The 274,295-nt window shown below is 43.2% G+C and overlaps 1 protein-coding gene and 2 pseudogenes across 5 annotated transcripts; all 3 read left to right on the forward strand.

Annotated features, from left to right (window-relative positions):
- Window positions 1-59,239: 59,239 nt before the first annotated feature.
- On the forward strand, window positions 59,240-189,857 carry LOC145507560 (solute carrier family 71 member 2-like; annotated as a pseudogene). The gene is made up of 12 exons (XR_014054932.1): window positions 59,240-59,745; window positions 106,488-106,583; window positions 143,361-143,423; window positions 157,807-157,934; window positions 160,458-160,572; window positions 164,443-164,661; window positions 165,568-165,682; window positions 169,879-169,950; window positions 183,760-183,872; window positions 185,339-185,436; window positions 187,207-187,349; window positions 188,066-189,857. The product of XR_014054932.1 is annotated as a solute carrier family 71 member 2-like (transcript).
- Window positions 120,360-120,872, forward strand: LOC145507562 (uncharacterized protein C8orf88 pseudogene; annotated as a pseudogene).
- Window positions 189,858-190,174: 317 nt separating the features above from the next.
- Window positions 190,175-218,349, forward strand: LOC145507549 (liprin-alpha-1-like). 4 transcript variants are annotated; one of them, XM_081494269.1, is made up of 12 exons: window positions 190,175-190,268; window positions 193,217-193,318; window positions 193,790-193,930; window positions 194,519-194,665; window positions 196,310-196,396; window positions 199,034-199,113; window positions 201,320-201,455; window positions 204,095-204,318; window positions 206,092-206,323; window positions 214,702-214,853; window positions 215,707-215,876; window positions 217,204-218,349. In XM_081494269.1, exons 3-12 carry the CDS (start codon window positions 193,829-193,831, stop codon window positions 217,257-217,259), a joined length of 1,386 nt encoding a protein of 461 aa, XP_081350395.1. In that variant the 5' UTR covers window positions 190,175-190,268; window positions 193,217-193,318; window positions 193,790-193,828; the 3' UTR covers window positions 217,260-218,349. The 4 variants fall into 4 exon arrangements, with proteins under 4 accessions (XP_081350395.1, XP_081350405.1, XP_081350375.1 ...); XM_081494279.1 differs by having other exon boundaries at window positions 196,313-196,396; XM_081494249.1 differs by lacking the exon at window positions 190,175-190,268 and adding an exon at window positions 191,337-192,032.
- Window positions 218,350-274,295: the final 55,946 nt, after the last annotated feature.

The following is a 274,295-nucleotide window of genomic DNA, read 5'->3' on the forward strand; positions in this document are numbered from 1 at the left end:
AGCCACACCACAGCTAGAGATAATCACCCACCACAACTAGAGAGGAGCCCACATTGATACTCGAGAGGAGCTCACCAGCACACCACAGCTAGAAAGAAACCCCCATTCCACAGGTAGAGAGGAGTCCCCAACCACAATTAGAGAGGAGCCCCCCACAGGAACTCCACAGGAGCACCCTGCTTCATCTTGACAGGATCCTCTGCCTCCTTTTAGAGGAGCCCCAAGCCCCGACAGCAAAATGATATGTGTCTTCTGAGACAAATAAAGAGGAGCCCACGACTGCAAATACAGAGATGCCCCCACCACAACAAGAGAGCCCCATAAACAACACAATTAGCTTTGAGTTCTTTGCCAAAATAAGAAAGTTGCACCCTGCTACCACTAGAGAGGAGCCTGCACAACACAGCTAGAGAGAAGCCCCCCACAATTAAACAGGAGCACCTGGAATTCAACTTAGAGAGGAGCCCGCCTTAACAACAATAGACAAGCCTCCCGCTGAAACTCCAGAGGAGCCTGCATTCCTCATGTGGAGAAGACCCCCATATACACTGTAACTATTGAGGAAAAGCCCAGCCCAACGCAAATGGAGAGGAGCTCCCTCACCACAACTAGAGAGTTGACCATCTGTCACAACTAGAGGGGGTCAACCCAACCAAAATTAGTGAGGAACCCATAGCCCACAAAGTAGAGAAGACCCCATGCCATGTAGCCCCCCACATGCCAAATGCTAGAGGAGGCACAACCACATCTCAAGAGGAGTTCCAAGTACCCTGCAAAAACTCTAGAGGAGACCTTTGACCCAACTCGAGAGAAGCTGCCGTCCACAACAGGAGAAGAGCCCTGTGGACATCACATCTACAGAGGAGCCCATTCACTGCAAAGAGAGACAAGCCTCACATCACAACTAGAGAGGAGACCCCCTGCACATCGCAATGAGAGGAGTCCCCTCAGACGTCACACCTAAAGAAGATCACCTCACCTCAATCAGAGTGGAGCATGTGCACTGCAACAAGACACAGGCCACCATTTTACATCTATAGAGAAGTCCACCACCGAACTTAGAGAGGAGCTGCCCACTGACCTAAGAGGAGCTCACAAGCACACCACTAGTAGAAAGGAGGCACTACACCACAGCTAGAGAGGAGTCCCCCACCACAATTATAGATGAGTCACCCACAAAAACTCGAGAGGAGCCACCTACAGCAAATCGAGAGGTGTCTCCACTACACCTAGAGAGGAGTCTCAGCCACAAATTGAGAGCCGGCTGTACCCTGCAACTAGCTTAGAGTCCCCTGCCACAACTAGAAAAGAGCACCCCTCCAAAACTAGAGAGGAACCTGCACACCACAACTAGAGATAAGGTCCCCACAACTAGAGAGGAGCTCCCACTCACATCATAATAAGAGAGGAGCCCCAAACCACAACTAGAGGAGAGAACCCCACTGTAAGGACACATTAGCCCCGCTGAACATTGCACTAGAGAGGGGCACACTCACACATCACAATTAAATGTAAGCCCTCTGCCTTGAGTATAGAGGAGCTCAACATACCACAGCTAAAGAGGGTGTCCCCTGTCTCAACTAGAGAGTATGCTGCTTCACATCACAACTGGAAAAAGTGCCTCTTCACATCACACACAGAGAGGAGCTACCCCCACCTCAATTCGAGAGGAGCACTCTACCACTACTAGACAGGAACCCCCATACCACAACTAAAAAGGAGCACCCCACCACCACCACCACCACAACTAGAGAGGAGTCTGAAAACCAAAACTACTGAGAAACTGAAACAAATACATCATTGACCCCCACGGCAACTAAAGTGCAGCCACATGCCATAACTATACAGTGAAAGTGAAGTCGCTCAGTAGTGTCTGACTCTTTGCAACCTCATGAACTGTAGCCTACCAGGTTCCTCCATCCATGGGATTTTCCAGGCATGAGTATTGGAGTTGGTTGCCATTTCCATCTCCAATTTCAGATGAGCCCCCCACCAAAACTCTAGAGGTGCCCCCTGCAGCAACTCAAGAGGTGATTCATGCTACAGCTGGAGAGGAGCCCCAGCCACAAGTTGAGAGCCTCGTGCACCCTGCAGCTAGCTCAGAGCCCCCTGTCACAACTAGAAAGGAGCACCCCTCCACAACTAGAGAGGAACCTGCACACAACTAGAGAAAAGGCCCCCTCAACTAGAGAGGATCTTTCACTCAGATTGTAATAAGAGAGGAGCCCCACACCACAACTAGAAGGGAGAAACCCACAGGAGCTAGACATTAGCCCCACTGATCATTGCCACTGGAGAGAAGCACACCAACACATAATAGCTAAACATAAGCCCCCTGCTATGAGTAGAGAAGAGGCCAACACACCACAACAAAAGAGGACGTCCCTTGCTACAATTAGAGAGTATATTCCTTCAACTCACAACTGGAAAAAGTGCCCTTTCACATCACAAGCAGAGAAGAGGCACTCTCACCACAGTCCGAGAGAAGTATGTTACCACATCTAGAGAGGAATCCCCATACCGCAACTAAAGAGGAGCCCCACCACCACCACCACAACTGTAGACGAGTTTGCAAACCACAACTAGAGGGGAGCAGAAACAAAAATGTCAGTTGACCCCCACTGCAACTAGAGTGGAACCCTATGCCGTAACTATACAGTAGCATACCACACATTACAACTAGACAGGAGCCAGCCTGCTAATTGCTACTAGAGAGGAGCTGCCCCATGCAGCTCGAGAGGAGGCCCCTTCACAACTCTAAAGGAACCCCAAGTCACCTGTCACAACTCGAGAGGAACACCAAGTCCTCCACCGCAACTCAACTGGAATCCTTTGCCATCACAAGGAAGGAGCCTCCAGCGACAAAGCTAGGAGCCCCCCCACCAAAACTGGAGAGGATTTCCCTGCCAAAACTAGAGAGGAGCCCTCTTTGCCCTGTGCTGCACACAGTGATGAAGCCACTGAAGTAACTAAAGAGAAGCCCGTCACAACTAGAGTGGAGCAACCCCGTGAAAAGTAGTTAGGAGCCCCCAAACAAGTAGAGCAAACATCCACCCCACAGAGAACCCCCAGATGAGGCACCCTGCAATAAGAGAGGAGCCCCAAAACCCCTCCTGATTTTGAGAGAAGGCCTATGCCACAACTCAAGCGAAGCCCATGGCCATAGCAAGAGAAAAGCCCACCCACCAAAACTGGAGAGTATCACCCCTACTACAGCTAGAGAGGAGACCTCTGACATTACACCTAGAGAGGGTCACCTCCACAGCAAAAAGAGACAAACTCACTCCTGCAAGTCAAGTAGATGTGCCTACAAATGTCAGAAAGGACAAACTAGCCAAAACTAGCAAGTAGACCACATGCCACAAATAGAAAGCAGCTCCCTGAACATCGACACTTGAGAATTCCAGCACAACCAATTAGACAGAAGTCTCCTGCCAAAACAAGAGAGGAGGCACACACGCCACAACTAAAGAGGACGGGCCATGCCAAAATTCGAGAGTAGGCTCACGGATATTGCACCTGGAAAGAGTGCCTGTGCACATCACTCCCAGAGAGCAAACCCCCACCACAATTCCAGAGGAACACCCCACCACAACTCTAGAGGTGTCCCCCAAACACTACAACTAGGGAAAACCTCCCTTAACACAACTCAAGAGGAGCCTGCACACCACAACTAGAGAGGAGCCCACCCAACACAACTAAGTGTTGACCCCCACACCAACTAGAGAGGAACCCCATGCCGCAGGGAGTTTAGGCACCCACACATCAAAACTAAACAGAAGCAACCATGCACACTGCTACTAGAGAGGAGCCACCCCCCCAAACTCGAGTGGAGGCCCCACCTCAACTCGAGAGGAACAACAAATCCCCCAACGCAACTCGACTGGAGTCCCCCACCATAACTAGGGAGGAGACCAACACTGCAACAAGAGAGGAGCCAAACTGGACACCGCCTGAAGAAAGGAGACCCCACACCCTGCCACTAGAGAGAAGCAGTCCCGCACACCACATCTAGAGAGGAGGATCCACTCCAATACTAGAGAGTAGCCACTCAAACCACAAATAGAGATGAGCCAGAAAACTGCACCTAGAGGAGAGCAGCACAGCATAATGCAACAAGACAGGAGTTCCCACTCCACAACTAGAGGGGACTACCCCAGGAAGAATACTACTAGGGAGGAGCACCCCAGCACACCGCAACTAGCGAGATGCCCAAATGCCACAACTAGATAGCTGACATTCAAGCATAACTAGTAAGGAGCATCAGAGAAGGCAATGGCAACCCACTCCAGTCCTCTTGCCTGGAAAATCCCATGGATGGAGGAGCCTGGTAGGCTGCAGTCCATGGGGTCGCTAGGAGTCGGACACGGCGGAGCGACTTCACTTTCACTTTTCACTTTCATGCCTTGGAGAAGGAAATGGCAACCCATTCCAGTACTCTTGCTTGGAGAATCCCAGGGACGGGGGAGCCTGGTGGGCGGCCGTCTCTGGGGTTGCACAGAGTTGGACATGACTGAAGCGACTTAGCAACAGCAGCAGCAGCAGTAAGGAGCATATTGCTGCAACTACAGAGGTGCCACCGTGCCTTAAATCGCAACAAGAGTGGAGCACCACTGCCATAACTAGAGTGAATAACCCTTGCACAGATAGATATGACTGTGCCCAACACATCACAATTAGAGAAAAGTGCCCATGCACATCAAAACTAGAGTGGAACTCCCACACGGATCAAAATGAAAGAGAAGGCCAACACTGCAACTAAAGTGGAGACCCCTGCCGCAACTTGAGATAAGCCCCCCGAACATCACCATTAGAGAGGAGCATACCCACATATCACAATTAGACAGAAGCCCCTTGCCACGAGTAGAGAGGAGTTCACCATGTGACAACTAAAGAAAACACCCACTGCCACAACTAGAGAGCAGCCTCCTGCACAGTGAAACTAGAAAAAGTCCCCTTCACATCACAACCTGAGAGGAGCCACACCCATCACAATTTGAGAAGAGCTCTTTACTTCAACTAGAGAGGAGCCCAGCTACACAACTAAGGAGGACTTTCCCCTGCCACAACTAGAGAGGAGGAGCCCCCTGCCAAAACTAGAGAGGAGTATGCAAACGACCACTAGAGAGGAGCTGACCCATGACAAATAAAGAGTGGATCCCAACTGCAGCTGGAGTGGAGCCCCATGCTGCTACTAGAGAGTAGAGTCCCACAAATTGCAACAAGACAGGAGCCACCCTGAACATCACTTCTAGAGGATCTGCCCCAGTGCAACTCAAGAGGAGGCTCCACCACAACTTAAAGGAACCCCGAGTTCCCTGCTGAAACTCAAGAGAAATGCTGAGTTCCCCACTGCAATCCAACAGGAACATTGTGCTGTAACAAGAAAGGATAACCTAGCCAAATGACAGAGGAGCTCCCCTGGCAAAACTGTAGTGGATTCCCCCAGAAGAAATAGAGTGGAGTTCCCCAGGACATCACAACTAGAGAGAAGTACCTCTGGGACAAATAGAAACAAGCTCCCTGAATTAAATCAAGTGGAGTCCCTCACAACTAGAGAGAAGCAAGACCACTAATATTAGTTAGGAACCTCTAGCACCAAAAGTAGAGAGGACCTTTCCCATGGAGCCACCCACATCCCAACCAGAGAGGGCACAGCCCCGCAGCTCGAGAGGAGCCCTCCACTACAATTCGAGAGGAGCCTGCTGGACATCACACAGAGAGGAGCTCCTCTGCTGCTAATAGAGATGAATCTCACAATACAACTAGACAGGAGCTTGCAGACCACAATTAGAGAGAATCGAACCCACCACAACTACAGAGTGACCCCGACCCTAACTAGAGAGAAGTTCCATGCCAAAACTAGTGAGTAGTCACCTGCACACTGTAACAAAAGAGAAGCCAACCTGCACATCCCTGCTAGAGACCAGTCGCCCAAGACATCACGAGAGGAGGCCCCATCACAACACAAGAGGAACCATGGGTAGCCCCCAGAGTTGAGAAGAAAACTGAGTTCCCCAACACGGCTTGAGTGGAACCCTGAGTCCTGCACTGAAACTCAAGAGGAACCCTGAGTTTTTGCCACAAGTCGAGAGGAGCTCTGAGTACCCTGCTGTAACTCGAAAAGAACCCCAAGATTCATGCTGCAACTTGAGAGCTACCCAGTGTTACCAGCTGCAACTCGAGTGGAAACCCAAGCCCCCTGTTGCAACTAGAGAGGAACCCTGAGTTCCCCCTCACAACTTAAGAGGAGACCTGACTCCCCTGTTGCAACTCGAGATGAACCCTGAGTTTCTCCATTACAATTCAAGAGGATACCTGAGTTTCCCACTGAAACTCCAGAGGAACCCTGAGTTACCCACCTCAACTTGAGAAGAGGCCCGATTCTCCTGCTGCAACTCGAGAAGAATACCAAGCTCCCCGTTGCAAATCGAGATGAGCCCCAAACACTGATGCAACTCGAGAGGTTTCCCAAGGGGAGCCCCACCACCACAATTCGAGAGGAAAGCTCTACCACAACAAGAGAGGTAGCTCCATACCACAACTAAAGAGGAGGCCTCGCCTGCCACAACTAGAGAGGAGTCTGAAAACCACAACGAGAGAAGAGTGGAAACAAAAACGTCAGTTGACCCCACTGCAACTAGAGTAGAGTCCCAAGCTGTAACTATACAGTAGCCTACTGCACATCACAAGTAGACAGGGGCAGCCTGCTAATCGCTACTAGAGAGGAGCTGCCCCACGTAGCTCAAGGGGAGGCCTGACCACAACTCTAAAGGGACCCCAAGTCACCTGTCCCAACTTGAGAGGAACCCCGAGTCCCCCACTGCATCTCGAGAGGAGCCCTATGCCATCACAAGGAAGGAGCCCCCAGTGACAAAGCTAGGAGTCCCCCCACCAAAACTGGAGGGGACTCCCCTGCCAAAATTAGATAGGAGCCCTCTGGCACATTGCACCTAGGGAGGAGCCCCTCTGCTGCAAAGAGAGATGAAGCCCCTGAGGTAACTTGAGACGAGCCTGTCACTAGAGCAGAGGAACCCCGTGAAAACTAGTGAGGAACCCCCAATGCCACAAGTAGAGAGAACAAACTCCTGACACAGAACCCTCAGAGGAGTCATCACCCCAACTAGAGAGAAGCCCTGAGTCCCCCCCTGAACTTGAGAGGCCTATGCCGCAGCTCAAGAGAAGCCCATGGACACAATGAGAGAGGACCCGACCCGCCAAAACTGGAGTGTGTCCCCCTCACCACAACTGAAGAGGAAACCATGGGCATTGCACCTTGAGAGGGTTCGCTCCACCGCAAATAGAGACGATCCCCTGCTGCAAGTCAAATACATCCCCCTACCACCATCAGAGAGGAGTAACCTCGCCACACCTAGAGAGTAGACCCCATGCCGCAACTAGAGAGCAGCCCCTCCAACATCGCCATTTGAGAGGAGCATCCCCACACATCGCAATTACACAGGAGCCTCCTTCCACAGCTAGAGAGGGGGCTTCCATGCCACAACTAAAGAGGACGGGTTGTGCCAAAATTAGAGAGCAGGCTTGCAAATATCATACCTGGAAAGAGAGCCTGTGCACATCACTACCAGAGAGGAAACCCCCTTCCCAATTTGAGAGGAACATTCCACTGCAGCTCTAGAGGTGCCCCCCGAACACCGTAAATACAGAAGAGATCCCTAACACAACTTGAGAGGAGACTGCACACCACAACTAGAGAGAAGCCAAACCAACACAACTAAGAGTTGACCCCCCACACCAGCTAGAAAGGAGCCCCATGCCGCAAGGAATTTAGCCACCTACACATGGCAACTAAACAGAAGCCACTAGTGAGGAGCCACCCCACCAAAACTCGAGTGGAGGCCCCACCTCACCTTAAGAGGAATACCAAGTCCTCCGATGAAACTCAAGAGGAGTCCCCCACCACAACTAGGGAGGAATCCACACACTGCCACAAGAGAGGAGTACCTGGACACTGCATGAAGAAAGGAGGCCCTGCACCCCACCCCTAGAGAAGAGCAATCTCGTACACCACATCTAGAGGGGAGGATCTACACCACTACTAGAGAGTAGCCCCTCAAAACACAAATAGAGATGAGCCAGAAAACTGCACCTAGGGAAGAGCTGCACAGCTTAATGCAACAAGACAGGAGTTCCCACTCCACAGCTAAAGAGGATTTCCCCAGGGACAGCACACTTAGGGAGGAGCATCCCAGCACATCACAACTAGAGAGAAGTCCAATCCCCAAAACTAGAGAGTTGAATACCTGCCACAACTAGATAGTTGACCGTCAGGCGCAACTAGAGGAGCACACCACCAAAACTAGAGAGGTGCCCCGCCCTCCCTTACATCACATTTAGAGTGGAGAACCACTGCCACAACTAGAGTGGACACCCCTCCCACAGGTAGATATGAGTGCACCCCACACATCACAATTAGAAAAAAGTGCCCATGCACATCACAACTAGAGTGGAATTCCCACACATATCAAAACAAAAGAGGAGGCCGACAGTACAGCTAGAGAGGACACCCCTGCCACAATTAGAGAAAATCCCCCCTGAATATCACCATTAGAGAGGAGCATACCCACACATCACAATTAGACAGAAGCCTCCTTCCACAAGTATAGTGGAGCCCACCATGCTACACTTAAAGAGGCCTCTCATTGCCACGACTGGAGAGTAGCCTCCTGCACATTAAAACTAGAAAAAGTGCCCCTTCACATCACAACCAGACAGTAGCCACCCCCATCAGAGTTTGAGAAGAGCACTCTACCACAACTAGAGAGGAGCCCGACTACAACAACTAAAGAGGAGCCCCCCGACACAAATAGAGAGGAGTCTGCAAATGACAAGTAGAGAGGAGCCGACCCAACACAAATAAAGAGTGGACCCCCACTGCAACTAGAGTGGAGCCCCATGCCTCAACTAGAGAGTAGCCTCCCACACAATGGAGGTATACAGGGACCAGCCTGTACAGTGCTACTAGAGAGGATCTGCCCCACTGCAGCTCAAGAGGAGGCTCCACCACAACTCTAAAGGAACCCTGAGTCACTTGCTGTCACTCAAGAGGCACCCTGAGTTCCTTGCTGCAATTTGACAGGAGCCCTAGGCAATAACAAGAAAGGGGGACTCTGTCCATAATGATAGCGGGGCTCCCTGGATAAAACTGAAGCGGATTTCCCCAGAAAAACTCTAGTGGATTCCGCCAGGACATCACACCTTGAGAGAAGCTCCTCTGCCACAAATAGAGATGAGCTCCCTGAAGTAAGTTGAGTGGCATCCTTCACAACTAGAGAGAAGCAATCTCACTAATGTTAGTGAGGAACTTCTATTGCCAAAAATAGAGGACTTCCCCCATGGAGCCACCCACACCCCAACCAGAGAGGACATAGCCCTGCAACTCGAGAGGAGCCCTCCACCACTATACGAGAGGAACCCGATGGACATCACATATTGAGAGGAGCCCCTCTGCTGCTAATAGAGATGAACCTCACGCTACAACTAGAGAGGAGCTTGCACATCACAACTGGAGAGAATCGAATCCACCACAACTATAGTGTTGACCCCAGCCACAACTAGAGAAATCCCATGCCAAAACTAGTGAGAGTAGCCACCCACACACTGCAACAAGGACCCACTCTGCACATCCCTGATAGAGATGAATTGCCCCAAGGAAAGTTGAGAGAAGGCCCCACCACAAGTCGAGAAGAACCCTGAGTAACCCCCAAACTCTAGAGGAACCCAAGTTCCCTGCCACACCTCGAGTGGAACCCTGAGTCCCACGCTTCAATTGGAGAGGAACACTGAGTTCCCGCCACAACTAGAGGGGAGCTTTGAGTCCCCTGATACAACTCAAGAAGAATCCCAAGTTTTCTGCCACAACTCGAGAGGAACCCCATGTTCCCCGCTGCAACTCGAGAGGAACCCCAGGATCAGATTTCCACATTCTCCAGAGTGACACCCTTCACAGACTCTGAAGCGGGGGTCATGCGTCCACGTTCACCAGGGTGTAACCCCTCCCACTTCATTCACCTGGTCTCATACGTCCACAGTCTCCAGGTTAACACCCCTTCCATTTCTTGTACCTGGCATCACACATCCACAGTCTCCAGTGTGACCCCATGTCTCAGGCTCCTCACCTGGGGTCACATGGCCACAGTCTCCAATGTGACTCCCCTCTTCCACCTGGGGTCACACGTCCATAGATTCCAGGGTGACATCCCTCCCAGACCCTGCAGCTGGGGTTACACATCCACAGTCTCCAGTGTGACCCCACCTCACCAAACTTTGCACTTCGGTTTACTTGGCCTCAGTCTCCATATCTCAGACTCTGTACCTGGGGTTACATGTTCATGGTGGCCAGGATGTCAACCTTCCTCAGACGCTGTACCTGGTGTCACATGGACACAGTCACCAGGGTGACCCCAACTTCCAGACCCTGTACCTGGTGTCACATATCCACAGTCTCCAGAGTGACTCATCCAAAATCCTGTACCTGGGGTCACATGTCTACAGTCTCCAGGGTTTCCCCACCCTCAAGACCCTGTACCTGGAGTCACATGTCCAGTCTCCAGGGTGACTCCCTCCCAGACCCTACACCTGGGGTCACATGTCCACAGTCTCCTGTGTGATGTCACCTCCCAGACACTGAACCTGTGGTCACAGGTCCACAAGCTCTAGTGTAACCCCCTTCCCAGACTCTGTAATTGGGATCATATGTCCTCAGTTTCCAGTGTGACCCCACCTCTCATAATCTGTACCTGGGGTGATTTTCCAGGGTGATCCCCCCTGCCAGACCCTGTACTTGTTTTCACACATCCACAGTCTCCAGGATGACCGCCCTCCCCTACCCTGCAGCTGGATTCACATGTCCACAGTCTCCAGCGTGAACTCCATTTCACACACTGCACCTGGGCTCACACATCCACATTCTCCAGGGTGACCCCCCTTGAAGACCCTTTACCTGTGGTTAAAGGCCTGCTGTCTCCAGAGTGAGCCCCTCATACACTGTACCTGGGAGCACATGTCCCGAGTCTCCTGGGTTGTTCCCATCCCAGACCCTGTACCTGGGGTCAGATATCCAAGTGTCTAGGGTGACTCCATTCAGACCATGTATCTACAGTCACATGTCCAGTCACCAGGATGATGTCCCTCCCAGATAGTGCACCTGGGGTCACATGTCCACAGTCTCCAAGGTGACCCCATCCCCTAACTCTGCACATTTGTCACTCGTCCACAGTCTCCAGAGTGATCTTACCCCAGACCCTGCACCTAGGGTCACTCGTCCACAGTTTCCAAGGTGACTCCACCTGAAATATCTGGTGTCTGGAGTCACATGTCCACATCTCTAGGATGACCCCAGTTCCCAGACCCTGTACCGAGGGTCACACTTCCACAATCTCCAGGGTGACCCCACCACACCAGACCATGCACCTGGGGTCACATGTCCACAGTCTGCAGGGTGACACTCTCCCAAACCCTATACCTAGGGTCACACATCTATAGTCCCCTGGGTGATCCCTCCCAGACACTGTACCTGGAGTCACACGTCCACAGTCTCCAGAGTGACCCCTTCCCAAGCCCTGCAACTGGGCCCACAATTCCACATTCTCCAGGGTGACCTCCTCCCGACCATTCCCCTGGGGTCACATATCCACATTCTCCAGGGTGACCACCCCAGTCCCTGTCCACGGGTTCACATATCCACAGTCTCCAGGGTGACCACCCCAGTCCCTGTCCATGGGGTCACATATCCACAGTCTCTAGGGTGACTCTCCTCCCCAGACCCTGAACCTGGGGTCACACATCCACACTTTCCAGGGTGACACCCTTCCAGACCCCGAAACTGGGGTCACATGTCCATGGTCCCCTGGGTGACGACCTCTCCCTGTGCCTACACCAGGGGTCAAACTTTCAGTCTCCAGGTTAACATCCTTCCCAGACCCTGTACTGGAGACACATGTTCACAGTCTCCAGGGTGACCCCACACTCCAGACCCTGTACCTGGGGTCATATGTTGAGAGGGTGATAGGCGAATGAGAGGGTGACAGGCAGGAAGGCCAGGGGTCTCCAAACGGAGGAAATAGGCTGCAAATGTCAGACATTTTTATCTCTCTGAAGCGGCAGGAGGAAACAAACTAGCAATATTTTTTCCTTTCTCTATACAAATTTAAATGAGGTTTCTCTTAAAATACTGTGCTGCCATAATGACACCTGGTTTAACCTGAAGTTAACTATTCTCAAACCTTGAATTAACCAATGCATTCTTCTTATGGAAATGTTTGTCTTAAGCTATGTTAATGTACTATGCATTTACCCCAAACTCTGTCTTCAAGTCTGTTCCGCCTAATGGCTCAGAACTGACTTGACAAACCAGTAAGTTATACTCTTTCCCTAATCTATGTAAAGGAAACTATTTGTATGATAATCTGCCTTTCTACAAGATTCAAGTCAATCGTTTTATGGCCCAGGATAACTCTGTCTAGTGCCAAGGTTATGCCAAAATGCATCTTATGGATGAGGGACCTGGTGCCATTCTGAGTTTTAAGACATTCCTTTCTTACATTAACAAACTGCTGGTGACTATATAACATCCAGCTGAAGACTAGCAGGGGGTGCTCTTTCTGCCCCCTTCTGATGCCTATGTCAGAAGTTTCTCTATCTCCTTTATACTTAAATAAAACTCTATCACACAAAAGCTCTGAGCGATCAAGCCTCGTCTCTGGCCCCGGATTGAATTCTTCTCCTCCAGAGGCCAAGAATCCTGGCCGTCTTTTCATGGTCCAGCAACAACCTTTCAATATCCACAGTTTCCAGGGTGACTACACCCTCCAGACCAGAACCTGGGGTCACACATCCACCATCTTCATGGTGAACCCGCTCCCTACACCTTGCAACTGGGATCACATGTCCACAGTCTCCAGGGTGACCCTACACTCAAGACCCTGTTTGTGGGTTCACACATCCACAGTCTCCAGGGTGACCCCACCATCCAGATCCTGTACCCAGGGTCTCATGTCCACTGTCATGTCCACTGTCTCCAGGGTGACACCCCTCCCAGACTCTGAACCTGGAGTCACACGTCCTCAGTCTCTGGGGTGACAACCCCTCACAGTGCCTCTACCTGAGGTCAAATTTCCACAGTCTTCAGGGTTACCCCCTCCCAGACCCTGCACCTGCAGACACACGTCCACAGTCGAAAGAGCTACCCCACACTCCAGATCCTTTTCCTGGGGTCATACATCCAGTCTCCAGAGTGAAACCCTTCCCCAGGCCCAGTACCTGGGGTCACATGTCCACAGTCTCCAGGGTGACCCCCCCCTCCAGACCTGTACCTGGGGTCACACATCCACAATCTCAAAGGTGACACCCCTCCCCACATCCTGTATCAGTGATCACAAGTTCAGTCTCCAGGGTGATCCCACCCTCAAGACCCTGTACCTGGCTTCACAAGTCCACACTCCCAGGTGACCCCACCTCCCAGACTCTACACCTAAGCTCACACATCCACAGTTTCCAGGTTGACCCCACCTTCTAGTACTGTACCCGGGGTCACACATCCACAGTCTCAAGGGTGACCCCATCTCCTAGACCCTCTATTGGAGTCACACATCCACAGTCTCCATGGTGAACCCACCTCCCAGAACCTGCACCTGGGTAGTGGTCACAATAAACAATTCCGAAATACAAAGGATTATAATAGACTATTATGAACAACTATAAGTCAATAAAATCGATAAATGGAAGAAATGGACAGATTCTTAGAAAAGTTCAACTATTCAAGACTGTATCCACAGTATCCAAATTTGGTGAAGATTGAAACACACACCTGGCCAAAGAAGATAAAGAGATTGTAAATAAGCATACAAGAGTATACTCAAGATGCTGGTGGAATGCACGTACAGTCAACTTTGGAAGACAGTTTGGCACTTTTCTCCAAATCTAAAGAGTCTCACCTTAGGATCCCAGAAGTGCACCTCTTGTATTTAGACAACTGCTTTGGAAAACTGAAATAAAAACTAGCATCAAGTAATGCACGAGAGCTCTGTTCATAATTCATAATAATTAAAAACTTAAAAATATCAGGATATCCTTCCATAGATGTGCATTCATAAGTAAATTAGGGCACAGACATTTCAAGGGGAGCACAAAACAGAACACCCAAAATATGCCTATTTGACAAAAGGATTATTTTAGACTGATTAATTTTAAAAAACAACAGCACCAGGAGAATCTTTGAAAACCATTTTGAAATGCCATTTTATGAGGTAGATTTACACTTATTAGGGATATCTCCATCTGTAAGGATGTGTCCCTCTCTGGACCAGGAAATGGAGGATGACTAAATATCAAGAATGACTTGACTTGACTAAATATCAAGAAGATCTATGGAATGGACCTGGATGTTAATCTGCATAACCACCATACCTTTGTTTACTGTGCTTCACCTAATAATGTCCCTTAAACGGCTTCTTCCATTCCCTAACCTCCTTCTTTCATTCTTAGCTGATGACAGCATTTAAGGAAAAGTCTTGGACCATTTCAGGAAGTGACTCAGTTTTCCCAGGTATCTTTCAACTATACAGGAGGTATGCATGGCATATATTAAACTTCCAATTGTTTTTCTCCAGTCCATCTCCCTTTCATTATGAGCATCTCAGTGAAGAACATTGAGGGTAGAGGGAAAATTATTTTTCCTCTCATGTAATGCAATACAATAGTACTCAGAGATATAAAGGAATGAACAACCAACCCATGTATAAAAAAAAAAAAGCATAAATCTAACACTTAATTACTAAGTGAAGGAATGCAGCCTCAAGTGTTACACACTGTATGACCTTATAAGACATTCTAGAAAAGGTAAAACAGACATGATAAACAGTTTATGAAATATGTGGCTGAAATATTTCACATGGTATTTTAGTGATGAATACCTGCCACTATACATTTGTCTAAGCACATAGATTTTTGTTTTCAGAACCCAACAAGTAAATTATTACCTATTCATATTTATTTATTCATGGTATGGGAGTGTCAAAGACTGGAAAGCAGAATTTAATAAAGAATCTAGCAGATTGAGAAATATATGAAAAGCTTCAGACTTCCCAGGTTAAGACTCCACATTGCCAATGCAGGAGAGGTGGGTTCAATTCCCGGCCAGGGACCTAAAATCCCGCATGCCACAGCACAGCCAAGAGATTAAAAAAGAAGAAGAAATTTTTTAAAAGGCCACTCTTAGTGTTAGGACAAAATTATCTGACCTAAGTTCACTGCGGAAATGAATGGAATCTGCAGGCCAAAGGCAAAATGTACCATACGTAAACAATGGGCTCTGTAAGTTCTTTCCACAGGGGTTTGTAGCTAATAGGACTGAAACTACCATATCAGTCATCGAATGGAGCAAGCACTGAATTTGATAAATGACAAGTAGTGGAAGCCAGGTTTCTTATCACTGAAGTGGGAAGTTACAGACAAAGTGAGAAGGTTATAGATCAGGTTGGAGACATCATTATAAACTATCTTTAGCCTAATACAGAAACATATAGCTCCATGAGAAAATCTTCATAACCATGTATATGCATAGTCTGGGATACATGCATATGTATTTCCATGCATTGTCTGCTGAGATTATTAAGTTCCCACATGCAAATTTTTATTAACATTCTCTAATAAAAAGGAACAAGGACTCTTTAAATATGTGGCTGATACTAGGACTGAGATAGTAAATATGTAAAGCAGCATAATCTTAAAATATGAGAAAGAAGAACCAAAAAACACCATGAAAGCTGAATTATGTAAAATAAAAGCAGGAGAACATGGGAAAAGCTCTCAATAGCCAAAGCAAGAATGAACTAAGCAGTCTAATTGGCTGGATTATAGCCAAAAGAAAGTGAAAGTGAAGCCTCTCAGTCGTGTCTTCTCTGTTTTTCTGTTATCTTAGCCTGTTTTCTCCTCAGTCCAGATTGATTTCTGGGAGCCTGGATGTTACCTCTGGGCCTTCCCCAAGAGACTTTCTACCCTAGGATAGCAGAAGGGTGAAGCATTCCAGCATGGGTATGTCAGTTCTTCAGTTTCTAACTTCACTGAGGTAGCCACCCAATCCTTTCAAAAAAAAGAGAGAGAGTGAGAAAAGGAAAAATAGAACTGTCCTTGTCTTACAAATGTAGTCTCTACAGGACCAGAAAGGTGGCTCCAAAAATTCTTGTGAAAGTGAAAGTGAAGTCGCTCAGTCGTGTCCAACTCTTTGCGACCCCATGGACTGTAGCCTATGAGGCTCCTCCATCCATGAAGTTTTCCAGGAAAGAGTACTGGAGTGCATTGCCATTTCCTTCTCCAGGGGATCTTCCCCACTCAGGGATCAAACCTAGATCTCCCGCATTGCAAGCAGATGCTTTTACAGGCTGAGCCACCAGGGAAGCTCCCAAAAGTTTAAAATGATTTTCAGGTGTCCAAACTGGTAAAAAAAAAAAAAAAAAAAAAAAAACCCATAGGTTTTATAAGTAGTGTTGAATAAAAATATAAAAAATTCTAAATAATTGATACAGACATTCAGCTGTCCATTAAGTGTGTGAAGCTAACTCCCCTCTCCTCAAATGTGGGTCCTGCATTATGACTTCCTCCTTAATAAGGCACTCAGGATGGACATGGGGGAAATCAACAATAAAGACAAATGACAAATGTTGGTGAAAATGTACAGAAATTGCAACACAAACTTTACTTGTGGAGATGTAAAATGGTATGATCAATGTATACAAAACCAGCATTTTCTCAAAAACATAAAAATGTCATTATCATATCACTCAGCAGTGGCCAAAGGACTGGAAAAGGTCAGTTTTCATTCCAATCCCAAAGAAAGGCAATGCCAAAGAATGTTCCAACTACCTCACAGTTGCACTCATCTCACACGTTAGCAAAGTAATGTTCAAAATTCTCCAACCCAGGTTTCAACAGTACATGAACCATGAACTTCCAGATGTTCAAGCTGGATTTAGAAAAGACAGAGGAACCAGAGATCAAATTGCCAACATCTGTTGGATCATTGAAAAAGCAAGAAAGAAAAACATCCAGAAAAACATCTACTTCTGCTTCATTGACTATGCTAAAGTCTTTGACTGCACGGATCACCACAAACTGTCGAAAATTCTTAAAGAGATGGGAATACCACAACAACTTACCTGCCTCCTTAGAAATCTGTGTGCGGGTCAAGAAGCAACAGTTAGAACTGGACATGGAACAACAGACTGGTTCCAAATCAGGAAAGGAGTACGGCAAGGCTGTATATTGTCACCCTGCTTATTTAACTTATATGCAGAATACATCATGCGAAATGCCGGGCTGGATGAAGCACAAGCTGGAATCAAGATTGCCGGAAGAAATAGCAATAATCTCAGATACGCAGATGACATCACCCTTATGGCAGAAAGTGAAGAAGAACTAAAAAGCCTCTTGATGAAAGTGAAAGAAGAGAGTGAAAAAGTTGGCTTAAAGCTCAACATTCAGAAAACTAAGATCATGGCATTCAGTCCCATCACTTCATGGCAAATAGATGGGGAAACAATGGAAACAGTGACAGACTTATTTTGGGGGGCTCCAAAATCACTGCAGATGGTGACTGCAGCCATGAAATTAAAAGACGCTTGCTCCTCGGAAGAAAAGTTATGACCAACCAAGACAGCATATTAAGAAGCAGAGACATTTCCAACAAAGGTCCATGTACTCAAAGCTATGGTTTTTTTTTCAGTAGTCATGTATGGATGTTAGAGCTGGACTACAAAGAAAACTGAGTGCCTAAGAAGTGATGCTTTTGAACTGTGGTGTTGGAGCAGACTCTTGAGAATCCCTTGGACTGCAAGGAGACCCAACCAGTCAATCCTAACGGAAATCAGCCCTGAATATTGATTGGAAGGACTGATGTTGAAGCTGAAACTGCAATACTTTGGCCACCTGATGTGAAGAACTGATTTGTTGGAAAAGACCCTGATGCTGGGTAAGACTGAAGGCAGGAGCAGAAGGGGATAATAGAGGATGAGATGGTTGGATGGCATCATCAACTTGATGGACATGAGTTTGAGCAAGCTCCAGGAATTGGTGACAGATAGGGAAGCCTGGTGTGCTGCAGTCCATGGGGTCACAAAGAGTCGGACATGACTGAGTGACTGAACTGAATTATCATATATTTTGGCAATTCCACTCCTAGATATACATCCAAAGAATTTAAAACAGGTGTTCAAATATAAACTTGTACACCAATATTCCCAGCAGCAGTGTTCTTGAGAGCCCAAGTTAAAAACAATGAAAATGTCCACCAACAGGTGAATGGAAGAGCAAATGGGGTAGATAAATCCATAAGATGCATTACTCTGCAATATAAAGGAACGTAGTAAAATAGTGCCACAGCTGCAGAAAACAGTAGGGGGCGTCTCAAAAACTGAAACACAGAGTTAACATAGAATCCATCAATTCTGGTCCAGGTTATACACCCAAAATATTTAAAACCAAGAACTGGAACAGATATTCGAACCCCATATTCATAGCAGCATTATTCACAGTATCCAAAAGGTGGAAGCAACACAAGTGTTCAATAGATGACTGGGTAAGCACAATGTAGTATAAACACAATGGAATATGATTCAACCTTTAAAAACAAGATAACTCTCACACATGCTATAATGTGGATGAAACTTCAAGTCATTATATGAAGTGAAACAAGCCCAACACAAAAGGAAAAATGTTCTGTGATCCCACTAATATGAGATATCCATATAAGACAAATTCCAAGTAGAATAAGATGGCCAGGGATTGAGGGTGGTGAGTGTTAAATGGTTACAGTGTTACTTCAGGAAAAGGAAAAGATTCTGGAGATGAATGGTGGGGAAATTTTTACAACAATGTGAGTGCAGTTAATGCTATAGAAGTGCATACTTAAAATGAATCAAATGATAACTGTTATATGTTTGTAAGCACAATGAAAAAATGACACGTTACAACATGGAAAAGCACTGAAAACATCCTCAGTGAAAGAAATCAAACAGAAAAAGCCACCCAGATCATAGTCATCTTGTCACTTTAAATCCATGAAGGTTTTTAATATGAGGGAAAGCCCCAGTGATGGCTCCAGAAAAAGAAAACTGCATTAGAATGGAGAAAGATATTTGCACAAAGCTTGGGCAGCTGATGAAACTTGAAGTGGTCCTATGGATAGGATTGTAATGTGGAAAACATAATTATCCCCCATTTTGGGGTTATGGGCTGGTTCTCCGGAAAAGTGACCCTGTTTTGGGTAAAACACTGTGCAGTATTTGGTGTGAATGTAGAAAACTTTGTACTACTATTTAAAGTTGAAGCATTTGAAATTTTACTAGAAAGTAAATTACTTTTCAATACAACCATGTAAGTCACGTGCCAGAAAATCAGAGATGACATCAAACATTGCAATAGAGGCCAAGACTTAACCAAACCAAATTCAACTAAAGTAGTGATGCTAATTGACTTGTACTAGTCCACATGGTATTAAAAGTCACCGTAGGAAGACTATATTAGTAGACACCATGCCTTGGGTGCTGTGGATGACCCAGATGGAACTGAAACTATGAGATGTCTTAATTCTAGTTTTCCACATAACACTACACCAAAGCAACTGTCAGAACTAAAGTGAATTCATGGACTTCCCTGGCAGCCCAGTGGTTAAGACTTTGCACTTCCACTGCAGGGGGTACAGGTTTTATCCTTCATCAGGGAACTAAGATCCAACATGCCAAGCTGCAGGGCCAAGAAAAAAGAAAGAAAGTCAGTAGAACTCCAAGGTCATTTGTGATTCTCTACACTAATAATGAACTATTAGAAAGAGAAATTAAGAAAATAATACCTTTTACAATTGCATCCCCCCAAAAAAAACTAGAAATCTAACCAAGGACTTGAAAGACCTGCAAGCTAAAAACTACAAGACAATGATCAAAGAAACTGAACGGACACAGGTAAAAAGATATCCCATGCTTATGGGTGAAAATACCATTAAAATATCCATTCTAATCAAAGCAATGTACACATTCATGCAATCACTGCCAACATTTCAATGACATTTTTCACAGAAACAAAAGCAATCTTCACATCTGTGTGGAGCCACAAAGGAACCAAAGGGACCCTGAGAAAGCAGAACAGGCTGGCAGCATGTCTATCCCTGACTTCAATCTAGAGTATGCACCTAAAGTCACCACAAGACGTGTGGAACTGGCACAGAAATAGGCACAGGGACAAGAGAGCTCAGAAGTAAACCTACAGGTACATGGTAATTAATTTACAAGAAAGGAGCTAAGAACATACATGCAAGAAAGGACAGTCCCCCTCAATAAACCGTGCTGGGAAAAATGGAAACCACACACCAAGGAACAATACGGGACACCATATTATACCACAGATAAAAACTGACTAAAATCCCACAACTTTCCACATCAAGCCCTAACAGTCCTGGGTCCTCTTAAGACAGACTTTCAGCAACAGCCACACATGGAAAGCTTCTTCCCAATTTGCCTCACCTTTTCCTTCAACAGCACCACCTCCTTGCAAGTCTTGAGGAAACCAGACATCTGTCAGACTCGACTGAACCCCACAATGTCCCAGAGCTGAAGCCCCAGCGGGTCCTGAGGAGACCAGAGTCCTTTCAGCCTCAAATGAACCCCACAATGCCCAAAAACTGAAGCCCAAGTGGGTCCTGAGGAGACCAGATTCCATCAGCCTGAACTGAACCTCACACTGTCCCAAAGCTGAACCCCCAGCAGGTCCTGAGGAGACCAGATTCCATCAGCCTGAACTGAGCCTCACAATGTCGCAAAGCCAAAACCACGTGGGTCCTACGGTGACCCATCTCCTGTCAGCCTGAACTGAACCTCACACTGTCCCGAAGCTGAAGCCCCAGCGGGTCCTGAGGAGACTAGAGTGCTATCAGTGGCCACCCACAGCCAGGTGCTCCAGCAGAGCGGGGAATCCCCTGGGATGGGGGGCATGTCAGGGAGGGGGGCTCTGCATTATCACGGCCAGGCATGATTAAGCAGGTTTGCAGAGGCCAGGACAAGGGTGAGGGAGGTAAGCTCCAGCTCCAAGTATTGTAAAGTCCCCACTTTCTGAGCCTGTGTGACCTACATGATCTAGACTTTGCAAGGAGCAAGCTGAGTTACAGAGGCAGAAGGAGCAAGAGGTGATGTAAAAAATGAATGTTTCCTCTTCAGGTCAGGAACACAGAGGCCTCCCAGGTTCCCAGTTACTGTGCCCCAGTGACTGTGAGCTCCTCCTCCAGGGCGTATGGCCAACCCCCACACTAAGTCCCTTCAACACCCACAGCCAGCCAGGTTAGCCAATCATTGTCCATCTGGGCTTGTGGTTTCAGAAAATGGGCCTCATTGTGCTAGCCAAGGTTCCAGGAGCACCTGTGGGTCCTGAGGGTGAGGATGGATATGGGGCTGCAGCTCTGACTTGTTTTCTAATCATTTTATCTGGCCCACAAGTGGGAGAGAATTTTAGGAAGGCTTTCTTCTAATGAGAGGGACCCAGGGGTCAGCGAGAGGAGGGGTGGGGTTGGAAACAGGCTCAGTGCCCAGGTGCTATGGAAGCCTCTGAAAACCTGCTGGAAGGAGGCCACACACAGTGAAATCCAGGGTCACAGACCTGTCCAGAAGCTGCAGTTTGTTACCTCAGGTCCTGTTATGAGGAGCTCAAGGTCAGATATGTCCAACAGAGGGGCTCGGGGTGCTCTGCAATGAGGGCTTTGTGGACAGTTCCTGGGTGCTGAGCCCTGTGGGATATCTGCCCAGGTGAGCCCCATATCCTGGGAGGTGCCTGCCCATAAGAACCCCGTGCTCCTGGGAGGGGCGAGTGAACAAGTATTCTTTCTGTGCAGCCATCACAGAGTAGCTTAGTGACTGTCACGTGGGCAGTGCTGGGATGAGATGAGAACAAGGACATGCTGTGGGGTGGTCCCCTGAAACCCCCCTGGCCCATCAGAGTGAAGAGGTTGGTAGGTGGGTACTGCTTGCTGTGCTGGTGTGGGAGGCCTCATGGGTACGTCTTGTTTCTTCCCCCTGACGCCACAGAGGCCTCCCCCAGACACAGAGGACAGCCTGCCCAGGGACAGTGGAAGCTCCTGATGACCAGGCACGGGATGTGAGAGGGAAGGACCAGGCCGAGGGGGCCCTTCTGCTCTGAGCTGGGAGTGGACAACAAGTGCTGAGTGTGATCCAGGAAAGCGGCCCTGCGGTGGGAGACTTGTTGAGGCCATCTGAGTGCGACTTGGAAAAGAATTTCAAGACATAGAGCGTTTCAGAAGGGAGTGAGTTTTTATTAAGAACAAAGAGCAGAGATAAAGTGGGCACTGTGAGCACAGCGGGCCAACCTGCTGACAGACTAGGGAAAGTCGACAGCTTTCGTGGGTTAAGAACCAATTTTTATAGCTTCAAGACAAAGAAAATTCCTGCTGGAAGGTTGATGTTAGGTGATTGGATGGGGCACCATAGGGTGTTTACTGGAATGGGCATCTTTGCTTGGTGGGGGGTCAGGAAGCTTGTTAGTGATGATCAGGGGCTTTTGGCAACAGATGCAAAGGGGCTTCGTCAGTTTTATAGGTGACCTTGGTTTTGGGCTCCACTTCTGTGGCCTTGGTGTGAGGCCTCTCAGCTGTGGCCTTGGGGAAAGACTCACCTCAACAAGATTCACCCTGCTTCAGAGTAAAAATTCCATCATGTTTTCTCTGTAGGGGAGATCCAGTGATTCTAGGTCTGTTTGGAAAATTCCTGGATATTGCAGGGACACATACTGAGTGTGAACCTGGTTATTGAACCTTGTTGGCAAAATTAGCGTTTTCTCTCTGTTGGTGCTAAAAGGGTGTGGGCTGGCAGCTGCCTGATTATCCATTCAAATGATGTTTTCCTAGTTATGACATCAATAGATTTGGTCAAACTTGTTCTATTTCTGGTGCAAGCAGGCAGCTTGCAACTCCTTGCTGCAGGATCATTTCCATTAGAATGTCAACTAATTAAGGTAACAACAGTATGGCACTCAGCACTCTTAGACAATTTCCCAAGCCTGTTTCCTCAGGGGGAGACCCAATATGAGCTAGGAATGGGTTCACGAGGCTCCGAAAGTGCAGGGAAATATACTGGCTATGACTCTGGAAATCAGGGCCTCTTGCAAACCTGGAGTTCTCACATCTTAGAATCTAGACAGTTGCTGATAGAGAGATGTCTGAAAAGCACTCTGTTTTTATGCCTTTCATTCATCTGGGAGGTGGGGTCACCCCGAGGACTGTGGATGTGTGATTCAAAGTGCAGATTTAGGGAAGGGTGCTCTCCCTGGAGACTGTGGACACATAATCCAAGATGCATGCTTTAGGAGGGGGTCACCATAGAAACTGTGGATGTGCGACTCCAGGTATAGGGTCTAGGAAGTGGGGTTATCCTGCCGATTGTGGACATGTTTCCACAGGGGCAGGGTCTGGGGGGTGGGGTCATCCCGGAGGCTGTGCCTGTATGACCCCCAGTACAGGGTCTGGGGAGAAGTGTCACCCTAGGGACTGTGAAATATGTCCCCAGGTACAGGGTTGGGTGGGGGTCACCCTGGAAATAGTCGTCTTGTGATCCTGAATGCATGGTCTAGAAGGGAGGCACCATGGAGACTATGGATGTGTGACTACAGGTTTAGGCTTTGGGGTTACCCTGGACTGTAGATATGTACTCCTAGTTCAATATGGGGGGTGGAGTCACCCTGGAGACTGTGGACGTGTGAGCCCAGGTACAGTGTCTGTGGAGGGGTGTCACCCTAGACACTGGAAATGTGACCCCAGGTCCAGGGTCGAGAGGGTTCACCCTGGATATTGTGGACATGTGACCCCAGGTGCAGTGTCTAGGAGGTGGGGTCACACTGGAGACTTTGGACAGGTGACCCCAGGTGCAGGGTCTAGGAGGTGGGATCACACTGGAGACTTTGGACATGTGACCCCAGATGTAGGATCTCTGAGGTGGGGTCTCCCTGGAGACTGTACACATGTCTCCCAGTACAGGTTCTAGGAGGTAGGTTCATTAGGAGATTATGGACGTGTGACTCAAAGTGTAGTGTCTGAGGAAGAGGCTGACCGTGGAGACCGTGGACTTATAACAATATGTAGATAGTCTGGAAGGGGGTAACCCTGGACATTATGTACTTGTGACCACAGGTGTAGGTTTGGGAGAGGTGTCACCTTGAGACTGTAGATGTGAGAACCCAGGTGCAGAGTCTGAGAGCTGGGATCACCCTGGAAACTGTGGACATTTGACCCCAGGTACAGGGTTGAGGAGGTGGGGTCACCCTGGTGACTGTGGACATGTGATCCCAGGTCCAAGGTCTCGGAGGGGGACACCTTGGAGCTTGTAGACATACCACCCCAGGTGCAGGGTCTGGGGGGTGGGGTAAGCCTGGAGACTGTGGACATATGACCCTAGGTGCAGGTTATGGGGAGGATCTCAACCAGGAAATTATGGACATATGACTCCAGATACATGGTCAGTGAGATGGGGTCACCCTGGAGACTGTGAATATGTTATCTCAGGTGCAGGTTCTGGGAGGGGTTTACCCTGGAGACCGTGGTCGTCAGAACCCAGGGGCAGGGTAGGTAAGGTTAGGTCACCTGAAGACTGTGGTCCTGATACCCCAGACCAGGGTCAGTGAGGTTGGGTAACCCTGGAAAATGTGGACATATGACCCCAAGTATACAATCTGGGGAAGACTGCCACCCTGGAGACTGTGGACATGTGGACACCAGGTGCAGGGTCTGACAGGAGGGTGTCACAATGGAGACCGTGGACATATGACCCCAGGTGCCAGGTCTGGGAGATGTGTCACCCTGGATACTGTGGACCTGTGAACTGAGGTGCAGGGTCTGGATGGGGTCACATAGGAGACTTTGGATATGTGAACCCAGGTGTAGGATCTGGATAGGGTCACATAGAAGACTTTGGATATGTGAATCCAGGTGCAGTGTTAGGGAGTCGTCACCCTGGAGACTGGATATGTGACCCCAGGTACAGGGTCTGGGAAGGGTGTCACCCTGGAGACTACTCACATGTGACTCCGGGCACAGGGTGTGTGAGAGGGGTCACCTTGGAGACTGGACGTGTGACCCCAGGTACATGGTCTGGGAGGGAAGTCACACTGATGAGTGTGGACATATGACACCAGGGACAGGGTCTGGGAGGAGGGGTCACCCTGAAGGATCTGGACCTGTGACCCCAGGTGCTGGGTCATGGAGGGGGCTCACCCTGGGAGACATGGATGTGTGTTCCCAGGTACAGGGTCAGGGAGGGTGTCAGCCTGGAAACTGCAGATATTTGACCCTAGGTACAGGATCTGGGAGGGCGGTCACACTGGAGACTGTGCACAGGTGACACCAGGTGCAGGATCTGGGCGGGGATGTCATCCTAGATATTTTGTAAGTGTGACCTCAGGTACAGGGTTTGGTGGGTGTCCTCTGGAGATGGCAGATATTTAACCCCAGGTACAGGGTCTGGGTGGGGGTTCACACTTGAGACTGTGGACATGTGACCCAGGTACAAGGTCTGGGAAATGACATCACCCCAGAGACTATGGACATGTGTCACCAGGTACTGGGTCTGGGAGAATGCACACAGTAGAGACTGTGGATATGTGACCCCAAATACAGTGCCTGGGAGAGGTCACCCTGGGGACTGAAGACATGTGACCTCAGATACAGGATCTGGGAGGGTGTCACCCTGGAAACTGTGGACATGTAACACCAGGGTATGGTCTGGGAGGGGAGCTCACAATGGAAACTGTGGCTGTGTCGTCCCAGGTGCTCGGACTGGTGTGGTAGCGTCACCCTGAAGTCTGTGGACTGTGTCCGCAGGTACAGGGTCTGGGGGGTGTCACCCTGGAGACTGTGTACATGTGACCAAAGTTCTGGTGAGGTGGGGTCACCATGGAGAATATGGACATGTGACCCCAGGTGTAGAGTCTGGTAGAGGCGGTTACCCTGGAAACTGGAAATGTGACCCCAGGTACAGGGTCTGGGCTAGGAGTCACCAAGGAGACTGTGGACATTTGACCCCAGGTGCTTGTATTTCAAAGGGTTCACCCTTTAGCCTGTGGATGTGTGACCCCAGGTGAAAGGTCTGGGAGTAGGGGTCACCCTGGACTATGGACATCTCTAACACCAGGTGCACGGTCTGGGGAGAGGGCTCTCTGTAGAGACTGTGGACATATAACCCCAGGTGCAGGTTCTGTGAGGTGTTTTCTCCCTGGAGAAAGTGGATGTGTGACCCAAAATGCAATGTCTGGGGTAGAGGCTGACCCTGGAGCCTGTGGATGTGTAAAGCCAGGTGAAGTGTCTGGGAGGTAGGGTCACCGTGGAGACTGTGGACATGTGAACCCAGGTTCAGGGTCTGGGAGAGTGTTCACCCTGGAGACTATGGACATGTGACTCTATGCATGCATGCCAAGTCACTTCATTCGTGTCTAACTCTTTGTGACCCCATGGCCTGTAGTCCACCAGGCTCCTCTGTCCAGGGGATTCTCCAGGCAAGAATACTGGAGTGGGTTGCCATTTCCTTCTCCAGGTTGTGACCCTATGAATAGGGTCTATGAAGGGGTTCACCAGGGAAACTGTGGCCATGTGACACCAGGTAAAGGATCTGATGTGGGGTGTCAACATGGAGACTGTGGTCATATGACCCCCGGTGCAGGGGAGAAGGGGGTCACCCTGGAAACTCTGGGTGTGTGATCCCAGGTGCATGGTCTGGGAGGGTTCATCATGGAGACTGCGGACATGAAATTCCAGGTATAGGGTCTGGGAGGTGGGGTTACCATGCAAATTGTGTGCAGGTGTTTCTGGTTACTGGGTCTGGGTGGTGGGGTCACTCTGAGCACTATGGACATGTGACCCAAAGTGCAGGTTCTGGGGAGGGGGCTATCCCTGCATACTGTGGATGTGTGATCCTAGATGCAGGATCTGGGATGTGGGGTCACTCTGGGGATTGTGGACATGTTACATCAGGTGAATGGTCTGGGAAGGGGTTACCCTGGAGACTCTGGACGTGTTACCCTAGTGCAGGAACTGGGAGGTGGTGTCACCCAGGACACCGCGGTCATGAGATCTCAGGTACAGAGTCTGGATGTGGGCTCATACTAAAGACTGTGGATGTGTGATCCCATGTATAACGTCTGGGAGGGAGTCACCCTGGATACTACAGAAATTTGACCCCAGGTACAGGGTCAAGAGGGGGTTACCCTGGAGACTGTTTATGTGTGAACCCACGTGCAGTTTCTGGGAGGTGGCGTCACATTTCAGACTGTAGACATGTGACCCTGGTCCAGGGTGTGGGAGAGGGTCACCCTGAATCTTGTGGACATGGGAACTCAGGTGCAGGATCTGGGAAGTAGTGTCACTCTGGGGATTGTGGACATGTTACTCCAGGTATATGGTCTGGGAGGGGTTCACCCTGGAGACTGTGGATGGGTGACCCTAGGTGCAGGGATTGGGAAGAGATGTCATATTGGGCACTGTGGTCATGTGACCCCAGGTACATAGTCTGGAAGTGGTCTCATCCTGGGGACTGTTTACGGGTGACCCCAGGTGCAGGATCTGGGAGGTGGGGTCACCCTGGGGACAGTGGACATGTGACCCAAGGTCCCAGGTCTGGGGAGGGGTCGCACTAAGGAGACTGTGGATGTGTGACCACACATACAGGCTCTGGGAGGGTGTCACCCTGATGAATGTGGACTTGTGACCCAGGTGCTGGGGCTGGAGAGGGGTCATAAAAGAGACTGAGGATATGTGAAAACAGGTACAAGTTTTGGTAAGGTGTAGTCACCCTGGAGACTGTGAACATGTGAACCCAGGTGTGGGGTGTGAGCAGTGTCAACAGGGAGAATTTTGACATGTGATTGCAGGTGCAGGTACTTCAAAGCAGTCAACATGGAGCCTGTGGATGTGTGAACCCAGGGCAAGGATCTGGGAGGTGGGGTCACCCTTGAGATTCTGGGTGTGTGACCCCAGGTGCAGGGTCTTGAAGTGAGTTCACCTTGGCAACTGTGGATATGTGACCCCAGGTTCAGGGTCTTGGAGGAGGTTCACCCTGCAGAATGTGGACATGTGATCCCATGTACAGGGTCTGCAAAGGTGTTCACCAGGGAGACTGTGGCCATGTGACACCTGGTATAGTGTCTGAAGAGGGGTGTCAGCATGGAGACTGCGGACATGTACACCAGGTGCTTGGATGTGGGCTGTCGTCACCCTGGAAACTGTGCATGTGTGACCCAGTTTCAGTGTCTGGGATGTTTGTCACCCTGGAGATGGTGCACCTTTGACTTTAGATACAGGGTCTGGGGGGTGCTGTCACCCTGGGGACAGTGGACATGTGACAGCAGGTACAGGGTCTGAGTGATGGGGTCACCCTATGTACTGTGGACATGTGATCCCATGTGCAGGGTCTGGAAGGGGACCTCTGTAGAGACTGTGGATGTCTTACCCTAGCTGCAGGGTCTGGGAGGAGGTCACCATGAACACTGTAGATATGTGACCCCAGGTACTGGATCTTGGGGTCAGGGTCACCCTGGAGACTGTGGACATGTGACCCCAGGTACAGCATCTGGGAAGTGGGGTCAACATGGGTAATATGGATGTTTGACCCAAAGCATAGGGTCTGGGAGAGGGCTAACCCTGAAAACTGGATGTGTGATTCCAGGTGCAGGGTCTGGGAGGGTGTCACCTCAGAGATTGTGGATGTGTGACTCCACATATAGGGTATAGGAGGTGGGGTCACACTTTAGACTGTAGACATGTGACCCCGGTCCAGAGTCACCCTGGAGATTGTGGACATAGGATCCCAGGGACAGGGAGGTGGCTCACCCTGAAGACTATGACATCAGACCCCAGGTACATTATTTGGGAGCTGGATCACCCTGGAGACTGTGGACATGAGACCCCAGGTGCAGGGTCTTGGAAGGGGGTCACCCTGGAGACTGTGGATGTGTGGCTCCAGGTACAGTTTCTGGGAGGGTGTCACCCTAGACTGTGGACATGTGACCCCAAGTGCAGGATTTGGGAGAGGGGTCACCCTGCTGACTGAACATATGTCACCAGGTGCAGGTTATGAGCAGGAGGGACACCCTGGATATTGTCGAAGTGAGACCCCAGACACAGGGTCTGGGCATTCCCTCATAGTTCAAAAGCTTCCCCCATAGCTCAGTTGGTAAAGAATCTACCTGCAATGCAGGAGACCCAGGTTCTATTCCTGGGTTGAGAAGATTTCCTGGAGAAGGAAATGGCAACTCACTCCAGTATTCTTGCCTGGAGAATCCCATGGATAGAGGAACCTTGCTGGCTACAGTCCGTGGGGTCACAAGAGTCGGACATAATTTAGTGACTAAACCACCACCACTAAGGACTGTTAAGGGGTGAGAGGTTCATAAATAGGAAATAAATAGGGTCTGGGAGAGGGAGTCACCAGGGAGATTGTGTACATGTGACCCCAGGTACAGTGTTTGGAAAGGGGGTCACCCTAGTGACTATGGACATGTGACCCCCAGGTACAGGTTCTGGAAGGAGGGTCACCATGACCCCAGGTACAGGGTAGGTGCTATGAGGTCACCGTGGAGACTGTGGACATGTGACTTCAGGTGTAGGGTCTGGGAGGGGTTCACCTTGAAGACTGTGGACAAGTGACACAATGTGTAGGGTCTGAGTGTGGGGATTACCCTGGAAACTGGAAATGTGACTTCAGGTACACAGTCTGGTAGGTGGGGTAATCAAGGAGACTGTTAACTTGTGACAACATGTATATGGTCTGAGAGTGGTTAACCCTGAGACTATGTACATGTGACCACAGGTGTAGGTTTGTGAGGGAGTGTGTGTGGGTGTGAAAGGGAATGTAGGAGTGTGCACGGGAGTGTAAGATTATGTGAGGGTGTGTGAGGGAGAGTAAGAGTGCATGAGGGCATGCAAGGGAGTGTAAGAGTGTGCAAGGGTGTGTGAAAGAGTGTAAGAGTGTGCAAGGATGTGCAATGGAGTATGAGTGTACAAGGGAGTGTAAAAGTGTGCAAGGGTGGATGACGGAGTGAAAGAGAGTATGAGGGTGTGTGTGGGGGTGTCAGAGCACGTGAGGGAATGTAATAGTGTGCAAGGGTGTGTGAGGGAGTGTAAGAGTATGTGAGGGAATGTAAGAGTGTGTGAGGGTGTGTGAGGGAGTGTAAGAGTATGCTAGGGTGTGAAGTGGAATGTAAGAGTGTCAGAGGGTGTTCCAGGGAGTTTAAGAGAGATCCCAGGTGCAGGGTAGGTTGGAAGTCACCTGGAACTAGTGGTCATTTCAGGGATTGTAAGAACATGGGAGGAAGTATAAGAATGTGCAAGGAGTGTAAGAGTGAGCAAGGGAGTGTAAGTGTGTGAGGGTGTGCAGTGGAGTATAAAAGTGTGTGAGGTAGTGTAAGGGTGAATGAGGAAATGTAAGACTGCAAAGATGTGCAAGGAGTGTAACAGTGTGTGAGGTAGTGGTAGGGAGTGTAACAGTGTGCAAGGGTGTGTGAGGGATTGTAAGAGTATACAAGGGTGTGAGAGAGCATGCGAGGATGTGCAAGAGTATGTTATGGTGTGCAAGGGCAGGCGAGGTCATTCGAGGATATGTAAGGACGTGCAGGAGCATACAAGGATGTGCAAGGGCATGCGAGATTGGGCAAGAGTGTGTGAGGGCATGCGAGAATATGTGAGGACATGGAAGGGCATGTGTGGCCATGCGAGTGTGTGCAAGGGTGTCTGAGGGTGTGCGAAGGTGTGTGAGAGCCTGCATGGACGTGAGAGAGTACAAGGATGTGTGAGAGCATGCAAGGGCATGCAATAGCATGAGAGGGCATGCAAGGATGTGTGAGAGTGTGCGGAGGTGTACGAGGCCGTGCAATGGTGTGTGAAAGCAGGCAAGAGCGTGAGACAATGTGTGAGGACGTGCGAGAGTGTGTGAAGATGTGCAAGGGCATGGGAGGACATGCAAGGACATAGAGAGAGTGTGAGAGTATGCGAGGCCCTGTGAGAGCCTGAGAGGGCATGTGAAGGCATGTGAGGGTTTCCGAGGGTGTGTGAGAGCGTGTGAGTATGTGCAAGGTCGACCAAGAGTGTGTGAAACTATGCGATGGTGTGCAAGAGCAGGCGAGGGCATGCGAGGGCATGTTAGGGAGTGCAAGGACGTGTGAGGTCATGTGAGAGTGTGTGAGGATGTGCAAGGGTGTGAGAGGGTGTGCAAGGGCATGTGAGGGCCTGTGAGAGTGTGAGAGGGTGTGGGAGGGCATGTGAGACAGTGCAAGTGGGTGTGAGAGTATGTGAGTATGTGCAAGGGAATGCGAGGGCATGCAAGAGCGTATGAGGGCGTGCAAGGAATTGTGAGGGTATGTGAGGACATTCGAGGGAGAGTGAGGCCATGTGAGAGTGCGTGAGGGCATGTGAGCATGTAAGAGAAGGTGCAAGGACATGCAAGGGGAGACGAGGGCATGTAAGGACATGAGAGGCCATGCAAAGATGTGCACGTGTGTGTGAGGCTATGTGAGGGCATGCACGTGTGTGCGAAGACGTGCAAGGGAGTGTGAGGCCATGTAAGAGCATGTGAGGGCATGTAAGCATATGCGAGAGGGTGTGAGGGGATACGAGGGCATGCAAGTGTGTGCTAGGGTGTGCGAGTGCATGTAAGGGCATTGCAGGGTGTGTGATGACATGCGAGAGCATGCAAGGTCGTGTGAGGTGTGCCAGGGTGTGTGAGGGAATATGAGAGCATGCAAGGGCATGCAAGAGGGTGCAAGGATGTGTGAGCAGATGTGAAGGCATGCTAGGGCATTCAAGTGCATGTGAGGGCATGGCAGGGCATGTGATGATGCGCGAGAACATGTGAGGTCGTGGAGGGTGTGCAAGGGTGCATGAGGTCATGTGAGGGCGTGTGACAGTGTGCAAGGATGTTCAAGAGTGTGTGAGGGCGTGTGAGCTCTTGAGAGGGCATGCAGGAGTGTGTGAGGGCATGTGAGGCCATTTAAGGTCATGTGAGTGCATGCCAGGATGTGTGAGCATGGGCGAGAGTGTGGTAGGACCTGCAAGGGTGTGTGAGGGCATGGGTGGTCGTGTGAGGGCTTGGGAGTATGTTTGTGGCTGTGTGAGAGTGTGTGAGTGCGTGCAAGAGCATTTGAGGGCAAACGAGAGTGTGCGAGGACATGCAAGGCTGTGCAAGGGCGTAGGAGGGCATGCAAAAACATGCGAGGATGTTGGAGGGCATGCAAGGGTTTGTGATGCCATATGAGGGCGTTAGAGGGCATGCGAGTGTGTGCGAGGATGTGCAAGGCCGTGCAAGAGCAGGCAAGCACGTGAGAGGGTGTGCAAGAGCATGCGAGTCTGTGCGAGAGTGCGTGAGGGCTTGCAGGGATGTGTGAGGGTGTACAAGGATGTGCAAATGCGTGCGAGGCCGTGGGAGAGTGTGCGAGGGCATGCGAGAATCTGTGAGGGCGTGCAAGGACATGCAAGAGCATGCCATGATGTGCGAGAGCATAGGAGGATGTGCGAGGGTGTGTGACTCCATGCGAGGATGTGAGGTGGCATGTGGGACTTGCGAGATCATGCAAGGACGTTTGAGTGCATGCGAGGCCGAGTGAGAGCATGCGAGGACGTGCGAGAATGTGTGAGAGCATGCTAGGGCGTGTGCGGGCATGTGAGGGCATGTGATGGAGTGCAAGAATATGTGAGCGTGGGCAAGGGCATTCTAGGGTGTGCACGGGCATGTGAGGGTGTGCAAGGATGTGTGAGAGTGTGTGAGGATCTGCAAGCATGGGTGAGGGTGTGCTAGGGCATATATGGGCATGTGAGGGCTTGTGAGTGTGTGTGAGGATGTGCAAAAGTGTGCAAGGGCCTGTGAGGACATGTGAGAGTGGATGAGGGCATGGGAGAGCTTGTGAGAGCATGTGAGAATGTGTGAGGACTTGCGAGAGGGTGCAAGGATGTGCGAGGGAGTGTAAGGCCGTGTGACAGTGTGCAAGGGTGTGTGAGTGCATGGGAAAATGTGAAAGAGTGTATGAGAACATGTGAGGGTGTGCAATGCTATGCAATAGCATGCGAGGTCATACAAGTGTGTGTGAGGATGTGTGAGAGCGTTTGACAATGTGCAAGAGAGTGCAAGGGTGTGCATGTGTGTGTGGGGTCATTTAAGGATGTGCTAGGGCATGGGGAAAGGTGCTAGGGTGTGCAAGTGCCTGCAAGGGCATGCAAGGAGGTGTGTGGCTGTGCCAGTGTGTGTGTGTGCATGTGAAAGCATTCGAGGGCATATGAGGACGTGCAAGGGCATGGGAGTGAGTGCAAGGTTATGCGAGGGTGTGTGAGAGTGTGCAAGGACATGCAAGAGCGTTTGACAATGTGTGAGAGAGTGCGAGGGCATGAAGGAGTGTGCAAGGGCATTTAAGGACATGTTAGGTGGTGGGAGGACGTGCTAGGGTGTGCAAGTGTGTGTGAGGAGGTATGTGGCTGTGCGAGATACATGTGTGAGTGTGAGAGCTTTCAAGAGCATCTGAGGGTATGAGAGGATGTGCAAGGCCATGCAAGGGTATGCAAGAGTGTGCAAGGACATGTGAGAACATGCCAGGATGTTCAAGGGCATGCGAGGGCTTGCAAGGGCATGCAAGGAAGTATGAGGATGTGCAACCCCATGCGAGGGCATGCAAGTGTGTGCAAGAATGTGCGAGAGTGGGTGAGCACGTGTGAGAGCATAAAGAGCATGTGAATTCATGCGAGAGTGTGTAAAGGCATGGGAGGACATGCAAGAGTGTGCAGTGGTGTGTGATGGCGTGCCAGAGTGTGAGGATATGCAAGTGCATGCGAGGCTGTGTGACAGTGTGCAAGGGTATGCGAGCACATGCAAGGGCAGGCAGGGTCATGAAAGAGCAGGCAAGGGCATGCAAGAGTGTGCAAGGAAGTGAGAGAGCGTGCAAGAACCTGCGGGGGCGTGTGAGGACATGTGAGGCCATACAAGAGTCCAGGAGTGAGTGAGGCCCTGTGAGGGCATGAGAAGGCATGCAAGAGTTTGCGAGGGTGTATGAGGACATGTGAGGCTGTGCGAGGCCATGTGATGGCGGGCAAGAGCAGACGAGTGAGTGCGAGGGCTTTTGAGAGTGTTCTAGGATGTATGAGAGTGTGTGAGGGTTTGTGAGGGTGTTCAAGGATGTGTGAGAGCATGCGAGGGCATATGAGGGTGTGTGAGGGCATGCTAGTCCGTATGAGGGTGTGTGAGGATGTGCAAGAGTCTGTGAGAGCATGCGAGGACGTGCAAGGGCATGTGAAGACATGAGAGCCCATACGAGGGAGTGTGAGAGTGTGCGAGGACATGCGAGAGCAGGCAAAGATGGGCGAGGGCGTGCGAGGACATGTAAGAACGTGCAAGAGTGTGTGAGGGTGTGCGAGGATGTGTGAAAATGTGCAGGAGTGTGCAAGGACATGAGAGAGCAGGCGACCATGTGCGAGTGCATGCAAGAGCATGTGAGGATATGCGAGGACTTGCGAGGGTGTGCAAGGGCATGCAAGAGTGTGTGAGGGCGTGTGAGGATGTGGGAGGGTGTAGGAGGGCAGTCAAGGGTGCACGAGAGTGTGTGAGGGTTTGTGAGGACATACTAGGGTGTGCAATTGCATCTAAGGACATGCGAGAGCATGAGAGTATGTCAGGTCGTGCAAGGGTGTGCAATACCTTGTCAGGGCATGCAAGGAGGTGGGAAGGTGTGTGAATGTGTGAAAGCCTGGAAGGACGTGTGAGAGCATACAAGGATGTGCAAGTTTGTGTGAGGGCATGCAAGAGCATGTGAGGGTGTGCAAGAGCATGCGAGGGCATGCGAGGCTATATGATAGTATGTGAGAATGGGCAAGGGTGTGCAGGGGTGTGTGAGGTCATGTGAGGATGTGTAAGAGCATGCGAGGACGTGTGAGGGCATTCAAGGGCATGGAAGAGCGTGCATGGGCGTGTGAGCATGCGTGATTTCATGCGAGGATGTGCCAGACCGTGTGAGGGTGTGTAAGAGCATGCAAGGACATGTGAGATCATGCAAGGACATGCAAGGACATGCAAGAATATGCGATTGCGTGAGAGGGCATGCTAGGGCATGCAAAAGCATGTGAGGTTGTGCGAGGGCGTGTGAAGATGTGCAAGAGCATGTGAAGGCGTGCAATGGTGTGCAAGGACATGTGAGAGCATGCGTGGACATGTGAGGGTGTGCAAGAATGTGCCAGTGTGGGCGAGGTTGTGCTAGGGTGTGCAAGGGCATGAGAAGGCTTGCAAGTGCATGTGAGTACATTCAAGAAATGTGAGGACGTATGAGAGCATGCAAGAGCATGTCAGGTCGTCTGATGCTGTGCAATACCTTGTCAGGGCATGCAAGGAGGTGGGAAGGCGAGCGAGGGCATGAGAGCATGCAACGAGGGGCGACAACATGTGATGGCATATGAGGGCTTGCACAAGCATACGAGGGCATTTGAGGGCGTGCGAGAATGTGTGAGAGCATGCAAGAGAGTGCAAAGGCTTGCAAGAGCGTGCAAGAGCATACGAGGGTGTATGAGACCATGTGAGGGTGTGTGAGGATGTGAGAGGATGTGCGAGAGTGTGGGAGGGCATGCGAGGGTATGTGAGGACGTGCGATCCTGAACGAGATGTGCAACAGTGTGTGAGGATATGTGAGGGCATGCGAGGGTATGTGAGCGGATGAGAGAACATGCGAGGGCCTGCAAAGACATGTGAGGTTGTGCAAGGGCTTGTGAGGATGTGTGATGATGTGAGGCCATGTGAGAGCATTCGAGGGTGTGCAAGGGCATTTGAGAGCATGTGAGGATATGCAAGGACGTGCGAGGCTGTACAAGAGCATGCGAGAGCGTTCGAGGATGTGCAAGGGCATGTGAGTTCATGTGAGGACGTGCAAGGGTGTGAAAGGTTGTATGAGGACGTGCAATGGTGTGCCAGTTCATGCGAGGGCATGTGAGGGCATGTGAGGGCATGCAAATTCGTCTGAGGGTGTCTGAGGGCATATGAGGGTGTGCTGGAGTTTGTGAGGGCATGTGAGGACTTGTGAGAATGTGTGTGCCAGGATGTGCAAAGCTGTTTGAGTTCATGTAAGGACGTGCAATGGGGTGCGATGCCATGCAAGGACATGCAAGTGTGTGCAGGGTCATGCAAGAACATGCAGGAGTTTGCAAGGACATATGAGGGCATGAGAAGATGTGCAAGAGTGTGGGAGGGCGTGCAAGGATGTGCGAGCTCATGCAATGGCGTGTGGGGAGCAGAAAAAAAAATTGTCAGTTTGCCCCACTGCAACTAGAGTGGAGCCCCATGCAATAAAAATGTATTAGCCTACCGCACATCACAACTACACAGGAGCCAGCCTGCTAATCTCTACTACAGAGGAGCTGCCCCATGCCACAGCTAAAGAGGAGGGTCCGTGCCAAAATTAGAGAGTAGGCTCGCAAATATCACACCTGAAAAGAGTGCCTGTGCACATCGCTACCAGAGAAGAAACCCCCTCAACAATTCAAGAGGAACAGTGCACTGCAACACTAGAGGTGCCCCTCACACACCGTAACTAGAAAAAAGCCCCCCTAACAAAACTTGAGAGGAGGCTGCACACCACAACTAGAGAGGAGCCCACCGACACAACTAAGAATTGACCCACCACATCAACTAGAGAGTACCCCCATGCCACAGGGAGTTTAGCCACCCACACATCACAACTAAACAGAAGCCACCCTGCACATTGCTACTAGAGAGGAGCCACCCCACCAAAACTCGAGTGGAGGCCCCACCTCAACTCAAGAGGAGCACCAAGTCCCCCGATGCAACTCAAGAGGGGTCCCCCACCACAACTAGAGAGGAACCCACACACCTCAACATGAGAGGAGTACCCAGACACCGCATAAAGAAAGGAGGCCCTGCACCTTGCCCCTAGAGTGGAGCAATCTCATACTCCACATTGAGAGAGGAGGCTCCACACCACTCCTAGAGAATAGCCCTTCAAACCACAATTAGAGACGAGCCAGAAAACTGCACCTAGAGAAGAGCCACATAACATGATGCAACAAGACAGGAGTTCCCACTCCACAACTAGAGAGGACTTCCCCAGGCACAGCACAACTAGGGAGGAGCAGTCCAGCACCACACAACTTGAGAGAAGCCCAAACGCCAAAATTAGAGTTGAATGCATGCCACAACTAGATAGTTGACCCTCAGGCACAAATAGTGAGGAGCAGAAGGCTGTAACTAGAGAGGTGCCCAACCCCTCCTGTACATCACATTTAGAGTGGAGAACCACTGCCACAACTAGAGTGGACACACCTGCTACAGGTAGATAGGAGCCCACCCCACACATCATAATTAGAGAAAAGTACACATGGACAACAAAACTAGAGTGGAACTCCCACACGGATCATAACGAAAGAGGAGGCCAGCACTTCAGCTAGAGAGGAGACCCCTACTGCAGTAAGAGCTACACACCCCCTGAACATAGCCATTAGAGAGGAGCATACCCACACATCACAATTAGACAGAAGACCCCTGTCACGAGTAGAGAGGAGCCCACCATGCTACAACTAAAGAGGACTCCCACTGCCACAATGAGAGTGTAGCCTCCTGCACATTGCAACCAGAAAAAGCATCCCTTCTCATCACAACCAGAGAGGAGTCATCCCAATCACAATTTGAGAAGAACATTCTATTGCAACTAGAGAGGAGCATAGCCACCACAACAAGAAGGAGCCTCCCTGCCAAAACTAGAAAGGAGTCTGCAAATGACAGCTAGAGAGGAGCCAACCCACCACAAATAAAGAGTGGACCCTCACTGCAACTAGAGTGGAGCCCCATGCCACAACTAGAGAGTACCCTCCCACACATTGCACTTAGACAGGGGCCAGCCAGCACATCGCTACTAGAGATTATCTGCCCCACTGCCGCTCGAAAGGAGGCTCCATCACAACTCTAAAGGAACTCCAAGTCACCTGCTGCAACTCAAGAGGCACTCTGGGTTCCCGCTGCAATTTGACAGGAGCCCTAGGCTGCAACAAGAAAAGGGGCAACAGGCCCAAATGACGGAGGCTCCCAGCTGAAACTGAAGTGTATTCCCCCAGCACAACTAGATAGGAGTCCCCCAGAATATTACACCTAGAGAGACACACTTCAGCCACAAATAGAGACAAGCTCCCTAAAGTAAGTCGCGTGGAGTCCCTCACAACTCAACAGAAGCAATCCCACTAATATTAGTGAGGATCCCCTAGTGCCAAAAGTAGAGAGGACATCTCCCATGGAGCCACCCACACCCCAACCAGAGAGGACACAGCCACGAAACTTGAGAGGAGCTCTTCACCACAACTCAAGAGGAGCCAGCTGGACATCACACATTGAGAGGAGCCCCTCTGCTGCTAATAGAGACGAACCTCACACCACAACTAGAGAGGAGATTGCACACGACAACTGGAGAGAATCGAACCCACCGCAACTACAGAGTTGACCCCAACCCTAACTAGAGAGAAGTCCCATGCCAAAACTAGTGCAAGTAGCCACCCACACATTGCAACAACACAGAAGCCACCCTGAACATCCCTGCTAGAGATGAGTCACGCCAATACAACTCAAGAGGAGGCCCCACCGCAAGTCAAGAAGAACACTGAGTACCACCCCAACATGAGAGGAATCCCGATTTCCCTGCCACAGCTCGAGTGGAACACTGAGTCCTGCACTGTAACACAAGAGGAACACTGAGTTCCCGCTGCAAAAACTCGAGAGGAGCTCTGAGTCTACTGTTGCAACTTGAGAGGAGCCCCAAGTTTTCCACCATAACTCAAGAGGAACCTCGAGTTCCCCCTCACAACTCGAGAGGAGGCCTGACTCCCCTGTTGCAATTCAAGAGGAAACACGAGTTCCATGCTGCAACTAATTAGGAACCCCAAGTTCCCTGCCTCAGCTGAAGAGGAGGCCTGATTCCCTGCAGCAACTTCAGTGGAAGCCCTGGTTCCCCATCGCAACTCGAGATGAACCAAAGCCCCCTGATGCAACTCCAGAAGATTCCCAAGAGGAGCCTACCCCACCACAATTCAAGAGGAGCACTCCTCCACAACAAGAGAGGAAGGTCCATATCACAACTAAAGAGGAGCCCCCCCCCGCCCCCCGCCACAACTAGAGAGAAGTCTGCATCCAAAACTAGAGAGGAGCTGAAACAGAAATGTCAGTTGACCCAACTGCAACAAGAGTGGAGTCTCAAGCCATAACTATACAAGGCCTACCACACATCACAACTAGGCAGGAACCACCCTGCTAATCTCTACTAGAGAGGAGCTGCCCCATGCAGCTCGAGAGGAGGCCCCACCAAAACTTTAAAGGAACACTAAATCACCTGCCCCAACTAGAGAGGAACCCCGAGTCCCCAACCACAACTCGACAGGTGCCCTATGCTGTCACAAGGAAAGAGCCCCCAGTGAAAAGCAGAGAAGCCACCCAACAGAACTGGAGAGGATTCCCCTACCAAAACTAGAGAGGTGCCCTCTGGCACATCGCGCCTAGAGAGAAGACTCTGCCACAAATAGAGATGAGGACCCTGAAGTAACATGAGATGAGACTCTCACAACTAAAGTGGAGCCATGAAAACTAGTGAGGAGACCCCAATGCCACAAGTAGAGAGAACACCCTCCCCACAGAGATCCCCCCAGAGGAGGCACCATGGCAACTAGAGAGGAGCCACAAGTCCCCTTCTGAACTTGAGAAGAGGCTTATGCCACAACTCAAGAGAAGCCCATGGCCACAATGAGAGAGGAGCCCACATGACAATACTGGAGAGTGTCCTCCCACCACAACTGAAGAGGAGACCCTGGACATTGCACCTAGAGAGGGTTCACTCCACTGCAAATAGAGATGCACCAACTGTGCCAGGCGAGTAGATCCCCCTACCACCACCAGAGAAGAGTAACCTCAGCACAGCTAGAGAGTAGACCCTCATGCCACAACTAGAGAGCAGCCCCTTGAACACTGCCACTTGAGAGGAGCATTCCCACACAAAGCAATTACACAGAAGCCTCCTTCCACAACTAAAGAGGAGGGGCCATGCCAAAATTAGAGAGCAGGCTCGCAAATATCACACCTGGAAAGAGTGCCTGTGCACATTGCTACAAGAGAGGAAATCCCCTCCACAATTCAAGAGAAACATTTCACTGCAGCTCTAGAAGTGCCCCCCAAACACCATAAATACAGAAGAGATCCTTAACACAACTTGAGAGGAGACTGCACACCACAACTATAGAGGAGCTCATCCCACACAAGTAAGAGATGACCCCCCACACCAACTAGAGAGGAGCACCTTGCCACAGGTTGTTTAGCCAGCCATGCATCACAACTAAACAGAAGCCAACCTGAACAGTGCTACTAGAGAGGAGCCACACCATCACACTACCACAACTAAAAGCAGTCCCCCGCCACAACTAGAGAGGAGTCTGCAAACAACAATTAGAGAGTAGCCATCCCACCACAAATAAAGAATGGACCCTCACTGCACCTAGAGTGGAGCCTCATGCCGCAACTAGAGAGTAGCCTCCGGCATGTTGCAACTAGACAGGGGCCAGCCTGTACATCACTACTAGGGAGGATCTGCCCCACTGTAGCTTGAGAGGAGGTTCCACCATAAGTCTAAAGGAACCCTGAGTCACCTGCTGCAACTTAAGAGGTACCCCGAGGTCCCCGCTGCAATTTGACAGGAGCCCTAGGCTGTAAGAATAAAAGGCACCTCTGGCCAATGTGACGGAGGGACTCCCCAGCCAAAACTGAAGCAGATTCCCCTAGATAAACTAGAGTGTTGTCCCCCAGGATATCACACCTAGAGAGAAGACCTTGTGCCTCCAATGGAGATGAGCTCCATGAGGTAAGTCGAGTGGAGTCCCTCACACCTAGAGCAGCAATCCCATTAATATTAGTGAGGAACCCCTACTGCCAAAAGTAGAGAGGACCTCCCCTGTGGAGACACCCACACCACAACCAGAGAGGACACAGCCCCACACCTGGAGAGGAACCCACCACCACAACTTGAGAGGAGCCTGTTGGACATGACACATAGATAGGAGCCCCTCTGCTGCTAAAAGAGATGAATCTCACACTGGAAGTAGAGAGGAGCTTGGACACCACAACTAGAGAGAATTGAAACCATCACAACTACAGAGTTGACCCCGACCACAATGATAGAGAAGTACGATGTCAAAGCTAGCAAGTAGCCACCTGACATTGCAGCAAGACAGGAGCCACCCTGCACATCCCTGCTAGAGATGAGTCGTGCCAAGAGAACTCGAGAGGAGGCCCCAATGCAAGTTGAGAAGAACCCTGAGTAACCTCCAAGACAAGAGGAACCCCAATTTCACTGCCACGGCTCCAGTGGAACCCTAAGTCCCACGCTGCAACTCGAGAGGAACACTGATTTCTCACTGCAACTCAAGAGTACCTCTGAGTCCCTGCTGTGACTCAAGAGGAAACCTGAGTTCCCCTCTGCAACTCGAGAGGATGCCCGACTCCCCAGCTGCAACTCGAGAGGAACTCTGTGATCGCCGACGCAACTTGAGAGAAACCCCAAGTTACCCGCCTCTTCTAGAGAGGAGGCCTGACTCCTGTTACAACTTGAGAGAACCCCAAGTTTCCCACCACAACTCAAGAAGTGCCCCGACTTCACTGCCTCAACACGACATGAGGCCCGATTCACCTGCAGTAACACAAGAGGAGCCCCAAGTTTCCCATCGCAACTCAAGTAGAGACACTAGCCCTTTGATGCAACTCCAGAGGATTCCAAAGAGGAGCTTACCCCACCACAATTTGAGAGGAGCATTCTACTGCCACAAGAGAGGAAGCCTCATACCACAACTAAGTAGGAGGCCCGCCCTGCCACTAATAGCCAGGAGCTTCCTGAACATCACAACCAGAAAAAGCGCCCCTTCTCATTACAACCATAGAGGAGTCACCCAACTCCCAATTTGAATTAGAAGAACACTCTACCGCATTTAGAGAGGAGCCTAACTACTACAATTAAAGAGGACTTCCCCTGCCACAATGAGAGAGGTGGGTGCAAATGACAACTAGAGATGAGCCAACCCACAGCAAATGAAGAGCGGATGCCCACTGCAATTAGCATGGAGCCAATGCTGCAACTAGAGTAGCCTCCCACACTTTGCACTCAGACAGGGACCAGCTTGCACATTGCTACTAGAGAGGATCTCCCCCACTGCAGCTCCAGAGGAGTCTCCACCACAACTCTAAAGGAACCCCAAGTCACAGGCTGCAACTCAAGAGGCACCCCAAGTTCCCCACTTCAATTTCACAGGATCCCTAGGCTGTAACAAGAAAGAGATCACTGGGCCAAATGACGGAGTGGCTCCCTGGCCAAAACTAAAGCGGATTCCCCAGACGCAACTAGAGATGTGTCCCCTAGGATATCACACCTAGAGAGAAGACCTTCTGCCTCCAATGGAGACAAGCTCCCTAAAGGAAGTCTAGTTGAAGCCCTCACAACTAGAGAGCAGCAATCCCACTAATATTAGTGAGGAACCTATAGAGCCAAAAGTAGAGAGGGCCTCCCCCATGGAGACTCTCACACCCCAACCAGAGAGGACACAGCATTGCCCCTCGAGAGGAGCCCTCCACTACAACTTGAGAGGAGCCCACTGGACATCACACAGAGAGAGGTGCCCCTCTTCTGCTAATACAGATGAACCTCGCACCACAAGGAGAGAAGAGCTTGCACACCACCACTAGAGAGAAGTGAAATGCCCACAACTACAGAGTTGACCCAGACCACAAGTAGCGAGTAGTCCCTTGCCAAAACTAGTGAGCAGCCACCCATCATTGCAACAAGATAGGAGCTGCCATGCACATCCCTGCTAGAGACAAGTTGCCCCAAGGGAACTCGACAGGAAGCCCTACCGCAAGTCAAGAGGAACCCTGAGTACCAACCAAGCTCGAGTTGTTGTTACCTAGATTACTTGATACTCCAATGGAAATGATCCTGCAGAAAGGAGTTGCAAGCCACCTGCTTGTGTTAGAAATCAGAAAGGTGTGAACAAACCTATTGATGTCATAAGTACAAAAATTTCGTTTGGGTGTATTATCAGGCAGCTGCCAGCCTGCACCCTTTCAGGGCCAACAGAGACAAAATGCTAATTTGGTCAACAAGATCCAATAACCAGGTTCACACTCAGTATGTGTCCCTGCAGTATCCAAGAATTCTCCAGACAATCTTAGGATCACTGGATCCTAATATTGACATTAGTTTAGTTGACATTTCAGTGGAAATGATCTCGCCACAAGGAGCTGCAAACTGCCTGCTTGCTTCAGAAATCCCATTGTTTTGACCAGAGTTATTGCTGTCATAAGTGGGAAAAAAGCAACTGGACTTATTTTCAAGCAGCTGCTAAGTCCCAGACTACTATGGCCAACAGAGAGTAAAAGCTAGTTTTGTCAACAAGGTCCAATATCGAGGTTCACACTCAATATGTGTCCCTGCAGTATCTAAGAATTTTTGAGACAGACCTAGGATCACTGGTCCCTCCTACAGAGAAAACTTGATGGAACTGACATTTTGATGTTTGCTTTTCTCTGTGAGTGTGGGGACCTTCCCTACTATAACAAAGGTAAGGGGAAATTTTTACTTAAAAATGACCTCCAAGCAAGGATTTGCAAGTAATGGGTTACTCTCAGAAAACAGAATGCTGGGAAACCTATGCTCCTTCACTGAATGAATGGCAATAAGAAGAGTGCTTTTCAGGCATCCATCTTTCAGCAACTGTCTAGATTCTAAGATGTGAGAACGCCACATTTCCACAGAGGCCCTAATTTTCAGAGTCACAGCAAATATGTTTCCCTGCACTTTCAGAGCCTTGTGAACAGATTACTACCTCATGCTGGGAATACCCACAAGGAGAAAGGCTGCAGGAGTGTGTCTGATTGAGCTGAGTGCCATACTGTTTTTACCTATTTTAGCTGACATTCCAATGGAAATTATTTTGCTGCAAGGAGTTGCAAGCCACCTGCTTGCTTCAGAAATCCCAGGGTTTTGACCAAAGCTATTGCTGTCATAAGTGGGACATCAGCCATTGGACTGATTTTCAAGCAGCTGCTAAGCCCAAACCTACTATGGCCAACAGAGAGAGAATGCTAATTTTGCCAACAAGGTCCAGTATCCAGGTTCACACTCAGTATGTGTCGAAGCACTATCCAAGAATTTTCCAGACAGACTTAGGATCACTGGATCCCCCCTACAGAGACTTTCATGGAACAGATGCTTTTACCCCATTTTGTTGTTTGTTTGTTTTTCTTTGTGACTGTGGGGGGCCTTCCCTAAGGTAACACAGGGTCTTTTACTTAAAAATGACCTCCAAGCAAGAATTTCCAAGCAGTCTGTTACTCTCAGCAAACAGAATGTTGTGAAATATATGTTCCTTTGATGAATGAAAGGCAAAAAAAGATAGTGTTTTTCAGGGGTGCTGCCAGCCTGCACCCTTTTAGGGACAACAGAGAGAAAATGCAAATTTTGCCAACAAGGTGCAGGATCCAGGTTCACACTCGGTATGTATCCCTGCAGTATCCAAGCATTTTCCAAACAGACCTAGGATCACTGGATCCCTCCCACAAAGAAAACTTGATGGAACAAGTTGATAGAACTTTTACTCTGAAGCAATGTCATTCTTATTGAGTGAGTTCAGCTCCAAGGCCACAGTAGTGGAGCCCAGAACCAAGGTCACCTGTGAAGCTGACTAAGCCCCTTTGCAACTGTTCCCAAAAGCCCTTGATCATCACTAACAAGTTTCCTGACCCCCCGCCAAGCAAAGATGCTCATTCCAGTCAACATCCTATGGTGCCCCATCCAATCACCTAACATCAACCTTCCAGCCGGAATTTTCTTTGTCTTGAAGCTATAAAAATTGGTTCTTAACCCACGAAAGCTGTCGATTTTCCCTAGTCTGTCAGCAGGTTGGCCCGCTGTGCTCACAGTGCCCACTTAATCTCTGCTCTTTGTTCTTAATAAAAACTCACTCTCTTCTGAAACACTCTATGTCTGGAAATTTTTTTCCAACTCATGCTGAGACGGCCTCAACAAGTCTCCCATCGCAGGGCCGCTTTCCTGGATCACACTCAGCACTTGTTGCCCACTCCCAGCTCAGAGCAGAAGGGCCCTCTCGGCCTGGTCCTTGCCTCTCACATCCCGTGCCTGGTCACCAGGAGCTCCCACTGTCCCTGGGCAGGCTGTCTTCTGTGTCTGGGGGAGGCCTCTGTGGTGTCAGGGGGAAGAAAAAAGACGTACCCATGAGGCCTCCCACACCAGCACAGCAAGCAGCAAGCCTCTTCACTCTGGATGGGCCTGGGGGGTTTCAGGGGACGTGGCCTCCCATACCAGCACAGCAAGCAGTACCCACCTACCAACCTCTTCACTCTGATGGGCCTGGGGGGTTTCAGGGGACCACCTCACAGCATGTCCTTGTTCTCATCTCATCCCAGCACTGCCCACATGACAGTCACTAAGCTACTCTGTGATGGCTGCACAGAGAGAATACTTGTTCACTTGCCCCTCCCAGGAGCACGGGATTCCTAAGGGAAGGCACCTCCCAGGATATGGGGCTCACCTGGGCAGATATCCCACAGGGCTCAGCACCCAGGAACTGTCCACAAAGCCCTCATTGCAGAGCACCCTCAACACCTCGGTTGGACAAATCTGACCTTGAGCCCCTCAGAGCAGGACCTGAGGTAACAAACTGCAGCTTCTGGACAGGTCTGTGACCCTGGGCTTCACTGTGTGCGGCCTCCTTCCAGCAGGTTTTCCAGAGGCTTCCATAGCACCTGGGCACTGAGCCTGTTTCCACCCCCACCCCTCCTCTCGCTGACCCCTGGGTCCCTCTCATTAGAAGAAAGCCTTCCTGAAATTCTCTCCCGCTTGTGGGCCAGATAAAATGATTAGAAAACAAGTCAGAGCTGCAGCCCCATATCCATCCTCACCCTCAGGACCCACAGGTGCTCCTGGAACCTTGGCCAGCACAATGAGGCCCATTTTCTGAAACCACAAGCCCAGATGGACAACGATTGGCTGACCTGGCTGGCCCGCCCTTTGCATGTGTGCCTGGGGTTGAGGTCTATATAAACCCCCTCAAGGCAGCAAGAGGGCCTGCAGCTGTAGTTGATGCTGTCTCCTCTGCCCGGAAGTTACAGGACTGGCCTGGTGAGAGAGTGAGGGGCCATGGCGTTTCAGAGGATCCAGGCTGCGTGGGACTCTGCTGGACCTTCTTCAGGAGGTGGTAGGCTGCCACTTGCTAAGGAAGAGACTGTGTCGCCTGTACCTGCTGTTGGAAGTCTTCCTAGGCATAAGTGAGGAAACAAGAAAACAGGCAGTTGGAGCAGGATAGGAGGGGTAACTTAAGAAAGTGGAAAGCTTCCAGAAGATCACCCAGGCCAGGACCATCCTGCCTGACCTACAGGGGCCAACTCAGCAAGCGTGCTGTTGCTGGAGTGGCTCCAAACACTTTACTCCAGCCTATGAAGTCTTTGCACATATTCCAGTGTTTTACCTGGGAAGGGTCGATGAGGTTCGGGAGCAGCTAGCCTGGGGGTCAGCCAGCGTTTACTTAGAGATGCTTCCATAGGGTCTCCCAGTTTCCCACTGAGGACCCTCCTTGGGAGGGGAGTGGGTGGGGTGAGGGGGCTGCTGGCTGCACGTGACTAAGACCCCACCCCTAACCATCTTCAGAATTGCTCATCCTTGTAGCAAGTGTCCCAGTTGGGTTTTCACCTGTGTAACTGGTGGCTTCTTAAGTAGCAATGTGAACAGTGATATTAAATGTCCTCAGGACTGAGATGTTACACCACATGTACCAGTGTAAGAACCTGGGGAGGCGTGTGCAGCCAGTACCGCTAGGGACAGGCCTCAGACTTGACCCCTCATCATTCTGACGTCCAGCTACTGCTTTAGCATTTCTTAGGCCCCAGTGCTGACTCTAAGGGTTCTGTAATCCAGCCTCCATCTGCCTTTAGTGAGACCCACACTTCTAGGATCCTACAGAGCAGAGTCTGTGTGACTGCTCTGTGGCTTCTCTAACAAATGATCACAAGCTGGGTGGGTTAAAGCAACAGGAGTTCATCCTCCCCCACTCCTGGAGACCAGACACCTGAGATCAAGGTGGCGTGGGGCTGAGGTCCCTCCAGAGGTTCCAGCATAGGATCCTTCCTGCCTTTTCCAGCTCAAGGGGTTCCTGGGCTTGTGGCCCCCTTCCTCCTATCTCTGCCTCCACCTTTAAGAGGCTTCTCTGTGTCCTCTTTCGTCTCTTATGAGGACTCTGTCAGTTGGATTGAAGGTCACCCTAACCCTAGATAACCCTACCTTCAGATCCTTAACTACATCTACGAAGACCCTTTTCTCAGATATGGCCCTGTTCCCGTGTTCTGAGGGGACACATCTTTGGGGGCCACCATTCACCCCATTCTTTTTGTATAAAATAATCCTCATTTTAGGAGATCACCACAGGCCCATATAGACAGGCACAGACAGCGGCCACACAGGTGGAGTCTGGAGAGAATGAGGCCCTTAGAGTCCCCTGGAAGGGATGAAGGCCTGGCTTCATCAGGTGAGGGGAATCACAGGGAGGAGAGGGGCATGGTCTTGTTTAGGTTTCAGAAAGACCATGTTGGGGGTGGGATGTGAGATGCACCGAGGGGGCAGGGAGCTTTGTCAGGGCCTGATGGAGGGATTAGGCTTGGCCAGGGCCATGGGTGTCGAGGGGAATTAGTGTGGGGGTTGGCCATACGCCCTGGAGGAGGAGCTCACAGTCACTGGGGCACAGGAACTGGGAACCTGGGAGGCCTCCATGTTCCTGAACCTGATGAGGAAAAGTAAAATTTTACATAACCTTCTGCTCCTTCTGCCTCTTTAACTCAGCTTGTTCCTTGCAAAGTCCGGATCACATAGGTCACATAGCCAGAAAGTGGGGGCTTACAATACTAGGAACTAGCGGTTATCTCACTCACCCTTGTCCTGCTCTTTTGCAATTGCCCGGCCCCTACAAACCTGCTTCATTATGCCTGTCCTGTCGATGTAAAGGTCAGGCATCCCTTCCCTATCTTGACTGCTGTTCCTGGATGCACGAAACCCCTTAGTTTAAACCAGCCTAGAAACAACTAGTGTTGCCCACTATAATCTGTCTATAAATTCTGTAATCCCTTTGTTTCAGGGCTCAGAGTGTTAACTCCTCTGGGCCTGTCTGCATAAGAAAAACACTCAATTCCTTGACTCAGGATATCTGGTTTTCTTTAACAATAATCATTTTATATTCAGACTACCTGTCCTTTGTTACAAAGTTCTATGTAACCTGGCTCCTCCCTTCACCTCCTGGGAGCACTTCTCTCAGGGTTAACTTGAGATAGTGTCTCCTGGGCTAAAAATTCCCACCAAATAAAACATCAATCTCAACTTTTAGGTTGTGAATATTTTTAAGTCAACAGAAGTATTTTAATTTTGTTCCCAGTTTCATTGTTTAAGGAACTTCCACACTGTCTCCATGGGCTTCCCAGGTGGCACTAGTGGTAAAGAACCTGTTTGCCAACACAGGAAATATGAGACGTGGCTTCGATCCCTGGGTGGGGAAGATCCCCTTGGAGGAGGGCATGGCAACCCACTCCAGTATTCTTGCCTGGAGAATCCCATGGACAGAGGGGCCTGGCAGGTTACTGTCCACAGGGTTGAAAAGAGGCATGACTGAAGTGACTTAGCATGCACGCACACTGTCTCCATAGCGGCTGTTCCCAATTGACATTCCAGCATTGATGGAGGAGGGTTCGTATTTTTCCACATCCTCTCCAGCCTTAGTTCTTTGTAGAGTATTTGAGAATGGCCATTCTGACTGGTGTGAGGTGATATTTCATTGTAGTTTTGATTTGGATTTCTCTAATATTTAGCAAGGTTGACATCATTTCCTGTGACTTTTTTTAAAGGGTATGAGTGAAACATCTTGCAATTAACTCTCGAATGTCTGTGCTGTGACTTGATGAACATTCCTAGAACATTCCTCGAAGACAGGTGTTATTTACTCGAAATGTTGCAGAAACCAGTAATTGAGAAACCAAACACCACAATCAGAGAGTTGGAGATCTCAGGTTTATTACACAGGCAGGCCCAGAGGAGTTAACACTCCCAGCTCTGAGCCCTGAACAAAGGGGTCACAGAGTCTTTATAGACCTACTATAGTGGGCAATACTAGCTGCTAACAGGCTGGTTGAAACTAAGGGGTTTCCCGCGTGTGGGAACAGTGGTCAAGGTGGGGAGGGGGATGCCTGACCTTTACACGGACAGGCATGATGAAGCAGGTTTGCAGGGGCTGGGCAATTGCAAAGAGCAGAACAAGGGTGAGTGAGATAAGCTCCAGTTCCTAGTATTGTAAATCCCCACTTTCTGAGACTATGTGACCTATGTGACCCAGACTTTGTAAGGAGCAAGCTGAGTTAAAGAGGCAGAAGGAGCAGAAGGTGATGTAAAATTTTAACTTTCCTCTTCGTTCCCCACTCTTGATGCTTCTACCACTTGTAGAAAGCATCATCTCATGTTTTGGTAGGACATTCAGAGCTCCGCATCATTTAGGGAGCTATATTAAGCTATTACTATTTGTAACTTGACGGATTCAGTCTGAGAGGTTATGAACCAGGTAATTGCTTTGAGAATACAAGAGCCAAACAAGAGTGCTGTCAAGAACATGAAGAGAGGACCTGTTAAAGGGAGAAGCCACGATGCCTGGCTCCAGATATTGTTCCAATTAACCCAGGAACTAGCTAGTTTCTCTCTCCTTTTTGTGATTCATCCCCTTAGCTGTTGGGCCATGTCCCTGACTATTTCTGATTGGTTTATATAAAAGCAGCATTCTTTGTTTAAGAAGAGGCAGAGCCCTCCCTTTTCAGCTGTCAGTAGGTCTAGCCCTCTCCTATTCTGTAAAACCACCTCAGCCAGGGAGTCTAGTTGGTCCTGTAAGGCCACTAAAGATTTGGTTACTCTCTCAATGTCATCTGTGAAGTCCTTGGATAGTGTATGGTAAAAGGTGGTTGATGAAGCAATTCCTCCTATTCCCATACCTATCCCAGCCATAATTCCCAGACCAACTAGTAAGGATATAAACTGGATGGCTCTTTTTGACCACATATGTGCTGCCAAAGGTATGATGAGAGTCTGGTTGTTAGGAACAATATTCATCTGGGGAGTGAGGAATGCTAAGGTCCATCCATTTGACTGGTAGACATAAGTAAGCATCTGTCCCACAAAGAAAGAAAAGGCCTTGATGGGGGTGGCACCATATTGTGTTTGTGGGAGGATGAATGGGCCACTCACCTTTTAAAATTTTATTACATTGGTCCCTGGCTAAATTATCTACAGGTTTGGACTTCCCTGGTGCCTCAGATAGTAAAGCATCTGTCTACCATGTGGGAGGCCAGGGTTCAATCCCTGGGTCAGGAGGATCTCCTGGAGAAGGAAATGGCAACTCACTCCAGTATTCTTGCCTGGGAAATCCTGTGGATGGAGGAGCCTGGTAGGCTACAGTCCATGGGGTCGCAAAGAGTCGGACACGACTGAGTGACTTCACTTTCAGTTCCTCCATCATTTGTAAACCATTCTGGAGCCTTTTGAGTTAACTCAATTGTCCTTAAGTCTGGCCCTTGTAAGTGTGGATCTGTAGGAGTTCCCATGGCTGTTGTATGGTGGTTCTGGTGTAGCTAAGTACCATGGAGCTCCTAAGGATAAGCAAAACCAGCAATCCCTGGCCAGCTGGGGGTTGGTGTCATTAAGAAGGCAATGAGTTGCATTGAGAAACTGGTACAGACAAGGGTCTAAAAGGGAGTTAACTCTGTAACCTGGGTCATAATGCCAATAGTCAGAGCCTGATTTTTTAGGGCAAAGTTGGTCCCTGATTTCGTTTGCCTGCTTTATTGTCCATGTCTAGTAGGTTTTTCCATTTATTTGTCAGACAGACACCTGTTCTGGGTTGTAACAATCTGTGTGGCATTTGGGGGTACATGGAGGCACAGGGGCATGATGGCAATGCCATGGTGTCAGATCCTCTGAATGGGCACGAGTTTGGATCCTCTGGTGGGGAAAAGGTAGCAGCAGTGGAGGGCATAACTTGAAAACATTTTTGGCACCCAGGGCCCTGGATATATATCACATGGTTAAGAAGGCAATAGGTGATTGGCCTATAGGGTTGGCTATCTATACATTGTTCTAGCTGATGGTTAAGTAAGCAATTTTACAAGGGTTGACTCTAATGTTGACAGGTGCATGATGGGTAAGGAATGGCACCATCTGTTACAGCAAGGGACACCAAAAGGCTGCAAAGCAGCCTGCACGTAACAGATAACTGAACACTAGCAAAAGGTTTTCTCCCCATCTTTGGATTGTCACGGCTATAGCAACTGAGCCTATTGTGAAGGAGGGGTCAGCTATCCTGTGGAGCAATTTAGTTATTAGGGAGAATCAATCATAAAAGACATCTAAAAAGAATGAAGCTTCCCACTATGGCAAGATAACAGACAGCTAACTGCAGCTTCTGACTCAATCCCCAGTCTTAGGGTGTGACTGAAGCTAGTCCTGTAGTGAAGAGCACAGCAATAGTACCAATCAGGGATACAGGTCAGGGTTGACAAATATCCATTGATATTTTGATAGCCAGACCCTCAAGCTTCTGCTGTGCATTGACTAGTCAGTGACTAGAGCACGGCTCAGCATCCTTTGTGGGTGAGGGCTGTTCTTTTTGGAACCAGACCTTGAGGGGGTTTTGGGGGCCCCGAAATGTTTTCCAGGTGTCCTCATCACAGGAAGCTGCTGTCTTCTTGACTCTGGTGTGGTGGATCCAAGGGACGACACCTGTAACTTTATCAGCAGTAGGGGTTGCCAGGACGACCATGTGAGGGCCGGTTCAGACTGGCTGAAGTGGTTCCTTTTTCCAGTCCTTAACCCATATTTCATATCCTGGCTGACAAGGATGAACCCGATTGCCCAAAGGAATGGGTGTCCTTTCTAAGGTTTCTCTGGAGATATGGTGGAAGACTTTTCCCAGGGCCTGGACGTGTCAGGACATCTCCAGATCAGCTAGTTGCTGGGGGTCTCCCTTGAGTTTTCCTATCACTGGGGGTGTTCTCTCATATAAGATCTCAAAGGGAGAATAGCCTGAGGACCTTGGGGTGCATCAGACTCTGAGTAAGGCTAGGGATAACATGTCGACCCAAGATAAACGGGTCTCCTGACAGAGTTTGGCTAATGTAGTCTTGAGGGTCCAATTTATGCATTCAACTTTCCCTGAGCTCTGTGGCCTGTAAGCGATGTGAAGCTTCCATTTGATTCCCAGTGTCCTGGATAAAGTTTGGATTATCTCAGACATAAAAGCTGGCCCATTGTCAGACCCTAGGGAGAGAGGCAGCCCATATCTCGGGGTTATGTCTCTTCGTAGGGCCTTGGCCACTTCTCGTGCCTGTTCAGTGCGTGTGGGTAGGCTTCAGCCTATCCCGAGTAGGTGCAGACTCCCACAAGTAAATACTTGTAGCCCCTATAGGGCTTGAGTTCAATAAAGTCCACTTCTAGACCTTCAAAGAGCAGTGTCCCAACTGTCTGCACCCGTGGGTTGGGTCTTGGCCCTTGGCTGGTGTTGCTTTGCACACAAGTCACACAGCCAGCACTGATCTGACACATAGGGTTGGAAGCTTAGGAATGAAACAGCAGCAGCTCAGTAAACTCTCCAGGCAGTTTTTCCTAAATGAGTTGTGTCATGATGATGTTTTACCAGCTGGACTGCTATATTGCTGGGGACAAAGAGTCTTTGGGAGCTTCCACCACCCCTCCTTTTCTTTTATTCTTCCCTCATTTAGAGTCCACTGATCTTCTTCCTTGGTATACCCTGAGGATGGAGGCAATTTTGGTGTCAAGAGGACCTTAAAGGTTGACCTGGGATCCACTGAGGGGCTCAGTTGGGTTGCCGCCTCCTTGACTGCCTGGTCAGCCAACCAACTTTCTTTGCTGACTGGATCAGTTCCTCGCTGATGGCCTTTACAATGGATGATTGCCATTTGGGAAGGCTTCCAGACTGCTTCAAACAGCTGAAGAATTTCTTTTTTGTTTTTAATCTCCTTTCCCCCTGCTGTCAATAGTCCCCTTTCTTTATAAATGGCTCCATGAACCTGTAAAGTAGCAAAGACATACCATGAATCTGTATAGATATTGACTCATTTCCCTTTGGCATGCCTTAGTGCCTGGGTGAGTGCCCATAGCTCAGCCCATTGTACTGACTACACTTGTGGCAAGGCCTCAGCCTTCACTATCTAATCAGTTGTTGTTATGGCATAGCCTGCTTTGCACTGCCCATCTTGGATGAAACTCCTTCCATCAGTGAACAGTTCCAGTTCTGGGTTCTGGAGGGGAATGTCTGTCAAGTCCAGCCTGCTCAAGTAAATTTCATCTATGACCTCTTCATAGGTATGACCCCACTTTCGTAGGTAAAATGGTGGTAGGGTTCAGTGTCCACACAGTCTCGAGTTGGACCTGTGGGTTTTCGCAAAGCAGTCCTTGATAGTAAGTCATCCTGGAGTTGGTCAGCCACTTATGCCCCTGGCTGTTCATCAGGGCAGTAACAGCATGGGGAACCTTTACATTTATATTTTGTCCTAGAGTAAGCTTATCTGCTTTTCTGACCAAAACCACAGTGGCAGCTAATGCCTGGAAGCATGGCAGCCATCCCACAGCCACTGGATCCAGTTGTTTGGACAGGAATGTGACTGTGCACTGCCATGGCCCAGTTGTTTGTGTGAGGACCCCCAGTGCAGTGTGACTTTTTCTCATGTACAAAGAGGTTAAAGTCCTATGTCACATCTGGCAGCCCTAATGCTGGGGCGCTGGTCAAGAGTCTCTATCTCCTCGAAGGCCTTTCCCTGTTGAGGTCCCCACTCTATGGGGTCCTTATCAGACCCTGCTGTGGCTTTAAACAAAGGCTTGGCAATTTCAGAGAAACCTGGTATCCAGATTCGGCAGAATCTGGCAGCCCCAAGCAACTCACGGACTTTTTTCTTGGTGTTCCGCTGATGTATTGAACAGATGGCTTGCTTCCTCTCATGTCCAAGCACCCGATGCCCTTTTGAGATGACAAACCCCAAGTACTTGCCCTCCGGTCTGCCGATCTGAGCCTTTTTCCATGACACCTTGTACCCTGTGGTAGAGACTAGAGCCAACAGGGCTTTGGTGCCTCCAGCAGTCCCCTTGGGTGGGACTGGCTAGCAACAGGTTATCCACATACTGGAGTCGGGTGCAGTTTAAAGTTTCTACGGGAAAGGCAGCAAGGTCCGCAGACAGGGCTTCACCAAACAGGGTAGATGAGTTTTTGAAGCCTTGTGGCAGTCAAGTCCAAGTCAGCTGTATCTTTCTCCCAGGGTGTGGATCTTCCCATTCAAAGGCAAACAAGGGCAGCTGGAGGCAGAAGAATGCGTCCTTGAGATCAAGGCAGGTGAACCAGCTTGCCTGAGCAGGTAAGAGACTCAGGAGAGTATAGGGATTTGGGACCGCTGGATGGATGGTGATCACTGAACTGTTGATAGCACAGAGGTCCTGGACAGGGCAGTAATCGTTCCCTCCAGACTTTTTGACTGGTAAGAGTGGAGTGTTCCAGGGAGACACATTTTATTAGGATCTCAGCATCTCGTAGGCGCTGGATGTGATCCGGAATTCCCAGGCATGCCTCCCATGGTACTGGATATTGTTTCTGCCCAACAGGAGTGGCTCCTGGCCTCAGGTCCACTACAATGGGGGCATGGTTTTTGGCCAAACCTGGGGGTCCGTTCTCTGCCCAGACATCAGGGAATTATTCAGCAGCCTGGGGGGATTTATTTGTTCCCTCCCTGAGGAATAGAGAAGCCATTCACCTTCCCTGGGCATGGGCATGGCCATCATCAGAGCCGATTGGCTCCCCAGGGTGAGGCTCGCAGGCTTTCCAGGGGCAAAGGTGATTTGTGTCCCCAGTTTTGTCAGTAAGTCTCTACCCAGCAGGTAATGGGGCATTCCAGTAAGTACAGAAATTCAGGAGTCACCAGATGGCTCCCTAGGTGACATGAACGGGCCTTGCAAAATGAGTGGGCTGCCATGTCCCCTGTGGCCCCAACAATAGTTGTTGGTCGGCCTGTGAGAGGAGCCACAGTTGTGGTTACCATGGAGTGTTCAGCTCCAGTATCCTCCATAAAAGTCATTGATTGGCCCTCTACTGTCATCATGACCATGGCCTCCCTGGGGCCCAGGATCAGGAAGCCCTGTCTTCCCTCGTCTGATTCTGCTCCGGCCAGATTGATAAGGTTTTGGACAGTGAGATTTCTTTGTTGGGTTGACCGAACCTCTTCGACTCTTTAGATGTCCCTCTGTGATGGGGGCACTCATCTCTCCAGTGTCCAGTTTCTTTGCAATGGGCCCACTAGTCATAGCACAGTGGTGGTCACTTCTTAATTTCCCCTTTCCATGCAGGAACAGTCTGTCTCACTGGATCTGAGCTCCTCAGTGCTGCTGCTAGCCAGGCTGCTTTCTGTTTTATTCTTTCATCTGTTTCTCGTTGGGCTTCACGGTCTTGGTTCACAAAGACTTTACTTGCTACCTCCAGGAGCTGTGTGGCATTCATCCCAGTGAAGCCTTCCAGCTTTTGAAGCTTTCATTGGATGTCTGCACAGGATTTAGCCACAAAGGCAGCGTTAATCATCCATTGATTCTCAGCTGGCTCAGGGTCGAACGGGGTGTATGTCTGGAACCCTTCACATAGTCTTTCACAGAAATCATTGAGGGTCTCATCCACTTTTTGGATTATTGTTATAATTTTGGACATATTGCTGGGTTTTTTGGCTCCCACTCAAAGTCCATGTAGAAGGGCATCACGGTAGCAACTCAGGGTTTCTTGTCCTTCTCTGGTTTGAAATTCCAATTAGGTCTCGTCTCCGGCATTGCTTCTGGTGCCCATTCTTCCATATTTAAGACCTCTGTGGGGGCTTGTCCGTGGAGCCATTTTTGGGCTTCTGTCGAGATGCATCGCCTTTCCTCAGTGGTGAAGAGAGACGTAAGGAGCTGGCGACTGTCGTTCCACATAGGCTGCTGGGTGTGGAAAATGGACTCTAGGAGGTTAGTCATAGCCTATGGTTTATCAGAGTATACTAGGTTATGCTGTTTTCAGTTTAGGAGATGAGTAGTGCTGAAGGGCTGGTAGTGGAGGATGGAGTGACCAGGCTGGACTGAGCCATCCTTGTTCACTTGTTGAGGACCTTGAGTTTCTTGCAGAGGCATCTGATGGGCTGCAGCCAGCTGGTTATATTGTTTGGCTGAGCAGAACCCTTCCCTACTGGCTCGGGGCTGGAGTCTTGCTCATGAGGTGGTGCAGGGGACACGGAGGGGTGGACTATCTGGCAATGAGTCTGGAGCTGGCTGTGCTGGGGCTTGTGGAGTCAGGGGAACGTATGGCAGGGGCAGTAGTGGGTCTTCCACTAGATCTCCCTGGAATGTAAGTTTTTTTCCTCCTTTCTTTTTTCTGAGTGGTTGTGCCACAAATACCCTACTCTGTCCCTGTCTGTTTGTGCAAAATCTTGCCCATGGGGGAAGGGTCTGTGCTATTAGAAGCCAGGATTCTATGTATGGAAACTAATCTGGATGTCCTGGAGTACCAGCGACTACCTGGGGCACTGCTTGGACAGTGGGCAGGTGGAAAGTGCCGTCTGGCGGCCATCCAAAGTTAACAGATGACCAATGGAGCTCATATAAGTTACAAAGCTTCCTGGGGGTCACCCTGACTCCGTAATCTCCTACAAAGCCCTTCTTAAAGTTCTTTATCAGCGATCTAAAACTGTTGGCTTAGAGGAATTTCCCCCAATGTTGACAAACGTAATCTACCTGGCAGGGTTTTGAGGAAAACCTAATCTCTTAGATGTCAGCTCAAACAAAAATCTTTTTACTATTGATTTACATCTTATATTGTTAGTGTTTCAAATATGTTTTCTACAATCCTAAAGATTTTTGTTTGATTTGCTATAGTGTATCCATTGACTTGGCTTCCCTGGTGGCTCAGTAATAAGGAGAAAGACATAAGTTCTTCAGAGTCAAAGTGTTTATCTTCGTTAAAGGAGGCATTGAATGCTGTCGACTAAAACATATTTTCACAACCTGAAAGTAGAGTGTTATTTTAATTGGTGGAAATGTTTAGGACTCTGAAACTGGGACATAGCACCTCAGTAACTCTGAGAAAACTGCTCAAATGAGACAGGACGGAAAGTCAGGCTGTATACAAGTTTGCAACAAAGGGAGCAAGCAGTCTGAACATCCAAGATTAGGTATCAAGGAATTTAGCATTCTATGTATTGGAAGAGGCAAGCTTCTGGGCTTACTGAATTCATTCCTTTCCAGTGCACCTCAGCTATCTGGGGTCAATCCTGTTTCCTTGTTCACTTTGTTTCTTGCATTCCCCCAGCTCCTCAGCAATCACTGTGGGGGGTGGGGTGGCAGCATCCACTGGATCGCAGTTTGGGGAGCCCTCATTCACATTTGGATGCCAGAAATCACTGATGGCTGTGACATTTGTTGTTTACTGATATTCAGGAGATACTTTCATTTCACCACTCAAATATCTAATAAAAAATATTCTTACTATATTTGTACCCCAAATTTGTGGAGATTTTGTCTGTTACATTAGCTCTTTAACTAGCCAAGCCACTTTGCTTTCGAAACTTGGGTTGGCATCTGCAAAGTAGGATGTAATATCTCACAAGGTCCTTTCCAGCCAGTAATCATAACAATAGCATTTATGGAATCACAACCATTAGTGTTACCTGGTCTGTCCATCAGCATTTTATCCAAAGAGGATCTGAGACTTTGAGTAATTGTTTCAGTGAAAAAAAAGAAGAAATAAGTTTTTTGTTTCCTCTCCTGAGAATAATGAAGATAAAGAGAACAGTGAGCAGGCCTGAACATTCTTACTTATCTTCCTTTAACTCATCCTAACTCTGCATGCCTGTAAGTAAGTTAGCTTTTCTGCCCCCTAACTCTGCAGGAGCTACATTTTGCACCTATTATCCTTTGTATGCTAAATACAAACTGTATCTGGTGCTCATCTTTATAGTACACTCTTCCCCTTGTAGTTCTTCTTTTTTATATATCAGAAAGAAGGCCACAGAGCCACAAATTGTCAGACTTGATTACTGGGTTACTGACACCAGTCTATGACTGATTTTGGAAGAAAGCAAGCTCCTTACACCTTTGTTCCTCATCACCGACTCCTGACTGCAAGCCCTGATCTTATATAAGACTCCATAGCGCTCATGGAGCGAGGGCACAGTTCTTGAGGTATGAGCCTACTGTGTTCCCCTCTCCACTGGCTGAGCATTAAAGCCATTTTTCTATTTCCTCCAAACTCTGTCTCTGTATTTTCTATTTGGCATCAGTGGACAAAGGAAGCCATGCGTTTGGCCACCAAAGTAATCAGTTCATGTTCAACGTGTTGGTACCATCAAGTAGCTCTGAACTGGAACAGGGACCTGTATGTCCTCCCATGAATCCCACAGCCCAGGTAAGCTCTTGTCAGCTTCAGATTCTGAATAGGAACAAACTATGGTAGTTATAGTTCCCATTTCAGGATTTCAGAATCGGGACATATTTCCATATTAGAACGATCAGAGAATCCTAAGGGAAATCAGTCCTAAATATTCATTGGAAGGACTGATGCTGAAGCCCCAATACTTTGGCCACCTAATGAGAAGAACTGACTCATTGCAAAAGACCCTGATGCTGGGAAAGTTTGAAAGCTGGAGAAAGGGGCGACAGAGGATAAGATGGTTGGATAGCATCACTGACTGTATGGACGTAAGCTTGAGCAAGCTCTAGGAGTTGGTGATGGACAGGGAAGCCTGGCTGTACTGTCCATAGCAGTCGCAGAGTCGGACACGACTCAGCGACTGAACTGAACTGAGAACGTGCCCATCCATATAACTGTTGGGGGCATCAGAAAAAATTAGCTCGGCGGTTTGGCTTCCAAACCAAGGCCAAAAGTGCAGTCACTAACAATAATGCACCTGACATTCTCACTTGTCCACATCCGCTCAGGAAAAAGAAAATAAGGTTGGAGGCCTTAGAAGATGACGCATTTCTGGCGCGCAGCGGAATCCGGAAGCCAAGGAGGCTCCGGAAACGTGGAGGCGGGGCCTGAGGTGGGCGGCCGCCGCTGAGGCTTCGGGCGCTGGCGCCGAGCTTCTGGCGGGAGCTGAGATCCGGGGCGAGGCCTACTTCCCCGTGGCAGCTCGTGGGGAAGCGGGGGCGAGGCGGGGCGGGGCGGGCGCTCGGCCTTCTGACTGCCCAGGCCCGCGGATGAAGAGGTGGGCGGCTACCTGAGTTTTGTTCGGTTCGGCGGTTGTGGCTTGCGGCCGCTGCAGTCGCGCTCTTGCTGCCTCAGCATCCCTCACAACCCACGGCCTCGCCGCTGGCCTGCCGCTTGACCTGCCGGCCGTTTTGGGCCGCAGAGTCCATGAGAGCGCGGGCCCCGCCGCCGCTTTTGCAGCTTAGCTGTAATTCCGGGGCGCCCGGAGCCGACGGAGTCATGACCGCAGCATGAACGCGGAACCTCCAGAGGAGAAAGCAGCGTCAGAGGCGGAGGCAGGAGCCATGCCAGAGAAGCGCGCGGGTTCGCGGGCCGCGGGCGGCAACTCGGTGAGCGTGGGCTTGGAGGCCGGACGCGTTGCTCAGTCCGAAACCCGGAGTCAGGGGAGGTTGGGCCGTGTTGTGGCCGGAGTGCAGGGACGCCCGGTGCGGGACTGGGATCTGGTTCCCCTGGGGATGAAACATTGACCGTCGGCTCGGCGCAGGGGCTCTGGCTCTCGGAAAGCCTTTCCTTTTCCGACTCAGCCAGCCGACTTCATCACTGCTAGGCTTTCCTAGCGTTGCTCGCCGCTAGATTAAAATTTAGGCGACTTGGTTGTTTCAGAAGACGCCCGATGTGGGATTGTGAATATAAGTAATTTGATTTTTTCAGAGTTCTCCATACACGTGACAGCCGGTACTGCTTTCATGGTGCATTTCTGGCTTGAGCCAACTTAGAAGATGTGCGGAGAGCATTCAGAACCTGCCTTGGGCCCTGGACCCTGAACCCGGAAGGTGGCGTGGAGGCTGGGCAGCTCCTTCCTGTTCCTTCTTGGTTCTTTAGGCTGTCTCTGCAGCGTTTGGTGAGCAGGATTTCAGAGGGAGCTGCCGATCCCAGGGCCCGACTGAGGAGTTTATTCAGGCCAATTTCTTGAACAGTTTCACGTGAGATTCAGACTGGGTTCGGCAGAACAGACTATGTCCGTGGCGTTTAGATGTCTGACGGTGGAACTCTTAAGCATAGAGTGTCATTTCTTAAAGATCTTTTTTGGAGTCTCTTTTAGACAGGAAACAGAAATGGTACAATGAATACAAACTAATGCCAACGAGACTTTTTTCCAAAGAAAAATAGAAACTTTAAGAAAATTAAATTATATGCAATCGGCTTCGGATTTAATTTGCTTTTAAAGAATGCTAAATGATGTTGAAGACCCCCTCCTGCCCAAATGACTTTTTATTTTTGGAAAAACAAAAACCCTTAAGGGTTCCTCATTTCAAAGATAATATTTCTGGAAAGTGGAAAGGTTTTTTGGTAGGAGGAGGGAAATTCTATAGAATTGGGTTTTCTCGTTTTGTTTTTGATTACATAAAAATTAGACTTGTCTTCCTGCCGCTTAAAGGAGACCGAATTGCCAGCTCCTCCTCCTGTCTTTGAATCAGTAGACCATAATTACTGACCATTGGCCAAGGTACTAACCTTGGAGGTAGCCTCCTTCATCCTTTTCCATATTTTCATCTAATACATTAATAAGTCTATCTAGGTTTCCCAGGTAAAGATTTTAGTTTTTTGTTTTGTTTTTTTATCCTTTCTGCATTCCTGTGGTTCAGTTCCTCAGCATTTTTGAGCTAGATTTTGGCTTTGATACTGTTGCTTTACCATCTGGTTGCTCTCCACCTTATTGATCAGTGGAATCAAGAATGTAAATATGATCATTATTGCTATTCTTAAATATTTTCATTGGCTTTCCATGGCTTATTGTATAAAAAAATAACCTGACAAGTTGACACATTATAGCATAATGATTAGGTGAGCATGCTTGGAATTTCCCTTTCGACCTTTTATTACCTATATAACTTACGGCAAGTTATACAACCTTTCTCAATATTTCGGACATAAATGATTGGTCAGAATGTATAAGTGATCCCTGACTGATAAAAAGCATTCAATTCTCTCCCATGTACTAATAATCTATATAGGAACTAGACTCCAACCTAAAAATTTTAATTGCTAAGTTTATGTGCTTAGAGCAGAAACTTTTGAGAGATGTGTATTCAATGAAACTGAGACAGTTGATTCCCTGATAGGAGTCTTGATGCTAATTAGGAATAGATTCCTGTCCAGTCTTTCCTTGTCTCTGAGGGTGCATCTAGTCAGTGTTGATAAATTGCAGTGAATACTGACAATGAGTTTTGGTGCTTGCTCTGTTTAGTGAGATCAGTAGAATGGGCAGGTAACAGAGTTCATCCAGTGGCACGTTTTGTAATATGTGTGGCCTGGGAAAGAAGTGAATGCCTTTAATATGCTCATGTCATATGCCAGTACCCGCAAATCATGTGTCTTTCCTGCTTGTAGTTTCTTTCTAGTGTTGCTAACAGGTGCTACATTCTTTGCCTCCACCTCCCACTCCCCAGTTGTTTAGTAACTAAACAACAAGAATTGGTTCATCTTGATGTGTTGGAATTTCCTTATACCTTGATTCTATAATAGTGTATTCATTGTTTCAGGTTCTTAGATGCTACTAATAATCACAAGCAAGACTGCCCATGTCCAGGGATTTGGTTGGCAAATAGATGTATTGACCTGAATAATAGAAGGAAATCGTGTGTTTATTCTAAGAGATCATCGCATTCTAGAAAAGGGAGGTGTGTGTAGAAAATAAGTTCTTTTTTTAGTGTCCTTTCTTTGCTCTGTCTCTCCCTAGTTGTGTGTGTATGTAACACCTTGAAACATGGTGTCAGAATTATTTGCATTATCATTGAAAGCATATTTCCTATTACCAGGTAAAGGGAAATTCCTTTTGGAGTTATTTACCTTTGAGCATCTAATGAGAATTAAAGATTTTCTGCAAAGAAAATACAGCTGAATTTAGCATACTAGGTATTTCACAGTGTTCATGAACTACATAGAAGCAACCTTTATGCCCACTGACAGATGAATGGATATAGAAATTATACATATGTATGATGGAATATTACTCAGCTATAAAAAAGAACACATTTGAGTCTGTCCTAATGAGGTGAATGAACCTAGAGCCTATTGTGCAGAGTGAAGTAAGTCAGAAAGAGAAAGAAATATTGTATATTAACACATGTGTATGGAATCTAGAAAGATGGTACTGATGAACCTATTTGCAGAGCAGCAGTGGAGATGCAGACATAGAGAAAAGACTGGTGAACACAGTGGGGGAAGGAGAGGGTGGGATGAATTGAGAGAGAGACATGGAAACACTTACATCACCATATGTAAAATAGATAGCCAGTGGGAATTCGCTATGTGACACAGGGAGCTCAACCCAGTGCTCTGTGACAACCTAGAGGGGTAGGAGATGAGAGGGAGGGAACATATGTATGCCTGTGGCTGATTCATGTTGATGTACCAGCACAATATTATAAAGCAATTATCCTCTAATTAAACTTAAAAAAAAAAAAAAAGCCAGTACTAGGATACCAGATAGGATCCCTGATGGATGGCTTCTCAGGATCAGTGCCATTCTGGTTACATTTGATGTCTATTTAGTTGATTTTCCTCAGATTGTTTCAGAGAGGCCCCTGTAAAGGCTAATTTTGATTTACAAGAACAAGAATGTCATATGGGCAAAATGGAAATAATATCAAAGAGCAGTTTGTTACCAAAACAAAACAAAAAAAAGGCTGAAATCACTAGATATGTTTTGTTTGTAAAAAATTAAAGAGGGGACTTCCCTGGTGGTCCAGTGGTTAAGACTCCTCGCTTCCATTGTAGGGGGCACTGGTTTGATCCTTAATCAGGGAACTAGGATCCTGTATCCCACATGCTGAGTGGTACAGACAAAAAAAAAAAAAAAAGTGAAAGAGGTCCTAGGGATATTTTAGGGGAAATTTATTTTAAAATTAACTTTCAGTTCTTAACAATCAGTATGTCATTTCAGTAATAAAACAGTACTGGGACACTGGTGCAACCAAACTCTGCTAAATAGATGATAGCAGAAAAAAGATTAAAAGCATTCGTGAATAGTTGATCTGTTGCAATTTATGAGTAACTGCATCATGCTTTCATAGCAGAGACATTTATACTTTATATTTAGAATTATGCAGATGTCTAGACAGCTTTCTGTTATTAAGCCCAGTCTTTATCAGAACACAGAATTATAGTTGTTGTTTTATTGTTCTTAGGCCTGGTAAAGGCAGGATTTTTCAGAATTTGCTTCTTTGGGTATTTGAGCATCCTTTTCCTCTGTTTGTCTTACCAGATTAAATCTTTGAGGACAGGGACTACAGCTGTGTATCTTTTAATTTAAATATTTAGGCAATCATCAGAAAATGTATTAGAGAAGTAAATCAGTCAAGTTTAAACCAGCAATTATGATTATCAGTGAAATTAAATTGTTGCTATTATATGATGTTTTGGTTGACCTTATAAAACAAATTGGAGAGTTCTGTTTTATTCTCTGAAGAGTTTGTGTAAGATGGATAATACAGTTAGAACTTTGTAGTTCTTTACTTTTTTGGACTAACGTAGTTTTAGAACAATTCAGATTTTCTGTTTGATTTTTTTATTTTTTTCTGTCAGTTTTAGTAAGTTGTATTTTGCTAGGAACTTGTCCATTTCATTTAAAATTTCAGATTAATTGGCATAAAGTTGTTCCTAACAGCCTCTTAGGCTCTTTTTAATTACTATTGGATCTTTAGTCTTTTTTTTTTTATTGCTACATTGGTAATTTTTACCTTTAAAATACATTAATTTTCTGATGTCTTCTGGATAGTCACAAGTTTTTCAAATAGCAATAATTTCATGTCTTATTCCTATATTTCTGTATTATATGAACTAGACTATTGAGGAAAACATTCAGTAGTAATGATAAAAGTGTACAACCTTCTCCGCTTAACAGGAGTATATGTATTTTTCCACTGTCATGTAGGGATATGAGAGTCGGACCATAAAGAAGGCTGAACACTGAAGAATTGATGCTTTAGATCTGTGGTGTTGGGGAAGGCTCTTGAGAGTCCCTCGAACTGCAAGGAGATGAAATCAGTCAGTCCTAAAGAAAATCAGTCCTGAATATTCGTTAGAAGGACTGATGCTGAAGCTGAAGCTCCAGTACTTTGGCCACCTGATGTGAAGAGCCGACTCATTAGAAAAGACCCTGACACTGGGAAAGATTGTAGGCAGGATGAGAAAGGGGCGACAGAGGACGAGATGGTTGGATGGCATCACTGACTCAATGGACATGAGTTTGAGCACGCTCTGGGAGATGGTGAAGGACAGGGCAGCCTGGCGTGCTGCAGTCCATGGGGTCACAAAGAGTTGGACACAACTGTGTGACTGAACAACAACATGTTCAATTGTATGGATATATCACAGTTTGGTTTTTCATTCATCCCTTGGTGAACATTTGGTTTATCACCAGTTTTGGGCAGTTACAGATAAAACTGCAATGAGCAGTCATCAACCAATCTTTGTATGAACTATACCTTATTTTCTTTTAAGTAAATATCATACTTAGGAGTAGAGTGGCTAGAACATATGGTAGGTGTATTGTTTAACATTTTAAGGAACTGCCAAACTTTTTTAATTTTAAAATTTTAATTTAAAATTTTCTATTGCCACCAGCCCTGTGAGAGTTCATTTGCATCCTTATCAACCCTTGGTCAGTCAATTTTCGCTCTTCTGTTAGATCTGTAGTAGTGTCTTACTTGTTTTTATTTTGCATCTCTCTGTAGCTAATTTTGTTCAGCATCTTTCCATAAGCTTACTTGCCATCTGTATATCCTCTTGGTGAAGTGTCTATTCACCTCTTTTGCCTTTTTATTTGTTGTTTTTGTGTTATTATCTTATAATTGAGATATAAGATAATATTTATTTATTTATTTGGGTTACAAGTCTTTTATCAGATATATGTTTGCAAATATTCTGAGCAGAAGTTTTAATTTTGATAAAGTTTTAATTTTATCAGTATGTTCTTTTAAGGATTGTTTTTGGTTTCGTATCTAAGAAATCCTAACTCAATATCACAATTATTTCCTTTTATATTTTTAGAATCTTTTTAGATTTTACAGTTTTATGACCCATTTTGAGTTAATTTTTATATGTTGCAAAGTATGGATGGGATTTCTTTTTTTGTATATGGCAATGAATTGTTGCATCATCTGTTGAAAGGACTTATTCACTGAATTGCCTTTGTACCTTTGTCAAAATTCAGTTTTCCCATGTATGTGTCTGTCTGTTCTGGATTCTCTATTTTGTTTCATTGATCTGTTTATCTTTATATCAATACCATTCCATCTTTATTACTGGAGATTCATAATAAGATTTGAAACAAGTCGAGTTTGTCCTGCATCCTTGTTCTTCTGTTTTAAAATGATTTTGGCTATTTTGTTGTCGTGTCCCACTCTTGCGACCCCATGGACTGCAGCATGCCAGGCTTGTCTGTCCTTCACTGTCTCCCAAAGTTTGCTCAAACTCATGTCCATTGAGTTGATGATGCCATCTAACTATCTCATCCTCTGTTGCCTCCTTGTCCTCCTGCCCTCAATATTTCCCAGCATCAAGGTCTTTTCTAATGTTCAGGCTCTTTGAATCATGTAGTCAAAGTATTGGAGGTTCAGCATCAGTCCTTCCAGTAAATATTCAGGGTTGATTTCCTTTAGGATTGACTAGTTTGGTCTCCTTGCTGTCCAAGAGTCTGTCAAAGTCTTCTACAGCACCACAGTTCGAAAGTATCAATTCTTTGGGGCTCGGCCTTCTTGATGGTCCAACTCTCACATTCGTACATGACTGCTGGAAAAACCGTAGCTTTGACTATATGGCCCTATGTCAACAAAGTGATGTCTCTGCTTTTTAATATGCTGTCGAGATTTGTCATAGCTTTTCTTCCAAGGAGCAAGTGTCTTTTAATTTCATGGCTGCTATTCTGAGTCCTTTGCATTTTAGAATTATAAAACCAGCTTGTCAGTTTCTACAAAAAAGTCGGCTGATATTTTCATTGGGATTGTGGCGATCCAGAAGATCAGGTTAGAAAGAGTTGAAAAAGTATAGATCTATAAACAAGGTATCTCTCCATTTATTTTGTATCTTTAATTTCTCAGCCATGCTTTATAATTTTTAACAGTTCTTTTGTGTCACTTGTCACACTCATACCTTACATGTGATGTAAACATACTATGAAAGTGAAGTGAAAGTCACTCAATCATGTCCGACTTTTTGTGACCCCATGGACTATACAGTCGGTGGAATTTCCTAGCTACTGCAGTGGGTAGCTGGTCCCGTTTCCAGGGGATCTTCCCAACCCAGGGATCAAACCCAGGTCTCCCACATTGCAGGCGGATTCTTTACTAGCTGAGACACCAGGGAAGCCCAAACATACTATAAATGTAAATTATTAAGAAATTTAAAGTTCACAATTGTTTTTTGCCAATATACAAACACAATTCATTTAAAAAATTTTTAATTGTGATATATGTGACAAAATTTACCATTCAGTTATTTTGATGGTACAGTTAAAACTATAAAGTTTAATTATTTTTAACTGTACAATTCAATAGTGTTAAGTATATTCACATTGTAGTGCAACCAATCTCCAGAACTTTTTCATCTTCTAAAACTGAAACTCTGTATCTGTTAAATAGCACCTTCCCATTTATCATAGCTCCTGGTAACCACCATTCTGCCTTAAGTTTCAAAGTATTGACTAGATACTTCATAAGTGGAATCATATACATTGTCATTTTATGACTGGTTTATTTCACTTAGTATAATGCCCTCAAGACATGCTGTCTTTAAGATTGTTGAAGGCATGTATGGCATGTGTAAGGATTTCCTTCCTTTACTGCTGCTGCTGCTAAGTCGCTAGAGTCGTGTCCGACTCTGTGCGACCCCATAGACGGCAGCCCACCAGGCTCTGCTGTCCCTGGGATTCTCCAGGCAAGAATACTGGAGTGGGTTGCCACTGCCTTCTCCAGTGCATGAAAGGGAAAAGTGAAAGTGAAGTCGCTCAGTCGCGTCCGACTCTTAGCGACCCCATGGACTGCAGCCTACCAGGCTCCTCCATCCATGGGATTTTCCAGGCAAGAGTACTGGAGTGGGGTGCCATTGCCTTCTCCGTTCCTTCCTTTAAGACTGAGTAATTCCACTTTCTGTATGTGCCACAGTTTTGTTCTTCCATTTATCTGTTGATGAACATGACGTTGCTTCTGTTTTTTGGCTATTGTGAACATATTTTTATTTCAGATAGTGGCCATCCTGATTTGTGTGAGGTGATACCTCATTTTGATTTTGCAGTTTCCTAATGATTAGCATGTTGGACATGTGTTTTGTTTGTTTGTTTGTTTTTTATATTATAGCGTGTTTCTTTTCTTTTTTTTAGATTTTTTTCTGTGATGTGGACCATTTTTACAGTCTTTATTGAATTTGTTACAATATTGCTTCTGTTTTATGTTTTGACCACAAGGCATGTGGAATCTAGCTCCCTGACCATGGATCAAACCTGCCCTTCTGTGTCGGAAGGTGAGGTCCCAACCACTGGACCACCAGGGAAGTCTCAAGCATCTTCTCATATGTTTGTTGGCCATTTGTATATTTTCTTTGGAGAAATGTATATTCAAGTCCTTTGCCTCCTTTTAAATTGGGTTATTTGGATTAACTCTATTAGATACACACTTTAAAAATGTTTTCTCTATAGGTTGTCTTTCACTGTGTTGACTTTGTCCATTGATGCACAAGTTTTAAATTTTTATAAAGTCCAGTTTATCTGTTTTTACTTTTGTCTCATGTGTTTTTTGGTACCATATCCAAAAAAATCATTGTCAAATCTAATATCATGAAGCTTTTCCTCTGTGTTGTCTTCTAAGAGTTTTAGATCTTATGTTTAGGTCTTTTTTTTCTTTCCTGCTAATCTCAAACTACTAATTTATTTCTCTCCATAGGTCTTTGGTTCATTTTAAAAGTTTGTAATTTTGATAAAGTCCAATATCTGTTGTTTCTTTTGTTGCTTGTCATTTTGGAGTCATGTCTAAGAATCCATTCCTAAATCCAAGATTTACCTCTGTTTTCTTCTAGGAGTTTTATGGTTTTAGCTTAGGTCATTGATCTGTTTTGAGTTAATTTTTGTATGTGGTGTGAGGTAGGGTTCCACCTTCATTCTTTATATGTGGAAATTGAATTGTCTTAGCACAGTTAGTTGGAGAGACTGTTCTTTGCTCATTGAATGGATTTGGCACTGTTTTTTGACAACAATCAATTGGACATAGATACAGGAATTTCTTTGTGGCCTCTCAGTTTTATTCAGTTGGTATGTATGATAGCCTCCTTCTGGCTTCTATATTGACAAGTTCTGATATACGGTGATCTTTGAGTTTGGAGTTATACGTGGGACAACCTTATCTTTTTTCCAGTTGGCAGCAGATAACCTGATTGACAAAAGTCAGATGTCCTCATTCATCTGAACTTTTCAGGTCATGTTGGGAAAGCAGTTGAAGGGGTTGGTGAAAATAATCCTTCACCTAGGTACACACTGTCCAGGGCAGACTTCTTAGTGCTGGGAAAGAAATGGGTGAATAAGTAAAGGCCTGTGCTTTACTTTGCCTGAGAAACTGACCTTTGACTTCTGTTACCCCTTAACTGAAGTTGTTGTAGTCCAGGCTACCTGCTATATGTATGTCCTGATTCTATTTGTGGAGAAAGAAAGGCAGTGTAAGTAATACAAATGGTTAGTAGCACATACTCTGGAGGTATGTGACTCTCCAGATGTAATACCAGCTTTGGCACTTACTAATCATGTGAATTGGGAAAGTACTTAAATTCTGTGCATCTGAGTTTTGTCATCTATAAAATGGGGATAATAATAATTCCTATCTCAAAAGATTATAGTTAGGATAAAATGATAGTAATGTGCTTTTATCAGGGTATCTGTTGCTGTAAAAGGATAATTTTTGCCTGTTTTATATCTCAGGACCTTTTGTAGTAGACTGTCCCTGACCTGTGTTCCTGTCCTTAAGAGTGTTTATTTCCATTTTAAATTGTACATTACATGAAATGGGAGCAGGAATAGTTTCTTCTATTGCTACTATTATTCTAAGTATCTTGTCGACATATAGCAGAACTCAACAAATATGTGTTGAATGAATTGATCTCTTGGAGTGATTGATGTTTTTCTTTTGGCTGTGCCACTTGGCTTATGGGATCTTAGTTCCCCAAACTGACTAAGGGCAATAAAAGTGCCAGGTCCTGGACTGGGGCAATAAAAATGCCAAATACTGGACTGCCAGGGAACACCCTGGAGTTGAATATTTTTTTTATTGTTAAAGAATGCTGGTGGAGGTGGGTGGGAGGGAGGCTCAAGAGGGAGGAGATATATGTATATTTAATAACTGGTACACATTGTACAGCAGAAGCCAACACAACATTGTAAAGCAATTATCCTCCAGTTAAAACTAAATATTTTCAAATTTAAAAAAAAAAAGAATCCTGATAGAGGTAGAATATTTACAAAAGCAGTTCTTGGGATCTTGGTTTGCTTTAAGTTGGGTGGCAGTTGGTAAATTAAGTTTGAAAACTTGAATGAGAAAAAAGTTATTTTATAAATATTTTATGAATTCTTGATCTTACCAACATAATAGCTGTGTCATTTACTCAGCTATTTAATGTAGGACTGAGAAAATTTTTATTTTCTGTGGAAGTTATTTCTACTGAAGAAATAGGCAGTAAAACTGCTTTTCCAACTTGCATTCCAATATTATTAGGTAGGAGAAAGAAAAGCACACTTTTAGGTAATAGTCATTTATTTGTTTTTTAAAACCATTTGTGTTCTTCTCCTTGTGTTTGTATTTTAAAAGCTTTCTAATAAAAAATTTATTTTTGATAGGGTATTTTACTAACCAGGTAGGTATAAATGATATAGGCAAAAAGCATATGTAAAAATTATTAAAATATTGAAGGCTCATAGTGAGACATACTTTTCACATATGTTTTTATAGTGATGCAGAGATGGCTGACCAAATCTTACGGCAGTAATTTCCAACTGTGGAGTACCAGTTTTTAATTAGAACATATTTGTTTAGAGGTATAATAGAGACAATAGTTTACATAGTTACACTTGGTTCAAACTCAAATATTTTCATTTTTAACAGGTTAACTGTGGATGATGCAATAATGTATTTGATAAAGGGATTTATTATTGTACATAAGTCCAGGAACAGTGTGCTTAGCTTAGCAGTTTGACTTCATCCCTTGGTGTACCTCGAATGCTTATTACATTCATAGACTTTGCTTTTCTCGGTATGTTGACTTCTGGTCTTTAGGATCAACCCGTTGTGGTTTCAAGATGGCTAACTGCTCAAGTAACACATCCTTACACAGTAATGCCCCTAAACTGGGTGCGAAGAGGTATTTCACTGTGGTTTTGATTTGCATTTCCCTGATGGCTAACGAGTTGAACATCTTTTCATGTGCTTATTGACCACTTGTTTGTCTTCTTTTGCCCATTTTTAAATTGGGTTGTCATTTTATTAGTGAACTCTAAGAGCTCTTTATATATTCTTATTTTAGGGATCCCCAACCTTCTGGGATCTAATAATGCCTGATGGATCTGGGATGGAGCTGATGTAATATTAACAGCAATAAAGTACACAATAAATGTAATGGTGCTTGAATCATCCCAAGATCAACCCCCCCCGCCCCCACCCCCCCCCCCCGCCAATGGAAAAATTGTCTGGTCCCTGATGCCAGAAAGGCTGAGTACTGCTGCCTTACCTGAGATGAGTTTTACAAATATTTACTTCCATTCCATTTTCATTTTATAGAGCACAAGTTTTAATTTTGCTTCAAAATTTTTTCTTCTAGTTTTATTGAGATATAATTGACATACAGCATCTGTAAGTTTAAGGTGTACAGCATAATGATTTGACTTATACATATATATATGTATCATGAAGTGGTTATCACAGTAAACTTAATGAGCATCCGTCATCTCGTGGATACAAAATTAAAGAAAAAACTAATTTTTTGTGATGAGAACTCTTAGGACTTACTATCTTAACTTTCATATATAACATACAGTGCTGTTCATTATATGTATCATATTGTACATTATATTCCTAGTACTTATAACTGGAAATTCATACCTTTTGACCTCCTTCATGCAATCCCTCCCCTCAATCTTTGGTAACCACAGATTGGATCTCTTTTTCTTTGAGTTTGTTTCTTTGTTTTTGAGGTAAAACTGACCTGCAACACAGTGAGAAGATCCCCTGGAGAACGGAATGACCACCCACTTCAGTATTCTTGCCTGGAGAATCCCATGGTCAGAGGAGCCTGGCGGGCTACAGTCCCTGGAGTTGTAGAGTCAGAACGACTGAGTGACTAATGCTTTCTTTCTGTATTTAAGTTGCTGATCTCTTAAGTCCAAATGCATCTTAACAACCCTGCATTTTTACTCCTGCTACCCTACACTTACTGTTTTTGACATTCTATTTTACATCTTTTTGTTTTCTATATCCCTTAACTGCTTATTGTAGATAGAGATGATTTTGCTAATTATTGCTAGCTAATTTTGCTAATTATCCCTACTGGCTTTATACATGGCTTATTTATTAGCTGTTGTGTGTTTGTCTTTACAGATGAGATTTTTCCTTTTACATTTTCTTGTTTCTAGTTGTGGCCTTTGTTTCCTCACTTAGAGAAGTCCCTTTTAACATTCTTATAAAGTTGATTTGGTGGTGCTGAACAAGCTTTTGCTTGTCTGTAAAACTTTTGATCTCTCCGTCAAATCTGAATGAAATTCTTTGTAGGTCTTTTTCCTTTCATCATTTTAAATATTGTGCCACTCCCTTCTCATCTGCATAGTCAGCTGATAGCCTTATGGTAGTTCACTTGTACTTAACTTGTAGCTTTCAGTATTCTCTCTTTATTTTTGCCATTTTAATTACTACTTATCTTGGTGTGGTCCTTTTTGGGTTGACCATGTCTCAGATGTCTGTGATTCCTGGACTGTTTGGGATGTCTGTTTCCTTTCCCCAGTTAAGGAAATTTTCAGCTATTGTCTTCAAGTAAGTTCTTTCTTTTCTCCTTCTGTGGAAGTTTGTATTTTTTTTTTCTCCGTTTTTTTTAGCATAGTTATTTTTATTTAGAGTTGTAGATGAGGCTGTCAGCATATGGATTTCTTATATTGCTTCTTAAAAAAATTTTAATTGGACAATAATTATTTTACAGCATTGTGATGGTTTTTTGCCATACATGAATTGGCCATAGACACACGTATGTCCCCTCCCTCCTGAACCCCCCACTTCCCACCTTGCTCCCCATCCTGTCCCTCCAGTTTGTCACAGAGCAGCGGAGAGGTTTGTGTTTTGATCAAGTTCAGTGTATCTATTTTTTTCTTTTTTTGCTTTTTCTTTTGATGTTACTATCCAAGAAATCATTGCCAAGTCCAGTGTCATGAAGCTTTTGTGTTGTCATCTAAATTTGATAGTTTTAGCTCTTATGGTCAAGGCATTGATCCAATTTTAGTTTGTTTTCTACACATGAAAAAGTGAAAGTGAAAGTCACTCAGTCGTGTCCGAATCTTTGGAATTCTCCAGGCCAGAATACTGGAGTGGGTGACCTTTCCCTTCTCCAGGGGAATCTTCCCAACCCAGGGATTGAACCCTGATATTCTGCACTGTGGGTAGATTCTTTACCAGCTGAGCCACCAGGGAAGTCCTTTCTGTACATGATGTAAAGTAAAAAGGTCTCCTTCATTCTTGCACATGTGAAGTGAAGATCCCACTTCCCTAGCACTGTTCGTTGAAGAAACTGCTCTTTCTCCATTGAATGGTCTTAGCACCCTTGTTGCAAATTATTTGACCATTGTACAAGTGTTTATTTCTGGATTCTCTTATACTAATTTGGTCTATATGTCTGTCTTTATCCCAGTACCACACTGTTTTGATTATTTTTGTATAGGGTTGGCAAAAAAGTTCATTCTGGTTTTTCCATAAGATGGATCTAGTAGTGCTTAGTTGTCTTTAAGTTCATTTAGAACAAGTTTGTTGGATTTTATTGTGACAGCTGTTATATCAGCGTGCATTTAATAAGAAACCAAAATTGGTGAATTTTTGTGTAGCCATTTTAATATTGGAGATGGAAAAAAAACAACATTTTGGGCATATTATGCTTTATTATTTCAAGAAAGGTAAAAATGCAACTGAAATGCAAAAAAAGAAAAAAAAATATGTGCAGTATATGGCGAGGGTGCTGTGACTGACTGAATATGTCAAAAGTAGTTTCCAAAGTTTTGTGCTGGAGATTTCCTGCTGGACAGTGCTCCACAGTCAGGTAAACCAGTTGAAGTTGATAGCAATTAAATCAAGACATTAATCGAGAACAGTCAATGTTATGTCATGCAGGAGATAGCTGACACACTCGAAATATCCAAATCAAGTGTTGAAAACCATTTGTACCAGCTTGGTTATGTTAATCACTTTGATGTTTGAGTTCCACCTAAATTAAGCCAAAAAAACCTTGACTATATTTCTGCACATGATTCTCTACTTAAACATAATGAAAACATTCTATTTTTAAAACAAATTGTTATGGGTGATGAAAAGTGGATAGTGTACAATAATGTAGAAGTGAAGAGATTATGGGGCAAGCAAAATGAACCACCAAGGCTGATTTTCATCCAAAGAAGGTGACGTTGTGTGTATGGTGGGATTGGAGGGAGTCTTCTATTATGAGCTCCTTCTAGAAAACCAATCGATTATTTCCAATAAGTACTGCTCCCAGTTAGACAAACTAAAAGCAATACTTGACCAAAAAGCATCTGGAATTAGTCGACAGAAAACACATACTCTTCCATCATGATAACGCAAGACTGCATGTTTCCTTGATGACCAGGCAGAAGCTGTTACATCTTGGCTGGGAAGTTCTGATTTACCTGCTATATTAGCCAGACATTGTACTTCCAGAATTCCCTTTATTTCAGTATTTATAAAATTCTCTTAATGGAAAATGTTTCAATTCCCTGGAAGACTGTAGAAAGCACCTGGAGCAGTTCTTTGCTCAAAAAGATAAAAGCTTTGGATGATGGAATTTTGAAGTTGCCTGAAAAATGGCAAAGATATTGGAACAAAATGGTGAATACATTATTCAGTAAAGTTCTTGGTGAAAATTAAAAATATGTCTTTTATTTTTTAACTTAAAAGCCAAAGGAATTTTTTAGCCAACCCAGTAATATGTTTTCAAATCAGGAAATGTGAGAACTACAGGTTTGTTCTAATTTTTCTAGATTTCTTTTGGCTATTCAAGGTTCCTTGAGATTTCCATATATAATCACGACATCCTAAATAGAAATAATTTTGCTCCTTCCTTTCCAGTTTGGATTTTTTTTTTCTTCCCTAATTACTCTGGCTAGAACTTCCACTGCTGTGCTGAATATAAACTGTGGAAGTGGGCATCTTCCTGATCTTGGATAAAAAGTTTTTTCAATTTTTTCCACCTTTGACTATTTTGGTGTTAGGTATGAATTTTGCGTATGTGCCCTTTATTATATTGAGATAGTTTCCTTAAATGCTTGTTTTTTGGAATTTTTTTTTTTTTTAACCATAGAAAGGTGTTAATTTTGTTGAACGCTTTTTCTGCATCATTTGAGGTTGAGCATGTGGGTTTTTTCCCCCTTCGTTTTGATGTGGTGTATTTCATTGGTTGCTTTTCATATATGAACCGTTTTTACATTCCAGGAATAAATCTCACTTGGTCGTGGTATATAGCTCTTTTAGTATGCTGCTGCATTTGGTTTGCTAAGAACTATTGTTAAGAACTATGCATCAACAACATAGGAAAACTAGTCTCTAGTTGTCTTTTCTTGAAGTATGTTTGTCTGACTTTATACAGCTAATGCTGTCATCATAGAGAGGCTTCATAACATGTGTTCAGTTGTGAGAAGAGTTAGAGAGGGATTGGTGTTCTTTAAATGTTTGGTTTAAAGTGAAGCCATCAGATTCAGGGCTTTTCTTTGTCAGGAGGTTTTTGATTGCTGATTCAGTCTTACTAGTTCTAGGTCTGTTTTTATATTCTGTTCTTGATTCAGCCTTAGTAGATTTTGTGTTTCTAGGAATTTATCCCTTTCAACTAGTTTATCCAATTTGTTGGCCTGAGTACTGAATAATCCCTTGTGACATTTCTTTCATTTCTGATTTTAGCAATTTAAGTCTTCCCTCTATTTTTCTTGTTAGTTTTGCTAAAGATTTGTCAATATTTTGATATTTTCATAAATATCAACTTTGGGCTTTGTTGCTTCTCTATATTGCATTTACTTCTTCTGTAATCTATTCTTTCTTTCCTTTTTTTTTTTTTTTTGCTTTGTGTTTGCTCTTTTCTAGTTTCTTACGGTGAAAGGTTAGATTATTGACTTCAAATCTTCTGTTATCAGGCATTTACAGCTATAAGTTTGCCTCTAAATACTACTTTAGCTGCACTCAAGAAGGTTTGATATGTTATGTTTTCCTTTACTTTCATCTGATAGTTTACTGGAGAAGGAAATGGCAACCCACTCCAGTATTCTTGCCTGGAGAATCCCAGGGACGGAGGAGCCTGGTGGGCTGCCGTCTATGGGGTCGCACAGAGTCGGACACGACTGAAGCGACTTAGCAGCAGCAGCAGCAGCAGCAGCATCTGATAGTTTGGTAACTTGCCTTGTGAGTTCTTCTTTGACCCATCATCATTTTAAGGCGAACATTGATTAATATTCACGTTTACGAATTTTCCAAATTTTTGTATGTTACTGACTTCTGGTTTCATTTCATTGTGGTCGAGAATATACTTTGTGATTTTTAATTCTTTAAAATTTATTGAGACTTGTTTTATAGTCTTTTCATGTGCACGTGAGAAGAATGTGTATTCTGCTGTAGTAGGGTAGGATACTCAACATCTCTCATGTCTAGTTAGTGTACAGTATTACACTATTAGTGTTGGTGAAATCTTCTGTTTATTTGTCGATCTGGTCTAATTGTTCTATCCATTATTGGAAGTGGATATTGAAGTCTCCAATTAATTGTTGATTTCTCTGTTTGTGCCTTTTTTAAAGGGTATGGTTGCCAGTGGATGAGGGGGATTGACTTAATGTTGCACAAAATAAATATCTTTGATATTGATTGTGAGTGAAGTTGCTCAGTGATGTCCAACTCTTTGTGACCCTGTGTACTGTAGCCTGCCAGGCTCCACTATCCATGAAATTTTCCAGGCAATGATAGCGGAGTGGGTTGCTATTTCCTCCTCCAGGGGATCTTCCCAACGCAGGGATCAAACTCTGGTTTCCCGCATTGCAGGCAGAATCTTTACTGTCTGAGCCACCAGGGAAACTGTTTATATTGATCATAAAGGGGTCCTGTAAATAAATATGATATATTTCACTTTTAATGAAAAGTACAAAAGGTGAACAATTCATAGAAAAAAATACAAATACCTAATAACCATAGGAAAGAAGCTCAATTTGATTTGTAATCAGGGAAATCCAAAATAGAATGAGATGATCATTTTTAAAAAGTCTAACAAAAATGTGAAACTTATTTGTAATATTAGAATATGAGGAGACAGGTATTCTCAAGCACTGTTGATGTAGCAAGTTGTTTTTTAAATTTTTGGTAACTTAATAAATTTTTGGTGTTTTTTACTATTTTGTTATGAATATACCCATGTGTTCATCATCTTATTCTAGATGAAACACTATCTTTTTTCTTTTAGCTATAAATTTATTTAATTTTTTAGTTGAAGGATAATTGCTTTACAGAATTTTGTTGTTTTCTGTCAATCCTCAATATGAATCAGCCACAGGTATACATATACCCCCTCCCTTTTGAGCCTCCCTCCCATCTCCCTCTTCATCCCACCCCTCTAGGTTGATACAGAGCCCCTGTTTGAGTTCCCTGAGCCATACAGCAAATTTTTACATATAGTAATGTAGGTTTCCATGTTATTCTTTCCATACATCCTACCCTCTCCTCCCCTCTCCCCGAATTCATAAATCTATCCTCTATGTCTGTTTCTCCATTACTGCCCTATAAATAAATTCTTCAGTACCATTTTTCTAAATTCCGTATATTTGTATTAGTATACGATATTTATCTTTCTCTTTCTGACTTACTTCACTCTGTATGATAGGCTCTAGGTTCATCCACTTCCTTAGAACTGACTCAAATGCATTCTTTTCATGACTGAATAATATTCCATTGTATATATGTACCACAACTTCTTTATCCACTCATCTGTTGATGGACATCTAGGTTGCTTCCATGTTGTAGCTATTGTAAATAATGCTGCAGTGAACAATGGGATACATGTGTCTCTTTCAGTTTTGGTTTCCTCAGGGTATATGCCTAGGAGTGGGATTGCTGGGTCATATGGTGGTTTTATTCCTAGTTTTTTAAGGAATCCCCATACTGTCTTCCATAGTGGCTGTATCAATTTACATTCCCACCAACAGTGCAAGAGTGTTCCCTTTTCTCCACACCCTCTCCAGCATTTATTGTTGGTAGACTTTTTGATGATGGGCATTCTGACCAGTGTGAGGTGGTACCTCATTGTAGTTTCAATTTGCATTTCTCTAATAATGAGCAATGTTGAGCATCTTTTCATGTATTTGTTCGTCATCTGTATGTCTTCTTTGCAGAAATGTCTGTGTAGGTCTTTTCCCACTTTTTGATTGGGTTGTTTGCTTTTCTGGTATTGAGTTGTATGAGCTGCTTGTATATTTTGGAAATTGATCCTTTGTCAGCTGTTTCACTTGCTATTATTTTCTCCCATTCTGAGGGTTGTCTTTTCACCTTGCTTATAACTTCCTTAGCTGTACAAAAAGTTTTAAGTTTAATCAGGTCCCACTTGTTTCCTTTTGTTTTTATTTCCATTACTCTAGGAGGTAAATCATAGAGGATCTTACTTTGATTTATGTCATCAAGTGTTCTGCCTTTGTTTTCCTTTAAAAGTTTTATAGTTTCTGGTCTTACATTTAGGTCTTTAATCCATTTTGCATTTATCTTTGTGTATGGTGTTAGGAAGTGTTCTAATTTCAATCTTTTACATGTAGCTGTCCAGTTTTCCCAGTGCCATTTATTGAAGAGGCTGTCTTTGCCTCATTGTTATTCTTGCCTCCTTTGTCAAAAATAAGGTACCCATAGGTGCATGGGTTTATTTCTGGGCTTTCTAGCTTGTTCGATTGGTCTCTATTTCTGCTTTTGTGCCAGTACCATACTGTCTTAGTGACTGTAGCTTTGTAGTATAATCTGAAGTCAGGAATGTGGATTGCTACGCTCCATTCTTTCTTCTGCTTTGGCTATTCAAGGTCTTTTGTGTTTCCATATGAATTGTGAAATTTTTTGTTCTAGTTCTGTGTAAAATGCCGTTGGTAATTGGATGGGATTCATATTGAATCTGTAGGTTGTGTTTGATAGTATCATGTTCACAATATCGATTCTTTCTACTCAGGAACATGGAATATCTGTCCATCTGCTTTTGTCATCTTTGATTTCGTTCATCAGTGTCTTATAATTTTCTTTGTACAATTCTTTTGTCTCTTCCGGTAACTTTATCTCGAGATATTTTATTCTTTTTGTTACAGTGGTGAATGTGATTGACTCTTTAATTTCTCTTTCTGATTTATCATTGTTAGTATATAGAAATGCAAGTGATTTCTCTGTATTGATTTTGTTTCCTGTGACTTTGCTAAATTCACTGTTTAGATCTACTAATTTTCTAATAGTATGTTTAATGTTTTTTGTGTATACTATCTGTCATGTGCACACAGTGAGAACTTCTTTTCCAATCTGGATTCCTTTTAATTTTTTTCTTCTCTGGTTGCTGTAGCTAGGACTTCCAAAACTATGTTGAATAATAGTGGTAAAAGTGGACACCCTTGTCTTATTCCTGATCTTAGGGGGAATGCTTCAGTTTTTGACCATTGAGAATAATGTTTGCTGTAGGCTCATCATGTATGGCCTTTACTATGTTGAGGTAAGTTCTTCTGTGCCCATTGTTTCAAGAGTTTTAATCATAAATGGGTGCTGAATTTTGTCAAAGGCTTTTTCTGCACCTGTTGAAATTATCTTATGGTTTTTATCTTTCAGTTTGTAAATATGGTGCATCACATTGATTGATTTGTGTATATTGAAGAATCCTTGCATCTCTGGAATAAACCCAACTTCATCATGGTGTATAAGCTTTTTGATGTGTTGTTGAATTCTGTTTGCTAAAATTCTTTTGAGGATTTTTGTTTCTATGTTTATCAGTGATACTGGCCCGTAGTTTTCTTATTTGTGTGTTGTCTTTGTCTGGTTTTGGTATCAGGGTGATGGTGGCCTCGTAGAATGAGTTTGGAAATGTTCCTTCCTCTGCAATCTTTTGAAAGAGTTTTAGAAGGATAGGCATTAGCTCTTTTCTAAATGTTTGATAGAATTCTCCTGTGATTCTGGTCCTGGGCATTTGTTTTTTGGGAGATTTTTCGTCACCGTTTTGATTTCAGTGCTTGTAATTTCTTCGTTTATAATTTCCATTTCTTCCTGGTTCAGTCTTGGAAGATTGAACTTTTCTAAGAATCTGTCCATTTCTTCCAGGTTGTCCATTTTATTGCCATGTGGTTGTTCATAATAGTCTCTTAGAGTCCTTTGTATTTCTGCATTGTCTGTTGTAACCTCTCCTTTTTCATTTCTGATTTTGTTGATTATTCTCTCTTTTTTTCTTGATGAGTCTGGCTGAAGGTTTGTCCATTTTGTTTATCTTCTCAAAGAACCAGCTTTAAGTTTTATTAATCTTTACTATTGTTTCTTTCATTTCTTTTTTAATTATTTCTGCTCTGATGTTTAGGATTTGTTTCCTTCTGCCATTATTGCGGGGCGGGGGGCGGGAGAGGTGTGGTTCTTTCTCCAGTTGTTTTAGGTGTAAAGTTAGGTTGTCTCTTCGATGTTTTTCTTGTTTCTTTAGGTAGGATTGTATTGCTGTAAACTTCCCTCTAAGAACTACTTTTGCTGCATCCTATAGGTTTTGAGTTGTCGTGTTTTTGTTGTCATTTATTTCTAGAAATTTTTTTATTTCCCTTTTGATTTCTTTATTAACCTGTTGGTTATTTAGAAACATATTGTTTAATCTCCATGGGTTTGTGTTTTTTACAGTTTTTTTCTTGTAATTGATATCTAGTCTCTTAGCATTGTAGTCAGAAAAGATGCTTGATATGATTTCAGTTTTCTTAAACTTATTGATGTTTGATTTGTGACCCAAGATGTGGTCTATCCTGGAGAATATTCCATGTGCACTTGAGAAGAATGTGTATTCTATATTTGGATGGAATGTCCTGAAGATATCAATGAGATCCATCTCATCTAATGTATCATTTAAGACTTGTGGTTCCTTACTAATTTTCTGTTTTGATGATCTGTCCAGTCCATTGGTATGAGTGGGGTGTTAAAGTCTCCTACTATTATTGTTACTGTCAGTTTCTCCTTTTATGTCTCTTATTGTTTGTCTAACATGTTGAGGTGCTCCTATGTTGTTACGTATTCCTCTTATATTGATCCTTTGTTCATTATGTAGTGTTCCTAATCTCTTGTAATAGTCTTTATTTTAAGATCTATTTTGTCTGATATGAGGATTGCTACTCCAGCTTTCTTTTGCTTTCCAATTGCATGGAATATATTTTTCCATCCTCTCACTTTCAGTCTATATGTGTCTTTAGGTCTGAAGTGGGTTTCTTGTAGACAGCATATATATGGGTCTTGGTTTTGTATCCATTCAGCCAGTCTGATTCTTTTGGTTGGAGCATTTAATTCATTTACATTTAAGGTAGTTATTGATATATATATATTCCCATTGCCATTTTATTAATTGTTTGGATTTGATTTTGTAAATCATTTTCTTCTCTTATATTTCTTGATTATATAAGTCCCTTTAATATTTGTTTCAAAGCTGGTTTGGTGGTACTGAATTCTCTTAACTTTTGCTTGTGTGCAAAGCTTTTGATTTCTCTGTGAATTTTGAATGAGATCCTTGCTGGGAAGAGTAATCTTGGTGGTATATTTAAAAGGGAATTTCAGTACTTTAAATATATCTTACCATTCCCTTCTGGCCTGCAGTTTCTGCTGAAAGATCAGCTGTTAAACATATAGGATTTACCTTGTATCTTACTTGTTGCATTTTCCTTGCTGCTTTTAATATTCTTTCTTTGTGTTTAATCTTTGTTAGTTTGATTAGTATGTGTCTTGGCGTGTTTCTCCTTGGGTTTATCCTGTATGGGACTCCTTGTGCCTCTTGGATTTGATTGACTATTTCCTTTTCCATGTTGGGGAAAATTTCAACTATAATCCCTTCAAAAATTTTCTCATACCCTTTCTTTTCTCTTCTTCTGGGACCCCTCTTTTCGAATGTTGGTGTGTTTGATATGGTCCCAGAGGTCTCTGAGACTATCCTCAGTTCTTTCCTTTTTTTTTACTTTATTCTGCTCTTCAGAAGTTACTTCCACCATTTTATGTTCTGCTTCAGATATTCTGGTATTGATTTCTTCTAGTGTATTTTTAATTTCAGTAATTGTGTTGTCTCTGTATGTTTATTCTTTAATTATTCTAGGTCTTTGTTAAATGATTGTAACATTTTCTGCATTCTATTTTCAAGGTTTTTGATCATCTTTACTATCATTATTCTGAATTCTTTTTTAGGTAGCTTGCCTATTTCCTCTTCGTTTATTTGAACTTCTGTGTTTCTAGTTTGTTCTTTCATTTGTGCAGTATTTCTCTGCCTTTCCATTATTTTTTTTTTTTAAACTTACTGTGTTTGAGTTCTCCTTTTTCCAGGCTTCAAGGTTGGATTCTTTCTTCCTTTTGATTTCCGCCCTCCTAAGTTTGGTCCATTGGGTTGTGTAAGCTTCATGTCGTGTGAGATTTGTGCTGAGTTTTTTGTTTGTTTTGTTTTCTTTTGTCTTGTTTTTCCTCTGATGGACAAGGCTGAGTGAGGTGGTAATCCTGTCTGCTGATTATTGGGTTTGTATTTTTGTTTTGTTTGTTTTTTGGATGAGGCGTCCTATATGGTGGTTGGGTGATGCCAAGTCTTGTATTCAAGTGGTTTCCTTTGTTTGAGTTCTCACTATTTGATACTCCCTAGAATTAGTTCTCTGGTAGTCTAGGGTCTTGCAATCACTGCTCCCACTCCAAAGACTCAGGGCTTGATCGTTGGTCAGGAATGAAGATTCCACAAGTTGTTTGTTATGGCATTAAGTGAGATTAAAAGAAATGCCCAAAGATGAAAAACCAAAGATGAACCCCAGACAGATGGCAGTTACAAATCAGGGAAATAAAAATTAAAATAATGGAATAGAAACATATACATTCAAAAGCAAAATCAAAACAGTGCAACAAAAATAAAGTACAATAAACTGACCCAGTAAACAAAACCAAAAATTTTATCTACTGGTTAAGAATAAAACTAACTAAGCACAAACTGGAAAGCAAAACTAAAACAAGCTGTCAGGTCGGGAATAAAGCAATGAAAACAAAACTAACAAATATGTTCAGGGAAAAGGAAAGAAAGAAACGAAAGAATAGACATGCAAGGTTAAATAGAAGTAGATTAAGAATATTTATATACATTAAAGAATAACTGCAAGAGGAGATCAGTAGGAAAAGCAAACAAAGGAATAAGTGTAGAAAAAAAATAATAATGGGTTTTAAAAAGTTAAAAATTTAAATTTAAAAAAGAGAAAAGAAAATAAAAAAGAAAAACGAAAACTCCATAGAGGTGCAAAAGCCCAATGTAGAGGCAGAGGTTTATAACAACACTAAAAAGTGTAATTTAACAACAAACTCAAGCACTTAATTAGATTTCATCGTGCCAATAAAATCAACAACAGGGAGAAAAAAGAAAAAAGAGAAGAAAAATTCAAAAGAAACTATGGAATAAGTCAAAACATAATAATAAATATATTTCTAGAGTCACTACTGTCAGAGTCCTTTTGCTTGCTGGGAGTCATGTCCACCTCACCTCCCTAGGATACCCTGTGCTGATCTCTGGACCTGCTGTGAGGGCAGCTCAGATTCTAATCTGGCTCTGCGCCCCTGTGTGTTCTTGCCAACAATGTCCACAGCTATCAGAACTAGTGTGTTTGCTTCTGTGGGAGCTCTCAATGTCCTTTTATAACACAGACACAGAATCTGCCTAGTTGATCATGTGGACTATCTGTAGCTTGTACAGCTGGTGGGAAGGTTTTGGGTCTTCTTTCTTAGCCACAGTGCACCTGGATTTCAATTGTGGTTTTATTTCCACCTCTGCATGTGGGTCGTCCATTGGAGTTTGCTCCTGAGGCTGCCCTGGAGGACTTGGGTCTGCCCCAGTGAGGACCAGGTGTGAAGGTGGTGCAGGTGCTTGGGTTGCCGGGGTTCTGGCAGCACTCAGGGGAGTTGGCAGCTAGGGCAGCAGGAAATAATAGTGCTCTAGAAGGGTATGGCAACCAGTTTTGGCATGTACACTCCAGTATTCTAGCCTGGAGAACCCCCCTGACAGGGAAGCCTGGCAGGCCATAGTTCACAGGGTTGCAAAGAGTTGGACACAACTGAAGTGACCTCGCTTGCATAGATGTCAGAGTATTTTTGCCTGTGGTAGCTCTGGCCCAGTGAAGGTTGAGCATGAAGGTGGTGTAGCTGCTTGGGTCACGGGGACCCTGGCCACGCCAAGTGTGCTTGGACAAGGACTGCCTCTGCCTCAGGAGTTATGGCTCTTATCAGAGTCTTTTTTCGAGCCTCTGGTGATCAGAAGGCCTCTTTGGCTAGTCTTTCTCTGCAGCCCTGCCCGTTCAGGTAATTAGAGGGCTCCTTTGCTGGGAATCCTTCTCTGTTTTTTGTCATGTCAGGCGCATAGAGGGGTCCCCCTGGATGGAGTCCTACTCAGTAGATTGACGTGTCAGGTACTTAACGGGCGTGCTGGGTGGGGTCCTACTCTGTGGTTCGCCCCATCAGGCAGCTGATGGGCCAGCCTCTATGTTGTTCAGCTGCCAATGCTGGTGTTTGAGGAGAGAGAGGCTGTGGTGATGGCTTCACGCCTAATGCGTGACTCAGCATTATCACCTTGCTTCCATGGCTGCCTGGTTTTCCTCTGCAGGTATGTCCCACCACAGTCTCCTCCCTCACATCCCCTCTATCCATCTTTGCACAGTCAACAGCAGCCCTCGCCTTGGGATTGCTCCACAATCCCTAAACTCCAGCCCCAAGCTGCTGTGCCTTTTAGGGCACCTGCGTCCCTGTCCAGGATATGTATGGCTGTGGCAAGGACTGTCTGATTCTCATTCCATTTAGGCTGCCACAGATCAGGTTTTCACTTTCAGCCTTAAATGTTTCTCCTCTGACTCAGACAGTTACCCTGATGTGGTGTTCAGATCCCTGCTTCAGTTCCCCCACCCGCCAAAGGCAGGTCCAGTCCTACTAACACTCCTGTTTTTCCCCCTAGTTCATTTATTCTACCGAGTTTTGCATACTTCTATATAATTCTTTTCTGCTGGTCAGGTACTCCTGTCCCCTCTCCGCTGGTGTTCTGCATGCACTTCTGTGTCGAAGACGTATTCCTGATATATCTGTGGAGAGAGATGTACTCCATGCCCCCCTACTCCTCTGCCATCTTGTTCCTGAAACATTATCTCTTTTTCACCTAAATTTTGTGTAAACAGGTCTTTAAATATCACCTGAATTGCTTCCAAGCTTTTGTTTGATTTATTTGATTTTGGAAAGAATAATTTATAAGTGGTATTATTTCTTTTTCTATCACATCATGGGAGAAATAATCTTTGACTTTCTTAGTGATGTTATGAATGGTCAGGTGTCAGGTATTAGTCTGTTTCTTCCCCTGTGAGATACTTTATTCACTTTCACCAAATGACTCTGTTGATGTTGTTCAGTTGCTCAGTCATGTCCGACACTTGGCAACCCCATGGAGTGCAGCATGCCAGGCCTCCCTGTCCTTCATTATCTTCCGGAGTTTGCTCAGACTCAGGTCCGTTGAGTCAGTGATGCTGACTCATCCTCTGCTGTTCCCTTCTCCTGCTGCCTTCGATCTTTCCCAGCATCAGGGGTCTTTTCCAATGAATTGGCTCTTTCCATTGGGTGCTCAATGTATTAGACCTTCAGCTTCAGCATCGCTCCTTCCAGTGAATATTCAAGGTTGATTTCCTTTAGGAGTGTCTGGTTTGATCTCCTTGCAGTCCAAGGGACTCTCAAGATTCTTCTCTAGCACCACAATTTGAAATCATCAATTCTTTAGCACTCAGCCTTCTTTATGGTCCAACACTTAACATTCATACATGACTACTGAGAAAACCATAGCTTTGACTGTACTGGTCGTTGTAGGCAAAGTGATATATCTGGTTTTTAATACTCTGTCTAGGTTTGTTGTAGCTTTCCTTCCAAGAAGCAAACGTCTTTTAACTTCATGGCTGCAGTAACCATGTGCAGTGATTTTGGAGCCCAAGGAAATAAAGATAAAAACTATCACTGTTTTTACTTTTTCCCTGTCTATTTGCCATGAAGTGATGGGACTGGATGCCATGACGTTAGTTTTTTGAATATTGAGGTTTAGGCCAGCTTTTTCCACTCTCCGCTTTCACCCTCATCAGGAGGCCCTTCACTTCCTGCCATCACAGTGGTATCATCTGCGTTTCTGAGGTTATTGCTATTTCTCCCAGCAATCTTGATTCACCATTCACTTGACTCAGCATTTCTCATGATGTGCTCCTCATATAAGTTAAATAAACAGGGTGACAATAAACAACCTTGTAGTACTCTTTTCCTAATTTCAAGCCAGTCTGTTGTTCCATGTAAGGTTCTAACTGTTGCTTCTTCACCTGCATACAGATTTCTCAGGAGACATGTAATGTGGTCTGATATTCCATCTCTTTAAGAATTTTCCACAGTTTATTGTGATCCACACAGTCAAAACTTTAGCAGAGTCAATGAAGCAGATGTAGATGATTTTCTGGAATTTCTTTGCTTTCTCTGTGATCCAGTGAATGTTGGCAATTTGATTTCTGGTTACTCTGCCTTTTCTAAACTCAACTTGTACACCTGAAAATTCTTGGTTCATCTATGGCTGAAGCCTAGCTTGGAAGATTTTGAACATAACCTAACTAGCATTCAAAATAAGTGCATCCGTATGGTAGTTTGTACATTCTTTGGCATTGGAATGAAAACTGACCTTTTCCAGTGGCTACTGGTGAGTTTTCCACATTTGCTGACATTGAGCGTAACACTTTTAACAGCATCATCTTGTAGTATTTGAAGTAGTTCAGCTGGAATTCCAATACCTCTACTAGCCCTAGCCTTGTTTGTAGTAATGCATCCTTAGGCCCACTTCACTTCGTACTCCAGGATGTCAGGCTCTAGATGAATGACCACACCTTCATGGTTATCTGGGTCATTAAGACCTTATTTGTATAGTTCTTCTGTGTATTCTTGCCATCTCTTTTTAATCTCTTCTGCTTCTGTTAGGTCCTTACCATTTCTAGCCTTTATCATACCCATCCTTGCATGAACTATTCCCTTGGTATCTCTAGTTTTCTTGAAGAGATATCTAGTCTTTCCTGTTCTATCATTTTCCTCTATTCTTTGCACTGTTCTTGTGAGAAGTCCTTGTTATCTCTCCTTGGTGTTCTCTGGAACTCGGTATTCAGTTGGGTATGTCTTTCCCTTTCTCCCTTGCTTTTTTACTTCTCTTCTTTCCTCAGCTATTTGTAAAGCCTCCTCAGATAACCACTTTGCCTTCTTGCATTTCTCTTTCTTTGGGATGTTTTGGTCAGTGACTCCTGTACAGTGTTATGAATCTGTCCATAGTTCTTAATGCACCCTGTTCACCAGAGCTAATCCCGTTATTCATCACTTCCATGTATAATCATAAGGAATTTGATTTAGGTTGTACCTGAATGGCCTACTGTTTTTCCCTACTTTCTTCAATTTAAGATCTGAGCCACAGTCAGTTCCAGGCCTTGTTTTTACTGACTGTATAGAGCCTCTCCATCTTTGGCTGCAAAGAATATAATTAGTCTGGTTTCGGTATTGACCATCTGGTGGTGTCCATTTGTAGGGTTGTATCTTGTGTTGTTGGAAGAGGTGTTTGTTATGACCAGTGTGTTCTCTTGACAAAAGTCTGTTAGCCTCTGCCCTTCTTCATTTTGTACTCCAAGGCCAAACTTGCCTATAATTCTGTGTATCTCTTGACTTCCTACTTTTGCATTTCAATCCCTTATGATGAAAAGGACATCTTCTTCAGTGTTAGTTCTAGGTCTTATAGGTCTTTATAGAACCATTCAGTTTTAACTTCTTCAGCGTCCTTGGTTGGAGCATAGACTTAGATTACTGTGATGTTGAATGGTTTGCCTTGGAAATGAACTGAGACCATTCTGTTATTTTTGAGATTGCACCCAAGTACTGTATTTCGGACTCTTGTTGACTAACCTAATATTCCAGGTTCCTTTGTGTACTGCTGATCCTGCTCACAGTGCCACTTGTCTTGCTCATCCTGTTCGTACTGTCCGCATTGTTCACTGAACCCATGGTAGGCAAGGTGTGAGCTAAGAGGCTGGAAGAAAATGCTAGGGTCCATGGGAACTGCAGATGCATTTATTCTCTCCTGGCTGTTGCAGCAGCCATAGCATGAGACAGAGCACCACATAACCGCACACAACCCTTAGGGCTTTTCCAAGTGAAGTTTGTACTGATGTCCCACGCAGAGTAGCCCGTGACCAAGCAAGTACCTCGTGATGCACATGTGCAGTGCTGTAAGTGATCTCAGATGTTCATAATTGTGCAGAGTCATTGTTTACAGAACATGGGGTGATAAACATGTGAGAGAGCCTGGGGCGAGAGAGCCTGACCACACCATCTTGGCTAATTTGCTCTTTCCCCACACCATGCAGTATTGTTCTTTACAGCATCAGTTTACTTTCACCACCAGCCACCATCGCAGCTGAGCATTATTTCTGCTTTGGCCCAGCCGCTTCATTCTTTTTGGAGCTATTTGTAATTGTCTTCCACTCTTTCCCAGTAGTATATTGGACACAATCTGACCTGGCGGGCTCATCATCCTGTGTCATATCTTTTTGCCTTATATTGTTCATGAGGTTCTCATGGCAAAAATGCTGGAATGGTTTGCCATTCCCTCCTCCAGTGAACCACATTTTGTCAGAACTCGCCACTATGACCCGTCCATATTGTGTGGCCTTGCATGACATGAGCCTCATTGCCATGACAAGGCTGTGATTAATGAAGGGACGTAATGACTTTAAGGCCATTAATAGTTATTGCCTGGATTTAGTATTTCATCGAGCTTACAAAGTGTGATGATAATAAGTTAATCATTTCTTTTTCATTCATTGTCAAAATTCTTAAAAAGAACTTTAGCTTATCAGTATTTGGTTATCCTGAGATGTAGAAAAGGGGAATACATGCTTCTCTCTCATTTTTTCCCACATTTACCAGTTTTCAGAATAATAGCTTAGTTTTCCAACATCCACCAAAGATCTTACATTTCAATTCATACAGATATTGCTCTTCTTTCCCCACTGGGGGTCCTTTTAGATTGGTTCCTGAATCCTTTTGATATGACCATAGTTGTCTATAGCATCTTTGCTTTTGGCAAAATATGTTCCAAGATCGTGTACATTTTTTGACTGAAAACCTTTAATCAACTTAATGTCCAAAAATTTCAATTTTCTTTTAGTGGGAAATGATACTTCAAGACCACAAACTGTACTCTAAGAGGTGTTCACTCCTGTTAGGTTGCTCATTTTTTGTAGACCTTTCCAGTGAATAGAATTAGGAATTCTATTTTCCTTTAAGGTAATTATACCACAATCTATATTGATATTTGTAAGCCAAATTTAAGATTTCAAGTTTTTACTTCTTTTATTTTACATTTGTATCTTTTTCTCTTACAATGAAAATCTTGGTTCCTAGAGATAATAGCATAGTAACTTATTTACTGTGTGCTACTAGATGCATTTGAAGTTTCAGAAAATAAAAGTGTTACTGGTACCAACATCCCACTCCAGTACTCTTGCCTGGAAAATCCAATGGATGGAGGAGCCTGGTAGGCTACAGTCCATTGGGTCGCTAAGAGTCGGACACGACTGAGCAACTTCACTTTCACTTTTCACTTTCATGCATTGGAGAAGGAAATGGCAACCCACTCCAGTGTTCTTGCCTGGAGAATCCCAGGGATGGAGGAGCCTGGTGGGCTGCCGTCTATGGGGTTGCACAGAGTCGGACACGACTGAAGTGATTTAGCAGTACCAACATGATTACCTTAAGACAGCTTAGTTTTGGTTTTTTTTTTTTAATTTTTTTGATCCTTAGGATGTACATTCAAATTCTGTATTTTAAAGCAACTAAACAACACCTTGATACACAGGTCGATTTATTTCATTTGGATTTAATTTTGTGTTATGTTCAGATGGCAAAGAATCTGCCTGCAGTGCAGGAGACCCAGGTTCAATTCCTGGATCAAGAAGATCCCCTGGAGAAGGGAATGGCTACCTACTCCAGTATTCTTGCCTGGAGAATTCCAGGAACGGAAGAGCCTAGCGGGCTCCATGGGATCGCAAAGAGCAGGACGTGACTGAGTGACTTGCACTTTCACTTTCAAAGCATCTATAATCCTTTCTTCCAACAGCAAATATATACAACAAGATATGAAATCTTACTTTCATCTGTCACCCCCATTTCTCTCCCTCATGTATGTAACTGGTTTTCTTTGGATACTGCTTTGGATGCTTCCTTCCGCCTGTGTTTTGTTTTTTATTATAAGCAAATGTATGTATGTATATAGGTATTGATAGTATTTGATCTCTTAGATTAAAAAGTACTGTACGTGCCTTGCATTTTTTACTTAACAGCATATTCTGATCATTGCTCTGAAGCAATGTGTAGGCAGCCTTTTTTAATCACTGTATAATACTCTAGTGTATGGATTTACTATGGTCTATTCTGGTAGTACTTTACTGAATGAACTGAGTCCCTTGAGGGGAAAGCCCTATTGAAGTGTTCCAGAGCCTTGTCTATATGATACCTCGTATTATTCTTGTTTTGTCTTTGGGACAAATCTCTAAAGTGGAATTGTTGCTTTGAAGGATAAATATGTAAGTAATTTTGCTAGATGATTGTACGATTTTTCATGCCATTAGCAGTATGAGGGAATATTGTCAAACTTCGGAAGCTTTGCCTGATCTGACAGTGAGAAATTATCTGAATAAAGCTCAATTTGCAGTTTTCTTATTATGAATGAAGTTGTTGAAGGGCTATTTGATATAATACCTTATTCTATGAACAGTTTGTCTTTTGCTCATCTTACTGTTGGGATTTTGGTCTTTTCTTTGATTTTTTTTTTTTTTTTAAAGAAGCATTGTGTGTGTTAGAGACATTTGTTGATTAGCTGATGTAATCTGAAGTGTTTTTTTTTTTTTCCCACTCACAGTTTGTATTGCTTTTTTATTATAATTGTTTCTTATTGGTTATAATTTAAAGTGTGTTTAACCTTTGGCCCTACAATTCCACTTTTAGGAATTTATCCTAGAATACTGTACATTTGTATATATAAAAGAATATTAATTGTCCCAGCAGTTCTACTCCTTAATGCATAGCCAAGAGAATTATGTTCTACAAAAATTTGTACATCAGTCTTTATGCTAGCATTATTTGTAATAGCCAAAGGTAGAAAGAACTCAAATGTCTATTAAACTGATAAAGGAATAAACAGAATGCAGTATATTCACACAATGGAATATCATTTGGCCATAGAATTGAATAATGAACATTGGTGAAATTTGAAAATATTATGCTGAATGGGGGCAGCAAGACACAATAAGCCACATGTTGTATGATTCCATTTGTGAATTCTGTTTATATATGATTCTAGAATAGGCAAATGTGTAGAGACAGATTTAGAAGTTAGATTGTTACCAGTGGATGAAGTGAGGAGAAAATGGGGAGTGACTGCTCATGGGTATGGGATTTCTTTTAGGGTGATGATTTTAAAACTTTGTGAATATATGGAAAGGTGAATTTTATGAGATATGAATTATATCTCAATAAACATTTTTAGTGAATATCACTAAACTAATTATGAGAGAACATTAGACAAATTCAAATTGAAGGACATTCTACAAAATAACTGGTAAAGTATATACCAATACTTCTTAAAAGTGTCAAGATCATGAAAATATAAAATAAAAATCTTAGGAATCATCTCAGGTTGGAAAAGTCTAAGGAAACTTGAGAACTAAATGCTATGTGAAATCCTTGATTGGATCCTAAACTAGGAAAAATAAATTAGTGGGAAAAAAGTGAATTCAAATAAGATTCGTGAATTAGTTAAAGTAGTGTAATGATGTTAGCTTCCAGGTTTGAATAATTATACCATAGTTATTTAATATACTATGGCACCCCACTCCAGTACTCTTGCCTGGAGAATCCCATGGACGGAGGAGCCTGGTGGGCTGCAGTCCGTGGGATCGCGAAGAGTCGGACACGACTGAGCGACTTCACTTTCACTATTTAATATGTTAACATTTGGGGAAGCTCGTAAGGGATATACAAAGACTCTACTGGTTTCTGTAGGTTTAGATTTATCTTTAAAATGTTTTAAAATAAAAATTATTATTTCAACAACATTAAAAAAGTCAAAACTCCATTGATATCCATCAATATGGAATGGTTAAAATAATGGTATTTTCATACAGTGGGATACAGTGTATCGATTACAGAGAACAAGAATTTGTATACAGTGACATGGAAAAATAGGTTAAGGTATCCATAAAAAAGAAAGAAGATGCATATTCTGCTACCGTTTATGTAAAAGAATGTTTTTACCTATAATGTACATGTGTAAAAATATTGACGCATTTCTAGCATTGTGATTGCCTATGGAGAGTAGAACATATATTAATTAATATATTCCCTTACTTTAAGGTTTTATGACTTTTGTATGTTCATGAAACAGTTGTAATGTTTTTGTGTATGTCAATTCCATAAAAAGGAATGCGAAAAGATAATTAACTCATTAGTGATAGCTTACGGTGAATGGTGTTGGATTTGTGGTCTCCGAAGGAAAAGAATTCACTCTGGGACCAAAGATGCAGCCTCGGTCATTCAGAGCTTTGTGTGGCAGAGATTTTATTAAAGTGAAAGAATAGAGAGGAGCTTTCAGGGAAAGGCACTGGAAGGAGGTAGGAGAGTACCCACCCTGGCTGCTATAGCGGAGTATTATATATGCCTCAAGGCTGTGAAAGTTTTACCAGGCTCCTCTCCCTCAACATACATCTTGAGATAACAAGATTAACAAGATTAACCAAGGAGAACAGGTCTCTGAACAAGATGTCTCTGGTTGAGATATATTGTATCCATATAATCAAGGGCATAGGTTTTTGAAGAAAAACAGGTTTCTGAGTAAATACATTGTTTTGTTGTGACTTCCCTGGTGGTTCAGACAGTAAAGCATCTGCCTACAATGTGGGAGACCTGGGTTCGATCCCTGGGTGGGGAAGATCCCCTGGAGAAGGAAATGGCAACCCACTGCAGTACTCTTGCCTGGAGAGAATCCCATGGATGGCGGAGCCTGGTGGGCTACAGTCCATGGGATCACAAAGAGTGGGACATGACTGAGTGACTTCACTTTCTTTTGTTGTGTAATCATTAGCTCTGGTGTTAGAGTTAGTCTTAGGCAAAATAGATTGTTGCTGCAGCAGCTCAGAGGCCTGAGAGGAAAGAATGTTAAAAAAAGGGTTGCCTCCTCCTCTTCCTCAAGGGCCCTGGACACTCTATCAACCTACCTAAAAATTAACTCTCTTATTAGTCTCTACTGTTTAACTCTCTTATTAGTCTCTACTGTTATATAAAACATTAAGATAGAAGAGAAGTGCTAAGTCCAAGTATATAATTCCCTTAATAACGCCTTTCATGTATTTGATATTTTCGCTTTTTGTGTTAAGCTCATTAGGTAACTTTTAGGATTATATGTGCAGTGATTCATTGGTTGATTGCTGTGTCTGGCTTTGAATGAAGTCCAGGAAGTTACTTGTTTTGCATTGTGTATTGTTTTGATGACTAGTTACAAACTCCTGTGGTCAGAAGGTAAAGAATCTGCCTGCAGTACAGGAGACCAAGGTTTGATCCCTGGGTCGGGAACATCCCCTGCAGAAGGGAATTGCTACCCAGTGCAGTATTCTTGGCTAGAGAGTTCCATGGATAGAGGAGCCTGGCGGGCTGCAGCCCATGGGTCACAAAGAGTCAAAGACGACTGGGTGACTAACATTTTCGCTTTTTTACAAACTCCTGTATAGCCAGAATGATGTCAAACCTCTAGGCATGTCTCCTGAGGAGAGAATCACAGTAGGCTTAATTAAGAGAGCTGAGAGTTGAAGTTGTTTTCCTTCTTAAGCAATACAATGTTAATTGCTCACATTAAAAGAAAAAAATGAGTGCTTACTCTTTTCCTATAATGGGTAGTATACAGTCTTTAAAACAGAATGCTATGGACCATGCCTTTCATTTACTACAAGCTAACTTTGAATATGCTAGGAAAATCATCACGAAGTTAAAAAATAACTCCTGTAGTAAGCACCCTGGAGCACCCTGTGTGTGAAAGGAAACTCTAAGACAAGTCTAGACCTTTGGCTGCTCTTGGATGTCTCTATTTGGGGTTTATGTTTCAAAGAGATAGGTCTTAATCCATATGGGCCTCTCATCATCTTTAATAACACAGGCTTCCTTACCTTCAGTTTCAGCAGCTTTTGCAGATCTTCTTTCAGTTCAGTTCAGTTGCTCAGTCGTGTCCAACTCTTTGTGACCCCATGAATGGCAGCACGCCAGTCCTCCCAGTCCATCACCAACTCCTGGAGTCTACCCAAACCCATGTCCATCGAGTCGGTGATGCCATCCAGCCATCTCAGCCTCTGTCATCCCCTTCTCCTCCTGCCCCCTATCCTTCCGAGCATTAGGGTCTTTTCCAATGAGTCAACCCTTCTCATGAGGTGGCCAAAGTATTGAAGTTTCAGCTTCAATATCAGTCCTTCCAATGAACACCCAGAACTGATCTCCTTTAGGATGGACTGGTTGGATCTTCTTGCAGTCCAGGGGACTCTTCAAGAGTTTTCTCCAACACCAGAGTTCAAAAGCATCAATTCTTCGGCGCTCAGCTTTCTTCACCATCCAACTCTCACATCCATACATGACTACTGGAAAAACCATAGCCTTGACTAGACGGACCTTTGTTGGCAGAGTAATGTCTCTGCATTTCATATGCAATCTAGGTTGGTCATGACCTTTCTTCTAAGGACTAAGTGTCTTTTAATTTCATGGCTGCAATCACCATCAGTAGTGATTTCAGAGCCCAAGAAAATAAAATCTGACACTGTTTGCACTGTTTCCCCATCTATTTCCCATGAAGTGATGGGACCAGATGCCATGATCTTAGTTTTCTGAATGTTGAGCTTTAAGCCAACTTTTTCACTCTCCTCTTTCAAAAGTGAAAGACTTTCATCAAGAGGCTCTTTAGTTCTTCGCTTTCTGCCATAAGGGTGGTGTCATCTGCATATCTGAGGTTATTGATATTTCTCCTGGCAATCTTGATTCCAGCTTGTGTTTCTTCCAGCCCAGCGTTTCTCATGATGTATTCTGCATATAAGTTGAATAAGCAGGATGACAGTATACAGCCTTGACATACTCCTTTTCCTATTTGGAACCAGTCTGTTGTTCCATGTCCAGTTCTAACTGTTGCTTCCTGACCTGCATACAGGTTTCTCAAGAAGCAAGTTGGGTGGTCTGGTATTCCCATTTCTTTAAGAATTTTCCACAGTTTATTGTGATTCACATAGTCAAAGGCTTTTGCATAGTCAATAAAGCAGAAATAGATGTTTTTCTGAAACTCTCTTGCTGTTTTGATGATCCAGCAAATGTTGGCAATTTGATCTCTGGTTCCTCTGCCTTTTCTAAAACCAGCTTGAACATCTGGAAGTTCACAGTTCACGTATTGCTGAAGCCTGGCTTGGAGAATGTTGAGCGTTACGTTACTAGCGTATGAGATGAGTGCACTTGTGCAGTAGTTTGATCATTCTTTGGGATTGGAATGAAGACTGACCTTTTCCAGTCCTGTGGCCGTTGCTGAGTTTTCCAGATTTGCTGACATATCGAGTGCAGCACTTTCACAGCATCATCTTTGAGGATTTGAAATAGCTCAACTGGAATTCCATCACTTCCAGTAGCTTTGTTCGTAGTGATGCTTTCTAAGGCCCACTTGACTTCACATTCCAGGATGTCTGGCTCTAGGTGAGTGATCACACCATCGTGATTATCTGGGTCATGAAGATCTTTTTTGTATAGTTCTTCTGTGTATTCTTGCCACCTCTTCTTAATATCTTCTGCTTCTGTTAGGTCCATACCATTTCTGTCCTTTATCAAGCCCATCTTTGCATGAAATGTTCCCTTGATATCTCTAATTTTCTTGAACAGTATGAAAAGGCAAAAAGATAGGATGCTGAAAGATGAACTCCCCAGGTCGGTAGGTGCCCAATATGCTACTGGAGATCAGTGGAGAAATAACTCCAGAAAGAATGATGGGATGGAGCCAAAGCAAAAAAATACCCAGCTGTGGATGTGACTGGTGATAGAAGCAAAGTCGATGCTGTAAAGAACAATTTTGCATAGGAACCTGGAATGTTAGGTCCATAAATCAAGGCAAATTGGAAGTGGTCAAACAGGAGATGGCAAGAGTGAATGTCGACATTCTAGGAATCAGTGAACTAAGATGGACTGGAATGGGTGAATTTAACTTAGATGACCATTATATCTACTAGTGTGGGCAGGAATCCCTTAGAAGAAATGGAGTAGCCATCATGGTCAACAGAAGAGTCCGAAATTCAGTACTTGGGCGCAATCTCAAAAACGATAGAATGATCTCTGTTCATTTCCAAGGCAAACCATTCAATATCACAGCAATCCAAGTCTATGCCCCGACCAGTAATGCTGAAGAAGCTGAACTTGAACGGTTCTGTGAAGACCTACAAGACCTTTTAGAACTAACACCCAAAAAAGATGTCCTTTTCATTATAGGGGACTGGAATGCAAAAGTAGGATGTCAGGAAACACCTGGCATAACAGGCAAATTTTGCCTTGGAGTACAGAAATGTTCCCTTGGTATCTCTAAAAGAATGCTCTTTGGGGGTCTCTTACATGATTTTGAATATACACATGCATATACACACACACACACACACACACACACACACACACACACATATTAAGTCTACCTATATATATATGTGTGTAAGTGAACTCGCTTAGTCATGTCCGACTCTTTGCAACCCCACGGATTATAACCTACCAGGCTCCTCTGTCCATGGAATTTTCCAGGCAAGAGTACTGGAGTGGGTTGCCATTTCCTTCTCCAGGGGATCTTCCTGACCCAGGGATCGAACCCGGGTCTCCTGCATTGCAGGCGTGTATATATGTACATATATATGCGTACATATAAATTTTCTTTAATTGTGGTAAAATATACATAATATAAAACAACTAAGATGTTAAGTTTGAAGTGTACAGTTCAGTAGTATTAAGTATATTTGCACTGTTAAGAGAACATTTTCATCTTTCAAAGTAAACTATACCCAGTAAATAACGATTTCCTCTTTCCCCCTACTCCATCTGGCATCCACCATTCTACTTTTGGTTTCTATGTTCAGCTACTCTAGATACCTCGTATAAGTAGAACCATAAGGTATTTGTTTTCTTGTGTGTGTGACTGGTTTATTTCACTTAACATAGTATCCTCAAGGTTCATTCATGTTGTAGCCTGTTTCACATGCTTATATTTTAAGTCCAGATGTCACCCTCATTCCCCTGCTCCCACCACCACTGTTACTGTGAACTAATTTTTTGTAGCTTAGTGTTCAAAAAATGGTATCTCAGAAATTCTTGTTTCTCTTTGTAACCGCAAATGTCTATAATAAATATAATGATTATTCCATCTACTTTTTAAAATAGAAGGATGTTTGTGATGGAGGTTATTCTTTAATCTCACACATTTTTCATTGAGTTATGTTTGGACTAAGGGTGAGATTGGGGAGCTACAGAGGAGACTCAGAACAGTCTTGAGTTTAATCATGAGGGCAAGGGGGTAGTGGTTTTATCAGTTCCCATTAGTATTTGCTTTTTATAAGGAACGACCCTAAAATTTAGTGACTTAAAACAAGTATTCTTTGGATTGACAGTTTCGGCTAATCTCAGTGTGGGGTTCTTCACTGCATTTTTCTTTTTTGGAGAGGCGGAGGGAGTTACTCATACTTCTTCAGTCATCTGCTGGCTTGATTGGAATTGGATGATCTCAGCTGGCCTTGCCCCTGTATCAGACCTTGGTTGATCTAGATGGCCTCATAGGGAGAGTCTCATATGCTCTCATCCTTGTATGCCTAGATGGCGTTTCTCTGCAGTCTTGAAGGCCTCTGGAGGCCTTCATCAGAGGTCTGTGTTGTTACTTTATCTGACATATGTTGGTTAGATCAAGTTGCTAAGCCCCTCCATATCTCAGGAAGTGGAGAAATTAACCTAATGGAATTGACAGCACAGTCATCCTGTTAAAAGGTTTCAGTTCAGTTCAGTCGCTCAGTCGTGTCCGACTCTTTGCGACCCCATGAATTGCAGCACGCTAGGCCTCTCTGTCCATCACCAACTCCCGGAGTCCACCCAAACCCATGTCCATTGAGTCGGTGATGCCATCCAACCATCTCATCCTCTGTCGTCCCCCTCTCCTCCCGCCCCCAATCCTACCCAGCATTAGAGTCTTTTCCAATGAGTCAACTCTTCGCATGAGGTGCCCAAAGTATTGGAGTTTCAGCCTCAACATCAGACCTTCCAATGAACACCCAGGATTGATCTCTTTTAGGATGGATTGATTGGATCTCCTTGCAGTCCAAGGGACTCTCAAGAGTCTTCTCCAACACCACAGTTCAAAAGCATCAATTCTTCGGCACTCAGCTTTCTTCACCGTCCAACTCTCACATCCATACATGACCACTGGAAAAACCATAGCCTTGACTAGACGGACTTTTGTTGGCAAAGTAATGTCTCTGCTTTTAAAAATGCTATCTAGGTTGGCCATAACCTTCCTTCCAAGGAGTAAGCGTCTTTTAATTTCATGGCTGCAATCACCATCAGTAGTGATTTTGGAGCCCCCAAAAATAAAGTCTGACACTGTTTACACTGTTTCCCCATCTATTTCCCATGAAGTGATGGGACCAGATGCCATGATCTTAGTTTTCCGAACGTTGAGCTTTAAACCAACTTTTTCACTCTCCTCTTTCACCTTCATCAAGAGGCTCTTCAGTTCTTCTTCACTTTCTGCCATAAGGGTGGTGTCATCCGCATATCTGAGGTTATTGATATTTCTCCCGGCAATCTTGATTCCAGCTTGTGTTTCTTCCAGCCCAGTGTTTCTCATGATGTACTCTGCATATAAGTTAAATAAGCAGGGTGACAATAGACAGCCTTGACGGACTCCTTTTCCTATTTGGAACCAGTCTATTGTTCCATGTCCAGTTCTAACTGTTGCTTCCTGACCTGCATACAGGTTTCTCAAGAGACAGGTCAGATGGTCTGGTATTCCCATCTCTTTCAGAATTTTCCACAGTTTATTGTGATCCACACAGTCATAGGCTTTGGCATAGTCAATAAAGAAGAAATAGATGTTTTTCTGGTACTCTCTTGCTTTTTTGATGATCCAGCGGATGTTGGCAATTTGATCTCTGGTTCCTCTGCCTTTTCTAAAACCAGCTTGAACATCTGGAAGTTCATGGTTCACGTATTGCTGAAGCCTGGCTTGGAGAATTTTGAGCATTACTTTACTAGCATGTGAGATGAGTGCAATTGTGCGGTAGTTTGAGCATTCTTTGGCATTGCCTTTCTTTGGGATTGGAACGAAGACTGACCTCCTCCAGTCCTGTGGCCACTGCTGAGTTTTCCAAATTTGCTGGCATATCGAGTGCAGCACTTTCACAGCATCACCTTTGAGGTTAAAAGGTTTAGTGTACAGGAATGGGAAGAATCTGTAGTTCATATTTTGAAGTCTTCTATAGGACTTCCCTGTAGCTCAAACGGTAAAGAATCTGCCTGTGAGACAGGAGACCAGGGTTCGATCCCTGGGTTGGGAAGTTCTTCTGGAGAAGGAAATGGCAATCCACTCCAGTATTCTTGCATGGAGAATTCCATGGACAGAGAAGCCTGGCAGGTTACAGTCTGTGGGGTCGCAAAGAGTTGGACACGATTGAGCAGCTAACACACACACACATAGGACTAATGGGGTGAGATTTATATTTTAGCATGATCACTCTTGAGCGTAGTGTCAAGAAAGATTTGGAGGGAGTTGTGAGTTAAGAGTAGTCAAGGCGGGATCATCATCTGTGGGAGAGATGTGAATGTGTAAAGACATCACATACTTTTCATCCTGTGCTTCAAAATATCTCAAGATGTTCCATACTGATTTATAAAGGGGCAAAATGGAGAGGTGTCAGGAAGCATTTAACAGGAGGCTTCCTATGTGCTGTTTTCTGTCTTGCATAAATCCTTTGTTCCTTATTAGCTCCTGAATGCAGGAGCGAGAGGTGCCATAAGCGGTTCCTGGGAATAATAGGAATCTATGCATGTCCTTTGTTAGCTTTTCCATACTGTGAAAAGTAACCACTTACAACTCTCTTCCCTTCTGATATGGAAAATAACTATTTACAACCCCTTCTCTTTGAGATTGATTCTAGCCTCATGTTTCCTGGATGACTTGTAAGATTTTTGATCCTTATCTCTACTGAGAAAATCTATCTTGTAAAACAGTATATATATGCCCACAATATGTTGAATAAATGCCCTTGTTCCATCAGAACATTGTTCTCCATGTCTTTCTTCATTTCTCTCTCTCTTTCTCTCTCATTCAGGCTGCTTCTATGAAGCACAGGGGTCCGCTGTGTCTACTTACTTGCCCGGGCTTTCAAGACCTCCTCGAGAGGGCGCCCTGAGCCTATGTAGACGGTGCTAACTCTTTGCCTTAGAGTTATATCGACACTCTGTGTAAACCGGAGAATATCAGTCTCTTTCCTTCCTTCTTTCTTTTACTTTCTTATCATCAACTCTGTACCACCAAGTTCCGGTCCATTAAAGGACCCCAACAGAGAGGGATTTAAGTTGGCTTAAAACTCAAAGTTCAGAAAACTAAGATCCTGGCATCCAGTTTCATCACTTCATGGCAAATGGGGAAACAGTGGAAACAGTGAGAGACTTTATTTCTGGGGACTCCAGAATCACTGCAGATGGTGACTGCAGCCATGAAATTAAAAGACACTTGCTCCTTGGGAGAAAAGCGGTGACCAACCTAGACAGCATATTAAAAAGCAGAGTTTGCAGACAAAGGTCCATCTAGTCAAAGCTATGGTTTTTCCAGTAGTCATGTATGGATGTGAGAGCTGGACTATAAAGAAAGCTGAGTGCCAAAGAATTGATGCTTTTGAACTGTGGTGTTGGAGAAGACTCTTGAGAGTCCCTTGGACTGCAAGGAGATTCAACCAGTCCATCCAAAAAGGAAATCAGTCCCGAATATTCTTTGGAAGGACTGATGCTGAAGCTGAAACTCCAGTAACTGGCCACCTGATGTGAAGAACTGACTCGTTTGTAAAGACCTTCATGCTGGGAAAGATTGAAGGCAGGAGGAGAAGGGGACAACAGAGGATGAGATGGTTGGATGGCATCACCGACTCAATGGACATGAGTTTGAGCAAGCTCCTGGAGTTGGTGAAGGACAGGGAAGCCTGGCATGCTGCAGTCTATGGGGTCACAAAGAGTTGGACATGACTGAGAGACTGAACTGAACTGACTGATGACTGAAAAAAGAAAGGGGAGACATTCAACTGATCCAGAGAGGCTTTGCTACATCATGCTCAACTGGAAATAATTAGTTAAAAGTTTAGTAAATTGTTTCTAATTAGCTCATAATTTAAAGAAGCATGTGCTGCTTTTTTCATCAGCATACTAGCTACGGAGAACTTAAGGAAGAATTGGAAGGAAAGCAGATTTATTTTTGTCACTGTCTCTTACAGTTACCCACACAAAATTCCCACTAGATCAAGGCCTGGCTGTCAAGCCCCATTCCTATTTGCTAGGGATGAATGACAATTAAAGTAGTTTGCATAGAGATGAAAGAAAGTGTTTGCATTTTAGAAGAGATGTTAATTTAAACAATTTTTAGCTGACAGATATAAACATTTAATATTTGAACAAAAGGCGGGTTGTCTATTTTTTTATAAGGTGTTAAACGTAGCATAATTGTTTAATGATATATGCCCACAAACTGAGTGCCTGTTTTTATATTTAATTAGCATTCTAGCCACGTGTATCTCTATCTCAATGGTCTTCATAAATAGAACTTGCCTGGGAAAGAGTACTACACTAAACCACAGAAACTGCAAATGAGAAATAGGGTGACCCTCCTTTGCTTCCTAGTGTGAGCAGTTTTCAAAGGTTTTGGGGTGTTTTTATTTGCTTTTTTAAAAATTCTTGTGTGCATGATGATTGATAAAATGAATGATTTACAAGGATAGTTATGCAATTTGTTGACATATATTCATCCACGTTTTGAGACTAGATTCTTTGCAATGTGGGAGTGGGTAATTTAAACCTAGATAATTTGGAAATTATTGGTAAATGCATATAAGCTATTTACTTTTAAAATTTATTTTTATCATTACTTCTGCTTTTGTTTCATTCTGTAGATTTTAAAACAGATTACAGATATCTTCTGTTTTAAAATTTAATACATTAGTTTGTGACTCTACGATTTAAGGACTTGAAGTCTTCAGTACCATTATTATGAGGAGTATAAGTCTTGAGTATCACTTAGTACCTATTCTATTTTCAAACTTCTATGATTGGGTTGATGAAAAATTAATTGATCTAAGAAAAAAACGAAAATTTTTGTTTGCGCTAAACTTGAGGTTTTTAACCAGGAGGAGCATGTCAGAAAACTCTGAAAATCATTTGGTCCATACACAGTTCTATCACTGCACTTCAGAGGTCAAGACACAGTTATAGCCAGTGTTTTTGAGACAGAGGGCTATACATCAAATAACATATTATTGACAGCTTACACAATCCATATCTGAGAGCCATGTGACACCTTATCAAGAAAGAATGTTATATTTAAGGTGTTGTGTTAGGAGAATGTTGCCATTTATGAATGAGGGGAAATTTCTACTGATGGGAAAGGTTTGGTTGATGCATAAGGCAGATAAACTATCCACAGTAGGGAGAGAGGAGGCCAGAGGGCAGAGAAATTTTTTTTATGTTTAATTTTTTCTTCTCTTGGTTTAAAATGTGAGTTTTACTTCACAATTGACTCAATTTTTCCCATTAGTCAAAACCCAAAGTCCACATGTTGCTTTTGGTTAGTATTGCTCAAATTTGTTTTACTCTGTATACTAATGTAGTATATGGTTCTCCTTTTTATCCTCTCCATACCATGTCTTTGGGGAATATGGGTCATTTTTTTCTAAATTCTAGATTTTGTGGTTTAAGAGACCAGAGAAAAACCATTATTTTTCAAAGAGCTCCTTCTTCCATCTCACCTGCATTTTGTTGAGGGCTTGTTATTGTAGGTTGTACTATTTGGAGGACATCTCTGAACAGAACAGATTTTAAAAATCCATTTCCTTCATGGCATTTACATTTCCAGTCTAGGGGAGGTGGACAGTAAACAAAAATAAAGTTTGTTAGACATCTTCTAGAAAACCATAGCAGATAACAAAGGAAATAGAAAGGTGTAGGACCATGTGGTATGTGTCAGATGTGTGGCTCAGTGCAGTAGGAGCCAGGGAGGGTGGAGAAGAGGATCAATTTACATTTAAATGGTTGCTCTGGCTACCTTGCAAGAGATGAAGGAGCTAGGATGAAAGCTACTCTGTAATTGGTGCAGTTACAACTCAGATGGGACTTGAGCCCCTGTCTCTTTTAATTGAGATCCCACACCTGGACTCAGGACTTAATGAAGCTTGGATTCTTAATGTTGTGTCACAGAAAGAATTCAGTAAGGGACAGACTGAGTCATGTCCGACTCTGCCACCCCATGAACTATAGCTCGCCAGGCTCCTCTGTCCTTCGCTGTCTCCTGGAGTTGGCTCAGATTCATGTCCATTGAGTCAGTGATACTATCTAACCATCTCATCCTCTGCTGCCCCCTTCTCCTTTTGCCTTCATTCTTTCCCAGAATCGGGGTCTTTTCCAGTGAGTTGGCTTTTTGCATCAGGTGGCCAAAGTATTAGAGCTTCAGCCACAACCCTTCCAATGAATATTCACAGTTAATTTCCTTTAGGATTGACTGATTTGATCTCCTTGCCATCCAAGGGACTCTCAAGAGTCTTCTCTAGCATCACAGCTAGAAAGCATCCATTCTTGGATGCTCAACCTTCTTTATGGACCAACTCACATCTTTATATGACTACTGGGAAAACATAGCTTTGACTATACAGATCTTTGTTGGCAAAGTGACGTCTCTGCTCTTTAATATGCTGTCTAGGTTTGTCATAGCTTTCTTTCCAGGAAGCAAGTGTCTTTTAATTTCATGGCTGCAGTCACTATCTGCAGTGACTTTGGAACCCAAGAAAATAAAATCTGTCATTGCTTCCACTCTATCCCCTTCTATTTGCCATGAAATGATGGGACTGGATGCCTAATCTTAGTATTTTTAATGTTGACTTTCAAGCCAACTTTTACACTCTTGTCTTTCACCCTCAAGAAACTCTTTAGTTCCTCTTCACCTTCTGCCGTTAGAGTGGTATCATCTGCATATCTGAGATTGTTAATATTTCTCCCTGCAGTCTTGATTTCAGTTTGTGATTCATCCAGCCTGGCAGTTCACATGGTATACTCTGTGTGTATGTAAGTTAAATACGCAGGGTGACAATATATGGTCTTGTCATGCTAATTTCCCAGTTTGGAACCAGTCATTACATGTCTGGTTCTAACTGTTGCTTCTTGACCCGCACATAGGTTTCTCAGGAGACCTAGTTGATTCTAACCAGGTTATGTTCTGTATATCCTGCTGTTGCTGCTAAGTCGCTTCAGTCATGTCCGACTCTGTGCAACCCCATAGACGGCAGCCCACCAGGCTCCGCCATCCCTGGGATTTTCCAGGCAAGAATACTGGAGTGGGTTGCCATTTCCTTCTCCATCTGTATGTCCTAGGCTATGTCATTATTCTCAAGGTTGTGCCCTCTACCCTCCTGTTTCAAAACCTGGTTTGAAGGTTGTGTTATAATAAAGATCTTCCTTTGTTTTAATTGTTTGGTGCTTAAATGGTCCTTTTTTGTTTTAAAAATTTTGTAAAATGCTTTCTGTTTTGCAAATGTCTTATTTAAGTGGCATTTAAAACTACTTATTAGTTGTTGCAAAAATCTAGAAATTTGCAAGTTCGGATTTTTAATAACAATTGTTCTTGGCCTGAAAATTTTGAAAATTTTCAAAACAATAAAAAATTAGAAGAATAGTAAAATGAATAGTCATTCCCTTCATTGAGACTCAACAATTAACAAAATTAAATTTTGTGACATTTGCTTTAGAAAGTATATATGTACCTTCTTTTTTGAAAATTCATTTGATAGCCGTAAGTTGCAGTAACATTAATGCCATATGATTATCTAATATATATTATATATTCAAATTTTTTCCTCTTGTCTCCTTTTTATCCAGGATCCAGTAGAATCCCCCATTTGGTTGTCATGACTTGTCTCCTTTAATCTGTACTAGTCTCCTACCTTTACTTTGGTCTTTTATGACATTGACATTTTTAAGGAGACCAGGCCGGTTGTCTTACAGATGTCTCATAATCTGAATTTGATCATTTACTCATGGTTAGATTCTAACTAAACCATGCAGATATGCTTTTACCTTTTGAAGTATGAAAAGCATGGGAATAGTGGGGATTTTGAAGAGTCTTTTGTAAGTATCACTTCCAGTTATTACAAAATGCTAATAAAGCACTTGACCTTGTAATAACCATTGTCACAGAGTCAAAGAACATTAATTCAGTGGACTTTTAGATTTTATCTCCATAAGTCATAAACTGGAGAAAATTAGCAGAATAGGCACAGTTTTAAAACAAAAAAGAAATATAAAGCTAGATTTTGACACCGTTATGTATCAAAGTGTGTTTTCAGATTTGACCTAATCCTTATTGTTCCTCCCCCAGCTCCTATCATTTTAAATCATCTATGCTGCCCCTGAAGCTTTTTAGTGTTGACTCCCTGTCTGCCTCTCTCATGTAACAAGGGCAGCTTCAGACTTAGGCCAAATGGCTAAGGAACCTGTAATTAGTATGTTCAGACAGAATATTCAGGTCCTGGAACCTGAGTCTCTTGAAGACCCATTTAATTTTCAATCAGAGTTCCAGTCATTTACATTGACAGGCCAAGTAGAAAGTCTATAATCTTGATATCTTTCATAAGGGAAGATGAAAGAAATCAGAGATACCACAGAATGAAGTTTTATCTTAAATAATATCAGTTCAGTTCAGTCGCTCAGTCGTGTCCAACTCCTGGCGACCCCACGGACTGCAGCATGCCAGTCTTCACTGTCCATCACCAACACCCAGAGCTTGCTCAAACTCATGTCCATTGAGTCAGTGATGCCATCCAACCATCCCTTCCTCTATTGTCCCCTTCTCCTCCTGGCTTCAATCTTTCCCATCATCAGGGTCTTTTCTGATGGGTCAACTCTTCACATCAGGTGATCAAAGTAATGGAGCTTCAGCATCAGTCCTTCCAATGAACATTCAGGACTGATTTCCTTTAAGATTGACTTATTTGGTCTCCTTGCAGTCCAAGGTACTCGCAAGAGTCTTCTCCATCACCATAGTTCAAAAGTATCAATTCTTTGGTGCTCAGCTTTCTTTATGGTCCAACTCTCGCATCCATACATGACTACTGGAAAATAGGTAGGACCTAACCATAGGTCCTAAGGTCCTAAGTTTATACAGTTTGTGTGTGTTAAGTACCATTTTAGGATAATGGGTTTCTTTTAACTGTTTACTGTTTTTCATAATAATTTTCCTCTTTTTTTAGCTACAAGGCTTTGGCCGACCAAGTGTATACCATGCTGCTATTGTCATCTTCCTTGAATTCTTTGCGTGGGGCCTATTGACAACATCAATGTTAACTGTAAGTATTGCTGAACCAGGTCCTTGTTTATGAGAGCAGAGACATCCTTAAGCGTATGAGCTGTATATCTAGGTATGTGTTTGAGAGTAGCTCTTGACAGTAATTTAAGACTGTTTAATTGTGTTATTTGCACTGTAGACTGTGAGCCACCTGCAACAAAATATATGCTTATTAAATATTCTTGGGTAGCAGGACCACTTCCATTGAACCAAAATCTTGGGAGTGCTTGTGTATGTACTCTAGTCTGCATAGTTAGGAAAATCTTTTAGAAGTCCTAGAGGAAAACATTGCAATGCTTTGTTAACTTACTTAGTAAGGGTGTAACAGCCTTTGAGTTAAGAACATAGTAATAGGAGATTGGTAAGTACTATATATAACAGTGACAGTGATGAATGAAAGAATGAAGAATTTCCATTTTTGGTAGCTGACCTATAGCCATTTCTTTGCAGAGACCATTTAATCCCTTAGCAAGAACTTGGAGGTTTGATATATGGTGTGGTGGTTAGAGGGAAGGGAGATGGTGAAGAAAAGATTGGGGTGCAGACATTAAGTGCCTAGTAACTACTTAACACTCAGTTTTAATAAAGGTATTTTTAAATTGGCCTTAAGAGTTCAGTTGTCTTAAATTGTTTTATAAAAATCATTGTTGGTTAACTCTTCCCAATCACCATTTTGCCTTACCCGAGAATCCCTTTGGATCCAGGTAAACTTTGTTCCCAAATTAGGTTTAGAAAATAGAGAACTTGAGAGGGTGGCTATTACCTTTACATATTACTTTGCTATACACTTTTTTAAAGTTTTTAATTCTTCTAGCACATATAAAATTACATCTTGGATGAAATAGTAAGGTTAAACTGCCTTTGTTTTTAATCCTCTGTTTTATTCTTTTTATTGCATTGCCTTTTTCTTCATTAATCCTTTACTGTAGAAGGTTATTGGTTATTAGTTAATGAGGGATAAGTGGCCTCCATTTCAAGTTTCATGAGATCCTGCCTGCCGTGTTCTTCACTATGTCCCTAGTGCCTGGGGCTGCCTGGGGCACAGGTGTAAAATGTGCATTTTCTTTGAACAAATGTATGTGTTACAGGTACAGGTGTCTTGAGTGATTGCTTCTCTAAGACATTGTTTTAATATAAATATAGACACACCAGTCTATTCATTTTAACAGACTGTTATAATTTAATTTTTGATCCATGTTTTCTGATTTTTACCACCCCCCACCCCGCCGTGTCCTAAGGTTACAAAGTTCAGAGTTCAAAATAGTGCTTTTCTGATGCAACCAATTGTCTATACTTTAAGTTGTTCAGAGAGTTTCTCAGTGTAGAAGTTATTCTGTAACCATTCTTTATTTGGTAAGAATTCAAATTGAAATGAGGAATAGTTTAGTGTTTTTGATATCCTGTGAGAAATTTTAAAACCACATTCCAGACAGTTAAAATCCTTGAGGCATTTTGACCCTATACCAGATTATCAGTCAGTCAGTCAGTTCAGTTGCTCAGTCATGTCCGACTCTTGGCGACCCCATGAAACACAGCACACCAGGACTCCCTGCCCATCACCAACTGCTGGAGTTTACCCAAACTCATGTCCATTGAGTCAGTGATACCATTTAACCATCTCATCCTCTGTCATTCCCTTCTCTTCCTACCTTCAGTCTTTCCCAACATTGGGGTCTTTTCGAATGAGTCAGCTCTTTGCATCAGGTGGCCAAAATATTGGAATTTCAGCTTCAACATCAATCCTTCCAATGAATACCCAGGACTGATTTCCTTTAGGATGGACTGGGTGGATCTCCTTGCAGTCCAAGGGACTCTAAAGAGTCTTCTCCAACACCACAGTTCAAAAGCATCAATTCTTTCGTGCTCAGCTTTCTTTATATTCCAACTTTCACATCCATACATGACTACTGGAAAAACCATAGCCTTGACTAGACGGACTTTTGTTGACAAAGGAATGTCTCTGCTTTTTCATATGCTGTCTAGGTTGGTCATAACTTTCCTTCCAGGGAGTAAGCATCTTTTAATTTCATGGCTGCAGTCACCATCTGGGGTGATTTTGGAGCCCCCAAAAATAAATTCAGCCACTGTTTCCACTGTTTCCTCATCTATTTGCCAAGAAGTGATGGGACTGGATGCCATGGTCTTAGTTTTCTGAATGTTGAGCTTTAAGCCAACTTTTTCACTCTCCTCTTTGACTTTCATCAAGAGGCTCTTCAGTTCTTCTTCACTTTCTGCCATAAGGGTGGTGTCATCTGCATATCTGAGGTTATTGATATTTCTCCTGGCAATCTTGATTCCAGCTTGTGCTTCCTCCAGCCCAGCGTTTCTCATGATGTACTCTGCATATAAGTTAAATAAGCAGGGTGACAATATACAGCCTTGACGTCCTCCTTTTCCTATTTGGAACCATTCTGTTGGTCCATGTCCAGTTCTAACTGTTGCTTCCTGACCTTCATATAGGTTTCTCAAGAAGCAAGTCAGGTGGTCTGGTATTCCCTTCTCTTTCAGAATTTTCCACAGTTTATTGTGATCCACACAGGCAAAGGCTTTGGCATAGTCAATAAAACAGAAATAGATGTTTTTCTGAAACTCTCTTGCTTTTTCGATGATCCAGCGGATGTTGGCAATTTGATCTCTGGTTCCTCTGCCTTTTCTAAAACCAGGTTGAACATATGAAAGTTCACGGTTCACGTATTGCTGAAGCCTGGCTTGGAGAATTTTGAGCATTACTTTACTAGCATGTGAGATGAGTGCACTTGTGCGGTAGTTCGAGCCTTCTTTGGCATTGCCTTTCTTTGGGATTGGAATGAAAACTGACCTTTCTCAGTCCTGTGGCCACTGCTGAGTTTTCCAAATTTGCTGGCATATTGAATGTAGCACTTTCACAGCATCATCTTTGAGGATTTGAAATAGCTCAACTGGAATTCCATCACCTCCACTAACTTTATTCATAGTGATACTTCTAAGGCCTACTTGACTTCACATTCCAGGATGTCTGGCTCTAGGTGAGTGATCACACCATCATGATTATGTGGGTCGTGAAGATCTGTTTTGTACAGTTCGTCTGTGTATTCTTGCCAGCTCTTCTTAATATCTTCTGCTTCTGTTAGGTGCATACCATTTCTCTCCTTTATTGAGCCTATCTTTTCATGAAATGTTCCTTTGGTATCTCAAATTTTCTTGAAGGGATCTCTAGTTTTTCCTATTCTATTGTTTTCCTCTCTTTCTTTGCATTGATCGCTGAAGAAGGCTTTCTTATCTCTCCTTGCTATTCTTTGGGACTCTGCATTCAGATGAGCATATCTTTCCTTTTCTCCTTTGCTTTTCGCTTCTCTTCTTTTCCCAGCTATTTGTAAGGCCTCCTCAGACAGCCATTTTGCTTTTTTGCATTTCTTTTCTCGGCAATGGTCTTGATCCGTGTCTCCTGTACGATGTCATGAATCTCCGTCCATAGTTCATCAGGCACTCTGTCTATCAGATCTAGTCCCTTAAATCTATTTCTCACTTCTACTGTATAATCATAAGGGATTTGATTTAGATCATACCTGAATGGTTTAGTGGTTTTCCCCACTTTCTTCAATTTAAGTCTGAATTTGGCAATAAGGAGTTCATGATCGGAGCCACAGTTAGCTCCTGGTCTTATTTTTGCTGACTGTATAGAGCTTTCTCCATCTTTGGCTGCAAAGAATATAAGCAGTCTGATTTCGGTGTTGACCATCTGGTGATGTCCATGTGTTGAGTCTTCTCTTGTGTGGTTGGAAGTGGGTGTTTGCTATGACCAGTGCCTTCTCTTGGCAAAACTCTCTTAGCCTTTGCCCTGCTTCATTCTGTACTCGAAGGCCAAATTTGTCTGTTACTCCAGGCATTTCTTGACTTCCTACTTTAGCATTCCAGTCCACTATCATATAAAGAACATCTTTTTTTGGTGCTAGTTCTAGAAGGTCTTGTAGGTCTTCATAGAACCGTTCAATTTCAGCTTCTTCAGCGTTAGTGGTTGGGGCATAGACTTGGATAACCATGATATTGAATGGTTTGCCTTGGACACGAACAGAGATCATTCTTTTGTTTTTGAGATTTCATCCAAGTACTGCATTTTGGACTGTTTTGTTGACTATGATGGCTACTCCATATAGCCATGAATATGATGGTCATCTGAGTTTAATTCACCCATTCTAGTCCCTCTTAGTTCACTGATTCCTAGAATGCTGACATTCATTCTTGCCATCTCCTGTTTGACCACTTCCAATTTGCCTTGATTCATGGACCTAACATTCCAGGTTCCTATGCAATATTGCTCTTTACAGCATCGGACCTTACTTCTATCACCAGTCATATCCACAACTGGGTATTGTTTTTACTTTGGCTCCCTCCCTTCATTCTTTCTGGAGTTATCTCTCCCCTGATCTTCAGTAGCATATTGGGCATCTATGGACCTGGGGAGTTCATCTTTCAGTGTTCCTATCTTTTTGCCTTTTCATACTGTTCATGGGGTTCTCAAGGCCAGAATACTGAAGTGGTTTGCCATGCCCTTCTCCAGTGGACCACATTCTGTCAGACCTCTCCACCATGACCCCTCCATCTTGTGTGGCCCCACACGGCATGGCTTAGTTTCACTGAGTTAGACAAGCTGTGGTCCATGTGATCAGATTGGCTAATTTGTGATTGTGGTTTCAGTCTTCTGCCCTCTGATGCCATCTCTCAGCGCCTACACTCTTACTTGGGTTTCTTTTACCTTGAATGTGGGGTATCTCTTCAAGCCTGGTCCAGCGAAGTGCAGCTGCTGCTCCTTACCTTGGACTAGGGTAGCTCCTCTCTGCCGCTGCCCCTGACCTTGGACATGGGGTAGCTCCTCTCAGCCGCCACCCCTGACCTTGGACGTGGGGTAGCTCCTCCCAGCTGCTCCTTGGATGTGGGATAGCTCCTCTGGGCCACCCTGACCTTGGACTTGGGTTAGCTCCTCTCTGCCACCGCCCCTGAGCTTGGAGGTGGGGTAGCTCCTCTTGGCTGCTGCCCCTGACCATGGACGTGTGGTAGCTACTCCCAGTGCTCCTTGGACTTGGGGTAACTCCTCTCTGCCACCCCTGCGCCCTCACACAGCTGGTGTCATGCAGCCCCTGCCCTTCTCACATAGCCCCCGCCCCTGCACCCTAATGCAGCTGTGGCCAGATTATCAGATCCCTTTCGAATTTAACTGATTAGCTAATGTGCCCCAGTGACCTAGTCTATCTTCTTTCTTACTGCCCAAAACAGATACTTTTCTTAGGGTTTCTATGCCCCTGTGAGACCCTGGTATGCAATTTTAGAAGACAACTAAAATGCTCTTCTACTGCCTCCTTGCAGATTCTCAGCAGTTTTACTGCTTGCAAAGGTCTGGTTAAAATGATTAGTTATGTGAGGAGTACAGCTTTGCTAGTGTCACTCTACAGTGTCATAGACAAAGTATTGCTCAGTTAGTGAAAGTGAAAGTCGCTCAGTTGTGTCCGATTCTTTGGAACCCCATGGGCTATACAATTCATGGAATTCTCCAGGCCAGAATACTGGAGTGGGTAGCCTTTCTCGTCTCCAGGGGATCTTCCCGACCCAGGGATCAAACATTGTGGGTGGATTCTTTGCCAGCTGAGCTACAAAGGAAGCCCATGTTTTCATGGCTCTTTGTAAGCTTTTGGTCTTGCTAAATTAAGCTAAAGGTCTTTTACTTTCCTGTCTCCTCTAGACTTTACACCATAGTTTGGTAACTTTGTTTCTTTCTTTCTTTTTGATGTGGGAGAACTGGTTTAGTCCTTTTTTTGAAAAGAAAGATTTTCTCAGGTATACACCCTCCACTTTCTGCCTTTTCTGGTTGGACAGAGAAGTGATAATACTAGGTTGTTCAGAAAGGAAGGGGCAAATATAGGGTTTGTTTCATGACAGCTGGAGTTTGTTATTCTCTTCCTTTATGATGGAGTTTACTAATATCCAGTTTCCAGTTCTTGGAATCTTGATTCTGTCATCCACCTTGGTATAATTTAAGGATGATGGTTCACGTGTATTCCTTCCCCCTGCTCCAACTTCTGCTGTAGCTAGTAGATAGCAAGCACTCTGTTCTGTTTCCAGGGCAAGAAAAAGTCCTGAGATCAGAGTTTGGAGATACAGAGCGGTATATACATAATCATATTTTGTACAGCCTGACTTCATCCTAGCATTCATTAGGACTGTTTTAAGTAGTGTAGAACAATTTACGTCTTTAAAAAAAATTTTTTTTTGTTTTGTTTTGGCTACGTCTGGTCTTAGTTGTGGCGCACAGGCTCTTCATTGTGGTGTGTGGCCTTATCTCTAATTGCGGCATGGGGGCTGCAGAGCACATGGACTCTGTAGTTGTGACGTGTGTGCGTGGGCTTAGTTGTCCCATGACATGTGGGATTTTAATTCCTCGACAGGGATTGAATCTGCGTCCCATGCACTGGAAAGCAGATCCTGAACCACTGGATCACCAAGGAATTCCCAAGAACTTACTTATTATTTTCTTTGTGAGGTTTGTTGCCTCTCTCACGTGGCCATGTCCTAGATTACAGCTTTAGTTTGTTAATTAGGCACCATCAGAAAGCTCTCCACCCCTAATATACTGAAGCAAAACCACAAGGTTGGCCTTACACAATGGCCTTAACCTTCCAGTAGTACTATTAGCTCATACATAAAAATGACTTCTCTCTTGTCTTACATTCCTGTTTGATATTCTACCCTCTCATCAAAATGTGTTTCCTTTTGTAAACTCACATTTCAGGAATCCTGCTAAAAATTCAAGGACTCAATGTTTCTTCCTACCACCCCGTTTTCTCTGTATGGTGATCTGCTAATCCAAAGAATGCTCTTCAAACACTTTGCTGCCACATTCAGTTTTCCTATACCTTCTTACTTACTCTCAACATGTATGTTGATATAACAGACATGTAGCCTATCTCATCAGCTCCACAGTCCAGCCCTTCTGCTTCCTTTGCATAACCAGTGTTTTCTCTTGAGAAGTGCGGTGGATGGATAGATAGAGCTGTTTGTCAGGCATTTTTGGCCGAGTACACAGGCACTTTGAGGCATAATTTGCTCTGCACTTGGAAAGGAAGTGAAGTTCTGACTATAAGCAAATTGGCACTGTTTGCTTTCTGGACTCATAAGGTGTTCCAGGCTCATTTTATATGATTTTGACAATTTCCTAATGGTGTTTTTGACCATAGTACCCAGAACCTACTGAAAGGTTGCAGCTGCAAGCCGTGAGCTACACTGCAAATCGTGACCTTTGGAGGAGAGGATCTCCATCCAGAATCAGAGATGAGGCTTGATCACTTGAAGCTTTTGTGTCATAAAGTTTTATTAAAGTATAAAGGGATAGAGGAAGCTTCTGACATAGGCATCAGAAGAGGGCAGAAAGTGTGCTAGTTTTTAGCAAAGAGTTATATATCTGTTAAAGAATCACCTCAAAACTGAGAGAGTTGTATCAGGCCCGTCTCCCACAACATGCATTTTGAGATAGCATTTGCACAGAGTGAGCATCCCCAGCCATAAAACAATTGACATGAATCTTAAAGAAAGGCAGATTTACAACAAAATACATAGTTGAAAGAAAACTTTTTATTCTGTATAGAGAAAGAAAAAAAAACAAAACAAAACAAAATCCTCCACTTGCAGTCTATTTCCTCCACTTGGGGTCCCCTAGCCTTCCTACCTGTTACCCTCTCACTACCCTTTTGTGTGTCATATAATTATTAAAATAAGTACCATTCACTAAAAGTACCTGTAACACATGATGTATATTTGTGTGGTTAGTCCCTCCGTCGTGTCCGACACTTTACAACCCCGTGGACTGTAGCCCACCCGGCTCCTCTGTCCATGGAATTGTTGAAGGATGGGGGACCCCTTCCAGGGCCCAGAAGTGGTCTCTTGTCTAACACTTGGAAATGAATTGTCTGAGGAGACACATATGCTGACAGAGAAAGATTTTTATTGGGAAGGGGTGCCTGGGTGGAGAGCAGTTGGGTAAGGGAACCCAGGAGGACTGCTCTGCCATATGGCTCGCAGTCTCGGGTTATATGGTGATGGGATTAGTTTCCGGGTTGTCTTTGGCCAATCATTCTGACTCAGAGTCCTTCCTGGTGGTGCACACATTGCTCAGCCAAGATGGATGCCAGCAAGAAGGATTCTGGGAGGTGGTTGACTATGTGGTGTCACCTTTTGACCTTTCCTGAACTCTTTGGTGGTTGGTGGTAGCTTCTTAGTTCTGAGTTCCTTACCAGGACCCCCTGTCTTAAAACAACTCATGCAAATGGTTACTATGGTGCCTGGCCAGGGTGAGCGGTTTCAGTCAGTGTGCTTCCCCTAACAGAATTTTCTAAGCAAGAATACTGCAGTGGGTTGCCATTTCCTACTGCAGGGGATCTTTCTGACCCAGAGATCGAACCTGCATCTCTTGCGTCTCCTGCGTTGACAGGTGGATTCTTTACCACAAAGCCACCAGGGGAGCCCGGTATATTAATATGATGACATTATATTAAATCTTTACCTTCTTTTGCATAGCTGACAGTTACCATGTCTTAGCTAATCAGATGCAATGATCTTTGTTTGCCATTTATTTCTGTCTTATTATTGTGTGTTGTATGTTGTAATCTGTAGCATGCTTTTATATCTGTAAACTTGTGAATGCTTTAAAAAATGCTGATTGCCAACTTACCAAGTTAATTAATTTTAAGAAGAGTTGACATGAAAATATCAATGCAGGGTAACGGTTGGTGGGTCTCTTTGTCTTAGAATTTGGTATATAAAATATTTAGTGTGCATTCTAGATTTTTTAATAATTTTTCAGCACTTTTTATATATCATTATATTGCTTTCTGGCATCCATAACATCTGATGGGAAGAGAGTTGTTAGTAAGTATTGTAGTTCACTTGATGTCAGGCAGGGGGTCTGTAAACTATGGTCCACAGGCTTAATCTGGCCCACTACCTGTTAATAAAATGTGGTCTGTGTACTAAAAACTTTTTTTTGCATTTCTAAAAAGTATGTTTTTGGTCACACATGAAAACTGTATGAAATTCAAATGTAAAATTTTCTTGGACCACAGCAGTGCCCACTGAAGGTGAAAGCTTTTGTTCTACAGTGGCAGAGCTGACTAGTTGTAACACAGACCATCTTACCTAAAATATTTATCTTATATTTATGTTCCTTTACACAATAAGTTTGTTGGTCCCTACTGTAAGTAGTAATTCATTTTCCTTTTCGTGCTGCTTTAGAGGTTTTCTCTTTGTCTTCAACAGTTTCTGCTGTAATGTGTCTAGGTGTGGATCTGTGTTTTGTTTGTTTCTTTATTTGTTTTTTAGCCATGTCTTGCAGCTTGGAGGATCTTAGTTCCCTGATGAGGGGTTGAACCTGGGCTATGGTAATGAAAGTGCAGAGCCCTAAGCACTGGACTGCCAGGGAATTCTCTTTTTGGTTTATTTACTTGGGGCTTGTGAAAGGTTGTTGCTGGACCATGAAAAGACGCCGGGATTCTTGGCCTCCAGAGAAGAATTCAATCCAGGGCCAGAGACGAGGCTTGATCGCTCAGAGCTTTTGTGTAATAAAGTTTTATTAAAGTATAAAGGAGATAGACGAAGCTTCTGACATAGACATCAGAAGGGGTCAGAAAGAGTACCCCCCTGCTAGTCTTCAGCTGGATGTTATATAGTCACCAGCAGTCTGTTAATGAAAGAAAGGAATGTCTTAAAACTCAGAATGGCACCAGGCCCCTCATCCATAAGATGCATTTTGGGATAATCTTGGCACCAGAGGAGTCATCCAGGGCCATAAAATGATTGACTTGAATCTTATGGAAAGGCAGATTACCATACAAATGGTTTTGTTTACATAGATTAGGGGAACAATGTCTGAGTATAACACACTGATTTGTCAAGTCCCTTCTGAGCCATTAGGCAGAACTGACTTAAAGACAAGAGTTTGAGGTAAATACATAGTACATTAACATAGCTTAGGACAAACATTTCCATAAGAAAAATGCATTGGTTAACTCAAGGTTTGAGAATAGTTAACTCATTATGACCCAGATAATCACAATGGTGTGATCACTCACCTAGAGCCAGACATCCTGGAATGTGAAGTCAAGTGGGCCTTAGAAAGCATCACTACCAACAAAGCTAGTGCAGGTGATGGAATTCCAGTTGAGCTATTTCAAATCCTCAAAGATGATGCTGTGAAAGTGTTGCACTCGATATGCCAGCAAATTTGGAAAACTCAGCAGTGGCCACAGGACTGGAAAAGGTCAGTTTTTGTTCCAATCCCAAAGAAAGGCAATGCCAAAGAATGCTCAAACTACTGCACAATTGCACTCATCTCACATGCTAGTAAAGTAATGCTCAAAATTCTCCAAGCCAGGCTTCAGCGATACGTGAACCGTGAACTTCCAGATGTTCAAGATGGTTTTAGAAAAGGCAGAGGAACCAGAGATGAAATTGCCAACATCTGCTGGATCATCGAAAAAGCAAGAGAGTTCCAGAAAAACATCTCTTTCTGCTTTATTGACTATGCCAAAGCCTTTGACTGTGTGGATCACAATAAACTGTGGAAAACTCTGAAAGAGATGGGAATACCAGAACATCTGACCTGTCTCTTGAGAAACCTGTATTCAGGTCAGGAAGCAACAGTTAGAACTGGACATGGAACAATAGACTGGTTCCAAATAGGAAAAGGAGGACGTCAAGGCTGTCTATTGTCACCCTGCTTATTTAACTTATATGCAGAGTACATCATGAGAAATGCTGGGCTGGAAGAAACACAAGGTGGAATCAAGATTGCCAGGAGAAATATCAATAACCTCAGATATGCAGATGACACGACTCTTATGGCAGAAAGTGAAGAAGAACTAAAGAGCCTCTTGATGAAAGTGAAAGAGGAGAGTGAAAAAGTTGGCTTAAAGCTCAACGTTCAGAAAACTAAGATCATGGCATCTGGTCCCATCACTTCATGGGAAATAGATGGGGAAACAGTGTAAACAGTGTCAGACTTTATTTTTTTGGGCTCCAAAATCACTGCTGATGGTGATTGCAGCCATGAAATTAAAAGACTCTTACTCCTTGGAAGGAAGGTTATGGCCAACCAAGAGAGCATATTTAAAAGCAGAGACATTACTTTGCCAAGAAAGGTCCGTCTAGTCAAGGCTATGGTTTTTCCAGTGGTCATGTATGGCTGTGAGAGTTGGATGGTGAAGAAAGCTGAGCACTGCAGAATTGATGCTTTTGAACTGTGGTGTTGGAGAAGACTCTTGAGAGTCCCTTGGACTGCAAGGAGATCCAATCAATCCATCCTAAAGGAGATTAATCCTGGGTGTTCATTGGAAGGACTGATGTTGAAGCTGAAACTCCAATACTTTGGCCACCCAATGGGAAGAGTTGACTCATTGGAAAAGACTCTAATGCTGGGTAGGATTGGGGGCAGGAGGAGAAGGGGACAACAGAGGATGAGATGGTTGTATGGCATCACGGAGTCGATGGACATGGGTTTGAGTAGACTCCGGGAGTTGGTGATGGACAGAGAGGCCTGGCGTGCTGCGGTTCATGGGGTCGCAAAGAGTCGGACATGACTGAGCGACTCAACTGAACTGAACCAATTGTGGCAATACAGTATTTTGAGAGAAACCTCCTTTTTAATTTGTATAGAGAAGGGAAAAAAGATATCTAATTTGTTTCCTCCTGCCGCTTAAGAGAGAGATGAAAATGTCTGACACTTGCAGCCTATTTCCTCTGTTTGGAGACCCCTGGCCTTCCTGCCTATTACCCTCTCACTTGTTTAGCTTCTGAAGTCTGCAGATTTATATGGCTTCCCAGGTGGCACTTTTGAAACCACTGATTCAGCAATTTTGATGCAGCAATCCATTTATACTTTTCAACTGTGGTGTTGGAGAAAACTCTTGAGAGTCCCTTGGACTACAAGGAGATCAAGCCAGTCAGTCCTAAGGAAATCAGTCCTGAGTATTCACTGGAAGAACTGATGCTGAAGCTGAAGCTTCAATACTTTGGCCACCTGATACGAAGAACTGACTCACTGGAAAAGACCTTGATGCTGGGATAGACGGGGGGCAGGAGGAGAAGGGGATGACAGAGGATGAGATGGTTGGATGTCATCACCAGTTTGGTGGACATGAGTTTGAGCAAGCTCCGGGAGTTGATGATGGACAAGCCTGGTGTGCTATGTTCCATGGAGTCGCAAAGAGTCAGACATGACTGAGTGACTGAAGTGAACTGAGCTGGTGCTAGTGGTAAAGAACCCACCTGCCAGTACAGGTGGATGTAGGAAATATGGGTTCATTCCCTGGATAGGAAAGATCCCCTGGTGAAGGAACTGGCAACCCACTCCCATATATGTGTGTGTGTGTGTGTGTATATATATATATGTATATATATATATATATATATATATATATTTTAATCAAATTTGCGAAGTTTTGGCCATTATTGTTTCAAATATTTTTGCTGCCCTTTCTATTTTTTCCATTTGGGACTCTCATCATACTTGAATTGTCACAAGTGTCAAGGGACTTGGAGGTGAAGTTCATCCCACCTGCGCCACCAGAATTTTCACTTTTTTCAGAATTTTACCATCAGAATTTTCACTTTGGTATGACAGAACAGAAGGTCAACAAATTCTGTCCTAATAAAGCTGGACAAAACAATCACAAACAACCATTTCATTACTCTGGAATTCAACCAGAGGCACACAACAAACTGAGAAGCACTTACTTATTAAGCTATTCAACTTCAGGCAACAACAGTGATTTTTCAGTTCTGAGCAATTTTGTTAAATTGTAACTGTGAGTGTAACAGTTTCTGAGTCCTGTGACTCCTTTTGGCAAACCACAGAAATCCAAATTCTATTGTTGATGGACATTTGGGTTCCCTCTGTTTGCCTATTACACATATTGGTTTTACGGTATTTCCTGTATATGTCTGTTGGTGAATGTGTATACGTTAAACTTCTTTCTACCTAGGAATAAACTGCAGAGTTTTGTTCAGTTTGCTATATACTGCCCAAAGTTTCCAGAGTTGTTGAATCAATTTACCCTCCAGTAAACCAGGCTCTACATCTTCACTCACAATTGGTATTTCATTGTTAATGATTCTGATGTGTACAGTGTGGCCCTATTTTCCATCTTCCTAATGATCAATGAAGTTAACGTCCTTTATATATATTTGTCTTGTGACTATCTTTGTGAAGTGTCAGCTCAGTATTTCATCCATTTTAAATAATTGTGTTGTCTATTCTTTTCTTGTTTTGAGTTCAGTTCAATCGCTCAGTTGTGTCCGACTCTTTGCGACCCCACGAACTGCAGCACACCAGACCTCCCCGTCCATCACCAACTCCCAGAGTCCACCCAAACCCATGTCCATCGAGTCAGTGATGCCATCCAACCATCTCATCCTCTGTTGTCCCCTTCTCCTCCTGCCCCCAATCCTTCCCAGCATCAGGGTCTTTTCCAGTGAGTCAGCTCTTCGCATGAGGTGGCCAAAGTATTGGAGTTTCAGCTTCAACATCAGTCCTTCCAATGAACACCCAGGACTGATCTCCTTTAGGATGGACTGGTTGGATCTCCTTGCAGTCCAAGGGACTCTCAAGAGTCTTCTCCAGCACCACAGTTCAAAAGCATCAATTCTTTGGTGCTCAGCTTTGGGGGCTGCCGTCTGCCCCACCCCGCGGCTGCCAATCCCGGCCTCGAGCAAGCCGCAGAGCCGTTCCCAGACGGGCACCCCCGGCGCTCCGCGGTCGTGTCTGGACTGAGCGCCGCGATGCGGCTGCTGGCCCCGAAATCCTCCAGGATCTTCAGGCGTATGGAACCTCAAGATCTTTATGATAATGGAAACCAAAAAGTTGATTGGTAAACCGCTTCAACCAGCAAGGCTATTTGTCATCTGACTTCTCCACCTGAAGCAGTATTCCCTTTCAACTTTCAGAATGAATATCCATGCAACACCCAGTACTTACAAACTGGAGTTAGCAGATGTAAGACGAATGGAATGCAAGCCTTTTCTCAAGGTCTTAATGAACATCATTCTCCAGTTAAAAAAGAGAGAATCAAATACAGCAGAGATTTCCTGTAGAAGCTCTCAAGTGTTTCCATCTGCAGAAAAAAACCAGACTTTCTGCCTGATCATCCCATTGTACTTCAAAAACCAGAAAACAACCAAAGCTTTAAGTAGCATTTTAAGAACATATGTATTTGAAGATAAAGAATTATTCATTTTCTATTTTGGACACCTGCAAATGAAGTGGATCTAGTAACAATAACTGTATTGGACTGTGCCAATTCAATTTATTTTTAATTTTGATGGTTGGGTATTTGGTTTCTCCTAAAATGAGAAAGAGATTTTAAACCTTAAAAATTTTCTAATCAGTTTCAGCTTTGTAGGCAGTTTCCTGCATAAATTGGGAAGTAACACTGAAAAGTAAGAATTTGGTTAGTGAAATGGGACGACTGTGTATTTACAATTTGAATGCTACTTGCAATTTTTGTTTTTCACCACTTGTAATAATGGAATGGAAATGTAAGCTGTAAAGATTCACAAATATAAAGTATTTGCTATGATGTATACATGATACAGAATTTCTTGTTGCTTTAAAGTTGCTTTTGTTCTGTTTCCCACTGACTTCATACTAGCACTTGAAAGGATCTTTACAATCTCCCTAGGGCTTAGAATAATTCAGGGTGTTCAATGAACAGTCGGAGAAGGTGATGGCACCCCACTCCAGTACTCTTGCTTGGAAAATCCCATGGACGGAGGAGCCTGGTAGTCTGCAGTCCGTGGGGTCGCTAAGAGTCGGACACGACTGAGCGACTTCACTTTCACTTTCTTTATAGTCCAACTCTCACATACATACATGACCACTGGAAAAACCATAGCCTTGACTAGACAGACCTTTGTTGGCAAAGTAATGTCTCTGCTTTTTAATATGCTGTCTAGGTTGGTCATAACTTTCCTTCCAAGGAGTAAGCGTCTTTTAATTTCATGGCTGCAATCACCATCTGCAGTGATTTTGGAGCCCATGTGTAGGATTTCTTTATATATTCTAGGTATAAGTTCTGGGTTTTTTTAAATGTATGTACGTTTGTTTTCCCTTCATGGATCACAGCCTTGCTGTGTCAAAGGGGCTTGTGTAACTCCATGAGTTTATGAACCATGCACTGCATGGCTACTCAAGATGGACGGACATATTGAAGAGTTCTGACAGGACGTGATCCAGTGGAGAAGAAAATTGCAACCCACTACAGTATTCTTGCCTGGGGAACCCCAGGGACAGTATAAAAAGGCAAAAAGATATGACATGGAAGATGAGCCACCCAAATTGGAAGGTGTCCAATATACTACTACAGAAGAGTGGAGGGCAATTACTGATAGCTGCACTAAGAATGAAGTGTCTGGGCTGAAGCAGGAATAATGTTCAGCTTTGAATGTGTCTGGTGCAGAAAGTAAAGTCCAATAATACAATAAATATTGCATAGGAATCTGGAATGTTAGATCCATGAATTAAGATAAATTGGATGTGGTTAACCAGGAGATGGCAAGATTGAACATTGACATCTTAGCACTTACTGAATGAATATGAATAGGAATGGACAAATTTAATTCAGATGACCATCATATTTACTACTATAGGCAAGAATCCATTAGAAGAAATGGAGTATCTCTCATATTCAACAGAAGAGTCGGAAATGCAGTACTTGGGTGTAGTCTCAAAAACAACAGAATAATCTGTTTGTTTCCAAGGCAAGCCTTATTCAGCATCACAGTAATCCAAGTGTGTGTCCCAACCAATGATGTGAAAGAAGCTGAAGTTGACCACTTCTATGAAGACCTACAAGATATTCCAGAACAGCAGAAAAAGATGTCCTTTTCATTATAGGAAATTGGAATGCAAAAGTAGGAAGTCAAGAGATACCTGGAGTAACTGGCAAGTTTAGTGTTGGAGTACAAAATGAAGCAGGACAAAGACTAGCAGACTTTTGCCAAGAGAACACACTGGTTATAGTAAACACCCTTTCCAACAACCCAAGAGACGACTCTACACATGGACATCACCAAATGGTCAATACCGAAATCAGGTTGATTATGTTCTTTGCAGCCAAAATTGGAGAACTTATATACAAAAACAAAACATGGAGTTGACTGTGGCTCAGATCATGAGTTCTTTATTGCATAATTCAGACTTAAATTGAAGAAAGTAGGGAAAACCACTAGGCCATTAAGATCAGTTCAGTTGCTCAGTCATGTCCGACTCTTTGTGACCCATAGACGGCAGCAGCCAAGCTTCCCTGTCCATCACCAACTCCCAGAGCTTCCTCATCATGTCCATTGAGTCGGTGATGCTATCCAACCATCTCATCCTCTGTCGTACCCTTTTCCAGTGAGTCAGTGCTTTGCATCAGGTGGCCAAAGTATTGGAGCTTTAGCTTCAGCATCAGCTGTTCCAATGAATATTTAGTACTGATTTCCTTTTGGATTGACTGGTTTGATCTTCTTGCAGCCCAAGGGACTCTAAGAGTCTTCTCCAACACCACAGTTCAAAAGCATCAATTCTTTGGTGCTCAGCTTTCTTTATGGTTCAACTCTCACATCCATACATGACAACTAGAAAAACCATAGCTTTGTTCATTCCTTGCTGTTTATGTCAATTATTGTGCCCATTCTTGCATGAAGTGTTCCCTTGGTATCTCTGATTTTCTTGAAGAAATCTCCAGTCTTTCTCATTCTATTGTTTTTCTCTCTTTCTTTGCATTTTCTATCACTTGGGAAGGCTTTCTTATCTCTCTTTGCTGTTTTTGGAACTCTGCGTAAAGATGAGTTTGTCTTTCCTTTTCTGCTTTGCCTTTCACTTCTCTTCTTTTCTCAGCTATTTGTAAGGCCTCCTCAGACAACCATTTTGCCTTTTTGCATTTCTTTTTCTTGAGGATGGTCTTGATCACTGCCTCCTGTGTAATGTCACAAACCTTGGTCTGTAGTTCTTCAGGCACTTTGTCTACCAGATCTAATCCCTTTAACCTATTTGTCACTTCCACTGTATAATCATAAGGGATTTGATTTAGGTCATACCTGAATGGTCTAGTGGTTTTCCCTATGGTCTTCAATTTAAGTCTGAATTTGGCAATAAGGAGTTCATGATCTGAGCCACAGTCAGCTCCTGGTCTTGTTTTTGCTGACTGTATAGAGCTTCTACATCTTCAGCTACAAAGAAGATAATCTGATTTTGGTATTGACCATCTGGTGATGTCCATATATATGGTCATCTCTTGTGTTGTTGGAAGAGGGTGTTTGCTATGACTAGTGCATTCTCTTGGCAAAACTCTTGTTAGCCTTTGCCCTGCTTCATTTTGTACTCCAAAGCCAAACTTGCCTGTTTATCCAGGTGTCTCTTGATTTCCAACTTTTGCTTTCCAGTCCCCTGTGATGAGAGGACATCTTTTTTTAGTGTTAGTTCTAGAAGGTCTTGTAGATCATCATGAACCATTCAACTTCAACTTCTTCGGCATTACTGGTTGGGGCATAGATTGGATTACTGTGATATTGAATGGTTTTCCTTGGGATCGAACAGAGATCATTCTGTCGTTTTTGAGATTGCACCCAGGAACTGGTGCAGATCTTTTCAGATCTTTTGTTGACTATGAGGGCTACTCTTTTTCTTCTAAGGGATTCTTGCCCACAGTAGTAGATATAATGATCATCTGAATTAAATTCACCCATTCTAGTCCATTTTAGTTCACTGATTCCTAAAATGTTGATGTTTACTCTTGCCATTTAAGTATGACCTAAATCAGATCCCTTATGGTTATACAGTAGAGGTGATGAATAGATTCAAGGGATTAGATCTGATAACAGAGTGCTAAAGAACTGTAGATGGAGATTTGTAATGTTGTATAGGAGGCCATGACCAAAACCATCCCAAAGAAAAAGAAATACAAGAAGGCAAAATTGTTGTCTGAGGAGGCTTACTGGATACCCGAAGAAAGAAGAGAAGCAAAAAACAAGAAAGGGAGGATAACACCCAGCTGAATGCAGAGTTCTAGAGAATAGCAACGAGAGAAAAGAAGGCCTTCTTAAGTGAACAAACAGTGCAAAGAAATAGAAGAAAATAATAGAATGGGAAAGAACTATGGAAAATTCTTAAAGAGGTGGGAGTACCAGGTGACCTTGCCTGTCTCCTGAGAAACCTAAATGTGGGTCAAGAGGCAACAGATAGAATCGGACATAGAACAACTGACTGGTTCAAAATCGGGAAATGAACAAGGCTGTATAATGTCATTCTGCTTATTTAACTTATATGCACACAGAGTACATCATGGGAAATGCCAGAGTGGATGGAACACAAGCTTTAATCAAGATTGCTGGGAGGAGTATCAACAACCTTAGACATTCAGAGGATGAGATAGTTAGATAGCATCAGCAACTCAGTGGACATCAGTTTGAGCAACCTCCATGATATAGTGGGGAAGGAAATGGCAATCCACTCCAGTGTTCTTGCCTGGAAAATCCCAGGGAAAGAGGAACCTGGTGGGCTGCCATCTATGGGGACACACAGAGTCAGACATGACTGAAGCAGCTTAGCAGCAGCAGCAGCATGATATAGTGAAGGACAGAGAAGCCTGGCATGCTGCAGTTCTTGGGGTTGCAGAGTCAGACACACTTAGGGACTGAACAACAGTAACAGCAAAATGTTTGTTTATTTTTGAACACTCACATATTTATTGATAACGTCTTTTTTCCCTCCTTGAATTACTTTTTCATTCTCTTAATAGTGTCTTCAGATGAACAGAAGTTCATAATCTTTACACAGTTCAGTTTACTGATTTTTTTTTTTCTTCGTATGTTTAGTTGCTTTTTTAAAATCTTGTTTAGGAAACTTTCTTCCACTAATGAGAACCTACTTTATAGCACAGGGAACTCTACTCAGTGCTCTGTGGTGACCTAAATGGAGAGGAAATCCAAAAAAGAGGGGGCACATGTGTAGCTAATTGACTTTTTTGTACAGTAGAAACTAACACAAGATTGTAAAGGAACTATACTCCAGTAAAAATTTTAAAAAAGAAACTTTCTTCTTCCCCCAAGATTTATTTGTTTGTTTTTCACACACAGATCTTTCATACCAATTCTCAGTCTGTGATTTTTTCATGAACCAGTTTCATATTTTATAAGGGTCGATTCATTTTGGTTCATATTAATGTATGGTTGAACCAGCATCGTTTATTAAAAAAAATCTTTCCGCACTCCATGTGTCAACTTTATCATAAATCAGACAGTTATATTCACACGGATTTATTTTCTGGGTTTTATATTCTATTTTTGTATATATCCTGTGTCAGTACTATGCTATGTTGATTTCTTTAGCATTTCTTGATATCTTCTATAACTTATGTGACTTGGTTCTTCTTCCTCAGGACTGCCTTGGCTATAGCTGGGAACAGTGGGGAGACTGGGGGAGAATAGATAAAAGTATGTGTAAAAAATAATAATAAAGAATTTATTTTTTAAAAAAGATTGCCTTGGCTGTTATAGGCCTTTTCTGTATCCATATAAATTGTGTAATCAACTCTTCAATATTCACAAAATGACTTGCTGGAAATTTTGAATGTGATTGCGTTCAGTTCAGTTTAGTTGCTTAGTCGTGTCCGACTCTTTGCAACCCCATGAACCGCAGCATGCCAGGCCTCCCTGTCCATCACCAACTCCCGGAGTTTACCCAAAGCCATGTCCATCAAGTCGGTGATGCCATCCAACCATCTCATCCTCTGTCGTCCCCTTCTCCTCCTGCCTTAAATCTTTCCCCACGTGAGGGTCTTTTCAAATGAGTCAGCTATTCGCATCAGGTCGGCGAAATATTGGAGTTTCAGCTTCAACATCAGTCCTTCCAACTCTGACATCCATATATGAATACAGGAAAAACCATAGCATTGACTAGACAGGCCTTTGTTGACAAAGTAATGTCTCTGCTTTTTAATATGCTGTTTAGCTGGCGTAGCTTTTCTTCCAAGGAGCAAGGGTCTTTTAATTTCATTGCTGCAGTCACCATCTGCAGTGATTTTGGAGCCCAAAAAAAGAAAGTCTCTCACTGTTTCCATTGTTTCCCTATCTATTTGTCATGAAGAGATGGGACTTGATGCCATGATCTTAGTTTTCTGAATGTTGAGTCTTAGGCCAACTTTTTCACTGTCGTCTTTCACTTTCATCAAGAGGCTCTTTAGTTCCTCTTAGCTTTCTTCATAAGGGTTGTGTCATCTGCATATCTGAGATTATTGGTATTTCACCCAGCAATCTTGATTCCAGCTTCTGCATCATCATCCAGCCCAGCATTCCGCATAATGTATCTCCATAACTCTGCCCATTCAAGCACTTAGAGGTCTCCCTTGCCTGGAGTCCTTCTCTGTTGTTCGGCACATCAGGCACATAGAGGGGGCCCCCCTGACTGGGGTCCTACCCAGTAGATCAGTTCGTCAAGCACTTAAAGGGGTGCCCTGGGTGAGGTCCTACTCTGTAGTTCAGACCATCAGTCACTTAAAGGAGCATCCTGGGTAGGGTCCTACTTTGTAGTTCAGTGCGTAAGGTGTTTGATTGTCCAGCCTCTCTATTAGAGAGAGGCTATGGTGATGGCTCCACTCCCTACTCGTGACTCAGCAGTATTGCCTTTCTCCCTTGGCTGCCTGGCTTTCCTCTGCAGGCATTTCCCACCACAGTCTCCTCCCTCACATCCCCTCAATCCATCTCTGCACGGTCAACAACAGCCCTCACCCTGGGATTGCGCCACAATCCCTAAACTCCATCTCCCAGCCACTGCGCCTTCTAGGGCACCTGCATCCCTGTCCAAGGTATGTATGTCTGTGGCAAGGACTGTCTGATTCTCATTCCTTTTAGGCTGCCACAGATCAGCTGTTTCACTCTCAGCCTTAAATGTTTTTCCTCTGACTCAAGACAATTGCCCCAATGTGGGGACTGGACTCTTACTTCAGTTCCCTCAGCTGCCGAGTCCTAGTAACACTCCTGTTTTTCCCCCTAGTGTCATGATCCTATTGAGTTTTGCGTGGTTCTGTATATTCTTTTCCACTGGTCAGGTACTCCTGTCCTCTCTCAGCTGGTATTCTGCATGCAGTTCTGCATCTGAACGTGTATTCCTGATGTATCCGTGGAGAGAGATGTACTCCACGTCCACGTACTCCTCTGCCATCTTGTTCTCTCCTTATAATCAATTCTTTAATGCAGACTTTCCTTACTTGTTTGATGCTTTGCTTTGTTTGGTGCTGGTCCTTCTGCAACAGATTGAATGCGTGTGGCATCCCCTTGAATCTTTTGGAGGACACGTAAACTTATTTTAAAGCTTCCTTTTGTTTCCTACTATGATTTGGTTATTTGACAATGAGGTAGATTATCTTTTATTTCCTGTATTCTTTTTTTGTGTCTTCCAGTGGTTTTCTTCAAATTCTTTTGATGAATTTTATGTATTTTATATTTACAAATGAGAGGGTAGTTCAGCGGTTGTGAAAAGAAATGTCTTCTGGGGCTACCCAAATGTTGTAAATGTGAGAAGTGGGGTAAGAATAGGTTTGTATTATTGTTGGAATACATGCTCTTTCTACTGCAGCAGCCGCTATCTACTTAGACAGTTGGTGACATTGCGATTCAGTCCCCATGTTTTGAAACCTTATGCGTTCCTATGAAATGCCAGAAAATTTATATATAGTTTGGTTAAATTTCCTGTGATTTACATATTGACAACCAGCTCGCTTGGAAAATAAGTTATGAGTGAAAAAGCATGTTAGTTTGTCAGTTTGCCACCCATGGCCTAGACACCTCTGGTAGCCAGAGTATTTTTCTCCAACTCAGGTGGAAATCTCTGTTCTGTGGTGCTGCATGCAAGCACTGCTTGTAGGAGCTCTGAGAGTGTGGATGTTCTGGGATTTCCTCTATAGTACTGAAGTAGTTTCTGAAGTGATGATAGGGTTATATGCCACTCTTGGAAGCCAGAAGTGACCTGGAAGACTATAAATTTTGTATCCCACCCCCATTCAGTTCTGCACGTATCCCATTTACATGTCCCACTTCAGAGAACTATACTTAAATGATTGTTATCTTGGGGACAGATGGAGAGGTCAGCAGCTGTGAGAGCAAGATACCAGGGACTTATTTTGTAACCTTTTATTAACCTATTGAATTATGAATGGCATCCTTCTCCAGTTTTGTTTTTTGGTCCCCCTGAATCCTGAAAAAATTTACCTAAAAGATCTTTTTCACCTTAACATGTGACTCTTATTTCAACTCTTCATAAAGCCTTTTCCCATCTGCTCTGTATCATCCAGAAGTGTTTCAGAAAATGCTCTAAATTAGATTCATATTTTTTTCTGTTCTATCAGTGATACTTGATGTGGAAGTAGAAAACAGATATGTGTACGTTTGAATGTAATGTGTGTGTGTATAATATATACATATGTAATATACATAGATCCATACAGATATTTATTAGCTTCATTGTTCTGGGTGTCAATTCAGTTCTAAGTTTCTAAAGTTTTCTTTTATATTTTTTTTAAGAGATAAGCAAATGCCATTATATTTTTTGTTTATTGTATTCCTTCTCAAGAATAAAGGCAGTATCCTTCTTGAAATTTTTAGCATAGAAAGATATTTAAAATTAAAACTTGGATCTTATTTGAGATATTTAATATACTTTGTTAGTTTTTTTAATTTTTATTTTTAAGTTATAAAATATGATAACACATTTACAGGAGACTTGGAAAATACTGGAAAAAGTTACATATAATTCCACTATATATTACAATTTTTTGTTTTAAGTAGATGAATTAAGATTTTTCATTGGAGTTTTGATATCAAACCCTCAGAAATTAATAGAATGAATGTACAGAGGCTTTCCAGGTTGTACTAGTGGTAAAGAACCCTCCTGCCAATGCAGGAGATGTGAGAGACTTGGGTTTTATACCTGAGTTGGGAAGATCCCTTGGAGGAGGTCATGGCAACCCACTCCAGTAATGTTACCCAGAGAATCCCATGGACAGAGGAGCCTGGTGTGCTACAGTCCATGGGGCAGCATAGATTCAGGCACGACTGAGTGAGTGAGCACTCCACTGCACAGAGAAGTAGAGAATATAATAGGCCTGAAAACCATTATGAACCAGTTTGACATAATTGAGATTTATACAGTTTTCACATAACGGTAGGATCCAAATTGTATTCAAGTTCCCATAGGCTATAAATTAGGAGATACTGGAACATATCCAGAGACATAAGACCAGGTGCAGAAATTTCATGGTCTAAAGGTATTGAAATCATACAGACTGTTTTCTTGTTACTGTGAAGTTATGTTAGTGGTCAATATCAAAAGATATTTTAAAATAAACCACATATTTTCAAGTCTAGTGTGACATTTACTAGGAGAGATCTTTGACTTAGCCATTGAACACCTCAATAAAATTAGAAGGCTGAAAAAACATAGAGGGTGATTGCAGAGAAGAAAGCATTTAAATGAGAAATTAATATAATAGATACTTAAAAATATCCCATGTATTTGGAAATTACATGTCTACTTTTAAGTGAGGGGTATATCTAAGATGCCATGACAATGAAAACTAGAAAATATTTGTGATAGAATAAAAATAAAAAGAATTTACCAGAATTTGTTGCATGCAGCTGGAACTGTTCACTGCAATTAAACACAATGTGGGGTCTTGAATAAGGTATGAAAACAAATAAGGGACACAAACATAAAATTTTCTAAGATTTGAACAAAATCTGTACTTTCGTTAATACTATATCACATGTTAATCCCCTGGTTTTTTTTTTAAACAACATAATATTTCTTTATATTCTCAGAATTGGATTAGAAGCTTCAAGCCTCATTCAAAATTATTTTTTTAATTACTGCACAGAGAAACCTGGCAGGCTACAATCCATGGGGTCACAAACAGTTGTATATGACTGAGCAACTAACACACACACACACACACGACAATAAATTAAACTTTTAACAGTAATACTAGATGCCAAAATATATAAACAGTATCAAATTTTTGAATGAATATTAATTAGAAGTCTAGCATTCTATTCATACTAAGTCACACAAGTGTACTCAAAATATCAAATTTTTTAACTGGGCAAAAATTTGTAAGTTTTCTAAAACATATATGTATTTTATTATACATAGTAATATATATGTATGTGTGTGTGTGTATACAAAAGCTTTTCTACTGTGATTGGTAACGGCTTGAGAAAGAACATCAAAAAAAGATAGATGGAGAAATTGGAAAGCATAAACTAAATGAAATGGGAGCACTGAGCGTGAAATAGAAAAAAATGAAACATGCTAGATAAAAGTGAAAGATTGTAATATAGTCCAGTTGTTCTTAAGCTTGTCTGCTCATTAGAAACACATCTGAAACTTTGCAGGAGAAAAAGCAACATATGTGCATTTGTAGTTTTCAAAGAATTCCAAGATAATTCTGATATGCATCTGGATTTTAAAAAATGATTGCAGGTTTTTCTAATAAGTGATAGTTTTAGTGATAAAGAATTCTATTATTTTCTGTTGACCAGTCATGATACAATTATGGTATTAAGCAAAAATCACAATAGTAGAAGATGTTTATCAAGTTTTTAGTATCAATAGCCAGACAAAAATAGAAGATAATTACAATTGCAAGCCATAATGGAAACATGATTAACCTAAAAATACTAAATAATAACATACAATTTGGAGTTAAGTAGAGTGATGTGTTAATAGAGGTTCATACATGCACATGTTTTCATCTGCCCAGCCAGTCTGTGTCTTTTGGTTGGTGCATTCAATCCCTTATCATTTAAGGTAATTATTGATATGTCTGATCCTATGACAAACCTACGCAGTGTGTTGAAAAGCTGAGACATCACTCTGCCTACAAAGGTCCATATGATCAAGGCTCTGGTCTTCCCAGGGGTCATGCAGAGTTGTCAGAATTGGACCTTAAAGAAGGGAGAGCGTCAAAGAACTGATGCCTTCGAGCTGTGGTGCTGGAGAAGACTTCTGAGAGTCCTTTGGACAACAAAGAGATCAAACCAGTCAGTCTTAAAGGAAATCAACCCTGAATACTCATTGGAAGGATTGATGCTGAAGCTAAAGCTTCAGTATTTTGGTTACCTGATGTGAAGATCTGACTCATTTAAAATAAGTCCTTGATACTGGAAAAGATTGAGGACAGAAGGAGAAGAAGGCATCAGAGGATGAGATGGCTGGATGGTATCAATGAGGCATGGACATGAACTTGGGGAAACTCTGGGAGATGGTGAGGGCCATGGAGACCTGGTGTGCTGCAGTTCATGGGGTTACAAAGAGTTGGACATGACTGGGCGACTGAACAACAACATGATCCTATTACCATTTTCTTAATTGTTTGGGGTTTATTTTGTGCTGGTCTTTTCCTTCTGTTTCCTACCTAGAGAAAAGTTCCTTTAGCATTGATTGTAAAGCTGGTATGGTGGTGCTAAATTCTTTTGCTTGTCTGGAAAGCTTTTGATTTCTTCATCAAATCTGAATAAGAGTCATGCTGGGTAGAGTATTCTTGGTTGTAGGTTCTTTCATCACTTTAAATATATCGTGCCATTCCCTTCTAGCTTGCACAGTTTCTATGAGAAACTAGCTTATAACCTTGTGCAAGTTCCCTTGTATGTTATTTGTCATTTTACCCTTGTTGCTTTTAATATTTTATCTTTGTTTTTAATTTTTGTCATACTGATTGCTGTGTATCTCAGTGTTTTCCTCCTTGGGTTTATCCTGCCTTAGACTCTGTGTGCTGCCTAGACTTGACAATTTCCTTTCCCATGTTAAGAAAGTTTTCAGCTAGTATTTCTTCAAATATTTTCTTGGGTCCTTTCTCTCTTTTCTCCTTTTGGGACACCTATAATGTGAATGTTGGTGCGTTTATTGTTGTCTAGAGGTCTCTTCATTCTTTTTTCTGTAGTCTGTTCTGTGGCAGTGATTTTGACCATTCTGTCCTCCATTTTCCTGCCTCAGTTATTTGGCTATTGGTTCCTTCTAGTTTATTGTTCATCTCTGTTCTTTTGTTCTTCGTTTCTTCCAGGTCTTTGGCAATCAATTCCTACATCTTCTCCATTGTTTTCCCAAGATCCTGGATCATCTTCACTATCATTATTCTGAATTCTTTCTCTGGAATATTCAATTCAGTTCACTTCAGCTGCTCAGTTGTGTCTGACTCTTTGTGACCCCATGGACTGCAGCATGCCAGGCCTCCTTGCCTATCTTCATTTAGTTGTTTTTCTGGTGTTTTATCTTGTCCCTTGATCTGGGACATAACTTTCTGCTTTTTCATGCTGATTAACTTCCTGTAATGTGGTTTTTCGTCTAGCAACTGTGGAATAGTGATTATTCTTGCTTCCTCTGTCTGCCCTCTGATGGAGTTGGCTAAGAGGCTTGTATAAACTTCTGATGGGTAGGGGAAAACTGGGTCTTGCTATGGTGGGCCATGCTCAGTAACACTTTAATTCAGTTGTCTGCTGATGGGTGGTGGAGTTGTGCTCCTTCCCTGTTTGTTTTTTAGCCTGAGGCTAGCCACCTCTCTGGTAACGTTAGTGGCAACCTCCAGGAGGACTTATACCAAGAGTCCACTTCCAGGACTGCTGCTGCCAGTGCCCCCATTCCCACGGTGAGCCACTGCTGACCTATGCCTCCACAGGAGGCCCTCCAGCACTAGCAGGTAGGTCTGGTTCAGCCTCCAGTGGGGTCACTACTCCTTTCCCCTAGGTCTTGGTGCACACAAGGTTTTGTTTGTGCCCTCTGGGAGTGGAGTCTGTTTCCCCCAGTCCTGTGGAAGCCCTCTAATCAAATCCCTGCTGTTCTTCAAAGTCAGAATCCCTGGGGATTCCCAGTTCCTTTGCCAGATCCCAGGTTGGGAAGCCTGATGTGGAGGTCTGAACCTTCACAACAGTGGGAAAACTTGCTTGGTATTACTGTCACCAGCTTGTGGGTCACCCACCTGACAGGTAGAGGATTTGATTTTATCATGACTGAGCCCCTCCTGGCATCTCATCGTGGCTTTTTCTTTGTCTTTAGACATGAGGTATCTTTTTTTGGTGGGTTCCAGTGTCCTCCAGGAGTATCTTTTTTTGATGGGTTCCAGGAGATGGCAAGACTGAACATTGACATTCTAGGAATCAGCAAACTAAAATGGACTGGAGTGGGTGAATTTAACTCAGATGACCATTATATCTACTACTGTGAGCAAGAATCCCTTAGAAGAAATGGAGTAGCCATCATGGTCAACAAAAGAGTCTGAAATGCAGTCCTTGGATGCAATCTCAAAAATGACAGAATGATCTCTGTACATTTCCAAGGCAAACCATTCAGTATCGCGGTAATCCAAGTCTATTCCCCGACCAGTAACACTGAAGAAGCTGAACTTCAACGGTTCTATGAAGACCTACAAGATATTTTAGATCTAACACCCAAAAAAGATGTCCTTTTCATTATAGGGGACTGGAATGCAAAAGTAGGAAGTCAGGAAACACCTGGCGTAACAGGCAAATTTGGCCTTGGAGTACAGAATGAAGCAGGGCAAACTCTAATAGAGTTTTGCCAAGAGAAGGCACTGGTCATAGCAAACACCCTCTTCCAGCAACACAAGAGAAGACTCTACACATGGACATCACCAGATGGCCACCACCGAGATCAGATTGATTATATTCTTTGCAGCCAAAGATGGAGAAGCTCTATACAGTCAGCAAAAACAAGACCGGGAGCTGAATGTGGCTCAGATCATGAACTCCTTATTGCCAAATTCAGATTAAATTGAAGAAAGTAGGGAGAGCCACTAGATCATTCAGGTGTGACCTAAATCAAATCCCTTATGATTATACAGTGGAAGTGACAAATAGCTTTAAGGGACTAGATCTCATAGACAGATTGCCGGATGAACTATGGACAGAGGTTCGTGACATTGTACAGGAGACAGGGATCAAGATCATCCCCATGGAAAAGATATGCAAAAAAGCAAAATGGCTGTCTGAGAAGGCCTTACAAATAGCTGGGAAAAGAAGAGAAGCGAAAAGCAAAGGAGAAAAGGAAAGATACTCCCATCTGAATGCAGAGTTCCAAAGAATAGCAAGGAGAGATAAGAAAGCCTTCCTCAGCAATCAATGCAAAGAAACAGAAGAAAACAACAGAATGGGAAAGACTAGAGATCTCTTCAAGAAAATTAGAGATACCAAGGGAACATTTCATGCAAAGATGGGCTCGATAAGGGAGAGAAATGGTATGCACCTAACAGAAGCAGAAGATATTAAGAAGAGCTGGCAAGAATACACAGACGAACTGTACAAAACAGATCTTCATGACCCAGATAATCACGATGGTGTGATCACTCACCTAGAGCCAGACATCCTGGAATGTGAAGTCAAGTGGGCTTAGAAAGCATCACTACAAACAAAGCTAGTGGAGGTGATGGAATTCCAGTTGAGCTATTTCATATCCTACAGCACTCAGTATGCCAGCAAATCTGGAAAACTCAGCAGTGGCCACAGGACTGGAAAAGGTCAGTTTTCATTCCAGTCCCAAAGAAAGGCAATGCCAAAGAATGCTCAAACTACCGCACAATTGCACTCATCTCACACACTAGTAAAGTAATGCTCAAAATTCTCCAAGCCAGGCTTTAACAATACGTGAACCATGAACTTCCAGATGTTCAAGCTGGTTTTAGAAAAGGCAGAGGAACCAGAGATCAAATTGCCAACATCCGCTGGATCATTGAAAAAGCAAGAGAGTTCCAGAAGAACATCTATTTCTGCTTTATTGAGTATGCCAAAGCCTTTGACTGTGTGGATCACAATAAACTGTGGAAAAGTCTTCAAGAGATGGGAATACCAGACTATCTGACCTGTCTCTTGAGAAGCCTGTATGCAGGTCAGGAAGCAACAGTTAGTACTGGACATAGAACAACAGACTGGTTCCAAATAGGAAATGGAGTATGTCAAGGCTGTATATTGTCACCCTGCTTATTTAACTCATATGCATAGTACATCATGAGAAACGCTGGGCTGGAAGAAACACAAGCTGGAATCAAGATTGCCAGGAGAAATATCAATAAAGCCTCAGATATGCAGATGACACCACCCTTATGGCAGACCGCGAAGAACTAAAGAGCCTCTTGATGAAAGTGAAAGAGGAGAGTGAAAAAGTTGGCTTAAAGCTCAACATTCAGAAAACTAAGATCATGGCATCTGGTCCTGTCACCTCATGGGAAATAGATGGGGAAACAGTGCAAACAGTGTCAGACTTTATGTTTTGGGGCTTCAAAATCACTGCAGATGGTGACTGCAGCCATGAAATTAAAAGACTCTTACTCCTTGGAAGGAAGGTTATGACCAACCTAGATAGCATATTTAAAAGCAGAGACATTACTTTGCCAACAAAGGTCCATCTAGTCAAGGCTGTGGTTTTTCCAGTAGTCATGTATGGATGTGAGAGTTGGATGGTGAAGAAAGCTGAGCGCCAAAGAATTGATGCTTTTGAACTGTGGTGTTGGTGAAGACTCTCGAGAGTCCCTTGGACTGCAAGAAGATCCAACCAGTCCATCCTAAAGGAGATCAGTCCTGAGTGTTCATTGGAAGGACTGATGTTGAAGCTGAAACTCCAGTACTTTGGCCACCTCATGCGAAGGGTTGACTCATTGGAAAAGACCCTGATGCTGGGAAGGATTGGGGGCAGGAGGAGAAGGGGACAACAGAGGATGAGATGGCTGGATGGCATCTCTGACTCGATGGACATGGGTTTGGGTATACTCCAGGAGTTGGTGATGATCAGGGAGGCCCGGTGTGCTTCGATTCATGGGGTCGCAGAGTCGGACACGACTGAGCGACTGAACTGAACTGAAGTGTCCTCATGTCGATGGTTTTTCAACAGCTAGTTAGTTGCAATTTTGGTGCTCTCACAGGAGGAGTTGCGTGCTGGTGTTTCTACTCCACCATCTTGACCTGAATGTCAGTATACTTTTAAATAATTAACTAATTAAAATTATTTTTATTATTTTTGGCTGTGCTGAGTCTTTGTTGCAGTGCAGGTTTTTTCTAGTTGCAGTGTGCTAGCTTCTCATTACGGTGGCATCTCCTGTTGCAGAGCGCGGGCTCCAGAGTATGCAGGCGTCAATAGCTGTGGCACACAGGCTCAGTTTTCCAGCTTCTCATTGCAGTGGCATCTCCTGTTGCAGAGCGCGGGCTCCAGAGCATGCAGGCATCAGTAGTTGCACCACACAGGCTCAGTTTCCCAGCTTCTCATTGCAGTGGCATCTCCTGTTGCAGAGCGTGGGCTCCAGAGCATGCAGGCATCAGTACCTGTGGCACACAGGCTTAGTTTCCCAGCTTCTCATTGCAGTGGCATCTCCTGTTGCAGAGCACAGGCTCCAGAGCGTGCAGGCGTCAGTAGCTGTGGCTAACAGGCTTAGTTTCCTGACAGCATGTGGAATCTCCCGGGATCAGGCATCAAACCCAGGTCCCCTGCATTGGCAGGTGGATTCTGAACCCTTGGACCACCAGAAAAGTCCTAGCATTAGGTTTGTTGTGATAACAGCTACTGTCTTTTGCAGAATAATTATTTATATACCGAAAAAAAATGTTTGAATTTGGAAAGTTTGGAAAAGTTTGCTGTTTTCTTTATAGCTGCTTTATTTTAGAAAGGTTTAGTCCTTAGCTTACTAGAAAAGAAATTATTGACTTGTTTTGTTTTGCTTATTTCTTTAATAAAACTTTACTATTTCAGTATCTTTTTTTAATAGGAAAAAGTAGAAAAGTTTTAAAAAGCACATATTGAAAAATTTTAGAGGAACTGCCTGCATCATTGCTTTATTACCCAGAAACAGTTTCTTATACTGCCAGAAATTCCATTGCCCTGCCATGCCTGCTGCTCAGTCGTATCTAATTCCTTTAGAGCTATATATTTTAATGTGCAGTTCAGTAAATCCATGTTCTATCATTCATACATGGATATGTTGTTGTTGTTCGGTTTCTCATTGTGTCCAGCTCTTTGGGACACCATGGACTGCAGCACACTAGGCTTCCCTGTCCTTCAATTTTGTGCAAACTCATGTCCATTGAGTCGGTGATACCATCCAACCATCTCATCTTCTTTCGCCCCCTTCTCCTCTTGCCCTCAGTCTTTGCCAGCATCAGTCTTTCTCAGTGAGTCAGCTCTTTGTATCAGGTGGCCAAATTATTGGAGTTTAAGCTTCACCATCAGTCCTTCCAATGAATATTTAGGGTTGATTTCCTTTAAGATTGACATGGATATGGTCTTGCCAAATTAAAGAGTTAATTTCTTAATCCTAGAATACATTACCTGCATAAGTGAATGCATATTTGGATCATCTTGAATATAGAACTATTTTAGGGGAGACCAGAGGTCTGCAAGGTGAGGATGAAGCTGAGGGCAGCAGAGGTGAACAGAATTACTGTCCCTTTGACAGAATGAAGGCAGTCCTGGAGTTACTGGTGTAGTGCTCACCAGCGCTCCCCCAACCCTATTTTTTTCCACTAGCAAAAACTCTGAGGAAACCCATAGACAAGGGGAGTTTGAAAAATACCTGTTAAGTTCTCAACCTTGGTCTGACAGTGTATAATAGGGAAAAAGTGGGGCTAAAAGACTGGATAAGAGAAACATTTTTCTTGTCAGAAAATGTTTTTGACACACGAGGGATCAGAGAAACATTTTTTTAAAATATACTGACTGTTTTGCTATTTTACCATATTTCTATGATGCATATGACAAATCATTAAATAGTTCTAATATTGATTAGTATTCTCTTTGAAGTTTCTGTATCTCTGTACCCTATGAAATTTGTTATTAGGAAAGATTTTTCTGAAAACTGATTTTGCACTTGAGTTATTTGTTGTCCTTCATCTTTTCTATTTTTTGTTTGTTTGTTTTTCAGTACAGTGAGTAGAGTTCAAATGCCACTAGCTGCGATGGCAAATCTTTTGTAACCTATGAAAATTATGTTATTAAGGGATAATTTGAAATCATTTCTATGGATACATCTTAATTTCATTTTTTGAAAAACCTGTGGAGATAAACTGTCTGAAGTTAGAGACTAGTCACTCTATTCTTCCCCCATTTTTGTAATTCATAGGATTTCAGGTGCATAGAAATAGATTAGTCATAACTGTCTTCATGATACATAGATTTGTTTCACTCATGGAATGAAACATTTAATTAAACATTCATTCCCCCATTTGTTTTATCCTTCTTATTTTGTTTTTAAAATTTATTGCTGCAACATAGTTTTTAAGGATGTGTTGAATACCGATGAACCCTTGCATGAGCCAATAACAATTTATTTCTATGTCCTCCTTGCCTATCTCTTTCCCTACTATCCATCCACAAAGATAACTACAATTCTGAATTTTTTTGTTATTTGCTTGATTATTTTCTAGATTTAGGTCACATTATTATATATATAAACACACGGATGTGTCCATGTTATTCGATTCTGGTCATTTTTGAACTTCTAAGAAGGGGCATAATGTATAACATGCATGTTGTCTTCTGGGGCTTCCTTTTTTCTGTTGTGCACTGTTAGTGCAATTTATGGGGAGAAGGCAATGGCAGCCTACTCCAGTACTCTTGCATGGAGAATCTCATGGACGGAGGAGCCTGGTAGGCTGCAGTCCATGGGGTCGCTGAGAGTCAGACACGACTGAGCGACTTCCCTTTCACTTTTTTCTTTCATGCACTAGAGAAGGAAATGGCAACCCACTCCAGTGTTCTTGCTTGAAGAATCCCAGGGACGGGGGAGCCTGGTGGGCTGCCGTCTATGGGGTCGCACAGAGTCGGACACGACTTAAGCGACTTAGCAGCAGCAGCAGCAGCAGTGCAATTTATGAATATTTGTTTCTAGTTTTTCCATTGTTTATACAATGCTGCTGTAAACATTCTTGTACATGTCTCGATGTTCATATGCTTGATTTTCTTTTTCTGATTAAACATTATGGGATCATAGTTTATGCAAAAGTTCAGTTTATCCATTTTTATCTAGTTGCATTTAGTTGCTTTTAACTTCATTAGAAAGTTTTGTTAAATTGTATTGTGATGGTTGTCATAGCAGCATGAGTTTTTAAAAAAGCATCAAAATTAGTGAACTTTTTTGTAGCCATTTTAATACTGAAGGTGAAAGAAAAAAAGCAACATTTTTTTGACATTTTATGCTTTACTATTTCAAGAAAGGTAAAAACACAACTGAAATGCAGAGAAAAGACTTGAGCAGTATATGGAAAAGGTGCTGTGACTGTTGAATGTATCAAAAGTGGCTTGCCAAGTTTCATACTGGAGATTTCTTGCTGGATGGTACTCCAAAGTCAATGTTATACCACGTGGGAGAGAGCCAACATACTCAAATATATCCAAACCAGGCATTGAAAATCATTTGTACCAGCTTGGTTATGCCAGTCATTTTGATGTTTGGGTTCCACATAAGTTAAGCAAAAAAAAAACCCTTTCTTGACTGCATTTTCACACAGGATTCTTTACTTATATGTAACAAAAATGTACCAGCTTTTAAAACTGTGATGGACAATGAAAAGTGAATATGGTACAATAATGTGAAATGGAAAAGATTGCTGGGCAAATGAAATGAACCACCACCAACCATACTGAAGGCTGGTCTCCATCCAAAGAAGGTGATGTTATGTATATGGCGGGATCGGTAGGAAGTCCTTTATTATGGGCTCTATATGGAAAACCAGACAATTAATTCCAACAAGTACTGCGCCCATTGAGACCAACTGAAAGCACACAATGAAAAGCATCCAAAATTAGAAAACAGAAAATGCATAATCTTCCATCAGGATAATGCATGTTTCTTTGATGACCAGGCAAAAATTGTTAGAGCTTGGCTCGGAAGTTCTGATTCATCCACTGTATTCGCTAGACATTGCACTTTTAGATTTCGACTTATTTCAGTCTATACAAACTTCTCTTAATGGAAAAAAAATTGAATTCCCTGAAAGACTGTAGAAGTCACCTGGAACAGTTCTTTGCTCAAAACGATAAAAAGTTTTGGTAAGATTGAATTACGAAGTTGCCTGGAAAATGGCAGAAGATAAGTGGAACAAAATGGTGAATACATTATTCAATAAAGTTCTTGGCAAAATGAAAAATGTGTCTTTTATTTTTACTTAAAAACCGAAGGAATTTTCTGGCCAACCCAGTATGTGTGAAGTGATCCTTTGGTTCCAAATCCTGTGATTCAGATTCTGTCTAAAATTTGGTTTTAGGCTACACTTTTTTTTGCCTTTTACCTGGTGTATTAAGTCTATGTGAATTCAATTAGCTCATTATTTTTTTCTATGTACTGCAGTTCTAAGTTGTCATTTTGTTCCTTTTTGCCTTCATTTGCATTGAATAGTTAGACTAATTTTTCTTCTATTACATTAGAAGTATTCTATTCCTGTTATTTTTGTGGTTTCTATAGCATTACATGCAAACTTATCCAAGTCTACTATTAATCAATATCTTTAATTTTGTATAATATTAACATGTTATTGTTCAGTTGTTAAGTCATGTCCAACTCTTTGCAACCCCATGGACTTCAGCATGCCAGGCCTCCCTGTCTCTCACTGTCTCCCATTGTTTGCCCAAGTTCATTTCCATTGAATTAGTAATGCTATCCAGCCATCTCATTCTCTGCCTCCCTCTTCTCCTTTTGCCTTCCATCTTTCCCAGCATCAGTGTCTTTTCCAGTGAGTCGGCTTTTTGCATCAGGTGGCCAAAGTATTGGAGCTTCAGCTTCAGCGTCAGTCCTTCCAATGAATATTCAGGGTTGATTTCCTTAAACATTCCTTTACGATGTGCTGCATATTAGCATAAATGGGGTAAATGAATATTATTAATTATTTTGTTTTTGTTGTTTAGTCACAAAGAGTTGTTTGCCTCTTTGACCCCTTGGACTATATAGCCCACCAGGGCTCTGCCATGGGACTTAGCAGGCAAGAATACTGGAGTGGGTTGTCATTTCATTCTCTAAGTTTTTTTTTTTTTTTTACTTCAAACTTTTTATTTTATGTTGGCATATAGCCAACTGATTAACAATGTTGTGGTAGTTGCAGGTGAATAGTGCAAAGATTCAGCCATACATATACGTGGATCCATTCTCCCTCAAACCTCTCTAACCGTGCAGGCAAGCATATAACATTGAGCAGAGTTCCGCATGCTATACAACTGAGGTCTTTGTAGGCTGTCCATTTTACATGGTCATGTACACACTGCTCTATGTAAAATCCAATTAAATATTTTACTTCTGTATAATTGAAAATAAAAACTATAAGACCCATTATTTTTGTTTTGTAGCATCCCTGTTCATTCATATACCATTTTCCGTGATCTTTATTTTATTTTGCATCTTGAACCTTAATTATACCTCTATAATTTTCCTTCTCCTGGAAGTATTTTTTTTATAAGTGGAGTCTATAAGTTAGTAAACTCAGTCGTATAAGTTAGTAAACTTGTTTTTGCCAAATCAAAAAATGTGGATACTTGCCTTTGTGTCAAAGGACATTTTAACTGGGTATACAATTTTAGGTTGGCATTTGTTTTATTTTTCTTACTATACTGATGATAGAATAGCATACTCCTTGTCTCAGTTCAAAAATGTCAGTCTTAACTGTTGTTCCTTTGAAAGCAATCTGTTATTTCTATTTTAAAGAATTTTTTTAAGGTTCTCTATAATTTTAATCTGATTGCAAATATGGATTTCTTTTTATACTGCTTAAAATTTGATAGGTCGCTTTAATCTCTTCATTGATGTCTGTCATTGATTCAAGTATATTCTCAGTCATTGGCTTCTAAAATATTGTCTCTGCCTCACTGTTATCACTGGACTAGTTTAAATTGTTAGACTTTCTTATTGGATCCTCTGTGTCTCTTACTTTCTCTCTTAGATCCTGTCTATTTGTCTCTGCTGCATTTTGGATAACTTCTCTTGACCTACTTTTTGGTTCAGTTATTCTCTCTTAAGCTGTGTTTAATCTTGTTAAACGTAACCCATTGAGTTTTTAATTTAATTTTTTCTGTTCTAGACTTTCTTTTTGTTCTTTTAATCTGCTACAAAGTTTCAAGCTTACTTTATATGTCTTGTAACACAGTAAGCATGCTAATTTTAAAGTCTGTTAAATAATTCCAAAACATGAGGTCTTTGAGTGTTTGTTATGTATTGTTTGCTGTTTTCTTGTTCATGGTGTCTTATTTACTTTTGTATCTGATTACCTTTGATTATGTCCTTGTCATTATATTTGAGAAAGTATATGTATGGTTGATGTGAAGCCTGGGTGATGGCCTTTTCAGAAATAACTTGAGATTTTTTTCTTCTAAACATCTGGAGAGGCTACCAGTCTGGATCAGTATAATCCAAATTTAAGGTTTGAGGTTTCCTGGACTAGGTCCGTAACATGAAGCTGGGCTGCAGGTTCATAACTGAGTTTAAGTAACTCTTTGCAGTATATCCTTTAAATTGTTTGTGCTTTTGTAGCAAAAGCAACTGAATCCTGGGCATGCCTTTTTAGGTTCTTTATTAAGATTTCTGCCTCACTATCTTGTTACCTTGTCATACTTTTAAGACATTTTCCATATTTCATTATTCCTTAACATTTTCATTCTGGTGTTTAGTTACCTAGTCTGCCATTAACAAAAGGCAGAAATCTTTCCCTTTCATTTACTTTAGAATTTTTCTTGACGTTTGTTTGCTTTTTGTAGGTTCTACATGAAACATTTCCTCAACACACATTCCTCATGAATGGTCTCATTCAGGGTGTAAAGGTAAGAACAATTTTTGTTTGGTTCACAACAAACCAAAGCCAGGAATCCTTGATAGCTTAACTTTGGAAGTTTAAATAGGACTCTGGAAAACTATTACCATTTGTAAATTTTGTAAATCAAATTTTTAGTTGAATTATCAAAGTCAAAATAAAACACAACCCAAATCCATAAGCCACTACTTTATTTTTATTAACATGTACAGAGCAGAATATGAAGGGTATAATTATGTGAACTTTTAATTCCTCTGTTCACAGAATAAAATCAGTCTTAAAAATCGGTCAAGTATTAATGTCTTTTTTTGAGATAGACTTTGAGATTGAAGGAGTCATCAAGATTTACTTGGATGTAAAGTCTTATTGCAGGGCTGGTGTTCCAGACACAACTTTCTGAGCTCTCAACCACTTGACATAATTAGCCTTAATTCATTGTTTAAATTTTAATGTGATATTTGTCAGAAAAGCTTATAAATAAGGGGTTAAAATATAATGCTGTGTTCCAGTCCCAATTTGTAGTAAAGTATATGTGTGCAGCATCTAATTTGTTCTTTTCAACTTAGGTAATATCAGTCTACATAATTTTACGTTGTGTTGAACAGCACACTTAAAATTATACCATAGTACTTTGCTAAATTCAGTCAGAGGAATTTGCTGAATGCATAGCTTTGAACAACATTAATTGTAATGAATACTACTTATTCTTTGCCTATTTTCAAAAAGAATTTGAGAATGCTTACAATAATAACATAAGTAAAACAGGACAGTTTGAATAAAGTAAAATAAGACATTTTTAATACTCATTGAGAAGAGGAATATTATCAAGAATCTGGTGTGTTTTTTATTTAAGCACTAGATTGTGAACAGTTTTGTCTACATGATCAAAAGAAAAACTTAATGAGAGGGCATTGATTACAAATACTACATAAGTTTATCATTATAGTGGATTCTTTGAAAGTTACTCTGTAGATCTTTTTCTTTTATCATGTGGAGCTAATAAAATCTATTTTAGTCTGGTTCTACAGAATAAAACCAACTTGGTCTGTGTCCAAAAGCCAAGTGGCATGTTTATCATACTTTCACTTAGATACACCCACAATATTATTGTAAAAAAACATAGAACAAAAAGTATTTAAGTTGATTCAAGGGTGTGGACCAGGACTTATTTAACTTCAGCAACTATTGAACTTCAATTTATTGAACTTAAGGAGTTACATGTTTTAGTAACTGGCTGTTGTTTCTCAGATGAGGATATAATGAGAGAACCCTGTAGCCAAGCATAGCTCTATTAAAATGTCTTAATATGGATATGAGCACAGTGGAACAATATGGCTTTATATTCCTTTAGCTTTAAATTTCTGTTCTGCATCTTATTAACAGTTACCTTAGTCATATAATTTAATCATCCCTTCATTGGAAAGCAATGAGAAAGATCAATGAGCTAGTATATGTAAAACTATTAGCATTCTACATTCATGTGTTAAATACTTAGTAAATATTGCAAAGAAAAATAAAGAACAGAATCTGTTAGAAGGAAAGCTTGATGACCATTTTTCTCACCAGTTTGGGGAAAGACTTTCTTTTTTAGAATAAGAATTATTCATAAATGAAAAGATTGAGTCATTTACATCAATGTTTTAATTTTGGTAAGTCAAAGCCACCATCATCAAACTTAAAATACAAATGACAAAATATTATTTATTATAGAAGGAGGAATACATAAAAGCATTCTCAAAGTAAAACTGTAGGAAAATGACTAGTATCCCAGAAGAGCAAAGAAGGATGTAAGCTGGCAGTTTACAAAAGATGTCAATGTGAAAATAAATTTATCACTATTAAGAAATGAGTCCCAAATTAAATAAGATAATATGTTTTCATGCACATTGGTAAAAAATTTTAAACTGACAAGAACTAGTTCAATTTGTGGTAAATTGTGTCCCCTTGCACTTTTGATGAGAGGATAAATTGGTATAGCTTTTCTGGAAGGCAGTATTTTAAGAGTTAAAAAAATATCCACATATTTTAACAAATGATTGCATTTCTAGAAATTTGTTCTTCTCAAATTGAGTTACTTAGAGATTCGGCTAAAGGACTGTTTGTAATAGTAAACATGTAGAAACTTTTTAAATTCCTTAAAATTAGAATAGATACGTGTAGTATAGCCATATAATGTAATATAGTAGGGTTTCAGTTTTATTGTGACCAAAATAAATGTAAGTAAGCGGGGGGTGGGGGGGAATGATTAAAAAGGAATAACCTGAAGTTTGAAAGGATGTGGATTTATGGATGATTTTTAATTTTCTTCCTTATATATTTTGTTCATCTTTGTAGATTTTCTACAGTTAACTTTCACTTTGTAAGTTTACTATCATAATGCATGGAAGAGAAGTTTTAGATTTGGGGTGAGCATCAATAAAGTATACACGAGTAACCAGTTCTGTTTTGTGAATTTTCCAGTTGGGGGGGGTTGTTTGTTTGTGGTTTTGGTTATTGCAGCAGCTTTATTGAGATATAATTCACCTACCATGCAAGTAATCCCTTTAAAGTGTATGTATGTTTTTTAATTATACTCAGGGTTGTGCAGCCATCAACACAGTCAATTTTATCACATTTTCGTTGCTCCAAAAAGAAATCCTGTACTCCTCATTCCTCCCTAACCTCATTAGTGTTTAGCAAGCACAAATCTGCTCTCTGTCTCTGTGGGTTTGTCTGTTCTGGACATTTCACATAAATGGAATATACAGTATGGTCTTTTATGACTGACTTCTTTTCTTACGGTGTTTTCAAAGTTCACTTGTAGTTCTTATTAGTACTTTATTCTTTTTACGGCCAAACAATATTTCACTCTGTATCCAAACCACAGTTTATCCATTTATCAGTTGATGGACGTTTGGGGTTGTTTCTGGTTTCTTAATTATATTATTGTGAACAATGCTGCTGTGAACATTTGTATACAAGTTTTGATATGGACATTGTTTTCACTTTATCATAGGTACATTGCTAGGAGTAGAATTTCTGGGTCATACAGTAATTTGAGTTTCTAAAAATTGTGTTTTCAAATTAACTTCTTTCTTAACCCTGTTTCTGACAAGTCATTTATGTTCCTCATCTCCTAGACTTCTGTCAGATAAGTGGCTCAAGCCAGGGACAGTTTTCTTTTTTCTTTCTGTACTTACTCCCTTAATGATGTCATCAGACTTAAGACTTGAAACTCTCAAATAAGTATCTTCCTAGACCTTGGGCTGGAACTTTAGACTTGGTATATTCAGTTGCCTAATTGACATCTCTACTTCCTTGCATAATAAGTATTTGAAAGTTAACAGCTCCAAAACTAAGTTCCTGGTCTTCCCCTCCAGCCTGACCAACTCACAAGTCTTCCTCATATTAATTACTTGTCATGGCATTCTTGCTTATGCCAAAATTCCTGGAATTAGTCTTCTTTCTCTTCCATACATATCCCAAACCCAATCCATTAGCAAATTCTGTGATTCTACTTCAAAACAGAACCATCATCAAAACTGTACTTGTCCCCCTTTCAGTGCTGTGTGTACTGTGATTAGTGGCTCAGTCGTGACTGACTCTTTGCAACCTGATGGACTGTAGCCCACCAGTCTCCTCTGTCCGTGGGATTCTCCAGGCATGAATACTGGATTGGGTAGCCATGCCCTCCTCCAGAGGATCTTCCTGACCCAGGGATCAAACCCAGGTCTCCTGCATTGCAGGTGTATTCTTTACCAACTGAGCTACCAGGGAAGCCATTTTGTAGAGATCGTGATAAAATATAAACCAGTTTGTGGCATTCTTCCTCTCTTTTATATGTGTGTGTGTGTGTGTGTGTGTGTGTGTGTATGTATGTGTGTGTATATGTATATGTTTACACACATACACACACGCACACACACACACGCTGTGCCAAGCAGCATGTGGAGTGTTAGTTTCCTGACCAAGGATTGAGCCTTTGTCCCCTGTATTAGAGGCACAGATTCGTAACCACTGGACCTATAGGAAGTCCCTGTGGCACTCTTCTTAACAACCCAACCCAAAACCCCATTTTCTCTTGACAGCATCCTTCTACTCTGTTCCACTTCCTACTGACCTTGCTGCAGCCACAACTTCCTCAGCCTATTTCTGCCTGAGCGCTCTGCAGGTACTGTTTTTTTCTGCTTGCTTTTCCCAGGTTTTGATAGGCTTTACTTCCTAACCCTCAGCTCCTCACCTGGATATTATTTTTTCAGTGAAGGCTTCACTGACTCCCATCTTGAGTAATGTGTCCAGTTCTCATTCATCACTGTTAATCCTCTTTCTCTGCTTTTTCTCCAAAGCATTCTCTCTCCTTTGACATGCTGTATATTTTGCTTTATCTTTATCTTGTTATTGTGTTCTCCTCACTCCTCCTGTTTTAGACTGAAAGTTTCTTAAAGGCGTGGATTTTTGTCCACTTTCCTCGCTGCTGTCCCCAGCATAGTTCTTAGCACTCAGCTTCCCTGGTGGCTCAGATGGTAAAGAGTCCACCTGCCAGTGCAGGAGATGTGGGTTTGATCCCTGGGTCTGTAAGATCCCCTGAAGAAGGAAATGGCAACACACTCCAGTATTCTTGCCTGGAGAATCCCGTGGGCAGAGGAGCATGGCGGGCCACAGTCCATGGGATCACCAAAGAGTTGGGTACAGCTTAGCGACTAAACAACAACAAATATTGTTGAATTAAAAGTTCTTCCAGTCTTTTTTCTAGTCCTTTTGATAAAGTCAAGATCCAGCTTACTTAGAGACTGTAACTATGTTTCTTTTTTTTCTTATATCAGCATTTACTAATTATACCTTACTAATTTCCCCATGACATTAAAACTACATGAAGTACAAGCAGCCCTCTCTTTGCATGTTGTAGTACACACAAATTTCAGTTACCACAGTTCAGTTAAATAGCAAGTCTCCCAACACACAATTCAGATTTCCATTACCATGTGTATTAACTGTGAGTAGTTGCATAAAATATAAACAGCTGCTAACTCCTCAGTCCACAAAACACTATATAAATAACAGAGGCACATCATAACCCATTGTGACATTTCAAAGTGTTGGTGACCTTTCACTGTGCATCTGTTAGTTCATGCATGTATAGCAAAACGTATGTTGTGTTGCCTCTTTGATCCAGTGATATGTTGGAATCTTATCCAAACCTAGAAAGGCATATGACAGTTTTCCAGTTCATAGAAGATATGTGCATCATATATTATAAGACTTTCAAAGAAGACAACCGCTAGTCTTAATGACTCTTAATGTTTTTTTTTTACAAAGAACATTTTAATTATTAATGCTTTAAATCACAATGTACTAAATAAATACTAGTTTTTCCTTTTTTTTATTTTTAAATTAGTTTATCTATTTTTTAACTTTACAATATTGTGTTTGTTTTGCCGTACATTGACATGGGTCCACCATGGGTGTACATGTTTTCCCCTTCCAGAACCCCCCTCCCACCTCCCTCCTCATCCCATTCCTCCAGGTCATCCCTTCATTTCACTAGACATTTATAAGTGATAGTGAAAGAATTTTCAGTGTTCTGACAAAAATTTCTGAAAGGCAAAGAATGAATCAGTTTTTCCCATTGATTAAAATAACTACATAGTTTCACTTGCAGTCATTTCTTTCAGTTCTATACTACTATGCAAAGTAAAAACTATGTGTATTGTTTGCAATGGTTATATGCTACTCCATTGTATGAATATTCCATAATTTATTTATCCATTTCCCTATATAAGTGATTTCTAATTGAAAACTATTGAAGATAATTCTGAGTAAATTTTTAAAATAAGTCTTTATATATTTTTATTGTTTCCTTAGAAATAGAGTTGTAAAACTATAACGTGAGTAGAAAAGTGTGAGCATTTTAAACAATCTTGAATATATAGTACCACATTATCTCCTAGAGCAATTGTGCCATTTCACACTCCGATCAGCAATATGTATATCTGTTTCACCATGCTCTAGTACAAGTATTACTTTTCAGATCTTTCCCAATTTGATAGCTTGAGCATGATGTCTCACTGTAATTTTATTTGTATTTCTTTGATTACAAATGAGGTTAGATATTTTTACATTATTTGCTGGCTACTTTTATGAAGTGCCTTCAAGTTCTTTATTTTTCTAATAAAGATTGTTCAATTCTTAATTTTTCAATAATGAAATTTATTTTGTGTTAATCCTCTCATTTTAATGATTATTAATTTAGTACCTGTTCATCTTAACAGTTAAAAAGGGAATAACTTATACTTAATCATACTTCTCAGGTTTTCAAAGTCCTACTCACATTTTTTCACTAGCAATTTTTATTTTTATGAAATTAAAATATATGGCAGACATTGTTATGTGACTAGCAGTAAGTTATGTTAGAGTTCTCCAGAGAAATAAGACCAATAGAATATATATAAAGAGGCTTACTTTAAGGAATTGGCTCACATGATTGTGGGGCTAGCAAGTCTGAAATATGTAGGACAAGCTGGAAATTTGGCCAGAGTTGATGCTACAATCCTGAGGCAGAATTCTTTCCTCTGGAAACCTCAGATTTCCCTATTAAGGCCTTCAACTGACTTAAATGAGACTCCCATATTAGTGAGGATACTACTACCCTTTACTTTGGCTTCCCTGTGGCTGGCTCGTTGGTGAAAAATTTGCTTGCCAATGCAGGAGACATGGCTTCAATCCCTGGGTTGGGAAGAGCCCCTGGAGAAGGAAATGGCAGCCCATTCCAGTATTCTTACCTGGGAAGTCCCATGGACAGAGGAACCTGGCGGGTTTTAGTCCATGAAGTCGCAAAGAGTTGGACATGACTTAGCAACTAAACAGCAAAAATACCCTTTAAAGCCAGGTAATTGTAGATGTTAGACCACATCTACAAATTAGCTTCATGGCAACACCCACGCTAGTGTTTGACTAAATAACTGGGTACTATAGCCTAGCCAAACTGACACATAAAACTAACCACTGAAGTAGTTTTGGCTACACTTCATTGGAAGTATAACCAGGCTAAGATGCTGTGGTTTGACTTAGTAGATGAAGTCAAGTTATTACTGCTGGATTTAACAGATGGAGTGAATAATAATATTCTTCATGAAGAGAGTTGGTCTGATTGCCCAGTGTCCACCTTGAAACTTCTTGAAGCTTTCTTCTTTAGCTTATTTTATACTTATTAAGAAACTAGATATCTTCATCAGTGTCCCAAACTAACTAAAACTAAGTGGGCTGGATGTCCAGGATTGGTTTATAGCTGGGTCAATCAGTATGAAGAAAGTGCCTCTAAAGCATGCTGCTTTATTCTTGTCTAGCTTTGACATCACAGCAAGAGGCTGAAAGAGGGGGAAAGTAGAAGACCCAGCAATCCATCCCAGGGCTTGCCCACAGGGATTCACATGCAGTGCTTCTTCTCAGTCTAGACTGGATGGTTAAGTCTGATCAAGGAGATGGTTGTGTAGATCCTTTGCCTGAACACTCATACAGGGACATTTAATATGTCAAGAGTTTATCTGATCCTAGAAATTACTGCTGAACTGTCTCATCCTGCTATTTAATGAATTAAATCATCAACCAGTGCATAGCACAAACACACAGAGAAATTGTTGACTGATGTCTCTAAGAATTAAAAAATAAAAAACAAGATACCTTTAAAGTCCCCTTTTAGCTACTCTTCAGTATTACTAAGTACAGAAGTGTTTTTCATACACACACATACACAATAATCTTGCTTCCTTAATTTGGACAGGAAGTTGGATAAAACCTATCCTTTTAATTATCTGTAAACAAAATTGTAAAGCAACCTACTTGAGAGAGATGACTTCATAAATATTAAATATTGTTTTATAACACACTGGTAATTTATACATTTATTGAAACATGCTTAAGAGAATTCACAAGTAGGTAAAGTATAGTCCTTTGTGTGCTTCAGGACAGAGACACTAAAATGCTAGTAAGAAAAATAGTGTGATAATTGATTTGAATTATGGGCTGGGTTAGTCTCAGGTCTTAGAGCCACCTCAGCCTGAGATGAATCCTGGTTCTACTGCTTATGAGCCCTGAGCCTTAGGCTAGTTACTTACCCTAGCAGTACCCTTCTCATAGGGTAAGACATTTGTGTGAAAGGCATAGAACAGATTGACATGTAGAAGTGCTGTTATTTTTTCTTGGAATCAATTTGAAGTAATGGCCCTACTACTTCTAAGATTAAGTGAAAACAGTCTGTTCCTTTATATTTTAATTCAAATTTTGTTTCAGTGAATCTTCCCTATACCCATCTCCTTTGCTCCCTCAATCAAAAGAAAGCATTTCAGCCCTCTTGCCCATATTGGTCTCTCCCTGAAGTTTCAGGATTACTAGCTGTTCTTAGACCTTCCTCATGCTTTTCAAATCACCTTTCCTGGACTTGAGTGTGTCATATTTGTCATTTGTCCTATAAAAGTGATTGTTGTGCACCCTGGGAAGAAAAGCCGTGTACTGTGTAGGGTATAATGTGTCCTGGGTTTGAAAGGTGATTCTTGTTTTAGGACTATTTTTTATGTGAAAAAATTTGCATTTGTCAGTTACATAAATGAAAACAATTCCATCAGTGTGAAAATTTCTCTTTGATCTCCTTTTAAAAAATGAAAAGAGATGAAAGTCATTATTAGTAAAATATTGTATGAAAACTCAAAGTGAATGTATATAATTTGGGGGTAATCCATGTCTATATGTTGTACGTCGTTGTGGCTTATAAAGGATGTCATCAGATGTGAACTTTTTCATGGAAAAATGAAAGTTTTCAGAAGCAGTTAAAAGACTATATCCTATTTTTCATGGGTACCATTTTTCTCTCATACTGAGTTGCAGAGTTAATTAAAATATTTGAAGGAAAACAAAACAAAAAGAATTTTTTGTTTTAAGACTTTTTAATGATATTGACACATTTATTTAGTCAAATATTTGTCAGATGCTTATGTTAAGGAAAGCTTATGCTTGGTGCTTTTATAATAGCTGTATAAAGTATAAAATTCATGTATTTTTGCTTCAAGTGAGTTGTAATTGCCATTCTTTGTATGCTTTAAAAAGTTTATTAGATAATTGCATTTAATTCAACAATAAGCTTTAATTTGCTATTTTGTCAAATTAGAGCCTGTAAGGCCGTGTCTACCATTATGACAGAAAGAGAAGAGGAACTAAAGACCCTTTTGATGAAAATGAAAGAGAAGAGCGAAAAAGCTGGCTTAAGCTCAACATTCAAAAAACTAAGATCATGGCATCTGGTCCCATCAATTCATGGCAAATAGATGGGGAAACAGTGGAAACAGTGAGAGACTCTTTTCTTGGGCTCCAGAATCACTGCAGATGGTGGATGCAGCCATGAAATTAAAAGACTCTTGGTCCTTGGAAGAAAAGCTATGACTAACCTAGACAGCATATTAAAAAGCAGAGACATCACTTTGCCAACAAAGGTCCATCTAGTCAAAGCTACAGTTTTTCCAGTAGTCATATATGGATGTGAGAGTTGGACTATAAAGAATACTGAGGGCTGAAGAACTGATGCTTTTGAACTGTGGTGTAGAAGAAGACTCTTGAGAGTCCTTTGGACTGCAAGGAGCTCAAACCAGTCAATCCTAAAGGAAATCAGTCCTGAATATTCATTGGAAGGACTGATGCTGAAGCTGAAGCTCCAATACTTTGGCCACCTGATGCAAAGAACTGACTCATTGGAAAAGGCCCCGAAAGATTGAAGGCAACGATCAGGAGAAGGGGATGACAGAGGATGAGATGGTTGGATGGCCTCACCGACTCGGTGGACGTGAGTTTGAGCAAGCGCTGGGAGTTGGTGATAGACACAGAAGCCTGACATGCTGCAGTCCAGAGGGTCACAAAGAGTCGGCCACAGCTGAGCAACTGAAGTGAACTGAAGGCCATGTTAGGATTACTGACCAGTTAATTATGCCACCTTAAAAATCTACTGGACTGGGAAGCTAATTTGCAAAAACTGGCATACTAATTCTTGGTCCACACTGGACTTCTGCACACCATGTTTTATCCAGTAGTCACTGGACCCTGATAGCATGGCTTAGTACATTCAGCCCTTGTTACTTCCAGATTTCATATTTGCAAAATCTGCCTACTCACTAAATTTGTTTGCAACCTCTAAGTCAATACAGTGCTTTCATATTCATTCATGTATGGCATAAGGAGGGAATCTGAGTTGCCCAACTGCATGTTTCCAGCTGAGATTGAACAGAGGACATTTTTTTTGTTTCGGGTCTCATACTATAAGCATGTCCATTTTGCAGTCCATTTAGTGCTATGTATCTTGCATTTTTGTTCCTTTTGTTGACAATTTTTCTGTTTAAAATGGCCTCAAGTGTAGTGCCAAAGTGTTGTTAGGTGTTTCTAAGTGTAGGGGGGTGTTGATATACATTACGGAGAAAAGACTGTGTTAGATAAGCCTCATTCAGACATGAGTCATAGTGCTGATGGCTGAGACTTCAGTGTTAATAAATCAGCAATCTACATATTAAATAAGTCATCTTTAAAGGTAAATATACATAAACCAAGGTTATATATAGATCAGTTAATTAAAATATGTGACCAGAGAATGGTAGGAATACAACCTTGTGTTTCCTCTACAACAGCAGTTCCAGATTCTCTTAATTCGGTGTTCCTGGGAAACTTACAGAACATAACCAGTGTAGATAATGAGATAATGAGAGCCAACTATATTTATGCTAAAGGCTAAGATTTTGATGTCACTCTGGTGGGTTTTTTTTTTTTTTTTGCCCATGCTTTGTGGCATGTGGTATCTTAGTTTCCAGACGAGGGATCAGATCTGTGCCCCCTGCGTTTGGAGTGTGGTGTCTTAACCACTGGACCCCCAGGGAAGTCCCAGTCTGGTTTTAATCTTTAAATATTTTCTCATTTGCAAATCGTGCTCTTCCTCTTTAGGACTGCTGCAATACTTGCCTAATCAAGGTACAGATATCCTTCTCGATCTACTATTCTAATAATGTGGCATGATAGGATCTAGGACTGGATTGAGTGGTGAAGAAGTAATTCTGAAACAGAAGAAAGTCTTTGATTTTTGAGAAAGACAAGTTTTCCAAAGAGGCAAGTATTTTATTAGATTATATTTAAGCATCGTAATAAATGTAGGTTCTCCCAGAGGATATTTTCAGTATCTATTGTCACTGAGAATTATTTTTAAAAAATAATTATTTACTCTTTTAATGATTTAATGATTGAATGATTGAGGTCAGGAGGAGAAGGGGTGACAGAAGGGGGTGACAGGATGAGCTAGTTGGATGGCATCATCTTTTCAATGGACATGAGTTTGAGCAAACTCTAGGAGATGGTGTAAAACAGGGGAGCCTGGTGGGCTGCAGTCCATGGGGTCACAAAGAGTCGGACACGACTGAGCACTGAACAACAATTGTCACTCAGCATTATTTTAAAATAATAATTATTTAATGAATAGATTAAATTACAGTTGAAATCCAGAATCTAGATAACAGTATCTTTTTTTTGTAAAAACTGCATTATTTTAAATAAAACTTCTAATTCTTGGCCTTCTCATGTCCTTTGCTTTAATGACATGCATTCCATATCTTACTGTATGAAATCTCAAATCAGAACTGTCCAAAAAATTTTCCAGGGTTCTTTGTGTTTAGATTTTGTTACTGTTTTTGTGGTGATTCTTATTTCTATTCTTTTGTCCTCTTAAATTTATTTTCATGTTTTTCTTGACCAGTTCTATACTACCCGAGAACTCAGGTATTTAATATTTTTAGAAAATTTTAAAGCAACATAAATGATTTTCTTTTCTAAATTTATAAAACTGATGTTGCAAGTCGTGAATTTCAGCCCTGCTTCTACAGTTGTTTAGCTCTTAGTTAAAGAGATCATTTAACTCTTTTGATGCAAAAACAGACCAAATGCTGGAAATCCAATGTGTCTTATAAATTGCAGGGTTTGATGCCTTGTTGTTCAGTCGCTCAGTCTTGTCCAACTCTTTGCAGTCCCATGGACTGCAGCACTCCAGGCTTCCCTGTCCATCACCATCTCCCCGAGCTTGCTCAAACTCATGTGAATCAGTGATGTCATCCAATCGTCTAGTCCTCTGTCGTCCCCTTCTCCTCCCGCCTTCAATCTTTCCCAGCATCAGGGTCTTTCCTAATGAGTCAGCTTTTCCCATCAGGTGGCCAAAGTATTGGAGCTTCAGCTTCAGCATCGGTTCCTCCATTGAATGTTCAGGATTGATTTCCTTTAGGATTGATTGGTTTGATCTCCTTGCAGTCCAAGGGACTCTCAAGAGCCTTCTCCAACACCACAGTTGAAAAGCATCAGTTCTTCAGTGCTCAGCCTTTATAGCCCACCTCTCACATCCATACATGACTACTGGAAAAACCATAGCTTTGACTGCTTCAGTTTACCCATCTCTTGACCCATTGTCTCTGGGTTTACTAGTGGCTGATAGGGGGTTAGAATCCTGTTCTTTCTCTTCTCAGCCTTAGAAATATGAGTTGATTTCCTCATAAAAGTTCTATTCAGCTTACCAATCCTCTTTGCAAGCCTTTATTACCAGACTGTGTGGTAGGTACCGAGGGTACAGAGATGAAAGGAAACCATTCCTCTGACCTTAATCTCAATGTCTAATCTAATAAAGAAGATAGACAAATAACAAGTAATTGTAATAGAGGATTATAGTTACAATAGAAGAGATATGTGCCAGGGTGGGGACAGGAGTTATTTGTTTTGCACCCCTCAAAAACCAGTGTGATTAATTCTATTTGAGTAGCTAAGAAAATAGAGGAAGAGGTACTCCTGGCCCAGAGTTGAGAATGACTAGTAGTTTACCAGGTCCAAGTGTGGAAAATGCCTACAAGCACAGCAAGGGCCTTGCAAATGCCCATTTGCACAAAGGAATGTAGTATGTTCAGAAGACCAAGAAGTATTGCATATAGCCAAAGCATAGGATGTGTGCTAGGTAGTGGATGTTGGAGGGTTCTATCTGTATGCTGTGCTGAAGAATTTTTTTAATGTATTATGAAAATTCAGATACACAAAAGGAGAGAATAAGATAAGAAACACCCATGTACTCATCACTTAGTTTCATTATTTATCAACATCTCCCTGCTCTTATCTCATCTATCTTGGTTTTCCACCACTCGTTTTTAATTTTAGTATTTAAAAGCAGAGTTCAGACACTTGAAGAATTTCAATTCTGCACAGTTGAGGTTTTAAACAAGGGATCAAAGAACTGAAGTCTGCAGCTCATCAAGGTTTCTCTTGGGGTTATGTGGAGGACAGATTGAAAGGAAGTAGAACCAGAGGCAGGGAAACAGTTAGATTATTTTATTTAAATCCATGCAAGAAATGCTAAAATGCATCACAGCAGGGGATAGACCGAGAGAAGTCATTATAAGAGAATGGTCTGAAAAATCACCTTAAGGAGTGAAGGAATGATGGGGAAGCTTTGGACAGCTTCTTAGCCAAGATGGGAAGTGTGGGTGTTTGGTCAAGTTTATAGGGAACAGTGTTCATGTTAAATGTCCAAGTAGGAAAGTCCATTTGACTGTAGACACAGAACTCAAAGATTGGACAGCTATTCATATTGTAGGTTGTGGTGGCCATGCATATAGGCAGAGTGTCTAAAGGGAAGGCAGTGGCACCAACAGAGTCTGAGAGGCAGGCCTGTGGGCACCTCAAAGGGCCCTGACATCAAAAAAGAAATTCACATGGAAGTGATCAGCCAGCAGGGTGATTGGCAAATTGTGAGGAATTGACAAATGTGAGTTTTTTTTACTTCCTTTGCTTATGTGTGGTGGTGTTTTGCTTCCCTTTAGCCTCAACTCTTGTGCAACTTTTCATTATCTCTATCCTAAATTCATCAGACAAATAGAATCTACTTCTTTCAGGGACATTTAGTATCTGCACATTCATCCTGTTTATCCCTGTTAGCTTACAAGCCCTTTGAGAGCAGAAGGTATGTATTCATCTGAGTGTTTTCGTTTCACCACTTAATTCATAGCTTTGCAGGTAATAGATATGCTGTATGTATTTATAAAATGAGTTAAGTTTCTGGCTTCTTCCCATACCTTTGGTGTGTGTTCACATTAAGGGCCAACTGTGAGTATATATATTTCATATCACCTCACTTTTCCAGTTTCACCCAGAAAACAAGCTTTTATCCTTTTCTTCCTTCTCAAATAGCATGCTTACAAATTTTGTTAAATTTTTTTTTAAAAAACAGATTATATTTAATGTTACAAATTATTCTGTTTCAGAGCCACTAAAATGAATTAGAGCATTTAGAAATTCATTTAGAAAATGAAAATTATAAGTAATTGGGGGATCACATTATAAATTTGACCCTTGCTTCTGTTCTTCTCCAGGGTCTTCTCTTTTTTTTGAGTGCCCCACTCATAGGCGCACTGTCTGATGTGTGGGGAAGGAAGCCCTTTCTTCTTGGCACTGTCTTCTTCACCTGCTTCCCAATTCCACTGATGAGAATCAGTCCATGGTGAGTGACTAGGCCCTCTATCATGACTTGTCTGTTTTGGGTCACATATGGAGAATACATCTGCAGTGCACTTTTCAGCCTTTGCAGAGCACTTGTACCTGTATTTTCATTTGAACTCTTTGCTAATACTGAAAACTAGTAGGCAGTTGCCATTGTGCCCATTTTATAAATGAGGCCATGAAATGAAGTCTAAGATAGTTACTTAGGTGAAGAAATAGAAATAAAAGATGTCTCTAAGGGCAGTTGTTTTTGTCATGAGGTAAGTTACATGATTGGGTCCTGACAGGGGGCAGACAGTCTCTGTGCTCACTCAGTTGTGGCTCATTTGACTTTGCAGATGTGTTGTTTTTATCAGCTCATGCAGCGATCCCCAAGCTTTTTGGCACCAGGGACCAGTTTCACGGAAGACAGTTTTCTCCCAGACAGTGAGGGTTGGGTGTGTGTTTCCGGTTTAATGCAAGCAGTGAGGAGCCATGGGGAACAGCCGGTGAAGCTTCTCTTGCTCACCTCTCACTGGGTGGCCCAGTTCCTAGCAGGCCACAGTCTGCTGCCTGGGGGTTGAGGACCCCTGTTCTAGGGCACTGACATGAACATAGTTCACATCAAAAGTCAAGAATCCAACTTTCCTGATGGTCCAGTTGGAATTCTGTCTGCCAATGCACGGGACACGAGTTCGATCCCTGGGCCAGGAAGATTCCACATGCCACTGGGCAAGTAGGCCTGTGTGCCACAACTATTGAAGCCTGCATGCCCTAGAGCTGGTGCCCCGCAACAAGCCACTGCAATGAGAAGCCCACCCACCAAAACTAGAGAGTAACCCCCACTCACCACAACTAGTGAAAGCCTGCATCCAGCAACAAAGACCCAGTGCAGACAAAAATAAATCAATTTTTTAAAAGGAGGCAGGAGTCACTTTAGTGTGTACCATATTATGACCAGTAGCCTATTCTAAATCCTAATGTGAATTTTAATTTGATCTTATTTTTTCATGATAAATAGGGAGAGAATAATTAGCATGTAATAACCAAGGTCATTTAGTTAATAAAAATGTGTTGAAATTTGTACCTGAGCTGTGACTTAGTTTTTGGCCAGAATTCCTGTTGCTGAGATGCTATTCCTATGTGAATAACACAGTTTAGAATGGAAGGGTCTTTTGCATTTCAGTCATTTAGGGTTTAAATGCAATTGATAGATTTGGGGGATACTCAATGTGAATACTCTTATTTGGTTATCTGATAGGAATTTTATGTCAGCATTTGTCATGTTCTAAATGTGTTGGGTACCTATAATGAATCATTTTGGTCCCTACCATATAAATTTTTATAAAATACTTTTTGGTATTGAATCTTTCTGTTCAAAAACAAGTCATGCTTTTCTGATGCATTAGGTTTTTTGTTTTTTCAATGTCCTCTCAATAGCTTACAATTTTTTTCTTTAGAATCTTAAAATGATTTTACCTCTTTTCCAGTTTTCATGCTGCTGCTTCTGTTGCTTGTATTGACTAACACATAAAATAAAACTCTTTTATTATTGTTAAATAAAAGTGATGATTATGGACCTATCTTCCTCATGTATATGAAGGAAATTTTATGTTTCATCCTTGAGTATCAAACTAGCTTTTGGGTTGAAAAATACTTGTTCCTATATTGTTTAGAGATTTTCTTTTTTAAAATCAAGGGAATATCGAGTTTTGATGCCATTAGTATCAGTGGCAATGGCACCCCACTCCAGTACTCTTGCCTGGAAAATCCCATGGACAGAAGAGCCTGGTAGGCTGCAGTCCGTGGGGTCGCGAAGAGTCAGACACGACTGAGCGCCTTCACTTTCACTTTTATGCATTGGAGAAGGAAATGGCAACCCACTCCAGTGTTCTTGCCTGGAGAATCCCAGGGATAGCGGAGCCTGGTGGGCTTCCGTCTATGGGATCGCACAGAGTCGGACACGACTGAAGCGACGCAGCAGCAGTATCAGTGGAGATGATTTGAATTTTCTCCTTAAATCTATTACCATGATTAATTATATTAATAGATTTCTAATATTGAAACATCATTATATCCTAGAATTAAAACACGACTTTTTGTTCTATGAGATTCTGTTGGCTAATATTTTAACTAGATTTTTGTTAGGCATCTATTTATATGGTATAAATTTTTTGTCTTGTATTAATTTTTAAAATGCTTCCTGCTTTTGTGTATATGTATTTTTCTCAGCTAAAACTCAGAAATTTAGAAAGTATTCATTTCTGTTCTGGCTACCATTAAAACTAACTTTACTGCATACTCCTACTTTTCCATTTTAAACTGCATGTACTGACACCCCTTGAGCAATGACAATATTGGTATGTTTCTGCTCCCCTCCATCTTGATTATAATTTTATTAGTTGTCCTTTATATCTTTAAATATACATGTATTTTTACAATTTATTTTTTGGTTTATAACCTTTTACATGGTATCTTTGGTTTTGATTATAAAAGTGTATATACACTACTTCTCTCATGAATGCTTAAAATAATCTTTTTATAGGTGGTATTTTGCAATGATTTCCATATCTGGAGTCTTCTCAGTCACGTTCTCTGTGATATTTGCCTATGTAGCTGATGTCACTCAGGAACATGAGCGAAGTACTGCTTATGGATGGGTAAGATACTAGATTATGTTTTTTAACCAGAGAAATAATAAACATTCTACTAAAAATTTATTAGAAAGTGAGCTTTTATTAAAATAGTGTTAATTATGTAAAGAAAATCCAAAACAGTTGAAATAAAAAAGGAGACTTGTGAGAAACTAAAAATATCAAGATAGGGATGCTACTGATTTATCCTTTGGTTTTAGTGTTGGAAGATCGGCAGGATATGTGAGTTGTCACTTGCAAAGTTTTTTAAAATTTGGTTTGATTTGTTTCTTGTTAGCTGATCTCTTGAGGAACCATAAACAGTAAACAGTTGCTACAATCATAGATCTCTGTGCACCTAATTAGAATTGGAGAGGTGATAGAACCTCAGTTATGTTAATTCATTGTCACTGTATTGCAGGTTGTATGACTCAGACGCTTCTTTGGAATGTAGTACTACAGAAAAAGGACTACATTCATTCAGGAAGTAATTGTTGAGTTAATAACAAAAGTTATAGGAGACCTTTTTGGGATAATTGAAATTAGAAAGTCGCTTCTAATTTTCTAATGCCAAGATATTGGCATTGTGATTATGTAGGAGAAGAAAGACCTATAAATGATGGCAGCCATTTAGGTCAGAGTGTCACACCTCTGAGAAATACTTAAGTGGTTCAAGGGGGAAAAATGACAGGTGAGCATTTATGGGCATGTGTTCAATGTGTGAACCTCTTAGGGTATGCAGGTATGAACAGGGAAAGTTTTCCCTTCTTCCCTTTTAGGTTCTTTGAGTTAACGGAGTGAAAGTCGCTCAGTTGTGTCTAACTCTTTGCGACCCCTTGGACTATACAGTCCATTGACTTCTCCAGGCCAGAATACTGGAGTGGGGTAACCTTTCCCTTCTCCAGGGGATCTTCCCAACCCAGGGATCAAACCCAGTTCTCCCGCATTGCAGGCAAATTCTTTACCAGCTGAGCCACAAGGGAAGAGTGAGCAAAATAATTAAATTGACAAAAAGTTAGGGAGAACCTAGAGAAGAAAATGGCAACCCACTCCAGTATTATTACCTGGGGAATCCTGAGGATCCTGGTGGGCTACAGTCCATGGGGTTGCAAGAGTCAGACACGACTTAGCAACTAAAACCAAAGACAGATTAATAAGAGAAAAACAAATTTAATTTCATATGTGTGGGAGTCTCACAAAGATGTGAGAGACTCGAGGACCGTCAGCGGTTGAGGCTTATATACCATCCTGAGCTGAGGAGAAAGACTGTAGGGGTCTGGGACTTCAAAGGGAAGGAAGATAATTCACAGGAAGATGAGGAGAGCAAATCAAATTACATGTAGGTAAGTCTTTCTAATATAAAAAATTATCTTTAGTATTTAGTATCTTTATCAGAGTATTATCTTTATAATATAAAAACTTATCTTTAGTATCTAATGTAAAAAGTTATCTTTAGTATTTACCAGTATTTCTTGGTATAGGCCTCCTATCTAAGTTCTTTTAGGTGTTGTCAGTTAAGTTCAGTTACTCAGTCATGTCTGACTCTTAGACCCTATGGACTGCAGTAGGCTCTTATGGGAAAGGTAAAAAGCTTTGCCTGAGTCTCCTCGGTCATGATTGCCTTCTGCTTGAAACAGTCCACATGCCAAAGTGGCACATTTTGGGGTAGCTTATTTTGCTCCCCTTTAGTGTACATTTTGTTCTTCTTGCAACTCTCCTATGTTTGAAATGTTATAGTAAGAAGATGGAAGAAGAAAGATAACCTGGCTGGATTGTTGAATGATTGGAGAGGGACTGAATGCCAAACACTCAGGTTACTTCTCTCCTGAGTCTTATTCTTTCTGTTAATTCCACTTCCTGGAAGACAGTAGCAGTCATTCGGTGTTGACTGAGTGAATAATTGTATGGATCAGTGATGGACATATATGCCAGTTCACTGTTGTTCCACAAAACACTACAGTCATTTTTGGTTTATTGACTTTAGACGTCAGAAGTTTAGAAACTTCTCCAAGCCACTTGCCCTCTAGCTACTACTTTCTTCTTCTTTCCTTCTTTCCTCCTCCCCTGAATGTTTCTCATGTCATGTCCTAAAACAGGGGCATCTCCTGAGTGCTGTGGAGGAGGACAGAGGGAGAAACAGATAGGAATGCTTCAAAGAAGGCAGGATGTTCAAGGTGGGCTTGTGAGGTTGTTCAGCGGAGTTGAGGGGTGCAGGAGCCTCATTTATCACACTTGGGAAGCTTTTCTCAACATTGCAGGAAACACTCATTCCTCTTCAGTTTTAATCGATTTTTGTTCTTTTGGCTTCATCAGAAAAATCCCTCACAAAGCTGTTGTGCTAAGCAGTAGTATTTAAGGAAGGATTTCAGAGAGAGTTATGGAACCAAAGTGATCATGACTTAGTTTCCCTATTTCTAGCTCAGTTCTTCATCTGTAAAATGCCAGTTATAATAATGACTGTTCATAGGTATGTTGAGAGAAGTTAGTTAGAGGAGCGCCCTGCTGAAGTATGCCCTCCAGGCCATAAGGCTGCCCAGACTGGGTCATAGGACTCAGGGTTTGGCCAATGACTAACCTTTACATTTAACTCTATGTGTTAGATGTTGAGATGACAAACCTGAAAAAAGAAAAGGAAAAAAAGCTTGCAAGCTACCTTACAGATACAGAATAGAATTATGATGACAGAATTAAAAATGTCTTTTTGACAAATAATGAGATATTTGTATGCTCCATGATCTTTAGTTCTTTACACTTGGAATGCTATGTAATTAAGGGCAGGACCTCTGTTTTCCTATTTTTCTAGCACATATAAATACTCAATAATTATTGATCCAGGGAATTCCTATTCCTCAAATTGGAATTCTATGTACTTCCTTTTTTTCCCCCAGAAATTTTTTAACTTTAGGCTTTTATAATTTTGGTATAATACTAATTTCCAATACATTGTATTTTTACAGTCACTTTGGGATTATGGGTGAAGGAAGAATATCATTGGTTACCCAGGAGTTATAATTTTAGTCATAGTGAATGATTTCTGTAGTTCCTATTAAAATCCATTGGAAGTTTAGATGACCAGCTTATAAATGTGCTTTTCACACTCAGTCTGGTTATAATTTGGAGGCTGTCCACTTAAGCTTCTGAACATTCAGACTACATTTCAAAATAAAGAGAGCCTTCTACATGCTTATAGGGAAGCAATGTGAAGAAGCTTCACACAGATTCAAGTTGTAAGTGTGATCAGTTAACTCAGTGGTCTTTGGTATTAGGACGTTGTGGGTGACAGCATGACAGAAACTCCTAGCCCAGGGATTCCTCTAATGAAAAAGCATTTGAGGTCTCCCTCAACAAATGTTTTTGGATTTTTGTTGTTGTTATATACCTTTTTCTAAGACTGCCAGGGATTTCCACCTCCAGTTAGTGCTAATGAAATGGTGAAACCCTGCACAGTTTTGGAAGATGAAATCAAGCCTAGTTTCTGAGTAATTTGTAGATTTTGTTATCAACCCTGCAAAAACTTGTTTTGTTCCTTTCTCTCTATATCCCTGTTCCCTAATTACAGAAGATTAAAGTATGTATGGATTATTTGTGGGGAAGGTTTTACAGTTTTTATTTCTAAATAAATCATATTTTTTTTATTCCTGTAGCTTTCTAGAGTAACTCTTAGAAAGCTACAAGAATTAGAAAGTTATTCAAATTAGTTAATAACTTGTGAGCAAATTCTTAAAAGAAAATTACTTTTCATTCTTAAAAGTTGTGGGCAATACAATCCTTTTGTCTTTTTAAAGTTAGAGAAGGATGGTTTTAGATATGCACCTGTGGGCCCCTGGTTAGAAACAGGAATGTGAGTGTGCACCTGCTCTGGATGCAACCCTGGGTGAGAGTGTCCTTTCTCCATAGGTCTCAGCCACGTTTGCAGCCAGCCTGGTCAGCAGCCCAGCCATTGGTGCATACCTTTCTGCAAGTTATGGAGACAGCCTTGTTGTGCTAGTAGCCACAGTGGTAGCTCTTCTAGACATCTGCTTCATCTTATTGGCTGTTCCGGAATCTTTGCCAGAGAAAATGAGACCTCTTTCCTGGGGAGCCCAGATTTCTTGGAAACAAGCAGACCCTTTTGCGGTAAATAAAAACATGAAAACACTTACTTTCCTGAATATCTTTCTAAACCATGCAAATAAAAGTGCATTTCTGCAGATTCAAGCATCCTAGCAGTTGCTGGTTTATTTTTTTCTCTAGTAAAAATAGAAAAAATTTCATTGCAAATAAGGGACAGAGCTGAACTGTACACCAAAGAATATATAAAATTGATAATTCTTGAGAGTCGGGCATGACTGAGTGACTGAACTGAAGTATGTAGTTACCATAAGAGGTAAGAAATGTCTTAAGTATGTAGTTACCATAAGAGACAAGAGATGCACGTTTAGTAGGGCTCTAACATCCTGTGCAGAAAAGGGTGTAAGGATTTTGGACAAAAGTATAATATTGAAAAAGTTGTTACTAGTCAGAGAATCTTGTCACTGACCCCATGCCTGGAGCACATTTATTTTTCTGCCAATTGTGTGGGCAAATTTATTATTAACATTTTAAATAATAAATTTATGTGCAGTGAAAACCCTGTAATGTTTGTGGCTTTAGAGGAGTTGTATTATGAGTGAAAAGAGATGAGATTTTCTTAAAAGGTTCTGGAGCAGTGTGTTTTTGTTTTTTTATTTTTCAGTCTGTTCATAGTATGTTCAGGGTCTGTTTCAGCATGTGAACCAGTGTTGTTAACAAAGATGAGCAAAAGTGTTTTTTTAAAAAAGAGAAAAGACTGTAATATTTGAAATATGCACCTCTGAAATTAGGACTTGTAACGTCCTTAGAGAGGTGGTAATAGATTTAATGTTAAGGCTCACTTCCTTTTTTAATCCATTCGTCTTTTGTTACCACCTTAAGAAATCAAAAAACAGTGAAGCTGATATCCCAGAATATCAGTGACATCAGTATCTATTTGCTTTTCATGTTGCTGTTTCTGCTTATTTCTAGTCATTGAAGAAAGTTGGAAAAGATTCTACCATTTTACTAATTTGCATCACTGTTTTTCTTTCATACCTTCCTGAAGCTGGACAGTATTCAAGTTTTTTTTCTCTATCTCAGGCAGGTGAGTAAGGAATGCCAGAAAATCAGAGATTGGAATCTGTTTTGAAGTGTTTTATGGAAAAATCCCAGGTACCTCAGCTGGTAAGAATCTGCCTGCTATGCAGAAGACCTCCGTTCAGGTCCTGGGTTGGGAAGATCCCCTGAGGAGAGCATGGAAACCCACTCCAGTATTTCGTGCCTAGAGAATCCCCATGGACAGAGGAGCCTGGTGGGCTACAGTCCATGGAGTGCAAAGAGTCGGACATGACTGAGCGGCTAAGCACACAGCGCTGTAAGAGGGAAAAATGCGTTAACTTACTTCTAGTTGTAAATGTAGGTGCTGACATATAATTAGTAGTCAGAAGACCTCTAGTGCAATAATTTTTTAAAATAAAATATTTACTGTGGGAAAAATTTCCTTGAGAATTATGAGAATTACACAAAGAATTAGGAGAAACAGAATTTATTAAATCTTTAATAATACTCATTAAATTGCAGAGAGGTAAAATTTATTTCAGAAGTACTGTTAACCCCTGGGTCTGATCACATCCAGTTTGCTTAGCCATCTACATTAGGCCACTATAGGGACTTTGCTGGCAGTCCAGTGGTTAACATTCCATGCTTCCAATGCAGATGATGTAGGTTCGGTCCCTGGTTGGGGAAGTAAAATCCCACATGTTGCAAACCACCCCCTCCTGCCCCTGACACGCACATTCCCCACTAAAAACAAAAAGAAAAAAGCACCACTGTAGACTTCAAGGTAGGTCACAAATAATGACCAAAGTAATCTTTTCTGTCTTCTGATTTTTCTCCCTTTAAAAGTTTATGCTTCACATTTCCCCCCAAAAGGCAATTGACTTAAGGCAGTAAAAAAAAGTTTGCTTTTGCTACTGCTGTTTCAGGTCTCTGGGATTGCTGAGATCTGAACTGCCTTTCATTGCAATCCTGCCTTGGTCTTTCACTGATTTCACTGGAAGTCTTTCTCCTAATGGTTTACTCCACTTTGTCAGATCAAGCCTCCCCCAATGTAAATTCCTCTCTTTTTAGAGATATTTCAAATAAAATTTGTTAAGTTTGCCACATATAGTTTTCCTGAGAGTGTGAGACTATAATATTTTATATGGTAGCACATTTAAGTAAAGCCATTTTTTCAAGCAGTTCTTTTTTTGTTTTACTCATTTATGGTTGGAGGATGCTGGAGATTTAGAGGGAAAAGTAGTGAGATATTGTGTTTAACGTGTGTGTGTGCACACATGCTCAGTCAGTCAGTTGTGTCCAACTCTTTGTGGCCCCATGGACTGTAACCTGCCAGGCTCTCTGCCCGTGGAATTTTCCAGGCAAGAATACTGGAGTGGGGTTTTTCCTAACTCCAGGGAATCTTCCTGACCCAAGGGTCAAACCCATGTCTCTTGCATCTCCCACACTAGCAGGTGGATTCTTTACTACTAGCACCCCTTGGGAAGCCCAGGTGTTAAATGTAGAAAATTACATATGCATCATTAAATGTACATTTAATGTGGAAAATAATGTAGGAAAAATGGGAAAGCCCGAGGAAGAAAGTAAAAAAAGTCTCCTTTCTTTACTTGTATAGTTAACAACAGGGAATATTTTCTTTTCTATCCACTTTTCCTATAGATATCACCATCAACAACAACAGTTACAACAAATCAGAATAATTCTGTTATTCTGTATTTATGCTCACTTTTTAGAGCTCACATATAATTAACACACACATATATTTTTAGTTTAAATTGTGTTTACTTATGAATCATCTATTTGATAAGGAACTTATATCCAGTATATATTTAAAACTTTATTCAACAATAAAAAGACATATAACTCAACTAAAAAAGTAGGCAAAAGATTTTGAATACATATTTTTTCAAGGAAAATATACAAATGGCCAATAAGCACATGAGAAGATGGCTAACATCATTACCCATCAAGGAAATCAAACACACCCTCTGGGAAAGCTGTAATAAAACAACAACAATAACATCCTAGGATATGGAGAAATGGCAACCCTCATACATGCTGGTGGGAATATAAAATGGGGTAGCTACTGTGGAAAAGAGCGTGGTGGTTCCTCAAAGTGTCCAACATAGGGTTCCCAGCAAAACTATTTCTAGGTATATAGCCAAGAGAATTGAAAACACATATCTGTACAAAAACTCTTAACACAAATTATTATTCATATAGCCAAAAAGTAGAAGCAAAGTAGAAACAGCCTATCTGCCTATAAACTGATGAAATGGATCAACAAACATAATACATCTGTACAATGCAATGTACAGATATTTTTTTAAGCAAAAAGCAATGAAGCACTGATACATGCTACAACATGGGTGAACTTTGAAAACATGCTGAGTGAAAGAAGCCAGAACCATGTATAGTATGATTCCATTTGTATGAAATGCTCTGAATAAATAAATACAGAGAGACAGGAGGTAGATGACTGACTAGGTGGTGGGGTAGGTTGTGGGAATGGGACTCCTAATGGGGTACCATGTTTCTTTGAAGAGTGATGAGATCTTCTAAAATTGATCATGGTAATAATTGCCCAACTCTGTATCAATACTGTACTGTGCTTAGTTGCTTAGTTATGTCCGACTCTTTGGTACCCCGTGGACTGTAGCCCACCAAGCTCCTCTGTCCATGGGGATTCTGCAGGTAAGAATACTGGAGTGGGTTGCCGTGCACTCCTCCAGGGGTTCTTCCCAACCCAGGGATCCAACCCAGGTCTCCCACATTGCAGGCAGATTCTTTACCATATGAGCCACCAGGGAAACCCATATCAATACTAAAACCATTGAATTGAATTGTGCACTTGTAATGAGTGGATTGTATGGTATTTTTAATTCTACCTCAATAAAGCTGCTTTAGAAATATATTTATTGGGGGAGTGAGGGGGGATGGGCTAGGTTTTTGGGGTTAGATACAAACTATTACATATAGAATGAATGGATAACAAAGTCCTACTGTATAGCACAGTGTATATAGCACACTGTATATTCAGTGTCCTGGGAAAAGAATATAAGAAAGAATGTATAGTATGTATAACTGAGTCACTTTGCTATATAGCACAAGTTAGCACAACATTGTAAATCAACTGTACTTCAATTAAAAAATATATATATGGGCTTCTCTGGTGGCTCAACAGTAAGGACTCTGTCTGCAGTGTAGGAGATGTGGGTTCTATCCTGAGTTGGGAAGATCCCCTAGAGAAGGAAATGGCAACCCACTCCGGTATTCTTGCCTGGGAAGTCCCATGGACAGAGGAGCCTGGTGGGCTACAGTCCATGGGGTTGCCAAAGTCAACATGACTTAGCAACTAAACCACCACCACCATAGATTCCAATTTTTTAAATTGCATTCGATTGGAGAGGAAAAGAATAGTGTTAATGTCAGCAACACTGGTTTGGGAACCAGAAGTTCTAGCTCTCTTTCATTAGCTAATTGTGTGATTTGAAGCAAGGTAATCATTTATGAAGTGTGAAGATTATTTACAATCATTTTTAAAGTTTTTTTCTGGATTTTATAAAGTTTCAATAGATGGCAAACTAACTTTAAAAACTTGATGTTTAAAACTTAAAAGTTTCAGGCATTTCATAGGTGCTGTTAAAATTAAGAGGCTTAGAAATCATTGCTAGCTAACTTTGGCTGCTCATTGGAATAACCATGGGAGCTTTTTAAAACATACCTGTGTCTGGGCCCAGAGAATCTGATTTAATTGATATCAAGTGAGTTCCAGCATCTCTTTTCTCCCCTCTCCCTTTCTCTGTTGCCCACATGATTTTATTGTGCAGCCAAAGTTGAGAGCCACTTAACTTTCCAAGTGAACATATTCTATGTTGACAGCATCAAAAAGCAAATTTTTCTTTTCTTCATTTTTTTTCCTAGTAGTGGATAATGTTACATAGCTCTTGGTGGATTGTAGGGGGGAAAGCATATGAAAACAGTAGGGAGACCTGTAATAGAAAATATTATGCTAGTAGTTAATCTTAGTTATATTCAGTTGTGCCTGCTTACAGTGATTCCTTATGACAGATTTAGCTATATTAATTGGTTAAATAGGTTTAACTTTCAGCACTGCCTAAATTTCCAATGTCAAGGTTTCATGAACTTTCATCAACGATTTTATTCTATAGCTTTAATGGAACATAACATTTCTTATTATTTATATAATGTCTATATTGCAAAATGTGTTCATTTTCACAGGTCATAGGATTTGGATCTGTTAAAATTGCAGCTTTCATAGCTATGGTAGGAATTCTGTCTGTTGTGGCTCAGGTGAGTATTATTTTACCCATCCACCCCACTTTTTTGGTTTTTTTTTTTTTTAACATTTTTAATCTGAAATAACTACAGATTCACAGGAAGCTGCAAGGAAATATTCATGAAGATCTCTTGCACCCCTATATCAGTACTGCTCCTTCCCTGCCATGGTAGCATGTTATATAGCTATGAACAATGTCATACCCACATGTGGATACAGATCATAGAATTTTTCTCTTTTTAATAAAATCTGGCGGTTGTGACTTAGGAGGAATTTAATGTAAATATTTAAAAATTAATTTTTAATTAAAGGATAATTGCTTTACAGAATTTTATTGTATTCTGTCAAACATCAACATGAATCAGCCACAGGTATACATATGTTCCTTCCCTCTTAAACCTCACTCCCATCTCCCTCCCCATCCCACCCCTCTAGTTGATACAGAGACCCTGTTTGATTTCCCTGAGGCATACAGCAAATTCCCATTGGCTATCTATGTTACATATGGTAATGTAAGTTTCCATGTTACTGTCTCCCTACATCTCACCCTCTACAGCCCTCTCCCTATGTCCATAAGTCTATTCTCTATGTCTGTTTCTTCTTCTCTGCCCTCTAAATAAATTCTTTGGTACCATCTTTATATATTCTATATATGTGCGTTAGTGTACAATATTTATCTTTCTCATTCTGACTTACCTCACTCTGTATAATAGGCTCTAGGTTCATCCATCTCATTAGAACTGACTCAAATACATTCCTTTTTTATGGCTGGATAATATTTCTTTATGTATATGCATCATAACTTCTTTATCCATTCCTTTGTTGATGAACGTCTAGGTTGTTTCCATGTTCTAGCTGTTGTAAATAGTGCTGCAGTGAACATTGGAGTACATGGGTTTTTTTTTTCAGTTTTGGTTTCCTCAAGGTATATGCCCAAGAGTGGGATTGCTGAGTCATATGGTGGTTTTATTCCTAGTTTTTTACTCCTACCGTCTTCCATTGTGGATATGTCTCTTTACATTAACATCAGCAGTGCAAGAGGGTTCCCTTTTCTCCACACCCTCTCCAGCATTTATTGTTAGACTTTTTGATGATGGCCATTCTGACCTGTGTGAGGTGATATCTCATTGTAGTTTTGATTTGCATTTCTCTAACAATGAGTGATAGATACTGAGAATCTTTTAATGTGTTTGTTGATGATTGGTGTTTGTCTTTGGAGAAATGTCTGTTTAGGTATTTTCCCCACGTTTTGATTGGGTTGTTTGTTTTTCTGGTATTTAGTTGTATGAGCTGCTTGTATATTTTGGAAATTAATCCTTTGTCAGTTGTTTCACTTGCTATTATTTTCTCACATTCTGAAGTTTGTCTTTTCACCTTTCATATAGTTTCCTTTCCTGTACAAAAGCTTTTAAGATAGTCAGGTCCCACTTGTTGACTTTTGTTTTTATTTCCATTACTCTAGGAGGTGGGCCATAGAGGATCTTGCTTTGATTATGTTCTCAAGTGTTCTGCCTATGTTTTCCTCTAAGAGTTTTATAGTTTCTGGTGTTACATTTAGGTGTTTAATCCATTTAGATTTTATCTTTGTGTATGGTGTTAGTTCAGTTCAGTCGCTTAGTCGTGTCCGACTCTTTGCGACCCCATGAACCGCAGCACGCCAGGCCTCCCTGTCCATCACCAACTCCTGGAGTCTACCCAAGCCCATGTCCATTGAGTTGGTGATGCCATCCAACCATCTCATCCTCTGTCGTCCCCTTCTCCTCCTGGCCTCAATCTTTCCCAGCATCAGGGTCTTTTCAAATGAGTCCTCTCTTCGTATCAGGTAGCCAAAGTATTGGAATTTCAGTTTCAACATCAGTCCTTCCAATGAACACCCAGGCCTGATCTCCTTTAGGATGGACTGGTTGGATCTCCTTGCAGTCCAAGGGACTCTCAAGACTCTTCTCCAACACCACAGTTCAAAAGCATCAATTCTTCTGCGCTCAGCTTTCTTTATAGTCCAACTCTCACATCCATACATGGCTACTGGAAAAACCATAGCCTTGACTAGATAGACCTTTGTTGACAAAGTAATGTCTCTGCTTTTTAAGATGATGTCTAGGTTGGTCATAACTTTCCTTCCAAGAGTCTTTCATGGCTGCAATCACCATCTGCAGTGATTTTGGAGCCCAAAAAAATAAAGTCAGCCACTGTTTCCACTGTTTCCCCATCTATTTGCCATGAAGTGATGGGACCAGATGCCATTAGGATTCTAATTTCATTCTTTTACATGTAGCTGTCCAGTTTTTCCAGCACCACTTATTGAAGAGGCTGTCTTTGCCTCATTGTATATTCTTGCCTCCTTTGTCAAAAATAAAGTACCCACAGGTGCATGGAATTATTTCTGGGCTTTCTATCTTGTTCCATTGGTCTATCTTTCTGTTTTGGTGCCAGTACCATACTGTCTTGATGACTGTGGCTTTGTAGTATAATCTGAAGTCAGGAATGTGGATTCCTCCAGCTGCATTTTTCTTTCTCAAGACTGCTTTAGCTATTCAGGGTCTTTTGTGTTTCCATATGAATTGTGAAATTTTTTGTTCTAGTTCTGTGAAAAATACCATTGGTAATTGGATAGAGATTACATTGAATCTGTAGATTGCATTTGGTAGTATAGTCATTTTTACAATATTGATTTGGCTTCTCCAGGAACATAGAATATCTCTCCATCTGTTTATGTCATCTTTGATTTCTTTCATCAGTGTCTTATATTTTTCTGTGTACAGTTCTTTTGTCTCCTTAGGTAGGTTTATTCCTAGATATTTTATTCATTTTGTTACAATGGTGAATGGGAATGATCCCTTTATTTCTCTTGCTGATTTTTCATTGTTAGTATATACAAATACAAGTGATTTTATTGTATTGATTTTGTTTCCTGCAACTTTGCTAAATGCACTATTTAGCTATAGTAATTTTCTGATAGTGTCTTTAGGGTTTCCTATGTATACTATGATGTCATCTGCAAATAGTGGGAGCTTTACTTCTTCTTTTCCAACCTGGATTTCTTTGATTCCTTTTTCTTCTCTGATTGCTGTACCTAAGGCTTAAAAAATATGAATAATAGTGGTGAGAGTGGACACACTTTTCTTGTTCCTGATATTACGGGGAATGCTTTCAGTTTTTCACCATTGAGAATCATTCATTGTAGAGATAGGTTCCTTCTGTACTCATTTTTAGAAGAGTTTTAATCGTAAATGAGTGCTGAATTTTGTCAAAGACTTTTTCTACATCTATTGAGATGATCATATGGTTTTTATCTTTCAATTTGTTAATATGGTGTATCACATTGATTGATTTGCATATATTGAAGAATCCTTGCATCCCTGGAATAAACCCAACTTGATCATGGTGCATGAGCTTTTTAACGTGTTCTTGAATTCTCTTTGGTAGAGTTTTTTTCAGGAGTTTTGCATCTATGTTCATCAGTGATATTGGTCTGTAGTTTTTTTGTGTGTGTGTTGTCTTTGTCTGGTTTTGGTATCAGGGTGATGGTGGCCTCGAAGAATGAGTTTGGAAGTGTTCCTTCTTCTGGAATTTTTTGAAAGAGTTTTAGAAGGATAGGCATTAGCTCTTCTCTAACATTTGCTGGAATTCACCTGTGAGGCCATCTGGTCCTGGGCTTCTGTTTTTTGGGAGATTTTTGATCACAGTTTTGATTTCAGTGCTTGTAATTGGGTTGTTCATAATTTCTTTCTGGTTCATTCTTGGAAGATTGAACTTTTCAAAGAATCTGTCCATTTCTTCCAGGTTATCCATTTTATTGCCATATATTTGTTCATAATAGTCTCTTACAGTCCTTTGTATTTCTGCATTGTCTGTTGTAACCTCTCCTTTTTCATTTCTAATTTTGTTGATTTGATTCTTCTCTCTTCTGTTCTCGATGAGTCTGGCTAAAGGTTTGTCAACTTTGTTTATCTTCTCAAAGAACCAGCTTTAAGTTTTATTAATCATTACTGTTGTTTCTTTCATTTCTTTTTCATTTACTTCTGCTCTGATCTTTATTATTTCTTTCCTTCTGCTATTTTTGGGTGATTTTTTTGTTTGTTTGTTCGTGTTCGGTTGTATTAGGTGTAACGTTAGGTTGTCTATACGATGTTTTTGTTTCTTGAGGTAGGATTGTATGGCTATAAACTTTGCTCTTAGAACTGCTTTTGCTGCATCCCATGGTTTAGAGTTGTCATGTTTTCATTGTCGTTTGTTTCTATGAATGTTTTGATTTCCCTTTTGATTTCTTTAGTAACCTGTTGCTTATTTAGAAATGTATTGTTTAATCTCCATGTGTTTGTGTTTCTTACAGTATTTTTCATGTAATTGAAATCTAGTCTCATAGCATTGTGGTCAGAGAAGACAACTTGATATGATTTCAGTTTTCTTAAATATACGGAGGTTTGATTTGTGACCCAAGATGTGGTCTATCCTGGAGAATGTTTTGTGTGCACTTGAGAAGAAGGTGTATTCTTCTGCATTTGGATGGAAGGTCCCGAAGATATCAATGAGGTCCATCTCGTCTAATGTATCATTTAAGACTTGTGTTTCCTTATTAATTTTCTGTTTTGATGATCTGTCCATTGGTGTAAGTGGAGTGTTAAAGTCTCCTACTTTATTGTGTTACTGTCAGTTTCTCCTTTTTTGTCTGTTTGTGTTTGTCTTATGTATTGAGGTATTCCTATGTTGGGTGCATAGATATTTACAATTGTTATGTCTTCCTCTTAGATTGATCCCTTAATCTATCTGTAGTGTTTTTTCTTATCTCTTGTAATATTCTTTAAGGACTGCTTTGTCTTATACAAGGATTGCTACTCCAGCTTTCTTTTTTTTACATTTGCATGGAATATATTTTTCCATCCTCTCACTTTCAGTCTATATATGTCTTTAGGTCTGAAGTGGGTTTCTTGTAGACAGCATATATTTGGGTCTTGTTTTTATATCCATTCAGCCAGTCTGTGTCTTTTGGTTGGAGTATTTAATCCATTGACTTTTAAAGTAATTGTTAATATATATGTTCCTATTGGCATTTTCTTAATTGTTTGGGGTTTGTTTTTGTGGATCCTTTTCTTCTCTTATATTTCCTGACTATGTAAGTATATGTTGAATACATGTTGTAAAACCGGTTTGGTGGTACTGAATTCTCTTAACTTTTACTTGTCTGAAAAGTTTTTGATTTCTCCATCAATTTTGAATGATATCCTTGCCAGATAGAGTGATCTTGGTTGTAGATTTTTCCTTCTTAGTACTTTAAATATATCCTGCCATTCTCTTCTGGCCTGCAGAGTTTCTGCTGAAAGATCAGCTGTTAAAACATATGGGGTTTTACTTCTTTGTTACTTGTTGCTTCTCCCTTGCTGCTTTTAATATTCTTTCCTTGTGTTTAATCATTTTTAGTTTGATTAGTATGTGTCTATGTGTGTTTCTCCTTTGTTTATCCTGTATAGAACTCTTTGCACCTCTTGAATTGGATTGACTATTTCCTTTTCCATGTAGGGGAAATTTTCCACTGTAGTCTCTTCAAAAATTTTCTCATCCCATTTATTTATTTTTCTCTTCTTCTAGGACTCCTATAATTTGAATATTGGTGCATTTGATATTGTCCCAGAAATTCCTGCGACTATCCTCAGTTCTTTTCATTCTTTTTACTTTATTCTGCTCTTCAGAAGTTATTTCCACCATTTTCTCTTACAGCTCACTGATCCATCCTTCTTCTTCAGACGTTCTGCTATTGATTCCTTCTAAAGTGTTTTTAATTTCAGTAATTGTGTAGTTTGTATGTTTATTCTTTAATTCTTCTGGGTCTTTGTTAATTGATTCTTGCATTTTCTCCATTCTGTTTTCAAGGGTTTTGATCATCTTTACTAGCATTATTCTGAATTCTTTTTCAGGTAGATTGCCTATTTCCTCTTCATTTATTTGGACTTCTGTGTTTCTAGTTGGTTCCTTCATTTGTGCAGTATTTCTCTGCCTTTTCATTTTGTTTTTTTTAACTTACTGTGTTTGAGGTCTCCTTTGCCCAGGCTTCAAGGTTGAATTCTTTCTTTGGTTTGGTTTCTGCCGTCCTAAGGTTCGTCCAGTGGTTTGTTTAAGCTTAGTATAGGGTGAAATTTGCACTGTTTTTTTTTTTTTTTTCTGATGGGCAAGGCTGAGTGAGGTGGTAATCCTGTCTGCTGATGATTGGGTTTGTATTGTTTGTTGTTTGGATCAGGCGTCCTGCACAGAATGCTACTGGTGGTTGGGTGATGCTGGTCCTTGTATTCAAGTGGTTTCCTTTCTGGGAGTTCTCACTATTTGATGCTCCCTAGGGTTAGGAGTTCTCTGGTAGTCTAGGGTCTTGGAGTCAGTGCTCCCACTTCAAAGGCGCAGGGCTTGATCTCTGGCCAGGAACAGAGATTCCATAGGTGTTTTTTTTATGGTGCTAAATGGTATTAGAACAAATACCAAAAATGATAAACCAAAGATGAACCCCACACAAATGCCAGTTACAAAATCAAGGAAAGATTAATTAACATAATGGAATATACACATATACATATACACGCATAAGCAAAATCAAAAACATTCTAGTAGAAATAAAGTATAATAGATTGACCTGATGAACAAAGGAAACCAAAAATGATATCTACCAGTTAAGAACAAAACTAACTAAAGCACAAACTGGACAACAAAACTAAAGCAAGGTACCACCTGGGGAATAAAGAAATGAGAACAAAACTAACAAATATGGTGAGGTAAAGAACAGAAATGCAAATTTAAACAGAGGTAGATAAAAAAGATTTATATATATATTAAAGATTAAGTTCAAGGGGAAAAGAACAGTAGGAAAGGCAAACAAAGGAATAAATGTAGAAAAGATAATAGGTTTAAAAATTTTTTTTTAATTACAAAAGGCAGAAAAAAAGAAGAAAAAGAAAACACCACAAAACTGCAAAAGGCCAATGTAGACCCAGAGGTTTATAACAGCAATAAAAAAGTGTGATTAAGTGTGATTGGAAAAATCTCAAAAGCTTAATTAGATTTCATAGTGCTAATAAAATTCACAACTACAATAGAGGGAGGAAAAAAAGGGGGGTGGGGGAATCCAAAAGAAACTACAGAGCTAATCAAAGTATAGGAATAATAAATGTCTTCATTGAATATCTGCTGTCAGCGTCCTCTCCCTCACTGGGAGTCACAGTTCACCTCACCTCTCCAAGATGCCCTCAACATTGCTCTGGTCTCTGAACCTGCTGTGGGGCAGCTCAGACTCTCATTTGGTCCTACTTCTGTGTGTTCTTGCTCAAATGTTCACAGCTGTCAGAACTAGTGCGTTTTCTTTTGTGGGAGCTCTCAGTGACCTTTTTTATATTCCATAGGCACAGAATCTGCCTAGTTGATCATGTGGATTTAGTCTGCAGCTTATGCAGCTGGTGGGAAGGTTTTAGGTCTTCTGCCTTAGCCACACTTCCCCCTGGGTTTCAATTGTGGTTTTATTTCCACCGCTGCATGTGGGTCTTCCACTGGGGTTTGCTCCTGAAGCTGCCCTGGAGGACTTGGGTTTGCCCCTGTGAGGGCCAGGTGTGGAGGTGTTACAGCTGCTTGGGTCTTAGGGGTTCTGACATTCCCAAGTACTTGGGGAGCTGGTGTGTAGGGCAGCAGGAATATAGTGCTCTAGAAGGGTATGACAACCAGTATAGGCCAATACACTCCAGTATTCTCACTTGGAGAACCCCCCTGACAGAGAAGCCTGGCAGGCCACAGTCCACAGGGTCAAAAAGAGTTGGATACAACCAAAGCAATCCCCTGTTCATAGATGCAAGACTTTTTTTTTCCTGTGGCAGCTCTGCCTGTTAAGGGTTGAGCGTGAAGGTGGCTCATCTGCTTAGGTCCCGCGGACCTTGGCAGCGCCAAATGTGCAAGGACATGGACTGCCTCAGCCACAGGAGTTATGGCCCTATCACAGTCTTTTTTCGAGCCTCTGGTAGCTGGTGATCGAAGGCCTCTTTAGATATTCTTTCTCTGTAGCTCCATCCATTCATGCATTTAGAGGGCTCTCTTGCCTAGGGTCCTTCTCTGTTGTTCTACACATCAAGCACATCAAGGGGCCCCCTGGGTGGGGTCCTACTCTATAGTTTGGTGCATCAGTCACTGAAAGGAGCACACTGGGTGGGGTCCTACTCTGTAGTTCAGTGCATCAGGCACTTGATGGGCCAGCCTCTCTATTGTTCTGTGCCAGTGCTGACGTGTGGGGAGAGAGGGCTGTGGTGATGGCTCCACCCTCTAGGCGTAACTCACCAGTATCACCTTGCATCCATGGCTGCCTGGCTCTCCTCCACAGGCATTTACCACCACACACTCCTCCCTCACGGCCCCTCAGCCTGTGTCTCTGCCGTCAACAGCAGCCCTTGCCCTGGGGTTGTTCCACGATCCCTAAACTCCAACTCCCAGTTGCTGCGCCTTCCAGGGGACCTGTGTCCCTGTCCAGGGTATATGTGGCTGCAGCAAGGACAGTCAGATTCTCATTCCATTTAGGCTGCCACAGATGAGCTGCCTCACTCTCAGCCTCCTCTGACCCAGCCAATTGCCCTGATGTGGGGATCGGACCCCTGCTTCAGTTCCCAACCTGCCGAGGACAGATCCGGTCCTACTGACACTCCTGTTTTTCCCCCTAGTTCCTTCATCCTACTGAGTTTTGTGTGGTTCTATATATTCTTTTCCATTGGTCAAGTACTCCTGTCTGCTTTCAGCTTGTGTACTGCAAGTACTTCTGTGTCTGAAGGTATATTCCTGATGTATCCGTGGAGAGAGATGTATGCCACATCCACCTACTCCTCCACCATCTTGTTCCTTCTGGAATTTAATATAAATTTTTAGTGCTTTTTAGAATATGTGTGGTTACCCCTAATACATAGGTTTGGCACATAAAAATTTGTTTTTACAACCACCAACCATAGTCTTTCTCTACTATTCTGAAATTAACCAGAAGAATGTTTCAATATTATTTTAATACTGAAAAATAGTGGAAGTGAAAATTTGTAAATATTACAATTTTTGCTATCCACAAAACTGAAGAAATGTGGTAAGTCAGTACATTAGGATTATATGTAATTACTTCATGGCAATTAGAGGGGGAAAAGGTGGAAGTAGGTAGAGATTTCCTCTTCCTGGGCTCTAAAATCACTGCAGATGGTGACTGCAGCCTTGAAATCAGAAGACGTTTGCTTCTTGGAAAGAAAGTGGTGACAAACCTAGACAGTGTGTTGAAAAGCAGAGACATCACCCTGCTGGAAAAGGTCCGTATAGTCAAGGCTATGGTCTTCCCAGTGATCACGTACAGTTGTGAGAGCTAGACCATAAAGAAGACAGAGCAGCAAATAACTGATGCTTTCAAACTGTGGTGCTGGAAAAGACTCCTGAGAGTCCCTTGGACAGCAAGGAAATCAAACCAGTCAATCTTAAGGGAAATCATCCCTGAATCCTCTTCAGAAGGACTGGTGCTGAAGCTCAAAACTCCAGTATTTGGTTATCTGATGTGCACAGCAGACTCACTGGAAAAAGCCCCTCATGCTGGGAAAGATTGAGGGCAGAAGTAAAAGAGGGTGTTAGAGGATGAGATGGCTGGATGGCATCACCGATGCAATGGACATGAACTTGGGCAAATTTTAGGAGATGGTGAGGGACAGGGAGGCTGGTGTGCTGCAGTCCATGAGGTTGCAAAGAGTTTGACATGACTAGGCAACTGAACAACAACAATTAAACGTTTCCCCATCTTTTTTAAATACAGGACCACCAAAAGCAGGGCATATGTGCTTCAAGTTAATTCATTGATATGCGCTTAGGTACATTCACTATGTTGTATGGGACTGCAGAGAGGCTGTTTCCCTGAAATAGCTATGTTGTTCAGTTGCTAAGTCATGTCCAACTTTTTATGACCCCATAGACTGCAGCATGCCAGCTCCTCTGTCCTCCACTATTTCTCAGAGTTTGATCAAATTCATGTCCATTGAGTCAGTGATGCTATCTAACCATCTCATCCTCTGCAGCCCCCTTTTCCTTTTGCCTTCAATCTTCCCAGCATCTGGATCTTTTCCAGTGAGTTGGCTCTTCCCATCAAGTGCCCAAACTATTGGAGCTTCATCCTCAGCATCAGTCCTTCCAGTGAGTATTCAGGGTTGATTTCCTTTAGAATTGGCTGGTTTGATCTCCTTGCAGTCCAAGGGACTCTGAAGAGTTTTCTCCAGCACCACATTTCTAAAGCATCAATTCTTCAGTGCCCAGCCTTCTTTATGACACAACTTACATCCGTATATGACTACAGAAAAACCATAGCATTGACTATACGGACCTTTGACAGCAAAGTGATGTCTCTGCTTTTTAATATGCTGTCTAGGGTTGTCATAGCTTTCCTTCCAAGGAGCAAGTGTGTTTTAATTTCATGGCTACAGTCACTGCAGTGATTTTGGAGCCCAAGAAAATAAAATCTCTCACTGTTTCCACTTTTTCCCCTTTTATTTGCTGTGAAGTGATGGGACTGGATGGCTTGATCTTAGTTTTTTTAATGTTGAGTTTCAGGCCAACTTTTTCACTCTTATCAAGAGGCTCTTTAGTCCCTCTTTGGTTTCCTAGCATTAGAGCGGTATCATCTGCATATCTGAGGTTGTTGATATTTCTCCTAGAAGTCTTGATTCCAGCTTGTGATTCATCCAGCTCAGCATTTCTCATGACATACTTGGCATATAAATTAAATGAGCAAGGTGACAATATACAGCCTTCACGTACTCGTTTCCCAATTTGGAACCAGTCAGTTGTTCCACGTCCGATTCTTACTTTGCTTCTCGACTTGCATACAGGTTTCTTGGGAGACAGGTAAGGTGATCTGGTATTCCCATCTCTTCAAGAATTTTCCACAGTTTGCTGTTTTCCACACAATCAAAGGCTTTAGAATAGTCAGTGAAGCAGAAGTAGATGTTTTTCTGGAAGTCCCTTGCTTTCTCTATGATTCACCGGGTATTGGCCATTTGATCTCTTATTCCTCTGCCTTTTCTGATCCCAGCTTGAACATCTGGAAGTTCTTGATACATGGACTGCTGAAGCCTCGCTTGAAGAATTTTAAGCATAACCTTGCAAGCATGTGAAATGAGTGCAATTGTATGGTAGTTAGAACATTATTTGACATTGCTCTTCTTTGGGATTGAAATGAAAACTGACCTTTTCTAGTCCTGTGGCCACTGCTCAGTTTTCCAAATTTGCTGATGTACTGAGACAAAGACTTCTTATCTCTCCTTGCTATTTTTTGCATTCAGTTGGGTATATCTGTATCTTTCTCCCTTTCTCCCTTGCCTTTCGCTTCTCTCCTTTCCTCAGCTGTTTGTAAAGCCTTCTCAGACAACCACTTTGCCTTCTTGCATTTCTTTTTCTTTTGAGATGGTTTTGGTCATTGACTCCTATACAATGTTGCAAATCTCCATCCATAGTTCTGTAGTCACTCTCTCAGATCTGTTGAATCTATTCATCATCTTCATTGTATAATCATAAGGGATTTGATTTAGATCTTACCTGAATTGCTCAGTGGTTTTCCCTACTTTCTTCAGTTTAAGCCTGAATTTTACAATAAGGAGATGATGATCTGAGCCACAGTCAGCTCTAGGTCTTGTTTTTGCTGAGTGTATAAAGCTTCTCCGTCGTTGGCTGCAAAGAATATAATCAATCTGGTTTCGGTATTGACATGGTAAAATCCATGTGTGGAGTCATCCCTTATATTGTTGGAAGAGGGTGTTTGTTATGACCAGTGCGTTCTTTTGGCTAAAGTCTGTTAGCCTTTGACCTGCTTCGTTTTGTACTCCAAGGCCAAACTTGCCTGTTACTCCAGATATCTCTTGACTTCCTACTTTTGCATTCCAGTCCCCTATAATGAAAAGGACATATCTTTTTGGTGTTACTTCTAGAAGGTCTTGTAAGTCTTCAGAGAACTGTTTGACTCCAGCTTCTTCAGCATTAGTGGTTGGGGCATAGACTTGGGTTACTGTGATGTTGGAATGGTTTGCCTTGAAAATGAACTGAGATCATTTTATTGTTTTTATGATTGCACACAAGTACTGCGTCTTGGACTCGTTTGTTGACTATGAGGGCTGCTCCATTTCTTCTAAGGGATTCTTGCCCACAGTAGTAGATATAATGGTCATCTGAATTAAATTCACCCATTCCTGTCCATTTTAGTTTACTGATAATTAAAATGTCGATTTTCACTCTTCCATCTTGTGCTTGACCACGTCCAACTTGACTGATAAACATAACATTCCAGGTTCCTATGCAGTATTGTTCTTTACAGCATCAGACTTTCTTTGATCACCAGATACACACACAGCTAAGTGTCATTCCTGTTTTGTCCAACCCACTTAATCCTTTCTGCAGCTGTTCATACTTGCCCTCTGATCTTCCCCAGTAGCATATTACATTCCTTCCGACTTGGGGGGCTCATCTTCTGGTGTCATATCTTTTTGCCTTTTCATACTGCTCGTGAGGTTATCCAGGCAAGAACACTGAAGGGGTTTGCCATTCCCTCCTCCAGTGGATCACGTTCTGTCAGAACTCTTCACTATGACCCGTCCATGTTGGATGGCCCTGCAGGGCATGGCTCATAGCTTCATAGAGTTATGCAAGCCCCTTTACGACAAGGCTGGGATCCATGAAGGGGCCATATGTTGTTTTAAAGCATGGTAGGCCACGTGGAACACTCTTCTGTGATAACTCTGTCCGGAAGAGAAATGAGAATGCCACAAAATTGTTTTCCCAAAATACTAGAACTGATATACCTCATAGGAGTACATTCAGGTAAACGCCTTTTACTTTTTAACTGTATCAGTCAGTGTAAATTATGTTAACCTTTCAAGTTGCTTATGTTTTTTGTTGTTGTTGTTGTTGTTGTTTAATATTAACTCTGGTTAGTTAGCCCAAGATTCATCTTTTATCTTATCCCCTTTCAGTCTGTCTCAACTTTTTTAGCAGAGTGGTGGCTCAGACGGTAAAGAATCTGCCTGCAGTGTGGGAGACCTGAGTTCAATTCCTGGGTTAGGAAGGTTCCCTGGAGAAGGGAATAGCAACCCACTCCGGTGTCCTTGCCTAGGGAATTCCATGGATAGAGGAGGCTGGCGGGCTGTATAGTCCATGGGGTTGCAAAGACTCGGACATGACTGAGTGACTAACACATTTTATATTTGTTAAAATCATATTTAAATCAATCCAACTTTGTGAAACTGTTAACTCCCACAAATTGGACTACAAGGAGGTCAAAGCAGTCAATCCTAAAGGAAATCAACCCTGAATATTCACTGGAAGGAGTGCAGCTGAAACTCTAATGCTCTGGCCACCTGATAACAAAGAGCCAACTCATTGTAAAAGACCTGGATGCTGGAAAACATTGAAGGCAGGAGGAGAATGGGGCAACAGAGGATGAGATGGTTCAGTGGCATCACTGACTCAATGGACATGAGTTTGAGCAAACTCCAGGATATAGTGGAGGAGAGTGCAGCCTGACGTGCTGCAGTCCATGGGGTCGAAGAGTTAGTAACTGAACAACAACAAGCAACACATAAACAGATTTTTTGGGAGGAGGCTGAAGGCCCTGAGCCCAAGTCAGTTTGGGAAGCCCTCGAAGCTTCACTCCTTTTAGAGCTGCATCAGTACTGTGTGGTTCCCAAGGTCTCAGGTCAAGTGGGCTGCAATTGGAGGTTCTTGGCCACCACCAATGGGCTTTTCCACAGAGCTTGCATCAAATATCTGTGCTTATATGATGTCTAATGATTGTCCCCTTTGCTTTGCAGACGGTCTTTCTTACTAGCTTGATGAGATCATTAGGGAATAAGAACACTGTTCTCCTTGGTTTGGGCTTCCAGATGTTCCAGTTAGCCTGGTACGGTTTTGGATCTCAAGCATGGTAAGTCTCTCTGATAGAGTCTCATGACAGATTTATCTTTTAGAGGAGCTTGAATTCGTTGAGTGTTCATGCAAAAGAAGCAGGACTTATTTTACTAGCAAAGTGTATTCAAAATTTCAAAAACTCTTTAGACTTAGTTTGAGGAAGGGTATAGCTAGATAATCCCGCATTATTCAGACAGATTGCCTTCACCTCAGCAAGCTTTCAGTAAGATGCTACTTAACTAAATATAAGTATCTCTTTCTCCAACCCTCCAAAAAAAGTTTCATGCCTAATTGTTAAACACATTTGTCAGTTTTTGGTGACAGCACATATAGTCAAAAACAAAACAAGAAAACAAGGAAATATGTCTGATTATGGCAGGATTTACTGCTATAATTAGCTGAGTGACATTGGACAGTGACATAATCTTTATAATATAATATAATCTTAGATAAACACTAAGATCTGCTCCAAAAGCTTCTGTACCCAGAGACAGTTATTACTCTTAACAATTAGATTCCTGTTAATAAGAAAGCGAGTCAAATTAAGCCCTGTGGAATAAGAAAAGATAAAAAAAAGTGAATGCTATTTTGTTGTGAGGCAGGTTCCCTCATGTGCCTATTAGCAAATACTACAGTTCATATCTTCATTTAAAATGTTTCACTTGGTCCTTATTTTACAACCAGAAATGAAGGACACAGGTTAGAACTTGAAATGCTTTAGGTGGTTAGTGGTAGATTCTTCTTGCTCTTGGAAACCTTAATTTCAGTCCTATGAACTTTGGTTCAACAGCTAATTCTATCAACCTAAAGTGTTTTTCCTTTTAAAAGTAAGGTTATTCTTGTCATCCCCAAGACAGTCTGGCCAAACAGGTTTTTAGCTCAATTGGCACTGGACTTTGCTCACACTCACGCTTAATACTAACACACACATAAGTTCAAAGGAACATAGGTTCCTTTCATTGAGACAAAGGTCTAAAGGAAGCAGACTTGGAAATCGGCAAGATGTCATCCTGAACTTCAGGTCTCCATTTTTTTCTGTTGGTTGCACACAACACTTTATTGAGGGTAGAAAACTGAGCAGCCTAAGGGCAGTTTGGAGGTGAGCCTTTGAAAAGTATAAAGAAAAAAGTGGAAAATTGGTGAGAAAAAATGTGGATTTATAGAAACAAGAAATCCTTTTGAATTTCATTGAGCTTGCATTTGAAGGTGGCAGTAGAGAAACCAGGAAGAAAAACATATTTTGACAGGTAAGATAAAGAAACGAAACTTTCCCAGCTCATGAAGTGATCAGTATTAGTATTAACAGTGTGCTGTGTAACTTTCTAGGTTTTTTAAAAAAAAAAAATTTTTCAAAGAGAAAAAAATAAATACAACTTAGTGCAAGACACAGACAGCATTTTGTGCTTTTGCCGCTTGTACTCTGAATAGCGCTCTCATTGGGGCTAGCCTGCCCCCTGACCACAGCCTGACCTGTCATTGCAGGATGATGTGGGCAGCAGGGATTGTGGCCGCCATGTCCAGCATTACGTTCCCAGCAGTCAGTACTCTCGTCTCTCAGAATGCAGAGTCAGATCAGCAAGGTGAGGTCACTGTCCCCCTCACTGTTTCTTTCCCTCAGTGGAGATGTACCTGCCAGAAGCATGAGCATCTCTGACCCTCTTTCCATATCAGCATAGAAACAGGTTACAGCTGTGTGGTCCCTGCTGAACAATCATACTTCTTTACTTTGACAAATAGGAAAATTCTCTTTTCCTTCCTGCTTTGATTTTATACTCATATTTTTGAAATCTGGACACAGCAAGTCAGAATACTTAGAAATACAACTATCTAATTTCTCTCTTCAGTTTTGACTCTCCTTTTATGTTACCATCATAATTTACTAGACTATACTCATATTTTAACAAATATCTGTTAAATAATGATAGACTAGCTAGAAAAACAGTGAGTTCTTTATTTAATCACTGTAATCACTGAAGTTTCTTCAATGTGGAATCACTCAAAGTCCATTATTTACTCAGTTTAGAAGATGATTCTTTGAGCAGATAAAGAGCAGATCAATCTGTGTAGTTCTTGATAATTGGATGCAGAGTGAGAGGCAAAAGTAAGATGACTGTGTAGAGTAGCACTGTAAGTGTCTAGACTCTTCATCCTTCTTGTGCCTCTGGATTCCGTATCAGGTACTTCTTACTGCTGAAATTAATTATTTTCCTTCTCCATCACTTAATGGTTTACCTGACTATAGTTAGAAAATAGTGAGTTTTAGAAGAAAAAAAATTTTGCCTTAGAAATCTTTAAAAAGTTTCAATAAAAAAAAAAACTAGATTGGAAAATATAGTTCATTGGTTGCACTTATTTTTTCACATTGGAAATTAGCCATTTTATTCATATCTACTTTTTTATTTATTTATTTTTTTTTTTACAACAGATCCATGCTGGTTATCTATTTTAAATATAACAGTATCATTTGAAGACCTCAAATCTGTGTGTTACCCTGGTCATGGTCATTTAGTTGACTGCATCCTTGGGAGATGTTGTGGTTCAAGTAAAGGCATGAGCTATCTGTGAAGGATGGGCATTGCCTTGGCTCTAAGAGACTCTTATCTTGCCTCTCAGGGCATGAATTTGCTTTGGCTTTTTTTATGCTTACATGTATTAATACAGATGTTTCTAAATGTCAGCATATAAACTTATTAGAACACAGTATATTAGGTTGAATGGTATTTGACTATTTTTGACTTACAGAAACATACATTCAAGCTAATTTTTTACCTTCCACATGAGACACCAGAGATCCCTAGAAATTGACACTTCTGGGATTTTTCAGTACAGGTGTACTTGGAGTACAGTGATGACTGTGAGGAATAGAATCTGTCAGAAGGTGCTGGAAGCACACAGATTCAGGACCCCTGTGGACTGACCCTTGGGCAGAGGTACAAGAGGCAAAGGACAGATTTTTATTGTAAAAGCACCATTAAATAAGTAGAAGAGGAAAATCTCAATCTGCAAAAAAGTAGAAATTGCCTGTAAATTGAGAATATTAAATTGTTCGTTTTATCGTTCCCTGTTTATAGGAAGATCTGTTGTTCAGGGGGAATTCAGCCTCAAAGGGATTTTAGAAACATCGGTGTCATTTCATATCCTTAGAGATCTTAGGACAGGTAGTGAGGACAGCATTATAAGGGCATAGAAAAGGACAAGGAAACATTTGTACAGTGAATGGATATCAGTATGATGGGTACTCAGTCCAGCTTAATCAGTATTTTATAGTTTGAAAGAAAGGGCTCTGAAGTCTCCAATCTTGAGACGCTTTTTCTGAGAAGACTGGCTCCCTTCTCTTTGTTCTGGCTTAGGAGTTGCCCAGGGTATCATAACTGGAATAAGAGGACTCTGTAATGGACTGGGGCCAGCCTTGTATGGCTTCATATTCTACATGTTCCATGTGGAACTGACTGAGTTGGAACCAGAATTGATTTCTAACAATGCTGCCCTACAGGTAATTTGGTAATAAGCCTAGTTTTTAACAATTGTATCTGATTAGAGCAAAAACTTATGACATTAAATTTGGAAAGTGTTCTTATTTTTATAATATTACTAAATATTTGAGAGCAGTAAGTGTTGTGTTCATTGCTTCTTGGGACTAGGGAGGGATCATTTCAGTGATAATGTCTTACGTAAAATATTTTTCTTGCCTTTGTTCAGATTCTGTTTTCACCTACATAATTTCTCTGGTTAGAATGCTGTCCTCTGGTGAAACTCAGGCCAAATAAAAGATAAATGACCTAAACTTCCAGCTACAAATTGAGCTAAAGTGCTTTTTCTACCTTTTATTTGCTGTTACTTCCCTCCTTCCAATCTATGTTTAATATAGATTTCTGTACAAAACTGGAGTTAATGTTCTTACGTGTACAGACTGCATGATCTCAGGTCACAGGGCAAGATTAGAGAGACCAGCTGTGCTGACATGTTTGGTTAAGCTGTCGGAAAGTGGTGCACAAAGCAGTGATTAGCTGCCCTCCATGATATTCCAGACACCAGGCTTTGTTAGGATTTGCCGTGAGAGTTAATGAACATTTGCTAATGAGAAAATAACTCACTTTTCTGTGGTGTGGTTTTTATTTTTTTATTGTTATTTTTTGGTTTATCTAGTACTAATTTTAGTTTGAAAGGCTAACCAAATTCTTCATCTTCATTTGTTTCCACACCCACCAGGGAGCTGTCATCCCAGGCCCACCATTTTTGTTTGGGGCGTGTATAGTTCTTATGTCTTTCCTGGTTGCTGTATTCATCCCTGAGTACAGTAAAGGCAGTGGAATTCAAAAACACAGCAACAGTATCAGTGGCAGCGTGGCCAACACTCCAGAACGTGGCAGTGATGAGGACATTGAGCCACTGCTGCAGGACAGCAGCATCTGGGAGCTTTCTTCCCTCGAAGGGCCGGGGAATCAGTGCACTGAGCTATAAATTCTGCAGAAAGGATTCTGTGGCTGCCGTCTCTGAGAGCCATGGGGGAGCCACACCACATGGAGACTTCATGGTGCTGGAGGGGAGATGCTAGTGGCATCCTTCAGGGCTGAGTTTGAGAAGTAACCGCCTCCATCCCTCTGTCTTCTTCCCCTTCCTCCTCCTGTTCCTTTTCCACCATTCTTTTCCTTTTCCTTTCGTTATACATTAGAACTAATTAAGATTTGAAATATTATACTTTTCTGCAAATAATATGCAACTCTCAAAGTTATCTGGGATCCACATTCAGAAACTCAAATAGAAGAAGTCATCTGTGGTAGAAATGATGGCTTTCCTTTAATAATGTCAGTGTAGGAATCATGTCCTTTTCAAAAGGTGCAAGATTGTAATACAACTGCCATCTCTGACAAAATTTAGGATAAAAAATCCCGTATTTTCTCCTCTCCTGTTTCTCTGAACTTTGTGCACTTATCCCATAGCGGTCTATGAGTGGCTGCTTCAGGAGTCACCCAGTATCAGGGATCTGTTGCCTTTGTTCTAAGGTCAGCAAAAATCTAGTCTTACTCTCCTTTCCTTCTCTGCTTCCTATTCTTGGCTAGAATGAAATTCAGCATATACACCTCTGAATAGTAACAGTACTGATTAGTATTATTTAATACCTTTACCAGATGAAGGAAAAAATTTTAATAAATCTAAATCATGAAGAACTAGCAGTTCAGATTCCTAGACCTGATGTCTTCGTGATTACCATGGATGGTAAAATCCATGGTGATTTTACAAAAGAAAAACATACATCAAGCATTCTGATGGCAACATAGAAATTGGAGGGTGCTTAGAAGAAGGTTTTCAACAATGTAAACATTCCTAAGTGAAGGTGAAAGTAACTGGATACCAGTGGAGTTTATATCCAAGTTTAGACTCGTGTAATGTTTTATTACTATTCACTCCCACCCACATATCCTGTGTCCTGCTTTTCCGTGTTTCTCATTCATCACATCCCTACCTTAACTGTTTATGTAGGCATTTGTTTTCAGTCTTTGTTTTCATCTGTTATCTGCCTTTTGAATCTCATAGGAATATGCACAGCAAATCCCTTTCTAAAATTTGGGTATAAGAAGCTCAGTTTCACAAGTGTCTTGCTAGTTTTTCAAGATGTTTTATGGACAAAGAAAACTTGACAGATTTATGTGTGTTTTGCTGCACGAGTAAGTGGAGCATTAACTAGGGCCCGTCTTTAACATAGCACTCCTTTAAAAGTTTTATAGGTATGAAATATATGTAGCTGTATCATAAGCAGTTTTCATTTTTTTTGATGGGGTGCTATGTAAATCTTGTATTTATAAATATAATGAAAGTATTGACAGAAAAAATACATATACAACTTTTATAAAGGATTGTGTACTGACTGAATACATTTAGAAGAAAATATATTTTGAAACCTGTTCTGCTATGAACGAAGATAACGTATCTTTTTTTACTATGCTGTTGGTTTTTAAGTTAAGCTTCCTAATGCATAATAAATTTGCAATGGATACTTTTATGTCTTTTGTAGTTCTTTAAAGCAAATGGTACCATTGCTCTTTAGGTTCTCCTTTGGGTGACTTTCAGCTAAAATAAGTTTTTAGTCCTTAAGCTAATGCAAAAGATATGTGTATTCTCAAACTTAGTTTAATGTCAAAATCTTCAAAATGAGTTCACAGCTTTTAAAAAACAGGGATACAAACAGTTACTTGTACACCCATGTTTATTAGCAGCATTATTCACAGTAGCCAAAAGGTGGAATCCCTCACTGGGCTTCCCTTTTGTTTGAAACCTTGGATTGTGGCTGCCTAAGGACCTCTTTTAAACTGTATTTAGCTTTTCTAGCTCTTAGTAGGCTGACCTACAAGCTGCTGCGTCTGTGACTGGAAGTGGGGAAGCCCTAAGAGTCTTCTATCGTCTGAAGCCACATGTGAGTCACACTGATTATACTGATCATCTTTGTTTGATAGTGGGGAAAACAAGAACCAGGGGTCCTTGCTTAGTACCCACGGGTGTGTTTCTGATCAGAATCCCCAGCTTGCCCGGGCTGTTGCAGTGCCACTGAACTTGGGAAGAAGGTGGAGCACATGACCCACGCGGCCTGGGGACAGAGCAGCCGGTCTGCCCCCTTCCGTCTGCCCCCTTCCCCTGCCCCTGCCGGCCCAGGGCAGGCCTTGTGATGACGGGCTGCTGCTGGTGGAGGAGAAGGCTGAAGAGGGAGGGGTTGCATGACCTGTGTTCTGTGACACGGTCACATGCGGGTTTTCTTTTTCTGTTTGAAAAAACGACTGCTTTTAGTCTTCCTTCCAGTTTCACTTTAAGGTTGAAAATGAAGATTTTATTCTTCAAGTTGAGCACAGTGATTTTACAGTCTTTTTGAAAGCAACAGTTGAGGTTTTAAAAAGACATCTCAGAGAACTCCAGTAGATAAAGCCGAAAAAAGAGAATGTGTTCCTGGTGAACTGCGGGCGGGACCCCAAACTGTACTCTGTCTCTCCCAGAGTCTGTGATTTCTGAGATGGGTGGATACAGGACCCCAAGTACCCCAGGGACCGAGGTCCTCCAGTGACAGCAGAGGTCTGGGCTGAGCCCAGAGTAGTGTGGCCTGTGCCCTGGCGAGTGGGGAGCCATGAGGGTGGCAGTGGGGCCAGTAGAGGGGGTGAGGGACTCGGGCGCAGAGGGAGGGGCAGCACCTGGCGGGGTCTGGGGCCGCTGGCTGTCGCGGCTCAAGGCAGGGACACCCCTGAACCTCCACCGTGCAGCCCCCACGGGGCAGGGTCATCTGGCAGCGCAGGGTCGAAGTGAAGAGGGCGAGTTCACAGCAGGTTGAATGAACCCCTGTACCCACTGTGGGTTCATTTTAAGTGCCTGGAGCGAGGTTGGTCAAGCCCTTGCAGAGCTCGAGTGAGGGAGTCAGTCAGGGAGGACCGAGCTCAGGGTGAGAGTGAGGGGCAGCTAGCGTGGAGAGTCCTCCTCAGCCAGGTGGGTTCCGGGGACACCCTTCAGTTCAGGGGTGCCCTTTCACTAGCCTCACTGGAGGCTTGTTTGAGGGGTGGAGGGCGCAGAAGCCCACTCAGAAGACGTGCTCATTCCTCGTGGTGGTGGTTTCTGAAGCAGTTTCTACTGTTCGGTTCGACTGTGAACCAGTACCTTGCAGGGTCATGTTTAACGGTGGGGCTGAGCTGTGTGCACAGCCTTCCTTCTCCCGCACCCCACACTCACCTGCCGTTTTTTTTGCAGCCCCTCCCCCTTCTCTGCGCCCTTGCTGGTGGGCCTGAGGCCAGCCCCCCTGTTACCATGGAGCCCCTTGTGACTCAGTGGGTTCCAGGTTCCGGGCTCCAGGGAGACGTGCTGGAGGCAGAGCCTTCGTGCCATTTCTTCTTGAGACACCGGTGCTGGTGGACATAGTGTGGGAGCAGTGGTCATAGTGTGAGAGCTGTGTGTGTGAGAGTGGGGTGGTCGTAGTGTGAATAGTGGTGGTCGTTTTGTGAGATCGGTGGTGATAGCTCGGGTGCTGAGGCATCTGATTGTGAATCAGCAGTTGCCCCCTAGTGGGGGGCTGCCCCCATCCGCGAGGATGGGTCGCAGAAAGACCCGCCTTTGGGGGCTTTTCCAGTGCTGCAACCCCAAGGCAAAGGCCAAGAGGAGGAAGAACTTGGCCTCGGCCCAAGTCCTGGAAGCAGAGTGGCCTGAGGTGAGAGCAGCCGGGGGCTGGGCCCGTCACATTGACCCTCAGCCGGCAAAGCGTTGGCTTTGTGTTTCATTTTGTTAGCACAGTTGTGGGCCCTGCCGGCCAGGGCGTTTGGCCTTAGTGAGCAGGTTGGCCCCAGCAGGTAGACCTTGTAAGAGGTTGTGCAGGTGCTGCGTGGAGGATGGGCGGGGGCCCCACAAGAAGGGAAACACTGGCTGGAGAAGTCACTGGGGCACGTGGACTGAGCTATAGAGTCAGTCTTTGAAGCAGAAAGGCTAAGCCCCTTAACATCTCCCCTCTTCCAAAGAAGGGATATACTGGCTGGAGGAGTCTCTGGGGCATGTGGATCGAGCTAGAGAGTCAGTCCTTGAAGCAGAAATGCTAAGCCCCTTAACGTCTCCGTCTTACAAAGCACACACCAGTGTGTCCAGTATTTTAATGACTGGTACTTACTGGTTTACGTGTATAACATACACCCTTATAGCTTCACATGTCTACTATATGCCTCTTTCAAGAGTTGGGCACTGTTCTGGGTGCTGAATACTTAGTATGTAGTAGGGGATACATAGCCCAGGATTTTTGTATTTCTGCAAAGAAAAACAGATGAAAGACTCCGTGTGGTTTACTTTGAGCAAGTTCACCAGGTGGACGGCCCCGTGTGCACACAAATTGTGGTAAAATACATATAACGTGAATTTAACATTTTAACCAGTTTAACTGGGTGACTTCAGTGGAGTCAGGCTAACAGATGGCCTTGGGGTGCCATAGCTTTCCCAGAGGAACACTCCACAGCCTGGTGGCCTTGTAGACCTTACCTTTGTTCTTCACTCTCCCCAGTGGTTCTAGGTCACTTGTCTGGGTGTCATTTAAGAATCTCTTTATCCACTTTGTTGTTAGGATTTGTGTTTAGGAAAGTTTCTCAGACGCCCCTGGGTCTTGAGAAGGCAGGCTTGGATTCCGGGTTTTCCCCTGCCGCGTGCCTGCCAGGTCGAGGTGGAGGCTGCAGGCCAGTCTGAGTTGTGGTGGTCTGTGTGATCTTTGGGTCAGGGGACCCCCTCTTCTCTGGAGGGGCAAGGAGATCCTTTGCGTGGAGCCTGGAGAGACTTGACAGGGTCAGTCTTCAGCAGCTCGCTCTCTTTTTAATTTGTGTTTGCATTTAGTTACTTACTCATTTCACTGTCTTCTAGGAGTTTATAGAACTTACTAAAGAACTAGATGTATGCAGGGAGCAGCTTCTTGAACGAGAAGAAGAAATCGCTGAGCTGAAAGCCGAAAGGAACAACACCAGGGTCAGTAGGGGGATTGTCACGTGTTGACATTTGCCCTGCGGGGGCCACCACTGGGCTCCATGTTGCTGTCTTTAAACTCGGTCTGGTTTTCAAGTCATTTTTCACATCTTCCCACTGAGCAGACCAAGGTGGATCAGTTCGGGGTTCTCATACCTTGCTTCAAATTTATGATGAGAGCTAATGTAATTTTAGTACATTTGAGGGGGGAGTTCTCTTAACTTACATTTTTGTCCATGCTCCACTTTGTGTGGGATCTTAGTTCCCTGACCAGGGATTAAAACCTATGTCCCCTGCCGAACTGTGGAGTCTTAACTACTGGGCCACTGGGGAAGTCCACTCTAACTTTAGACTGAACTGGCGGGATTCCGACTTGCCTTAGCGTGGTTTCGGCTTTAGCGTGCGGCTGAGAGGAGTTATCGGCCCTGAATTCAAGAATGAGGTTGACGGTGCTCCTTTGGCCCCACCCTGCAGCTGCTGCTGGAGCACCTGGAGTACCTGGTTTCCCGATACATGCCGTCCCTCCGCACGTCCCCAGCCGGCATGACCAGCGAGGTGGAGGTGCTCAGGGCACTGAAGTCACTCTTCGAGCACCACGAGGCCCTGGGCGAGAAGGTACCAGCCACCTGGCCGTCCTGGATTTGTACACTTGCTGCCTTATTAGGTGGATGACGCACGTATTTATGTAACTAGTTGACTTTCGAGCTTCTTGAATTTTTGTAAATACATTTTTTCTGTACGAAGTCAGAGTTTTATATGGTTAAAAAGCGTTGCCTGCGTACGTGCTCAGTCATGTCCGAGTCCTTGTGACCCTGTGGACTGTAGCCCACCACACTCCTGACTCCTGAGGTCCTGACTTCATGCCAGATACCTTTCCTCCTGGAATTCTTGCAGTAACAGGGTAGTTTAGTATACTTTTTGTTTGCTATTTGGGTTTATTATGTAGAAAAGAAGCTTGGTAAACCGAGTTACCAGACAGAAGTTAAGACAGATGGGTGCCAGTCGTGGCAAATGTGACATTTGAAGTAGGCACGTTTCTGCTCAAGTCTGAGAAAAGGGCCCTGTCTAGGAGTTTAATTTTGAGGACGCTAACTTTATGTGTGATTTGAAACTTAGGATTTAGTCCAACTGTTTTACTGTTAAGTGTGTCGGAGTGTTGCGTGATAATGACTTACCTTTTCTACTCTGCAATGCCCGGTGTAGGCCATGGCCCAGAAGGCGGACATGGAGGAGAGAATCACTACCCTTGAGAAATGCTACCTCACCGCACAGCGTGAAGCCACCTCTGTGCACGACCTCAGTGATAAACTTGAAAATGAAATCGCAAATGAGGATTCTATGCATCGACGGGTAATGGCTTTTACTGAACTGTGTCTGGCTTTTATAGTAGTGAATTCCTGAGGAAGGAAGGTAAAGACCTTTTCATGTAACTCCCACGTTGGAAATCAAGTCCCAGTGTAAAGGTCTTATGCCCCTAAAATACTGCATTCAAAAGTGTGGATGTACATCATGGTAAAAAAGCGGTACTGGAAGGAAATCCATTTTTTAAAAATTGGAGGTGACTGCAGCTTACAGGTTTGAATTATTTGGGATTCGGTGTAGCCATTTTGTGGAATTCCACGCCTGAGTCTTTGGTTTTACTTGAACGTGAATCTGTTGTCTTGTTAGCGTTTTTACTGAAAGAGCAGAGAGCAGCAGGGAACTTCACGGCAGCCTGTTGGGAACTGGGGTCACTGTGACAAAAGGCAGGGTTAGAGCTCCAGTCTGATTAAAGTTTGTACTTCCTGTGGTTTGGTGAGGCTTACTCCCTCCTGTTCCGTGCTGTCCCTCCGTGCCCCTGCCCATGCTGCTCAGTCCACAAACGAGCGCAGACGCAGGGGTCATGCTGCCCATCTGAGATGGGAGTGCTCCTTGAGTGTCAGATAGTCCCCGCTTCTGTGTCATCCCTACGTTCATTTCCCTCCAGTTTTGTCCTGTGTTCTATGTGTCCCCGGGACACTTCAGCTCCGAGTCACTGCTGCTCAAGAGTTCAGTCAGCAACTCAAATCCTAGCAGGATAGAGACCTAGAAAAATCCCATTCTCGTTGAAGAGATGGCTTAAATAGCTCTGCAGTGAACACAGCTTTAAGTCTTTATTCATACATTTGTTGAAGACGTCACAGCGGGGCACGTGCAGAGCCAGGGCCCCACTCCCAGCTCGCCGTCCCCAGAAGCCGGCGGGTGAGAGGCCGCGTCCCGGAGACGTGACGCCGCTTGGGGCATCGTCCCCACAGCCAGCCAGCCAGGCACACTGTCCTTCTGGCAGGAAAGGCGTGGCCCCACGCTGCCAGTGGGCACTGGCTGGGCACGGAGAAGCTGGCCGGGCCTGTGCTGGCGCGGCTGCGGGAGCATTGCCCGGAGCTCAGTGAGCGGCTGAGGGCCGGTCGCGGGAGGCTGGCGGTGGGAGGTGCTGGCAGACCCCCCAGAGCAGCGTCACTAACAGCCGCAAGGGGAGCGCCCTTCTGCCTGTAATCTTCCTCTCAAGGTTGGTTTCTTCTCTGCCTTGGCATCTCTGCTGTCTGTCCCCGGTCGGCCTCGTAGTCTGACCTTTTGTCTTCCAGAAGCTCTCCCATAAGGAGGCTAAACTGTTGGAACTTAACTTCCAGCTCAGGAAGGTAGAACGCAGGCCCTCATGTGTCCTGTGCTTGCCGCTGCCTGCTGCCTGTGCTGGCTCGCCACAGGCAGTCCGAGGACAGGGCGAAGCGGCCAAGGTTGTGGGGCCCGGGGCGGGGGGTGCACGTCTCCTCTCATGAGCCGGTCACCAGCACCCTCCGTCACCCACGTGTCACACGCGAAGCTGTGCAGGCTGTGTGAGCCGGCATGCGGGTGTGCCCCCCGCGGACCCGGGGCCAGTGGTCCGCCCAGAGCATGGCCCGCTTGCTGCCCCTGCGGTCACAGCCCGCGTGCCGTCAGGACAGAGTCGTTGCGAGCGTTACTGACGCTGTTCTTGGCCAGCAGGCGGAAGAGAGACACGGCAACATCGAGGAGAGGCTGCGCCAGTTGGAGGCCCAACTGGAGGAGAAGGACAAGGAGCTGCAGCCGGTGCGTGTGCTGACGGGGAGGCTGGGTCTGGGCCGGGGAGGCTGCGTGTGGGCCGGAGACGCAGCTTGGGCGGGGGCTGGTGCTGCCATTCTCCACTGCTCCCGTCTCTGCCGTCGAGTGGGTGCGTGTGTGGCCCCACATGCTGATCCGGGCACCCACCTCCTCGGGAGCAGGGCCAGAGGTGGTCGCCCGTAGGCGGTGGGCAGGGGCCAGGGCATCCCCACGTTCAAGGAGGGTGCTAGTTGCTCTGACCAGCCAGTTCGGGATACAGGTGGACCTCCCGACTGCCCCTCAAACAAACCTGAGGGTGCCAGCCTGGGGCCCATGAAACTGAAGGCATGGTGCCCAGGTGTGGAGCTGCTTGCCTCAGACGTGGCACTGGAGTGCCATGTGCCAAACTGCTGGTCCAGACAGGGTGTGTGTGTAGGATGGCTGCTCCTAGGCAGGAGGCGCGTCAGGAAAGGGCGATGGTGGAGGCTCTCATCAGCGAGTCCTGAGAGAGGTTTCCTGGAAGGGTTGGCCGTACGGCCATACAGACCATCCAGAAAATGGAGGGGAATCCCAGGTCCAGCCTCAGGGGTCAGTACTGTCCCCACCATACCTTTGTTCTTGGGCCTGGACTGCAGAGCCTCATACGCGGGCTCCCGGGGGGCAGTGGTTCTGACTCCCATCAGGAGACCCGTGGTGAGGCTCCCTCCCCGCTTAGGCAGAGAGCTCAGTGTCTCCCGATCAGGAGTGTACGTCCTTACTTTCAGAACTGCTGCTCAGAGGCTGTTGAGATCAGGATGCTGTTTATGACTAAGCCAATTCAAAGTCAACTTTTGTTTTGCTTTAAAAATATTTGAATGCCGATGCCTTATTGTGGAAGCTGTGACAGGTTTTATTTCCTTGGGCACAAAACATCACTGCAGACGGTGACTGCAGTCATGAGATTCAAAAAAATGCTTGCTCCCTGGAAAGTGATGACAAACCTAGACAGCATATTAAAAAGCAGAGACATCACTTTGCCGACAAAGGTCCATAGAGTCAAAGCTGTCGTTTTTCCAGTAGTCACGTATGAATGTGACAGTTGCACCACGAAGAAGGCTGAACACTGAAGAACTGATGCTTTCGAATTGTGTTGCTGGAGAAGCCTCTGTTTTAACAGACAATATTTAACAGAAAAGACCCTGTTTTTTAAGATTTTACGATGGAAAATTTCAAACATGCACAAACATGGATGCAGTAGGATAATAAATACCCATGACCCATCCATCAGCCTCAGCAATTTCTAACACAGGGCCAGTCTCAAATATATCATTCTTGTGTCTTCTCTCCATTTTTTTTTATACAGTAGGTCCTAAAACAGCTTTCTAAACCATGAAATTGATGCTCATTTTATAAAACACAGACTTGCCAACTTTGTTATTACATTTAAAAATTGCTTGAGGTAATTATTTCGTTTTTTCATATGAATTTTCATATTGGAAAAGACCCTGATGCTGGGAAAGATTGAAGGCAGGAAGAGAGTGGATGACAGAGAATGAGATGGTTGGATGGCATCACCCACTCAATGGACATGAGCTTGAGCAAGTTCTGGGGGTTGGTGATGGACAGGGAAGCCTGGCATGCTGCAGTCCGTGGGGTCGCACAGTCAGACACGACTGAGCAAGTGAACTGAATTGAATATGAATTATCATTGGAAGCAAAGCTATGACCAACCTAGAGAGCATATTAAAAAGCAGAGACATTACTTTGCCATCAATGCAACACCTAGTTAAAGCTATGGTTTTTGCAGTAGTCATGTATGGATGTGAGAGTTGGACCGTAGAGGAGACTGAGCATCAAAGAATCGATGCTTTTGAACTGAGGTGTTGGAGAAGACCCTTGAGAGTCCCCTGGACTTCATTGAGATCAAACCAATCAATCCTAAAGAAAATCAGTCCTGAATATTCATTGGAAGGACTGATGCTGAAGCTGAAGCTTCAATACTTTGGCCACCTGATGTAAAGAACTGACTCATTGGAAAAGACCCTGATGCTGGGAAAGAGCGAAGGCAGAAGGAGTAGGTGCGATAGAGGACGAGATGGTTGGATGGCATCACTGACTCGATGGATGTAAGTTTGGACGTGAGGTAGAGCAACTTCTGGGAGATAGTGAAGGACAGGGAAGCCTAGGGTGTTGCAGTCCATGGGGTCACAAAGAGTCGAGTGACTCGGAAACTTGGCCCGTTTGACTTGTTTTACCCCATGAGGAAGTGAAGTGGGGTGTAGAGGAATGAATGTGAGCTCCATGGAAACACTTGAAAGCAGTGAGAGGAGCGAGGGCAATAGAGTGAGTCCTGTTCCCCCGACCCGAGCCCCCGCCCCAAGTCCAGCTTCTCTCTACAGACTTCATCGTTGTTCATGGCTTGCCATGATACCTCCAGAAGCTTTTCTACACCTGAGATGTAACTTCTTATTCATTATGGTTTATAAGGGTTACTGTTGTTCTGAGTGTTTATTTATATTTGCTCTGGGACGCTTAGAGTACATTTCCTCAGAATTAAAATGTTCAGAGTAGATAACAACTAATGTAACCTGTTATGCACATTTTGGTGCAAGTCATTTTACATCCGGAAAGCAAGCGGTGCAGGCTGTGTCATTTGCTCTCTCCTAGGACCAGCTGATTAAAAACCTGGAAACCCTGAGAGCCGAAGTGGACCAGATGATCCTGGGAGGGGCTCCCCTCCACCACGGGTAGGGCCCTCCCCCGGACAGCTCCCCACAGCACTGTTGAGTGTGACAAGGGCCTGTCTGGAGTGTGGACAGTATGACTGGGTGTCGCTCATGGTCGCACCTCAAGGAGCCTGTAGCTTCATGGCCAGCGAGAGGGAAGGGACAAGCATCGTTCCTCAGGGTCGAACTTGGTACCAGGGAGAGTGGTGGTCACAGTATTGACAAAACTCAAAACCACAGGCGGAGGTTTGGAAGTGGGGGGCGGCCCAGTTGATATATGGGTGTATTCATTTGAGGGACCTGACAGACTGTGACACTGATGTTTCCTTAAAGTCGCAGAAGGTTAATGACCTGTAGTCTTTTCTACGTGAACGGAGACTGAGACATGACTTGCCGTTGGCTGCGGTGGGAGGAATCACCTGGCTTGTGAATGAGGCGACCAGATTACTGAGCATCCTGATTTTTTTCTTCCTCGTTGTTGTAGCGGCAGTAATTCTCATTAAGTATTTAAATGTTTCTTTGGCTTCTGCATGGAAAATGGTCACAAGTAAGAGAGAAACTTCAGCAAAGGTTATTAAAGTGCTTTAACTGGTGACATTCATTCATATGTAGGAAACCGACTGCTGCTTGAATCCCGATTTAGGAGACAGTTTGGAGCCCACACGCATATTTCTGTGTTTGTGTGCTTAGGGGATGCTCGCGGTCCAGGGCCCCTGCCCAGCCTTCTTCTAGAGTAAGGGGATATCATTTGAACGAAGGCAGAGCCAGAAAGGCTGGTGCAAGGGAGGGGTGTGTCCAGGAGGCAGCTCTCAAGGGCTCATGCAGGGACTTGGCAGCACAGGGAGGCCTTGGAACAGGGCTTGCGGGCAGTGTGGACTGGGTAGGGGGCACTATGCTGGCTCAGGAGGGAGGGAGTGGGGACAGAAAAGCTGGCTCACAGTCAGGGCAGGCTCGGCGTATTTGGCAGGACCTCCCAGTGGAAATGGTCACCTTGTCTCTGAGACCTTCTCCCGGAGGAAAGAGCCTCGGGTGAAGAGGGAGAGAGAGATGGAGGCTGCACTCCACGAGGGGACTGGTAGGTGATGGTTGGGGGGGCGACACACCCAGAGACCTTTGTGGCCTTCAGAGGACCCTCGAGTGTCCGCAGTCCACGGTGGGACTGTGTCGTACCTCCCACCCAATTCCCAAGTGTGGTCTGGCCCCGGGCCCTTGGGTAGAAGTCGAGGAGAGAAAGGAGTGGTTCCCTCAGGAGGAGGGGAGCCGGGAGGGAAGACAGGTGTGGCTCGGGGAGAGTCCAGATTTCCATCTCAGCACAGCACAGTTTTCCTTGCAAAACTGTCGACCAGAGCAGCGTGTGAACCCGAGCAGGCTGAGCCAGTGGTTGGCCTGGCCTCTCTGCAGACGTCTGGGGTGTCCTGTCCTCGGAGGAGGGCTCTGTCTCCCGGGTTTAGGGACTCCTGCAGGTGAAGGCGCCACCCTCTTCCCAGAGACAAGACTGAGCAGACCCCGGGCGGTCCTGCAGTGCAGGCGGCTCACAGTCAAGGCGGGGCCGCACCGCCTCTCAGCAGGCCCCTCCTGAGTGAGCTCCTGGCACCAGCAGGCCCAAGTCTTAGTGCTCAGGGCCTGAGCATCTGTGCTGGGCCTTGTTCCGCCCAGAGTGTGGTGACATGCTCATCTCTGCTTTTGATGGGAGACACCAGTGCGGCTCAGCTCGGAGCTGTGGGTCTCAGGGCTTTCTGCTGCTGGTTGTCTGAGGCACCTTTAGAAGCGCTGAGAGCGGTGCAGAAAATGTTCCAGGTAGACGGGTGATTGTGATCCACGGACATGACGCGGGAGAGGGAGGTCAGAGCAGGCGCGGGCCGGAGGGGAGGTGCGGGTGCCAAGGAGAAAGCAGAGAAGGTGCAGGCCCCGCCCTAGGACCTGAGGGTGGGCTCCGAGGGGACCACGGACGCCCCAGCCCCAGACAGCTGATCCCGTCCTAGTCAGCTCCACACCCTCGCGTCAGCACTGCCTTCCCCCCATATGGGAGTTTTGCAGATGGTGGGCTGAGCCCTGAGTGGTTGCGGGGCAGCAGGCGGCCTGTTCCTGTTGGAGCCAGGAGGGCAGCGCCCTCCCGGGGGCCCTTTTCTCTGAAATTGCCGATTTTCCAAATTGACAGGCTCTGGCTTGACTGACAGAGTGAGCTCTCGTTCCTTCTAACAGCGCTCTTGTCTCCCGTGTGTTTCAGCCAACCCCACTTGGACAGCGCCCTGGACTTCAGGTTCCCTGTGGCGGATGGGCCGGCAGACTCCTCCGGCAGCGGGGCGGTGCTGCGGTGCCCCCAGAAAGGCCAGTTGGCCGCGCTGCGTGACGAGCCGTCCAAGGCAAGGACCCCCCCGCCCCCTGCCCGTCCCTGGTGGGCACCTTGTGAGGCACCTGCACCCTCACACTGCGGTCCTGAGATGGGTTTGGAACAAAGCGTTGATAGATCGCTTTATGTCTTCCCATTTTCCTTTTTCTGGCTAAGAGTTTACTTTGAAGACATGCTTTTTTTTTCTTAAAAACCAATTCTGATAACTTGTGGCCTACTGCGAGGCCCAGCATGGTACTAATTAGCACAGTTTTGAAATCGTCCTACGAGTAACTGGATACACATATCCATCATCTTATAGTGAGAAGAATTCTCATTGGAAGTTTAAGGGCCTTTATCTTTTTGCCTCATTCATGGCATGAATTTTTTCATACATGTCTGTGTTTGAGCTTCCATATTCAGTGAGCAGCTAGTTGGGGCCAGACATCGTCAGAAGAAGGACTCCAGCAGTGAATTAAAACCCGTGTGCATTCTTGATCCACTGCGACGTAAGGAATCACTGCAAAGCTTAGTGACGTCCCAGTGAGCAGGTCACAGAGCACCGTTTCTGTGCATTGTTGCAGGTGGGCCTGGTTCAGGGCCTCCTGAGGGCACAGACATGGGAAGGCCCCCCAGGGCTGGATGGCAGGCTTTCAGACTCACCTGGCTGGTAGGGAGAGGCCCAGGTCCCTGCTGTGTGGACCTCTTCATGGCCTGGCTTTCCTCAGAACACCCTCTGAGAGCGAGAGCGCGGGATGTAGCCCGGGGCCTTTTGCGCCCCGGTCTCGGAAGCCGCACACCTTCAGTTCTGTTTGCGAGAGTGAGCTGCGAAGTCCTGCCTCGCTCAGGGGCTGAGCAGGAGTTGCCCCCTCTGCCTCTTGAAGGGAAGAGGATGGAAGAATTTGTGGACCCATTTTTAAACCCACGCAGCTGTCGGACAGCAATGAGCAGGGAAAGGAGACCAGAGTGCCCGAGTTGTCTGAGGAGGGGGGACGATCGTGTGTGAACAGGGTGGCCAGCGAGGTGACTCCAGGAGGGTGACCTTGAACAGAGACCCGGAGGCAGGAAGAGAAGTAGCCGCTCGGAGATAGATCAAGGGTCCTGTCAACAAGTGGAGATAAGGGAGAGAGAGGGCCGCATCAGGGAGGACCCCGGGCTCAGGCCTGAGCAGCTCGAGGCCAGAGCCTGTTTCCTGAGCTGAGGAGGGCTGCCAGGGCAGGGAGCTAAGAGACGGGCCTCAGCCCTGTTGAGGTGGATGAGCCCATGGGGTGTCCAGGGGACCTGTGAGGTCAGCGGCTGAGTGTTCCGGCCTGCATCCAGGAGAGGCCTCACTCAGCTCAAGGTGGACTTGGGTCGTGGGCATACAGATGGTGTTTAAAGGCACAGACAAGGTAAAGTCACCAGGCAGGTGCCCGTGGAGAGATAGGGGGTGCAAGGGTAGAGCTGTGGGGTGCCCCGCATTCCAAGGTTGAGAAGGGGCGCAAGGGACTGACCCCAGGGAGGGCGGGGCCTGGTGCCCAGGGAGAGACATGCTTGGGGTAGGGGGAGGGCAAGGAGAGGAGGGGGCTTGGTAACATGGGTTCCTCAGAGCTCCCCGGGAGCTGCCCTGCGAGCGGGGCACACCGCCTGCTTGCAAAGAGCTGGAGACTGGGCGGGGAGGGGGACAGTAGAGGCCTCTCCCAGGGAGCTCTCAGAGACCCGCAGTGGGCGCTGCAGGGAGCCCTGGAGGAGGAGTCTGCTGGTTCCCTTTGTGCGATTTTAAGGTGAGAGAAGGGAGAGGACGTGCTGGCTGAGCTGATGGGGGTGAAGCCATATGCAGCTGGTTCGCTGGAGAGGAGCAGGAATGATGGCAGGTGGTCCTGGAGCCAGTGCAGGAGGTGGCCCAGCCCTGGGGAGGGGTCGTGACGAAGACAGGGGCGAGGGCGCTGGCCGCGGGGGACAGGGAGCCAGCAAGCCAGCACCTCGAGGCTGCCCCTTGGCTGCTTTGAGGTCATGTCTGGGAAAGAAGGCAGGACCTGGGTGAGAGTGGGCCGGGGGGAGATGTGCCAGAGAGAAGGGTGTGAGGTGTGAGAGTTGGAGGGCGGCTCGGAGGCCAGCAGGCCCTCTCCCGCACGTCTGTGATGACAGAGCCGCCTTGCGGTGTGAGGGGCCGTCCCCCAGAACAGCCCGCGGGCGGCTGGCCCTCCCAGCCCTGCTGGCCCTGCTTGCGCCTGTCTGTGCGTGTTCAGACCAGCCTGGAAAACGGAGGGCTGGGGACCTGCGAGGATGGCGCTCCTCGGTGAACTAGTACAAGTGGTGACCGCTGAGGTGGACCCAGAGGCTGCGGAGCTGAAGGATTTCTTTTTCTTATTTTCCTTCAGCCTGGCTGATGGAGGCACAGATGTATTGTTTTAATTTTCGGAGTTTGTCTCTGACTCCATCAGCCCACCCTTGCGAATAACCTCATAGGATTGCCTTCCATCCACGCTAAGACCTGAATGTCACCAGGCCATCTAGGAAGTGGATTCTCCTCCTGCCTGTTTCTTCAGTACTGCTCGCTTAAGAGATGGCAGTGTCTCATAAGCATGGCCCGTTTATCCACAGTTGGGGCTTCCATGTAAACTTGTGTTCAGTTCCTGATAGACTTGAGCTGCCCTGAATGTCGCTGACGAGACGTGGTCCTCTCGTGCCCAGGTGCAGACCCTGAAGGAAAAGGACTGGGAGCGCGCGCAGCAAGCCAGCGTGCCGGCCAACGTGGCCCAGGCGTTCGAGAGTGACGCAGACTTGTCTGACGGCGGGGGCGACAGGGCCACCCTCTTCAGCTCGGCCGCTCTGCTGTCGCCCAGCGGGCAGGGCGATGCCGAGACTCTGACTGTGATGCTTCAGGAGCAGCTGGACACCATCAACGAAGAGATCCGGTGGGTGAGCCCGAGCCCAGCTCCCCAGAAACTCGGCTTCTCTGAGGAGCTGTCTTCTCCTTAGAGAAGGCTGAGTGTTCCATAGTAAGAAAACTGACTTCAAGTCTGCTTCAAGAATTTTCCGTTCCGAGATTGCCCTTGATTATAGAGCTCAGTCAGCCAGGGCTGTGGGGGGGCGCTGTGGGGTGTCCCCCCACCAGCTCTGAGCCCCAAGGTGGGTGAGGTGCCGTGACAGTGTCCCCTGCGGCCCGTGCACCCTCCAGCACTGAAGGTTCGCCCTCGTGTGTCCCTCGGAGCCTCCCACATTCTGGTGAAAAGCCGCCTGAAACAGAAAAGCTGGGGTTTTGGGGTGGCAAATTCCCACTCAGATCTGCATTTTCCTTTTGAACTTAATCCAGTGTGAAGATTGGCTTGTTGTACGACAGTGGTCCAAGGACATGTGTTTGAGTTCTTCTCAACTCATCAGTGTCTGTGAGATGTTTTCTGTAGACACCGTCTGGGCTGTTATAACAGTTTACAAACGGGATAGAATCCAAAGGCCCGCCTCATGGCGAGCAGGGGCCTTGGGTCTGGGTGCAGCCAGGTGGCTGGGGGCCCCGAGGCCAGCCTGGTGCCACACCCGCACAGCTCTGCCTCCTGTCCCTTGTCCACGTTCAGAGTGGCCGCAGGCCGGTGACCCTGCACAGGACCTGGCAGAGCTGCTGCTCAGATTGTTCTTGTCACGTCAGCCCAGGCCGAGGTGCCCGTTCCTGTCAGCCGAGTGCGGGGGGCCCGGGGGAAAGGCAGGGGTGAAGGGCACAACCAGCAAACGCAGGTGGTGCCGCCTGCACGTTTGACGCTGAGACAGACTGCTTTGTGGGCCGTGTTTGAGCACAGACAGCTCAGAAAGATTGTCTTTCCCCCTCCCCCAGGAAATATGGAACGGTTACATATTAATATGTTTATTTTTACAGCATGTTGTCAGGTAAAAGTGATTTTTCCTTAGGTAACATGTTGACTTGAGGTAAATGGTAAATTCTTTCCATCAACTTGTTATCAACAGTGAAAAACTTTCAGGATGTATAAGGAGAAGTGAAACTGGAGAGGTGACGACCTGCGAGAATCTTGTATTTTATTTTGAAAATCATGTTATATGCATAATCGAGTATTGAAACTGCTATATAAAATCATCCGCGAGACATTAGGGGAGAAGAGCAGTAACTGTGAATTCTAGGTTAATGCAGCACATTGACATGAGTCCAGAAACTCACACAAAGCTGGTGGAGAACTTCATCAAGTGATGCATTTGTACATAGACAACCTAAAAAATAAAAAAATCAATTCAGCACTTCATCTGGTCTAGAGACTTGTGTTTAGAAACTCCAGCTTGTTCGTGGCTCACTGTTTTGATTGTACAGAGTTCCTGATTCCCAGTGGAATAGACTTGAGGCACTGCCGTGCATCTCTGCCCGGAGAGCAGGGAAGGTAAAGGTTGTCAACTTCAGGTTATCTCCTCACAGGGAGAGAGGCGCCACCCAGGCCCCGTCAGAATGTTAGAGTAAATCAGTCAAATCAAACGAGAATGATCAGGGGCCACTTTGTAAGACTCAAGGATAAGTTATTCTAAGTTTGAGAATATTGAAAAGAGGGAAAGTTGAACCTTTTTGCTGAGATGTTAATTGAGCAACTGTTCCTGGAATATGCTAATCGTGACACAGAATGCAAGCCCAAATTTGTTGTCCAGACACGTTCCTCTGCTGACAAAGGCAGGTGACGGGTTTTATTCTATTTTAGGTTGATCGAAGAAGAGAAGGAGAACACGGAGCAGCGGGCCCAGGAGACTGAGAGCAGGGTGGGCAGGGGGAGCTTAGGCAACCTTCGTCGTTGTAAATCCTCGAGCTCCCTCAACCTGTGTCCCGCCTCCTCGCTTGCCGGCTCCTGCCCGCCCAGCAGTGGGCGCTCCAAGCCCCGAAGGAGGCGGCACAGCTCGGCGCGGAAAGTAGACAAGCGGGACATCAAGACTCCGGTATGTGTCTGCCTCCTCCCTGCCACGTCCCTCCCCCAGCACACTGGCTTTCTTTTTTGTTGGTTTGTTTTTTGTTTTTTCTCTTTTTACCCAGAAGAAACTCAGGTACATTTGCTAAGATTTTTAAAAACTGCCTAGTCTTTAATCATTCCATACTCGCACAGCAACAAATTAGTCTTGATATTTGGACCACTGGCTTAGCACGTCATCATGAACTCAGCCAGAGCCTGCCTCTGTAACGCTGGGCCCGGCCTGTGCTGGACACAGCAGGTGCAGGGAAGTTTCTGTTCTCACGGAGCAGACAGCCTTGTGAAAGTAACCATAGGCAGCTCTCCTGGCGTGTGAGACCCGCGCAGCACATTTTTCACTAGGGATACCTGGCTGCAGGCTGCAGGCTGCAGGGCATGCGGTGGGAACAAAACCAAGAATCTAAACTGGTCTGCTTGCTGCTGGACCTGGCTGCACGCTCAGGCCAGCTGTGGGTGTGAAACCAGGTTAAAAGCCTGGTGCCCCAGGGCCCCAGGGCCCCAGGGAAGAAGTTGGGCTTCCTCACTCTTCTGCGTCTAAAAATGGGATGACGACCTAGGGCTTTTGGTGACAGAGTGTGCAGCTCTGAAGCGCATGTTCCTGCTTTCTTCCATGTTTAGCTTAGGTTTCCTGAGCGCATTGCTGTTTACCCTGTGAAATCATGTCTACAACACTCTGCTTTGTAACTGCACTTGTATTATCACTTTTTTTGTTACCACCCATTTCATGTTAGCTGCATTGTTAGTCAGCATATAATTAAATTAACTGTGAATCATTTTAGCAGCATGTGAAGTGATAACTAGTCTATCTTGTGGTCTTTTGACACATTGGTTTTATAATTTGCATCACTGGCCAATTAGTTGATAGTGTGTATTCTTTGACGATTTCTCTGTGGTTTCATGCTTGATTTCTTTCCGAGTATTTGTAAAAGAACAGTTCTGTATGTTTTTTCTTGTTGTTGGAGTTCTCTGACGGTGTGTCTGCTTTCATCACTGGTTTTGATTTCCTGTCTCATCCTGTTGTCTGCTTCGTTGTCATCAATCCAGACCCCAGCTTCCCACAACCGCACCCCCCCGAGGCTGTAGTTTACCCATCCATCTCCCCTCCCCCGTCCTCCCACTTGCTCTGGTCATAGCAGTCTGGGGTCCACAGCGTGTGTCCCCTTAGTCGGGTTTCTGCTTTGTCTTCATGTCTCATTAAATGGTGTTTTTTCCCCATAGCACTAAGTTTGAATTATTGTATCACTGTGCAGTTACAAGCATAATGTAGATGGATGATACACTACAGAACCTGTGTAATTCATAACTGAGATTATGCTTACCTAAAGAAATGATCCTCTTATGTGTAGAATTAATGGACTTTTGACACAACATCCTTTCTGTGTTGGTGCTTGTATTTGAGACTGTAAATCTCATCAGCTTTTGCATGCTTAATGTCTCTACTAGACTCTTTTACAAAGTATCTTCTATGGTTCATAAAATGTGAAGACTCCACCTGCTGTTAGGCTAGCTTTCATTCTTACGTATTTTCATAGGGTATCTGCTTTAATGAATTTATTTTCAGAAGTTTGGAATCAAATTCTAGGTAACGATTTTACATTAATGTCCAACAGGTGGTTAGATTTGTTCAGTGTTAGAATAGGTATTACGGCAACTTCCTCGTCAGTTAAATTACTATTTTAAAGTATAACATGTTTTTTTTTATTAAGAGAAACTAACTTATAGAGAGGTTTGGCTGAGAACAGACAACTGTTAAGGCCCTTTGTTGTACACAGTGCTGTGCTTTAACAAATCATGATGTTGTAATAGAATTGTATCTTCCTGAGGAATAATGTATAGTGTTTCTCTAGTAAATCTTGACTAGCTTATTTAACTAATGTGGTCAAACAAACTGTTCTGTTTCCAGTTACATGTTCTCTAAATCTACATCTCACTTATATGTTTGCCGTCATTTTTGCTTTACTGTCTTTGCCTGTACTGATTCTTGAATTTTTAGCTTCAAAGTCGCAATAAATCTGGTTTCTCTTCATTTCTTTGCATGCATCTATCAGTCTAGTGAGTTAAGGAAGCATCGTCGAAAGGTAAACTATTTAGTAATTTAGCATGCCTTTGTTTCTCTGTGAAGTATTAGAGTCCTTATCGTGTTAGTGAATGAACACCATGTGGTTACGTACTGGTGGATAATTGACATTTTAATGGAAGTAATGAAACTCACCCACCACTTAAAATATGCTGATGATGCAATCAATCCATCCTAAAGGAGATCAATCCTGGGTGTTCATTGGAAGGACTGATTTTGAAGCTGAAACTCCAATACTTTGGCCACCTCACGCGAAGAGTTGACTCATTGGAAAAGACCCTAATGCTGGGTAGGATTGGGGGCAGGAGGAGAAGGGGACAACAGAGGATGAGATGGCTGGATGGCATCACTGACTCGATGGACATGGGTTTGGGTGGACTCCGGGAGTTGGTGATGGACAGGGAGGCCTGGCGTGCTGCAATTCATGGGGTCGCAAAGAGTCAGACACGACTGAGCGACTGAACTGTACTGAACTGAACTGAACTGATGGTTCTGTTGGAAATAGGTCATTTGTTGGGACAATTGTAACAGTTTGCCTTTCTCCCACTTGTTTGCCTTCTAATCATCTCATGCTTATTTATAATAGACATAGTATTACTTATTATTTTTAAAATTTTCTTTACTTATTTTTTTGGCCATGCTGCACAGCTAATGGGATGTTAGTTCCCCAACCAGAGATCAGACCGGGGTGAAAGTAAAAGTGCCAAGTCCTCACCTCTGGACCACCATGGAATTTCCACGTAGTGTTTTCTTAAAAGAAATGACTGAATCAGAGCCATAGACATTAGATTTGGGGGAAGCCAATTTAATGACGGTGGGTAGCAGTGTGCAGGAGACTCTGTGTGCCAGGCACCGTGTCCAGTGCTTTCTGAGCCCGTCATCTAATCCCGCAGACACCCAGGTGAGGTCCAGGCTGCTGTTATCCCCATTCAGCAGATATGGACACTGAGGCTTAGAGAGGCCGGGCACCGTGCCCAGGCTCGCATACCCAGCGGTGCGGTGCAGACTGGTCTGATCAGAGCCTGGACACTTAACCGTGGTGCCGTCCATCCCGCTTTCCTCCAGAGGCCCTCCTGTCCATCACAGCATCCCTGATGGAGGGAGCCTCAGGAGGGAGGGAGCTGCCTCTCCCCTCGGGTCACTTGGATGAGCCCCTGTTGTTGGAGTCCAGTGGCCCGAGGGCTGGCCTTCCTTGTCCCTCTCCTGCTCCCAGCCCGCTGATGGAGCACTCCTGGGGCCTTCCCACAGGACTTGGGCAGCCGCGCTCCAGTTCAGGCAGCTCAGTGCCCAGGAACCCTTCTGCCGGGCACAGCAGATTAGCTCCGTCACCCTGAGGTTGGTGACCTGGGTGTGCCGCTTGCCCGCTTTGTGGCCTGCTTTGCCCTCCTGTTAATTGAGGACACGGTACTGCCCATCCGAGTCACGTGGGCACCCGTGGGGCGGGCTCCCATCCTGGCGGAGGGTGCCAGGCTGGGGACCCAGAGGCCTTTCTTAGGACAAGGCCCGGGGGAAGGGCCTGGCCGTGGTCCCTGACTTTGAGGCAGGTGTTTGTCTGCATTCAGTCCTAGTCAACCCAGGTGTGTCACTTCCCTGCTCTGTTCTTTGTTGTTTTCTGATTTTTATAAATGCTTCTTTTAACTTGAATTTGAGATTGATCCCTGTTCCGTTCCATGTGGATAATTTCTAGCTTTTGTAGCCTTCTGTTGTCTGAGGGTTGTTGTTAGAGATCAGGGGAGGGTGCACAGTTTATCCAGCTGCTGTTAAACGAGTTCAGCTGTATTTTGCACTAAGTCACTTTGTTGTCACCAAGCTCCTGTGGAGCTGCAGTGGATCAGTATTCTTTACAGAATCCCATTACAAAGGCACAGGTTAGTTGGTTAAAACAACGCACTCATTGTCTATAAAAATACTTTCCATGCATGCTTCCTAAAACCTCCCCTGGCTGAACCACATGCCCACATGTATAAGTGAGACCTGTCTGGACCCTGAAGGGGTTTATCTGTTCCCCACACTGTTGCCACCACTGTTCCTGTCCTCAGACCCAGGACCAGCGGAAAAGCTGGGAGTCCAGGAGAGATCATCTTTTTTTTTTTAATTAGCTTATTTTTTAATTGAAGGATAATTTCTTTACAGAATTTTGTTCTTTTCTGTCAAATCTCAGGGAAAATCAGCCATAGGTACACATATATCCCCTCCCTTTTGAACCTCCCTCCCATCTCCCTCCCCAACCCAGCCCTCTAGGTTGATAGAAGAGTATCTCTTAGTGAAGACTTCAGTTGAGTTCGGTCGCTCAGTCGTGTCCGAATCTTTGCAACCCCATGAATCGCAGCACGCCAGGCCTCCCTGTCCATGACCAGCTCCCGGAGTCCACCCAAACCCATGTCCATCGAGTCGATGATGCCATCCAGCCATCTCATCCTCTGTCGTCCCCTTCTCCTCCTGCCCTCAATCCTTCCCAGCATTAGGGTCTTTTCCAATGAGTCAACTCTTCCCATGAGGTGGCAAAAGTATTGGAGTTTCAGCGTCAACATCAGTCCTTCCAATGAACACCCAGGACTGATCGCCTTTAGGATAGACTGGTTGGATCTTCTTGCAGTCCAAGGGACTCTCAAGAGTCTTCTCCAACACCACAGCTCAAAAGCATCAATTCTTTGGCACTCAGCTTTCTTCACCGTCCAACTCTAACATGCATACATGACTACTGGGGAAACCATAGATGGACCTTTGTTGGCAAAGTAATGTCTCTGCATTTAAATATGCTATCTAGGTTGGTCATAACTTTCCTTCCAAGGAGTAAGCGTCTTTTAATTTCATGACTGCAATCACCATCTGCAGTGATTTTAGAGCCCCCAAAAGTAAAGTCTGACAGTGTTTCCACTGTTTCCCCATCTTTCTGCCATGAAGTGATGGGACCAGATGCCCTGATCTTAGTTTTTGGAATGTTGAGCTTGAAGCCAACTTTTTCACTCTCCTCTTTCACTTTCATCAAGAGGCTTTTTAGATCCTCTTCACTTTCTGCCGTAAGGGTGGTGTCATCTGCATATCTGAGGTTATTGATATTTCTCCCGGCAATCTTGATTCTAGCTTGTGCTTCCTCCAGCCCAGCGTTTCGCATGATGTACTCTGCATGTAAGTTAAATAAGCAAGGTGACAGTATACAGCCTTGACGTACTCCTTTTCCTATTTGGAACCAGTCTGTTGATCCATGTCCAGTTCTAATTGTTGCTTCCGGACCTGCATACAGGTTTCTCAAGAGGCAGGTCACGGAGTCTGGTATCCCCATCTCTTTCAGAGTTTTCCACAGTTCATAGTGATCCACACAGTCAAAGGCTTTGGCATAGTCAATAAAGCAGAAAGAGATGTTTTTCTGGAACTCGATTGCTCTTTACATGATCCAGTGGACGTTGGCAATTTGATCTGTGGTTCCTCTGCCTTTTCTAAAACCAGTTTAAACATCTGGAAGTTCACGGTTCACTTATTGCTAAAGCCTGGCTTGGAGAATTTTGAGCATTACTTTACTAGCATGTGAGATGAGTGCAATTGTGCGGTAGTTCGAGCATTCTTTGGCATTGCCTTTCTTTGGGATTGGAATGAAAACTGACCTTTTCAGTCCTGTGGCCACTGCTGAGTTTTCCAAATTTGCTGGCATGTTAAGTGCAGCACTTTCACAGCATCATCTTTGAGGATTTGAAATAGCTCAACTGGAATTCCATCACCTCCACTAGCTTTGTACCGATGCTTTCTAAGGCCCACTTGACTTCACATTCCAGGATGTCTGGCTCTAGGTGAGTGATCACATCATCGTGATTATCTGGGTCGTGAAGATCTTTTTTGTATAGTTCTTCTGTGTATTCTTGCCACCTCTTCTTAATATCTTCTGCTTCTGTGAAGTCCATACCATTTCTGTCCTTTATCGAGCCCATCTTTGCATGCAGTGTTTCCTTGGTATCTCTAATTTTCTTGAAGAGATCTCTAGTCTTTCCCATTCTGTTGTTTTCCTCTATTTCTTTGCATTGATCGCTGAGGAAGGCTTTCTTATCTCTCCTTGCTATTCTTTGGAACTCTGCATTGAGATGGGAATATCTTTACTTTTCTCCTTTGCTTTTCTCTTCCCTTCTTTTCACAGCTATTTGTTAAGGCCTCCTCAGACAACCATTTTGCTTTTTTGCATTTCTTTTCCACGGGGATGGTCTTAATCCCTGTCTCCTGTACAGTGTCGTGAACCTCCATCTGGCACTCTATGAGGTCTAGTCCCTTAAATCTATTTCTCCCTTCCACTGTATAATCATAAGGGATTTGATTTAGGTCATACCTGAATGGTCTAGTGGTTTTGCCTACTTTCTTCAATTGAAGTCTGAATTTGGCAATAAGGAGCTCACGATCTGAGCCAAAGTCAGCTCCCGGTCTTGTTTTTGCTGACTGTATAGAGCTTCTCCATCTTTGGCTGCAAAGAATATAATCAGTCTGATTTCGATGTTGACCATCTGGTGATGTCCATGTGTAGAGTCTTCTCTTGTGTTGTTGGAAGAGGGTGTTTGCTATGCCCAGTGCGTTCTCTTGGCAAAACTCTATTAGCCTTTGCCCTGTTTCATTCTGTACTCCAAGGCCAAATTTGCCTCTTATTCCAGGTGTTTCCTGACTTGCTACTTTTGCATTCCAGTCCCCTATAATGAAAAGGACATCTTTTTTGGGTGTTAGTTCTAAAAGGTCTTGTAGGTCTTCATAGAAGTGTTCAACTTCAGCTGCTTCAGCGTTACTGGTTGGGGCCTAGGCTTGGATTACTGTGATATTGAATGGTTTGCCTTGGAAACGAACAGAGATCATTCTGTCATTTTTGAGATTGCATCCAAGGACTGCATTTCGGGCTCTTTTGTTGACCATGATGGCTACTCCATTTCTTCTAAGGGATTCCTGCCCACAGTAGTAGATATAATAGTCATCTATTATAATAGTGATAATAGTGATCTATCTATAATAGTCATCATTGGAGTTAAATTCACCCATTCCAGTCCATCTTAGTTCGCTGATTCCTAGAATGTCGACGTTCACTCTTGCCATCTCCTGTTTGACCACTCCCAATTTGCCTTGATTCGTGGACCTAACATTCCAGGTTCCTATGAAATATTGCTTTGTGTAGCATGGGACCTTGCTTCTATCACCAGTCACATCCACAACTGGGTATTGTTTTTGCTTTGGCTCCATCCCTTCATTCTTTCTGGAGTTATTTCGCCACTGATCCGCAGTACAATATTGGGCAGCTACCGACCTTGGGAGTTCATCTTTCAGTGTCCTATCTTTTTGCCTTTTCATACTGTTCATGGGGTTCTCAAGGCAAGAATACGGAAGTGGTTTGCCATTCCCTTCTCCAATGGACCACATTCTGTCAGACCTCTCCACCATCACCTGTCCATCTTGGGTGGCCCCACACGGCATGGCCTAGTTTCATTGAGTTAGACAAGGCTGTGGTCCGTGTAATCAGATTGGCTAGTTTTCTGTGATTATGGTTTCAGTGTGTCTGCCCTCTGATGGCCTCTCACAACACCTACCGTCTTACTTGGGTTTCTCTTACCTTGGACGTGGGGTATGAAGACTTAGGGGTGCTTTATGTAAACCACAGTGAGCAAATTACACTCAAGCTGCGTGTAAGCACTTCAGTGTGAGCCCTCAGTCTATATGTTACTGAGAAATACAAGCCAGACACATGGTGTTCGCATGGAGGGGTTAGGTACCTTTTCTTTGTTTCATTTGTTGTCATAGGTTCCGGTAACCTGCGTCATCACTAAAACTGATCTTGGGTGGTGGTACAATCTGTTTCCTTTTCTCCTTCAAATAGAAAGGTCTGGATGGGTTTGCTGAGAGCTTTCTTATTCTTGCTAGTGGTGCTTCTGAGCAGCATCTGGCGATGAGCACAGTCCTCGTCAGGGCAGTTCATGCCATGCAGGGATCACGGTGCCGGCATCACTCTGCCGTCCTGCCCGGTGGGGCCATCTGGTCGCTGGATTCCAGGGACGGCGGAGCCCGGCTGCAGGGAGGCTCCCGTCCTGGGTCTCTGCACTCAGTCGGGGGCTCTCGCTGCCCCACCACCCCGCTTCTCTTGAACAAGACAGTCCTTTAAGATGGCATTAAGCTAGAACAAGGCTTTTTTTGGACTTGGCAGAAAGCATAGCTAATAGATTTTCAAATAAGTTTCTGGTTATAATGTAAAGCCTGTGGATTGCCTTTTTCGACAAAGTCTGTTGTCACTCAGTTTTACGCTTACCTCACTCCCTCAGCTGCCAGCTTTACCAGAAGAGGTACTAGATGACAAAACGACCATCAGATGTGAAACCTCGACCCCCCCCTCGCCGCAGTCCCTTCGGCTGGACCGGCTGCACACGGGGGCGCGGCACGCAGCCAGCCACGAGGACATCAGGGACGCCCGCAGGTAAGGGGCCTGGGCGCCTCGTTGTCAGTTTCAGGAGCCCTGCGCCTCTTGTCTTGAAAGAGTTGGAAGGATGATTTTAAAGGAATCCCACTGGATTAGGTGCCTATGCTTAGTGGTGAACTTCAGGTGCTGGGGGAGAAGAGCTCAGGGACCTCAGTGGTTTTAGAAAACGTCCGTCTCTACGGATTGACTCCCGTGGGAGGTTTCTTCCTGCTCTTGCTAGAGGTCTGCCCAGCCCCGGGCGCGTTCCTGACGGTGACGGCCCCATGCCTCTCGGATTTGCTCTTGAGGGTTCCTCCGTTTTCCTCAAGGGTCTCCTCTCAGGAGGCTGTCTGTCCCCTCCTGTGACTGACACTGTCCTCATTCAGACCACCACCTGCTGACCTCCCGTCCTGAGGCAGGCAGCACTCGATGGAGGGCACGTGTGGTCACCTGACCAGCAGCCCTGCACGGTGACAGTCACTCTCCTGCCGCGGCCGGGGACGGTCACCCTGCGGGAGGCGGAGGGAACTGCCCAGAGCGAGGGAGCTCGCCTTCTCTGGGAGCGTCGTCACCTGCCGATCGGCGACCCTGAGGGAGGGTCGGAGCGCCCTCTGCACCAGCTGGTCTGGAGTGAAGCCCTCCTCGGGGGAGAGCTTGAGTCAGCGAATCTTAGCTTCCCAGGGTGGTTGTCTGTGGCCGGGAGCTGGCATTGCTCGTGTGGAGTGTGGTTGGTGAAGGAGACTCCACTTGTCTGCTGTGAGGTTGAGGCGCGGTTGGTGCTGGGTGGCCGGTTCTATCAGTAAGTAGGTCTTGTGGACGGGTGTGTGTTTGCACGAGGGCGCCGGTTCAAGGCCGTTTTCTCTCCCCGAAGGTCAACAGGCTCTCAGGACGGCCCTGGGAGCAACCCCAGCAGCAGCACCAGCAGCCAGGCCTCTCTGCACAAAGCCCCAAAGAAGGGCATCAAGTCCTCCATCAGCCGCCTGTTTGGGAAGAAGGGAAAGGGCCAGCCTGGACTCCCCGGCAAGGAGGCGTCAGGACCAGGTGGGTGATTAACCGTTCAGAGGGAGGAGGGCCTGCAGGCGTGTCCCTTCTGTGTCTCCCCCGTCGTCCCCACGAGGCTCCTGTCACTCACGCTGGGTGTCCTCCTGGGAGCAAGAGCGGAGGAGACGTCTGTCTTCTCGGCGGGTCCAAGATGATTGGATGAGTTAATGAGTGGATGGGTGGATGGATGGATGAACAGAATGCTGGCTGGATGGGTGGATGGAATTCGTGAGCGGATGGATGGATGAACAGATGGCTGGCTAGATGGGTGGATGAATGGAGCATGGAATGAATAAAGCAGATGTTTACACTCCAATGCTAGAAACATACTCTACAAAACTGATTGAGTAGGAGCTGGGCAATGATTGTTTTCTCCAGAACAGTGACAAGTGTTTGGAAACTGCCCAAGTGCTCATCAGTGAGGGCTGAGGTACCATCTGTAGACACCCTACAAGGAACAGCCCTCCCCCTCCTTCCTGCCACCTCCCCCATCCCCAGGAGCTCATCAGGGGTTCTGCCCATGCCCCCCACCCCACCCCACAGCCACGCAGGGCCTCCTGGGGTCTCCTCATCACGCAGTGTTATCATCAGCCCCCCATCGCGCTCTGCTTCATCTCCTTGAAGACAGAGTATGTTCCTGCCTCTTCAGCCAGAAATTGGTTGAGTGTCTTGTTTGTGCTGGGTGTGGGATTTACAGGGGTAAGTAAAAGAGATGTGGTCTCTAGCACAGTTAAGTGACAAGAGAGAAAAAGGAGCAGGTTATTAAAAGCTATCCCTATTATTAATAAATACACCGCTGAGATGGATGGTGCATTGATTATATACCAGATGCTGTGTGTGCCCCTTCCCAAGCAGGTGCTGCCACCTCCCGATTTACAGAGGAGGACACAGTGATGCTCACACGGTTAGGGAGTGGTGAAGGCAGGTTCACACCCACACAGTGGGACCGTGCACTTTGCCGAGCTCCAGCCACCTCTCTGGTGGATGCAACAGGAATAAGATGGTTCTGTGGCATCACTGATTCGATGGACATGACTTTGAGCAAACTCCAGGACATCGTGAAGGACAGGAAAGCCTGGAGTGCTGCAGTCCACGGAGTGGCAAAGAGTCGGACACGAGTGAGCGACTGAATTAAAACCTGAGTGTGTGCGAAAGTGCTTCAGTTGTGTCCGACTCTTTGCGACCCCAGGAACTGTAGCCCACTAGCTCCTCTGTCCATGGGATTCTCGAGGCAAGAATACTGGAGTGGGTTGCCATGCCCTCCTCCAGGGCATCTTCTTGACCCAGGGATCTAACCCACGTCTCTCGTTATCTCTTGCATTGGCAGGCAGGATTTTTACCACTAGCGCCACCTGGAAGGCTCCAGTGAGCGCTGACAACTAGGAAATGCAGAAAATAAGGGCTGCTCATAAGTTAAACTGGCAGAGCAGCAAGCACAGGTTGTAAAGAGAAAAACACACGATGACCGACCACAGTGCCGACAGAAACCAACAGGGATGCGTTCACCCACATAAAGATAATATCTGTGCCATTCGGAAGAGGAGCCCGTCAGCCCTTGGAGGGACAGTTGGAACTGGAATGAAAACAGGCCATGGTCAGCAGTGCCCACCCACACGGCACAAGTGGGGTGGTGTCCCTCACCAGGCTTCCTGCGTCCCCACAGCTGCTGGCGGTAACATCTCTTGAGTGCTGAGGCTGGGCAACGTCCCCGAGTGAGCTAAGGCATCGCTGCTCTCCTTCCAGGGCTGCTGTGGGGCCCTCTGTGGGCAGCCACCCTCAGCCCCTGCCCTGCCACCCACTGGGGCCCGGCTGTCCCCTTGCGATCCTTTTAGCCCTTGTGCTTGTGTGTTCCCAGCCCTCTGCCACGCCAGACTGGGACGCGACTCAGGACTTGGGCTTGAGATACCAAGGAGACCGTGAATCTGGAAGGACACAGCCCTGGGGCCCTCGCGTGACCACGTGTGAAGGCAGGAGAGCAAAGCCCCCACAGGGAGGAAGCAGAGCTGGGGAGCGTGCCCACACCCACCACTGCTTCTGGCACAAGTGCCTCTTCTTTGCCTCTCCTGGGCCTGCAACAGACCCCAGCTGCTGCTGCCCCACAGGTCATTCCTAAAGATGCACCGCCTGCAAGAGCTATTGTTCGTGCTGCTCTGGGGCTGCCTGAGTGTGCTCAGGAGCATCTGACAGGTGGGGGCCTGCTACTGGGGCAAGGGTCTGATGCCGGGGGAGGGTCTGATGCTGTGGGCGGGACTGATGCTAGGCTAGGGTCTGATGATGGGGGGGGTGCTGGCGCTGCAGGATGGTCTGATGGTGAGGGAAGGCCTGATGCTGGACTAGGGCCTGATGCTGGGTAGGGCCTAATATTTTCTCTATGGTATTCATGAATTTTTCACTAATTAAAAACTCTGTAATAAAATATCTTAGGGTCTATATAACAAGTATTAACAGATTAAAGATTGCATTGAGTTCAAAATGTAGTCTTTGTTGTATTCTGGACACGGTATCATCATCTGTAAAAGTAGTGCGGGTAAACTGGAAACAAACACACAGACGAGTCAGTTCTGGGATGGCGGTTGGTGCCCGAGCCCCTGCCCCTCCAGACACCCCCACACCCCATTCTGGGCTTCAGCTGCTTTGAGAATTCAGAGACACATGAAGGACCAGGCAGATCAAGGCGAGAACTCGGGCTGACTTTGTTCTGACACATAGCCAAAAGCTGCTGGTAAAAAATCTTAAAACCCAGTCAAGCTTTCTAGCTGAAAGTGAACAGGACAGAGCAGACAGCCTCCTGCCCTCAGAGCGGCTCGAGCAGGGCTGGGCTCCCGGGCGGGACCCACCAGAGGACCACCCAGAGCAGCACCTGTAAGGGAGGGTGGCCCCTCATTGGCGCCCGACCCCCAGATGCCGCTGCATTTCCGTGTTAAACACTGGCCTCCGGACAGAGAGGCCCAGGGCAGGGCAGCCTCGTGAACCCTGATGCTCTGGGTCCTGTTCCCTCCGAGAATGTGCACGCAGGGCATGGCCAGCAGCCCTGCCGCTGTGGGAGGGACACCCGTGCACACGGACGCGAGGGAAACTTGGGCTGTGCTCTGCCCACTCCGGCGGCCGCCAGGGGCCAAGGTCACGTTCTCTGCCGCTGAGGGCTGTCCTGGGCCCGACCTCTGGAGACCCGCTGACCCTCCACGCCCAGGGCGTGGCCTCCATGCCCCTGTGGGACCAGGCCGGCCTGTACTCACCCTGAAGCTCAGCAGGAGTAAGTCCTGACTGTAGCGGAATCCAGCCTCTGCGTTTCCGCCACTCTGCCTGGTCCCACGAGCGCGGGAGGAAGCGTGCAAACAGAGTGCGGTTAGTCACACAGCACGAGGACACACACGCTCACACCCGCAGTAGTGCCCACTCCTACTGAGGGTCTGGGGAAACTTCTAGAGGGTGGGTGAGCCGGAGAGAGTGAGCCTGGGGGCTGCCACGTGGGGCATCCCTGCCACCCGGGGGTGGGAGGGTGGTCACACTAGAGCAGCAATGGCACATTCGATGACAGAAACACCGTCATGGGGACAGCTACTCCACATGACCAGCTGCCAGTCTCTCAGACCCCCAGATTCACAGGGCTGCTGGGCCTCTCTTCAGCCCTCAGAACTGGATCTGTGACAATGGGACGTGGGGAGGGACCGGCTACTTGCGGGTCAGCGGCCGGGCAACGGTGGCCTGGAGCCTCGTGATCTGCTGTCCTGGGGCCCGGGCCGCTCTCCCCAGGCCGCCTCAGGGAGGGCAGAAGATGGGACTGATCTAAGAAAGCAGAAACTCTGTCTCAGCCTCCCTCGGAGATGTCACCACTGACGTTTTCTCGTCACGATCCAGGCTGTAGGGCCCGACCCCAGCTCTAAGTTGAATGAGAAATCTCCATCACCCCCTAGCAGAAACCCGCTGCTCCCAATTCAACGTTTTCCGTCTTCCGCTGGGCCCACCGGGAACACATCTGATGAGTCGCTGGCCAGGGTTCCAGAGAGGGCTGAAGACAGCGGGGGCTGCTGATGGAGCAGGTCACCTGCTCTTAGAGCCCCGCACACCTGCTGCACTGCGACGTCAAAAGCCATGAAAACAACCCCGGTACACAGTTCATGCCTTGCCTCTCTCACGGGGTTTGTAAAAGGTCATCTCCCATTTATTATATTCCCAGCACCTCTTTCTAGGATTGTTTCCAGTTTATCTAAACTCTAATGTCAATGTCACTATGTGCATCTGTCAGGGAAACGTTGGATTTATAATGAGGAGAACGGAAAATAAAAGAGCAAGCAGTTAGACTCTTCAATCGACTGAAAGCTAAGCTCCAGTTAAGATTTGTAAAAATGAGCTGCATGCCCCTTGGAAGAAAAATGGTATTTAAAAAAGGAGAGAGTCACTGGGTCTCCCCCACCCCTGTTAAGCGTATTATTGTGTTCCAGCGAAGAGATGATGTAGCTTCCCCGTAAGCCCCCTCACCAAAAGTGTCCAGCTTAGCACAGGCTTTACCTAAATGTCCTTTCTCTATGAGAGCAAGTGAGAGCAAAGCTTATAAATCTGCTCATGGGAAGGGCTAATAACAGGGAAAAAAATGGCACCAAAGAGACCCTCCAGGCCCCACTCCCACAGGGTGAGCACACACTCCCTCTGGGAACCCCCAGTGTGGCCGGCACAGCCATGGGGGAGAAAGGAGCCACCGAGACGCCCCTGTTACGGACGGACATTGGGCAGGGGGCGTGCATAAGGCATCTCCTGAGCCACAGAGCCTGACTCCGGCCCAGGCTGTCTGGCCGTCTATCTTGCCATCAAGTGGGGACACAGCGGCCCTGAGCACCCAGCCTGAACTAGCAGCGTTTTCTGGCAGAGAGGCTGTCAGAGGGAACACCAGAGCTGGGTTTGAAAGGACAACTGCAAGGCCGGTGTATTTACGGCCCAGCTTAACTCGGGGGAGGACGTCTCTCGGCCTCACCTTCTTCCTTCGCCCCATCGACTGACAGTGTGCAAGGGACAGATGATGGTGTGTGAGGAAAAGAAAAGGCACAAAGTATTCAAAGTATTTCCTATGCACCTGACTGTGTGTTTATTGTAGTGCTGTCAGATTTAGCAGGAAAAAAAAATACAGTAGGCTTGATTACATTTGAATTTCACTAACCAATGAATCATGTTTTAGTATAAGTATGTCCTGGGCTTTCCAGGTGGTGCTGATGGTAAAGAACTTGCCTGTGGAGGCAGAGACTTGGGTTCCATCCCCGAGTCTGGAAGATCCCCTGGAGGAGGGCTGGCAACCCACCCCAGTATTTTTGCTTGGAGAATCCCATGGACAGAGGAGCCTGGCGAGCTACCGTCCATAGGGTAGCGAAGAGTGGGACCTGACTGAAGCGACTTACTTAGCACGCAGGCATACGTATGTCCCTTACAATAATAATGCACTATCGACTCCCTATTTTCTAGTAAAGATATGGAAATAGCCACTATTATACCTCCTCTCCCACCACCTCTGAAGTTTATTCCTAATATTCTAAGGTCTTTCCCTTGCTGTTAGAGAAAGTGGGTTGGAAAGCAGCCCCTGATATCTGGAAGCCGGCTAGCACTCAGGCCATGTTCTTCTGTTGGACATAAACTTACAGAACACCAGTCTACATGTCGGTCATCACTAAATGACTGATGACGTGAGACAAAATGAAACCACTTCATAATTTTTTCTAAGCACAGACCAAAAAAAAAGGTTGCTCTGCCACCCACAAGACACCAAACACCCCCTCTCTTCACCAACATGGGTGACTGCTTCTTTACCCATTACAGCTTTATCCTTGTCCTAGTCTGTCCTCCCTACAGATGAGATCATTGAGATGCCCGATGCCCTAAATCATCCAAAGACTATAGTAGGTTCTTTCTAACTTTCTTTTCCTGAAACACCCCTACAGTTCCCTATAGTGCTTGTTCTCCCTCCCTGCAAAGAAAAATAAACCCAACTTGTCAGCTGTGAGCATGTTCCCGGTGGTCTTTGGTTGAAAGGCATTGACGTGTTCCACTGCCTAGAATGCTTCCCCAGATATTTGCATGACTCTTTCCCTTAGTTCATTCTGTTCTTTGCTCACGCATCATCTTTTCAGAGAGGTCGTCCCTGAAAAGATTTACAGTACCACCCTCATCCTTCTCTCTCCCTTTATGCTGTTTATCTTTCTTCATAGCACTCGTTGCTATCTGATATTATATATTTGGATAACATATTTATTGCATATTGAAATAGAACATATTTCATTTTTGGAGTCAGCTGGAATTCAAATGAGGTCAAGGCTTGTCATTAAAATTTTTTCCTTAGCTATCGTTTTGACTATGAATTGGTTGAGAAGTTACATAGATATTAATATTGTGTTCATGGCATCAAATCAACTCTTGAAGTGGATGGACTTGATGGATAACTTGGAGAGTATGTATGTGTTTAGTGAAAAGACAGGTTCTCCTGCTCCAAATTTGGTGGCATATTGAGTGTAGCACTTTCACAGCATCACGGGGGTTGGGGGGGGGGGCGCATATTATGGGACCTCATCAGGAGGGTGTTCAGGAGGCTGGTGTTCCCCCGGGTCCTCCATTTCCCTGTGGACTCTTGAAAGGATGTCACTGAGTGGTCCCTTCCCTGTGCTGTGACACTATCAGAGGGTGCCACGTGACATGGAAGGTAGACGGTCATTGACCATCTAGAGGAGGGGTCCCCAGTCTCCAGGCTGTGGTTCAGTACCTCCTGTCATCATCAGTAGTGGGGTTAGATTAAAAATAAAGTGCACAGTAAATGGAAAGCTTGAATCATCCTGAAAACACCCCTCATTCCCGGCTGGGGGAAGAATTGTCTTCCACAAAGTTGGTCTCTGATGCCAGAAAGGTTGGGAACCGCTGATCAAGATGACCAGCCTGTGTTCCATCTAGAAAACAGTGCTCTGCTGACATGCTGATGGCATTACACTAACTGAAGAGGTCAAAGAAAAGCCCGCTGTGGGCAGAGGTAAGCGCTGTTCCTTTCACCGTCAGAGGAAATCACCAACAGCAGAAGTGGCTTTTGCCCGTTGTTGGGGATGAGCCAGTGGGGCTCTGATGCAGTCTAGAAAATGGGCCTGAGACACCTGAAGGGAAAAGAAGCCCAAAGTGGGGGCTGCATCATGAAACTCCTTACTGCATCGCGGGCGGGTGTCCCACTGCAGCAGTTTCAGACTAACCCCAGGCAACTCCCACAGCAACCAGGAACTGCTGGTGCAGGTGAGTCAGCCTGGCTTGGCTGCATAACCAGAGACAGATCTCACCGGAAGCTTCTAGCAAAGCCTCCCAAAGCAACACACATCCACAGGTGATGGTCCCATCTGTGGGTGTCGCATCCTCCCATGTGGGGGGCCTCGATGGCAAGCCCATGGTTTGCCTGGACTCTCCTGCCTGCCGCTCCAGGTCCTTATCTTTACTAAAACCTCACACAAGGATGCTCCACAGAGCATCAACCATCTGAATCTCGTTTTCCATATATTCAACCTCAACTATATTATGGAGAAATAATGAAGCCTACTTCATAGGCTTGTTTACAGGGACAAATTAAAACTATTTAAAGTGTTTAGAACAAAGCTGGCACATTTGGTGCTGAAAAATATTCACTTTTATCACTGAAACAAGGGCATCACTGCCATCATTAATAATCTCCCAAGGCAAACAACAATACATGCCTGGATATGTAAATTCCAGCTTGTCTATTTCTTAAATACTTCACAGTCACGCATCAAAATGAAATATTATTTTGCAAAAACTGTATTTGATATTTCAATGGATAAGACTAGTGTGTGTGCTCAGTCGCTCAGTCGTGTCTGACTCTTTGCAACCCCATGGACTGCAGCCCACAAGGCTCCTTTGTCCATGGGATTTCCCAGGTAAGAATGCTGGAGTGGGTTGCCATTTCCTACACCAGGGGATCTTCCTGACCCAGGAATCCAATCAATGTCTCCTGCACTGCAGGTGGATTTTTTACTGCTTGAGCCACCAGGGAAGGATTTTTATATGATGACATGAACTTTATTTACTGATTTCAAGAAAAGTTAAGTCATGGTTATGGCTCTGCTTTGTTCACATCTGCTCCGTGAGAACTGATGCTCCTTCCTAGGACCAGCTCCAACCTTCACATGGGAGTCAGACGCATCTTGTGTTTCCAGTTCAAAACAAATTCGCCTGCCAATGCAGGAGACGAGGGTTCAGTCCCTGGTCCGGGAAGATCCCGCCTGCCCCAGAACAACTAAGCCCGTGTGCCCCAACTACTGAGCCTGTGCTCCAGAGCCCGGGCCGCAACAAGAGAAGCCCCTGTAAAGCGAAGTCTGCGCTCTGCAACGGAGAGGAGCCCCCGCTCTGCACAGCTCGAGAAAAGCCTGTGCAGCAACGAGACCCAGCACAGTCGGATAAATAAAAAACAATTTTTAAAATGGTATTGACAAACCCAAAGGAAAATATCCTCCAGAAACACCTGATACCTCTTTTCAATACACATTGCTTTTAATGTTAATTTCATATGAGACCCATTTACCATCATAAATATTTCTCCTTCTTTAATGAGAATGATTCTCTGACTTCTAATCTCTGTGAAATATATGAAAATTACTATTCCAGAAATATGAACTTTGCTTCAAATTAACATATATAACTAATGTACTAGAATCTAACTTTTAAAGTGGTGAAAATAATTTTGTAGTATGTTACTTTTTTCTTTGAGTTTTAACTAAATTTCTTATAAGGTTTGGAGTCTCTGATTTGAAAAATAATTTAAAACAGGTTATTTTTATTCATGAATTCTGTTGCTACAAAATGGAAAGGGTGAATGCAAATTTCCAATTAGAGGCAGCCTTAAATGGGCTTTTGAATCTCAGTCTATGTCCAAAGTGCAGAGATAAAGATAATTTTTAAAATCATATTTTTTCATTTATGCATGACATAGATAGCTATTGTATATTCTATGTGAATTCTCTCAAAAAATTGCTTTAGATTGAAGAGCAATACTCTGTCGATATATGAAACTGACAGTCACATTTAGAGTCGGACAAATGTGGCTTATACAAGGAAAATCTATTCTTATAATTGATAAGCAACACAATTCAGGAAAGCTAACATTTCCTATTTCGCTTCGGAGAGAGTCTTGAGGTTTACAAAGATGGAGGTTTCAGGGATTGCTGGCTAGGATGACCAGTGATAACATTTTTAAAGTCTTGGGAAAGAATATTTCTGAAAAGTAGATGAATTTGGATGACTGGTAACTTTGGTTGTTACACTAACAGGTGACCCGAATATGCCATACAGGGTGAGAGCACGGCCACACGGGGACGTCCAGGGGCCCACCAACATGACCGCCTGCCTTGCCCTCGGTTCCAAATCCTTAGAAAAACCAATTCATTCATTCAAACTATTTTGGGTGCTTTACGTATATCATATATAAATATATATGAGCTTCCCTTGTGGCTCAGATGGTAAAGAGTCTGCTTGTCATGCAGGAGACCCGGGTTTGATCCCTGAGTTGGGAAGATTCCCTGGAGGAGGGCATGGCAATCGACTCCAGCATTCTCACCTGGAGAATCCCCATGGACAGAGGAGCCTGGAGGGCTACAATTCATGTGGTCACAAAGAGTCTGACACGACGGAGCCACTAAGCACAGCACAGCACAAGCTTTATATAGAGGATGGGTAAACAACAAAGTCCTACTGTACAGCAAAGGGAATTACATTGACTATCCTGTGATAAGCCATAATGGAAAAGATGATAAATAAAAGGTATATGTATGTGTGTGTATATATATATATATGTATATATAGCAATCACTTTTCTGTACAGAAGTAATTAACACACACTATAAATCAACGCAGAAAAGTGAAAGTGTTAGTCATTCAGTCATGGCTGACTCTTTGGGATCCCATGGACTATAGCCTGCCAGACTCCACTGTTCTGTGGGATTTTTCAGACGAGAATACTGGAGTGGGAAGCCGTTTCTTTCTCCAGGGGATCTTCCCAACCCAGGGATCGAACCTGGCTATCTTGCATTGCAGGCAGATTCTTTACTGTCTGAATTGTACTCATTATTATACTACTTCAGTTTTAAAAAATCAAATTAAAAAAAAGCACAGGTTGGCCAGGTTAAGATATTACAAGCAAGCAACGTTCAAGCAGAGGTCTCAATAAGAAGAAAGAGCCACGCTTGCCAAATACGGGCACAGGGGTCCACATAAATGAAGAGCAGGTTTACATGTCACGTTAAGGGTCTGAGCAGGAGCCGAGTTTGCTGTCCACAAGCCCTCAAGGAGACGGCCTTTGGTCTGGAAGGAAAGGCAGGTGAGCAGGCAGAAAGGCTCAGGGCAAGGCCAGGCCTGAGCACAGCCTGGCGAGACTGGGGCAGAAGATGGGTTTTATCTGAACTGTCAGTCAGTGAAGGATGTTAGAGGCGTGAGAGACAGATCCAACTCTCTCTGGTTCAGCCTGCAGACCGGACACTGCAGAGCAGAGCAGGTCATCAAAGCTGCTCTGTGAGGACGAGGGAGCAGAGGGCTAGCTGGCGTGAGAGGAGACGCTGACCCGGGTCAGGACACACCGCAAGGCAGTGTCACAGGACCTTCTGGTGGTTCAGGGTACACAAAGGCTCTGAGGGTGAGACCCAGATTCCTGGTTTGAGCAGCTGGTTGGGTCGTGGGAGGAATGTGGTGGCTTTGACTCACATGGGAGGGTGGGCTGCATTGAGGTGAATAAAAATGTCTGGTCCTTCTTGATACATTAAAAAAATTTTTCTTGGCGTCTAGTTGCTTTACAATGTTGTGCTAGTTTTTGCTATACAGCAAAATGAATCAGCTATACGTATACACATATCCCCTCTTTTTTGAATTTCCTTCCCCTTTAGGTCACCATGGGCTTCCCTGGTGGCTCTGACAGTAAAGAATCTGCCTGCAATGCGGGAGACCTGGGTTAAATCCTGTGTCGGGAAGATCCCTGGAGAAGGGAATGGCAACCCACTCGAGTATGCTTGCCTGTAGAATTCCATGTACAGAGGAGCCTGGGGGGCTACAGTCCATGGGGTTGCAAAGAGTCGGACACGATTGCATGACTAACACTCTTACTAGGTCACAGAGCACTGAGTAGAGGTCCCTGAGCTATACGGTACCTTCTCATTCGTTACCTGCTTCATACATAGTGTCAATAATACATGTGTGTCAATCCCGATCTCTCAATTCATCCTCTCTCCCTCTCCTTGGTGTCTATACATTTGTTCATTTGTTCCCTATGTCTGAATGTATATTTCTGCTTTGTAAATAAGATAATCTATATCAATTTTTTCGAATTCCATATATATGCATTAACACATGATATTTGTTTTTCTCTTTGTAGACATTCAAGTGAGGGTGTTGAATAAACATTTTGGAGCTCGGGGCCAATCCAAAAATTGGGACTCCTAAGTAGATAGACGGTTTCAAAGTTCAGGAATTAAATGAGATAAATTAGGACAAGTGTTTACACAGAAACAGAAAAGGACCTAATACGAATCAGGGGACATTTCCAAATAGGGAGGTGGGGAAGAGAAAGCGTTCACAGAGCAGGAGACTGAGACAGTGTGACCTGTGCAGTCAGAGTAAGGCAAAGGACCCCTCACTGCAGTCAGGGAGTCATGCCTAGGATTTAGGAAAACCAGCTTCGTTGGGTTAAGATTAATTACATTCTTGCAGATGTTCACTGCTGTTCAAATTCTGCAAAAGTCTGAATTGTACACTGAATTGTTTTCAAACACTGTATTTAGCTACTAATACATCTAGTATTTCCACAGCGTCTGATTTCTGTCCAATTTTCAAGTACTTTCAAGGCATTTAAAGAGAACCAAGAAAATTAAGCATTGTTATATAGGTCTTTGATACCAGGTGGCAATTTGAGTAAAAACTTTCCCACTTTTCCTATTTGTAGCATCGTGTTTCCCCAGTTATGTTCGATTTTAACTCTGACAACAAGATGTATCTAAGAAAGTAAGAAGAGCAAAATTAATAGTCATTAGGGAGGTTGTGCTTTTCAGTGTTTTTATTAGAAACTGAGATGATGATAATAATGATTGAAGAGAAAATCTTTCTGAACCAAATTTGTCAACTTGTAAACTGATGAATGTTTCAATGAGACGTTCACAATGTTCATATTACTCAGAGCTTCACAGAAGTGAATTACGTTCTTGTAAACAAACAAACAAACTTCTCTTGTTCCTACCGCAATACTGATCTGAAGATGCTTTGCAAAGCTTACCCTCTTTTAAAACACTGGAAGGCTTGCTGGTTTACTATTACTCTCCCATTCCAGCTACCGGCAACATTCACCCACAGGGATTTGAGAAAAATCATTTATTTATCTCATTATAATGCAATATATCTGAAAAATGTTTATATTTTTGACCAATTGTGCACTAATACTCTAAGGAAATCTCTTGAAAGAAAGAAAACTTTTAATACTTAGAAGATTATGTTCACAGGATTTTTACTAATTACATTTTATGCATAAAGAGAGAACAACCAGGACTTCCCTGGTGGTCCAGTGGTTAAGAATCCACCTGCCAATGCAGGTGACACAGGTTCAATCCCTGGTCTGGAAGGATTCCACATGCTTCAGAGCAACTAAGCCTGGAGCCACAACTACTAAGCCTGTGCTCTAGAGCCCAGGAGCCACAACAAGAGAAGCCACTGAAATGAGAAACTCACACACCACAACTTCAGAATAGACCCTGCTCACCACCCTTAGAGAAAAGCCGATGCAGCAACAAAGACCCAGAACAGCCAAACATAAATAAATAGATGTTAGTTTTTAACAGAGAGACAGAGAGAGAATGTCCAGAAATGTTGTCCAAGTAAAATGGCTGTGTAGACTCAACCAGTGTAGATAAAAAATTATACTAGATAACAATTATAGAGCCAGATGAAATAAAAAGTTGAAAATGTAAAGGCAGTAGAAATTATCCAAAATCAGATAGAGGCTACAGGAAATTTTGCTCTTAAAAAAAAAAAAAAAACAGTTCTTAAGAGTAAGAAATGTGTTTGCAACAAAAAGAATAAAATACCTAGGAATAAGCCTACCTAAAGACACATAAGACCTGTATGCAGAAAATGGTAAGACACTGATGAAAGAAATCAAAGACTACACCAACAGATGGAAAGACATACCATGTTCCTGGACTGGAAGAATAAATACTGTGAAAATGACTAGACTACCTAAAGCAAACTACAGATTCAATGCAATCCTTATAAATTACCAAAGGCATTTTTTTTCACAGACCTAGAACAAATCATTTTACAATTTGTTTGGAAGCACAAAAGACCCCAAATAGCCAAAGCAATCTTAAGAAAGGAAAACAGAGCTGGAGGAACCAACCTTCCTGGCTTCAGATATACTACAAAGCTACAGTCATTGAAACAATATGGTACTGGCACAAAAACAGAAATACGGATCAATGGAACAAGGTAGAAAGCCCAGAGATAAACTCATGCACATATTGGCACCTTCTCTTTGACAAAGGAGACAAGAATATACAATGAAGAAAAGACAGCCTCTTCAATAAGTGGTGCTGAGAAAACTGGACAGCTATATGTAAAAGAATGACATTAGGACACTTCCTAACACCATATACAAAAATAAACTCAAAACAGATTAAAGATCTGAATGTAAGACCAGAAACAATAAAACTCTTAGAGTGAAACATAGGTAGAACGCTGCATGACGTACATCACAGTAAGATCCTCTATGACCCACCTCCCAGAGTAATGCAAATAAAAACAAACATAAACATATGGAGCCTAATAAAACTTAAAAACTTTTGCACAGCAAGGGAAACTACAAACAAGATGAAAAGGGAACCCTGAGAATGAGAGAAAATAATTGCAAATGAAGCAACTGACAAAGGATTAATCTCCAAAATATACAAGCAGCTCATGCAGCTCAATATTGGAAAAACAAACCCAACCAAAAAATGGGCAGAAGACCTAAACAGACATTTGTCCAAGGAAGACGTACAGATGACCAATAAACACATGAAAAGATACTCAACATCACTCATTATTAGAGCAATTAAAATTAAAACTATATGAGGTATCACGTCACATGGCTACAATGAAAGTTTTAGTCACTCAGTCAGGTCCAACTGTGACTCCATGGACCCCTAACCCACCAGGTTTCTCTGTCCATGGGATTCTCCAGGCAAGAATACTGGAGTAGGTTGCCATTTCCTTCTCCAAGGGATCTTCCCAACCCAGGGATTGAGCCTGGGACTCCTGCACTGCAGGCAGATTCTTTACTGTCTGAGCCATCAGGGAAGCCCTCGGTTAGAATGAAGTGAAGTGAAGTGAAAGTCAATCAGTCATATCTGACTCTTTGCAACCCCATGGACTATACTGTCCATGGAATTCTCCAGGCCAGAATACTGGAGTGGGTAGCCTTTCCCTTCTCCAGGAGATCTCCCCAATCCAGGGATCAAACCCAGGTCTCTTGCATTGCAGGCAGATTCTTTACCAGCTGAGCCACAAGGGAAGCCCAAGAATACTGGAGTGGGTAGCCTGTCCCTTCTCCAGTGGATCTTCCCGACTCAGGAATCGAACTGGGGTCTTCTGCATTGAAGGCAGGTTCTTACCAACTGAGCTATCAGGGAAGCCCTCGGTTAGAATGGCCATCATCAAAAAAAAATCTACAAACAATAAATGCTGGAGAGGATGTGGAGAAAAGGGAGCCCTTTTGCACTGTTGGCGGGAATGTAAATTGATACAGCCACTATGAAGAACAGTATGGCTCTATAACCCTGGATACTCATATTTGTAGAAAACAAACCATAAAAGAGTATAAAGATAGTGAAAACAAAGAGTCATAGAAATGCAAGTAGGGAGCAATATTTTTATTAGACAACTCAAGCTACAGCATATTTATAAGACATACAGTACAGGTTGTAACATTTAAGATGATTTATGTGGTAGGAAATGGCAACCCACTCCAGTATTCTTGCCTGGAGAATCCCAGGGATGGCGGAGCCTGGTGGGCTGCCGTCTATGGGGTCGCACAGAGTCGGACACGACTGAAGTGACTTAGCAGTAGCAGCATGCGGTAGATAACATGGCATTCATTGTAAAATAAATGTTCAATACCTTCCTATGAGTGGTAGTTTTACTGATGTATACATGTTTTGAAAAATTGTGCATTTAAAATTAGTATACTTTATGTTATGTACTTAGAATTAATAAAGTAATCCTTTAAAGAAAATACAAAAAAAAAAAAAAACAAAACTAGGAATAAATCGACAACATGACCCAGCAATCCCTGGGCATATACCCTGAGAAAAGCACAATTCAAAAATACACATGTACCTCAATGTTCACTGCAGCATTATTTACAATAATGCTGGACATAGAAGCAACCCAGATGTCCATCAACAGCTGAATGGATAAAGAAGATGTGTTACATATATACAATGGAATATTACTCAGTCATGAAAAGGAAGGAATTTGTCAGTTATAGTGAAGTGGATGAACGCAGAGTTTGTTATACAGAGTGAAGCAAGTCAAAAGAAGTATTGTATATGTGTGTGTCAATCAGTTGTGTCTGACCCTTTGCGACCCCATGGTCTGTATGTAGCCTGCCAGGCTCCTCTGTCCATGGGATTTCTCCAGCCGGAATACTGGAGTGGGTTGCCATATCCTGCTCAAGGGGATCTTCCTGACCCAGGAATCACACTTGTGTCTCATTCTGAGCCACCCAGGAATATGAAAGCATATAGAGAGAATCTAGAAAAATGGCACCGATGAGCCTCGTGGACAACAGGCTTGTGGATACAGGGGAGGAGGGAGAGGGTGGGACCCATTGGGAGAGGAGCACTGACACACACACACCGCCACGTGTAAAACAGCTCGTGGGAAGCTGCGGTGTAGCACAGGGAGCTCAGCTCCATGCTCTGTGATGACCTAGCAGGGTGGGATGTGGGGCTGGGAGGGAGGCTCAAGAGAGAGAGGATATATATATAATTATCAGTTATTTGCATTGTTCGAAAACCAACAAAACGTTGTAAAGCAATTTCCGCCAGGGGGAAAAAAAAAAAGTGAATTTGAGGCTTTCAGACCTGAATGTGTGGATTTTTGATTCCTGATCTTCTCAACCCCCATAGCTACAATGATGCAGATCAGCAGAAGAAAACTATGGTATCAAGGGACAGCAAGGGAATTCCAGAAAAACATCTACCTCTGCTTCACTGACTACACTAAAGCCTTTGACTGCATGGATCACAACAAACTGTGGAAAATTCTTCAAGAGATGGGAATACCAGACCATCTTACCTGTCTCCTGAGAAACCTGTATGCAGGTCAATACACAATAGTTAGAACCTTGTATGGAACAACTGACTAGTTCAGAATTGAGAAAGGAGTATACTAAAGATGTTTATTGTCACCCTGTTTACTTAACTTAGATGTTAAGTACATCATATGAAATGCCAGGCTGGATGAGTTACAAGCTGGAATCAAGATTGCCGGGAGAAACATCAACCACCTCAGATATGTGGATGATACCACTTGGCAGAAAGTGAAGAGGAACTAAAGAGCCTCTTGATGAGGGTGGAGGAGAGTGAAAGAGCCAGCTTAAAACTCATTATTAAAAAAACTAAGATCATGGCATCTGGTCCCATCACTTCATGGCAAATAGAAGGGTAAATAGAAAGGGCAAAATAGAAGGGCAAATAGAAAGGTAGGAACAGGGACAGATTTCCTCTTCTTAGGTTCTTAAATCACTGCTGATGGTGACTACAGCCAAGAAATTAGAAGACAGTTGCTTCTTGGCAGGAAAGCTGTAACAAACCTAGACAGTGTGTTAAAGAGCAAAGACATCACTTTGCCGACAAAGGTACGACTAGTCAAAGCTATAGTTTTTCCAGTGGTCACGTACAGATGTGAGAGTTGGACCATAAAGAAGGCTAAGGACTGAAGAATTGATGCTTTTGAACTGCGGTGCTGGAGAGGACTCTTGAGAGTCCCTTTGACAGCAAGGAGATCAAACTAGTTAATCTTCAAGGAAATCAAGCCTGAATATTCATTGGAAATGCTGATACTGAAGCTCCACCACGTGTGCCACCTGATGGGAAGAGCCGACTCATTGGAAAAGATCCTGATGCTAGGAAAGATTGAAGGCAGAAGGAGAAGGGGGCAACAGAAGATGAGATGGTTGGATGGCATCACCAATGCAATGTACATGAACTTGGGTAAACTCCAGGAGATGGCAGGGGACAGGGAAGCCTGGCATGCTGCAGTCCATGGGGTCTCGGCGAGTCAGACAGGACTTGGTGACTGACCCACAACAACAACAAATGAACACTGGATTGTTCACTAAGTGCCAAGTAGCAGTAAAATGCTATAATACACATTTATTTTGTGATTTGGGAGAAATAATGTATGAAACATACGTTTACAAATATATTGGACTTTGAAGCTGTTTTTAAAATGTTTCCTCAAAATGTAATAAGGCTAAATCCTAAGATAATGTATATACATACAAAAGTGTACAAATGAAAGTCACTCAGTCGTGTGTGACTCTTTGCAGCCCCATGGATTATACATGGAATTCTCCAGGCCGGAATACTGTAGTGGGTAGCCTTTCTCTTCTCCAGGGATCGAACCCAGGTCTCCCACATTGCAGGCAGATTCGTTACCAGCTGAGACACAAAGGAAGCGCAAGAACACCACATTGGGTAGCCTACCCCTTCTCCAGCAGATCTTCCCAACCCAGGAATCAAACCGGGGTCTCCGGCATTGCAGGCAGATTCTTTACCAACCGAGCTATGAGGGAAGCCCAAGTGTACCAAAGATGGTGCACATATATGATTGCTCCAAAACGTCCCTGTTGGGTAATCATTTCTTTCGTAAATAAACTATTTTTTAACATTAGACACATAACAGTTTAATATATTTAGTGAATAGTATGTGTGTTAGTCGCTCAGTCATGTGGAACTCTTTGCAACCCCATTGACCGTAGCCTGCCAGGCTCCTCCATCCACAGGATTTTCCAGGGAAGAATACTGGAGTGGGTTGCCATTTCCTTCTCCAAGTGAATGGTATAGATGCATATAAAACCTAGCCACGTGAAGCATGAAGCTAGAGGCTGGAGGAGCAGAAAAAGTCTGAGTGTTAAAAACGACAAAGCAGAAAATAAATCATTAACCATGTGTTAATCAACCCACTTTCCACAAGTCACCAGCTTTCTCAAAAGATTACACTGCTTTCATAGGTTCTGTAATTAATGTTTCTTAAATCAACACAGAGCCAGGGGTTAGGCTACCGGTTCTGTTTGTTTTGTGCATTAATTCTGCCTGTGACTGGTGGCTCAGTATATTAATAAATGCTTGTCCATAACTGACCCTGTGTTTTTTTGCTTGAGAAACCAAAGCGGAGAGTGGACATACTTAAATTGGATTGAACGGTGAACTTCAGTTCTTTCAAGGGACACCGTGAAACAAGTCTATTCAACTGACCACACACTAAACACCTTTTGATCTGCCCTGAAGTTAAACACTATCATCAAAATGTTTTGCGGAGACTATGTGAGTATAATGGCTATTTTCACAAAACTTGACAGTTTTTCGAGATGTGAACCTTGTTTATAAAATTTCATTTGTGGTTCTTGACATTTTCAACAAGAAATACTGGTGTTTTAATTTATCTTCATTAAAGTTTTAATGAGGAGGTGTTCAATGTAACTATTAAACCAAGTTTGTGTTATTAAATATCAAATTCATGCTAATTTTGAAATAATGTATTATTCTCTAGAGGCAATTCAGTGATCCCTACTTTCTAAAGTTACCTGACTCAGAATTCTAACTGAAGTGTAATAAGCTCTTTTTGTCTCCATACTTACGTCTCTCTATAAGAAACTAAAAGTAAACCTGACTGCTAATTTTTATTTAAAATCTATGGTATGTTCAGAAAATACAGTTTATTTTTTAACAATTATTTTGAATTTAAACAAATGTAAGACTTAGTTTAGTCATTCTGTTTTTTTCCTTGTCTGAGCCACTTTGATCCAATTGCTCTAATAGTCCATGAACTTTGGAAGAGCCTATAGAGACGCTGAGTTATTTAAATGTACATCATTTGAAAAGATATCCACTTCACACAGCCTCGGAAATTATATATACCTTTGTTGAGGATTTTCTAAAAATCTGTATCGTTAAAAATGCTTTCCAGAAGCCTTTTATTTTTAGTGCAAAAATGTTATGCAAGAAAAGAAAACAAGTATTTGGTTAAACTCTGGCACAAAAATGATGTTATTTACCCATTTACAAAGTATTGATCCCTAGAAATTTTTATTTACTTATATTGTTTTTCAAATTAAATATTGAATGGGACCTCAACTGTAGCTACTTTCCATCACTGTTGGTTCATGAATCTTAATTTTACCTTGAGATTTCAGGATCTTATTTGCAGTTGAAACTTCCTTCATCATCTTATTAATTGTAAGGCAGTTACATTCTACTAAAGAAACAGAAGTTGTTATGTAATTTAGGCCAGCACAGTAAATGATTTAATTTGTAAAAGAAGTTGTTTTCTCCCGATTATTACTTTCAAATAATTGTACTTGGATGAATAGAAGATTTCTCCCTTTTTGTTCATTCAAGTACAATTATTTGGAAGTAATTAAAACTATATTCTGTGGGTACATATGGTGTTATATTAACATTTATATGCCCATCTATCAAAAGATATATTCATAGAATATTTAAATTACATTTCAGAGACTACTAAAAGTTACCAATGATAACAAGCTTTTAAAGAACTGCAATGGTTTGCCATGCTTCTGTAGATAAAGAAGAACATCAGAGATTAAAGAGTTGGATTTCAGCAGACCCAAACTTTCATTTTAAGTGTTCTGATCATCTATTTCAGAGATAAATATTAGGTTTTATGAATTATCTCAGAAAATGAGACATGGTTTTACATAATCATGTGATTATATTTATAGTCTTTAGGATATATATTTATACATCCCGTTATATATATATATATATATATATCCTTAAGATTTATGGACTAACTGGGAAGAATTGGATATTAAAGAGGCCAATATATGAGGTCAAGTTCACCTGTTTGATCTCCATTCTGGGTGTGTGTCCTTCAGCAAAAGGCAGACTTTTGCATAATAAGCAAAAGTCTTCAAGTCATAGGGGAGATAGTTACTGACTGGGTTGCTTATTAAACTATTGAGTTTACATTAAAATTAAATTATCGACTGAGCCTTCTTCTCAGCAGCTCTGATTGAATGACACCTGAATTCACCCCCTTGGTATAAACACATGACTGTCTTTAGAGCCACCAAAATAATGCATTATGTCAGTTACAAAACATAGAAAATTTAAACAGCAATCAAGCAAGAGGCAAGAATTAGAGAAAAGCAGTTATATTTCTATGGGAAAGAAGCATATGCACTCCTTGAAGATTCCTTTCCAGAATTTTGGAGTTCGAGGACCCTCAGGGATTAAAGTAATTCAAGTGGGTTAATTACACCAAGAAGGTAAATTCACCTTCCTGTAAGTATTTTACAGGTGTAAGTATTTTACAGGTGTGCTTGACTGTAAAACTGTCAAAAGCAAGCTTTAATGAAATGACGTTGGCGAGCCTCGAATTGTTTTGATTTACTATTTAGCCAGATATAAATCACCCGTCAGGAAGATGGTATTATAACATGTCTCTTCGAGTGGAAAAAATTTCACTGCAGAGCACTGCCAAAAACCTGCCCAGGATCAGTATCTAAACCAGGTCTCTCTCTGCCACCGTAACTCAAGCTCTTATCCACAGCAAAACACTGTCTCTTCCACATACATCGCCCTGATTCTTCTGCCAGAACTGTTGGCTGTTTTTGTCCTGTTTTGTCATCAACTGATTCCCCCGTTTTGTGTGCGTGCTCAGTCACTAAGTCGTGTCTGACTCTTCTGTGACTCCACGGACTGTAGCCCACCAGGCCCCTCTGTCCACGGGATTTCCAAGGCAAGAATAGTGGGTTGGGTTATCATTTCCTCCTCCATCATTTTGTACAGTAGCATTTTATTTATTATAGACTCCTTTACTTGGGAACACTCTTCCCTTTTGCCTCAAAGGAAATTATAGTCCTTTTCCTTTCCTTTTGACAACTTTCCTATTTCTACCACATTTATTGACTCTGAAAAAAGTTAATCATAGGAAGATCACAAGCAATAGAATATGTCGAGCACACATTCCATACCTGAATTTACATTTTATTTTACACAGAGAGAAGTTATCACTATTACAATTTCCGAGTCGGTGATAAACAGCAGGAGCTTTGCGCGCGTTGTCTGATGGAACAGTCACTGTGAATCTTTTTACAAGAATACTCCTGGACACGCAAAGGTCCTTCCGTTCTTCTTGGAGGCTCCAGACATCCTGCTCAGTGGTTTTAAATATATTGCTTTTAGGCTTCACAACCTTCATGGAAAATTTTATCTACCAGTTTCCATATGAATATACTGAGGCTTAGAGAAGTTAAATAATTTTTCCAGGAATGGAAAGGCAGGAAGTGGCGAAACAGAATGTAGCTCCAAAACTGTATCCATCACACAGACACAGTTAGAGGGTAAACACGTCTAAGTGTGACTGCTGTGTGTTAGTCCCTCAGTCATGTCCGACTCTCTGCAGCCCCATGGACTGTCGCCCGCCAGACTCCTCTGTCCATGGGATTCTCCAGGTTAAGAATACTGGAGTGGGTTGCCATGCCCTCCTCCAGGGGATCTTCCCAGCCCAGGTCTCCTGCACTGCAGGTGGATTCTTTACCAGCTGAGTTACCAGGGAAGCCCCTAAGTGTGATGATCCTACATAATTCGAGGTTATGTTATGAAGGAAAGAGCAGACCCTTTGTCAGTCCAATTGAGAGAGGAAATTAGCAGCAGTATTTTCACAGAGATGCTGTTACTCATAGATTTGCTTCCAGAATGGCCTGAGAACAGTCTGACAACAGCAGCTGAGCTAACGTCTAGAATGGGCGACAAGGCATTCTACATTTCAGCTCAACGAACACAAAACAAGGCTCAGTATTAAAGAACCCACCTGCCAAGGCGGGAGGCACAGACTTGGGTTTGATCCGTGGGTGGAGATGCCCTGGAGGAGGAAATGGCAACCCACTCTAATATTCTTGCCTGGGAAATCCCATGGACAGGGAAGCCTGGCGCATGACAGTCCGTGGGGTCAAAAACAGTCGCACATGACTGAGGACCGAATAACAACAACATGAATTAAACGCATGGCTGCTCAGGTGCGAATGGCCGGTGAGGACGGCAGACAGGCAGGAAGCCAGAAGCAAGTCCGGGCTTTCAGTCTGGGAGGGTCTGCGGGCTGAGAAGGCCTCCCTCCCCTGGGGGTAGAAGCTGGGAAGGGCAAGATCTTTTGTAAAACATGTTTATTGGAGTACAGTGGATTCAAAGGCAAAATCGTTTGAAAAGCAGATTTTTCCTATAGAAAGGGATTCCTGAGAGAAACATTCCAAGCATGAAATGTGATTTGGATTGCTTATCTACAGTATGACTTACTGAACAAATAATAAGAAAAGATTATTCCTACTGCGATTGCATTTTACTGTCACAGGACTGCATTGTCTGGGCTTGACACTCTGGAATTTAACAAAACTCATGACTCGTGGGTGAGGGCCTCCACTGCAACTGAAGCTTCTGTTGAACTCATACATACTGGACTGGAAAATTCGATGCAGGCACGTTTTCCTTGTAGTCATACACAAGCATATTGCTAATAAGTATTATTATTATTGCTAATAATATTTCAAAACTTCTGTAACAGCTGTGGATTGCTTTACTGGAAGAGCAGGGCAAACATAACTGTAGGATCACTACTGCACGAGCACTCAGGGCCAGCTTTACCTCCAGGGCTCTGTGCTGAGGACCATTTACTCAAGCTTTGTCGTTGTTTAGTCACTCAGTTGTGTCCGACTCTTTTCGACCCCATGAACTGTAGCCCGCCAGGCTTCTCTGTCCATGGAATTTCCCAGGCAAGAATACTCGAGTGGGCTGCCATTTCCTCCTCCAGGGGATCTTCCCCACCCAGGGATTGAACCCGCATCTCCTGGTTTGGCAGGCGGGTTCTTTACCACTGAGCGCCACCTGGGAAGCCCTTACTTAAGCTTTCTGCATCTCAATTTTCCTACCTGTGAGATGGGCGATATGGGCTTCCCAGGTGGTGCAAGTGGTAAAGAACCCACCTGCCAATGAAGATTAGACATAAGAGACGTGGATTCCTTCCTTGAGTCAGGAAGATCCCCTGGGGGACGCCGTGGAAACCCCCTTCAGTATTCTTGCCTGGAGAATCCTGTGGACAGAGGGCAGAATCCCATGGCTGCCGGCAGTGGGATCGCAAAGAGCTGGGTATGACTGAGCAACTGCGCACAGCACACAGCACAGCAGAATGGGTGGCCTAACAGCACCTGTGTTAGAGGAGTCTCTCGAGGATCACTTGGCAGGTAAAGCTCTGAGAAGACCTGGAGCACAAAACACATCTGGGAAAGTGAACTATTATTAGCAGCTTTATTAAGTAGCTGTGCCAGAGTTTGAACCCAGCTAATGCAGAAGCCCTGGCTCTCAACATCCCAGCACATGGCTTCTAGAGAGGAGGTTACACATAGACACACACACAAACACACACACACATATGTATATTCGTATATGTGTGTGTAAGTATTCATAACATTTATGAGCAAATTTGAATACCAGCAAAAGTTCCATGGGTAGAAATAGAAATATATTCTCGTATGTGAATACATTTTCTTTATCTGTAAACAGCTTCTACTGTGCTGAAAAGTTTTTCACAATCCCACTTTCTTCGCCAGTTATTGCAAACTCTGTTTCTTATGGCACAAGTCCTCCAAAGTGTATTGTACTTGTGTTATCCTGCTCCTCACCTCTGAATCTCCCTGGCTGCATCCTACCTGGGCTGTCACCCACCCCCTCTACCTGCTGGGTCCTGTGGAGGTTGGCAGTGACCTCCATGACCTGACCTATACCCCATTCTCTGCCTTCTCTTGCAGATATATGGGTGAGGTCTTGCCGGAGTTCTGCTCCAGCTGGTCCAGGGGTTCCTTCAGGAAGGCCGGCGTCAGCCATGCGAAATGAGAAGACACAGCGAATCTTAGAGTCTCCAAGTGTCTCCTGACTTTATTGTTTTCAAGACAGCTTTTATATTTTTAGTGGTACATAGAAACAAATGTAACGTGTAGAGTCATACCAAATCAGCTTAATGGCTCAGCAGTTTTAACCCTTATGGACACCGTTTGCATATCTTAGTTACAAAAAGTTTCATTTTGTTTACATCATCTTCTGGCCTGGGGGCCTGCTAACATCTTGTGACTCTATTGATAAGGGTTGATCAGCCAGAACACTTTTGTATCAGGCACAGCAGGAAAGAATTCATCAACAGAAAGTTTCAAAGTAAAACCCGTTTTCGGTAATCTGTCCTAGCCTTGAGCCTAACAGAAAAGAATGTGGTCCCATAAAATCATAGAACAGCAAGCTGAAACAATGTAGCGCAAAGGTCATTTCTTAGCAAAAATCACCAGCTGAATTAACAATTGTCTTATTATTTGTATTAAGGCTAAGCTTTTATTTTTATAATTCTTAAACTATTAAACGACAGAGCTCAGCCCTTTGAAAATGAGATGGGTCAAACCTCAATGGCCTGACGCGCAGGTGTCTAGGAACGTGTAATTGACACTTAAGTTCTAACCTCTGCATCTTCCTTTTTCTTCCATTAAGTAAGGGTCTCATTCCAGAGGGGAAAAGAGTAGAGCTGAGTAACTTCTGAGAACACAGATTTTTGCTTTTTTTAAATTAAAGTCAAGTTGACTTACAACATTATGTTAGTTTTAGGGGGAGAGCACAGTTTTAATAGGCAGGAACCCTGCCGGAGTCCTGCTCCAGCTGGTCCAGGGGTTCCTTCAGGAAGGCCGGCGTCAGCCATGCGAAATGAGAAGACACAGCGAATCTTAAGAGTCTCCAAGTGTCTCCTGACTTCATTGTTTTCAAGACAGCTTTTATATTTTTAGTGGTACATAGAAACAAATGTAACGTGTAGAGTCATACCAAATCAGCTTAATGGCTCAGCAGTTTTGACTCTTATGGACACCGTTTGCATATCTTAGTTACAAAAAGTTTCATTTTGTTTACATCATCTTCTGGCCTGGGGGCCTGCTAACATCTTGTGACTCTTTATTGATAAGGGTTGGTCAGCCAGAACACTTTTGTATCAGGCACAGCAGGAAAGAATTCATCAACAGAAAGTTTCAAAGTAAAACCTGTTTTCCCTAATCTATCCTTGGCCTTGAGCCTAACAGAAAAGAATGTGGTCCCATAAAGTCATAGAACAGCAAGCTGAAACAGTGTAGCACAAAGGTCAGTTCTTAGCAAAAATCACCAGCTGAATTAACAACTGTCTTATTATTTGTATTAAGGCTAAGCTTTTATTTTTATAATTCTTAAACTATTATATTTTTATTATGTAGGCTAAATATGTTAAGAGCAAAAATACAGCGAGTAAATATAGACTAAGTAACAGTTTCATAAAGCAGTATTTCTTATGCTTTCTAATAAGCCCTTTCCTACGAAGGGCTCTGTGCCCATTGGGGCTCTCTGTGCTGAGGCTCTTAATGCTGTTTATTGTTAAGGAGCAGTCATGCACATTAGCTCCAAAGGCACAGGTATTTTTTATCAAGCAAACTAATATACTAGTAAGAGAAGTGTCAATTAAAATACTCTATATCCTAGATACTCTTATAGGGAACTACCGTTCAGGGGCCGTAAAGTTTTCAGATTGATCTATTTGAGAAGAGATCAGGAAAGGCCTTCTACCTAAGTCACAGAAAATAAGAAGAGGTTTATTAGAAAGATAGATATCATCTTTAAGGTGAGCACTGAGGCAGCCTTCCGAGAATCCCTGAGGCCTGAGTTGCTCTGCTCATCAGGTCTTCTCCTCATGACTCTGTCATGGGTGGGATCTCGTGAGCTGGCTCCCGGCAGAACCCAACCTCGCAGGCATTATAGTTTCTGTATTTGGGTGTGGTGTGTGCTCAGTCGTGTCCGACTCTTGGCAAACTCCATGGACTGTAGCCCGCCAGGCTCCTCTGTCCATGGGATTCTAAAGGCAAGGATACTAGAGTGGCCTGCCATGTCCTCCTCAAAGGCATATTCTATTTTTATTACAATATTGGATTATGCCAAGTGGTCTATTTTTGGTTTCTACTATTTTCCCCAAATTTGCAATATTGTGAGCATTTATATGTTCACAATCCCCAAAAGAAGATTTTGAATTGTGTAATATTTTATCCCTTGGGAACTGTCATAATTTATTTAGCCATTTCTCTATGTGGACATCATTTTTAAAATTTTCTAAGCAAAAAAACCTGAAATGGACATTCTTCTATTTAAATTTTTTTCCACACCATGAGTTACTTCTCTAGGCTAAATTCCTAGATGTCAAATTGTTGCTTCAAAAAGTTGAGCTTTTAAAGCTGTTGACCTTGCCTTCTGAAAGGTTAGATTTTTCAGTCCTGCATCAGGACAGGGGAGTTCCTTTCTTCACTGCCCCACTCAGTTATCAGCTTTAGAGAAGCACTGATTAGTGCTCATAGATTTCTTCTTTTCAAACACAAAAGTGGAATGGGAAGATGCAATAAGGCAAAACAGAGTATCAACCCTCCCCTTGTTCTCACTCCCCACCCCACCCACCTCACATATACACACTCGCCCTCTCCCAGCACTAAGACCCCCACCCCAGACATAGCTCCATTCTATTCCGATGCGTACACTCTCAGATGTCTTCTGTACAGTAGAGTCATATGTACGCCCATGGACACAGACTGTTCATAGCTGTGATCTTATGATTCACATTGCACTGCGGTGTGACTTATTTTCCGAGAAAGAATTGAAAATGTTTTGATAATTTTTTTATCTGTAAAAATTGGTTATGTCATTCTTTTGTTATGGCTTAATAGAATTCCAAAATGAATCATAAATAATGTCTCCATGGCCTTATTGACCTTTTGATATCATGATACATATTTATTTGTGCATCTGTTGGCTGTTTATCTGAAACCTCACAGAAAGGCATGCTCCCTGAGGTCAGGGTCATTGTGTGTCTCTTCCAGTCTGAATTTCCATCAGCCACACTATTTTGGTTGTGCTCAAATATCAAAGGATTGGAGGAAGAAGGGCATTTAGGTTTTTCTCCACTGCTAAAATGGACACATGTGAACATGTATCTCCATGCACATGAATGAGAATTGCTGTTTTTCTCTTGGGCCCTGATACTCAGCTTGTGGGATCTTAGTTCCTCAACCAGGAATCAAACCTGTGCCCCCTGCAGGGAAAGTGTGCAGTCTTAACCATTGGACCACCAGGGAAGCCCCAAGAATTTCTTAAAACTGACCTACTAGGGTTTCCCTGGTGTCCACTGGTCAGTAATTCACCTCGCAATGCAAAGGACTCTGGTTTCAATCCCTGGTCTGCGGATGCCACATGCCACGAGGCAGCTCAGCCCATGAGCCACAGCTGCTGAGCCCAGGGTGGCAGCTACAGACACCTGCATACTCGAGAGCCTGTGGTGCCCGACACGCGACGCTCTCGCGGCGAGGTGCGCACGCCCCAGCGAGGAAGGAGCCTCCACTCGCCCCAGCGAGGGAGGAGCCCCCAACTCGCCCCAGCGAGAGAGAGCCCACGGGGAGCAAGAGACCCAGTGCAGCCAAAAGTAAAATCGATTAATTAAAAAATAACCTCCTAGAAGAAGAAAGCCTTGCTCAAAGTGCATATAGTGTTTAATTTCTGGTAGAACTGCCCTTCTCAAGAACTAGATAACTTTCACTCCCACCGATCACATCTGGGAGTTTATCTGCTTTGCTACATACCTCCAGGACTGTGGGTATGGTTGGTTAATGAGGCGGTTTTGATTTTGGCAAGCATCAGCAGGAGCGCCATCTACAGCTCCTCAGGCTGCATACTGATCAACTCTGAGGGTGCCATTCGCATGACCTCCAGCACCAAGGGCACCGCCACGCCCTCCAGCGTGGCTACTCTAGGAGTTCAGGGGATGGTCTCTGAGCATTTCTTCTTTCTTCTTGTGGTGCAGAGACTGACAACTGCAAGCTGACCAATCCTATGCAGCTTATGGAACTTAACTAGGTAAATGGCAGTTTCTTGAAAATGCTGCAGGACCTCAAAAGACTTTTACTGTACTTTGATTTCAGACTTCTAGATTTGTATGATATTTTCACTGTCTTAACATTTGTCTCCCTCACACCTAATATGATAGCATCTTTTAGCTGATTGCCTTTATCATTTTTTTCCAAGGTGTTCAACTTAGTTTTCATAGAGATAATTCTCTTTTCACACTTACAACTTATCAGTTTATATAATGCTTAATTAAATGGTATAATTATAATAGCAAGTACAATTACCATGAACAGATTTAGGACAACAAAGTGAACACTTGGCAAGCACCAAGCTTCAATAGAAGCGTGCAGGAAAACTAGAGATTAGTCTACCAGCCTGGAGTCTTCAGCGTGGAGGCATAAGGAGTCAGGATGCTTTCCAGAAGGAACATGTGAGTTAATTAATCCAGCAAGGTGGCCAAGTAGAGGTCAATTCACAAAGCGTCAGAAATACCGGCAACAGTGCAAGCAACTACCCCCTCCAACCAGTGAGTAAATCATTCCAGAGTAAGAATCATGTAAGAAACACAGATCTGTTGTTTCTTTCTCCGTCTCCCTTCTCCTTTGCCTTTCACCGTATAACCATCAGACTCGCTGGGGCTTAATGACGCAGAATTCCCTTTTCTACAGCCTTGCCTAAAAATACAAGGCAACTGCTTCTTGGGATGCTTACACAGAAAAACAGAGATCTCTTTGTACCCAAGAGCAGAAGTGGCCAGATTGAATCATTGACCTAATGTATGTCAGTTTCCAATAGGATGCCCTCCTAAAGAGATTTTCACAGTTAGTTCACCCTGCTGATGATTTCTGCCCTCTGTACTGACCTTAGAATTTTACCTAAGATGGAATGAGGATTCCCTAAGATGGCTTTTGCGCTGAAAAGATGCCAAATACTTTGCAATTTAGCTTTTAATGTATAGATAAAATACTAGAATCATTTCTAGTGGCATTCAGCGTTGCCGGCATCTACAGAAATTTATCACCTCCCCGCATAGTCTCATCTGATCAAAAAGCTGCCATCTCATCTCTCTCCAATCCTATGTTTTTAAAGGCACAGTGCTTGTATAATGCTGCTCTAGGAGGATTTATTACTAAATAATTGAACAACATCCATCTTAAAGTTGAATTACCTGACCCAGGATCTTTCCTTATGTTAACAAAGTGACTGATAACTGTAAAAAATCAGCTTATTAGTAAATTTAGACTTTGAGATTCTTGGTTTATTCAGAAAATTTGGAAATACTTTCTTTTATCCATTTAAAAGCAAGATGTAACCATTTAAGCCTTTCTTTTTATTTTTGATTTTATGGCAAGTAGTTAATAACTTACATCAGACAAAAGATTATTTTATTACTATTGATGTTAGACTATCTCTCCTCTGAAGAATGAAACAATGTTATTTTTCTTAATGGATTAATGTCTCCATAAATTGCTGCAAAACTATGCTTATGTTGACAAACATAGTATTTGTTGGTGAGCCTGAAATACGGAAATTTCTGCTGTATTTCTTGGGATGTAAATATGTGTTTATGCATTCATCAAACATTCATTATAACCTTGCTTTGCACCAAATTTGTCCAGGGAGTCAAGAGTACAAGAACCTCTGCCATCACAGACTGTCAGTCCAGACGAGAAAACAGACATAACTACAGGCAATGTAAATGCTCCATACAGAGAATTACACAATGTTAGAAGGTTGAGAGGGGGCACCTAATGTAACTTGGCTATTTAGAACAACAAATCTGTGGTTCTCTTAATCTACTCTCTCTACATCTCTTTATAAAAATCCTGACTCTCATCTAAGAAACGCACATTTTTAAATCAGCTTCTAGAAGATACTTTGAATCATTTTGCTGAAAGACATTCTCGGATTGTCTCATAACTAAGAGCTGGGTAGTTTGGCTTTGGCCTAGAGCGGAGGTCAGCCAATGACTGTGGTCCATGTGCCAAATACTTCTGCCACTTATCTTTGACCAAGGCTTAAGAATGATTCCTGTAGTGTATTTTTTTTTTTTTTTTTTTTTAGTGGTCGAAAGATAAGCAAAGGAAGTTTCCTGAACACAATGTAAAGAGGAATGGATGACCCTCTTTTCAGGGCAAAGACTAACATGAGAGAAGAGAAATACAAGCCCAGACACAAAATCTAAGGGTGGAAGACAATGCCAAAGCATTCAGTTATCCAGGTACATCACATTATAATGTAGTATTTTTCAATCAAAATTAACACCAAAACATCCATGATAAACAAAATATTTTTAATGCACAATTACTATTATTAATTCCTTTAACTAGTGGCTCACCCTAACACTACTCTTGACCCAATCTTTCTTTAAAATTTTGATTTTTCATTCATCATGTGTTTCTTTCGTTTTTTGTTTCTTTTTGCACTGGGTCTTCACTGCTGCCTGAGCTTTCTCTAGCTGCAGCAAGTGGGGCTGCTCTGTGTTCCAGCACGTGGGCTTCTCATTGCAGTGGCTTCTCGCTGCTGAGCACTGGGGCTGTGGGCTCCTGCAGTATGGCTCATGCGCTTAGTTGTCCCAGAGCATGTAGGATCCTCCTGGGCCAGGGAGCCAACCCGTGTCCCTGGCATTGGCAGGTGAATTCTTAGCCACTGTACCATCAGGAAGTCCCATCATGGGATTTTAAATTATTTTTGACTTTTAAGACTATTGCATTAAAATATCATTTATCTGGGGACTTCCCTAGTGGTCCAGTGGCTAAGATTCTATGCTCCCAAGGCAGGGGGCCCAGGTTCAATCCCTGGTCGGGGAACCAGATCCCACATGCCACAAGTATGAATTCACGTGCTGCAACCAAGACCCAGTGCAAATAAATAAATATAAATATTTTATAAAATAAAGTATGGTTTATCTGGATTACTAGGTTTTTTGGTGGCCTCTTGGGTTTTGCACCTAAGGCCAGTGTCACATTCCCTTTACCCTAGCTGCCTTCGTCCATTCTGGGTGCTGTAATAGAACACTGTAGGCTGGATGACTATAACCACAAACGTTTGTTTCTGTGCATTCCAGAGGCTGGGAAGTCCAAGATCAAGGCATGGGCAGGTGTGGAGTCTCCTGGGTGCCCACTTCCTGGTTCACAGGCTACCATCTGTTTGTAATGTCCTCACATGGCAGAGGGGGAAGGGGAGCTCTCCAGCATCTCTTTGGTAAATGGCACTAATTCATTGATGGGGTGCTCCACCCTTCTGAAACCAGAAGGGGTTAGACTTCAACATATGGATTTTGAGGGTGCACAAAACAGTCTATAGCTCCAGTGTTGGCCTGCTGCAGAGTCACGTTTGAAATTCCCCTAAGTATGAATGTACTTGTTCTGGGAAGGGAGAGAGTAGCCCTTAGCATTTGAAGGATATGGCAGAGCTCTTTCAATTTAGGGAAACCTGAAGCCCACCACACTTACCATTTCTATAACAGAAATGTAAAATCCGCCCAGGGTTAAAAAGTCCATATATTTGAGGCAGATGGGAAGACTGGGGCCTTCATTTGTTACCTTTTAATGGGAACCCTGAGCACCCCTCTCTCAAGGTTATGGACGAAGTGGAATGACTGTGCTGTGAAACTGTGCGGGGGTAACTCCCGGAATGTGTGGGCGGAACCACCGCAGAGCCGCAAATGACAGACTGGGAAAATGCTCTACCGTACCTGGGGGAGCCAGACACTGCCAGATTCAGTATGATTTCAGAAATTCACTAAAAATCCAGATCTCTGAAAGGCTGGAGACAATGTTTTACAGCTAGCCCCGGCAATAGGAAACAGTGAGTTTGGAGAAATGGCCAGGATGGAAGTGACCTTATTCAGTTCATTGAGTTTTGAATGCATGTCCCCCACGTGCTGGGAACTAGGGATGCACATAGCAAGTCAAGGGCTCCCCTGGGGGTCCAGTGGTTGAGAATCCACCTGCCAACACAGGGGATACAAGTTTGATCCCTAGTCCAAGAAGATCCCACATGCCACGGGGCAACTAAGCCTGTGCGCCCCAGCTACTGCAGTTCGTGCGCCTGGAGCCTGAGCGCCGCTGCAACAGTAGCCTCCGCTCCCGCAGCTGGAGAAAGCCCATGCAGCGGTGAAGGCCCAGCACAGCCAAAAATAATAAATAAATAAATTCTTTAAAAATTTTTTAAATAGTTTTTTTAAAAAAAGTCAAATGGTGCTGAGTCCTACCATATGCTGGGGATGATGGTGACCAGCTAATATGTTCACAGGTATTTACTCCTCATAAGATCTCTATAGAAACCAATATTGTCTGTTCAACACTTGCAGAAATTGAGGCTCTGAGATGCTCAGTAACTGCCTCAAGGTCACCCAGCTACTGAGGAATCCGCCTGAGATTCAACCCCAGATGATACACTGCAGAGATGAGAGACTAAACTGAGATAAACAATGGCAGAAGAGTGATTTGAATGTGGGAGGGTCACCTAATTTCCTACTGGAAAAATTAGTCACTTTACCCATTTATTGGAAGAATATCCTTGCTATTAAATACAGGGTCATTCAGCTAGAATTAAGGTCCCTGAAACCGAAGCTCTCGAGTTGGAAGGGCCATTAAAGAGTCTTGTTCAAACTTCCTTCCCTATATTATAGATGAAGAGTCTGGGGCATCCACAAGGAATAGCTTGTTACAGTTGTAGAAAATTATTCATCTTCAGCCCTCCTGATAAACAAGGATTCGATAGCCAAGAATGTTCGGGGGAGGGGGGCAAGCTAAAAAAATGGGAAGACTAAAGAAGGAGAATCTGATCATTAAGAAAGAAACTTATTTATTACTAGGAGCTACAACTTTGCAAGAAGGATGAAGAAGGTCTTTCACTTAACTAAAGCGAAATTGTGCCCTAGATATTTGCACGCAGCTGTGTGTGCATTTCAGGTTAACATTTGCCCTCAAATCTTCCTCTAGTTTCTCCTGACAGCAAAATACCCTAAATGTACAGCTGAATAAGTCTCCTTCACGGTCCCTTTTAGGGAGATTATACCTTGCCTGTTAGGAGTAAATTTTCCTCATCTTGTTTGCAGTTACTTAGACCTTCCTGTGAATTTAGTACTTTTTCACACGTAATGGGGCTAAGACATATGTAGCAAAAGAATATTGTTTTTGCCTTTTCTCCCTTTGTTTTTCCTCCCTAAATTCCACATGGAGAAAATCACACTCATAAAGCCTACATGGTCAGCAGGAAAAGCATCAGTGATTCCGTTAATATGTCTGCACGTGGGGGCACATTCATCTCACCCTGCGTCAGTTACAAAGGGCAAGAACTGAGCTCCCTTACAACCTACGCCTTTAGGACAAAGCACATGATGCTAACTATTGTGTTTTCCTCAGAAGGACCGTTGGCCCCAAAGTCAGGGAAGGAACACTCCACCCAAATTCCTTTAGAGCAATGGCTGTCAGTAAAGGTAACACCATCTCCTGGAGGTGGGCATTTTGGAAATCTGGTGGGGGCACTTTTATTGTTGTAATATCTAGGAGCGCTGCTAGCATTTAGTGAGTAGGTCAAGGATACCAGAAATTCTCTGAAATTCACTGGACAGTCCTGACCAAGAAAAGAGAAAAAAAGGACATTTCATACCCACATGACTTTTGAAAGACTCCCACTGAATATTTGGGCTTCTGTGATGGCTCAGTGGTAAAGAATCCAGAACCTACCTGCCAATGCAGGAGATGTAGGATTGATCCCTGGGTCAGGAAGATCCCCTGGAGAAGGAAATGACAGTCCATTCCAGTACTCTTGCTGGGAAATACCATGGACAGAGAAATCTGGTGCGCTACAGTCCAAAGGGTCACAAGGAGTTGGATACAACTTAGCAGCTAAACAACAACGACATTGAATATATAGAAATCATGTATGTGGGGGTAATTTTTAACAATAGTGAATTTTCCAGGAATGCAATTATCATATACATCAAGGGCAGTGCTTTTCCTTAATTTTGTTAAGGAGGTATGTATTTTATTAAGAATTTTACTAAAAGTTATTTTCCAGTTATTTATTTTGCTTATGTTATGGCTTATTGTGAAAATAAAAATTAATCTCATGATGATGGTAGAAAAGGTAATCATCAATAAACCTAAATATTAATTTGTTTCTATTTTGCTTGGCTTTCTCAGAACATAATACGGAACTACAAGATAATCTAGGTGCTATCAGTTGTAAATGAGGAGAGAAATAAGCAATGGTCAACCTGCTTCCTTTTTTCCTGGGAGAACAGAAAACAAAGTAGAGAAGTGAAAGATGGAAGAGAAGCCATGTAGACAGAGCATCTCAGGAAGAATAAAGCCGTGCCTTTCTGGGTGAACGGGACTAGGTGCCCCACAGCACGTGGGATCTTAGGTCCCCAACCAGTGATCAAACCACATTCCCTGCCTTGGAAGGCAGATTCTTGGCCACTGGACCACCAGGGAAGTCCCAAGCAACGGCTCTTTAATAGGAGGCTGACTGGTATGTCATAGGATCGCAAAGAAGGACTCAGGAGGCAGGAAGTTAAAACAAAAGCCAGAGGAAAATAAAGCCAAATGAATGGACCCTGAGTCCCTGTGAGGACATGGGCTTTTTCTCTTTGATGGGCAGCTATTGCTTAAGAGCTTAAAGATGACTCTACCTACTTCATAGTCAGGAAAGCAGACACATCTCTGAGAGATTAAAGGAGGAAGAACTGGGGAAAGGTTGGTGGGAAGTCAGGAAAACGTTGTTTTGACCACTTAATTGTTGCTCTAGTTTTCCCCTTTTGCTTACTTTACCCAACAAAATTTCAACGCCAAAGTTTTTCAATGAGTTTAGTCACCTCTTGTTATTTATTAGAATCAAGTTAAGTTACATGTTAAGAGAATAGGAAGATAAAAGTAATAGCGAAAGAAAGTGAGTGTTACTGGCTCAGTCCTGTCTGACTCCTTGTGACTCCATGGACTGTATAGTCTGCCAGGCTCCTCTGTTCATGGGATTCTCCAGGCAAGAACACTGGAGTTGGTGGCCATATCCTTCTCCTGGCCATCTTCCTGACCCAGAGAAGGAACTCGAGTCTCCTGCATTGCAGGCAGGCTCTTTACCATCTGAGCTACCAGGGAAACCCAGAGAAAGAATGTGGGGTTTTTACAGGAAAATGTGGTTCTGTTTTGGGACCGAGTCATCCTGATTATAGTTCTTTGGTGAGAAGTTAAATGCATTTGAGGAGCGAAAAGGAATATATATTTGAATAAGTATGTTGGATACGGGAGTTCAACAGATTATTATTTCTACCTGTGGTCAACATGGGAAAGTGAAATCTCCACTCCCAGCCATCAGTGTTTTTAACCTTTCAAGGAAACTTCTTCCGTGGAAGGGAGTCATTATATATAATCAGATTTAATTATATTAAGTGGGATGAGATGTAACATCCTTGCCAATTATGCCAGCAAGTTGCTTGCCTAGCCTTTCTGAGTGTGTCAGCAAGAATTCCTCCAGCACCGGAGAAGATTCCTGTTTGAGGCCACTTCTCAGAAAAAGGAAGATATAGTAGTCTTTCATGTTGAAGACTAATTGCACAAAGAATCTCCCTTAAACTTCTGTCAGTTGTCCTCCTTCCAGATTAGACAAAAGCCAGGGAAATGACCCTCATGATTTTACATCTAAATTCCAGTGCTAGGAATACCTTTTTGGAATTCATTGGGAAACACTCTACCTAATGCAGCAGCAACTAGAATAAGAATTTGAATTGCTCTGATTTCTCAAAAAACTCAGTTCACTTTTTCACTTTTTTAAACAAATTCATGGGTGGGGTGGGAATGGATACTCTCTTTTGGAGGTAAACGTCATCATCAAGTAAAATCATAAGGAAGGTCACCTTCTATTTATCATTCTAGAATTCTAAGATTATTTACTATTGGGATGTCCCTGTTGGTGCAGTTGGTAAGAATCTGACTGCCAATGCAGAGGACACGTGTTCAATCCCTGGTCCAGGAAGATCCCACATGCCCCAGAGCAACTAAGCCTGGGAGCCACAGCTGCTGAGCCCGCTCTCTAGAGGCTGCGTCCGCTGGAGCCCACACGCCTGCAGCCTGTGCTCTGAAGCGAGAGGCGCCATCACAGCCACACCTGAGCCCTGCAATGAAGAGCCGTCCCCACTCCCCGCAAGCAGAGAAAGCCCACGGGGGGCCAAAAATAAAGAGATAAAGTTATGTTTTTAAAAAACTGATTAAGTAAGATTATTTACTATGAAAGATTATTAAACTAAGATACCAGTAAATGGGAGATATCCTAGATGGACATTTCAAATATTCAGAATAAATAGATGACTGTGGGGAGACCACTCTGAAAAGAACAGATTCAGCATCACTAGGGTCCAGACAGAGTCTGAGTGCTCACTCAGCAGAGGGAGGGGTAGGCACCCAATGTGCACTGACAAAGCAGCTCTGTTGGACCTGCTCTAAGCCTTGGTCAGACAAAGGAGCTTGGGGCTGAGGCTGGGGTTAAGGCCACTGGGCCTGTCTTCATGGCGTTTACATTTTCTAACCCTTTCAATCTAAGATCTCACAATTCTGTATTTATAATGATAAGAAGCCTCGTCAAAAACAGCCTGTAGTAGAGAGTTTTCTGGTGGCCCAATGGTTAAGACTCGGCCTTCCAATTCAGGGAGCGTGGGTTTGATCCCCAGTCAGGGAACTAAGATCCCACATGAAAGAAAAAACATTATATAGCAAAATATAGCGAAGTAATAAAACTAAAAAGAGAATAACTATTAACTTTATTATTGAGAATCACTGTTAATAGCAATGAGCTTCCCATGTGGCTCAGTGGTAAAGAATCTACGTGCCAATGTGAGAGACAAAGGAGACATGGATTGCATCCCTGCGTCGGGAAGATCCCTGGAGAAGGAAATGGCAACTCACTGCAGTGTCCTTGCCTGGAGAAACCCACGGACAGAGGAGGCTGGCGGGCTACAGTCCACGGGTGCCGGGAGCCAGCTCACGAGATCCCACCCATGACAGAGTCATGAGGAGAAGACCTGATGAGCAGAGCAACTCAGGCCTCAGGGAATTCTCGGAAGGCTGCCTCGGCGCTCACCTTAAAGATGATATCTATCTTTCTAATAAACCTCTTCTTCTTTTCTGCGGCTTAGGTAGAAGGCCTTTCCTGATCTCTTCTCAAATAGATCAATCTGAAAACTTTACGGCCCCTGAACGGTAGTTCCCTATAAGATTATCTAGGATATAGAGTATTTTAATTGACACTTCTCTTACTAGTATATTAGTTTGCTTGATAAAAATCCCTGTGCCTTTGGAGCTAATGTGCATGACTGCTCCTTAACAATAAACAGCATTAAGAGCCTCCGCACAGAGAGCCCCAATGGGCACAGAGCCCTTCGTAGGAAAGGGCTTATTAGAAAGCATAAGAAATACTGCTTTATGAAACTGTTACTTAGTCTATATTTACTTGCTATATTTTTCCTCTTAACATATTTAGCCTACATAATAAAAATATAATAGTTTAAGAATTATAAAAATAAAAGCTTAGCCTTAATACAAATAATAAGACAATTGTTAATTCAGCTGGTGATTTTTGCTAAGAAATGACCTTTGCGCTACATTGTTTCAGCTTGCTGTTCTATGATTTTATGGGACCACATTCTTTTCCGTTAGGCTCAAGGCTAGGATAGACTACCGAAAACAGGTTTTACTTTGAAACTTTCTGTTGATGAATTCTTTCCTGCTGTGCCTGATACAAAAGTGTTCTGGCTGATCAACCCTTATCAATAGAGTCACAAGATGTTAGCAGGCCCCCAGGCCAGAAGATGATGTAAACAAAATGAAACTTTTTGTAACTAAGATATGCAAACGGTGTCCATAAGGGTTAAAACTGCTGAGCCATTAAGCTGATTTGGTATGACTCTACACGTTACATTTGTTTCTATGTACCACTAAAAATATAACAGCTGTCTTGAAAACAATAAAGTCAGGAGACACTTGGAGACTCGAAGATTCGCTGTGTCTTCTCATTTCGCATGGCTGACGCCGTCCTTCCTGAAGGAACCCCTGGACCAGCTGGAGCAGAACTCCGGCAAGACCTCACCCATATATCTGCAAGAGAAGGCAGAGAATGGGGTATAGGTCAGGTCATGGAGGTCACTGCCAACCTCCACAGGACCCAGCAGGTAGAGGGGGTGGGTGACAGCCCAGGTAGGATGCAGCCAGGGAGATTCAGAGGTGAGGAGCAGGATAACACAAGTACAATACACTTTGGAGGACTTGTGCCATAAGAAACAGAGTTTGCAATAACTGGCGAAGAAAGTGGGATTGTGAAAAACTTTTCAGCACAGTAGAAGCTGTTTACAGATAAAGAAAATGTATTCACATACGAGAATATATTTCTATGTCTACCCATGGAACTTTTGCTGGTATTCAAATTTGCTCATAAATGTTATGAATACTTACACACACATATACGAATATACATATGTGTGTGTGTGTTTGTGTGTGTGTCTATGTGTAACCTCGTCTCTAGAAGCCATGTGCTGGGATGTTGAGAGCCAGGGCTTCTGCATTAGTTGGGTTGAAACTCTGGCACAGCTACTTAATAAAGCTGCTAATAATAGTTCACTTTCCCAGATGTGTTTTGTGCTCCAGGGCTTCTCGGAGCTTTACCTGCCAAGTGGTCCTCGAGAGACTCCTCTAACACAGGTGCTGTTATGCCACCCATTCTGCTGTGCTGTGTGCTGTGCTACGTTGCTCAGTCATACCCAGCTCTTTGCGATCCCACTGCCGGCAGCCATGGGATTCTGCCCTCTGTCCACGGGATTCTCCAGGCGAGAATACTGAAGGGGGTTTCCACGGCGTCCCCCAGGGGATCTTCCTGACTCAAGGAAGGAATCCACGTCTCTTATGTCTAATCTTCATTGGCAGGTGGGTTCTTTACCACTTGCACCACCTGGGAAGCCCATATCGCCCATCTCACAGGTAGGAAAATTGAGATGCAGAAAGCTTAAGTAAGGGCTTCCCAGGTGGCGCTCAGTGGTAAAGAACCCGCCTGCCAAACCAGGAGATGCGGGTTCAGTCCCTGGGTGGGGAAGATCCCCTGGAGGAGGAAATGGCAGCCCACTCGAGTATTCTTGCCTGGGAAATTCCATGGACAGAGAAGCCTGGCGGGCTACAGTTCATGGGGTCGAAAAGAGTCGGACACAACTGAGTGACTAAACAACGACAAAGCTTGAGTAAATGGTCCTCAGCACAGAGCCCTGGAGGTAAAGCTGGCCCTGAGTGCTCGTGCAGTAGTGATCCTACAGTTATGTTTGCCCTGCTCTTCCAGTAAAGCAATCCACAGCTGTTACAGAAGTTTTGAAATATTATTAGCAATAATAATAATACTTATTAGCAATATGCTTGTATATGACTACAAGGAAAACGTGCCTGCATCGAATTTTCCAGTCCAGTATGTATGAGTTCAACAGAAGCTTCAGTTGCAGTGGAGGCCCTCACCCACGAGTCATGAGTTTTGTTAAATTCCAGAGTGTCAAGTTCAGACAATGCAGTCCTGTGATAGTAAAATGCAATCGCAGTACGAATAACCTTTTCTTATTATTTGTTCAGTAAGTCATACTGTAGATAAGCAATGCAAATCACATTTCTTGCTTGGAATGTTTCTCTCAGGAATCCCTTTCTATAGGAAAAATCTGCTTTTCAAATGATTTTGCCTTTGAATCCACTGTACTCCAATAAACATGTTTTACAAAAGATCTTGCCCTTCCCAGCTTCTACCCCCAGGGGAGGGAGGCCTTCTCAGCCCGCAGACCCTCCCAGACTGAAAGCCCGGACTTGCTTCTGACTTCCTGCCTGTCTGCCTTCCTCACCGGCCATTCGCACCTTAGCAGCCATGCGTTTAATTCATGTTGTTGTTATTCGGTCCTCAGTCATGTGCGACTGTTTTTGACCCCACGGACTGTCATGCGCCAGGCTTGCCTGTCCATGGGATTTCCCAGGCAAGAATATTAGAGTGGGTTGCCATTTCCTCCTCCAGGGCATCTCCACCCACGGATCAAACCCAAGTCTGTGCCTCCCGCCTTGGCAGGTGGGTTCTTTAATACTGAGCCTTGTTTTGTGTTCGTTGAGCTGAAATGTAGAATGCCTTGTCGCCCATTCTAGACGTTAGCTCAGCTGCTGTTGTCAGACTGTTCTCAGGCCATTCTGGAAGCAAATCTATGAGTAACAGCATCTCTGTGAAAATACCGCTGCTAATTTCCTCTCTCAATTGGACTGACAAAAGGTCTGCTCTTTCCTTCATAACATAACCTCGAATTATGTAGGATCATCACACTTAGGGGCTTCCCTGGTAACTCAGCTGGTAAAGAATCCACCTGCAGTGCAGGAGACCTGGGTTGGGAAGATCCCCTGGAGGAGGGCATGGCAACCCACTCCAGTATTCTTACCTGGAGAATCCCATGCACAGAGGAGTCTGGCGGGCGACAGTCCATGGGGCTGCAGAGAGTCGGACATGACTGAGTGACTAACACACAGCAGTCACACTTAGATGTGTTTAACCTCTAACTGTGTACGTGTGATGGATACAGTTTTGGAGTTACATTCTGTTTCGCCACTTCCTGCCTTTCCATTCCTGGAAAAATTATTTAACTTCTCTAAGCCTCAGTATATTCATATGGAAACTGGTAGATAAAATTTTCCATGAAGGTTGTGAAGCCTAAAAGCAATATATTTAAAACCACTGAGCAGGATGTCTGGAGCCTCCAAGAAGAACGGAAGGACCTTTGCGTGTCCAGGAGTATTCTTGTAAAAAGATTCACAGTGACTGTTCCATCAGACAACGCACGCAAAGCTCCTGCTGTTTATCACCGACTAGGAAATTGTGATAGTGATAACTTCTCTCTGTGTAAAATAAAATGTAAATTCAGGTATGGAATGTGTGCTCGACATATTCTATTGCTTGTGATCTTCCTATGATTAACTTTTTCCAGAGTCAATAAATGTGGTAGAAATAGGAAAGTTGTCAAAAGGAAAGGAAAAGGACTATAATTTCCTTTGAGGCAAAAGGGAAGAGTGTTCCCAAGTAAAGGAGTCTATAATAAATAAAATGCTACTGTACAAAATGATGGAGGAGGAAATGATAACCCAACCCACTATTCTTGCCTTGGAAATCCCGTGGACAGAGGGGCCTGGTGGGCTACAGTCCGTGGAGTCACAGAAGAGTCAGACACGACTTAGTGACTGAGCACGCACACAAAACGGGGGAATCAGTTGATGACAAAACAGGACAAAAACAGCCAACAGTTTTGGCAGAAGAATCAGGGCGATGTATGTGGAAGAGACAGTGTTTTGCTGTGGATAAGAGCTTGAGTTACGGTGGCAGAGAGAGACCTGGTTTAGATACTGATCTGGGCAGGTTTTTGGCAGTGCTCTGCAGTGAAATTTTTTCCACTCGAAGAGACATGTTACAATACCATCTTCCTGACGGGTGATTTATATCTGGCTAAATAGTAAATGAAAACAATTCGAGGCTCGCCAACGTCATTTCATTAAAGCTTGCTTTTGACAGTTTTACAGTCAAGCACACCTGTAAAATACTTACAGGAAGGTGAATTTACCTTCTTGGTGTAATTAACCCACTTGAATTACTTTAATCCCTGAGGGTCCTCGAACTCCAAAATTCTGGAAAGGAATCTTCAAGGAGTGCATATGCTTCTTTCCTATAGAAATATAACTGCTTTTCTCTAATTCTTGCCTCTTGCTTGATTTCTGTTTAAATTTTCTATGTTTTGTAACTGACATAATGCATTCTTTTGGTGGCTCTAAAGACAGTCATGTGTTTATACCAAGGGGGTGAATTCAGGTGTCATTCAATCAGAGCTGCTGAGAAGAAGGCTCAGTCGATAATTTAATTTTAATGTAAACTCAATAGTTTAATAAGCAACCCAGTCAGTAACTATCTCCCCTATGACTTGAAGACTTTTGCTTATTATGCAAAAGTCTGCCTTTTGCTGAAGGACACACACCCAGAATGGAGATCAAACAGGTGAACTTGACCTCATATATTGGCCTCTTTAATAGCCAATTCTTCCCAGTTAGTCCATAAATCTTAAGGATATATATATAGAACGGGATGTATAAATATATATCCTAAAGACTATAAATATAATCACATGATTATGTAAAACCATGTCTCATTTTCTGAGATAATTCATAAAACCTAATATTTATCTCTGAAATAGATGATCAGAACACTTAAAATGAAAGTTTGGGTCTGCTGAAATCCAACTCTTTAATCTCTGATGTTCTTCTTTATCTACAGAAGCATGGCAAACCATTGCAGTTCTTTAAAAGCTTGTTATCATTGGTAACTTTTAGTAGTCTCTGAAATGTAATTTAAATATTCTATGAATATATCTTTTGATAGATGGGCATATAAATGTTAATATAACACCATATGTACCCACAGAATATAGTTTTAATTACTTCCAAATAATTGTACTTGAATGAACAAAAAGGGAGAAATCTTCTATTCATCCAAGTACAATTATTTGAAAGTAATAATCGGGAGAAAACAACTTCTTTTACAAATTAAATCATTTACTGTGCTGGCCTAAATTACATAACAACTTCTGTTTCTTTAGTAGAATGTAACTGCCTTACAATTAATGAGATGATGAAGGAAGTTTCAACTGCAAATAAGATCCTGAAATCTCAAGGTAAAATTAAGATTCATGAACCAACAGTGATGGAAAGTAGCTACAGTTGAGGTCCCATTCAATATTTAATTTGAAAAACAATATAAGTAAATAAAAATTTCTAGGGATCAATACTTTGTAAATGGGTAAATAACATCATTTTTGTGCCAGAGTTTAACCAAATACTTGTTTTCTTTTCTTGCATAACATTTTTGCACTAAAAATAAAAGGCTTCTGGAAAGCATTTTTAACGATACAGATTTTTAGAAAATCCTCAACAAAGGTATATATAATTTCCGAGGCTGTGTGAAGTGGATATCTTTTCAAATGATGGACATTTAAATAACTCAGCGTCTCTATAGGCTCTTCCAAAGTTCATGGACTATTAGAGCAATTGGATCAAAGTGGCTCAGACAAGGAAAAAAACAGAATGACTAAACTAAGTCTTACATTTGTTTAAATTCAAAATAATTGTTAAAAAATAAACTGTATTTTCTGAACATACCATAGATTTTAAATAAAAATTAGCAGTCAGGTTTACTTTTAGTTTCTTATAGAGAGACGTAAGTATGGAGACAAAAAGAGCTTATTACACTTCAGTTAGAATTCTGAGTCAGGTAACTTTAGAAAGTAGGGATCACTGAATTGCCTCTAGAGAATAATACATTATTTCAAAATTAGCATGAATTTGATATTTAATAACACAAACTTGGTTTAATAGTTACATTGAACACCTCCTCATTAAAACTTTAATGAAGATAAATTAAAACACCAGTATTTCTTGTTGAAAATGTCAAGAACCACAAATGAAATTTTATAAACAAGGTTCACATCTCGAAAAACTGTCAAGTTTTATGAAAACAGCCATTATACTCACATAGTCTCCGCAAAACATTTTGATGATAGTGTTTAACTTCAGGGCAGATCAAAAGGTGTTTAGTGTGTGGTCAGTTGAATAGACTTGTTTCACGGTGTCCCTAGAAAGAACTGAAGTTCACCATTCAATCCAATTTAAGTATGCCCACTCTCCGCTTTGGTTTCTCAAGCAAAAAAACACAGAGTCAGTTATGGACAAGCATTTATTAATATACTGAGCCACCAGTCACAGGAAGAATTAATGCACAAAACAAACAGAACCGGTAGCCTAACCCCTGGCTCTATGTTGATTTAAGAAACATTAATTAGAGAACCTATGAAAGCAGTGTAATCTTTTGAGAAAGCTGGTGACTTGTGGAAAGTGGGTTGATTAACACATGGTTAATGATTTATTTTCTGCTTTGTCGTTTTTAACACTCAGACTTTTTCTGCTCCTCCAGCCTCTAGCTTCATGCTTCACGTGGCTAGGTTTTATATGCATCTATACCATTCACTTGGAGAAGGAAATGGCAACCCACTCCAGTATTCTTCCCTGGAAAATCCTGTGGATGGAGGAGCCTGGCAGGCTACGGTCAATGGGGTTGCAAAGAGTTCCACATGACTGAGCGACTAACACACATACTATTCACTAAATATATTAAACTGTTATGTGTCTTATGTTAAAAAATAATTTACGAAAGAAATGATTACCCAACAGGGACGTTTTGGAGAAATCACATATATGCACCATCTTTGGTACACTTGTGCTTCCCTCATAGCTCGGTTGGTAAAGAATCTGCCTGCAATGCAAGAGACCTGGGTTTGATCCCTGGATTGGGGAGATCTCCTGCAGAAGGGAAAGGCTACCCACTCCAGTATTCTGGCCTGGAGAATTCCATGGACAGTATAGTCCATGGGGTTGCAAAGAGTCAGATATGACTGATCGACTTTCACTTCACTTCACTTCATTCTAACCGAGGGCTTCCCTGATGGCTCAGACAGTAAAGAATCTGCCTGCAGTGCAGGAGTCCCAGGTTCAATCCCTGGGTTGGGAAGATCCCTTGGAGAAGGAAATGGCAACCTACTCCAGTATTCTTGCCTGGAGAATCCCATGGACAGAGAAACCTGGTGGGTTAGGGGTCCATGGAGTCACAGTTGGACCTGACTGAGTGACTAAAACTTTCATTGTAACCATGTGAAGTGATACCTCATATAGTTTTAATTTTAATTGCTCTAATAATGAGTGGTGTTGAGTATCTTTCCATGTGTTTATTGGTCATCTGTACGTCTTCCTTGGACAAATGTCTGTTTAGGTCTTCTGCCCATTTTTTGGTTGGGTTTGTTTTTCCAATATTGAGCTGCATGAGCTGCTTGTATATTTTGGAGATTAATCCTTTGTCAGTTGCTTCATTTGCAATTATTTTCTCTCATTCTGAGGGTTCCCTTTTCATCTTGTTTGTAGTTTCCCTTGCTGTGCAAAAGTTTTTAAGTTTTATTAGGCTCCATATGTTTATTTTTGTTTTTATTTGCATTACTCTGGGAGGTGGGTCATAGAGGATCTTACTGTGATGTATGTCATGCAGCGTTCTACCTATGTTTCACTCTAAGAGTTTTATTGTTTCTGGTCTTACATTCAGATCTTTAATCTGTTTTGAGTTTATTTTTGTATATGGTGTTAGGAAGTGTCCTAATGTCATTCTTTTACATATAGCTGTCCAGTTTTCCCAGCACCACTTATTGAAGAGGCTGTCTTTTCTTCATTGTATATTCTTGTCTCCTTTGTCAAAGAGAAGGTGCCAATATGTGCATGAGTTTATCTCTGGGCTTTCTACCTTGTTCCATTGATCCGTATTTCTGTTTTTGTGCCAGTACCATATTGTTTCAATGACTGTAGCTTTGTAGTGTATCTGAAGCCAGGAAGGTTGATTCCTCCAGCTCTGTTTTCCTTTCTTAAGATTGCTTTGGCTATTTGGGGTCTTTTGTGCTTCCAAACAAATTGTAAAATGATTTGTTCTAGGTCTGTGAAAAAAAATGCCTTTGGTAATTTATAAGGATTGCATTGAATCTGTAGTTTGCTTTAGGTAGTCTAGTCATTTTCACAGTATTTATTCTTCCAGTCCAGGAACATGGTATGTCTTTCCATCTGTTTGTGTAGTCTTTGATTTCTTTCATCAGTGTCTTACCATTTTCTGCATACAGGTCTTATGTGTCTTTAGGTAGGCTTATTCCTAGGTATTTTATTCTTTTTGTTGCAAACACATTTCTTACTCTTAAGAACTGTTTTTTTTTTAAGAGCAAAATTTCCTGTAGCCTCTATCTGATTTTGGATAATTTCTACTGCCTTTACATTTTCAACTTTTTATTTCATCTGGCTCTATAATTGTTATCTAGTATAATTTTTTATCTACACTGGTTGAGTCTACACAGCCATTTTACTTGGACAACATTTCTGGACATTCTCTCTCTGTCTCTCTGTTAAAAACTAACATCTATTTATTTATGTTTGGCTGTTCTGGCTCTTTGTTGCTGCATCGGCTTTTCTCTAAGGGTGGTGAGCAGGGTCTATTCTGAAGTCGTGGTGTGTGAGTTTCTCATTTCAGTGGCTTCTCTTGTTGTGGCTCCTGGGCTCTAGAGCACAGGCTTAGTAGTTGTGGCTCCAGGCTTAGTTGCTCTGAAGCATGTGGAATCCTTCCAGACCAGGGATTGAACCTGTGTCACCTGCATTGGCAGGTGGATTCTTAACCACTGGACCACCAGGGAAGTCCTGGTTGTTCTCTCTTTATGCATAAAATGTAATTAGTAAAAATCCTGTGAACATAATCTTCTAAGTATTAAAATTTTTCTTTCTTTCAAGAGATTTCCTTAGAGTATTAGTGCACAATTGGTCAAAAATATAAACATTTTTCAGATACATTGTATTATAATGAGATAAATAAATGATTTTTCTCAAATCCCTGTGGGTGAATGTTGCTGGTAGCTGGAATGGGAGAGTAATAGTAAACCAGCAAGCCTTCCAGTGTTTTAAAAGAGGGTAAGCTTTGCAAAGCATCTTCAGATCAGTATTGCGGTAGGAACAGGAGAAGTTTGTTTGTTTGTTTACAAGAACGTAATTCACTTCTGTGAAGCTCTGAGTAATATGAACATTGTGAATGTCTCATTGAAACATTTATCAGTTTACAAGTTGACAAATTTGGTTCAGAAAGATTTTCTCTTCAATCATTATTATCATCATCTCAGTTTCTAATAAAAACACTGAAAAGCACAACCTCCCTAATGACTATTAATTTTGCTCTTCTTACTTTCTTAGATACATCTTGTTGTCAGAGTTAAAATCGAACATAACTGGGGAAACACGATGCTACAAATAGGAAAAGTGGGAAAGTTTTTACTCAAATTGTCACCTGGTATCAAAGACCTATATAACAATGCTTAATTTTCTTGGTTCTCTTTAAATCCCTTGAAAGTACTTGAAAATTGGACAGAAATCAGACGCTGTGGAAATACTAGATGTATTAGTAGCTAAATACAGTGTTTGAAAACAATTCAGTGTACAATTCAGACTTTTGCAGAATTTGAACAGCAGTGAACATCTGCAAGAATGTAACTAATCTTAACCCAACGAAGCTGGTTTTCCTAAATCCTAGGCATGACTCCCTGACTGCAGTGAGGGGTCCTTTGCCTTACTCTGACTGCACAGGTCACACTGTCTCAGTCTCCTGCTCTGTGAACGCTTTCTCTTCCCCACCTCCCTATTTGGAAATGTCCCCTGATTCGTATTAGGTCCTTTTCTGTTTCTGTGTAAACACTTGTCCTAATTTATCTCATTTAATTCCTGAACTTTGAAACCGTCTATCTACTTAGGAGTCCCAATTTTTGGATTGGCCCCGAGCTCCAAAATGTTTATTCAACACCCTCACTTGAATGTCTACAAAGAGAAAAACAAATATCATGTGTTAATGCATATATATGGAATTCGAAAAAATTGATATAGATTATCTTATTTACAAAGCAGAAATATACATTCAGACATAGGGAACAAATGAACAAATGTATAGACACCAAGGAGAGGGAGAGAGGATGAATTGAGAGATCGGGATTGACACACATGTATTATTGACACTATGTATGAAGCAGGTAACGAATGAGAAGGTACCGTATAGCTCAGGGACCTCTACTCAGTGCTCTGTGACCTAGTAAGAGTGTTAGTCATGCAATCGTGTCCGACTCTTTGCAACCCCATGGACTGTAGCCCCCCAGGCTCCTCTGTACATGGAATTCTACAGGCAAGCATACTCGAGTGGGTTGCCATTCCCTTCTCCAGGGATCTTCCCGACACAGGATTTAACCCAGGTCTCCCGCATTGCAGGCAGATTCTTTACTGTCAGAGCCACCAGGGAAGCCCATGGTGACCTAAAGGGGAAGGAAATTCAAAAAAGAGGGGATATGTGTATACGTATAGCTGATTCATTTTGCTGTATAGCAAAAACTAGCACAACATTGTAAAGCAACTAGACGCCAAGAAAAAATTTTTTAATGTATCAAGAAGGACCAGACATTTTTATTCACCTCAATGCAGCCCACCCTCCCATGTGAGTCAAAGCCACCACATTCCTCCCACGACCCAACCAGCTGCTCAAACCAGGAATCTGGGTCTCACCCCTCAGAGCCTTTGTGTACCCTGAACCACCAGAAGGTCCTGTGACACTGCCTTGCGGTGTGTCCTGACCCGGGTCAGCGTCTCCTCTCACGCCAGCTCGACCTCTGCTCCCTCGTCCTCACAGAGCAGCTTTGATGACCTGCTCTGCTCTGCAGTGTCCGGTCTGCAGGCTGAACCAGAGAGAGTTGGATCTGTCTCTCACCCCTCTAACATCCTTCACTGACTGACAGTTCAGATAAAACCCATCTTCTGCCCCAGTCTCGCCAGGCTGTGCTCAGGCCTGGCCTTGCCCTGAGCCTTTCTGCCTGCTCACCTGCCTTTCCTTCCAGACCAAAGGCCGTCTCCTTGAGGGCTTGTGGACAGCAAACTCGGCTCCTGCTCAGAACCTTAACGTGACATGTAAACCTGCTCTTCATTTATGTGGACCCCTGTGCCCATATTTGGCAAGCGTGGCTCTTTCTTCTTATTGAGACCTCTGCTTGAACATTGCTTCCTTATAATATCTTAACCTGGCCAACCTGTTCTCTTTTTTTAATTTGATTTTTTAAAACTGAAGTAGTATAATAATGAGTACAATTCAGACAGTAAAGAATCCGCCTGCAATGCAAGATACCCAGGTTCGATCCCTGGGTTGGGAAGATCCCCTGGAGAAAGAAATGGCTACCTACTCCAGTCTTCTCGTCTGAAAAATCCCATGGAACAGTGGAGTCTGGCAGGCTATAGTCCGTGGGATCCCAAAGAGTCAGCCATGACTGAATGACTAACACTTTCACTTTTCTGCGTTGATTCATAGTGTGCTAATTACTTCTGTACAGAAAAGTGATTGCTATATATACATATATATATACACACACATACATATACCTTTTATTTATATTCTTTTCCATTATGGCTTATCACAGGATAGTAAATGCAATTCCCTTTGCTGTACAGTAGGACTTTGTTGTTTACCTATCCTCTATATAAAGCTTGTGCTGTGCTGTGCTTAGTGGCTCCGTCGTGTCTGACTCTTTGTGACCACATGAATTGTAGCCCTCCAGGCTCCTCTGTCCATGGGGATTCTCCAGGTGAGAATGCTGGAGTCGATTGCCATGCCCTCCTCCAGGGAATCTTCCCAACTCAGGGATCAAACCCGGGTCTCCTGCATTGCAAGCAGACTCTTTACCATCTGAGCCACAAGGGAAGCTCATATATAGTTATATATGATATATATAAAGCACCCAAAATAGTTTGAATGAATGAATTGGTTTTTCTAAGGATTTGGAACCGACGGCAAGGCAGGCGGTCATGTTGGTGGGCCCCTGGACGTCCCCGTGTGGCCGTGCTCTCACCCTGTATGGCATATTCGGGTCACCTGTTAGTGTAACAACCAAAGTTACCAGTCATCCAAATTCATCTACTTTTCAGAAATATTCTTTTCCAAGACTTTAAAAATGTTATCACTGGTCATCCTAGCCAGCAATCCCTGAAACCTCCATCTTTGTAAACCTCAAGACTCTCTCCGAAGCAAAATAGGAAATGTTAGCTTTCCTGAATTGTGTTGCTTATCAATTATAAGAATAGATTTTCCTTGTATAAGCCACATTTGTCCAACTCTAAATGTGACTGTCAATTTCATATATCGACAGAGTATTGCTCTTCAATCTAAAGCAATTTTTTGAGAGAATTCACATAGAATATACAATAGCTATCTATGTCATGCATAAATGAAAAAATATGATTTTAAAAATTATCTTTATCTCTGCACTTTGGACATAGACTGAGATTCAAAAGCCCATTTAAGGCTGCCTCTAATTGGAAATTTGCATTCACCCTTTCCATTTTGTAGCAACAGAATTCATGAATAAAAATAACCTGTTTTAAATTATTTTTCAAATCAGAGACTCCAAACCTTATAAGAAATTTAGTTAAAACTCAAAGAAAAAAGTAACATACTATAAAATTATTTTCACCACTTTAAAAGTTAGATTCTAGTACATTAGTTATATATGTTAATTTGAAACAAAGTTCATATTTCTGGAATAGTAATTTTCATATATTTCAGAGAGATTAGAAGTCAGAGAATCATTCTCATTAAAGAAGGAGAAATACTTATGATGGTAAATGGGTCTCATATGAAATTAACATTAAAAGCAATGTGTATTGAAAAGAGGTATCAGGTGTTTCTGGAGGATATTTTCCTTTGGGTTTGTCAATACCATTTTAAAAATTGTTTTTTATTTATTTGACTGTGCTGGGTCTCGTCGCTGCACAGGCTTTTCTCGAGCTGTGCAGAGCGGGGGCTCCTCTCCGTTGCAGAGCGCAGACTTCGCTTTACAGGGGCTTCTCTTGTTGCAGCCCGGGCTCTGGAGCACAGGCTCAGTAGTTGGGGCACACGGGCTTAGTTGTTCTGGGGCAGGCGGGATCTTCCCGGACCAGGGACTGAACCCTCGTCTCCTGCATTGGCAGGCGAATTTATTTGTTTGTTTTGAAATTGAAACACAAGATGCGTCTGACTCCCATGTGAAGGCTGGAGCTGGTCCTAGGAAGGAGCATCAGTTCTCACGGAGCAGATGTGAACAAAGCAGAGCCATAACCATGACTTAACTTTTCTTGAAATCAGTAAATAAAGTTCATGTCATCATATAAAAATCCTTCCCTGGTGGCTCAAGCAGTCAAGAATCCACCTGCAGTGCAGGAGACATTGATTGGATTCCTGGGTCAGGAAGATCCCCTGGTGTAGGAAATGGCAACCCACTCCAGCATTCTTACCTGGGAAATCCCATGGACAAAGGAGCCTGGTGGGCTACAGTCCATGGGGTTGCAAAGAGTCGGACACGACTGAGCAACTGAGCACACACACTAGTCTTATCCATTGAAATAGCAAATATAGTTTTTGCAAAATAATATTTCATTTTGATGTGTGATTGTGAAGTATTTAAGAAATAGACAAGCTGGAATTTACATATCCAGGCATGTATTGTTGTTTGCCTTGGGAGATTATTAATGATGGCAGTGATGCCCTTGTTTCAGTGATAAAAGTGAGTATTTTTCAGCACCAAATGTGCCAGCTTTGTTCTAAACACTTTAAATAGTTTTAATTTGTCCCTGTAAACAAGCCTATGAAGTAGGCTTTATTATTTCTCCATAATATAGTTGAGGTTGAATATATGGAAAATGAGATTCAGATGGTTGATGCTCTGTGGAGCATCCTTGTGTGAGGTTTTAGTGAAGATAAGGACCTGGAGCGGCAGGCAGGAGAGTCCAGGCAAACCATGGGCTTGCCACCGAGGCCCCCCACATGGGAGGATGCGACACCCACAGATGGGACCATCACCTGTGGATGTGTGTTGCTTTGGGAGACTTTGCTAGAAGCTTCCAGTGAGATCTGTCTCTGGTTATGCAGCCAAGCCAGGCTGACTCACCTGCATCAGCAGTTCCTGGCTGCTGTGGGAGTTGTCTGGGGTTAGTCTGAAACTGCTGCAGTGGGACACCCGCCCGCGATGCAGTAAGGAGTTTCATGATGCAGCCCCCACTTTGGGCTTCTTTTCCCTTCAGGTGTCTCAGGCCCATTTTCCAGACCGCATCAGAGGCCCACTGGCTCATCCCCAACAACGGGCAAAAGCCACTTCTGCTGTTGGCGATTTCCTCTGACGGTGAAAGGAAGGAACGGTGCTTACCTCTGCCCACAGCGGGCTTTTCTTTGACCTCTTCAGTTAGTGTAATGCCATCAGCATGTCAGCAGAGCACTGTTTTCTAGATGGAACACAGGCTGGTCATCTTGATCAGTGGTTCCCAACCTTTCTGGCATCAGAGACCAATTTTGTGGAAGACAATTCTTGCCCCAGCCGGGAATGAGGGGTGTTTTCAGGATGATTCAAGCTTTCCATTTACTGTGCACTTTATTTTTAATCTAACCCCACTACTGATGATGACAGGAGGTACTGAACCACAGCCTGGAGACTGAGGACCCCTCCTCTAGATGGTCAATGACCGTCTACCATCCATGCCACGTGGCACCCTCTGATAGTGTCACAGGAAAGGGACCACTCAGTGACATCCGTTCAAGAGTCCACAGGGAAATGGAGGACCCGGGGGAACACCAGCCTCCTGAACATCCTCCTGATGAGGTCCCATAATACGCCCCCGCCCCCAACCCCCGTGATGCTGTGAAAGTGCTGCACTCAATATATGCCAGCAAATTTGGAAAACTCAGCAGTGGCCACAGGACTGGAAAAGGTCAGTTTTCATTCCAATCCCAAAGAAAGGCAATGCCAAAGAATGCTCAAACTACTGCACAACTGCACTCATCTCACACGCTAGTAAATGCTCAAAATTCTCCAAGCCAGGCTCCAGTGATACGTGAACCGTGAACTTCCAGATGTTCAAGCTGGTTTTAGAAAAGGCAGAGGAACCAGAGATCAAATTGCCAACATCTGCTGGACCACTGAAAAAGCAAGAGAGTTCCAAAAAACATCTATTTCTGCTTTATTGATTATGCCAAAGCCTTTGACTGTGTGGATCACAATAAACTGTGGAAAATTCACCAAGAGCTGGGAATACCAGACCACCTGACCTGACTCTTGAGAAACCTGTATGCAGGTCAAGAAGGAACAGTTAGAACTGGACATGGAACAACAGACTGGTTCCAAATAGGAAAAGGAGTACGTCAAGGCTGTATATTGTCACCCTGCTTATTTAACTTCCATGCGGAGTACATCATGAGAAACGCTGGGCTGGAGGAAGCACAAGCTGGAATTAAGATTTCCGGGAGAAATATCAATAACCTCAGATATGCAGATGACACCACCCTTATGGAAGAAAGTGAAGAGGATCTAAAAAGTCTCTTGATGAAAGTGAAAGAGGAGAGTGAAAAAGTTGACTTAAGGAATCTCCACACTGTTCTCCATAGTGGCTGTACTAGTTTAAAAAACTGGGAATAGAACTGCCATATGACCCAGCAATCCCACTGCTGGGCATATACACCGAGGAATCCAGAATTGAAAGAGACGCGTGTACCCCAATGTTCATCGCAGCACTGTTTACAATAGCCAGGACATGGAAGCAACCTAGATGTCCATCAGCAGACGAATGGATAAGGAAGCTGTGGTACATATACACAATGGAATATTACTCAGCCATTAAAAAAATACATTTGAATCGGTTCTACTGAGATGGATGAAACTGGAGCCCATTATACAGAGTGAAGTAAGCCAGAAAGAAAAACAACAATACAGTATACTAATGCATATATATGGAATTTGAAAGATGGTAACGATAACCCTTTATGCGAGACAGAATAAGAGACACAGATGCATAGAACAATTTTATGGACTCTGAGGGAGAAGGTGAGGGTGGGACGTTCTGGGAGAATATAGCATTGAAACATGTATATTATCATATGTGAAACAGAACACCATTCCATGTTCGATGCATGAGACAAGGGCTCAGGGCCAGGGCAATGGGATGACCCAGAGGGATGGGATGGGGAGGGAGGTGGGTGGGGGGTCCAGGAAGGGGAACTCATGTAAACCCATGGCTGATTCATGTCAATGTATGGCAAAAACTATTACAATATTGTAAAGTAATTAGCCCCCAACTAAAAAATAAATAAATAAATAAAAAATAAAAGAAATGAGTTATTTTCACTATTATGGGGAAAAAAAAAAAGGACAAAAAAAAAAAAGTTGACTTAAAGCTCATCAGTCAGAAAACTGAGATCATGGCATCTGGTCCCATCAGTTCATGGCAAATAGGTAAGGAAAGAGTGGAAACAGCGTCAGACTTTATTTTGGGGGGCTCCAAAATCACTGCAGATGGTGATTGCAGCCATGAAATTAAAAGACACCTACTCCTTGGAAGGAAAGTTATGACCAACTTAGATGGCATATTTAAAAGCAGAGACATTACTGTGCTAACCAAGATCCGTCTAGTCCAGGCTATGGTTTTTCGAGTAGTCATGTATGGATGTGCGAGTTGGACAGTGAAGAAAGCTGAGTGCCAAAGAATTGATGCTTTTGAACTGTGGTGTTGGAGAAGACTCTTGAGAGTCCCTTGGACTGCAAGAAGATCCATCCAGTCTATCCCAAAGGAGATCAGTCCTGCGTGTTCATTGGAAGGACTGATGTTGAAGCTCAAACTCCAATACTTTGGCTACCTCACGCGAAGAGTTGACTCATTGGAAAAGCCCCTGATGTTGGGAAGAATTGGGGGCAAGAGGAGAAGGGGACGACAGAGGATGAGATGGCTGGATGGCATCATCGACTCGATGGACATGGGTTTGGGTGGACTCTGGGAGTTGGTGATGGACAGGGAGGCCTGGCGTGCTGCAATTCATGGGGTTGCAAAGATTCGGACACGACTGAGCGACTGAACTGAAAAGAAGTCTTCACTAAGAGATAATCTTGTATCAACCTAGAGGGGTGGGATGGGAAGTGAGATGGGAGGGAGGTTCAAAAGGGAGGGTCTATATGTGTACCTGTGGCTGATTCATGTTGCGGTTTGACAGAAAAGAACAAAATTCTGTAAAGCAATTATCCTTCAATTAAAAAATAAACTAATTAAAAAAAAATAGATGATCTCTACTGGACTCCCAGCTTTTCCGCTGGTCCTGGGTCTGAGGACAGGAAACAGTGGTGGCAACAGTGTGGGGAACAGCTAACCCCTTCAGGGTCCAGACGGGTCTCACTTACACCTTTGCGCGTGTGGTTCAGCCAGGAGAGGTTTTAGGAAATATGCACGGCCAAGTATTTTTATAAACAATGAGTGCGCTGTTTTAACCAACTAACCTGTGCCTTTTTAATGAGATTCTGTAAAGAATACTGATCCACTGCAGCCCCACAGGAGCTTGGTGACAACAAAGTGACTTAGTGCAAAATACAGCTGAACTCATTTAACAGCAGTTGGATAAACCGTGCACCCTCCCCTGATCTCTAACCACCACCCTCAGACAACAGAAGGCTAAAAGGCTAGAAATTATCCACATGGAACTGAACAGGGATCAATCTCAAATTCAAGTTAAAAGAAGCATTCATAAAAATCAGAAAACAACAAAGAACAGACCAAGGAAGTGACACACCTGGGTTGACTATAGACTCCATGGAGAAAAACACCTGCCTCAAAGTCAGGGACCACGGCCAGGCCCTTCCCCCAGGCCTCCTCCTAAGGCAGGCCTCTGGGTCCCCAGCCTGGCTGCCCTCCCCCAGGATGGGAGCCCGCCCCACGGGTGCCCACGTGACTAGGACGGGCAGTACCGTGTCCTCACTTAACAAGAGGGCAAAGCAGGCCACAAAGCGGGCGAGCCGTACACCCAGGTCACAAACCCCAGGGTGACGGTGCTGCTCTGCTGTGCCCGGCAGAAGGGTTCCTGGGCACTGCGCTGCCTGAACTGGAGAGCGGCTGCCCGAGTCCTGCGGGAAGGCCCCAGGAGTGCTCGATTAGCAGGCTGGAAGCGAGAGAGGGACAAGGAAGGCCAGCCCTCGGGGCACTGGACTCCAACAACAGGGGCTCATCCAAGTGACCCGAGGGGAGAGGCACCGAGCTCCCTCCTGATGCTCCCTCCATCAGGGATGCCATGATGGACACGAGAGCCTCTGGAGGAAAGCGGGCTGGACGGCACCACAGCTAAGTGTCCAGGCTCTGATCAGACCAGTCCCCACCGCACTGCTGGGTGTGCAAGCCTGGGCATGGCGCCCAGCCTCTCTAAGCCTCAGTGTCCATGTCTGCTGAATGGGGATAACAGCAGCCTGGACCTCACCTGGGTGTCTGTGGGATTAGATGACAGGCTCAGAAAGCACTCTTCGGGGTGCCTGGCGCACAGAGTCTCCTGCACACTGCTACCCACCGTCATTAAATTGGTTTCCCCCAATTCTAACATCTATGGTTCTGATTCAGTCATTTCTTTTAAAAAACCACTAAGTGGAAATTCCATGGTGGTCCAGAGGTTAGGTCCAGAGGCACTTTCACTGCCCGGACACAAATCTGATCCCTGGTTGGGAAACTAAGATCCCGTAAGCTGTGCAGCATGGCCAAAATAAATAAGTAAATAAAATTTTAAAAATAATAAATAATACTATGTCCATTATAAATAAGCATGATATGATTAGAAGGCAAACAAGTGGGAGAAAGGCAAACTGTTACAATTTTCCCAAGGAATGACCCATTTGCAACAAAACCATCAGCATATTTTAAGTGGTGGGTGAGTTTCATCACTTCCATTAAAATGTCAATTATTCACCAGTACATAACCACATAGCGTTCATTCATGTAAAACGATAAAGACTCTTTAATACTTCATCGAGAAACAAAGGCATGCTAAATTACTAAATAGTTTACCTTTCGACGATGCTTCCTTAAATCACTAGGCTGATAGATGCATGCAAAGAAATGAAGAGAAACCAGATTTATTGCGACTTTGAAGCTAAAAATCCAAGAATCCGTATAGGCAAAGACAGTAAAGCAAAAATGACAGCAAACATATAAGTGAGATGAAGATTTAGAGAACACGTAACTGGAAACAGAACATTTTCTTTGACCACAGAAGTTAAATAAGCTATTCAGGATTTACTAGAGAAACACTATACATTATTCCTCAGGAAGATACAATTCTATTCCAACATCATGATTTGTTAAAGCACAGCATTCTGTACAACAAAGGGCCTTAACAGAGGGCCTGAGTTTTCTATTCTCAGCCAAACTTCTCTATAACTTAGTTTCTCTTAATAAATAACATGTTATACTTTAAAACAGTAATTTAACAGATGAGGAAGTTACCATAATACCTTTTTTAACACTGAACAAATCTAACCACCTATTGGACGTTAATGTAATATCTTTACGTAGAATCTGATTTCAAACTTCTCAAAATAAATTCATTAAAGCAGGTACCCTGTGAAAATATACAAGAATGAAAGCTAGAATAATAGCAGGTGGAGTCTTTACATTTTATGAACCATAGAAGATACATTTTAAAAGAGTCTAGTAGAGACATTAACCGTGCAAAAGCTGATGAGATTTACAGTCTTAAGTACAAGCACCAACACAGAAAGGATATTGTGTCAAAAGTCCATTAATTCTACACTTAGAGGATCATTTCTTTAGGTAAGCATAATCTCATTTATGAATCACACGTTACGTAGTGTACTGTCCATCTACATTCTGCTTGTAACTGCATAGTGATACAATAATTCAAACTTCCTGCTGTGGGGGAAGAACATCATTTAATGAGACATGAAGACAAAGCACAAACCCGACGAAAAGGGACACACGCTGTGGACCACAGCACTGCTATGACCAGAGCAAGTGGGAGGGCGAGGGAGGGGAGACGGATGGGTAAACTACAGCCTCCGGGTGGGGGGATGGGAGGCTGGGGTCTGGACTGACGACGACTAAGCAGACAACAGTATGAGACAGGAAATCAAAACCAATGATGAAAGCAGACACACCGTCAGAGAGCTCCAACAACAAGGAAAAAATATACAGAACTGTTCTTTTACAAATACTCGGAAAGAAATCAAACATGAAACCACAGAGAAATTTCAAAGAATTTTAAATACCAACTAATTAGCCAGTGATGCAAATTATAAAAACAGTGTGTCAAGAGACCACAAAATGGACGAGTTACCACTTCATCTGCAGCTAAAATGATTCACCGTTAATTTAATTATATGCTAACTAACAATGCAGCTACAATGAAACGGGTGGTAACAAAAAAAAGTGATAGTACAAGTGCAGTTACAAAGCAGAGTGTTGCAGACATGATTTCATGGGGTAAACAGCAATGCACTCACAAAACCTAAGCTAAACACGCAAGAAAGCTGGAACATGTGCTTTAGAGCCGCACACTCTGTCACCAAAAGCCCTAGGTCGTCATCCCATTTTTAGACTCGGAAGAGTGAGGAAGCCCAACTTCTTCCCTGGGGCCCTGGGCTTTTAACCTGGTTTCACACGCAGAGCTGGCCTGAGCGTGCGGCCAGGTCCAGCAGCAAGCAGACCAGTTTAGCTTCTTGGTTTTGTTCCCACCGCAT

The sequence above is a fragment of the Giraffa tippelskirchi genome, chromosome 1 (genome assembly GCF_054371585.1).
Source record: "Giraffa tippelskirchi isolate mGirTip1 chromosome 1, T2T-mGirTip1v1.2.pri, whole genome shotgun sequence".
Taxonomy (NCBI): Eukaryota; Metazoa; Chordata; class Mammalia; order Artiodactyla; family Giraffidae; genus Giraffa; species Giraffa tippelskirchi.

Bases quoted from the DNA above. Each gene is read 5' to 3' on its own strand.
- LOC145507549 (XM_081494249.1), top strand. From the start codon at position 191,916: ATGGGTCGCAGAAAGACCCGCCTTTGGGGGCTTTTCCAGTGCTGCAAC. The intron at 192,033-193,216 runs GTGAGAGCAGCC...ACTGTCTTCTAG, and splicing joins TGGAAGCAGAGTGGCCTGAG to GAGTTTATAGAACTTACTAA. The intron at 215,877-217,203 runs GTGGGTGATTAA...TTGCATTGGCAG, and splicing joins CAAGGAGGCGTCAGGACCAG to GCAGGATTTTTACCACTAGC.